Below are 247,028 nucleotides of genomic sequence, written 5' to 3'. Positions count from 1 at the left end.
CAGACAGACAGACAGACAGACAGACAGACAGACAGACAGACAGACAGACAGACAGACAGACAGACAGACAGACAGACAGACAGACAGACAGACAGACAGACAGACAGACAGACAGACAGACAGACAGACAGACAGACAGACAGACAGACAGACAGACAGACAGACAGACAGACAGACAGACAGACAGACAGACAGACAGACAGACAGACAGACAGACAGACAGACAGACAGACAGACAGACAGACAGACAGACAGACAGACAGACAGACAGACAGACAGACAGACAGACAGACAGACAGACAGACAGACAGACAGACAGACAGACAGACAGACAGACAGACAGACAGACAGACAGACAGACAGACACACAGACACACAGACAGACAGACAGACAGACACACAGACACACAGACAGACAGACAGACAGACAGACAGACACACAGACAGACAGACACACAGACAGACAGACAGACAGACAGACAGACAGACAGACAGACAGACAGACAGACAGACAGACAGACAGACAGACAGACAGACAGACAGACAGACAGACAGACAGACAGACAGACAGACAGACAGACAGACAGACAGACAGACAGACAGACAGACAGACAGACAGACAGACAGACAGACAGACAGACAGACAGACAGACAGACAGACAGACAGACAGAGACCTTGGCCGGACAGCGGGTCGGCCACCTGTAATACCGCCGAGCTCTGCCGTCTCCTCGTTTGTGATGTCCGTCGTTTGCGCCGGCGGTCGTCAGTGTCATTGCCGTACTGTGCGATGGTCCGAAACTAATCCGCCACTGAACCACATCTGAGCCGCCGTCAAGTTAATTTAGAGAAAAGAGCGACACTGGCCTTGATGGCTGGCTCACCCCAGGCTCACCCTCTCTTCTACCTCCCTCTCTCCCATTGCTCATCTCTTTCCGTACTACCAACCCCCGGGTAACAAAGACAAAACAGCGCCACAACCATTTTTTACGTTCAAATATGCTTATGCATTGGTATTGATTTTCATTATATGGACATGCAGTGCAACGTGTCTTATACCTAAAGAAAATATAAAGAATAACTTAGATGTGAAGTCTTGAAGAGTCAAGGTGCCCCAATCTGTTTTTCCTTCCTTGGAATCGTTTATCAACAGATTAAATTTCCATTTCTCACTTTGCGATCCGTCGTCTATAATCTAGATTTAGAATCTGAGCATTGGTGTTCCGAGCGTTCAGTCCTTATTCTTTGACACTCACATCTTGTATATCCATCCTGAAACAAGGCAAGGGTGTGAATGCAGATCAGCTCATCGGCATTCTTTCGAACGCACTATGGGGGCGTTTTTATGAGGATGTTCTTAGGCGATTGTTCGAGGCGGCTTCTGGCATCGTTTGGGGTCTTAGGATGTCATCATGTGAAGACTTCATGTAAATAAGCTGTTCAGAAAGGTGCCGCTACGGCACCGTTTAAGCCTCTTAAAGCCGCCAGAATCGAGGCCGACGACATCAGCATGCAAAAACAAACATTTTGCGTTCAAACTTTGCATACGCTCCGGCAGAATGTATGACTATGCTCATTTGGCTCGAGCCGTTTCACCCAGATTGATGCCATCATTTTGTTGGAAGTTGGCTGCGAATGTTTTCTGTCAAGCGCCGACAAAATTGCGAGGGAATAGGGCTCACTGCGAAGGAAAGATCACATTGTTTCTGTTTGCTCACCAAATCGAAACTGCATGCAGATATGTAATTGGGAACTGCAACAGATTTATCACTGCACACTTGTTCCTATTACATTTGTCAGTTCAATTATTACGCCAATTAAAGCGCGTTTTCCTCTTAACCCGCGCCCCGCTGGGGGGGGGGGGGCAGAATCTGCCCCCCCCTCCCGTTTTTCGCCAATAACTTCTAAACGCGTTACGCCAGCGACGTGAAACTTTCAGTACCTTATCATACATCAATTTGACACGTTCCCTGAAAATGTGAGCGAAATCCGTCGGAAAATTTTTGAGAAATTGACGTTTTAGTGACGTCATGTTCGCCATTTTCGCCTCAAAAATGGCAAAATTTCAAACGCCGCTAACATCTTCATTTTTAAAGAAATCAAGACGTAACAAAAAAGGTTATACGTGATTCTAGTTTGTCTATCAAATGGCTATCTCGGTTTTTTTCAAAATTTTAGATTTTGGCCCAAATTTTTTCAAAAAACTGACTTTTTTGGGAAAATATTTATAAAATCCAAAATTTTGAGTGTATCGAAAAAACCGGAATATATGTCAAAGAAGTGGTCTATGTGCACCTACATACCAATTTTTAGAAGAATCGGTTCAAAAATGTGGGAGTTATTCAAAATTTTATGACGTCACGACCGACAAAAATTTTGAAAAATGATTTTTTTGGAAGTTCTGGACCTCGTACGGAAACAAAAATAGCACCATTCGATTCGCCGTGAAAAACTGCATCAGATAGACACCTTTTTAGGCCTTAACAACCAACTTCACAATTTGACCTCACTTGACCTGACCTTGACCTGACCTCGACCTGAAATTCATCCAGAGGTGGTCCATATCACTTATTGAGTGCGCCTATAGAATTCTATGAGCAAAATGACCCATAAAACATGTGTCGCACATGCCCTTTTCTATATTTTGTTTTTGGTGACCTGACATGACCTGACCTGACTTTGACCTTGACCTTTGAACGACATTGTATGCAACGAATATTGTCTTGGTAGTCTAAGAACACGTTTTGGGCAATCAGTCTCACTCCATTCTTCGGCAACTACGGTGCAAGGCCGATACTGTAGAAACTTGCATCTTGTACCCTTGACCTGACCTTGACCTGACCTCTGACCTACTTAAGCAAAAAAAATTGGGCTCTTAAGATCCGCCTTGTTGAGAGCTTTCGATTGCCGTTTTCCCCGTCTTTCTACGACCATCCGTTCGGAAGTTAGACAGGGGGGGGGGCAGAATCTGCCCCCCCCCCCCAGCAGGGCGCGTATGGCTGAATAGCCCAGCGGGGCGCGGGTTAAATGTCACGGTCGCCATATAGAGATCAATGGCAATCGATGGAAGAAACCTGTTAGTAGATGCTGTATTATTTGTGTTTCTTTTTAATTCTTTCTTTCTTCCTTGATTGGATGATCTGAAATCACTTGGAATTTCAAATCGTACCATTTTTGTTATGTAGGGTTGGTTCATATATCATGGCTCAGGTGAAAACAATTCTCTTAAAATTGCGGCTGTATTCCCGCCTAACTAACTTTAACCCTCGCCGGCACAGGCCATTTCGCGTCCTTCGACGGCACAAGGTGGGGGGGGGGGGTACGACCCCCCTCGCGTTTGGCCCCTGATCGAGCTAGAGCTTCGCGGAAAAAACGAGCGTGCTGCCCGTCACGAGAGGAAGCCGATGATACCCAATTTTAAGGTCCTAGATCATCGGGTGACCTTCCAGGTCAGGTCAATGACCCGAAAACCGGGAAAATCGGGACCTGTTAGAAAGTCGTAAAATGTGGCTGCTATATGGTTTTCCGGGGTGCTGATCACGAATAACGTGTTAGTTTTGATCAGAGATGATGTCTTTAAGCATTTAGACCAGGTCGGGTCAGGTCAGGTCAGGTCAACCGGTAGGGGTTGTGACGGGTATTCGTAACACGTGTCAACCGACTCTGACAGCTTCGTAACATGTTACGAAGGCACCAAAACTACTTCGTAAATGTTCAAATGGCTGCTAAATTCGAAATCAGCTCCAAAAGCTAGCCTAGAAACATGTAAAACTCGAAAAAGTGAGCCGAGGTCACCCGAGGTCACCAAAGGTCAATGACCTGACCTGACCTTCAGGTGACCTTGACACCCACCCTTATGTATGGGAGCAACAGCAAATCACACGTTTGAACGTTTGAAACCACGAAAAGCTTGCAAACGCGCGGCTAATGCGAGCCGACATACGCCGAATCGCGATTCCGGCCAAACATGGTCTCGGAAAAGAGGTCACAGGTCAAAGGTCATTTGGGTCAGGGTCATGAAATTTTCAGGGTAGGTGTAACATTGATCGGTGCGAGGGTACTGAAAGTTTCGCCGCGATCGGCCGCTTTTTACGCGAGTTATTCGCGAAAAACCTTAGGGGGGCTGCATCACCCCCCCCCCCCCCCTGTGCCGGCGAGGGCTAAGGTAGAAAGACTCTTTCGACATTCAGGAAATCGCATACGAGAGCCTATTCAAATGCCCTATAATTCTTCCTGCATCAATCGCATGAGGGATATGCGTGCGATTGAGGCGAGCGTGCTTCCATGTATTTGAAAAGGCTCTCGCATGCGATTTCCTGACAGCTGACTGCGGAAAGATTCTGTTTCAGGCTTTACTCGAATTCCGACTTGAACATTCCCTATATCTCATTGAAAACCTCGACCGCGCGTGTCACATGCTTTACACATTGGTGGTGGTGTGTTTTCTGTTGAAGCATTCTCCCTTGGCTTAGTGCCAAGCTTGTCTCGACGTCAATCCCCCGAGGGCAAAGGTCACAGGAGGACATGAACTCGCGCTACCCCTCCCCACCAGTCCGCGCACTGGAGTGTCAACTATCTCGGGGGTTAGAGATCATGTGACACGCGAAATGCAATCTGAACACATTACGTCAGAGATCACGTGATGCGTTCCGAGACAGGCATTGGGGGCCTGAGACGGTGTGGGCTGGGGAGTGGGGGATACCTTGCCACTGTAGTCACTGGACGCAGTTGTTTAGTGAGGACGGACGGTGGGAGGTGCGCGACCCTCATAGACATTGACCCTGCAACTGGGTTTCTTTGCTGTATTCCAAACTGATATATGTGATATATGTGATATTAGTGTGTGATATATGTGAAGCGTAATGGAGTTCCAGCTTTCCTTGCGTGAAAAAAAAAACAAGCGGCAGAGCGATGTCAACCCTCGTACAGCCGAACTCATGGACTCCTTAGTCCTTACTGACCGTGGGTGAGAAAAGGTGATAAAAATGGAGAAGTGCAATATATGGAAATGAAAACGACGGTTATGCTGAATTCATCCGGCTCAACATAAGGTGAGTCCTCTGTCCTATCATGTCTTCAGCTGGAAATGCGGCCCATTCTGATAAAAACGAGTCCAACTTTGTGTTTATGGGGAATATTCAATCATCATTGTGTCTACCGTCCAACCGCCAGAGTGAGTTGCAACTTCGATGCCAAATCCCAAGTATTTTGAAATGTTGGGTGACTATATTAAAGGTAGTGTGCCACCTTTGAAAGATTTCCCGTTTTATTTTTCCTAGGATAAGAAGCTTCTGTTTTTACCTAATATCGCAAAAAAAATCAAAAATGGGCCTGGAATAGTGCCTTTTTCGCCTAAAAGTTTATCGGTTTTTAGATATGTATAACAACTGTAGTGGGCTCACCTGCAAACAGGCGTCGGGCAACAATCGCGAATGCGGCGCACTTGTGACAATAAGCAAAGGTCATTATAGTGTTACGACCATACGACGTACGGGAATGAGTTATCAGCTGTCTAATCGTAGACAACACAATGTCGAGCCTTAAACTGTAAGCCTGTATTGGTATTGTTTCTTAAATTTGGCTGTCGAACATTAATTTGTGGTTTGAAATATGATTTTATGTAAAATAATTGATATGAAACAGCCGTCTCTTAAGTTATGACCCCATTACACCACACGCAAATGGCAGAAATGACAATGATCAGCTGACGCATTTTTTCTTGGCCGAAGTCAGAGCGCGCGGCCCGACGCACCACGCGTATTTGGAAATTCCGACCTCGACGAGCATCAGAAGCCACCTAACAGGCGTGTTCGAAACCGCAGGAGATGATGATGAACGGGTTTATCGAAACTTGATTGGATGAGCCTATCGGTAATAGCGATTTTAGTGTGTGCATTTATTGTTCATAGTGGTGTGAAATGTGGTTGGGGTACGACCGACAACCCGTCGGGGCGAATTTCGCACTGGGGTACTCAAAATTTGAAGAATTTAAGACGTTTCCATAAGTTTTTAAGGTATGGATAAGTTCTAAAAATCCGGTTCTCCTTATCCGGGTCATTAACTCCATATGGTCCAAGAAAGCTGGCACACTACCTTTAACCCTCACCGGCCGAGGGGGAGGCGGATGCTGCCCCCCCCCCCCCATAGGTTTTTTTTTTCGCGATAGCTCCGAACACGCTGGCGATAGAGAGCTGAAACTTGGCATACCTGACCTTTGATTCAAGCCGGATCTTTTGACACCAACCGCATTTTTGGGTCAGGTCAGGTCACTGACCTATGACGTCATAAGTGAACCTCTGCAGGTCTTCAGATGTCGCAACTTCGCAACGCCCTCACTGCCAGAGGAGATGTCACATGGAAATGAAACTTGCAGGATCTAGTATCCATTATGAGTCTCACAATTTGTATATCTCGGATTTTTCCTGAAGGTCATATGAGGTCAGGTCATTTTCGTGACCTCACCATTATAAGTCAATGGGGAAAAATGAAAACTGCTATTCTGGCGCCGGGAACGATCTCCAACTATCTCAAGCACACAGAATCGTGATTTGATGCACTCCTTGCAAGGTCAGATGCGTCACTTTTGCAATGTTGACCTTGCGTGACGTCATTTATGACGTCATCAAGGTCATATTAGTTTTTCGTCAATAACTCTTGATCAAATTGAGCTAGCGAGTCGGGAAAGCCACCAATGGACTCAGAAAGACCTGCCGAATCGAATGATATGCGACATGACCTCTTTTGACCAACTTCGTGACCTGGGGGTGCTGACCTGACTGACCTTGACCTGAGGTCAACACCCCAAGTTGACCTGACCCGGACAAAAAGTATATCATTCGACGCGCCTGAGCGAGGCGAACACGATGCTGCCAAAATTGCGGCTCTGCGGCCGTTTTTTGCGAAGTTATTCACCAAAAACTGAACCGTACCTTGGGGCACTTGACCTGACCTCAGAGGTCACCGGTTGACCTAGGACCTTAAAATAGGGTACCAATCTCTGCGTCTCGTAACGGCGCACACGCTCGTTTTTTCCGCGACGCGCTAGCTCCACCAGGGGCGAAACGGCGAGGGGGGTCGTACCCGCCCTCCCCCCCCCTCGGCCGGCGCGTATGTAGAAAACCAATAGGTCCGGCGAGGGTTAAATCAACAAGCCACAGAGGGGTCGGTGTGTTCTGAGTATTATGTCGTAGTGTAGATGTAATCATCTTTCAAGCATGATACTAAACTACAAAGTGCAAATGACTGCAAAATTGGCCTTTTATCTACTGACTGCCTATAACTAGAACTTATACGAAATGGGCGACTAACCGGTTTGTACTTTGAATTTGCATCGCTACCTCAGTCAATTGTTTACTCGAATTGGACTTTTTAACCTCGAAGTAAATTAAATCTACCATGCTATTTTTTGCTGTTAGCAAAGCGGAACATCCGTTCGAGAAAACAAAATCGATGACACTGTTATATTATAACCATTATCATTTTTGGATGCAGCAAATAGCCCGATGCCACTTTTCCTTACGCTCTACTCTGATTTATTTCTTTATTACAATGCTCCCCACGGAAGGAGCGAAAGGTGAGATAGGAGTTTCGTTCCAGCTGTGAATACTCTGTTAATTAACACAATTGACATTATTCAATCATTCAATATTGAAAACCGTTTATCCGAATTTTATGCGAAAGTCCTCTTGGCCAACTTGTCGTTTCTTGGCTCTATTCGCCAAAGCCACATTGACAGTATGAAAAAAATCAGAAGCATTAACAACTCCAGGAAATGTTTTTATTGTATTTTAGCGTTCAACGGGTATATGTTATGTGTTACATATCCACAAGTGCTTAAATAAATTAGAATGGGTGAAGGTGACGCTGTCAAAATGCGTTGCGGAGTAAGTTTTGGACAGTTGCATGAGGAACAAAATGCACATATGTATATCGCAGACCACCTTACATCTTGCTGACATAGCTACTATTTTTTCAGCCGCGGTATCCGCCATATCCGCCATATCCACCGTGTCCACCGCCGTATCCACCGCCGTATCCACCGCCGTACCCACCGCCGTATCCGCCATGTCCACCGCCGTTTCCACCACCGTATCCGCCGTATCCGCCGTATCCGCCGTATCCGCCGTGTCCACCGCCGTATCCGTAGCCTCCGCGGTGACCTCCGTAGCCTCCACGGTGACCTCCGTAGCCTCCACGGTGACCTCCATAGCCATAGCCTCCACCGGGGGCAGCCAGGGCGGCGGCCACCAGGGCACAGAGCAGCACGATCAGAGAGAAGGTTCTCATGGTGTGTGTTCGCTGTTGGGGCGAGCCGGGGTGTGAATGACTGGCCGTTCGGTGGCCGACACTATATATAGTCGGCAGGTGACCGTGGTGACGTCACGGGTCGTGCCGTGACACGACACGACCCCCGGGGAGCGTGGACTTGGCCGAGATACTGATCTGGTGCTAACCGCCACACCCTTTAGCCCTCGCCGGACCTATTGGTTTTCTACATACGCGCCGGCCGAGGGGGGGGGGGGGGCGGGTACGACCCCCCCTCGCCGTTTCGCCCCTGGTGGAGCTAGCGCGTCGCGGAAAAAACGAGCGTGTGCGCCGTTACGAGACGCAGAGATTGGTACCCGATTTTAAGGTCCTAGGTCAACCGGTGACCTCTGAGGTCAGGTCAAGTGCCCCAGGGTACGGTTCAGTTTTTGGTGAATAACTTCGCAAAAAACGGCCGCAGAGCGCCGATTTTGGCAGCATCGTGTTCGCCTCGCTCAGGCGCGTCGAATGATATACTTTTTGTCCGGGTCAGGTCAACTTGGGGTGTTGACCTCAGGTCAAGGTCAGGTCAGCACCCCCAGGTCACGAAGTTGGTCGAAAGAGGTCATGTCGCATATCATTCGATTCGGCAGGCCTTCCTGAGTCCATTGGTGGCTTTTCCGACTCGCTAGCTCAATTTGATCAAGAGTTATTGACGAAAAATTAATTTGACCTTGATGACGTCATAAATGACGTCACGCAAGGTCAACATTGCAAAAGTGACGCATCTAACCTTGCAAGGAGTGCATCAAATCACGATTCTGTGTGCTTGAGATAGTTGGAGATCGTTCCCGGCGCCAGAATAGCAGTTTGAATTTTTCCCCATTGACTTATAATGGTGAGGTCACGAAAATGACCTGACCTCATATGACCTTTAGAAAAAATCCGAGATATACAAGTTGTGGGACTCATAATGGATACTAGATCCTGCAAGTTTCATTTCCCTGTGACATCTCCTCTGGCAGTGAGGGCGTTGCGAAGTTGCGACATCTGAAGACCGTGCAGAGGTTCACTTATGACGTCATAGGTCAGTGACCTGACCTGACCCAAAAATGCGGTTGGTGTCAAAAGATGCGGCTTGGATCAAAGGTCAGGTATGCCAAGTTTCAGCTCTCTATCGCCAGCGTGTTCGGAGCTATCGCGAAAAAACCCTATGGGGGGGCGGCACCCGCCCCCCCCCCCCCTCGGCCGGCGAGGGTTAATGTCATGCGGACATGCCAACAAATAACTTTCTCGCACTTATCAGAGCTCCTAGTTTTTTTTTTTCACGCGTGGCTGCTTGTATTGAGCTATACTTTATAGATAGTTTCGTACACAGCCAAGGTTTTTCTTAAATCTGGAACTATTCTATTGTAGCTATTTCCAATTGTTTCTTATGATTGTGGGCCACCAGTATTTTTATCAGCACCTTTTTACGCCCAAATTAGGCGGAAGTGCACGCGTTTCAGTGATAGTGCAGGTGAATTCGACGGTTCGGCATAGTTCGTTCATGTATTGAATCGCGGCACGATATTGGTGATTGTGCATGTGCACCCTACTCCGTCATAGTGCAAATAAAAGTGGCCTAGGTGCAGACATATTAGACTTAGCGCAAATAATTCGTCACGTTACATCATTTTCGACACACGGCATTACGGCAATGCTCAACTAAGTCTGACAAAGTATAAATACACCTTTTTACGGCCAAAATATAGAAAAAGTGCCACACAGTTCAATAATAGTGCAATCGATTTCGACAGTTCGGCGTGTGCACCGCTAGTTCGGCAGAGTGCATGGTATTCAGTAATGAAGCACACATTTCAAAAACAGAGTAATCAATTTAGAAGATAGCGCGTTCAAATTCAGTGGACCGTAGGTTCAATTTCGTCACAGCGCAGGGTTTCGTCATGTGGCATGATATTCGGCGTCCCGCAAAGCAGAGCATTTAGGCCATATTAAATTAAATTCGCTGCTGGATTGGGAACATATTTTTGAAAGCCCCCTATCTGTGTGTCAAGAGTATCGTGAATCTTGGTCAATGAGCTGCTCAAATGCAGCTTCAGCTCTCAGGAATAACCTTAACATTAGTCTCGCTCTAAGAACTCGATGTCACGGTCAAGTGGCGGTCACGTGGCATTCAGGGCTTCTGAATCGGCTGCATAGCTTCGTTGCTGGTTCAAAAAGATAAGAAATGCTATGGATTTTTGTTATCGCCTTTCAGCATCGTGACAAATTTGATTGAACAAAACCGAAAAAAATATTGCTCACGCCGAAGTTGAAAGCACCCGACGAATTATGTGCACAGTGCACTATGTCTTATATGATTGAAGCTAACGCAGTCAGATGAGACATAAAATACCCTCTACGTTTTGCATCAAGAACAGTGCGTATGCCCCAGTGACTTTTTTTGCGTTGCTGACTGCCTTCGATTGTCATTGGAGGCTCAGGTAGGGTGAAATGTCAAAAACAAATTGTTGTTGCTTATTTATGCAACGCCGGTCTTACAAAACAGTGCCTAAATTACATGCGGCACCCCGAAATTGAAGCGATCTGACGAATAGTTAATGTGCGCCAACATCTCTGAACCTGAGCCACTTTTACCTGCACTATGACGAAATGGCTGCACTATGACGAATATTGTGCTCCGATTCGATATGCAAATGCACTACGCCGTACTGTCGAAATCGCCTGCACTATTATTGAAATGTGTGAACTGCCGCCTAAATTGGGCGCAAAAAGGTGTAGGTGATTAGGGTGATCGACGCATTTTATTCGATGCCTTTACATGAAGCATTAACTGTCATCACGTCACTGACTCATGACTGAACTATCACCGTTGTTAGCGTATAACATCTCGAGGTTCTTGGGCTCGAGCATTGTTTCAGCGCTCTCATTGGCACCAATCAATGTAGTCACGAATACGATACAGTTCTTAGCTGCCCACCGCCGCAGCTGCCGCTGTCTCTCTTTTTCCCGATACTCTTCGTTTTCCCTCCTCCGTCGCTGCCGCTGCCGCTCTCTTTCACGGTATTCCTCGCTCTGCCGCCTTGCCTGTTGCCGTTGTCGCTCTTTTTCACGGTACTCTTCGTTTTGCCGCCTCTGCTGCTGCCTCTGCCTGTCACTTTCCCGGCGGGCCTCGTCTTTTTGGAGCTTGACTAGGAGCTCCGCCTCAACTGCCCGGAGCAGCTCTTCGGCTGCCCCCGGCTGCTGAAGACGCAGCAGCTCAGCCTGACGCCGCTCTTCAGCGCGTCTCGCCCTGTATCGTCGCTGACGCTCTCCCAGCCAGCAATTCGCTTGGGCTAAACTATGGCAAACGTCGGGCAGCTTGGGCTTAGCTTGGGTTTGCCCACTGCGATCAAAACCAATGCATTTTTTACTTGGGCTGAGCTTGGGCATGCCGCAGCTATGCCCGAGTGTGCCCAGCTGCAGCTCAGCCCGACATCCGCCCGCGCAATCAAAGCAGGCTCAACTTGGGCGGAGCGCGGGCTGATCAAGCTGGTTGTCTCCTTTGGCTAACTGGAGTAAAGCCGGAGTTGAGCCATACTTGATCGGCTGTTCACGCATGCGCATTTCTGCGCCAGTCACGTTTTGCTCGGGCTTACATCGGGCTACCGCCAATCGTCGCACAACTAGGGCTAAGCTACGGCTGTCCGGAGCTCGCAGAGCGGGCATACCTCCGGCGGAGCATGGGCTTTAGTCGGCGTTTTTGTGTCATACGCCGACTTTAGCCCAAGCCCTAGCCGACTTTAGCCCGACTAAAATCTCGGGCTAGCCGCACTTTAGCCTGCTTGGGCCGGGAGTAAAATTGCTGGCTGGGCTGCAGCCCGTCGGCGGTCGGCCGCCGTGGGCCGCCTTAGCCGTGGCATGGTGGGACTGCGGGCTCACCTGGAAGGTGGAAGAACAAAGGCTTTGATATGGACATATGTAGGCATTGGTGAAGAGGAAAACATATTGCTATTTTTTATTGGGTTTAGAGGTTTCCTGCTCACATGAATAATGATTTTTTTCCACAAAACGGTCACTCGGATCACTGCCATGCCGTCTTCATGTTTTGAAGCTCGCATTGGAATTTGATGGGACACAGACTCACCTGACGAGAGATTTCCGGCGCTCACAGGAAGAGCAGAACGTTGACACTATTAAAAAGTATAGAATCCCATTAACTCAAACACTCATGCAGACGCAGAGGCAGACATCTGACGCCGATAAATACTGACACCGACAGCCTTGATCAAGTCATTTGCACGTGCAATCAACAATGCAAGCTATATTGCGCTCAACAAGTAAATATTTCGGGGCAGATCACGTGAACAATGGAAATCCTTACCTATCGACCGCTGGCAATCGTGTGCGATATATGTCATGGAAATCGCGTCGAATGAACTGTACGATGTGAAACTGGTAATGAGATGGCTTCTCACATCAGGTGCCAGAAGGACAATGTGAAACAGGGCCTAGCATCTTTTTCAGTTAATGCAACATCTTAATGCATAACATCAATCAATGTAGCAGTGGAGTAGCTGGAAATAAGATGGCAATAAAAAATAAAAACATGCTTTATCAAAAAAGCAGTAATTATTTTACCGCGTAATCCGACGTTATCGGTATCGAACTTGTGTGATCAGGCGTTCAAAGTAAAATGAGGGTGTGGCGGTCACCACCAGCCCCCACCCCCGAGCCTCGGGGAAAATTCATACTCCCCCGGGTCACGGGTGTCGTGTCGTGTTACCGCACGACCAGTGACGTCACCACGGTCACCTGCCGACTATATAGTGTCGGCCGCCGAGCGGCCAGTCACCGTTCCATGCTTCTATCCTCAGGATACTGTAATCCTTCTCCTCCACGCCACAAACCTCTCCGGGCTAGACAAGCAACTTTATCTCATGCGGGCTGCTCCCTTGGAGCGGCACCGCCGCGCTGCTGCTCCCGAGGGAGCGCACCCCGTAGCCGGGTGCAGTGAGTGCCGTGGGGCTCGGTGGCCTGTCCTCTGGACGGGCTCAGCCCCGGCGACTCACTAGGGTGCCTGCCCAGACCAATGTCTCCCCCTACATCCTATCATCCTCCCGGCTCTGAAATGGTCTTAATGGACCGAAAGGGCCTAACCCAACAAAACAAACAAACAAACAAAGCGGCCAGTCATTCACACCCCGGCTCGCCCCGACAGCAAACACACACCATGAGGACCTTCTTTCTGATCGTGCTTCTCTTTGCCCTGGTGGTCGCCGCCCTGGCTGCCCCCGGTGGAGGCTATGGCTACGGAGGTCACCGTGGAGGCTACGGAGGTCACCGCGGAGGCTACGGAGGTCACCGTGGAAGCTACGGAGGTCACCGTGGAGGCTACGGAGGTCACCGCGGAGGCTACGGACACGGCGGATACGGTGGTGGACACGGCGGACACGGCGGACATGGCGGATACGGTGGTGGATACAGCGGTGGACAAGGCGGATACAGCGGTGGATACGGTGGTGGACACGGCGGATACGGTGGATACGGAGGTGGACACGGTGGATACGGCGGATACGGCGGATATGGTGGATACCATGGTTAAATCCTGTCCATGACAAACTCAGTAATACATCTTATGAACAGCAACATCTATGCCTTTTTGCTGTATCTGCGGTGTTCCATATGTATATCTGCGGTCAACCAAACGCCAAACGCATTTTTTTTGTATTCAGCCAGTATCGATTAAATATGTGGTATATAAGAGCTTATTTTGTTATATAAAAGACAAGAGCTAAATGTTTGTATGCATTTCATCATATAAGACTCTGGAGCAAAAAATAAGAAAGACAAACAGACAAAGCTGGTCATTTGCAAAGTAAACGCCCCTTTCTCTCCTGCTTATTGTTATAATTATCTTTTTTTACAAAAGATTTACCGCGAAAGCCACTGTTTTTTACGGTTACCTATAATAATACAGCGGATATGGATGATTTTCCATATTCTTTTATACTTTTACCACATATTTATTGCTCAGAGTTTAGCTATGCAGAAATTATTGTCGGAGAATTTAAATGCATAATTTTGTCGTGCCCATCAAAGCTGGGCACGGCCTGTTTCACTCTATAATGACTTCAACTGACTACGGCCGTTTCCAACACCCACAGGCTATACCTGTCAGATATCCACATATAGCATCAAGCCATGGAGCGAATCGAGCCCGTGCTCTCACCCCCTTGAGTCCAATGCTCTACCAACTGAGCGACGGGATAGGCTTCGAGTACTTTGCCGAATTTGTAATCTCTTGTAACAAGCGTCTTAGGCTAGTGTCGCGGTAGCATGCTTCCAAATGCATGTGTCTATGAAAATTCATAGTTTAATGAAATTTCATATTCATGTGTCAAATGCATGCTCTCCGAAGTGTTCGACGTCATTTTCAAATGAAAATTTGTGTAGACTAATAGGAGGGTAGAAGTGTTGAGGGAGTAATTAAGTTATTTGACAATATGCAAATTCTGGACATAAAGAGAGTGAAGCTGTACGTGATGTTAGGTACATATTTATCACAGATGGGGACACGGCATGATACTTTTCACTCCTGTATTATACTACGTATTTACAAATAATATTTGTACATAGGTAGACATAGGTAATCAAAATGCGGAAGTAATTTTCACCTGCCTGAAACCACCAATGATATTCGAAAATGGCAAGAAACGGAATATACCTAAATCGAATTTTATTTTGAAATGCTACTCGTTGGAGGTATGCTGTGGCTAGTTTGACCATTATGCAAGATGCTGAAAAATGACCTTTTGCTCATGTTACGTTAGTGAAATGATAATGAAATAAATTTTCAATTTTTATTTCAATATTTTTTGGGCCTTATTTCACAATCATTTCTCTACCGCAGCATGAGCATAAGGTAATTTCTCAACATCATGCGATGCTGCTCATGAAAAGTAGAGAAATTCGGCCCAGGCAACAGAAAAGTATTTTTAAGCATCTTTAAGCATTTATTGGAAACAGGAAAATGTCAGTATTCTAAACAGTTGTTGCCCCTTAAGCCCCAAACTTGCGACTTAAAGGACAGTATAGAATGTAGATAACGATGAGAACAACCGTATGTCACTTGTCACGTCAACATCGGCTTCGTAGTTCTCAAAGAAATCAAAGTGATAGGCGAATAGGCTCTTCTCAATAGTTTCAAGAATTCAGCAAGCCCACCAGTGATGAGAAAGAATCAGGACACGCGGCCTTAAAGATCCATGGTTATATATTATGATTTGCACACCATGTGCGGTAGTGATGCATTTTGCATGAAACGTTGCCATTTTTCGATCCTTCCGAAATCTCTTTTAGGGTAAACTAAGCTCCCCACCATTTTTTATCACCAACTTACTCGCATTAAACACATTAGATGTATTTATAAATGTTTATTGCAGTTGTCTTAGCTAGCAAACGCCTCAAGACATAACCATCATGCACAGTGCACACGAATGCCCTCTCAAATATGAGGGTATTCATGATGAAAGGCGATAGATCTTATTTAGCCGTGGTATCCTCCGTATCCGCCGTATCCACCGTGTCCACCGCCGTATCCACCGCCGTATCCGCCATGTCCACCGCCGTATCCACCGTATCCGCCGTATCCGCCGTGTCCGCCGTATCCGCCGTGTCCACCGCCGTATCCGCCGTATCCGCCGTGTCCACCGCCGTATCCGTAGCCTCCGCGATGACCTCCGTAGCCTCCACGGTGACCTCCGTAGCCTCCGCGGTGACCTCCGTAACCTCCGCGGTGACCTCCGTAGCCTCCACGGTGACCTCCGTAACCATAGCCTCCACCGGGGGCAGCCAGGGCGACGGCCACCAGGGCACAGAGCAGCACGATCAGAGAGAAGGTTCTCATGGTGTGTGTTCGCTGTTGGGGCGAGCCGAGGTGTGAATGACTGGCCGCTCGCTGCCCGACACTATATAGTCGGCAGGTGACCGTGGTGACCGGTGACGTTACGGAACGTGCCATGACACGACACAACTACCGGGGAGCGTGATTTTTGCCGAGATTTGGGGCACATGTGGGGACTGTCACACCCTCTTATTATGTAGGTTACCTGAGCCACAAATGTCTTTTTTTAAGTGAAGCAGTACTTTCATTCTCCAAAGAACCCGACTGATGGAAGATTTTCTGGTGGTGTTCTAATTTCTTTTGCAGGTTTCTGCAGTCGGAATACGTATACCTTTGGAACACATCTAGCAGGGAGCCATTTTGGTAATGACTGCAATCCTTTTGTTCCAGATAAAGCAGCTTATATTTGTATTGCTGTTTAGTAGCAATAGCGAGTGTAGGTATTGAGTATGTGTGTGATTTTGAGGAGTGTTAAACGCTGAACAGGCACGGAGACAATTGATATGCAGTGAACGAGCCTTGCCAACCTTTGTTCGTCAACCATTTACACTCAACACTTTATTCGGAATTTTATTACATTTTTGTCGCTCAATGATTTGTTTAATAACCGAGGTAAGGGCAGCATCGTGTTTGTCTCGCTCAGGCGCGTCGAATGATATACTTTTTGTTTGGGTCAGGTCAACTTAGGGTGTTGACTCCAGGTCACGGACAGGTCAGCGCCCCCATGTCACGAAGTTGGTCGGAAGAGGTCATGTCGCATATCATTCGATTCGGCAGGCCTTCCTGAGTACATTGGTGGCTTTCCCGACTTGCTAGCTCAATTTGATATAGGGATTTATTGACGAAAAACTAGTATGACCTTGATGACGTCATAAATGATGTCACGCAAGGTCAAAATTGCAAAAGTGACGCATCTAACCTTGCAAGGAGTGCATCAAATCACGATTCTGTGTGCTTGAGATATAGTTGGAGATCGTTCCCGGCGCCAGAATAGCAGTTTTCATTTTTCCCCATTGACTTATAATGGTGACTGGTGAGGTCACGAAAATGACCTGACCTCATATGACTTTTAGGAAAATCCGAGATATGCAAGTTGTGAGACTTGTAATGGATACTAGATCCTGCAACTTTCATTTCCCTGTGGAAGCTCCTCTGGCAGTGAGGGCGTTGTGTAGTTGCGACATCTGAAGACCGTGCAGAGGTTCACTTATGACGTCATAGGTCAGTGACCTGACCTGACCCGAAAATGAAGTTGGCGTCAAAAGATCCGGCTTGAATCAAAGGTCAGGTATGCTAAGTTTCAGCTCTCTATCGCTAGCGTGTTCGCAGCTATCGCGAAACAACCCCCGAGGGGGGCGGCACCCCCCATCGGCCGGCGAGGGTTAAATTACAAAAATTACAACCAAGACCGTGGGTGTTTCTCAACTTTATGGTGGACCACGCCTTTTCAAGTTCACAGTCGATTAATTTTGATGTGATAGCGATTCTTACCGAGATAATGCGGAGCGCGTCAGTGACTCCGTTCTTTTCATTCAGTTTCTGATCGCTTCAGTGGGTATCATTATAATACGTTGACCCAATATGGAGCGACTACCAACCATATGCTTCTGTTTTCAAAAGTGACAGTCAACTCTGGCATTCACAGTCACAACCTACGTAAAGCTCAGATTAATTTAGAGGGTCACGCACCGGTGCCAGCTGAGGTATAGGCAACAACACTTTCGCTTACTCGGCGCCAGACGTTGACCATTAACCACGGCTCCAGTCAGTGTGAAAAGCTGGGAGCAGGTTCAGGGCCGTACTGAAAGAACACACACTGAGCGAATCTAAACTGGCTACGCCCTGATTCATTATAGAGTGTTGAAGAGCATGTAACGACTAATGCTTTGATCACCCTGTGGCTAGCATGTTTTAGCTTGTTTATATATTTGATGGCACATGCATGAGTGAATGTAGAAGAATAGTATTTAGGAGTTGTCAACTGTATTTACAACTGGGGTATTTGTACTATGCCCTCATTCCAGTACTTAGCGTGGAAACCTGCATGCAAACCTAGAAATCAGCTAACTATTTTCTATAATTAGATAAATAAAAGAAGTTGACCTTTTCCTCGACATCAAAAATGTAAAAAGCCGAATAATATATTTTAAAAAACGGTGAGCTTTCGGCCACTGGCCTTTATCAAACCAACGTGATAACAATGTTAAAAGACGATCCTGTGAATAATCTGTCTGCCATTTTTCAAAAACCGAAGATCGTGATATTTTAGGAAAGGCGCTACTCATAAGGGCAAACTATTTGATAGACCGATTGTCTACATAGTGTCCGATGTACGTAACATACATAATATACAATTGTACACGTAGCTGTCAAACACACATCGTATGGAAGGTATGTACACTAACGCCGATGTACATCACACACATAACAAAATAATATACACATACACATATTAATCGATTGAGTTGAAAAGGCTACACGCTCACAAGATACACATGATACAGGCGCTTACATGATTGGCCACGACGAAAGATTTGAGTTTATGTGCGGGCGGTTTGCTTTTATAAGTAGGGATTCTGCGATTTTTCTGTCCGGGTGGTCTTTGGAGCGATAAAGGACGCGAACCTGAAGAGGAAGGGATGATTTGTTTAGCGGCGCGCCGGGGTGGTGCTCACGGAAGTGGTCTCCCATCGGGGTCCCTTCGGATGCGCTCAAGGCGTCTCGTAAATGTTCGTTAAATCTTAGTCGAACAGGTCGTTTTGTCTCGCCAATATATGTGCCGTCGTCACCCTTTCCTTCACACAACTTACAATTTAGCCTGTAGACGACGTTCTTCTGTGTACAATCACCTGAAAAATCTGATTTACACATGTTGCATCGTGGGCCTCCAGGGCAGATAGGTTTAGATAGTGATGATCTAACCAGTTTGTTTCGTAGCTTTTGGGGGTTCCTCCATGCTATCCTGACAGCTAAGCCAGATTTCCTAACTTTATTTTGAATTTTGCATAGCAGTTCTTCATCTATGTACGGTAAACATAAGAAGCCATCTTCGCCCTTGTCTCGACTAACTTTACCCATCCTGGATCTGGACCCTTGCTGTTTGACCTCCCACAAGAGCCTTCTAAGAACTTTCTCTGGGTACCCATTTTGAACCAACAATGTCCAAATCTTGTCTATACTCGCCCTCTCTTTAGCACTGCTCGAAGAGTTCCTGATCGCTCGCCGAAACTGACTACGGACTATGTTTTGTTTAGTAGACTTCGGGTGGGCTGATTTATAGTGCAGGATGATCCCTGAGTTCGTAGGTTTTATGTAAAGTTCCGTTTCAATCTTCGTAACCTGGCCCTGGGTCACTACTGTCACTAAGGTATCTAGGAAGGCCACACCCGACTTTGTACATCGGCGTTAGTGTACATACCTTCCATACGATGTGTGTTTGACAGCTACGTGTACAATTGTATATTATGTATGTTACGTACATCGGACACTATGTAGACAATCGGTCTATCAAATAGTTTGCCCTTATGAGTAGCGCCTTTCCTAAAATATCACGATCTTCGGTTTTTGAAAAATGGCAGACAGATTATTCACAGGATCGTCTTTTAACATTGTTATCACGTTGGTTTGAGAAAGGCCAGTGGCCGAAAGCTCACCGTTTTTTAAAATATATTATTCGGCTTTTTACATTTTTGATGTCGAGGAAAAGGTCAACTTCTTTTATTTATCTAATTATATTCAATATGTTCCTCGCTCGAGCACTTAGTAATATAACTATTTTCTATTTTGATTGCAAGACATAAAGTTGTTTCTGAATGTAATCGACTGTAAATGAGACAAATGAACCCGGCAAGTTGCTGGGGTATTTCGCCACCCACCGTTTGCTGGGGGAGGGGGTGTTAAACGCCCCCAGCCGATAACTCGAGAACCAATAGGCTCAGCGAAACGCACGAGGCGGCAAACGAAAGAACGCGACGAGACACTTCAGATGAGTACTTTTAAATTGAATTTTGAGGTCACAGGTCGGGTCAAGGTCAGGTCAAACACCTGAAATCGGGCTTTCAGTAGCATGGACTTCAGGACTTCGCAATGGGCGCCTCTCGTCATAAACTCTGTCAAAACGGTGCACAATCCTTCATATAAGGCCTAAAAGAGTGTCAGCTCCATGTAGGGGTCAGTCATGCAAAGGTCAGGGTCAAGGTCAGGTCAACCGGGTAGGCACATATCCCCGAAAATCAAAACTGATATTCGCAGCCTGTGACACATGTTTTATCGGTACCTAATTTTGGGCGTGTAACACGATGATGACATTCATTTTATCATATGTGTACCGTGTTTGGCTCAAAAAGTTCAATTTAAGAAATGCATGTATCATGATCGTGAAGAAGTCACGAGAAATTGCCAAAATTCAGTTCAAGATTTTGGAAAATGCGGAACGATAATCAATAATCGAAGATAGCCATTTGATTGTTCATGGTATTGGCAGCAGGGTTGTATACGACTCAATCAATAGCAATCAATTCAATCACGACAAATTTGGGAAACCAATCAAATCAATCAAGTCAGAGCAGTTTTCGGGAATTGATTCAATCGACTCAAACGCGACAATGAAAGGAATCAATCAACTCAATCAAACGACTAGAGATTGCAATCCCGGGATCGGGATCCCGGGATCCCGGCGGGATTTTAATCCCGATCCCGATCCCGAAATTCCGCCAATCCCGGGATCCCGAAAATATCAGTTTTTCACCATAAAAATGCAGCCGCTGCACGAGTCTTGTTTACACTGTTAGTGTTCATGGTGCTGAGTGACATAAAGCAGAGAAACTACAGGGTGATTTTTTTTACTTGTTAAAAAGTAATGAGGTCTAGTGGCGTTAAAATGCAAATATATGTTGCAAAATTATATACCAGGATGACGAGCATTCTGGGACATTTTGATTTCATGCAGACACGATGTGAATGAACGTCCATCGTGTATTTTACTTGTGCTTGAAGTTACCCCCTCTCTCACCGACACGAATCAGCCCGCCTGAGCACGTGTTGAACAGCACCATGGACTCACATACTCATTAGCCGGACTGAAAAGGCTCCTATGGCCCATTTTCAGCTGTGCCAGATATTTCCACTGTTTTCTTGTTATATCTGCCATAGCTGGGTCCAAAAACTGGAAGCATATGGAGGGCAGGTCGAGGATTTCGATACTGACGGCCCTGGTGGTGTCTGATTCGCTGCTTTTCTTTCTCCCTGAAGAATGATTCTTCAGAGGCTGCACATACGCCGGATAGAGCGTTTGAAGGTTATTTATGACTACAAGCTTTTTCGTGCATTATTTAACGTCTTTCTCAAGTATCTCCTCGGTGATCGCATGCTTCGAACTGCCTCAATGCTTCAAAATCATCGCTTTGTGTCATTCCTTACTGAACGGCGGTGGACCATGCGTGCCCGATTGGTGGGGCATTTTCAGGCTCCATTGAGGCCGAGGCCTTCGGTTAAAAGGGACAAATGACGACACCATACAAAATGTCCAAGATTTATCTATCACGTGCATTACTTTTTTGCACGCGATTTTTCGATGTAGGGGCCACCACTGACGTTTACTTTTTAACAGTTAAAAAAAATCACCCTGTATTTAGGTGGCACCCCGTATCGGCCGTCCACAATTGACCGTGTTGGTAGCTCCCGGGTATCACCCACAGCGGGAGCGGAAGCCGCTTAAATGTGTACGACAAACGGTCCCCAACGCCAAAAAAATTGCAGCATCAGTGCAGCTTAACATCTCAATCAGGACCGCGGATCGTTCAGCGATTCTGACTTGTCCGTGCGTGGCCGGAACAAAAGAGGTCATCAAGACAGTGTTTGAGCTCGTGTCGCAGAAAGATGTCACAGATGTCACGCAAGTGACGGCAGAGCTCACTGATTCAAACGTTGAAGACGGTAGAGTGGAGCTGTCCCAGTCAGTGACTCTGCCCTCAAAGCGACTTTGGAGCAAAGTCCGAGAGACATTAGTGATGAAAGCGGAACCGGAAGGAGGTGAAGTGACCAATCGCCGTCTTGAAAACATTGTGAAATGGGGAGCTGCAAAATTTGGCGTACGCTGGTCGCGAGTTTTAAAATAGACAGACCTACCAGCAATGGCTTAACCCGCGCCCGGCTGGGGGTCCTGGATTTCCACGCCCTGCTGGGGGGGGGGGGTGTTTGAACACCCCCCTTGTAACTCGGCTCCTGGGCCACGTAGCGATACGCGGAAGGCGGCGTTCGAAAGAGCGTCAAAAATAATGACGAAATCACTTCGGTCAATTTTTTGGTCAGGTCAAAGGTCAGGTCACCAGAGGTCATTGAAGGCAAAATTTCGCTGATTTCCAGGTCGAATATCGAAAATTTCCAAGAAGCCAACGCATAACTCGGGAACCAATAGAGCTACAGCGCCGCGGAAAAGCGCATTCGATAGCCCTATTAACGCCCTTTCTGAGTAATTCTCTCAGATTTGACCTAACGTCAACGGTTTTGCCTGCAGGGGGCAAAAACTGCAAAAATAGCCGATTTTTTCGGAAACAGTTTTTCGGCAATAACTTTTAACCCAAGCCTTGTACGAGCTTACTTTTACCGGCATCGTGTTCCTCTCGTCAAGACGCATCGAATGAACCATAACTTGACCTTGAAAGGTCAACTTGAAAATTTGACCTCAGGTCAAGGTCATGACCTGACCTGAAAGGGTCATGTTGCATATCAGTCGATCCGTATCGTCGAGCTGAACACATCTAAGGCGTTTTCATCGCTCTAGCATGCCTCTATCAAAAGTTATTTGCGAAAAACTGTTAGATACAATTCGTGACCTAAGATGACCTCAGGGCATAAACAAGGGTCACAGACACCATTTTCATGTTCAGTGTGTCTAAACCACTTGTAATTCAGTGTTTGGGAGTGTTTATAATGTCTTTCGTCCAAAAGAGGCGCATTTCAATTTTCTCCCATTGACTTATAATGGGGAGGTCGCAAAATTGACCTGACCTTAGGTCACTGATATCAAAATTCCGAGATATACATTTTATAGATACTGCTACTCTTATCAATCGCTGAAAGTTTCAAAGCGATCGGTCACTCGGTGTAGCTATGACAGACATTGAAACTTTTTATGAGGTGAGGTCACTTCAAGTGACCTGGTGACCTGACCTTGAATGACCTTGGTCTAAAATTTTCACAACATGTGTAGAATTGATGTATGATAAGGTATACCAAAAACGGCGGCGCTCCGCGCCGCCGTTTTTGAGATATTCGCGAAAAACCACAAGGGGGGGGTGTTCAAACACCCCCCCCCCCAGCAGGGCGCGGGTTAAAACTGTCGCGCTAACTACGAGTAGCGTAGACGAAGAGTGAGTGAGGCGTGGATGTGCTGGAATCCGTCTTAATGACGAGATAGTAAACGCACAGGTCGGCGCACAGTTTTATTCGGGCCAATTGGCCTAATGCTAATCAAATCGAAACGTTTCTTTCGCAAATTCAATCGTGTTTATTGCAAATGACATGGTGTAAGGATGGCTTTTGGTTGCCTCTTTGTTTATGGTAAGCTAAAAGACGCAAAATATGTCTGTAGGAAATTATTCTTACGACCTTTAGTGACAAAACCGGGATCCCGGGATCCCGAAATATAAAATTTCGGGATCCCGGGATTGGCAAAACGTTCCGGGATTGCAATCTCTACAAACGACTCAAACCAAGATATACATTAGGTTTTTTGCCCCACCAACTTGGAAAAGTGTCCATAGCAGTCTGGTGTACCTACCTACCTACCTACCTACCTACCTACAGAAGAAACATAAAAATATTGTCATTTAAAATTATAAATTGCCATGCCATTCAAAGTTTCTATGTAATAAGGAAGGATACATAGTGATGGACAGGTGGATCATGATATTGAGGTTCAATGGGTAGAATTGGAGCAGAAGTTTCATTTAATGGGTGCAAAATAACCCAGTAGTTGACTTCAACAAACGCCCCTTAACCCAAATCACCACCTTTCACCTAAAAGTTGTCAATTTAATTTTGGTCATATTCCAGCTAAGTCATCAGGCCATCTACCCCATGTAAAGCCCCCGTCTGTCTCTTATCATTATGTGAGTTATGCGGAGCTCTTCTGAATTGAACCCTGGGCCTGAACATAATGAACCTAGCTAGGTTTCATGCCACACTGACACCATATGAAAGTGTTGAAAATGTGCTACAAATTTGACAACTTCATTAGGTATGCTTTATGAAGACAGCAGGAAAGCAGGTAGGTACCTACTTACCTGCCTAGATGTGTCACTGGCTACCAACAGTACCAACGAAGGTAGATAGGTTATGTGTGAAGAATTCAAAACATTTTATTGCAATACAATTTGAAACTGTTAGGACTGGGGGATAGGGATGAGCATTAAAAATATATTTAAAAGGAAATGGAAAGGACAGGGACTCTGGAACCACAGGATAAGTTAAAGACAAAGGAAGTAGGTACAAATTAAAACGCGAAAACGGCACGGTGCGACTGCGAAAAAACAAAGAAAACGTTGGACAAAACGTTTTGCCGATAAGTATGCTAAGCTTTTATAAATCCTTATTCTACGTCTTTTGATTTTTTGGTAAGATGACGTCATTGATTATCATGTAGTATGGTAGGTCATCATAAAATAAATCGGTTGTACAACACCAATTTCGTTTTAATTATTATTTCATTTGAAATAAAACCACTTAATAATATTCGGTAAAATATTTTAAGGAAAATGAAATATATTAAATATGTTATGCTTAGGCTCTCAGGAATAAAGGATCAACAAACGTTCTGCTGCAAATTAAACAATGCAGCAAATTAGCTATTAATTTACGTAAACGTAATTAACGAGACGAAAACGACGCTTTTGTTTCAGTTATTTTTGTAGGGGTTTCAGATATTTATAGAGTTCAGTGGGTTGTTTCTGAGGAGATGTGGAGGTGTGAATTATTAATTAATCACACTTTATTAGTATATAGGGCCTTGCACTTTATCATCTGGATTAAAAAAAAGTTTCCTGCTGAGTGCAGAAAGGTAGGTAGGTGCATCGCCAGGTATTATCTCATCCATGGCCAGGTTCTATCACAGGATTGGAGCAGTTATTGCAGTTGAAAGTCAAAGTTGGCTGTTCATGTTTAGGCCCTGTTCTTTATTTGGCCATCTACCCCATATTGCAGTTGTGATGACAAGCAGTTTTCAGTGTAGTTTTGTGATCTTTGATGTCATCAATTGGTGTCATTATTTTTTGTCAACTAGAACTTATTTCAACTTTCCATTCATTCGACTCAATCATACGAGTCACTCTAATTTTCGGGAATCAAATCAGTCAACCAGTCGCTAAAGTCAAACGAGTCAGTCAACCAGTCATCTCGAAAAGTCAATCGACTCAATCCAATCAACTCAAAATACGCGTTGAATCAAATCAATCAATTCAATCGACTTGATTGGTATACAACCCTGATTGGCAGTCAATGGCGTTTACGGCATGTCTGTATGTCTATTCTGTGATATTATATGATTTTTTGAACATAAACCGTTTTTGGTCGAAAACTCAGAAATCATGACGTCACTAAAACCTCGATATCTCAAAAAATTTTCCGACCAATTTTTTTTTTGAAACCTCGTCCACAGACTTCTCTATATAGAGAAGTCTGTGCCTCGTCAAAATAAACTTTAATCAATTTCCTATAGGTGCGCGCCGTTTTAATGCTATAGCGCGGCGAAAAAAGGGGGCGTTTAATAGAGCACTTCATGGGCCGGATAAATCCGTTATCCACGGATAAATCCGCGGACCGGATAGGATTGGATTCTAAATTTGTTAAAAAAAGAACGGATATGGGCGGGCCGGATTTGGGAATTGAAGGTTGAACCCGGATCAAAACGGATCAAAATTTTAACATTCAACATTGAAGTTAAAAATTGATACCTAGTTTACCAATGTGGTGATTTTCATGTGGTTTTAGGTTTATAAGCATGGTTTTTGGAACCATGATGGTCTGTGAGATGTATGGCTGTCTGGTCCCTTAGATTGAATTTGTTAGTCCAGTTTTGGGTGAAACCAGTTATTGGTGAAACGGATTATTACGGATATTTTTTGGAAGTTTGGCTGCAATACGGGCCATGGGTGGGCCGGATTCTGATATTCAAAGAAAGGCGGATAATGGGCGGATCTGGATATGACTTGCCGGATATGGGCCGGGCCGGATCCTAAAAAGCCTATCCGTGAAGTGCTCTAGCGTTTAACGCCCCCCCCCCCCCCCGAAGAACTCGCGTGTTAAGAAGTATGCAACTGGTGTGGCTTTCTCTGCTGTTCGTATTATCGGGCTAGGTTATCTAGTCACCAGTATATTCTTAAAATAATGTTTGAGGGCTTTCGCCCGGAGCCAAATTTGCATTAAAAAGTATAAATGAAAGATCCAAAGGCAAAAACATGGTGTCAATCGATGAAATACAAGCGTAGCTTCTGGTGTTTTCGGGATCTCTAGACAAAATAAGGATCGACAAAGATCCTTTCACTGGATGGTAAGGGGAGAATGATCTGGGTATTCTGGCACAGACGTGAATGTGACGTGCTTTTAAACGGTGCTATGGAAACTATACAGTAACACAGGATAAAAATTTGGATGTGGAACTTTCATTCCTCTTCCATGCGTTCCGCTTTCGAAGCGGGACGTTGGACAGTGGACACTGACCGAGTATTTTATCACTGAATTAGATTTGTGCGTTTAGGTTAGGTGTCCTTCAGAGCAGGGTGTGGCGGTCCACCCCCGAACTTCTGGAAAATCCGTGCTCTCCGGCTGTCGTGTCGTGTCACCGCACGACCCGTGACGTCATCACGGTCACCTGCCGACTATATAGTGCCGGGCAGCGAGCGGCCAGTCATTCACACCCCGGCTCGCCCAACAGCGAACACACACCATGAGAACCTTCTCTCTGATCGTGCTGCTCTGTGCCCTGGTGGCCGCCGCCCTGGCTGCCCCCGGTGGAGGCTATGGCTACGGAGGTCACCGCGGAGGCTACGGAGGTCACCGTGGAGGCTACGGAGGTCACCGCGGAGGCTACGGAGGTCACCGCGGAGGCTACGGAGGTCACCGCGGAGGCTACGGACACGGCGGATACGGTGGTGGATACGGCGGTGGATACGGCGGCGGACACGGCGGATACGGTGGATACAGCGGTGGACACGGCGGATACGGCGGTGGACACGGTGGATACGGCGGATATGGTGGATACCACGGCTAGAAAATAGTGCTCGGGGCTCCCATGCAGCACCTTTCAGTATGTGGATGCCCATAGTTCAAAATACTCTGTGTCCATTCATTGGTCGTGCATGATCCCTCACGACACAAATCAAATGTGAATAGAATATCTAATGTTTCCTCATCGGTGTGTACCTACCTAGAAATAAATCGAATGCTTGGAAGCAAAACTAATGAATAATTGTCTGATGCTTATAGCCCTGCTTAACAATGATCGGCGCACACCTGCAGTTACTTCGAGTCCAATATATACAAATCAGACTTGTTCTCGGTGATCACGCAGCAAATATCCCAGCAATGAGTATTTGGGAAAGGTACTGTTAATTTGCCCTCCTTTTATGTTAGCACGCGCATGACTGGGGTATTTTCCATAACGCGAGTGACTCTCCAGAGCCCCCCCCCCCCTATCTCCGAAACTACTGGGCCGATCGTAAAAATTCAAATGGTTTCTGATAGCCCTGGAAAACTGTCGAACGAAACCTATTTTCATTGACCTCGAGGACACCGATGACGTCACAGGTCAGGTCAAATAAAAAATTATCGGCATTTTTGCTGGTTCACAATTTAGGCTCTGGCCGCCGGCTGACAAGCCCGATCAGGCTCATTTTTGGTTTACGCACTCCTTGATAAATGCCTTACATACCCGGAAGGCATCGAACTTTTACTTCGAATTTTTCAGGTCAAGGCCAGGTCATCCTAGGTCACGAAAATTGTATATCAGGTATCGGTTACGTGACGCATGTTTTATGGTCCATTTTACTCGTAGATTTCAAAAATAATATCGTCTGTGTCATTTGAGGTCATTTTTAGCTGAATTTACCGGAGGTCAGGTCACTCAGGTCAGAAAAGGTCAAATTTTGAAAATGAAATTTTTCAACAAATAAGGTGCCTATCAGATACGGTTTGAGCTCAGGAACACGATAGTGCCATTTATATTGCTGTACGATGTAAAAAAAACGTACTGAAAAATGGCTTTGAAAAATATATAATTGTAAAATGTTGACAATAATGCTAATAACTTGCCTATTTTTGTAGATACCTATTAGGCTAAAACTGGCTAGAGTAGTTCATCAGTGTGTGGTCTATCACATATATTCCTGTTTTGTTCGAAAAATCAAATGATTTTTGAAAAAGTCAAAAAATATATTATTTGTTATTATAAAAATATATTTCTCAAAATTTTCAAATGTTCGAAAATTCGAAATAGCAGTTTGATAACTACGTTTATTTGTAGTCCACCGATGCAAAGAAATTGGATCTAACTTTAACACTAAGCTCTTGAGAGTGTTTGCCGTAATTCAATATTTTGCATCAAAATCGGCCGACATGACGTCACTCTGACGTCATTTCTGGCCAAACTATGGTAGTTAGGAAGTTGAAATTTGAACACAAGGTGTCAAATTTATGCCGCTGAAGGTACCGCCAGTTTCGTATTGATCCGTCAAATGGTTTAGAAGATATTTCCGAGAAAAAAAAACGGGAGTGGGCTCTGTAGAGCACCCCCCAGTCATGCGCAGGTTAGCTGCAAAATTGCGGGCTGATGAAACACCTTTTCACTTACGCATGGAACTTCCTCGGTAGGAATGCCACTCAAAATTCCGTCTACTTTTCATTAGTGAGTTGACCCGCGCCCCGCTGGGGGGGGGGGGGAAGGGGGAGGGGGCAGACTCTTCCACCTCCCGTGTTTCGCCAATATCTTTTATACGTACATGCTTTAAGCTAGCTACGTCAATCTTGCGTTGCCTTACATATTCATGAAATGGACGTGATCACTGAAAAATTTGAACGGAATTCGTTGGAAGGTTTTATGAAAAATGCATTTTAGTGACATCATATCATGCCACGCCTATTTCGCTTCAAAGACCCGAAAACTGCAAGCGCGTCTAACATCTTCAGTTTTTAAGCACATAAGACGTAACAAAAGGCATGTGTGTGATTTGGCTCTGTCTTTCAAATGGCTTTCTGATTTTCGCGCGAAAATTTTGGATTTTGACCCAAAACTTCTAAAAAAAAATTATTTTAGAGGAAATATTTTTGCAATCCAAAATTTTGAGGCCAGAAAAAAAAACAGAACAAATGTCGGAGAACTATGTACTAAGAATCTTCATTTCAATATCCTGGCAAATGTAGGAATGTAGGAATGAAAGCAAAAAAAAAAAAATGTAGGAATTATTTGATATTTTATTAACATCACGGCACACAAAATTTAAAATCATGTTTTTTTTTTCTCGAAAGAGTAGTAGACCTCAGAGAGCAATAGAAATCTGAAATAGCACCATTCGATTCGTCGTGAAAAAATGCATCAGATGCACCTTTTTTGGTCTTAGCAACCAACTTCAAAATTTGAACTCACTTGACCTGACCTTGGCCCGAGCTTGACCTGAACGAACTTCATCCAAGTATGGTGCATATCACTAGGTGTATATGCCATTGAATTCTATGCGTGAAATGACCCATAAAACACGTGTCTCACATATTCTATTCGTTAGTTCGTCTTTGGCGATCTGACCAAGCCCTTACTTTGACCTTTGCGTGAGATTGCATGCAACGCGTCTTGTTTTGGTAGGCTAAGAACGTGTTTTAGGTGGTCAATCTCAGACCATTCTTCGCCAACTGCGTCCTGAAACCAGTTAGGTAGAAACGTGCAGTTTTTACCATTAACCTGACCTTGACCTGACCTGTGACCTACTAAGGCAAAATGATATACTTTCGATTGCCGTTTTCCCCGTCTTTCTATGTAAGACCGTTTGTTCGGAAGTTACACGGGAGAGGGGGGGGGGGCAGTATCCAACCAGACGCGTATGGCTGAATAATGAACAGCCCAGTGGGGGGGGGGGGGGATTTAAGTGCCAGCCAATAAGGGTTGGTTGAGCTTATTTTATGCAGTCCGGCATTTCGAAGAAAATTACGATAAGTTCGCGCGAATGGAAAGAAAATGTCACATTTACACATATAACGAAAATGTCAGAAAATGCTTCAGATATTTTACTAATGTCACATATACCTAACACAGGTGCACCTTCAGTCCCTCGGCATTCACCATTATTTCATTTGAAGCATCAACACCGTGACGAATGTCAACATTGGATATCTACAAGAGTATGTAGCCATGTACAGTGTGTCTAAAAAGAATGTACCGTCGCCACTACGTGGCGCTGGTGTCGCGAGCCGGTAGTTGGCTGAATCCGCACCAGACCACACATTCCCAGGCGCTAGGTGACAGCTGCGCAGCGGCCGGTAGTAGCGTAAGCCCGAACCTTCGTGACACGACCCCGGGGGGGGGGGGAGGGAGGGGAGCGGGCGGGGCAGCGCGTGTAGGGAGGGGTGCTCCAGCAAGCTGGCAGTTGTCGCGGCCAAAGGTCAAGGGGTCACACACCAAGCGAACGGACGCTGATGTGGGTTCGTTGGGATCATGAACTTGTGTGTGGTAGGTGCGTATTGCGATGCACGGGTGATACGCCAGGTCTAAGCCAAAGGATTCAGGGGAGAGCTGAAGAAAACACCTGGTCAACTACGGCGAATAATAGTGCTGAAAAATGGAAAGTATGGGTCAATGCAAGCCTTCATGACTATAAACAACTTTCTGAGGACGCAAAGGCCAGCATTGAATAACGATAGCCGGATCGATATTAGCAATGATTTATAATTAAATGCCGAACTAATAGCGCTGCAAAACCCTCCCAGTAAATTGTCAAGTCGGATTATACCCACTTGAATTAAACTATCCTAAATAAAATTGTTAATTAACTTTCTAACACTGATGTTCTTTATCATATCCGAAGGTTGGGACTTTTCAATTAGACAATCACTATTCTTTAGAATTGTGATTTTCTATTGAAAATCCCAACCTGAGCTACCTCTCTAGGGGGGTGTTTAGCGTTTCTGCCGCGATTTAGGACATCTTGATACCCTCGAAAACGGCTCGTTAGATTTTCTTGCCATTTTCACCGTTTGGTCCCGTATGGGGGAGCTACCGGCTGGTACCGGTCGCTTGAAATATAATTAACCCGTTTTGGGGTAATCGGCACGTGCATTTTCCCATAGGGTTAACATGGGGAAAAATTAAAAATGCGATTTGCGCAAAATCTGTTCAGTAATATTTGTCCACATTTTTAGGGTCAGTTCTTATCCGAAGGTTGGGACTTTTCAATTAGACAATCACTATTCTTTAGAATTGTGATTTTCTATTGAAAATCCCAACCTGAGCTACCTCTCTAGGGGGGTGTTTAGCGTTTCTGCCGCGATTTAGGACATCTTGATACCCTCGAAAACGGCTCGTTAGATTTTCTTGCCATTTTCAGCGTTTGGTCCCCTATGGGGGAGCTACCGGCTGGTACCGGTTGCTTGAAATATAATTAACCCGTTTTGGGGTAATCGGCACGTGCATTTTCCCATAGGGTTAACATGGGGAAAAATTGAAAATGCGATTTGCGCAAAATCTGTTCAGTAATATTTGTCCACATTTTTAGGGTCAGTTCTTTGGCTGGCACCTCACCTTCTGGGGGTAATTATTTAAAATATAAATGACAAAATTTCGGGTAATCGACGCCGACAGTTACCCCATGTTGAGCCTATGGCATTTTCGAAAAATTATTTTCAAATCGATTTTGCCAAAAATTTCCACGTTAGATTTTGAAAATGTTCGAATATGTTGTGTCCCGGGGTGTCGGCTACCACGTGGTATGGGTCAGATATGGGGCGATTGAAAAGCACGTGCCACGTGCAAACGTGTTTGATGGGGTAACCTCGTGGTAAATGCGACATTGGCCAACTGGGGGTCCTATGGCGTGGAAACCACTCCACCTAGCGACACCAAATCAGTGCAGCCGGTGAGCAGATGAGTCCAGCTTGTCGCACTAGTGGTCACGTGGCCCACGTGCTATTGCACGTGCCGTGGCACGGGGTCAATTTTGGTGCTTAAATATACTAGCATTGTGAAATGCAAGGAATGGGGGAAATAGCCGTCAGGCCGTCAGGTTTTATGATAGGGTCGATCTGAAAACGGGTATAGGCACAGAATGAAGGGGGCTAAAAAACTGCTATCTCGGATTTTTTGTAAAATGAAAAATTCAAAATTCTGGGGAAATTATATATTCAAAGGTGAAATTTCCCTAAATTTTCCCGTTTTTCGAGTTTAGCCGTCCACTGTTCAGAGACGGTGACACCGGCCGGGGTCATCTTTTACATGCTGATGGCCACGTCGATGGGTCATCACGTGGCGTGAGCGGTGAAGCTATCAGAGGTCCGGCACGTGCCACGTGGCCACGTGTTTGAGTCGCGTACCTCCCAGATTATCGTGTGTTTGCCGATTTGTGGCCTTATAGCACGAAAACAGCACAAGCCAGGAACACTGAAATGGTGCAATCAGTGAGGGGACAAGTCCTGCTTACACCACCGGCGGTCACATGGCACACGTGCAAATTTGGGCACCTCCTTTGCGGAGATATCTTACAGTGAAATATTCAAATGTGCATAACATTGTCAGTTTAAGTCCGATTAGGCTAGAATTTGGTGGGTGGATGAAATGTTAAGCGACAGGAACAAATGCGCCACGTTTGACTCAGTGCGCCACGTTTGTCTCAAAGCGCCATTTTTGCCGCAAATCGCAGAATGTGCGTATCTTTGTCGAACATTGGACGATTAGGATGCGCTGTAATTAAGGGATGGCTGCTTAAACGGCAGATATGAATGCACCACATTTGCCGCAGAGCGCCATATTTGTCTTAATGCGTCAGTCATTGACCTCTATAATACCTAATAGAGGTCAATAGAGGTCAATGGCGTCAGTGTTTGCGTTTAACGGACGGCGGTCGTTTTTTTGTGGCGGTGTTTGCGTTTTTCCGGTGTTAGGCGGTGGGCGGCCGTTTTTGCGTTTTTTTTTGCGGTGTTTGCGTTTGGCGGCGGGCGGCCGTTTTTTTTGCGGCGTTTTGCGGTTGGCGGCGGGCGTTGCGGGCGTTTTTTTGCGGCGGTGTTTGCGTTTTTTGCGGTTTTTGTGTTTGGCGGCGGGCGGGCGGGCGATGCGGGTGTTTTTGCGGTGTTTGCGTTTGGCGGCGGGCGGCCGTTTTTGCGGCGGTGTGTGGCGGTTGGCCGTTTCTTTTGCGGCGTTTTGCGGTTTGCGGCGGGCGGCTTTCTGCAGCGTTTTGCGGTCGCCGGCGGCCGGCCGTTATTTGCGGTGTTGCGGTTTGCGGCGGGCGGTCGTTTTTTGCGGCGTTTCGCGGTTGGCGGCGGGCGATGCGGTTTTTTTTTGCGGCGGCGGGGTTTGCGTTTTTTTTGCGGTTTTCGCGTTTTGCGGCGGACGGGCGTTTTTTGGCGTTTGGGGTGCGTGCGATGCGGGCGGTTTTGATTTTTTTGCTGCGTTTTTTGAGTTTTTTTTTGCGGTTTTCGCGGGCGATTTTTTTGCGGCATTTGCGTTGGCGTTTTGGCGTCCGTTTTGCGCGTTTTGCGGTGTTTGCGTTTGGCGGCGGGCGGGCGGTTTTTCACAATTCAAGTCCCAACCTTCGGATCCGCAGTGCTGTTCGACAAGCGCTGCCCGGGCCTACGATAAGTATGGGGTTAACCAAGATTCAGCATCTTCCGCGTTCAAACAATCACCTGTAAGGCTAGAACATTAATGGCCAGTAAAAACATGGTCGGGATTTGATTAACCGGATTATAAGTCGATTTTTTTAGTCGGGATTTGATAAGTCATATTTTTTTACGCCAACCGCATTTTTAAGTCAACTCAGGTCACTGATCTATGACGTCATAAATGAGCAGTCCTAAAATGAACTGTGTGAAACTGTCCTAAACTGTCCTCAACATTTTAGGACTGTGTGCACACTCCTAAAATGTTCAACTTCGCTACACCCTCAGTGCAGAGCTTTCATAGGGAGATGAAACTTACAGGATCTTATAGTATGATCGAGAGTCTCACAACTTGTATAAATGTATATCTCGGATTTTCTGAAGGGTCGCCTGAGATCAGGTCAGTCTCTCACCATTAAAAGTCAGGGGAATATGGAAATTGATAGTTTGGTCCGGAAATGATATACAACTATCTCAAATTCTCAAGCACACGGAATCGTGATTTCATGCGCTCCTTGCAAGGTCTGATGCTTTAATTTTGCTTTGTTGATCTTGCGTGACGTCATTTATCACGTAACCAAGGGTATCAGTTTTTCGTCAATAACTCCCGATCAACTAAAGCTACCGAGTCGATAAAGCCACTAATGGACATGAAAAGACCTGCCGAATCGATTGATATGCAATATGACCTCCTTTGACCAGCTTCGTGACCTGACGGGCTGTGACCTGACCTTGACCCGAGGTTAACACCTTAACTCTCGCCCATATTGGTGTTTTTCCAGCCGCAAACGTATAAGGGGGGGGGGGGGGGTCCGTTGGACCCTCCCTTGCCGTTTCGCCCCTGATCGAGCTAGAGCTTCGCGGAAAAAACGAGCGTGTTGGCCGTAACGAGAGGAAGTCGATGATACCCAATTTTAAGGTCCTAGGTCATCGGCTGACTTTCCAGGTCAGGTCAATGACCCAAAAGTCGGGAAAATCGGGCCTGTTAGAAAGTCGTAAAGCGTGGCTGCTATGGGGTTTTCGGGGTGCTGATCACGAATATCATGTTAGTTTTGATCACAGGTGATGTCTTCATGCATTTAGCCAGGTCGGGTCAGGTCAGGTCAGGTCAACCAGTAAGGGTATTCGTAGTAGGTGGCAACCGCCTCTGACAGCTTCGCAACATGTTACGAGGGCACCAAAACTACTTCGTAAATGTTCATATGGCTGCTAAATTCGAATTCAGCTCCTAAAACTGGCCTAGAAACATGTAAAACTCGAAAAGTGAACCGAGGTCATCAAAGGTCAATGACCTGACCTGACTTTCCGGTGACCTTGACACCCACCCTAATGCATGGAAGCAACATCATATCCCATGTTTGAACGCTTAAAACCACGAAAAGACTGCAAACGCGCCGCTAATGCGAGTCGACATACGCCGAATCGCGATTCCGGCCAAACATGGTCTCGAAAAGTAGGTCGCAGGTCAAAGGTAATTAAGGTCAGGGTCATGACAATTTCAGGGTGGGTGTAAAATTGATTAAAGCGAGGGTAACGAAAGTTTCGTCGCGATCGGCCGCTTTTTACACGAGCTATTCGCGAAAAACCGAGGGAGGGGGGTCCGTTCGACCCCCCCCCCCTCTATACGGGCGAGGGTTAAGTTGATCTCACCCGAAGAAAAAGTATACCATTCGACACGCCTGAGCTAGACAAACACGATGTTGCTAAAATCGCGGATCTGCGATCATTTTTAGCGAAGTTTATATTTACCAAAAACCGAACCTGTGCCTTGGGCCACTTGACCTGACCTCCGAAGTCATCGGCTGACCCTGGTCCTTAAATCGGAGACCAATCGCTGCATTTAGTAACGACGCACACGATCGTTTCTTTCGTGAGGCTCTAGCTCAATTAGGGGCGAATCGGCGAAGGGGGTTGTTTCCTCACTTCCAACCCCCAACGTCCCTCGGTATTCAGAAAACCTGAAGGTCCGGTGAGGGTTAAAACGTTTCTCTTGAACGAGGAAGAAATATAAAAGTCAAAGCTCTATAGACTTCCTGTAAAAGTGGCCATAATAATAAATTCGTTAGAAATAAGATGCTTTTTAAACGACTTCCTCATATAAAATCGGGTGCTGGGACCAATCTTATAAACGCTTTAGAATGGACAGGGCGTCACTGGCTAAAGTTTGGGTGCAGAAAACGGCTATTACCTAAATGCAAAATGGTTTTCATGCATTTCAGTCAATTGTATATTGTCGGTCCCAGTGGCCGAGCTAAAAAAAAATCGGTAGTGTTTTGCATCTTTTACGCCCTAAGAAACTACACCATCTATCGAAGTGGGCGGGCTTATTTGAATGGGAGGGCGCATTATGCACGAATCGAGTGCTTTCGTTTATTTTGGACTGTATTTTACCACATCCACTGCTGGTATCACTATTAGTATTATCTAATGCCGTGAATACGACAGCATTCCATTTATAAGATTGGGCCAATGGAGTCGCGCCCCGCGAGCTCGGTTTTCCGCTGGGCCGCTACAGGCCAGGAAGTCGGTCTTCGCCTGAGGGCAGGACAAAGGTCAGCGAGGGAGCGCGGGGTCAGCCAGGTATCGCCAAGTGCCGAGCGGATGCCGCTCCCTCCCCTCTCTTCCCCTCTTCTCCCCTCCCCACCTCGGTATAGATGGGGAGGGACCGAACTGCCAATGACATGCGAGCGGTCAAGGCCGCTCGCGCGGCAGCGACCCTGGCGGCCGGATGCCGCAACTGGGATTCAGCCAAGTTACCGATTCGCCTCCTGTGGGAGAGCCAAACCAGGGGACATACTTTTTAGATATACTGTACATACTTCTGCCGGTCACCGCTAGGCCCAAGTACTTCTGCCGGTCGCCGCTAGATGCTGTGAACCGCGAGTTACAGTTTTGTTAATAGGTGTCGCTTTTACCAGTCTCTAAATTGCTAAAGCCTTCGATTAAGTTATGCGCCCCCCTTTTAACGTTCCGTTCGCTTAAACTGCTGTATTGTTTGGACAACTGCATTGGCTATGTGTATATTAAAAACCATATGTATTCGTTTATTACATTCGATGTTTTCGCCAACATGTGTGCAATACTAGATAACTAAGCGCTAGAAATTCCCCCAAACTGACTGTCCGCAATATGAACAAAATCACCCATCCGTGCTTCTATCCTCAGGATACTGAAATCCTTCTCCTCCACACCGCAACCACCTTCCGGGCTGGACAGGCAACTTTATCTCATGCGGGCTGCTCCCTTGGAGCGGCACCGCTGCTCCCGAGGGAGCGCACCCCGTAGCCGAGTGCAGTGAGTGCCTTGGGGCTGGGTGGCCTGTCTTCGGACGGGCTCAGCCCCGGCGACTCACTAGGGTGCCTGCCCAGACCAATGTCTCCCCCTAATTCCTATCATCCTTCCGGCTCTGCAATGGTCTTGTCGACCGAAAGGGCCTAACCCAACAAAACAAACAAAAATATGAACAAAATAGGTATCATTTAATCCCAAATTGATCGAAGAATATGATTCCGATGCCATTTTTGCCCTAAGGTCAAAATTGAGGTGGTCAGTTGTCACCAAACACAAGACTATTTAGACTCGCTAGTGGCCACCACATTTGCCGATTTTAATGCTAATCTTTAGTTGATATTTATTAGTTGACCAGTTGTCGTTTTGAACGCAGTTTTCTGTCAGACTAGTTCAGGGCACTGTTGTTCACTGTACCAACAACATTCTTACATATTGCATCGCTTTTCTGCAAGATAAGCTAGCTTTTTGCAAGCAGCTGCAAGACCTAAATAAAAATCATATCTAAATTTTTAAATAGACTTTTATAAAAACGTTATTTCGAGCGGCTAAAAATAAACATCTTATACTAGCCGCTGATTACTCATCTTTCGTTCCATATGGGTGCTTTGCTGCTTTTCCCTGCTACTTTTCGAGATATGCGCCAGTAAACCACATGATGTAGGGGCAATTGTCACCTCGCCGCTCTACTGAATGCCCGGCTCTCTTTATAGCGCTGGAAGTTGTGAAAAACTAATGCTTATAATCTGAATAAAATATATGTCCCTGAGCTCAGAATTGATCAACGCACACAATGCTGTCAAACTTTTTGGGCCAAACTAAAAAATTCAGTCATTATTAACCCCCAAACACAAGTTAGTGATAATCAACAACAACTTGCTCTTAAGTTAGACTTTTTGAGAAATGTAATTTCGAGCCGCTAAAAATGACCGTGCCATACAAACCACTAATCATCTTTCTGTCATGCCCTACTCGCAATTTTTGCTAATGCCTGCTACTCTTCGAGGTCACGTGACATCACCATTAAAAGTAAATGGGGAGATAAGGAAACTGTTGTTTTTGCGCATGGAATGATCTCAAACTATCTCAAGCACACGGAATCGTGATTTCATGCACTCCTTGCAAGATCCGATGCTTTACTTTTGCATTTTTGACCTTCCGTGACGTCATTTATGACGTCACTACGGTCATAGGAGTTTCTTGTCAATAACTCATGATCAAATTGAGCCAGCGACTCGAGAAAGCCACCAATGGACTCGGGAAGACCTCCTGAATCGAATGATATGCAATACGACCTCATTCGATTAAGTTCGTGGCCTGATGGGCTCTGACCTGACCTTGACTCGAGGTCAACACCTTAAGTTGACCTCACCCGAACAAAAAGTATACCATTCGACGCGCCTGAGCCAGGCAAACACGATGGTGCCAAAATCGCTGCTCTGCGGCCATTTTATGCGAAATTATTTACCAAAAACCAAACCCTACCTTGGGCTTTTTGACTTCACCTCAGAGGTCACCGGTTGACATGGGACCTTAAAATCGGGTATCAATCGTTCCGTCTTGAAACGGCGCACACGCTTGTTTTTTCCGCGAGGCTCTAGCTTCATTAGGGGCGAAACGGCGAAAAGGGGTCGTACCAATTCCCTCCCCCCTCGGCCGGCCGAGGGGGTGGGGGGTCCGACAATAGGTCCGGCGAGGGTTAAGCAGCCCCACTTCGTTTTTAGCATGTTTGCTTGTCGCTGAGATCAACAACTCAATCACAAATAATTTCTAGCACTTTTCCGGGCCCCCGGCCCAGTGTGGCCCGTTGGAAAGGCCGGCACCCGGCGCCGGTTCGCGCCAGGACAGCTGGGCGTCTCAGCCAGGGAGCCGGGTCGCGTCGCATTACGGTTTTGGCCTCGTCGCCAGTGGACATGGGCGCGGGAGCCGGGGGGGGGGGGGCAGTCTGCCCTTACAACTTTTCATAGGGCTAGGAACCGTCGGGGCAGCTTGTGCTAAGTGACTTGACTTTGCGGTTGGATCTCAAAAGAAAACGTAATGGAAGAAAACATGCACGTTTAAAAAAAATCCCCACCTGCAACTGGCTTAACAGCTTATGTGGCAGCTTTGAACCTTTATTGCTGGATACCAAAATGGCAGTTTCTTGACTCGGCTGGGAGGAAATATATCACTTTTTTGCAAATATTTTCGTTTCATTCTTTTCGTTGAAAAGGCCAAGGGGTGAAAAATAAGTGGCCTTAAACCGGTGAGAAAACTAGGTTTAGGGATACCCGGTGTTCCGGGAAGGATCAAGTGTAACCCCCTCCCCCACCCCAGCCTGAAAGTAGTTCCCGCGCCCCTGCTAGTGGATGCAAGACTACAGTCCAAAGCAGTTGTATCCGCTACATTTATTTATTGTATTCACAGTACACACAAGACCTTGTGACAAATAGTGAGCATGGGACTCTAGGTAGCCAGGGCCCTCATGCTGCTGAAAGACGATCATAAGCGACGTTGCGCTTCGGACTGTTACAGTCCTTTCTAGCCGTGGTATCCGCCGTATCCGTAGCCTCCACGGTGACCTCCGTAGCCTCCGCGGTGACCTCCGTAGCCTCCACGGTGACCTCCGTAACCTCCGCGGTGACCTCCGTAGCCTCCACGATGACCTCCGTAGCCTCCACGGTGACCTCCGTAGCCTCCACGGTGACCTCCATGGCCATAGCCTCCACCGGGGGCAGCCAGGGCAGCAGCCACCAGGGCACAGAGCAGCACGATCAGAGAGAAGGTCCTCATGGTGTGTGTTCGCTATTGGGGCGAGCCGGGGTGTGAATGACTGGCCGCTCGCTGCCCGACACTATATAGTCGGCAGGTGACCGTGGTGACGTCACAGGTCGTGCGGTGACACGACTCCACCCCCTGGGGAGCGTGGTCTTGGCCGAAATTCGTGAGATGGGGGGCTGGCGGTGACCGCCACGCCCTCATGTTACCTAGGACAACCCCGACAGGCGACAACCGAACACGCAATCGTCGCTGGTGAGCAATGTTCGTATGTCTCTTCATTCTCCATTTTGATTTATAAAACATGCAGAAATATTGATTTTCGATGGAACCTGAATGACACTTTTTTGCCACCAGCCTATTTCTTTTGCGGGATTCCTTTTTAGGACAACGAGCAAAAAAAGTATTGAAAATTTGTATAGTAAGGAGTTTTCAGACAGAGCTGTCGATAGCGCTTTATTTGCCTAATGACGTATACTTGAGGTTAATAAATTATGGATGCCAATAGAAAGGTTTGCAACAGTCATACTGCCTCATTGTGTCTGCTCTAGTTATGTTATGGTATTTGTTGGAGAGGTTTGATAAGTTGCCATGAGCCGTGCATAGTTACCTGGGCAAGTAAACGGGTATTTCAACAACAGCTATAATCCGTTTATTGCGCGCCTGATATTAGTTCGTGTACGAGTACTTGAGGTAAATGTCATCCAAAATCGCTGTGAACTGACCGCGACACATTGTCTATGTTTCATTTATGTTATGGTTTAGCATATTTATTTCAATGGAAAGGTGTTATAATTAACCCTAGAACGCCTAGGGGGGGGGGGGGGGGGTTGTATCAACCCCCCCCCCCCCTGAGGTTTTTTTCGAAGTGCACGCTAAACGGCTTGTCGTAGCGGGCTGAAATTTTCAATACCCTCTGCGGCAACCTTTGCGCATCTTTTGCCGAAAAAAAATTGATCGGGTCATGTCAGGTCACGGAGTTATGACGTCATAAGAGGTACAGCCTCCGGCCGACAGTTACCAAACGTGTGCGCCGAATCCCTAGGTTTTCTGCCGGTGATACCCACATTGTTTGATGGATCATGATGAAACTTCCCATGCATGTTGGGGCAAGCATTGGCTATCGTGTGGTGCAAGAAAATTGACCGGGTCAGGTCAGGTCACGGAGTTATGACGTCATAAGAGGAACAGCGTCCGGTACTATTTTTGAAAAGCGCCCGAACCACTATTTTGCTAATTCTTGTCACCTCAATGGGAATATGCAGCAATATTAGCTTCTATAAGGAGCAAATGGACCTTGCAAATCCAAAAATACAATCAGATTTCAAAAATTTAAATTTTGATTTTTCGAATTTCTGCCGCCGACTGTGACCTTGCCGACTTCCGGCGCTCCCAACGCGCCATTTTTAGAGCTAGGGAAACGAAATACATACCAAACGATAGAGAATTGATCAAGGAACACGATAGTGAAGGTTTCAAGTCGATATCTCCCACCGTTTTGCCGCAATCGCCGCGGAAAGTTGAAAAAAAGTCTATTTTTCCGAAAATTTGACCTTTGACCGGTCAAAAGTAGATCAAATGTTGACCTAGGACCAAAAAATATACCACCAATCGCGAGATCTCGTTGAGAGCAATCCGTTCGTTTTTTCCGCTAAGCTCTACGACCTTCCGTTTCGAAACGCCAGGGGGGGGTCGTAACAACCCCCCCTGGTCGTTCGTGTTATGAGAAATGGCCTGGTCGTGCGAGGGTTAAGCATTTAGACCAGGTCGGGTCAGGTCAGGTCAGGTCAACCGGTAGGGGTTGTGACAAGTATTTGTAATACGTGTCAACCGCCTCTGACAGCTTCGTAACGTTACAAAGGCACCAAAACTACTTCGTAAATGTTCAAATGGCTGCTAAATTCGAATTCAGCTCCAAAAACTAGCCTAGAAACATGTAAAACTCGAAAAAGTGAACCGAGGTCACCCGAGGTCACCAAAGGTCAATGACCTGACCTGACCTTCAGGTGACCTTGAAACCCACCCTTACGTATGGGAGCAACAGCAAATCACATGTTTGAACGTTTGAAACCACGAAAAGCTTGCAAACGCGCGGCTAATGCGAGCCGACATACGCCGAATCGCGACTTCGGCCAAACATGGTCTCGGAAAAGAGGTCACAGGTCAAAGGTCATTTGGGTCAGGGTCATGAAATTTTCAGGGTAGGTGTAAAATTGATCAATGCGAGAATACTGAAAGTTTCGTCGCGATCGGTCGCTTTTTACGCGAGTTATTCGCGAAAAACCTTAGGGGGGTTGCATCACCCCCCTGTGCCGGCGAGGGTTAAAGACATCATCTCTGATCAAAACTAACACGATATTCGTGATCAGCATCCCGGAAAACCACATAGTAGCCACACTTTACGACTTTCTAACAGGTCCCGATTTTCCCGGTTTTCGGGTCATTGACCTGGCCTGGAAGGTCACCCGATGACCTAGGACCTTAAAATTGGGTATCATCGGCTTCCTCTCGTGACGGGCAACACGCTCGTTTTTTCCGCGAAGCTCTAGCTCGATCAGGGGCCAAACGCGAGGGGGGTCGTACCACACCCCACCCCCCCCCCCCCTTGTGCCGTCGAAGGGCGCAAAATGGCCTGTGCCGGCGAGGGTTAACTATGGTGAGCAACTATATGATCACCCGCGCACCAGTGGCGGTCTCAGCCAACTTCGCCCTAGTGGGGGAGGGGAGGGGGGGGCATATGCTACCACCCACCTCTAACTTAAAAACTAAGAGGGCTAGAAAGAAGCGGTAAAAAGCAGTCGATAGCTCTCGATGCGTACGTTTGAAAGTATGTCAGTCATTTTTCATCTTAGAGCAATATTGGGGTCACCGGAGGTTATCAAAGGTCAAAATTTGCCAAATGTCATTACATTTTTAAGAAAACATGTCGTTATCTCAGGAACTATGATAGCTAGAAAAACGCATGGAAAAGCAATTGATAGCTTTTGAACTTTTCTTTTGATAAGGTCATTGTCAAAATTAACCTCAGGTCAACGGTTAAGGCTCCATAGGTCAAACATTGTGAAAATAACTGTTTTTTATAAAACTTTTTTTCACGAATAACCTTTGAACCAGCAAAGATGAAGAGTTGGCGATGGCACTATCGTGTTTCTCTCATTCAGCCGCTTCAAAACATATATTTTTTATCTGGAAAGGTCAAGGTCACGTGGTGACCCAAATATAGATAATTTTGCATATTTTTCGGTGTGTCTCGTTAAGACAAACACAATGAAGCCATTTCCAGCGTTCTATCTTTTTCCAATCGGGAGTGATTGGCAAATATCTGTTTGTAGCCTTAAATGACCTCGGATGACCTTTCTAGAGGCAATCAGCAAAAAAGACACCTTGGTCGTCACGGATGGTCCAAACTCCAAATCATTGTGCTTCTGAAATATTTAGACTGTTCCTATGCGTACACACGGATCTAGAGGCATTTTCGTGTTTATTCAATGACTTTTAATGGAAAGGTCACGCCACTGTCCTGACTTTAGGTCATGGATATAAAAAAAAATCCGAGATATACAAATTATAGGTGTCCAGAACATCATGCAGGAATCCTTTAAATTTGAAACCTTTCCAAACACTGCAGGATGGACATTATTGCAAACTTTTTTAGGCTTGGTCAGTTAACTTGACCTGGTGACTTGACCTGACATGACCTGGGGTGAAAAATTTCACACATTGTCCAACATTGATGAACAGAAAGATACTCCAAACGGCGCGGCGCTACGCGCCGCGGTTTTTTATTCACACGCAAAAAACGCGACAGGGTGGTAACATACGCTCCCCCCTCACTGGGGCGAAGGTTAACTTGAACTGGTGAGTGGTGACCCGACCTAAGGCGACCTAGGGTCAACATTTTAGTACGGAAGTGATATGTATGTATTTTAAGCAATGCCAACTTTCGTTGATCTACGTGCCACGATGTTTCCCACAAACACAGAAGGAAAACTAGAAAATGTGGCCCGAAAATCCCCAAATCAACCAACCTGGGCGAAGCATAGTTATAGGTTAACCCGCGCCCTGCTGGGGGTCCTGGATTTCCACGCCCTGCTGGGGGGGGGGGGGTGTTTGAACACCCCCCCCTTGTAACTCGGCTCCTGGGCCACGTAGCGATACGCGGAAGGCGGCGTTCGAAAGAGCGTAAAAAATAATGACGAAATCACTTCGATCAATTTTTTGGTCAGGTCAAAGGTCAGGTCACCAGAGGTCATTGAAGGCAAAATTTCGCCGATTTCCAGGTCGAATGTCGAAAATTTCCAAGAAGCCAACGCATAACTCGGGAACCAATAGAGCTACAGCGCCGCGGAAAAATGCATTCGATAGCCCTATAAACGCCCTTTCTGAGTAATTCTCTCAGATTTGACCTAACGTCAACGGATTTGCCTACAGGGGGCAAAAACTGCAAAAATAGCCGATTTTTTCGGAAACAGTTTTTCTGCAATAACTTTTGACCCAAGCTTTGTACGAGCTTACTTTTACCGGCATCGTGTTCCTCTCGTCAAGACGCATCGAATGAACTATAACTTGACCTTGAAAGGTCAACTTGAAAATTTGACCTCAGGTCAAGGTCATGACCTGACCGGAAAGGGTCATGTTGCATATCAGTCGATCCGTATCGTCGAGCTGAACACATATAAGGCGTTTTCATCGCTCTAGCATGCCTCTATCAAAAGTTATTTGCGAAAAATTGTTCGATACCATTCGTGACCTAAGATGACCTCAGGGCACAAACAGGGGTCACGGACACCATTTTCATGTTCAGTGTGTCTAAACCACTTGTAATTCGGTGTTTGGGAGTGTTTATAATGTGTTTCGTCCAAAAGAGGCGCATTTCAATTTTCTCCCATTGACTTATAATGGGGAGGTCGCAAAATTGACCTGACCTTAGGTCATCGATATCAAAATTCTGAGATATACATTTTGTAGATGCCATTGCTCTTAGCAATCGCTGAAAGTTTCAAAGCGATCGGTCACTCGGTGTAGCTATGACAGACATTGAAACTTTTTATGAGGTGAGGTCACTTCAAGTGACCTGGTGACCTGACCTTGAATGACCTTGGTCTGAAATTTTCACAACATGTGTAGAATTGATGTATGATAAGGTGTACCAAAAACGGCGGCGCTCCGCGCCGCCGTTTTTGAGATATTTGCGAAAAACCACAAGGGGGGTGTTCAAACACCCCCCCCCAGCAGGGCGCGGGTTAAGCAATACCCCATTGAAACGCTGCAATAGTCGACTGCTTTTGGATTTTACAGTCGTTATTGTACGCAATACGACGAGCAATATTTGGGATAAGACGGCTGAAAACCGACTAGCAGCTCAAATGGGGAATGAGAAAAAAAGCAAAACAAAGCAAAATTCGGTGTGCACAAAATCAGGATTCAAAGGGCAAAATCCCAGTTCTGTCTCCAGTTTCACAATGTGATGACTTCATGCAGATATCTGATACAGTTTTCTCAAGTGTGCTGTTCTCTTCATTTTTATATGTTCATCAACGAAACTGTATTACCAACTGTCCTGCAAGGCGACCAATAACGGCGATGAATTGTAGCACTACCTCCCTAGCTAACGAAGAATGCAGAAAGGCAATGCCTATATGTCTCAGCGGCTTTCTATGAATTAGCCGAAAATTCTGCTTGATGAACAAATCTTCACGTGTCTGGATTCATCAAACATTGTTCGGTAAGGCACTTCTTCGCTTCCTCATCTAAGGGCCAGCAGGATTCTTTCCATGGTCATTATGTGTTCACTGTTCAGCGGTGGCAGAGCTCCCCAATGACACAGATTGGCCAGCTCTGCTTCACCGCACACCAAGACACACTCTCTTCCAGACGCCAACAACACACCGTCTCTCTTTGAGGGATTCTTTTTCCGAGCGCGTCTCTTTCAGCTAATCCGGCGGTCCAACTTACGAGACAATTTCGGAGAACACATCTTATTTACATTAGTCGCTCTGGGGCAATTTGTAACGGAGGATTTCCTAGCTTTCCGGGCTCTGTGTCCGCGCCATAAAATGCAGAATTTGTTCTGGGTTTTAATTTTGATGGCGCTATCTGGCATCCCAAATCCCCGTCGCGCGATTGTCCCGGCCCGTTATTACCGGGCGTCGTTTACTTTTGCATATTTTTCTCGTTTGCTTCATTTACATGTGAGATTGCCTGTGCTCGCGAGATTCCGTTTCTAATGCCGCAGAAGAATAGTGGCACTTATTCGTCCTCATTTACAGCATGAACCGCAGACGTAGAGAAAGAGTGGAATGGTGAGAGACACGCTTCACTGTGGAACGGTGCCAGGTTCCATTGTCCCCCGCCCTGAACAGGCTCAACACAAATACCAAAGTATGCTTCATATGCAAATTTTAATCAGACCCTCGTTAGCCAGGCGCTCAATTTCAACGACACCTCGGGATGTCGCCTCGATATGTGCTGGTTCAATATGGGTGCGTGGCAGATATATGCACGCATGCATGTATATAATTTGCATACCTTTAACCTTCCAGGCGGTGGGGGGGGGCATTTTTTTTTTGCCCCCCCTTTAGTTTTTTTTTTATATATCTCGAGAACCGCTGCGCCGATCGTCACCAAACTTTCAGTACCCTCCCGTGAATAGCTATTGCACATTGGCCGTTTTCACGACGGAATAGCAGGCATCTATTTAATCCCCATTTGATCCCTTGGTTCCTCAGGAATTTTAGTAGTTCTTTTTAGTAGGTTCCCCAGCTTTCGAATGAATGGTGCGTTAGTTTGCTATTTTTCTATTAAATATCACATCGATTTACTTTATCTAAGGATTTATCACTAATATCAACATAAAGCGTAAGCACAATTATAAAATTATGAAATTATTAAATACTAGTACAATAGTTAAAAAAAGATACTGAGTTGCCAGGCTACAAAGAATATATTCATTTATGGCGCACGACAGACATTTAGAAAGCAGCGCCCTGTTTTATTGCACGCTGCTAGCCGCTTCCATTGGGTTTTGCAGGCCGACGTCATTGGTCGTTACACGTATGATGTCACGCGACTTGTGGCCTGTCACGGCTCTTTAATGATCTCCACTAAATGAATGCAACAATGGCCTTTTAAGTTGATCTCTGTGGCCATCTGTCTATGGAGCGACCAATATGAAAGTTGGGTGAATTTACCGGGGTTACATGACTATGAGCAAGCAAATGTGTATCAGGAATGGATTTAGGTGGAGAATTGCGCTGGACCATGAGTGCTCGAACGCTCCCAATTCCACGCCGGTTTGGCTTTGGAGCCGAGACAGACGATGCGGGTCAAGGTCACCGCTGGGGTAACGGTGGATTGGCTGCGCCCGAGCACCCGTAACGCGGCACAATTCTCCATCTATGGATTTTCCTATTCGCTCAGCATTGTGATAGGCGTTCGTAATAGCATTTACTCTGCTCATGTACCTATCCCCGGTTATTTAAAAGAAGTTTTTGTGGGGGAATATCACGGCTTTAGGTACTCGGTGGCCCTATTCACGACTTTCAAAGAATGCTCCGATAACTAAACACCGCACAGACCTACTGCATTAGTGAATCTGACAGAAGGTCTGTGGAATTACATCCCCCCTCACCACACCCCTAAAAACTCATCCATTGTCCAAAACCACTTTTATCGACTCGCCAAAAAAAAAAACACCCCCACACACACCCCCCCCCCCCCCCACACACACACATACACACACAAAGCATGGGGCATGTCAGCTCTCAGTTCATTTATCATTGTCTTTACCATGGTTCAATTGCATTGCGCGATTTAAAGCACGTGAGTGCCTATATAGTATATATGTAGAAAATAATATCTACAGCAAAACATCCAAAATTACAAAGGCTACAATGCTTAAAAAGTAGGTTCATCAAGGAAGCCCATTTTTACTTGCGTTGTGTTCCCAACCATGCGATTCCAACGCGGGCTATTCGCAACGTCTGTTAAGGCACGTTAACAACTGACAAGCCGCCACCGCTGCCACTTATTCATAGATGGTTGATATCGCAGCTTGGGCGTCAGCAGCGCGGCCCACAACGCGTCGGCGCCAGCGCACGCAGCTGTTGGCACTCGGCAGCCGGTGTTGTGACTTAACGGCCGGCCGGCCCCATGAAGGAGAAGCTCTTGGTGAAGCTTTGTGATCGCCTCATAGCCGCCTTGGATGTCATCTTTCTTGGCAGATCCATCCGTTCAGATGGTACGGTGCAGTCTGGATAAAGGACGAAGTCCAACGCCGCTAACCCCGCGACCGCCACCCCACAACGTGGCCGCAGACCGAACGGGCGTGAGGGCCGTAAGGGCCACCCCGCCATCCGGTAGGTGGCTGAGCAGCCGGGCGCAGCGGCGCCTGGGCGGCGGCCGCGCTGAGATGAAGTCCCAAACCGCCATGTCGCCATCACCGCCATCACCATTGCTGCAGCTGTTCCCAACCGCCTCAATCGCCGCCGTTTTGCCAGCAGTCGCGCCGCGGAATGGCAGAAGCTCCAGAGTAGCCTCCAGCGCCCCTCTCCGCACGTGTGCAGGTGCACTGCGGCCGCCGGGTCCGACGTCCAGGCAGAACATGATATTTCCATGCTGCTCCGACGGTGGGCTGGTCTTGTTTGGGCGTTCCTCCACTGTGACGTCGGTCACGCCTGCCCCGGCCAGGGCGCAGAGGCCGACGTGTCACCATCCGGTTGCAGTCCTCAGTCGGGTCGCAACGTGTACCTCTTCCGCAGCGTGGAGCGCGCTCCCGCTGGGCAGCGATACAGCCAAAAGTAGCATAGCATGCGGGCGGCCAGCGCTGCGCCGGACAGCGGACCCATGCCGGGGGTATGCCGGTCTCGGCCATTAGCGGGGTCGTCGGGGCCGAGGCTGTACATACAGCTGGTGACCGCGTGAGCCGCCAATCGAAGCTCACGGCTTATAAGCTCGACGCGGGCATCACACGCCGTCCCGATGGGAGCTCCACGACGCCGCCGCGAACTCCAGCGCGGCTCGCAGCGCGAAGACCAGTACGGACGGCCGGGGCAAACGGCGTGCGGGAGTCGCAGGCGACGTTCTGCGGACAGAAAGGGTTGGGCATAAGCTGGTCGGCAGGACACTCTTGAGCCGAGCCTTTGATGTAATTACAGATGATCCAGAAGCATGCACAAAAATTCATGACACACTATTCTCATTTATGTATTTGCTACATATGATATGATATACCAGCTCATGATCAGTGACGCATTCTGGGCAATATGTTCTAAAGTGAAGTAACTGAAGTTACAGCTTAAAAGCTTAAAAAAACAGCTTAAAAAACACACACACACACCTTCGATAGCTTATGAGAATAACATGCCTTGTGTGCTTAATGCAGGAAAATATTTTTTTCACTTTTTTAGAAACAGCAAAAGAGTTGTCAACAAGCCATGTCAACTATCTAAACAATTTTTATGGAAACTGCTCTAGCTAGCTTAAAGTTCCACAACGTTTCCGGAGCACCGCACCCAAACTCAGTTCATGTTACAAGAAAAAACAGTAATAATGCCTCCTAATTTTGAATGAAATATAGGTATGAGTAATTTGATTTGGAAAGCAACAAATTTCCGCACATCATTTTAGCAAAATTACTATTTTCTTCAGCCATCAGGTTACACAAAACTATAGTAAACTTTATGATCTAGTTTACACAAAACCAAAGCCCCGATTTTAACAAATGTAGATAAAATTTAAACAATTTTAAAAAATGTATCGTGGAGAAAATGAAAAGTGTAGATTTGTAAAGCCGGGATATTTCAATTTCACGGATTAGGCACTTAAAGAAATATCTTCACCTTTCTTTGAGCCACCAGCCTTCACCCAAGTTTTACACGAATGTAATGAAGCAGACAATGTGGCAACTCAAAATTGTGATGGTTTGAGATAATTATGACGGTAAAAGAAAAAGCAACACAAGGTTCCTTACCCTCGTTTTTTCACATGGGTTCAGATGAGGCTTCAACTGTTGCCGACCTGAGGAGCTATAGGGACTTGAGCTTTCCAAAACTCAATTTCTAAGGGCACTGAGCAGTGTTTGGCTTTCACACGAATGCGATAGTAAGTTATATGAAGTTGACAAAGCAAGCAAAGCAAAGCATGATGCCCCGCGCGTCCGCCCGCGACCACGCCCCGCGTCCGACTCCCGACCGCCGCGTGACCCGAGGCGCCCGGCGGTCACGTGACCTACCGGCCGGGACTGCAAACGGCCTTTACCACCATTCTTGTATGACGTCATATCCTACTGAGGTGCTGATTGGTCGGAATTAGAGACCTGAAGGTAATTATCTGCCGTAGTTATTTTTGTTTCATTGTTTTGCGTGTTTTCTTATATGAAATGTAATTAAAAAATTTGTCATATTTTAATCACCATTAAAACATAACTGAGTAGGTATAAAAGAGAACTCGATATATACTTTCCTTGTTTTTAAGAATTCCGGAATTAGATACCCGAGGGAGCAAAGAGGGAGCAAGTTGCCACGCTGATTTAATACCTCATAGTCGAAAGGTGGGCTACTAGAACCAAAAATTGCTGTGTGTGTAAATAAATAAGTGATTTGAGGGCAAGAAATGCCCGGATTTAGACTTCTAAAATTATTTTGAACATAAAATATTTCAGTTTGAGGGATGTTAAGGCCTCTAAGGGTAGGTACTTTTTAGGTATCAAATAAGTTCCTCTGCGAAAGTTCCGTCGTGAAAACGGCCAGTGTGACCAAAAATTTTTCCAAAAGCTATGATAGGTTGGACGGTAATGACGTCAGAGTGACATCATGTCTGCCATTTTCGACCCAAAAAAGGTTTCGCGAGAAGAGCTGTAAGGCCTACAACTTTAGAGATACAGAAAAATATTTCGGACATAAAAGGTGTAAAATTAAGAGGGCTACAACACTGCTATCTCGGATTTTTTTAAATTTATGGATTTTGACCCCCAAAACTCAAAAATAGATTTTTTGAATAAAACAGCCTAAAAATCCAAAAAAAAATTGAATTTCGAAAAAACGGAATATATGTGATAGTCCCTACCGCCTTCTAACTACATACCAAATTTGAGATCGATACCTCTTTTTTTGCCAGGTTATAGCGAAAAAACTTCAAAATTGATGACTTCAAATTTTCAAACTCTATTTTTAGCAATTCTAGACCTTGTAGCGCAAAACAAAGACCACCATTAGACTCCCCGGGACGAGCGGCATCGAATCAATACCCATTTTATGCAAAACTATCAAATTTGAAATTTGACCTTTTTGACCTGACCTTGACCTGACCTCCACCAGAAAGTGACCTAAACCGTACCTGATGGTCTTATAACCAACACCATTGAGTTGGAAATGAAAAACTGGCCATAAAAACATGCATCGCACAACCTTAGTAAAGTTGGGTTCATGTGATAACCTTGGTGACCTTTGGTGACCTGACCTGTGACCTGACCTGGTATGACCAGTGACCTCTAATAGCAACATATGCACTAGGCAACTGACGCCCTATCGCTGATTTTCGACAAAATGCGTTTTACTCGGTGCTATAGCGCTTTCCCTAGAAGCCCCGTGAACGGTGAAACATTTTATCTTTGACCTGACCTGTGACGTCATCGGTGACCTCGAGGTCAATGAAATTTTGTTTCCTTCAACAAAATTGACAGGGCTATCGAACGGCGTTTGCATTTTCCGGATCCGTCCAGTAGTTTCGAAGATACGGGGAGGGGGGCAAAAAATGCCCCCCCCCCCCACCGCGCGGAAGGTGGCCGGGAGGCCCACCGCCTGCCGGGTTAACCCTCGCCGGCCGAGGTGGGGGGCGGGTGCCGCCCCCCCCCCCATAGGTTTTTTTCGCGATAGCTCCGAACACGCTGGCGATAGAGAGCTGAAACTTGGCATACCTGACCTTTGATCCAAGCCGGATCTTTTGACACCAACCGCATTTTTGGGTCAGGTCAGGTCACTGACCTATGACGTCATAAGTGAACCTCTGCACGGTCTTCAGATGTCGCAACTTCGCAACGCCCTCACTGCCAGAGGAGATGTCACAGGGAAATGAAACTTGCAGGATCTAGTATCCATTATGAGTCTCACAACTTGTATATCTCGGATTTTTCCTAAAGGTCATATGAGGTCAGGTCATTTTCGTGACCTCACCATTATAAGTCAATGGGGAAAAATGAAAACTGCTATTCTTGCGCCGGGAACGATCTCCAGCTATCTCAAGTACACATAATCGTGATTTGATGCACTCCTTGCAAGGTTAGATGCGTCACTTTTGCAATGTTGACCTTGCGTGACGTTATTTATGACGTCATCAAGGTCATATTAGTTTTTCGTCAATAACTCCCGATCAAATTGAGCTAGCGAGTCGCGAAAGCCACCAATGGACTCAGGAAGACCTACCGAATCGAATGATATGCGACATGACCTCTTTCGGCCAACTTCGTGACCTGGGGATGCTGACCTGACCTTGACCTGAGGTCAACACCCTAAGTTGACCTGACCCGAACAAATAGTATATCATTCGACGCACCTGAGCGAGGTGAACACGATGCTGCCAAAATCACGGCTCTGCGGCCGTTTTTTGCGAAGTTATTCACCAAAAACTGAACCGTGCCCTGGGGCACTTGACCTGACCTCAGAGGTCACCGGTTGACCTAGGACCTTAAAATCGGGTACCAATCTCTGAGTCTCGTAACGGCGCACACGCTCGTTTTTTTTTCCGCGACGCGCTAGCTCCACCAGGGGCGAAACGGCGAGGGGGTGTCGTACCCGCCCCCCCCCCCCTCGGCCGGCGCGTATGTAGAAAACCAATAGGTCCGGCGAGGGTTAAATTTAGACAGCTCCACATATCCATGGCCGCCGGTTAGCGCCTAATGTCAGCCACGAATACACATGAACCCAACAATAGTTACAGCATGTAAGACAAGACGTGCTTCTTTGTTACTGATTTCAACCTTAGAATATAGACGGTTAACGTCTCTTATTTATAAGCAGTTTCCTAAATGTGAGTGCAATAAGCCGGTCCATGTTCCTAGCAGACTTGACTCCAATCTCTGCAGTTCTGGCGACGTTGCCATCTATACTGGGTCATAAGACGCTCATAGCCCCTCTAAGCGCAACCGATACCGCGTCACAGTCGACACCGCGCCGTGATAACAGCCGACACATCGTCGGCATCGGCGATCGTCGGTATCGTCGGCACCGTCGATCAACGGCGGCGGAGGTGGCTGTGGTAGCACAGCGCGAGCGGAGGCGGCGCATTAGAGTAATTATGCGCGATGACGTGCCGTCGACGGAGACGGGCGGCGGCCGCAGCGGTGAGCCGATAGCGCGCCGATGAATGGGGCTCACTGACGAGACAATCCCGACCGGCGGCGATAGCCCGGACGGCGACCACGGGGGACGGCGCGCCACGTGCCGACAGCTGAGCGCCGCCGGACACGTGCCGCCGCCGCGTGATTGGCACGTGGCGGCAGGGAGGGGAGACGGCTCAATCGGCTGAACGGAAACAGAGCCGGGTATTATCCTCGGTCATGTTCTGGTTAAACTGCTTACGGAGATGCGGCAAATGGGATGAACCTTTTGGCTTTTGTAAGCATTCTGCACAATTCGTTTTCTTTTGACTGAATGGGGAGGATATTCATGAAACGCATCTAAACTAGCATACCGAACTTACAGCGAAAAATCGAGCATTGGCTCGAAACTTCAGCAAATCTATTCATAGCCGTGAAGGAAACAGTCTCCTCTCCAGATATTTATCAACAGGGCGCTGATACAAGTAAACGCTCTGATAACCCGAGTCGAGCCTTGATGGTGATGACCAGTGACCGTACTGAAGCCGACACAGCCCTCTGCCACTATGGTCAGCGGGGCAGCAGAGGCAGCGGGACAGAGCGGCCGGCCGGCCGGCGGCGGTCCCGCTGACTCCCCAGGCTGCCTCCCTGGGGGAACATAGCACCGCCGGACAATTGAGTCGGTGCCGCGCTGATAGCGGCGACGGATGGTGGCCGGCGGCCGCGCCGAATTCATTTGTGGCGCACACCAGACTGGCGCGCCTCATTGGCATTCGGCGGCCCGCAGCTGCCATCTATCGTGCGGCAACTCTCCGTCGACGACGGCTTTTTGCCACCGCTTCCGCGTCGGGCCGCGTTTACGTTAATACATCTGGAAGATTTCGTATGAATAAAGTGTTGTCGAGAGACGGCCGATTTGATAATGCCGCGCCAGTGATGTAAACTGCGGACGTAAAGGGGATTCGAAGGCGTCAACATGGATGTGAAAGATTGTGGGTTATGGGAAGATGACAGGGTAAGAGGACGGAAATGAGAAACGGATGACGAAGACGGGGACAAAGAGTAAAACCGAGTGAGAAAAGAAGCCACAGAAAACACATCACAGCTGAGCAGCTGCAGCCACTGGCAACGAAAACGCGAGATGATGAGTACAACAACTAATGAATATTAGAATTGGCACTTAGTTTTTTATTATCATTAGAATGTAATTTCGTTCATAAACATAACCGTACTGAATGGTAGCATGACTCATTGATTGACAGTCATTTTTATGCAAAGTAGAAAATGTAAAAACTTGACCTTTTTTCCTCGATAATTACTAAAACTAATGCTGTACAAATATATACGGGACGGAGACGGGGTACTTTATTTGAAAGAATGTAATATTTCAACCACAGTGTGAAATATTTGACCTCTGTGGTCGAAATATTATATTCTTTCAAATAAAGTATATATTTGTACAGCATTAGTTTTGGTAATTATCGAGGAAAAAGGTAATGTTTTTACATTTTCTACTATTTATTAACATGCTCCTCGCACAAGCACTAACCTCATTAAAGATCGTCATTTTAATTCGGTTGCTTCTTTTGCGTTAACTTGAAAACTTGAAAACTTGAAGGACAAAGACTTGAAAGACTTGAAAGACAACTTGAAAGACTTGAAAACTTGAAAACTTGTAACTTGAAAACGATAGAAGCAGTTGGATATGACTCAAGCTGCCAGAGTATCGATGTCGTCAGATCGGTGCCAACTTTCAGCTGCACCTTATGAGTTCAAAAGCCGTGTTTGTTGAGCCTCTGACTCCTTGCTTTCGGGAGCAAAGGGAAAATGATTCAGCCGTCAATCAGTGACATGAGCGACGACACGGTTTTTGGCTGAAAAACAGCAGATGAGGTTATCTGGTTGCTCCGAATGGCGTCAAATTGTACTGAAGAATTTATCGTTATTTGAAGAAAGCTTTTGATAAACTATAAAGGGAAAAATAATTGTTGCACACCATGTAACACAATTAAATCTTAAAGAGGACTTCCCGGTTTTCGCTGCACTCAGTCTATTTGCCCGTCTGTTCATTTGTCCGTCTACATCCGTCTACCTGTTCGTCCGTCCGTCCAGCTGTCCGTCTGTCCGTCTACCAGACCAATCCGTCTGTCTGTTTGTTTGTCCGTCTGTCCGTCTGCCGGTCTGTCTGTCTGTTTGTCTGTCTGTCTGTCTGTCTGTCTGTCTGTCTGTCTGTCTGTCTGTCTGTCTGTCTGTCTGTCTGTCTGTCTGTCTGTCTGTCCTGTCTGTCTGTCTGATTGTTTGTCTGTCTGTCCGTCTGCCCGTCTGTGCATTTGTCCGTCTGTCCGTCTGCCCATCTGTCTACCTGCCTGCCTGCCTGCCTGCCTGCCTGCCTGCCTGTCTGTCTGTCTGTCTGTCTGTCTGTCTGTCTGTCTGTCTGTCTGTCTGTCTGTCTGTCTGTCTGTCTGTCTGTCTGCCTGTCTGTCTTCTGTCTGTCTGTCTGTCTGTCTGTCCTCTCTGCCGGCCCTTTTACCAACCTAAGCTTCTCTCCATGTCCGCTGGTGGCAGCACCGATCACAGCCCTTCCACCCTGCACTCGGTGCTCGGTGCACCATTAGTAAACAGACCCGTCTTACTGTACTGCCGCACGGTATCACTTATTCACGACATGTGAAGCTCGCCTAGAAACGAATAAACACTGAGGTGCACCGGTCGATGCAAGTCGAGGAACCTTGACGCTATGGCCGACGCGACGAGGGCCTGCAGGACCTTGGCCGGGTGGTGGGCGGTGGGTGGCGCCTGTGTTAGAAATACCAAGTGCTTGATTGCAAGGGATTTTTTTTTTAGATCTCAGCAAGCATTTGGCACCAATGTTATTAAATTGATAAAAAATATGCAGTACAGTAGGTATGTTTGCATTCAGCTCAATAGAAAATCATTGTTTGGAATTAAAATTATTTAGGGATCTTCGGTAAATGTACCTACCTACCTACCACGTCTGACGTCTCGTTGATGAAAGTAGACACTAGACAGGTGTTGTAAGTACAAATGCAGCAAAGAACTTTCGTTAATCCTTGCTTTAGAATAGTCATAGAAACTACTTTTAACTTGATAACATGCTATATTTGTTATAGTAGTTAGTGCCAAAACTGGGCCCAAACGCCAATTTGTTTATGACATATATTTATTAGGTAACACTTCCGAGATAAATTCATTTTACAGGCCGGAAGTATCAACAAAACTTTTTCACTGCAACAGTCATGTATCCTCGCTTGAAATGTCACTTATGGACCTAATTCGCTTTCATTGGCGTGCGTAGATAGAAAAATTTCATAGATTGTCAATTTTTGGACACCGGAAGGGGGAACGAAGCTTCCAATCACTGCAGGGCACAAAGCAGAGGCCAACATGCTAGAGAGGCTGCCATAGCCATGTTGCCAGCAATGTTGATTTTCCGTGAATGGCCTGAAAGTTGAGATCATCGCACCCCCTCGAAGGCTCTCGAACGGGACCAGGGTTTATAGTTTGGTGGCCTTCAACAGACCAGATTCGAATCTTTGCCAATTCGCGAGTAAAACGTACCTTATTTGATGGCGGTACAGAGATATTTCACTAAATGAGGAAATCAAAATCAAAAGAGTCTTTCCAGACTTTTGTTGTCCATTTACTAAAGGTGGAGCCAGAAACGTGACCGTCTATGAGAGTGCCCAGAACAATACAAAATCAATGCAACTTGTTTGATGCGTGCTCGACACAGAAACGTTTCTCGTCAACATCCCAAAGGTCTTCCATTTTCTAATTAAAAACTTCAACATCACGTAAGAGAGAGCATGTTACATAACCGGCATGTCACAGTTACAGATAAGATTCCATGTTTTTCGCGTGAGGCTTATTCACACAGGTAAGGTATATTCCTGTATTCTTGTGGGCGTGGTACAAAAGTCACAGAGCTAAAGGGCATTTGGCTGGCTAGCTCGGACGAAAAATCAGCCACAGTAAACAAGGGGATGCAAAATGTGTAACAGGATCGTACTTGATACCTGTGATACCAATGTGCTTCAATAAAATGAATGACAATTAACAGCCTCTCGATCCAGCACGCGTTAAATTGATGACAATAAATCGTGAGCCATCAGTGGAGCTAGACCGCAGGGTCTGCGTCCCTGCACATATAATTGAACGCGAGTTAATCAGGGAAACGGTATTCGACATTTGTCGGCATCGGCATTGATAATAGCATAGATATAATAATAAATATCACCATTTCCTTGTTCACTCACACCGTCAGTATACACTCACAGCAGACACAATGGTGAGGAATGCTAGTCTGTTGAGCCCGCACCGGTACGCGCCGCCAGAGACTGGACGTCCCCCTCCCCTCCCCACCCCTCCCCTCCCTAGCACCCGGTGATAATGATAATGAGAAAACGAGCGCGCGCCTGAGAATGATATGTCCGGCAACCACTCTGTAACGCCATCCGAACCGTTTTCAGACGAGTGAGAACCATGTGACGTTACTTCACGTCACCGGGCGTCACATTCGTCACACTGCGTCACGATATCACTGAACAGATCGGTGCGGTCGCTTCCAAACGAACTGCAAGGATATCGGTCGCGGAATACCATGCGTTGCCGATCGCTGGCGAAGTCAGATGTGGTCGGCACAGCACAAGATAGCCACCCCACGTCACACAGTCCGTCACCAGGACCGCACAATTCCACCCAGGTCTGCACAGTTCCGCACAAATCCACAGAGTTTCGCAGAGTTCCGCACAGCTCTGCACATTTCCGCAGAGTTCCGCACAGTTCCACACAGCCAGCGCCGGTTGGCTCGCGCGGCAGCCGCCGCCGGCTCACCTGGCCCTCGGCTTCAGGCGGATCTTTTTCTTTGTGTCGGCTTCGGGTTCTTTGGGCGGCTCGCCGTCACTGCGGCTGAGTTTGGACTCGATGAGAAAGGAGGCGATCAGCGGCAGCCGCCATTTGCCCTTCTCACTGGGCCGAGGGATGCCGTACACCAGCAGCTTGTAGAAGCCGATCCGAGGAGGGTGAATGAAGAAGATGATGTCGCCGTCCACATCCTTCCGCTTCACCATCGTCTGCGGCACCGTGACACACAGATTTCGGTAAGGATGTCGGTAAACGTACATAAACTCCAGCATGACCTCGCAGTCAAAGCTCCAATTTTGTCATTTATGCTGCGTATAAGTTTCTACGTATTTACTCAAGTCGCGCTTCTTATAAGTATGAATATAAAATGCAAATTATTTGATGCACACCATCTGATCGTTTCTTCATTTACCATGAAACATCAGATTTGGGGAACTACTACGCGAACAGGTCATGTATGTCTTTTGTTTGGAAACATGACGAGATACCGCGCCTCTCTATTATTTGTTATATCACCTTGGACTCGATCTCGAAGCCGTCGGCGTCGAAGACCTGCACCATGGTGAGCAGGTCCACCTTGGTCTCCAGCACCAGCTGCTTGAAGCCGCCCCAGGTGACGATCACGGGACCCTCCTGGTTGTACAGCGAGGCGCCCATCTCGAAGAAGAAGCCGTTCGGCCCCCACGGCACGTCACTCACAGGCCAGGGGCTGAACTGACGCCGAGGCTGAAGAGAAAGAGAACACACGGATACAAATGCAATGCAGATGTCTAGTGCAGTCTTCGAGCTATTGATATGGCTCAAGCAAAGATAAGTTAACAAATCATAGCACGCATTCCAAGAATCGGAAGGTGTGTATGCTGCCATTGCTGCATGCAACGGTCATTATGGTCAACAGTGAGTTAACCTTGACAGTGTAAGCATGGTGTAAACAACACCAACCTCTCAAACATACTGATCAGTAGCTCACCTTCCACACGCAAGCAGCTAACTTTAACAAGAAGCTAACAAGGCCTTCCGGTTTTTACGGAAACGAACTTCCCGCTGAAGCTAATAAATGACACGCACGGAGCCGCCCACACAATGGTGCAATGCCTTATGCATTTCCTGGCGCCTGCCGAGTGGTTGGCGTTTCGGCCCCGACCGAAGGGCCTGTTCCATGACCCCGGCCCCGCCCGAGACGCCAAGGGTATGACCTTTTTGGCCCCACAGGTGATCAGGTCAAACCATTCATTCATACAGGGACGGACTTGCAGACAAAACACCTAAAAAAGACTGACGCTGTCTCGTAACGTAACTCTCGGCACCCGGCGTGTGGGCGAACTCCGCAAGCGGTTGGGGTAAACATCTCAAATAACGCCCAAACGCCTGGGCCCGATATCAATCAAGAGCAAAGTGAAAGCAGCCCGTCAAGGCACCAGGAAGAGAAGAACACTTGAGCGGCATATACCATCACGCCTCAATAGTTTCATGTTGCATTGTGTGCCACCGGTATATTGAACGGCGCTCTCAGTGTTATTGCGTTACGTGCGTCGAACCGTGACCGTGGGGGGGGGGGGACTGGCCGTGACGGCTCAGAGCGCACCTTCATGCAGTGCAGCAGGAAGGTGGCCAGGTGGTCGAGCGGCAGCGTCTCGTCGTCCATGATGTCCTCCTCCGGCCGGCCGTACACCTTGAGGAAGTAGGAGCCCGTCTCTGGTGGTTGGACGGTGAAGCTGCCCTGCCGCCGGTCGGCGCCACGTAGCTGGCAGAACACGTAGCCGTTAAGCTCACTGCTCTCCACCTGTGGGCAGGTCGGGTCAGGTCAGACCACTACTCTCTACCCGTGGGGAGGAATGGGTCGGGTCAGATCAGGCCAGGTCAGGCCACATAGCTCCAACTGCGAGAAGGTCAGGTCAGGTCACTGGTCAGACCAGGTCACTGCTCTCCAATCTCCACATGTGGGAGGGGATAAGGTCAAGTCAGTTCAGGTCAGGATACCGAGCCCACCTACCAGCAGGGACAGGTCAGGTCAGACCATCACTATCTACCGTATGGAAGCTCAGGCCCACCTGTCAGGTCAGGTCAGATAAGCAGCTTCGGCTCACGGTGAAGGTTGATCAAATCCAGCCAACGCGTCCTTCCAGCCGTCAGGTCAGGTCAGGCAAGCTTCGATACCTTGTGTCGGAGACCACACATGCATCTCCAACCATGAGTTTAGACGGTTACGGTGACGTTATGCCCAGATGAGGTCACGCTACGACCCCTCGCAGCCACTGTCTCAGTCGCGACTCCGTGACGTAGCGTCTCCGTGACTCGTGACGCTGACGCCCGTGACCGTGGCCAGTGACCGGCCGGCCCGTGGTGACGCCATTGCAGCCGTGTGACACGCTCTGACCGACCCCCGACGGGGGGGGGGCGTGACGTCAGCACAGGTCGTGACCCCGGCTAGACCAGCGACCGGCTCCGCCAGCCGGTATCGCAATCACGGCACATAATATATCAGGGTTAATCGATGAACTTATGTGGAGCACCGACTGACTGTAGCTGAGTTGTTTAGACGTTCACATGCAAGCAGTGCAGGCGCAGGTATGGACTATATTGCTCTTTATTTGTATGCATCATGAAAGAAGGCTAGAATGCTGAGCAAATATATCCGTCACTGCATGGTCATTTTATGGCGGCGACGACTTTGCAGCTTGCAGCTCATTCCTGACTGGGTGAACTCAGACGGAATGGCAATTTTAAATGGAACTCCAGCTGAGCAGGGCTGGAATGCAAACTCCTCAACATGCATGCACTTGGCCTGAAGAATAAGGCTCTTGACTGTCCGCTGGCACAATACATGCACGTGAGGAGACACGTGACTGTTTCCGCTGCTCTTCTGGGTTTGCTGCCCGTGTGCGGTGCCTGCCGCCTATGCGTCGGTGTAAGCCTCTAATGCGCCGGTGTTTGTCACCTGTGCACCACTCTTTGTCTCTTATGCGCCCGCCGTTGCTGTCGTTTATGTGCCACTGTTCATCGCCAGTGCGCCGCTCTTTGTAACCAATACCAGGGCCTCGGCTAAGGAATTTTGACTACTGGGGCAAATCGGCGAAGCGTGTTGGCGCCCTGCTGGGGGGGTATTTGAACACCTGCGGTTTTTCCTGCGGTTTTTTGCGGATATCTAAAAAACGGCTGCGCTCCACCATCCATCAATTCTACACGTGTTGTAAAAATGTCAGACCAAGGTCATTCAAGATCAGGTCACCAGGTCAATTCAAGTGACCTCACCTCATAAAATGTTTCAATGTATGCCGTAGCTACACCGAGTGACCGATCACTTTGAAACTTTCAGCGAATGATAAGAGCAACAGCATGTACAAAATTTATATCTCGGAATTTTCATATCGGTGACCTAAGGTCAGCTCAATTTTGCGACCTCTTTTATAAGTCCATGGGAGAAAATTCAAAACCACCTCTTTTGGACGAAAGTTATTTTAAACACTATAAAACACTGTACGGCCCTCCAGGTACCTAGTGGTTGGTTGCCAACATCACAATAACCTATCTTGAGTATCTGCATTGATGAATACGTCTAATGGCTGTTGAAAACCATTGCCGAAGAGTGTGCAAGAACCCTCTTCTCATTTCTATTGAGTCATTTTACAGGAGTGTCTCTGTCATTCAAAGTTATTACACCAAAAGCACACAGGCTAACCAACCACTCTTTTTCTGGAGGGCCGTACGTGACTTTGACACCCTGAACATGAAAGTAGCATCCGTGACCCTTCTTTATGCCCCTGAGGTCATCTCAGTTCACGAATGGTATCTAACAGTTTTTCGCGAATAACTTTTGAAAGAGGCATGCTAGAGCAATGAAAATGCCTTAGTTGTGTTTGTCTCGACGATGCAGATCCACTGATATGCAACATGACAATTTCCGGTCATGAGTAAAAAGTTATTGCAGAAAAACTGTTCCCGAAAAAAAAACGTCTATTTTGGTAGTTTTTGCCCCTTGCAGGCAAAACCGTTGACGTTAGGTCAAATCTAAGAGAAATAACCAGAAAGCATGCTAATATGGCTATCAAATGCGCTTTTCCGCGGTGCTGTAGCTCTAATTGGTTCCCGAGTTATGCGTCGGCATCCTGTAAACTGTCCATATTCGGCCTGAAAATCGGCGAAATTTGGCCTTCACCATGACCGTCCTGACCTTTGACCTGACCAAAAAAGTGGCCGAAGTAATTTCGTCATTATTTTTGACGCTCTTTCGAATGAAGATGGAAGATGGATTATGGGGTGCAAAAAGATATGTTTACCAATGCAGTCTATGTTTTTGCCTTTTGGATGGAAATTGAGGATGCAGCTGCATGTGCACACCGCGCACTCCTCTTCCGCCGCCCCTGATTTCTTGCCACAAACGTCTTCAACCGCTCCCGAATGAAAGAATGTACGTTAACCCGGCAGGCGGTGGGCCTCCCAGCCACCTTCCGCGCGGTGGGGGGGGGCATTTTTTTGCCCCCCCCCGAATCTCCGAAACTACTGGACGGATCCGGAAAATTCAAACGGCGTTCGATAGCCCTGTCAAATTTGTCGAGGAAAATCAAATTTCATTGACCTCGGGGTCACCGATGACGTCATAGGTCAGGTCAAAGATAAAATGTTTCACCGTTCACGGGGCTTCTAGGGAAAGCGCTAAACACCGAGTAAAACGCATTTTGTCGAAAATCAGCGATAAGGCGTCAGTTGTCTAGTACATATGTTGCTATTAGAGGTCACTGGTCATACCAGGTCAGGTCACAGGTCAGGTCACCAAAGGTCACCAAGGGTCACCACATGAGCCCAACTTTACTAAGGTTATGTGATGCATGTTTTATGGCCAGTTTTTCATTTCCAACTCAATGGTGTTGTTTATAAGACAATCAGGTACGGTTTAGGTCACTTTCTGGTGGAGGTCAGGTCAAGGTCAGGTCAAAAAATGTCAAATTTCAAAGTTGATATTTTTGCATAAAATGGGTATCGATTCGATGCAACTCGGCACGGGGAGTCTAATGGTGGTCTTTGTTTTGCGCTACGAGGTCTAGAATTGCGAAAAATTGAGTTTGAAAATTTGACGTCATCAATTTTGAACAGTTTTTTCGCTATAACTTGGCCAAAAAAAAGAGGTATCGATCTCAAATTTGGTATGTAGATAGAAGGCAGTAGGGACTATGACAAGTTTTCCGTTTTTTTTCGAAATTCAAAAAACTTTTTGGATTTTTTGGCTATTATATTCAAAAAATATATTTTTGGGGGGTCAAAATCCACAAAATTCGAAAAACCGAAATAACAGTTTTGTAGCCCCTTTTAATTCCACACCTTTTATGTCTGAAATATTTTTCTGTATCTCTAAAGCTGTAGGCCTGACAGCTCTTCCCGCGAAACCTTTTTTCGGTCGAAAATGGCAAAAATGACGTCACTCTGACGTCATTAGCGGCCAACCTATCATAGCCTTTGGAAAAATGTTTGGTCACCAAGTGCGATAGCTGCTCCCGGGAGGGTACTGAAAGTTCGGTGACGATCAGCGCAGCGGTTCTCGAGATATATTGAAAAAACTAAAGGGGGGCAAAAAATGACCCCCCCCCCCCACCGCCTGGAAGGTTAATATTGATATATTCTCATTTTGTGGAGGTTGGGCAAAGCATGACCACTACTGGGGCATTCCTCGACTCTACTGGGGCATTTGCCGCAGTAGTTAACATGTTAGCCGAGGCCCTGCGCCGTTGTCAATCGCCAGTGCGTCTTATGGTGCGTTGTTATCGCCAGCGTTTCCAGCTGGTGCCACGTCTGTCGCTCATCGCGGGTCAGTCGAACCCATGAACCTCTCACGTGACCGAGACCATCGCCAGTGGGCGCGATGGGAAAGGGGAGGTGTGTGACCTTGGTGACCCTGGACGCAGCCGAGTGCCATTGGACAAAAACTAACACCCAGGGGTGACCCGAGCGGTTGGTATTCGATGGATGGGAGCGTCCGGCGAGCAGAGCCGACCTGGGAGTGCACACAACGACCAGACAAGAATTTTGGCCGCTGCGCAGGTCATGCGTTTTCAAAGAAATGCTCAGTTCACACGTAGTTTAATTATCCACCTCGTTCAAACTTTCGCCCGGGTGTATGCGTCCAAATACGAGGGACACGTGGAGCCTGACTGCAGCCACACGGGTGAATGAAATGGCCTCTGACGGTCGCGTGAGGCCAAGTGGACAATCGGTGAAGGCCTCGGGGAGGGTGAGAGGGGGAGCTGGGGACGGACAGCGGCTTTTGGTCCACATCGGCGGCGCTGTCCCGGTTTGGAGCGGCGGCCATCAATATTTCACGTGCTGGCGCCACGCTGCACCGTGTCACGGCGAGACTCACCGACTGGAGGAGGGTCTGGAACCGCTACCGTTCGACCCTCCCGCCCCGACCGCCCCGGTCCGCTCTGTCGGGGACGCTAACCTCGACCCTGGCGGGGTGTGAGCTGCTTATTGTTACTGTGGAACTGATTTTTTTTTTTTTTTTTTGGTTCATTATTGATCCATTTTAGCATTGTTGATCAGTCGATACATTGTAGCAGTCACAAGAGTGAACACATTACATAAAATGTATCAGATCAAAAACTATCCGGCTAATTATCTCTTGGCAACGAAAAATCGCGAGAAATGCGAACGATATTTATTCACTAGTTTCAAAATATTTCAACCCTTCCACTTACCTCACTAACTGAGTAGAACTTGTACTTGAAGCGCATGATGGGTCCTTGGCAGAAGATCTCGATCTCCGTTTGATGTTTGAACGACACTGGACTGGCATACAGCCGTTTGAGGCGCAGCTCGTTCATGAAGAACCAGGGCGTCACCTTCGGTAGCCGGTTGAAGTCCTCCAAAGACTGCGGCATGACGATCAGCTGCCACCTGCACAACAGACGGCATCGTCATCGGTCAGACAGTGCACAATGCTGACGTGTGTCTCAGAGGGCAGGGCACAAAGTTGACGCATCGGTCTCAGCACACGAGGCCAAACGTTGACATATCGATAATGGGGCTCAGACTCACAAAGAATTGGCTTCCAAGCTGCCACGTTATGTGCTCCTTATAACAGCACGTAACTTTTACATGTCGGCTGTCGTGATCCATGTTTCAATTAGGATCCAGAGAAGACGTGGTTCTCACCTGTCCTTTATACGTAACACAGCAATATTACTTGGTTATTAGTCGTTCAGCATTGATGACCATGACCGAATTCTCAGAGGCGATCAATGAAACTGCTCAACGACTCATGAATTGGCGCTTCGTCGTATTTAAACGTGACATAGACATTATCGTAGCAAACGGAACCTGGGCTTCTTCCGAAAACAATAGACAACCTCAAAAAGCTTCGATCACGTGTGGTATTTTATGACCTCATTAAGTCAATTTCATGAGGCCGAGGACGACGCTAAAGTTCTTATCGTCACTCATCTTGTTTGCTCTCTAAGCTTGATAACTATAGATCACCACCGATTTGAGCATGACTATGAAACGGGACAGTCATGGTTGCACAGCAGTTTTGCTATGTCGCGTTACAAGCACCGGTCTCGGAAAGTGGTCGTATGGGGGTTTTGCTCTCTTTACATAATATAGGGACAATAGAAATGAAAAGGAATGCACTGGGAACAAGTAAACATTGTAACTTAAATTGAAATGTATTTTGGAGGCCCTGCAGGCTGTATTTAGCGTTACTGCAAGTAAAAATTCTTATACATTCATGCGTTCAGCACAATATACCTATATGAGTCATGTTCACGCTTGAGTGATCTGGCCGGTGGCAAGGCTCGTGGGTGGATCACATATGTAGTAAGTAGTAACTCATAAGAACAACTACACCCGGATTTGACCCACGAAAAGTTTCGCAAATTATAATTATTATCGTGAGTAAAAAATTGTTTATAGTAAGCTAGACGCTGTGTGATAATAGCATAGATTTAGCCATCGTTTTGCCTGACCGCGATATCACGAACATCCACCAAAGTCAGCTCCGCGCCCTGACCAAATTCATCACTGAGACTGGGCGAACCACATATATCGCCGAGTGAATTAAATTCATCGCTGAGCACATTTCGGGCGGCCATCCGAGCCGCAGTCACGGCGCACCTCATCAGGCTGATGTTGGGCCGTGCACCAGTCCCCCACAATAACCCCCCCCCCCCCTCCAAACCGTCGTCGGACCCCACCGTGACCCGGCCGGTCGATTGCACGGCCGGCCGTGCCGCCGGGCCGTACCGAAGGGGCGTGCTCGGCCGTGCCGACCCCGTCCCCGACTGACGGCGGCTGATCAACTGAAACGACTCGTGGCGTGACCGGAGGGCAGTGGAGCTAACCACGGTCAAGACGCTGCGGGTGGTGTGCTTATTGGGGGAACGGAACGGGAACTTACAAAGACGGCACGGAAGTCTGCGGGCTGGGAATTCACAAAGTAGGACGGTCCGAGAGTCGGGGACTTACAGAGTAAGACGGCACTGATTGGCCCTGCAGGCGACCCACTGGGCCGGGTTTTCACGGGTACGGCGTCGTAGCAAGACGGGGACTCACAGAGTAGAACGGCCGGGGCTGTACAGGACCGATGCTGGTTGGCCCCGTCACAGACTATTATATATAGAGAATAGAGAAGTATGTGGCCCAGGGCGGCACGCTGGGCCGGGGGCTCACAGAGCGGAGTAGGGCGTAGTATTAAATCGGGATTTCACAGAGTAGGACGGCGCTATTGCGCAGAAAGTTGACAGATTAGGGTGACGGAGCTGGGTCGGGGACTCATTGGGAAGGGTGCAGCATTGTTTTGGTCCCAATTGGGACAGCCCTGCTGGGCGGGGGTTTGCAGAGCCTGGACGGTATTACTGGACTTATGTTAAATAAGGTGGTGCCGAGTGCTGACTGACTGGAATATCAAGAGTTGGGCGCCAAGGATGTGTTCGAAGGAGCTGGTGTGGTCAGAAATGCCATGCCACTTTCATATGAATTGGACCGTGTTGCTGGGGGATCTCAACCAAAGGCGGTATAGCAGCATCTAACTCATTTAATTTGTTTTCTGTCGAAACGAAACGCAGTACATCTTCATGTCATATCATTATTTTAGCACCAGGCAACGGCTGCGTGCCAAGTATTTGAGGAAGCTGACACACATTATGGACAACGACAAAATACATAACTCAACGACTGGCTTGCTGTCCTTGACCCAATTACCTATATTTGGTGACCCGTGGAATGTGTCGCGAATGACCCAAACAAGATCATTAGCCGAAAGCTTTGCACAGGTTCAGGGCAGTAATCGATGGAAGCTCGGCTCATATAAAATGAATATTTTCCTGGGAGTGAAGACGATGGAAAGGCATGGTGTCAGTCATGAGAAGGCAAGGCACGTCACCATTCCACATGTCAGCAGGAGTTATTAAAAAAAAAAAATCGATACACTGCAAGCCCGTCATTCGAAAGTTATTAGAGAGTAGAGTCCGAACCGATCAAGGCTTGTCAGATGTATGCTGGTATAAAGCCGAATAGATATGCGCTAAATAATATCGTATATGTAGAGGCACAAGTCGGCTATGCACTTGGAGGCAGAGCGTCATTACGATTTGTTCATCCTTGCAACTTTGAAATTACCTCACAATTTGATAGCTTATAATTCCTCTCACTACATTTTTCCTTTTGAAGGTGCTTAAATATAGACAAAATAAAATATCAGAGATGGAATGTTCTCCTCGAAACTTTATTCAGCACTTTGAAACAAAACTTATGAGACCCATGCAAGAAGCTATAGGAAAACGCCAATTGTTGGAATAAGGTCGAACAACGGCGTGAATCAAAAACGAATTTACGTCTCGTTATGTAGTTGGCTTCGTTTCCCCACACTTATATCCTTTATCAAGTCAACGTGCAAGGAAACCGTGAAATACAGATCCAATACATGTTTTTTACCAAACAATAAATCGCATTCGAAAACTGACAGGAAAACACCAATGAAAATGATTAAACTGAACCCCATGAGAGGATATATTCCACAACGGATCGTATGACATCATGGTGGGCACTAATTTACAACAAAAGGAAGTTGCAAGGCCGGCTATTATTAGCAAGTCACCTATCGAATGGTCTCGGAGACTGATTATCCAATTTATCCCGATTATCTCCAATCAGTGGCGGTGATTGTGTGAAGGCGACGGGCGTGTCTGCACTGACAACCTACGACAAGTCACGGCAGATACTCACGGCTGGCTGCACGTGCCAGCTGGGTCCAGGGAGAGGGGGAGGGGTGACTGGCCCAGGGGCTGCCGGATACTGGGCGGGGGGGGGGCGTGGTCTCAGCTCGTACTGCGTACGAGTATATTACGAGCTGAGGCCACTAGTTGTCGGGAGGAGCGGTGCTCTACCAGGAAGGAATGGTCCATCGGGATAGGGATGGTCTGTCAGGAAAGTTTTGTCTTACAGGCGGGGTAGAGGTGGTAGAGATGGTCCGTCGGGCGGGGCTGGTCCGCCGGGCCGGACGGTGCTGGTCCGTCGGACAGAGTTTGGGTGGTCTGCGGTCTGCAGTGGCGGTCACTGGTCCATGAGCTAACGACCGGCACCGCCCCCCCCCCCCCCCCCCGCCGTAGCCTTGGGCGGTCGCCAGGCGTAATTCCGCGTTCAACAGTCGCCGTCGGCTGACGGCGGTGTGTTGAACGATCTCGCAGCTTCCGTCTGAGCCGACCGTGAAACAGTTCACTAGCCGCACTTCACACTTTATCTGACCTCAGAGTCCACCAGTTTCCGGGCTCGGTGTAAATGTTCGGTGAACTATTGCCCATTTTCTACCCTTGTTTATGGAAACATGTTAGCCTTGTAGCGAAGCGGTTTCAGTGAGGGCTGAATCGGTGCTCGATGTATGATATATTGGAAAGAACCTGCTGCGCTCCTTTGCTCGACTATTTATAAATTCGCAGTCAAGCTGAGATAGAAGGGCCCAATTTGTCACATGGCACTTTATATGTACAATAAACCATGGAGCTCAGACGCATTCCGTGGCACTGTATAAAGCCAGTGTCTGGTGCGTTGCATGCTTGGCTAAACGTCAAAAGCTCTTGGATCTAAAAGCTATGGCTGGGGGCTATATGGGCAGGTATCCGATCCATAAAATGCATTCTTATTTACTCCTGTGTGAGACATACATAAAATACACACGGCATAGAAGCTGATCAATGCTCATGCTATGACTGAAAGAGTGATCAGGACTGATTTAACGAGCAGAAGTGGGCGCTGACAGACTGGTGCGCTGGAACTGGGGGCGACGGGTAGACATCATCACCTCACGTTCCAATCCGCCGGCCGCAGTGGCCACGCCAAGAATGACCGGCACGTCACGACCCCGACCCACGACCCACCGTGAATGCCACGCCAGGTCACAATTAACGGCCCACACTCCGCGACAACCGCAGCCAAAAGGTCAAGGGCCGCACCTGGATATGGTCAGCGTTACTGATCAATACGCTTATTAACATTATGCGGCAATGCCATGGGAATGGTCCAAGTGGTTTTTGCCACTGATTTGTAAGAATACTTATTTTCCTCTACAAAAAAGAGATGTGGAATCCGTTGGTCTATTATTGCGTCATGTAACGCTCGCTTGTCTTCCCTGCCCCGGAACATTACACTATAGCAAATGTCATAATTTTTCACGCATGTTTGAGACGGACGGAGGTGGTAGACGTTGCTGCTGTGTTAGACAGGACCGTCAATCACCTCCAGAAAAGAGCTCAGAGGACAGGACAGGAGGACAGAGGAAAAGAGTGTCAGAGGACCACCTTCCTCAGCTGGTCCACTGAAATTGGTCCGTCTTGAGCATCTTTTTGGAAACTATTTATTTATTATTTATTTATTATCTATTTAAATATTTATTATTTTTATCTCTTGCTGTGGATTCAGCTGCAGTAAGTTTTCAATTACTCTGAGGCCAACGTTTATTACCGGAAAATGACTTAACACTTCCCTTCAGGCTTTTCATCGTGCAATATGGTTATAGAAAAAACATCCTTTAACAAGTTGATTGCATTTGCAAGTGATGTTATGTTTTTGACATCCCTTTTGTTGATGGTCGTACTGCACATTGGCCACACTCGCATGGCTGATCAAAGAGTGGCTGATGGGCTATTCTTGCTTCAAAAAGTGTCTCAAGGCCCTGTCCGCCCTCGACCCAGCGGCACCGTGTCCGAAAGGTGATAGCCCCCCCCCCCCGGCCCTCAGCTCATCACTCACCGGTCGTAGTCCCTCTCGTTCTCGTCGAAGGGAAAGTGGGTCCAGCTGAGGTCCTCGGGGTCCGCCAGGAAGAAGAACTCGTTGACACGTGGCACGAACTGGCCCGTGGCGTCAGTGAAACCTGAGGGGAACAGTGAGCGCCAGTCAGCACGTGCACACGCGCACACGACCAGGCTCATAACAGCACGTGCCGTGCGTGCTGGCATTGAGGAACCGCACGAGTGGCGTACCATTTGGGTGATAGCCAATAGCCGGCGACCTTTCCCTAATCTAACTACCCAGTCAGGCAAGGGGCAGTTCAAAGGAGCACGATCCTCTGGTGTGACCAGTGACCACTTGAGCGTCTGGGTGGCATTGCCTACCCCGCATTTGGTCATTCCTGTCCCAACGGGATGGGCTCAGGCGCTGCGGTAATCACTTGAATCTCAGTCATCAGCTAATGCACCGTCTTTTGTGCCGCCGAGATTTAATAAGCTCAAAATGTATCTTCTTGTTGTCTCTCGGACCACCCGCAGCGTTGAATAAGTTTCATTTGAAAAAATGCATTCGAAAAAAACGAAGTGTGAAATTATCGGCCTGCTGACTGCAGACTTTTTTTTAGGCTATTCGATGGCTTTCTCATCAGCTTGCAATCCTGCCCAGCAGCCCAATAGCGAGGTTCTTGTTTGTGTTAACCGTTTTTAAGTCTATCGCAAGTGAGGCTGAGCAGCACATGAGGTCATCACGTCCTAATGACGTATACTGCGGCCTTCTTTTTACCTAGCGTGTTATTGTGGAAACTGCTGCAACAGCATCAATATCAAGCCCCTGGTTAACATCAATCCGATCTTTCTGTATTTTTTACTTATCTCTCTTATCATAAGTTGCTATTCATCGAGCTGATTTGTTGAAAGTTGCACAGTTCGGGACGCGTGACCCTTGATGAACCGCTTGTGGTCATCACTTTGACCTGACCTTATAAATTTGCGAAGAACTTGTGTGATTTTTCGGTGCCCTGAATACCACTAAATGCTATACGCTGACCAGGAGCACAAAATAGACCACCTCGCCCCAGGGCATCGCCCCCGCTAGTTGGTCAGCTGCCCCCACCCCCAACTAACCAACCAAAAAGCCGTGGTGGGACCCTTGCAAGTCACTCCTTTGGGCTGATATAGTGATAAATTGCCACATCGGCGAACGTGAGGGGTTAATGGTTATTTTGATGTGCCTATGACCATACTTTGTATTCTATGTAGTACCTCTGTTGCACAATTATTGTGCCAAATGAACTAGTTGGTCGGCAAATGATGCCAATTATGCTATGTTAACTGTTAAGCACTTACGAATTTGTATCTACGACACGTTTAGCTGATTTATCTTTAATGATATCCCAAATATGTGTCGATAAAATTGCAAAGCATAGCAACAGTCACAGCTCAACTGCTGCGTTGCGTAATGTTTATTGTGCATTGCGCGACTGTACGCTTGCAGTGCTTGTGAAGTTTTCCGAAGCGGTTAGGACTTTTCAATTAGAACATCACTATTCTTTAGAATTGTGATTTTCTATTGAAAATCCCAACCTGAGCTGCCTCTCTGGGGAGACATTTGCGTATTGAAAGATCAGTCAGGCGTGTATGTATGATAAAAGTGGATCTTTTATCTTTTGCATCCTTCACTTCACGTAAAACGCTTGTGCAAAATGTGTGTATTGATGTCCACTGGCGGCACAGGGGACTTAACTACACCAAGTAAAAGGAATAAGCTGTCGTCATCCAGGACCACGTGGTAACAACGTGATCCAGTGGGGGAAGCCAGAGGTGGGGGTGTGACTAGATAGCGTGTCACACCGCCAAGCAGCACGACAAAAGTACCGTCATGGGGTCCATGATCCGGGCGTTGGTCCATGATCATTGATCATGGTCCACCGACCACCACCTGATAAAGCATCTACAAGCCCACTATAGGATTTAGGAATATACATATGGGCAGCATCGGGAAACAACTTGCCTCCCTCCTGCTACGGGGCTGCAGTTCCACTATCCATCGCCACTGAGCTCGACCTGTAACCAGTGCGACACAGGGCACTGGGTGTTTGGTCCACCGGATCAATCGGTGACATTGTTCAGCGCCGCTTTGTGGGAATAGCCCGTGCAGTACGGGGAGTCGGTGCTGGGGACCTTCCGAGCAGGTTGACATACGTCACTGCTAACGGCAGCCGCTGCGCCTCGGATCCTGATCGATTCCTCGGCCCCCTGTCAAACTCCATTCATTTCTTCAAACCTCAGCCATCCCACCAGCCCTCAGCCCTTTGTCCAAAAACCCCAAGCCCTCTGTCAAACCTTTATACATAGCTCCAAAGTCCAGTGGCTTTCGGGGAATCACGGTGGCCCTTAGTAGAACTTCACATTTTTATCAAATTCTCAGCCCCCGTCAAACCCTAAGTCCCAACTCCCTCGGCCTCTACCCCAACCCTCCAACAGGCGATCAGCCACCGAGCTTGAAAGGCATGGCTTTAAAACGAGCCAACTTGAGATGACTGACCGTTATTTTTTATTCGGTTGTAATACGCGACCTGTAGTTTCACGGATTTTTTATTTCGTGATGTTTTGTGGAACGTTACATGGATGCCTAAGGGGATACCTGCAATGATCATGCCATCGTAGCGTAGCGTATTTCAGCACTGCCGGTGCCTATTCGCACATGCATTTAGTTGCACATTATTTGTGTCCATCAAGCAAATGGGATCTTTTGGTTTGCCTTAGCTTTGTCTTACCCGTCCTTGAACTGAAGGTCAGGGGTGGGCTGTAAATAGATGCTTAGCGCAAGGCTGTTCCTTGCAGAAGCTTCAACCATTAGACGTTTGGAATGCAGCCTTCTGCACCAAGGTCACATTGCACATTATTTGGTGCATCCTCAAGGACGCTCCTCGGTGGCCCACATGCTCCACTTTTGGCAGAAAGTTTACTCGGTCAGTTGCCTTCGGGCAGCTTCCACAATACCACAGAAATGACTTCATGAATCATGTGTTAATCATTTCCAGGCGATTATAAAATGTTGTAAATTGATTCATCACTCAATTTTGTGACATATACCATTTTAGTCTTGTGTTATAAACAAGGTGAATATAGACAAGTATAAACGAGGTGTTGCAAGGTGAATGGTTCCCAAGAATGGTACCTTCCTTGTGATACAATTTTATATATCAATCAACCTATTTTAATGCACGTGCTGCTTGGTGTGTGCCAAGTAACTAAATACTGGTTCAACGTTCAAGTTGGCAGGACCTTGCTGGTATTGCTCTCTGTCACCGTCCATCATGGCCAACAACTTAGCGAGCCGCAGCGGCTCGGTGGCATTGTCAGCCGACTGTAACCACACAATGAGGTAATTAGCAACAGGAACTGAGGCAACTGGCGACGGGAACCGCAAGGACGGACTGAGAGCAGGACAGGCGCATGGCGCCAGAGCCGGAACGGCGTCTCTTCCTCGCCTGGACTGCTCGTTATAAATGTTTTTCTTTCTTTCTTTTAGGCGAGGCTTATTTTGTAATTAATTCGATTTTCTACGTAATTGTGCATCAAGATTGGCATCGTGCTCCGTTATGGTTGACGGTAGTTTGTAATTATCTATATTTTCCCTTATCTTTTTGATCCATCGCGAAATAATGGCTTAACAATATTGTGTGACTTATGTGTCAACTTTAAATACGAAGGGCATCCTTGAACAATGGACAATCATGCACTTATGAAAAAAATAATGTCATTGAAACCCCGTGGCTTATGCACACTGTAAGGCTCGCCGAGCGCCAATGCCGTTCGTTCGACCAAGCCTAATCAGCTGCTCCTGACGGCACGGCCAGTCGGCTCACTCGCCGCACTTCGGGTCATCACTCACGGCCGTGTGCAATGACGCACTGTGGGACGGTCCGACGGGTCGTTTGGCCATCATTCATCACCATTGACGCTCGGTGTGACTGCTGGCACTTGCCTGTATGAGTGGCCAAAATAGCCGACCATCGTCCAGTGACGCCGTGGCTGATGGGCGGAGGCCGACCGGCGCGGTGGTATGACCCTACCAAGGATATTTATCTATACGGAGGTGGCGCATGTGGACTGTGGAGACGGCTAGTAGGAGCCGCGGCATCACTAATCAAAATGATGGTCTGACGTCTGAGGCCAAAGGTCTGTCCTTGATTCTCGGTTTAGTGTCGACAACGAACTTGGGCTTCAAAAAATTATGTATTTTCTCATTTCCGGCAGCTATCGTTGTGATGTTTAAATCATCCAGCAGGCAATGTTGCTTATCTTTTTTTTATTTTCTAGGCTTTTAGCGAGCAGTAGAGCTATGTTTATAGTAGGTGAACAATGAACATAAAACAACCTGGTCTGAATCGGAAGAAAAGTGGTTTCTGAACCAGTGCAGAGAATTTTTTGTATTATTTCCCGGCACATGCTGGTTGGAACTTAAATGCAAGATCGAAGCTTGCAATTGTAAACACTGTTACACTGTGAATCGATTCCATCAATTTCTGCGGCCTATTGTTGTCCCCAGTGTACCTGATCAAGAAAGCCAGCGCAATACAGCGCAAACCAATGGTACATCATTCATCGTTGATAGATCATTGGTCCATTTATCATACAATCTCCCATCCGGCCGGCACGAGTGCACCTGTCTTGCAGAAGCAGCCAGACACCAAGGGGTCAGCCCCATCTGTTTCCGTTCCTTCTCAATGTATCACTTTCCGTCCCATCTATCCTTTTCTGTCCCGTCCTAGCTTCACTCAATATACCCTGGTCCCATCCGCCCATTCGTCCCACCTTTCCGTCCGTCCGTCCGTCCGTCCCTTCCCGTCTTTCCCATCCCTTTCCATCCCTTCCCATACCATCCTATTCTTTCTAGTCCCGCCTTCCAGCTGAGCAGCCCTGAACGCCCAGCGAGCAGCGAGTGACTATTTACCAACGGTCACTCAGTCACGCCATATAACGGCGTCTAACGACACGATAGAACCGCACTGGCCGTCGGACCTTGCGACGACGGCAATCGATACGCATATTAAACAGTCGCGGCCGGCCGGTGTCGTCGACGGCGACGGGGACGGGGCAAGGCGCACCGTCGGCACCGTCGACCCCCGTCGGCACCGTCGCATCGGTGCCGTCGGTCCTTGTAGTGGCTCGTCGGTAGCCCTCCGTTGGACGGCAGTGCGGACCGACTATTTGCTCACGGCCTCGGTGTAGCCTATATCGGCGCAATGAACGACACGCGAGCGCTCTACGCCGCACTGAGCCAGCCTGTCGCTTTGCTGACCGAGGAGCCGGGAGGGGGGGGGGGGGTCTTTTGGATAGCACTGCAGCGGTGTATGTGCCTTTGGGGTCAGACGGGTCTGGCACATAGTCAGAGAGCTGAGAAGCTTCCGGGCCCATATAGGATCGTTGCGATCGTAGACTTCCCTCCTCCATGTGCGATGGAGTTTGGTCAAGTTATATGACGTTGAATTTGTTGCATTGATGCCGGTGTTCAATGCCTTCTGCGCGGTGAGATGCTAAAAGAAACCAAAATGCTAAGCTGGCTAAACCCCCTAAATTATAAATTTAGACCGGCGCGGGATGTATAATATAAGCAGCATCGGTTTCTTCCGTCGTTTTTTTTTTTTGTCATCATTCATCACCTGCTGTTATCGTTACATCATTATTCTTCCTTTACCTTTTGTCACATAATTGGTCGTGCAGTGCCATTTTCCACGACTGCCGGTCCCTACTGGTGGCCTATTCACTGTCATTATGCCGTACCGCTCCAATAGCCGGCTGTGACTAGTTACACACGCAACAGAGAGGGAAATGAACGCTTGCAGGTCCCGAGCTCGCATAAACTGCGCTGCTGGGAGCAGCCGGACACGGGGCGAATATGGTATATAGCCGGACATATTTGTCCTTCCCGCTCATCTATGACATAACACTATGTGATGTGTATATTTTATCTATGCATTTTGCTCATCAATGTAGGTATGTTTGATGGAGATCGGAGTATATATTTTGTTCATCGATGTGTTTGCATTGCATGGAGACTGGATAGGCTGTGAGTTTTCCATAAAATACTACTTTTAGTGCTACGTAAGCTCAAATTTGCAAGCAAGCAGCATGATTCTTGGTAAAGGTTTGTGACTTGCTTATTTATTTTGTATAAGGATGCCCGCCATCTGCTCCATTTACCTTCTGCTCAATTTACCATTTACCCTCCTACGGTGGTTTGGTTCTATGTTGTGGTTTGTCTGCGATCAGGTTTTTCCAGTGTGCGTTCAAACACAAGGCCACCAAGCACTGCTATTGACGTAATGGTGTTGACATTGCGAGCGTCTGAACCGATATCGAAATCTGCGCAATTTGGTGACAATTTCAGGGAAAGATTGCTGCTCCGCCGCCCGACTCTTTACTACCACAGCGGGGGACAGTTTGCGGCAGGCGGACGGTGGCCGGCGCCGTGGCGTCACCGGTTACCCCCCAGTTCCATGGCCAGTAGGCCGGTAAGACTGCAGACCGTGCAGCGGTGGTCAGCCCGCCACGCCGCCAAGGTCTCAGCCACGCCCTGGCGCGGGGAGAGGACAGGCACATTGCACGGTGGGAGAGAATGCTTCCTTCGGGGCGAGTCAGAACTTCTCACTCTTTGGTGTGGTATTTTCCGACTTTTCGATCAGTCATTGTCTTGGATGTTATGGACATATCGCTTCTCAGCAACTCGTTATTTGCAAAATACACATCTTTAATTATGCTGAAGCTTTATCCATTGCGTGCAAATAAGCATGCACTTATTTTGACGGTCCAAAACGCCGAAATTTTGGCCCTGAAATTTTGCCTCAAATTGTGCAACGTCTCAATTTGTTCAGTCAGTTCGGGAGATAGTTGTAGTGTGCCTCCCATATATTTCAATACTTATTCAGACACCTTGCATGCCTGCATAAATGGGTATATCACAATTACGTGTTATGTTGTACATATCTCGCTGCAAAAGTGAGCAATGCAATGCCTATCGAGCATCTTATTTAGGGTGAATTCAGGTCGTCAATGCAATTGCAATTTACATTTTTACGCCAGCTGACATGTTGATAAGCTGAATGACTCGAGTGAATAATCACATCCCCCTCACATGCACTTCATGTTATACAATCCTATAATTGACCAGATCTGCTCCCCAAGTCCCCCATGCACCCCACCCAGGAGAGGATCACCTCTATCCCCCGCCTCTGTGACTAACCTGCTCCCCACGTGCAGTCGACCAGCCGCCAGGAGCCCCGCACAAACACCGCGTTCCAGGCGTGCGTCGCGTCCTCCGCCTGCCGGAACTGGTGGCCCGGCTTGTAGTCATGGTTCTTGGCGAAGCCGTGCAGCCGCTTAGAGCGGACACCCATCAGTTCACAGAGCTCGCTAAAGAGCAGCACGTACTGCCGACAGACGCCGGCGCGGCGCCGCAGCGCGCCCGTCGCGTCCAGCTTGCTGTCCAGCAGGCTCCAGTCGAACCGGATGTTGTTGACGATCCAGAAGAAGGCGGCACGCGCCTTGAGCAGCTCGTCGTCTCGGCATGGCTGCGCGAGGTGCAGAGCCAATTGGGTCAGCTCTGAGGCCAGTTTTGGCGGCGTGTCCAACACCCAGCTGTCCACCATGTCGAAGATGGACATGTCACCGATCAGCTGCGCCTTCTTGAAGGGTGGCGGCACGGCGGCGAATTCGGGGGATTCGTCGGTGACCAGATCGTTCTCAGTCTGCACCCCGGCGTCACGCCGCCGCACGCGACCGGGCCGCTCGGGGCGCACGATCAGCTCGTGCAGACTCTCGTCGGCGCCGTTGAAGCTGCGCGTTAGCCGATCGGCGGGCGAGATCACGTCACGGCCGTGCGTCTGACTCTCCTTAGCCTCCGCCTCGGGCACCATATCCACCTGACTCTGAACATCCACACCTGCGCCCTGCGGCAGGGCACCCAGCGCCGCGTCCAGCCGCGTCTGCATCGACACTGGAGGAGGTGAGGAAGCATCCAGCAGTTCCGTCAGCGCGTCACTGGGCGCCGGAGAGCCGTGACGCGTCACGGTGCGTGACGCTGGCGTCAGCTGCAGCAGCTCGGTCTGCGTGACTCGGCTGACGCGCTCCACCACAGTCTGTGTGCCGGCGGTGCGGGTGAACCGGGCGCGCGGTCGGCCGGCCACCTCACCACCGCCGGCGCCGTGCATGATCTGCGTGAATCGCACATCGGTCTGAACACTGACATCGGCGGCGAGCTGATGGGGGAGTCTGTACGTCTGCGTCTCGGCGTCCGTCCGGTCGCTGAGGTCCCAGTCGAACTCGTCCTCATTGAAGACGCTGTCGGTCTGCGACTGGGATGACTGCATACTCTGCACGGCCGTGGTGCGGCGACCGCGCAGCGACACCATGGGCTGCAGCAGGGGCGTCAGCAGCGGCAGCGCGCGCAGCTTGTCGGGCACCCAGGCCTCGCGCGGGGCGCTGCTGCCGGCGCTGCCGGCGCCGCTCACCACTAGACGGTCACCCTCGGCTTCGTCAGTCTCGTCCGACACGCGACTGCGACCACATCCCATTATCTCGGACCTGAAGGAGAAACGGGTATGGTTAAAAATAACGTACAACTATCTCAGACCTGTCTGAGGGGCAGGGTTTGGTCAGAAAAGAATCTCCCATACCTAATTTCAGACTTGCCAGAGGTAAAGGCTGGTCAGAGAAGATATGATAAAATGGGCACAATTAGTCACCTTAGATCAAGCCACGAAGAAAACTTCTCCGAAGTTCCATCATAAGTAAACAAAATACATCATGGGCTTGTCGAAAACCAAACGCGTTCTCTTTCTGATGTGCCCTGAATGTGCAGGACAAGTCGTCCATTGTCAAAAGGCTTGAACAGATGCTCCGCGTTCAGGAAATCGCATGCGAGAGCCTATTCAAATATATTATAATTCTTCCCGCATCAATCGCATGCGGGAGGTACGTGCGATTGATGCGAGCGTGTTTCCATGGATTTGCATAGGGTCTCGCATGCGATTTCCTGACTGCGGAAAGAGTCTGTTTCAGGCTTAAGACGTTCAGGGCAAGATGGCCTCGTGTAACTTTCTGCACTCTGTCTTAAACTGACCCAATATCAGTCAGTTAAAATATAATATGCAGCAGATTTAAAGGAATGCTTGTTCAGTTACATCAGACTTCAGCGTAGTGTTCATGCGAACTTCCTAGAAAGCGACCCTGCGCGTATTCACCTTCTAAACGCTGCACGAAAACCTTGTTTAATGTTGAATGAAGTGCGTCCACTGGCTTTTCTTTATTTTAAGACAACAAATGGTTTGTAACAATGCAAATATCTGTCAGTTTGGATGATGCTTTTACTTGGGATGACACTTCAATAACTTTCGTCTCCTGGCCACGTGACTCGTGACTGTATTTAGTGATCCTGAATGTGCATTGTGCACACATTTCATATTAAATGTTTCCCTTTGCATGTGCGGAACCTGTTAACTTTTTCATAAGTCCATTCTCGGCAACCGCTGGCCACCTATTTGCACTTCACAGAAAGTTTACCTTTCGGTCGTTACTATTTCTTTGTGAAACTTCTGAATTTCCTCCGTCGGCTCTTCTATTTTGTATAACGTTAGCTCTGCATAACGTTAGCTCTGCATAATAGTCGTGTTTACATAGGGTTCCCTTAATCTTCCCCTATTTCTCCCCTATTTTCAGATCGAATTTTAGGCATCATAGCGCTCGCGTGTAGGTTGCTATGGACGCTATTGTTGTTAGAAGCATACTAAGCATCGCTTATGCTGTAAACAATATAAATTGGGCTTATTTAATACTCGAAATTCAACAATTCATATTTTGAAGTAATTTTATCCTGCCCTTCAATTCCCTCTTTAAGCGACAAATAGGGGAGGATTTGGTAGCGTAGCGCCTTTCCAAAAGCTGCTACGCTACCATATCCAGTGGTTCTCAAACTATCACATCACAAAAGCGGCGTGCTGATTGGCCGGCAGTTCCGAATCGTCCGAATGGTGGTCCCCGACTCGACAAGCGCACGTGCGCCGACTGAGGATTTTTAAGTGGCATTAACGCATAAACGGCAGAAAGTCAAGGCGGAAATTCGACAGGTGCGGTTTGGGTGAGGTGTTCTGATATTGCCGTGGATGTGATTATACCTACTTGAATAATAGCTCAGCCGTTTAAAGTATGTTAAATGCCAGATAGTTTTCTGATTTTTCTTGCTTTGAGCTTTCATGTGCTATCACTTTTACCTCAGTGTCTAGTCTGGAAGCTATTTGGGAGAGCCCTAAAGGTAAGTAACAATTGCAAACTGCTTCTAGAATGATTTAGTTGCGCCATATTTGTAGTGAAGCGAGGTAAAGGAGACAGAGGATTCCTTTATAAGGGACATTTAAGAGACAAATAGGGGAAGATTAAGGGAACCCTATGTAAACACGGTTAATGTTAGCTCTGCGGTTCCGTGAGCAATGCGTCAGCGAAAGTGCACGTGGCTGTTAAATTAGTTATTATCCGGCCGGCTTCCTTCACACTCGACTGGTCCGGGTCACTGCCTGAACGGCTGATCAGCTCAGCTGGTGCAGTGCTTCCAACAACGGAGCGTCGCGTGGCTACGGTCGCGCCGTAGCTGCACCAACACGACGCCGCGCTACCGGGCAGGGCGCACACCAATGATCAATGGTACCGTCAGCCAGGTGACCCTGGACAGTGGCCAGCAACGTCATGTAGGTGCTAGGTGAGAAGGGAAATGCGAATATAAAGATTCGGAGATAGATATGAATGGGTGTGTGCCACGGAATTGCCAGAGTGAAGATCGCCGAAATATGTCAAAAGATAGATCTTGTTTTGTAAGGACATTGGAGGAGAGCAGACATTGATTAAACTTTGTTCAAGCGGCATGTTACAGATGCTCAAAATACCTTAGAATAGGTGCTTTAAAAACGGTAAGTATAAGGGCACATAATTTGCATTTTTACTCTGTTTATTTGTGCAACTTATTTTAATGTTGACGGAATTTTAACCGTTTGAAAACAAGATGACCCGGGCGACGAGCCTATTTTACTCGCATACGTCATTATGTAATAAATAGGATGTCTTTGGCACAGTCCATTTTGACCCGTTTATTACCTGATTCATTGTTCTACAAATTTAATGATGATATGGGCCTCGGTTCGCGAACAGAAGAATAGGATCGAAATAATTTTGACGTCATCCATTCAACGGTGATCTGGTATTTCCAGCTCATAAGCCCGGAAAGCGGAAAGAAGACTGGAAAGTTTAGCCAAGTTGGCATACCTGGTTGATTTGTAATGTTCCAAGACAATGCTGACATCAACGCCCGAATCGAAAATCATTCACAAACTTTTCCGTTGATTCTAAGAATAACCACACCAGCGTTTCAGACTTAGCCTAAAGACCACCATGACAGATTCCACGCCAGACTATCTGGCGCCCATATCCGATCGTGCCCTTTACATTGTGCTAACTGGCGTGTCCATGAACGGTATAACGGTGACGAAGGCTCGCTTGAGGTCAATGCTGAGGGCCAGCTGTAGGGTGTGGCCGGGCCAGGAAGCCATGTGTTTGCAATGCTTCCTTTCATATGGGTCCAACTGCACAAGTTCGACCTAGTTTGGTCGTCCGTGAACTTCATATAGCGTTAGCTGTGTGTCCTTCGGTGCTGGCGCTGCTCTCGCGAGCTCAGTTCCACATATCACTGTCGACATAACCGTCAGAGCTGGTATAGCTCAATTGGCCAGCCGGGCTACGACCAACAGTGTTGTGTCGTGTCTGAGCAAGCCCCGGGCTACTTAGGGTGGAAGGCCCGGCGCCGAAAATTTAGTCAAGTCCATGTAGTAAGAGCTCAAAAGCAATGCTGTTGCATATATCCGTCTTTTACAATATTTGGCATTTTTTTCTGCTAAAACTTTACATGAAAAGGCTTTTTGGATTGCTGGTCTGAACTCATTATCCTGGTTGTGTTTTTAGAATGTTCGCCAATAAATGTCAATACCCCTTTTCGCGTTGCGGAGCACGCGGGTCACCCTAGTAAGATATCTGTGATCACAAGCATATTCAACTTATGGCTCCATCTCCATTAACCCGCGCCCCGCTGGGCTATTCAGCCATACGCGCCCTGCTGGGGGGGGGGGGGGGCAGATTCTGCCCCCCCTGTCTAACTTCCGAACCGATGGTCGTAGAAAGACGGGGAAAACGGCAATCGAAAGCTCTCAACAAGGCGGATCTTAAGAGCCCAAATTTTTTGGCTTAAGTAGGTCAGAGGTCAGCTCAAGGTCAGGTCAAGGGTACAAAATGCAAGTTTCTACAGTATCGGCCTTGCACCGTAGTTGCCGAAGAATGGACTGAGACTGATTGCCCAAAACGTGTTCTTAGACTACCAAGACAATATTCGTTGCACACAATGTCATTCAAAGGTCAAGGTCAAGGTCAGGTCAGGTCAGGTCAGGTCACCAAAAACAAAATATAGAAAAGGGCATGTGCGACACATGTTTTATGGGTCATTTTACTCATGGAATTCAATAGGCACACTCAATAAGTGATATGGACCACCTCTGGATGAATTTCAGGTCGAGGTCAGGTCAAGGTCAGGTCAAGTGAGGTCAAATTTTGAAGTTGGTTGTTAAGGCCTTAAAAGGTGTCTATCCGATGCAGTTTTTCACGGCGAATCGAATGGTGCTATTTTTGTTTCCGTACGAGGTCTAGAACTTCCAAAAAAATCTTTTTTTTTTAAATTGTGTGTCGTGACGTCATAAAATTTTGAATAACTCCCACATTTTTGAACCGATTCTTCTAAGAATCGGTATGTAGGTGCACATAGACCACTTCTTTGACATATGTTCCGGTTTTTTCGATAAACTCAAAATTTTGGATTTTATAAATATTTTCCCTAAAAAGTCAGTTTTTTGGGAAAAAAATTGGCCAAAATCCAAAATTTTCAAAAAACCGAGATAGCTTTTTGATAGACAAAGTAGAATCACGTATAACCTTTTTGTTACGTCTTGATTCCTTTAGAAATGAAGATGTTAGCGGCGTTTGAAATTTTGCCGTTTTTGAGGCGAAAATGGCGAACATGACATCACTAAAACGTCAATTTCTCAAAAATCTTCCGACGGATTTCGCTCAAATTTTCAGGGAACGTGTCAAATTGATGTATGATAAGGTACTGAAAGTTTGACGTTGCTGGCGTAACGCGTTTAGAAGTTATTGGCGAAAAACGGGAGGGGGGGGCAGATTCTGCCCCCCCCCAGCGGGGCGCGGGTTAATTATTTTGTCCCATGTGACTATTCATGTCCATCAATTTCTCAAAGCGATCACATCTGGACACCAGGGTGAGCTGCAGATGACACCCACTGAACGACAAAAGCCAGTTTTTGTCGACCATTTAACAAGACTGGTTTTTAGGGGACAAATTGTTGAGATCAGGTTCAATCAGGAACGTCAAGGGCGAGAGCATCGAACTGTCATGCATCCAGCTTCGAAAAAATAAGACCGGATAGAATGCACGTAACATTTTACCAAACACTTTACGCCGAGAGGCAAATATCTCCCCGAACGAGCAGTCAACACCCTTCCTTCTTTGCTGACTCCCTTCTCACCCTCCCCTCCCTCCTCTGCCCCCATCCCCTCTCACCGGTCATAGCTCCATGCAATTGCGGGCGCTCGGGCCAGGCTCGCGGTTCGGGTCAGTCGGCGTCACCATACCCCAAGGCACTGTCGGGTCGCCGCCAACGCCGCCGCCGCCACCGACACCGACACCGGCGGGCCCTGACGCGTTGACAACCAAGTAAACACAGCCGAATCCGCTAACTGGGTGGACAATGAGTGTGCTATCGACCGGGCACTGGTCGTGAGCCGTGACCGAGGGGTACCCCCGCACCGTCACTGGCACTGCAGGGGTGTGCGAAGGTCACAGAGCAGCGCCGCGCTGGGCCGCAGGGGGCAACTGTGACCGCTGCACGGAGCCACAGGGGGCACATATTACCGAGCGTCGTGCGAGACACCCTGGCGTGTGTCTATAGACTTACAGCTGATACCAAACGTTTGCTTCCTGGTTGTCATTATTATATTCGTTTGATAACTATTTCAGCATTCTCAAGCATTCTCAAGCATTCTTAAGTGGTGCTTTAATGCCAAAATGGATTAAAGCATCTACAAACACTTTACCGCCAGTGTTAGGTAGGTTCTCTTTTGTTGGAGACGACAGTATAAAGCGCGTGATAAAATCATTGTAGAGTAGACCATTAAATGCTTATTTCGAAAAGGACGCAGTTGATTTAGTTCAAAATGCAACACAGGCTTATTTTCAGCACTTACATGACCTCTCTCATGCAGTTGATTTTACCTGAACCGATTGGCATCCATTTAAACGCATGTCGCACGTAAATACGTCGAAGATCGCGACATGACGTATGTATAATTACCATACCGATTATTTCTGCGAGTGCAAGGCCAATGCAGTCCAGCGACAACATAACGACTGAAATGACGTGAAGGAATGAAAATTTATTAGATGTACGCTACCCAACTTATTGGTTGTGCCTTTGGTAGTTTTGTCACATAAACTGCATCTGGAGAAAATCTCTAACGCCACTCTGCACGCATACCATGATAAATAATCATTTTACATTATCTGTCTTTTTATTTCGTTTTATGAAATACATATTCAAACAGAAACTAGATTATCTGCGCACACCTGCTCGTGTGTTTTTCTGTCTGTGTTAGCAGTTCAGCAGGGTCACACACTGCACAAATGCACAATGTCATGGTGCAGAACGCGGATACGCCTCTGACCTCAGAAACTTTCCGGGGCGCTCCTGATATTTTCCCCCAGCAGCGATCGTGTCCCTCTGGTGGGAGAACCGGCCACACCTTGGGCCTGCACTCTGCAGAGGCTCAAACGTATGCGGCCGGTATTGTTACAAACAATGGTGATTTGGGGTATTTAGAACCGGTGGAGTCAGAGTGAGTTGACAGAAAAGCAGAATAATCCGTGTCTAGCGTGGCGAAATGGGTACTCCGCTCATTGTCTTTCCCCTTGTTTATTTAGGCTGGTAGAAGAATTTCATCTCTATATAAATAGATGCCTTCATTTCTAATGAAACTAGACGTTCACGAAATGTTGCACAACGCACATACCACATACCTACCATTGAAATTTGAAAACAAAAATGAAATGCTGGAAAAGAAGAGAAGAGAAGACAGCTGAAATATCAATAAAATTTATAAAACTAGAGAGAGAGAGAGAGAGAGAGAGAGAGAGAGAGAGAGAGAGAGAGAGAGAGAGAGAGAGAGAGAGAGAGAGGGGGGGGAGGGAGAGAGGGAGAGAGAGAGAGAGAGAGAAAGAGAGGGAGGGAGAGAGAGAGATAGAGGAAGGAGGGGAGAGAAAGATAAAAGAGGAAAGAAAAATAGAAAGAGAAAAATAAAGAGAGGAGGAAGAAGAAAGAGTAATCGGGGGAAGCCAGATGAGGTATTTTGCAATGGCAGGAGAAAGAGGGAGAGGGAAAGGGGAGAACATTCTTGGCATATCCCAACGCATTCAAGCATCACCACTGGTTGAACATTCCATAATTTGCCAAACAAATTGCTGTACTTGTAGACCATAACACGCATCTCCTGTGATGGGGATTGCTTGTGTTCTTGGTCATTTAGCGACGCATCAGTCAGGCTCGACTATTAGCGTGTCCCGTGATGAGGTGCCCTCCCGGAGACCATATCCCATTCAGGCATCTCCGCGCCCATCGCCCGGGGGCTGGCCGTCGTGATTCCGCCAGCAGGAGGGCTGTGAGGCGGCTCAGAGCGTGGCGGCCACAGCCACGCCTGTGCCCTGGGGAGAGTGCTCTCGGCTGACCTTGAGACTGCTCCGAGGTCGCTGCACCCTCCCTTACCCCTCCCCCTACCCACACCTTTCGCCCGCGGGCGTCTCAGCTGCGAGCCTTCGGAGCTTCCAGTTCTCCCCGTCGCGCTGGTGTGTTGGTTGAAGACCAGCTTCTCAGTTACTAGTTACTAGCCAGCACACACAAGAGGCAATTTAGCAAATAAATTACCGCGTCGTTAGGCAGCGACAGATCAACATTGAAAATGTCTGTTTTTAATCGTGCACTATTTCAGTTGAAAATGTTTGTTTTCAATCGTGCACTATTTCAGGATTCGCTCTTCACTAATGCTGCGTATACCTAACTTCCGGGCAGATACAGAAATACTTGTTCGATTGCGGTCAACCTGCAGGTTTATGTGCGGCATTGCGCTTCAATGGTTTCAGTGAGGTCGAGTCGGGAGTGAGACCGACCTCACACTTCCGCCGCGCAAATATCAGTCGCTGAAATGACATTGGTCAGTGGCGGCGTGACGCGACACTTTGACACCAGCTGCGCCCAGCTGTGGGCCTTGGCTCTGTCCTCGCCTCTAAGCCGCCCTGTGATCTCCGTGTCGACGAAATATCGGCCACGGGACCAATATCAGGAACAGATCAGAGGTGACCATAAGATCGGATCAGAATCACAAGGTCCACGCGTGTGACACGGTCAGTCTTCTGGCTGCTCGAAGCTCTGACTTGCTAGTTGTGGTCAGTTTTGTTCACCTTGAGCTGGAACCTGAATAGATATGTTAAGTCTACAGGATTATGATCGATGTGTAGACTATCACAGATGGTTAGGTCTTCTGATAAATGTTTCATATTTGTGACACCTTGTGTTGAATTGGAGAATGAAGAAATACATTCATCTTCCCTTCTCGCATCCCTCTTCAAAAATCATAGGGACACGGAAACCTTCAGGACACTACACGACTATTGCCGTCTCTTGCCAAACTACAGTGGACACCGTTCAGCAGAGTGGCATATAGCGATATCGGCCGGGCGGCACCGCGACCTCACCGTAATGTGATAATGGCGTGTCACTGCCTCGGGGGAATGACGGGTCATTGTTTCCTAGCGCGATTACTGTGGCCTAGTTGATGCTGATGATGCCTGTTGGTTGTGGATATGAAAAACTGAGTATTTCTGATGTTTTGCTAATCCATTACAAAAAGTACACATGGAGGTAATGATACATTTTTAAAAAGATGTAAAGTTCAATGAGTCTGCTTTAGTTTGCATGCTTTGGCATGCTTTTAGTTTAGTACGATCACTGCACGTCAAGCTGTTGGCTGATCAAAACTAGCTTTATCAAGTTTTCATTTTCATTTGTTTGAAGTTGGGGCATTTCGGCGGAAGAGGCCATCGCATGCCCTGTTTTGTCAAGTGCTAACAGCATCTGTATTGCACAGGGGACAGGTCACGGTCCGACCCTGACCCCGACACATGCGTGTATAATACCGCACACGTCTCCGTGCGGGTCAGCGGGGTTACCCAAACCGTGTCCTCCGCTGTGTGTGTGGCCATAGGGTCGTGACCCCGGCTCGTTTAGAGGCACGCACTGACCGCTCTGCGCTGTCAGACGTAGCGACGACACGACAGACCACGTGCCGGGGGTCACAGGTCACGCAGATTGACCTCAGAGGCGCAGGTAGTTAGGGAGGGAGGGTGGATCGATATTCGCGACATTTAGTTGATGAAAGTGATGTCAAAACAATCAAGTCAGCATTTGGATCACGTCTCACGATCACCTTTAATAGGACTTTATTAACATTGTAAACACAAAAATTGTACGAAATGTAGGTATTGCCATGTTTTAGAATCAACGATTTAGATTACTTATTTCCGACCGTCCTTGACTTTGAAAGATACCCACTCCGATCGCACGGTCTTGCCGAATACCAGATTAGCGCGAATTTAATCAAAAACCCGACTTTTGAGAAACTGTTATTTATACCTATCAGTGGGTAGGAAATTGTCTGAAGTTATCTGATAGAACCTTATTTTTAAGCCACTTTACCATTTGAGGACTTATATCCCTGCCGAAAGTAGACCCACGCTCCGGTTCCTAAAATCGGGCTATGGTACTGATAAATATGTCCAGTTTTCAACGTAAATTTTACGGAAGTTTCGAGAAGATATATGAGAAAATAGCATATCACCGGATAGCACAATTCATGATGAAGCTGTTTCTGCTATCATGGTAGCTTTTCAATGAATGGTTTTTGAGTTTAATGAGTTAGAACAAGAGCCCTGCATGTGTATCGTTCTCACGATAGTATTTAATAAAGAAGTTGAAAAATGTCAAAATGGATAAAAATGGATATGACGAATAGGGCATGGCTGAACTCTCCGCACCTTTCTGAACATAAGCGAGCAAGTTTCAGCTGCCAGTTTTTGCCTATTTGCCGTCAACTCAGCTTTGAACATGTCTAGTCGGCCGCCCTATGTGACCTGACCAAGGTCGGGGGCGGCGCGGCCGGACAGGCTCCAGCCTAATAAACTATCTCAAGCACACGAAATCGTGATTTCATGCACTCCTTGCAAGGTCCGATGCTTCACCTATGCATTGTTGGTCTTACGTGACGTCACTAGGGTAATAAGAGTTTTTCGTCAATAACTCTCGATTAAATTGAGCTAGCGAGTCGAGAAAGCCACCAATGGACTCAGGAAGACTTGCTGAATCGAATGATATGCAACATGACCTCCTTCAACCAATTTCGTGATCTGGAGGACTCTGACCTGACCTTGACCCACGGTCAACACCTTAAGTTAACTTCAGCCGAACAAAAAGTATACCATTCGACGCGCCTGAGTGAGGTGAACATGATGATACCAAAATTGCGGCTCTGCGGCATTTTTTCGCGAAGTTATTAATAAAAAATGAATCCGCGCCTGGGTCACTTGACCTGACCTCAGAGGTCACAGGTTGGCCTAAGACCTTAAAATCGGATACCAGTCGCTGCGTCTCGTAACGGCACACACGCTCGTTTTTTCCGCGGGGCTCTAGCTCCATCAGGGGCGAAACAGCGACGGGGGTCGTACCAACCCCCCCCCCCCCTTCGGCCGGCGCGTATTTTGAAAACCAATAAGTCCGGCGAGGGATAAGTGTCAGTTTTGGAACCAGAGAACCATTTTCAGTGGATCCGAGCAGCGCTGGGATTAAATTCGCGCTAAACTGGTGTTCGGCCACACTGTGGATCGGTCCACAATAAAATTTATCTTCAACTTTTCTCACGTCTTTTACCGACAAAAATACAAACAATTAATCACGATGACTACCGTGAGCTTTAACGACTCGTGTGTGAGGCCCGGCGGCAGAAATGGCGCAGTTTGTCTGGGAACGGCGCCGGAAGGACAGCTGGTGCGCTGGCCACGGCTGCACGAGGAAGGTGCGCCGTCATTGTGGGCCCGGCGCTAGGGGGACACACCCTGGCCCGAGGCGGCCGTTCCCGTCCTCTCCCTCTTCTCGGGATGGTAGACCGCGCCTGGCACGGTACACGGTGCGCCTGGCTGGGCTGGGTGCCCGCGCTGCCCCGCTGCTAAGTTCCGTCCCCTCCCCTGACTGGGCAGTGTAGTGGGCAGATCAGCCTGAGCACAGCTACTAGCACGGACCGCGGCCGTTAGGTAAAGCTGGTCTGGTTGGTTATTGGTACGAAACATTCCTGGGAATAGATTCCAACTGGTTAGCACATTAGCACTTTCTTGGGGTCGCTGGTTAGGAATCCGGTGCAGCGGTACAAATTACCAGTGGTTGACCAGTGAGTGAACCATAATGTCATCCGATCTCTGGCGAAACGGCGGGAACCCAACACCACCTTTTTAGTAGTGTCGAAACGGTTTGTGGTGGGGTCCCACGATCAATGTGGGTACGTAGATCGAGAAACATAGAGAATGCAAGACGCCTGAGGTTTTACGTTGCAATTTGTAATGTCAGCTATATATCTATTGCAGTTGTTGGGCGGCGTCTTGCGTTATTTTCCCGTGTGTACTCAAGCGAAAACATTTGGTGCTATTCCCGAGGCTGAATATTCCTAAGGCGAAAAGGTTCAATGTGTGTTTATCCAAAATTGTCACCAAAATGAGGAACTATTCCACTTATACCTAGGGTGCATTTGATCACTTAACTTATATCTACATAGACTAAATGATTACCTACGTCATTCCATTCACATTCCCGTTATGCCGAATATAGGAACTCAACACCTTTTCATATTGCCTGCCCAAGATGCAATATCCCTGAATTTATCATAGCATACTTTGTGAAACATTCCAGTGCCTACATATTCGTTCGCTTCAAATGTAAAATTAGCTGAGTCAAGACAGATAATCCAGATATAATCAGCTGACTCAAGCATGCATTTGTGACGCTAGTCTGACCAATTCTCACAGGCGCCGGTACATTGCTCATTGCTCAATGTACGAGTCTGTCCACCGCAATGACGTGCTAACACCCAAAGGAAGCCTACAATGACACCTATACACCCGTTCGTGTGAACTGCAACACTCAGCACACGATTTCTGCGACACATGAGCCGGCACCCTGCCATGATCGAAAACCAGTCGCCAGACATGACAGCGACCGCAGTACAACAGCGATTGAGACACGATTCTGCTACCGAATCCTGAGACAAACAGACTAACGTGACGAAAATCGCCACGGCAGAGCCCGCGGCGGTGACAGTGTCCCATAGGGACGTGACCCAGGTCATGACCCCGTGCACACGGTTCGTCGGAAGGTCATCTCAGGCTCAAAAGAAACGGTATATACCATTCGAAAGCCGACGGTGAGCTGAATTCAAAAATGTAATTTTTATCAAAATCGATCGATGGCCTTTTTTGAAAATTGCGTTTTTGTAAAAAACTTAATAATCTTTTATTTAACGGGCTGTCCCGGACATTCTTGAAAACATGAACATGTATTTTTGAGTTCCAGTGAAAGCTAAACGCCAAAAGAACAATATTTAGCGAAGCAATATTTCCAAACATTAATATGCGTCTCCCACAGCCGACAATAAGGCGCAATCACACAGCTCAGTGTCACGATGGACCAAAGTCAGCCACACAGAATCGTGAATTGACCCTTATCGACTCGCAGACCCGGCGCTCTCGGCCCGCCTGACCGGCCACGGAAAGAACGTTCGGCTCTCGTTCTACTAAACAAATGTCATATTTGTCACTTAAACTGTCCCGATCGCTATTAAAGTTATTCAGGATACCTGTGAAGAAAATTTATTGTTCTGCTTGATTTACAACATGCTTTAATTTACATTTTTCTTATACATGTTTTGTTCCATCCAGCTGCGATCAGTGCCCGCGCAGGGGAAGTGAGCGGGGTTTCACTGTCAGAGGCTGTACTGGTGAGTGGTGACAGCTGCTCGGCCGTGCGACCGGTCAAAGGCTACCCTGCCCCGCCGGGCGCCACCCCCACTCCACCCGAGCTGAGGCCGGTGCAACCTCTGACATTTCAGCGCGGCCAATTTTCCTTATATGGGCATGATACCAAGCTCAGTTGAGCAAAGTAGACATGAACAAATGCAAATTAATGCATGATGTGAAGATGACAGAACAATGAAATTTCTTCACAGGTATCCTGAATAACTTTAATAGCGATGTGGACTATTAAACTGACAAATATGACATTTGTTTAGTAGAACGAGCGCCGAACGTTCTTTCCGTGGCCGGTCAGGCGGGCCGAGAGCGCCCGGTCTGCGAGTCGATAAGGGTCATTTCACGCTTCTGTGTGGCTGACTTTGGTTCATCGTGACACTGAGCTGTGTGATTGCGCCTTATTGTCGGCTGTGGGAGACGCATATTAATTATTGGAAATATTGCTTCGCTAAATATTGTTCTTTTGGCGTTCAGCTTTCACTGGAACTCAAAAATACATGCTTATGTTTTCAAGAATGTCCGGGACAGCCCGTTGAATAAAAAGTTATTAAGTTTTTACAAAAACGCAATTTTCAAAAAAGGCCATCGATCGATTTTGATAAAAATTACATTTTTGGATTCAGCTCACCGTCAGCTTTCGAATGGTATATATCGTTTCTTTTGAGCCTGAGATGACCTTCCGACGAACCGTGCGTGACCTCTGACCTTTGAGCAGGGCGCGGTGGGGACAGGTTTTCAGCCCGGTGCTCGGGAGGGTCCCGTTAGTACGGGGCCTGTCTGCTCAGAGGGGAAACCCAGACCAGCCTTTCACCCAGCGACTCCGGTCAGCAAGTGACGTCATTGATGACGTCAAATGGAATCTCCGGTTTGGTGGGACCTGGATGACAGGGGAGAGCCGCGGCGGGTGTTGTGACTCATTGTGATGCCACATTTCCTCAAATTATATTGGCGTGAGAAGCCATGCTATTTATAGTTGCCATTGGAGGTAGGCACAGATCATCGCAAAGTTCGTAGCGTTTGTCCGTAATTGATCACTCTTACTATCCACGAATCAAAAATGCTGTGGTGATGCTGTTCATGGATAACAATAACTACCTGCAACTATTATGAACTTAGTGACTGAGGTTACGAAATAACTAGCTATAGTTAACTGAAAATAAAATAAAAAATAAAGTATTTTCACTTAAACCGTCGATTACAGATGAACAGGGATATTCCAATGCATATTCATATCCTCTTTTACTTTGATTTTAAATGCAATTGATATTCGATTCTCTTTAAACATTGGGTTTTCCACAAAAAAGTTGTGGGATCTGGCTTAATTTTCATGCTCGTCTTACTTTCAGCACAATTGTCTATAACACAAAACAAATTATTGTGTTATATGCATTATGAACGGCGATATTAAATGTGTATTATTCAAAAGCCTGAACTTATTGCTAAAGTTATTATAAGCAGTGCTCTACAGCTTCTTGTAATTGAAATATGAGGGACTTTTTTGTAACCCGCGCCCGTTAATATTGCATTAGGAGTTTGTGACCATCCCGGATAGGGTCGATCAGATAACGCACCGACGAACGGTAATGTTGCTAACAGGCGTGTGGGCACGGCACGTTTTACCCTTTATCACACAGAGAATGTGAGAAAAGAACACTTATCGGGTGTGTCGATCAGATCCTCATAAGACTGTTGCAAAATAATGCACCGTATGAATGACAGTGCAAAATCGTTGGACAGCCAAACTTGGGCATCTATTTCCTTCCCACCAGAATAAGATAACATACTTTGTTGCGGATCATCATTTATTCCTGTGATGTAGCCTATTACCGCATTATTTACCGTTGCAAATGTCAGCGGCAAGTTCTGAATAATCTTATGTGACTTCGCCCCTGAGATGCAGCGACTGGATGTGTTCCAAAAAATTGCAGTCTGACTCTGATCAAACCTGTTTGATACTTCTGTTGCAAAACTGCTGAGGCGTCGTAAGCATGACAAACGCCCGCCAGATTATTGCACAAGGCAAGCGGTCAGGGCATGGCAGAAGATGAACGGACCCATAGTGCACCCGGTCAGAGCTCAAACTCGTTTAATTCTCATGATCTGGGCGGAGTCTGTCCGACTAGCAGGACCCCGACTAGGCTTGGGAGACCTAAACGACCTATGTTTGTGACCCAGTTGACCTGAGGGGCTCGCGAGATCTGGGAACCCTTAGGAAGTTGGCTTATTTAGGTGGATCTGCTGCACTCTGCAGGACTTGCCTTCCATTGACCTTCTTTTTATAGCACGGCAAGACTTGCGATTCTGATCAAAATAGTGGCATGTAACACAACGAACTGAAGGAGATAGGTACTCGATACAGGACCCCAGTGCACTTAAGCACGGAATACGATATCAACTGAACTTAGGCTTCTGCTGTAGCTATGCATTTGCATATGCAGGCTTAGCTCTTTCAAATGAACAGATTATGGCGAGAGCAGAATTCACGCTAAGCAGAGATGGCTGCTCAGGCTCTGAGATTACAGGTCAATGAGGAAATCTGCGGAAGACGTCAGGACTCAGAGGCGAAAGTTGAACTTGTTCACAGCTTGTACCGGCACCGCCTGATCCGCCCACGGATTTCAGCATTATGGAACGCAATCGCTGCCACATTAGCCTAGAGTGATCATCAGAATCTGGAGTTGGCGAGCGTAGAGCCGACTTTACCAGATCGGCCGCTCTTCGCACCATTTGGTTAGTGTAGGATTCCAACTCAAACCTGTTCAACAAACTGAGACTAGAGCCTAAGTCATTTGAATTGAACATCTCATCTCCGAGTGAAGTGTAAAATATTTTAATGTCTTGTTAGATTAACCCGCGCCCGGCTGGGGGTCCTGGATTTCCACGCCCTGCTAGGGGGGGGGGGGGTGTTTGAACACCCCCCCCCTTCTAACTCGGCTCCTGGGCCACGTAGCGATACGCAGAAGGCGGCGTTCGAAAGAGCGTCAAAAATAATGACGAAATCACTTCAGTCAATTTTTTGGTCAGGTCAAAGGTCAGGTCACCAGAGGTCATTGAAGGCAAAATTTCGCCGATTTCCAGGTCGAATGTCAACAATTTCCAAGAAGCCAACCCATAACTCGGGAACCAATAGAGCTACAGCGCCGCGGAAAAGCGCATTCGATAGCCCTATTAACGCCCTTTCTGAGTAATTTTCTCAGATTTGACCTAACGTCAACGGTTTTGTCTGCAGGGGGCAAAAACTGCAAAAATAGCCGATTTTTTCGGAAACAGTTTTTCTGCAATAACTTTTGACCCAAGCCTTGTACGAGCTTACTTTTACCGGCATCGTGTTCCTCTCGTCAAGACGCATCGAATGAACTATAACTTGACCTTGAAAGGTCAACTTCAAAATTTGACCTCAGGTCAAGGTCATGACCTGACCGGAAAGGGTCATGTTGCATATCAGTCGATCCGAATCGTCGAGCTGAACACATCTAAGGCGTTTTCATCGCTCTAGCATGCCTCTATCAAAAGTTATATGCGAAAAACTGTTAGATACCATACGTGACCTAAGATGACCTCAGGGCATAAACAGGGGTCACGGACACCATTTTCATGTTCAGTGTGTCTTAACCACTTGTAATTCAATGTTTGGGAGTGTTTATAATGTCTTTCGTCCAAAAGAGGCGCATTTCAATTTTCTCCCATTGACTTATAATGGGGAGGTCGCAAAATTGACCTGACCTTAGGTCATCGATATCAAAATTCTGAGATAAACATTTTGTACATGCTATTGCTCTTAGCAATCGCTGAAGGTTTCAAAGCGATCGGTAACTCGGTGTAGCTATGACAGACATTGAAACTTTTTTATGAGGTGAGGTCACTTCAAGTGACCTGGTGACCTGACCTTAAATGACCTTGGTCTGAAATTTTCACAACATGTGTAGAATTGATGTATGATAAGGTGTACCAAAAACGGCGGCGCTCCGCGTCGTCGTTTTTGAGATATTCGCGAAAAACCACAAGGGGGTGTTCGAACACCCCCCAGCAGGGCGCGGGTTAACGTTAAACTATTACCTTAAGTTTGGCAAATATGGTAGCTGTGTTCAGTACAGTGACCGCGGCACGGGGAGAGGGCTGAGGTAACGGGGGTGTCTTGCAGAGTGGAGGAGTTGAGGTGTAGACCGGCCAACTGGGATCGGCAGGGTGTGACTGACGGCGAGCCACCCGACTCCTGAGAAACTTGGTCAGCTCAACCCACCAACACCCATTCGTAGTGCAATGACGACATTGCACGTGGAGACGTGCTAGTCGCAAGAGCTCAACCCACCAACGCCTTAAATGTAACTGTTTTAATAGTTTGATTCGTGGAGCCTGGAGGTTCATGTACTCTCGATACAATACCGGTACTCTAAATATAATACGATACAATACTTGTCCATTTATAACTACAATAGTCGCAAGAGACTTGCACAACATGCGTTCTTATTTCTTGGGATGGTTTTAATGTCATCCCATTGTTTTATTTATTGTTGTTTAGTTTTAGCGCATGATTTTGAAAAATGACTGTCTTGAAACTCAGTGACAGAAAAACCACAATGATTTCAATGTTAATGAGGAACTAGGTCTGCACATATAACTATAAGCCAGCATGAATTTGTTGGTCAATCAATACAGTTACGGTCGTCACTATAACCTATACCTATAACTCAATCGAAGTATTTACTGATGTAGTGAGAAAGTACAACAAGTCACTTTGTTTATACATGATGATAAGTACCAAATATCCTCACACAGCGTTAGCTGAGCAACGCTGACTCAGCAAAAGTGCAACAAGGATTTTTAGGTCTGTTGCAGAAGGCGAGACACAAACGACAGAAAAATGCGCAGCATTTCCGACAATACTCAACGGAACGTGAAACGGAAAAGGGCGTCCAAGGGTGCGAACTGGCAGTGTATAAAGACCATGCTACCCAATCATTCTTATTATCAATTGACATATTGAACCGTATATGTGTGCTGCATTGGTCACTACATGCACTGCACAATGCACGCGTATTTGAATACAGTAGGCAGCCGTTCATTTTATACAGTGGTTGTTGCTTGCAACTTATGTTCATACAACATTATATGCATGTTTAGAAAAAGTTAACCTACTTTACGAGCAAGCGGAGCAGCGCTTATGTGTTATTACCAGCGCTATTTCACATTTTATCTGGCTTGTGGGCATTACACAAAATAGAAGCAGGAGGACTCGCGAAATTCGATATCAAATTAACTGCGAGTGAACTGACAGCCACCCCTGCCACTCGAGTTCAGATGAGTTCATCGGATGGGTAAGCTGATTCATGCCGCTCGCGATTGGTATGTATGGCATGGAATGACGTACTCGCCATCACCGCGAACTTTTGCCGGGTTCCGATCGAATGCTCTATGATAAGAACAACGAGTGATGGAACCGGTCTCTCGTCATTAGCTCATCCGAGGAATTTTGTGGCCAAATTAAGCAATAGAAACATGTAATTTGCAATGAATGTTGACGGCCATAAAGCCTCTCTATGAGTATGCTTGTCTAAGTGCCTGCTACATCGTGTGCAAACAGGATAAAATCGCTTTGTTGCCTACCATTACAACAAACCACTTCCACAACTATACAGTATGCAGTGATTTGTTCAGTGATTTTTATATTGCATGTATATAGTCATCATGTCCTTAGATAGGGCAACATGCAAATGTCTCTTTCACGGGCCAACCAGACCGGCCCTATCGAATAAGTAAATTGTCTAATCCCTACATATTTTTTAGTTATAGGCATGGCCAATAGATGGCACTTGAAACCAGCGCCTGAATGTATACTGTTCCGCATGACTTGCTGCGAAGGACTGTCTCTCCAAACACGGGAAACAAACGGTTAGCGACGCCAATTCGCTATTTTTTTAAATGGAAAGGTGTTACTCAAGCTGTGAAATTCGGTGACTGTAAATCAGCGCCGGAACTGGAGTTACGTGCTTTTGCGCGTTTTTCTTTTCTAGGTAGGCATCGATGCAATATGACAATGCAGTCCGCTGCACTTGTTTTCCCGTACTCTTATATTGCGTGGAACTGGGAAAAAGCAATAGGAAAGTCATTGATGTTCATATACATGATAGGGAAAGGTGACAAAAGGCATGGGAAACGCGGGAGTGAACGATTAAGCGGATTATATTTGAACTGATCATCTATGTTTAGTTAAATATGTAATGTGCTTTTTCAGCTCACATTAGTTAAGAGCTCAAACGGTTGAGCTTTAGGAGACTTGTGGTACAGGACAATTTGCATATCATGATAATTACCTCAGCTGCAAATGGCGACAGTGCCGTCCGGCTAGCTTCATAGTAGCGTAGTAGAGAACAGAGCGTGATTTTAGGCGGTAGAAAACCATCTATGCACTAGCATAGAGCACAAATCATGTTCCCGGGTGATACACTAATTGCTGTGACTATACCACACTATCATAGCATGTATGTAATCGTCTTCTGACTCTATCACTAAACTTCGTGCTAATCATCTCCGGGGCCCAGTATGTCCCATGTGTGTGATGGCAGTGTTATTGCCCATGATGAGTTAAAGTCTCCTTAGTCTTGCTGGGTGCCTGCTCTCTGCCGTCCGCTCGATCTCCGCTGCTGTTCCTTCCGTACGTTGGCGCGCCGAAGTTACCAGCCGCCGGTAATTACCAGCGGTGACAGCTCGGCTCGGAGCCGTACCCCTGATGACGTCACGGTCACGGTCGGGGGGCCCGCCCAGCCCGCCTGGCCGTCCGGACGGGAGCGCTGCTGGCGGGCCGGTCTCCCCCGGCGGTCAGTCGAGCCCCAGCGTCTGCCTCGAACGGGTGGAATCGGAGAGAGCTCTGCGCAGTCAGTCGGAGCCGGACCGCAGCAGGAGCGACCTCGGAGCATCCCGATAGGTGAACGGACGGAACGACCCGAGCGCAGGATCCGACAGAATGATCAAGGTGGGTGCCAGTCTGCCAATTTAGCCACCAAGTCATCGGAGTGGAATGTTCGCTCATGCATTATGTGATATTTAAAAATGGATGGGGATATATTTCAGTTTGAACGAAATTACTTACGACGAATCCGCATTCTACAGTCTCCCACATTTAACCTCTTGCAAAACATCTTGCTTGACATCAGCTCTAAGCCTGTAACCGACTATCTATTCATCATATCAGATTAAGACGTCGAGCAATTAGAGACGCTCGTGCTCCACCTCCTTTAACATAGTTTCACATTCGTCCGACGCAATTAAACACGACTAAGCTGTTCGATCCCTGCTACCGGCGTGGTGTAATCTGCTTACCTGTTGAATGCGAGACCATCCGATCGATCTAGCGCAGTTACGCGAAAAAGGAACTGTGACACGTGTTTTGGGCTCTTGGCTCCACGGCACTTAGATCTATTGTGGTCACGGCGGTAGGATTATATCGTGGTATATTAGTGTAGGTACTGAGCGGGGCGCGTCGCTGATTGCGTCTTCTGAGTTCTGAGGGGTTAGAAATTAGAAGGACAATTCTTACGCAGAGATTTCTGACATTTCGAAAGACACTGGCTGGGATTTCAATGACTGTGTGATCCATTTCATGGTTCAATGATAACAGATGAAAAAATCACCTTAGTTGTTCTCTCCTCACAGCGTGGGTATAGGGAGGAGACTTATCCACTTCTTGCTCCGTTCATTTTCCACCCAAATATTACCCGGCATCACTGCTGCTCCCCTGTCCTTCGAAAGGGCTGCCCTCAGTCCTGCTTGAGTCACGTCACTGACTCGTGATGTCACGACTACCTGTGGCCGTGTCACGTGACGGTCACCCCTGTGCACGCGCGTAACGTGGCCCCGTCCGTAAAATAAGACGCTAACCTTGCAGGTGTCAGATATACAGACAAATCGTCCCACATGCATTAGCATTTATATCGGTGCGTCAAATGAAGAAATGCGTGACATTAAATAAATCATTCAGGGGAAATGTAATGCCCCCTTGGAATTAAATTTCAAAGGTGAGGATCAAGCCCAAGCGGGCCAGGCCATTGCAGGAAAAAGAAAAGAAACAGAAAAAAATGTTTGAATGCCAGTCTTGCCTTGGAGTTTTGTCTACCGTGCGGATGTTACTTGAGGCGCTAAAAGTAAAATAAATATAAATGCACGAGTACTTACTCACTACTCAGCGCTCAATCAAACTAATAAGTTAGACACACCCTAAACCTCAAGTAACTGGAGCATAACTCTGTAGATTCGCTCATAAGCTTGCAAAAGGCAAAAGTGGAAAATGGTTCGGCGTAAATGAGCGCTTTGCAAATGACATAACGCATACACGCAATAAGTGCTACCCTGTCAATTAACTACACGGTGGTTTCAAAGTGATCACTTCTGATTGCCCGTCATACAAAGTATAGGAACTATGCAGTCGCCGAGAGTAATACAGCATGTGCTGTAATGTGCCGATCAAATGCCTACATTCCGAACAAGAAACGTGCTTACTGCCGTTACTGCTTAACCTTGGCCTCGCACGAGAGCCCATGCAAGTGGCATGTTGTCAATCAGCATCAGATACCAATAATTCCTTTCCATTTTTAGGATTGAAATGGCATGGGTGCAAAATGACCTGTCAATTGGCGCGGCTAAGGCCCAACTTACTTAATCAAAGCTGTTAAAGGTGGTGCTGCAGAGGCACGACTCGAGCTGAATTACTACAGCGTAACAATTTGTATATCACCATTTTTCAAGCCAAAGTTAGTTTCTTTTCAAATGCTTTCCCCGTCATTAAAAGGTAAATGGTGGTGTGCTTTCGCTAAATAATTATGATATATGTAAAGCGCCGTATTATATCGTTTAGTTGAAATCATTGTTTTGTGCCGGTGCATCTGTCCTCAGCGGAGCATCTGGCATTATCCACCATCCTCTGTATCCACTCCACCTGTCATCCCGCTACCATTCCATCCTCATTTCCCTGTTCCGGCTTCACGTCTTGCGTTCCTTGTTTGCGTTCATCTGATTCACTGAGCTCCGGTTCACCGAAAGCACGTGACGCAGATGACGTCAGACTCGCTAATTGTGTGATGCATATGACGCCACGCTCGTTAATCACGTGATGTATAGTCCGTAGTCGTATAGTGTCCGGCGTAAATACACGATCGGCAGATCACGGCGTGCAGTCACGGTGCATATCTGGTGAACCGGAAATGAGATCTGGCTCTCCTCTGGGATTAATTATGGTTCGTGAGTGGTGAGTAGTGAGCTCCTCCGCCGCCCACGGCCCACCAATCAAGATTGAGAGGAAAACTGAGAATAATAGTTACTACAGTTGATTATAGCTGCAAACGTATGTACCTATGTGGAGCAGCATTGCTTGAAGGTCAATACATCTGGAGTAAGTCACATGCAATGCGGTAAAGTAATGCTGCTTACAAGATATTCCTTCCTGACGTATTTTCCGCTCTGAATGCTCTCCTTTGAGGAAAAGTAGATCACGGAGTAATTGTTAAGAAGGTAGACATGAATGCACTCCTTTGCACAATGCTAACCTACATTTATACCTTTTTTTAATTGTGGTGTTGCTCACGAGTCTTGATGCACAGTCGTATGTGCTTACTGCACAATTGCTTGCCCGTTACGAATGATTAAGGTCAAATAAATATTTTTTTCTCAATGGAAAGAATACAAGTTCATTGGTAAACAAACATTCCTACCTGTGGGACATTATCTGCAGCAGTTTGCAGAGTTGGTATGTGCAGAGGGGCCGGATATAGGTGTGACTGCTCCCCTGAGAGGCCCCTCGCGTCCTTCAAAGTGCAACACAAAGGGTAATTTCGACACCCATGGGTGGAGGAATGAGTCATTCGTGGAGCCTGCACAGCGAAAGGCACAGACTGCGACATCAACAGGAAAAAATAAGGTATGGCGTGATTTTCATGAAGTCAACATGGGATGTTTTGCTAGAGGACTGGCTCTTCTAATCGGCGAAAGGCATGAAGCACACTTATATCACGGAACATATAGTATACGACATTAAACGGCTAAATATGCCACAAAAAGGAAAACAATGTATCTGTTACGGTAACTACAGGAAAACTAATTTCGCTCCGTTGCACACAGGAAGCTCAAATAACAAACATAAGATATCTTTTGGCTATGTAAACAAAAAGTGCATAGTACAAATAGGTAATAGGCTTTTTCACGACGGCCTATTTAGCAAATACATCTAATTTGACCAAATCTGCACCTAATCTCTTTTACAAAAAAGTCTTCATATGATGAATTTATATCAGTTTTTAAATCGAAAATAATTTCTAAATATGTCAAAAATATGGTCTATATGCGTCTATCCAACCCAAAATGACAACTTTCAAGATAAACAATGAAACTAATTTGACTAAATCTGCACTAAATCTGCACCTAATCTGCACCAAATGTGTACCAGGTGGCCGTCGTAAAAACGGCTGATTTAAACTACGTGTCAAATGAAACGCTAGTGGTACAGTGATGTAAGAATCAGACACAACTGAAGGTGTCTGCGGTGATGTACGAGTACTAGGACGTAAGTTTTTTTGTTTCACAAGTGGTTTCACGTTTCCCAGGATGTTGTGAACGGGACGGACAGAGTAAATTCCGATCGGGTCAGCCTCTCCGAGAAAGTTTTACGTTGCTTTCCTCTCGTCTCCATCCGTCTAACGTCGATTGTTTCGAGAACCAATCAATCGTGTGTTGGTTGCGGAATGCGGACCACGGTACCATCTGCTCTCAACTGTCTGCTACACATGGACGTTGGACATTCATTGTCCAGTATTGACTTTCGTTGTAATTTCCAGCAGCAAGAAATCCGTGACAAGCCAGGCATGAAGAGATGGAAACAACTCCAGAACTTTGCACTTTACATTCTTCCACAGCATTCATGGAATAGATTCTTTTCTCGTACGGCATGTTTACGGCATTTAAGATCGGGGTCAGAGTCCCAACTCCCAAATGGACTATAGGAATAGGTATCGCGAAAAATAGTTTGTGGTTATATGTACTTGCAAATACCATCAAATCTACACTTGGATCACTTCTTTAGCGAATATGTTGTCCGTGATCAGTGATGCAGCTATTCAAACCCGTTTTGCAGAATTTTTGTCCGATCTCTGCTATAACTGGGTTGCGAGTTTAGTGCCTCATTTCGCAACGTACAAATGTTCCGTCTTCACCTTTCCTAGCTTCTTCTGCAGTGCCTGGCTGTATTTATACTGCCTCTTTACAATGGTTACGGGTTACGTCATACCCAAGTTGCAGCATTCGTCTCGCACTTGGCCAAGGAGCTTTGGCCGGGCTAGACCGGTCTTAGATACAGGGACAGAGCAGCACTATGTTCCTAGTTCTTCTGTTCGCTTGTTCAAACATAGTGCTGCTGTGAGCTTGCTACCGTTAAAGCTGATGCTCTACCTGGGATGCGTCAGATTCACCACCACCGTCACGCAGAGTCACACGGGCGCCACGGTAGCCGCGTCACGTCAGAGTCACGGGTCCGACTGAAGCGGCCGCCCCTGCATCCCATTGACACGCAATCTTACGCTGCCACCACCCGACACGCTACTATGCGCCGTAGTCACTATTAGGCCCCCGTTGCCCGCGCCACTATCACCAAGCGTTCGCCTCAGTTGGCTGTCAGCGGCCGAAACCACTCGCGTCGGCTCGTTTGTAGGGTAGGACGGCCCCTAAAAAACGCACCGACGGAGTGATAACGACGAGGTATATGGTCGGGATTAAGGATATGCAGGTTTGACGAATCTCGAAGTCGCATCTATTAAATAGGTGAGGGTGGGTGGGAAACTTCTCGCCCACTCTCTGCTCCACTCGCCGTCCGTCGCAGTCGACGACTGCCGTTCGCGCCTCTCGGCTCTGCTGCCAGCGGCGCGCCCGTTCCTACACTCCCCTTCGCACCACCCCTAGTCAGGGTCTGCTCCGCGTCTGTCGGCGGGGTGATTTATCTGTCTCCGACCCCCGTCTCCCTTTGCTCCGGTCACGTTCAGTGGCGCCCGGGCAGGGTCCTAACCTTCCATAGCCGCGTCGCCGCTATGAGTTGATTAGGCCCCCGTTGCCCGCGCCACTATCACCAAGCGTTCGCCTCAGTTGGCTGTCAGCGGCCGAAACCACTCGCGTCGGCTCGTTTGTAGGGTAGGACGGCCCCTAAAAAACGCCAAATACACCCAATGGAATGAAAAAGTCTTAGGCTAAGCGTCCGCTGCCCAAACCTTTCTCGATCTCTGCTGAGCAGTTAATGGTTTGACCACGAATCCGGGCACATGCCGCATGCGGAAAGGTTCCCAGTGTGTTCCGCTGGCGATGCCCGGTCTGTTATTGCGGCATGGCTCTTGGTGGTGAGTTTGGGTCGAACCCTTAGTTAGTGTGAACCGGGGCGGCGAGGGACTCCCTCCACCCCAAGGTCGGCTCCCGTCCTGAGTCAGCTGTGACTGGACCCCATACTCCCCGCACAGTGCCGCCAGTGACTCACTGTCGACCCGCGTGGGGGCGCCGCGACCCACTAATGGAACGTGACCGTGTTCGGGGTGTTCGTTGGTCGTCTGCCTCTCGTGGCCGCCGGGGGACCAGCGGGGGAGCCGGGTCGTGCGGCGTCGGCTGGTATCAGGTTGCGGCGGGCGGCCCGTCCCGCCGCTGTCGCCTGGTTTGAGGACCGTGGCGGCCCCACTGTGGGCCTCTGTGGCCCCGCGGACGGTACCGGCAGGCGGGCCCGCGGCTGCCCCGGCGTTGACTGTCTCATCAGCCGGTCCGGTGTCGTGGCGGTGCCGGGGCTGTGCCAGCGGCCGGCGGCCGGCTCTGGCTCCGCCGATGGCTGTCTTTTCTGACTGGCGGTCGGCGCGGGCGGCCTTGGGGGGGGGGGGGGGAGGGGCGACTGTGGTTCCCGGCGGCCCAGCCTATTTCGTTCGTTGCTATTCCGGTGTGTGTGAAGCCATGCCTGGACGCACTGCGGTCAGGGGGGGGGGGTCCGATCCGATGGTTTTGTCCCCGTGTCGGTCTTGGACCCCCGTGTTCACGGCCTCGGGGTTGCGAAGTTTAGCCCGGCACGCTTCCCGGCGCCTAAACCGACGTCATCGGTGCTGGCTAAAATGGAATGCCGCGAATCTGGGATCAGTGGCCTGGTTTCGCCTTTGATATCGTGCTGCAGATTATCTAGTCGTCGGCAGCGGTCCCGTAGACCTATGTTGCGCGCAACTTAGCCGCGGCGTCGGCGGCGGACCCGGTTTACGTGCTCATACGACCGCACATACATAAATGAGGTTTGTATGGCCATGTGGCCGTGAATGACTGGTAGAAAAGGTTGTGCATGGATTCCGGTGCTGTGATGGCACCGCACGCAAAGCACAGTGCCTCACGGAAAATAGGAACGGTGCATTGTTAGCGTACTTTAAACGCACCTACCCAGGTACCTAAGAATCACGTGCTGTTCATGAGGCCTGTGAGCACGGGCGCCGATGACTTTTCTGCCGCTCCGTTCTGGCCTGCGGGATGACGACTTGCATGCCAGCGCATGTGGGGACTCACATTTGGCAGCTGCTCGCACGGGTTACCGTGGGTGGGCAGGGTTCGCGAAAGTGTCGGCTGCCAGCTTGCCGCAGATTGCAGTGTCGCGACGCTTACTCGGAGTCTCGAGATTGGGGAGCCGGCAGGCAGCGGCGTAGTCGGTGTAGTTGTGTCCGGGCATGATCTTGCATGCATTTTGTCTGTGCTTGCTCGATTCCTGCACTCAGAATGCACTTTGAGAGCAGTTTGAATAAAGACTCAATTGAGCGCTGAGACCAGCCTCAAATGTGTCTGATTTTAAACGGTTTCAGTAAGGCTTCCTAAGGGCTCATGTACCCGAATACTGGATTCAAGCGATACCGAAACTGGGGTTCGGACTAGAAACTGGTTTCATAGTGAGACTAATTTTTTAAAAGCTTGACACCGAAAATAGGTACCGACTGAGCTCTGTTTCTGCGATCAATGGCGTTGCTCAGAAAATATTCTCAAAATGTGTGATCTGTTTTGAATCGGGGACATTAGCCCGAAACTGATCTCTGAGACCAAAAATGGAGAAACTGTTTTCTCAGTGTGTGCGGATTGTTCGTTCGGTCTCGTCTGCCACCGCTGAGCCCAGTGTTTCAGACATTGGACGAACGAAGTTCATAGTCTGTCGATAGCTAGATGCCTGTCGAGTTGCAGAGCAGCCGATGCATGACGCAGACCGGGTGTGTATGTGTGTGTGTGTGGGGGGGGGGGGGGGTGCGTGTGTGTGTGTGTGTGCGTGTGTGTTAAGCGCAAAGTGGCCGAGGCGTCGGCAGCGGACCAGGTGTGTAGTGAAGACAGAGTGGCCGAGGCGTCGGCAGCGGACCAGGTGTGTAGTGAAGACAGAGTAGCCGAGGCGTCGGCAGCGGACCAGGTGTGTAGTGTAAACAGAGTAGCCGAGGCGTCGGCGCCGGACCGGATGTATGCGTATGTCGATGCAGAAATACGGAGGCGGCCACTTAGAAAATACTTGAGACCTTTTTACAAAGAGACTCCTTGAGTGCTAAACCGAGCCTCCAAGGTGACTGGCTGAGATGTGTTTCTGCGGCAGCGTATGTCCATCAAGTTGCGTTCGGAAGCGCTTCTCGAAATGCGTGGTCTGTTTTGACAAGGGGCATTATCCTAAAGCTGGTCTCTGAGGCAAAAAAAAAAGAGATGCTGTTTTCCAGTCCCGGCGAAGAAAAAAAAAGAATGTCGAGTTGCAGAGCAGCCGAGGCGTCGGCGGCGAACCTGTTGTATATGTATCTACGTATGTATGTATGTATGTATGTATGTATGTATGTATGTATGTATGTATGTATGTATTCACGTCATAGGGCACATCCCCGTAATTGAGGCTTTCCTGTACCCTGGAGTCGTTAATATAAAACAGACGATCAGTTGGGTCAGCATACACATACATACACATGCACACACGTGCACCCACATGCACACATCTAACCAACCCCCCACGTTGCCTCGTCAACAAGTGCTGCTTTATCTCGCTATTGAAGCGGCTCCCAGGCAGGTTTCGTGTCACGCTTAGCAAGATGTTATATGCGATGACAATAGCGTGTCTGAACTACGCCTGCCAGACTCCAATCGAATCGCCGGCGTGACTAAATGGTCTGCGTTCCGTGTTGTACGGTACGGCGGTGAACATCTCCACGAGTGACCAGGTCGCCGGCGATCGACTCAGGCTCTGATGTCACTAAAATGCGCTTTAGTAAGCTAAGTGCCTACCGTGTTGCAGAGGGCCGAGGTGACGGCGGCGCACCTGGCCCTGTAAATTGCAGAGTAGCCGAGGCGTCGGCGGCGGGCCTGATGCGTGTGCATGGGTTGCAGATTAGCCGAGGCGCCGGTGGCGGACCCGATGTGTGCAGGGGTTACAGTGCAGCCCAGGCGTCGGCGGCGGGCCCGATGTATGTGCATGAGTTGCAGAGTAGCTGAGGCGTCGGCGGCGGTCCTGATGTACTTACGTGCAAGGGTTGCAGCGTAGCCGAGGCGTCAGTGGCGGACCTGATGCGTGTGCGTGAGTTGCAGAGTAGCCGAGGCGTCGGCGGCGGGCCTGATGTATGTGCCGTTGCAGAGTAGCCGAGGCGTCGGCGGCGGACCTGATGCATGTGCAGTTGCAGAGAAGCCGAGGCGTCGGCGGCGGACCTGATGTATGTGCCGTTGCGGAGTAACCGAGGCGTCGGGGGCGGACCTCATGCATGTGTGTGAGTTGCAGAGTAGCCGAGGCGTCGGCGGCGGACCTCATGTACGTGCGAACATGGGTGGAGAATTGTTTTCAAAGTTGGTATGGCGCCAGTTGCTTGAAACAATACTATTGTGTTTTATTCTTATCAAACTGAAAACCTTAAATTTCGTAGCTTTTACCCTGAAAAAGTTGGTATGGCATTGCCATACCATCTTTTAAGTTGGTGTGGCGCGTGCCATGCCTGCCATACCATATTCTCGACCCATGCCGGTGCAGAGTTTATGGGGTGGCTGAGGCTATACGACGGCGAGCCTGATGTGTGTGCATGAGTAGCAGAGGAGCCGAGGCGTCGGCGGCGGACCTGATGCAAGTGCATGAGTTGCAGAGTAGCCGAGGCGTCGGCGGCGGACCTGATGTATGTGCGTGATTTGCAGAGTAGCCGAGGCGTCGGCGGCGGACCTGATGTATGTGCGTGATTTGCAGAGTGGCCGGGGCGTTGTCGGCGAACCTGATGTGTGTGCGTGGGTTGCAGAGTAGCCGAGGCGTCGGTGGCGGACCTGGTGTATGTGCAGTGCAGAGTAGTGATGTCAACTACGGAAAATCGGAATACCGATACCAAACCAAGTACCAACCTAGGGTGCATTATACCAACAAATTACCGAACACATTAGGAATCAAATACCAAGTACCGAGTTGGTATCAGTATGGTATCGGTATACCGAAAAGTTGTATCCGAGGACATCTCTACTGCAGAGTAGCCGAGGCGTCGGCGGCGGACCTGATGCATGTGGGTGCCGAGGCGTCGGCGGCGGACCTGATGTATGTGCGGTGCAGAGTAGGACGTCGACTACGGAAAAATCGGAATACCGATACCAAACCAAGTACCAACCTAGGGTGCATTATACCAACAAAATACCGAACACATTAGGAATCAAATAGCAAGTACCGAGTTGGTATCAGTATGGTATCGGTATACCGAAAAGTTGTATCCGAGGACATCTCTACTGCAGAGTAGCCGAGGCGTCGGCGGCGGACCTGATGCATGTGGGTGCCGAGGCGTCGGCGGCGGACCTGATGTATGTGCGGTGCAGAGTAGGACGTCGACTACGGAAAATCGGAATACCGATACAAAACCAAGTACCAACCTAGGGTGCATTATACCAACAAAATACCGAACACATTAGGAATCAAATAGCAAGTACCGAGTTGGTATCAGTATGGTATCGGTATACCGAAAAGTTGTATCCGAGGACATCTCTACTGCAGAGTAGCCGAGGCGTCGGCGGCGGACCTGATGCATGTGCGTGCCGAGGCGTCGGCGGCGGACCTGATGCATGTGCGTGCCGAGGCGTCGGCGGCGGACCTGATGCATGTGCGTGCCGAGGCGTCGGCGGCGGACCTGATGTATGTGCGTGCCGAGGCGTCGGCGGCGGACCTGATGCATGTGCATGAGTATTTATGTGCGTGAGTTGCAGAGTAGCCGAGGCGTCGGCAGCGGGCTTGATGTATGTGCAGTGCGGAGTAGCCGGGGCGTCGGACGCATTGCAGTTGCAGAGTAGCCGAGGGGTCGGCGGCGGACCTGATGTGTGTGCATGAGTTGTAGGGTGGCCGGAACCAGGTGTTTTGTGTGTATCGCGTCGCAGGTTGGGGTGCCGCGTTGCACGACCCTTCAAAGCGTGCCTACCAGGCTCCCCGGTTTCCTTTACGATTGTGTGTGCGCTTAGTATGCCTCTGAATAGATGCGCGTCAGTCGCCTGGGAACCATCCTCATGGTGGCGCCGCGTCAGTCGCCGGGCAACCATCCTCGTGGTGTCGCCGCCAAGGAACCGCACTCCGCTGTACGTACCCCCGAGCCGTGCTCGATACGCCTCACCTGCCGTGCCGGCGTTAGTGTGCCTGACCATAGAATCCTTGTAGCCGTTGGTACTCCCCACAGCTTCCCTGGCTCCCTTCTCGCTCGCTCTCCGCTCCACTCGCCGGCGGCCATGTCGGCGTTAAGGAGTGCGTGATCGGATAATCCTCGTAGCCGTTGGCACTCCACACGGATTCCTTAGCTCACTTCTCGCCCACTCTCTGCTCCACTCGCCGTCCGTCGCAGTCGACGACTGCCGTTCGCGCCTCTCGGCTCTGCTGCCAGCGGCGCGCCCGTTCCTACACTCCCCTTCGCACCACCCCTAGTCAGGGTCTGCTCCGCGTCTGTCGGCGGGGTGATTTATCTGTCTCCGACCCCCGTCTCCCTTTGCTCCGGTCACGTTCAGTGGCGCCCGGGCAGGGTCCTAACCTTCCATAGCCGCGTCGCCGCTATGAGTTGACTGCTGCCGCAGCCCTCACGCTGCCGCGTGCTACGTTTCGCAGTTACGAGGCGTAACACCGCAGTTCGCACTAAGTGCGTCTGCAAGTCTGCGGTCGTTGGGTTATGCTTGGGCAGGAATTCATTTAAAGGGGATTTCCGCGTTGCTTTGTTAACGCACCGGTGGTGGAATGAGGTGCAGAATCATACCCCTTGGATGACAATGATCACGACTAGTGCAAGGTCATTCCGAGTTTTCCTGAGTCTGCGGTATTTCCCCGTGGATGAATCAATGCTACAATTTGTAAACGGCGCTGCGCCGGCAAGTAAAAATGGTCAAGTTCACAGTTCCTTGCACGAGATCACGGAATTAGTCATGGATAGGTTATCTCTCTGCACAGTCTCTATACAGACCTTTGAACTGTGACGCAGGACGACCTGCACCGAGTGACCTGTGAATCTTCCCGTCGGATGTGCGCGGCGGTGACCGGTCTAACCGGTCGACCGATGTTTGCCCACTGCCGGCTCCACTTTTTGAGCTCCCGTTCCTCGGCAGCGCTCCGGCGCAGTTTTTGTTCCGGGGCGGGCAGTCCACTGAGGGCGGCGTCCGGAGAAGTTTGTCATCCGTAGACGGAATATCGAGAACTGTGCGTCATCCGGTTTTATGCTTTCTTTATGTCCAGTGAACCCTTGCTGATTAAACTAACGTCCGGCTCCCATTACCGCACTCGTGATTGGAGAATGTAATGAGTAACGTCGCTGATAAAAAATGAACTCGATTGCACGCGGTAACTCCTAGAAATATTATGTTAGATAAAGTATTTAAGAAATAACAATGTGTAAGACAATCATTGTTAGTTGTATAAAGCCAGCGCTTAACTTCCTTATAGCTCTTTACTAAAAAAAAAAACTCGCTCATTCAGCCCTTTGCCCGTCCTATTCACCCCCACACCATTACCGTCACCCTGAAAAGACGGTTCGTTTGTTTGACGCAGCGAAACGCTTCTGTTCGCCACAATACGCGTCATGGCAAGTGGGTCACGTTTATGGGTCCATTGTTGATACAGAGCGCCGCTGGTGGTGAATGCTGAACCTGGTGAACAGCGCGCGCCTACTTGGTATGGAGACGGGTGTTTGAGACTGCAGCTGCAAAAACTGAATTTGTGTTTGCTTAGTCGTGATGCACGTTTCGTGTCATGCTTCTAAACTATGACGGATAGCAGCCCACTGGGCACTGCAGAGGTGGGTCGGTTATGACAGTGGCTGTGGCTGGATGGCAGATGCAAGCCGCAGGGATATCTGGGTTAACCTAGGATGACACTCCCCGTGGGTCGTAATGGTGTCGCCATTGGCTGTGTGTCTTTTCTGCATTGAGCACCGGTCCCAAGCCCATGTGTAACTCTGTATGAGCAGACTGCAGAGCGAGCCTGTCTGGGACACTGAGCTGCACTGAGAGGGATGATCTTAGCGCAGTTTATCTGGCTCATTCCGATGGGGAGCCGAGGACCGCAGTGACACGAGCTACGGAGGGATGCAATAAGTGATGGCCCAACTTAGCGAAGAAAAGCAACAGGCGTCAGCACCCTGCTCACAACTCTGTGCCAGGTGAAGGGGCATACGGGGAGCCGGTCGCTTATCGCACCACGCCAAAGGTCTTACGGTCGCCGAGGTTTGACATACGATTGTAAGCGATTTTGAAAGACGACTGACGGAGGCTCAATTATCCATACCGTCTAGCCAGAGTGATCCATTTAAAATCCCGTCTTCCATTCACTAGGCCTGTCATTTATCTGTCGCAGGAGCCGTCATCTGTTCGGCGTCATCTCCTCGGAATGACATTTTCCAGCGTCTATCTGACGCGATCAGCGCATACCGTATATGACAATTTGACATATAATACAGAGATCAGTGTTGAGTAATATCACTTTCTGTCACTATTGTTCAAACGGACCAGCAACGATCCTCGGCAACTTTTCATGCTTGCCGAACGCAGGGCGAGGCAGATTATAATAAAATAGGCCTGGATACCGGGATCTGGCCTCTCGCTCAATCCCTGCCCCAGTTTGGTTTACGGAACCATACGAGTCTCGGAACAGAATGCAGTGCCAATCATGGTGAGAAGTCTGGCGCGCTAAGACGCCTCTCGTGTGTGGGGGTGTATTTCACGAACTCGTCCGAGCCGGTTCTTATAAACCCTTTCACGGCACGAGCTGAGAGGTAGAGTGGCCTTCTCCGGTCACGAGAGGCGTTTTGTCATGTCCATAAAAAGCTAAACTCAACAGGTTTAGTTATATTTCATGTTTTATGTATTTTATTTTGTGATATACTTGGTGGTCAAGAATTTGAGTTTGACGGTTCTCTCTGAAAAAGTTTAAGTAAATATGCTGCATTTCTATTCTTTCTTTATGGTGCCATTTATTATGAGGGATATAATCAAAAACATATTTAAATTTGTGGCAGGTTCGGAAGCTTCTCCGTCCACGGGACTGCTTGTGATGGCTAATGTTTGACTGACGTCACGTCCCACAGTCTGTGCGCCTGGCTCTGGTATACCTAGGGTGTTCGCAAAAATATGTCATGATTTCGTTACGCCATTATCGCCAGCTCAAATAAAGCAAGGATCAAATGTCTTGCTGAAATGTGTTGCCCGGATCTTCAAGTTTTGTTATACACATGTATCAGTGCCTCATGTCAAACCGGGCGCACTCCACACGCTGTTTTCAATATGAACCCCTTTTCGGCGGATGCACGTATCACCTAGAGATTACACATAAGGGTTCATTCGCACGCACGTGTTATAAGTGAACACGGACGGCCTTTGCAATCACTATCATCAGCCGAGAAAGATTCTTGGCTGTCTTCCTGTAGTCCTTGGACTTCAGATATCCCACAGGTAACGGCCGATGGGGCTGACACCAAGTGAATGGGTCGACCAAGGGGTAAGGGTCCTCCTGCTCAAGAAACGGGCCCTAGCATTTCGTTTAGGCACCGGAGTGCAATTTTCGAAGTGTGGACTTGAACCCATCCTACCCGTGCGCATGTCTGCAGCGTTTTGACCATTGTCTTGCCCCGAGTTGCCTCACATTTCTCGCTTAAACTTCTAGAGCACTCCCACGCAGCAGTTTTCAGCGGCAATGTTGGTGTTTCAATTTGAAGTCTTAAGAAGAAGGCCTCGCGGCACCATGAGCGTCTATCGCAAATCAAGCAATGACCTTCGGACTGTGGAGCTGGTGTTCTTACCTAGCCTTTGAGGGTGGCATATCTACCCAAACCGTTTGTTCTGGCCGTCGGCGCCTCCATGAAGGTGGATGTGTGCTTCACTGGTTGACCGGGCGTGGCCGGTGAGCGGTGCTCAGAATTGATTTGGGTTTTTATCCTCGAAGCAAAGTAAATTCTTAGCCCTTTTCTACCCTAAATAGCACCTATTGATTCCTGGCCTTGTAGGGTATAATCCCCATGTCATTATCAATAATATAATGAGACATGTTGGACCGCACCCCGCATCTTGCGCGAGCTCGCAGATGGTCAGGGAAGGCATCTCGTTGACCAAATGGGTGATCTCTTTGTAGTTTAAATGACTATAAATAATTCTTTTTCTCGGACTTTCAAGGGTTCATTCGATTTCTAACGATCACTTTGGTAGTAAGTTGCATGTGCAGTAAAAAAATCGCCTTACAAGGGGTGCAGCGGAGGCATCAAAGCATGCACCGAACTGTTGTAGCACGGAAACTACGGGCATCGAATCCAAGTGCTTTTTGGCGATATTTGTTTTTCGCTCTGTGCAAGGCAAGATTTTTAATATTATAAATTAAAATGCATATGAAAGAAAACTTGAAAATGTCCTCTGTCAAATGGGCATAAATACGTGCACGTGCGTTCAAGCAATTTTTCCTACAAAGCGATTAGAATCATGACATATTTTCGCGAACACCCTGTATTCTATTTTGGGAGCTATATGCATTACCATTTGACTGAAGTCGTCTTCCACAGGTTGTGCTGCTAGCTCTGGTGGGAGTTGTCGTTTCCTAAGTATGACTGAAGTCGTCTTCCACAGGTTGTGCTGCTAGCTCTGGTGGGAGTTGTCGTTTCCTAAGTATGACTGAAGTCGTCTTCCACAGGTTGTGCTGATAGCTCTGGTGGCGGCGGCCGCGGACGCGCTGCCGTTCGGGTTCACAGAGGGAGTGGCTCAGTTCAGGGCCCACCCTGGCTCAGGTAAGACCACCTATCGCAATCCTCCATGTTTGCCGTAACTAACTCGAAACAAACCTGCCAACTATGTAACGTACTGATATAACCCCAGACGAGGCAGCATTGCAGCATAATTCCTTCCAAATCCCAGATTTAGACGAGCGAAAACGGCCAACCTACCTCAAATATACGGTCAAGGTGAACGAGGGATATTCGCATCCGTTCATACTTACCGCTCAATGTGGCACAATATCTGACGACATGAACTGCTTTTTTAGTTGCTTTTTTCTTTCGCGTCAAGCTCAGCGATCACATCTCGAAACAGTAAAGCAGCCGAACAATCAATGCAATCAAAACAATCAAACTTCCATTTTCATCATGGCTAAATAAGTACAGGGTGTCCGGATAGTTCTGGCGCTTTTCAACATTTTCTAAAACAAATGTCATTGGTTCATAGATACTAATCAATGGATCAAAACAATGACCAGGGACACCAAGCCACATGCTTCCGCTACGTGCTCATTCAATGTAACCACCGTCGGCGCCGACGACGGCCTCGACGTAGGGGAGGAAGCGTCTGCGGGTTTTGACGATGCGGGGCATTTCCAAGTCCTCCCATGCTGTCATGATGCGAGTCTTCAGCGACTCCAGGTTGGGGTGAGAAATGGCCTAGATCCTGTTCTACAAAACGCGTAGCACGCCTTAGTCGAGCGGGTCAGGTTAGGAGAATAAGGCGGCCTAATCTCATTTCGCCACGGTGATCTGGCCCGGCAAGCTCCTCTGTCAGTTTAGCTTGAATGGCGGCGGCGTTGTTGGAGGGTGCTCTGTGCTGTTGAAATGCGAAGTGACCCTTAGGGCATGTCGTCTTGACCCTCGGGTTGATGTGGCTGTCCAGGAACCCCTCGTGGGCCAGCCTGTTATTCATTTATTCGACATTGACGAAGATGATGGGACATTTTTGTCCATCAGACCCCCGCACTTTCTTCGATTGCCGCGTTGAAATGCTGCTCCGTTCCCATATCGCGTTCGAAACGGTCTGAGGATATTTTTTAAGGAATTCCCGAGTCGAAATAAACCTTTACCTGCTAAACCATTCATCAAAAAACGCCGCATCGCGCTGCAACTCGCGCCTCGTTCAAGTCGCACCCGGCCGCCGCGCGCAGGCATTCAGCGACAAGGCGCATCTTCGCCCATCTACCCATCACTGAAAACGATTTCAAGGTCATATTTACACGACCCCTGGCTGAGCAATCAACGAGGGGTCATGTCTGTGATGATTGGCTGAATGTCCAATAATCACAGCGCGCGTTACACGGCGTCCAAAAGAAGCGCCAGGACTTTCCGGACACCCTGTATAACAAAATTCATTTTTTCCTATCTACGTTTATCTTGCATCACGAACCAGTTTCGCAAGTCCGTTCGGGGACAGAATTAACATGAGACCGTTTCGACGTCGGAATGACTGGACACAGTTCCATAAGGAGCTGGGTTGGCTCCACGGTGACTGCGACACACCTTTCACGCTGGTCACTTTATTCACGGCGGTATTAATGGCCTACCACATTAGGGCTACCGTAATCGGCGGGCAGAATTTCATACAGCTGGGAAATGACAGGGTGAACCTTCCATACCATATTCCACGCCAAATGCATTGTCGCAAGGTTTAGTTTAAACGGGAGGTGACCTTGACGTGAACAATGAAGAAAAGTGATAAAAAAGTATTCCAACGAGCGTCTTTTCGACGAACAGCTGGTCAGAATTGATTTTGCTTCTTTTAGTGAATTCAAGTTTAATTTACTCTGACGTAAAATGTAAAGCTCAACGGCTATCGCGTAGCCTTCATTGTCAGTGAAAAGCATTTAGCCGTGTCGGCTACTTCGATCGGCAGAAGCTCGATAAGTGCGTACTTCACGGCCAAGTGTACCTAACCCTTTACCCCTTTATATGCCTGCAGTCCGCTCTGGTTACGGTCCTCCCAGTGCGCCGTCTGGCCCCCACGGCGGTAACAGTGCAGAGGTGGAGCGCTGGCTGCGGCTGCTCGGCCCCCTCAGCACGGCGCCCTCCAACTACGTCCAGGACCGCGAGGGACCCTCCATCTACGACGACTTCTACCCCAGCGTCAGCCCGCAGGTGAGACTGCTGAAGAGAGCGTCAACCCGCCGCTGAAGCCCACTGCCTCTCCCGGGCGGCAATGTTTTATGGAAACGCACTGAGTGCTCAGTAGTCAGTGCCTACCTACCCATCGCTAAACGTCCACGACATCACCCACAATCCATATTGCCGCTCGTACAATCCCTTGAATACTGATTGATAGGTAAGCCGTACCACAGCCGGCCTGACTCATGGCCCTCCCGGATGACACAGATTCCCACCGCTCGCCGATTCAAGTTGGGTAAATTCCTGATGCTTATCGAAATGCGATCTGCATTAGTGTCACCGCGGTGAGCCGTGCTCGACCGACCTTGCCCGCATTTCTCCCCGTCGTGCCGTGCCGCTCTCCTTCTATGAGAGCATTTCGCCTGAAGTAGGGATTGCTATCTGTCGTGAGTGTCTGCCTGTCTGAACACCTGTCTGAATGCCCGCTAACTGTAAGCAACGGGAGCTCGCTGTCCGTTTTAACTCCTGTCTTATTTTTCTGTCTGTCGTGTAAATTCCCATGGTTGGAGTGTCCACCGTCTTTTCTGTCTGAGTGCCTATGATCAAAGTATCGTGTGGCCTGAGTGCCAATCACTCCCGTGTGAGTGCCCATCACCCCCATGTGAGTGCCAGTCGTAACTCTCAGTCGCCGTCTGGCTCGTCACCGGTCACCACATGCTCTCCTTGAGCCCCGCTCACCCCTCCTGCGGAGCGTTCTTTCCCGTCTCCACAGCGGGGTGGGGTACAGGGATGGGACGCGGGTGCATTACTGGAGCTCGGTCACGACTCACGACACCGAGGGAGGGAAGCCGGTGAGAGTGAGGCAGTCTGACGGGTTAGAGGGAGGAGAGAGGAAAGGGATGCCAGCACGGTGCAGTGCTGTCAGACATCAGACATTGCGAAGGGTGAACCATGCGTTGACCATTGCTGTGCAGTGTGCCGGTTGGTTCGTAATGGTTGTGTCGTTGTTTGTCCTCTTCGTTTGTTGGGGTACGTGAGCGGTTTATTATCTATTATGCTATCAATACCTTAATCAGTCAACCATCATCAATATTCAATACAATTAATACCAAAATCGTTAATCCATTTTTATCAGATTTCTGACCTCATTCATTCCAAGGTTTTGCTGACAACTTTACGCTCATCGGCTGTCATGTCATTTCGTCACCATTGCGTTCAGCTGTCATTCAGCCTGTCATCTCGATTTTCATTTGTCAGTTGGAGCGTCACCTCTGCATTCCCGTGTCCATCACCGGTCGGTCAAACTCATACCTCCCGACAATAATAGTGCATCAGTTTGGCAGGCTTTCTCAGTTCAATGTCTACTGATGTCTTCAAGCACGATGATCACAGATGAAGGACATTGCTTGGGACGGTGTTATCGTAACAAAAACGCATCAAAGGCGGATTGCGTGTGTGTGTGTGTGGGGGGGGGATGAGCATTGTCCCGTCTGTCCCGTCTAATGTCCAGTGCTGTATCTGACACCCCCGGTACTGCACCACCCAAGTGCCATTGCTGACGCCCCACGCTTCCCCCAGGCGGCCGCCTCGTCTCGCACCCTGTGGTTCGAGGAGTTCCCGCACCGGCGGGCGGTTCTCAACTGGCAGGAGAAGCGCATCCAGCAGGGCCTGCCCGTCTACAAACTGCTCTCGCAGCGGCCCGGCTTCCCGTTCTATCAGGGCAACTGAGCGAGCTAGCGACCCAACGGCGACACACAGTGACCTAAGTGCTGTGAGAGCCTGACGGCCGGCGCAGAACTGAGGAAAAGTGAAAATCGCGATCTCCCAACTGCGAGAACGGCACCCATTACGAACATTCACGTCTTCCAGGGACGCAAGGTGTTTTTATGGGCGGGCTTCGTGTCGCTCAGTCTTCCCTGCAGGATTTCAGAGAGGAGGGCTAAAACGGAAGCAGCGGGTGCCATACGTTCGCAGAAGGGAGTGATGGGCGCGTCGGAAATTCGTTGGTGCGCGTCAGAGGGCGATCGAAGTTGGTCGAGGAGTCGCGTAGTGTGTTTGTGAAGGGATAAGGCGCCGGCGTCCCGGTGTGAGCTTTAAGTCGGATGAATGTAGAGCGAGCCGGTGACGACGAATGACGATGTTGATGTTGAAGGTTGCGCCGGAGTCGACTGGCGTAGAGCCAGGCTCGTTGACAATACAGTGGTGAATTTTGTAGGTGCTTGGTTTTATACCTGTTGTCTCAGGAGCAGTAGTGTTATTCGAATGACTGCTGGAGGGAAGCTCGCTTCAACTTTAGACTTATCTGTCATCACACTCGACAAATAACCGTGGATCTGTCCGTTCGTAAAGACGACAAAGATAGGCCGTTAACAAAGTCTTACCACAGATGAGAATCGAATTAGACAATACAAAAACAAGCCATGAAAGGCACAGAGTACACTTTTATTCACTAAGTACCTTGGAAAGACAATCCTGGATAGACAATCCTGATAGTATGGACCCATTCCAAACCACTGGTATTTGATAAACAAGGACAAGTGTACAATCCGAACCGTAGCAAACGCTTTGAAGCTGTGCAAAAATCGAATGAAATTCCCTTCCCGACATTATAACACCCGAGTCTGCGCCTACTAAGAAGTGCGGCACCATGTTTTCCAGTCCGTTGATCCATCAGGAAGTCTCGCTTGTTTCTCCTATAAAACCTGGGGTCACCTGGAGCCGGTTTAAACCACAGGAACACAGAGGAAAGCCAGATTGTCCTGGGAACCTCCCCCACAACTCGGGAGACCAACCACCAAGGGGTGGTGACCCGAGCCTTGCACGGCGCATCTCTGAAGTCTGCAGTTTGCACTAGTTCTCACGGAGATGAGCTGTCGACGCGAACAGACAAAGCGATAAACGAAAAAGGCAGCATATTTACCCACGCGACGAACCGGTGGGCCAGCAATGAGCAAAGCTTGCAATTGCGTCACCGGAAAATTGAGCACTATAATCGGAAGCCTGAGGCCTGAGCTTTCCTCCCACGTTAGTTGGTGCAGCGTACCGCATTCTGGATTTGCAGTCGCGAGGGGTGCTGTTTTTTTTTTCTGAAGATGCTGAGACTCGACACCGAACAGCGTTACCTGGCGTTATCTAAAACAGACTGCCACCGATAGCTCTGCTCCTTCTAAATCCCAACACTGGGTCGCCATCCACATATGTCATTTTCAGTACAGTAAGAGACACCCTCAAAAGAAAACAACCAGGGCAGTTTGTATCATCAACATGCATTACTCAGCAGTCCTGTATAATAATTATCTGAATAGATACATGACCATAAACACAATTAACACACACATTCAGACTCGCGATGGATGAGATCCGACGACTTGCCAGTCAAGTTCGCACATAAGGCTCTGCTAGATCGTCCAAAAAACGCCCCCCCCCCCCACACCCACACACCCCACCATCACACTCAGCTGAATTTTTTTCTGAATACTCATCACACACCACAGTCGAGGCCACGCGTTCAGAAAAAATAGTTTGCGATGAAAAAAGACCGGGGTGTAAACTAACACAGCCATTACATCACACAGGCCGGGCCGGCCGTTGAGCTCCGTTACCGTCTGAGCTACACCGCGCAGACCGGTAATACGCTAGCCTCTGACTTTGCTGCACCCAGCCCTCTCAGAGGTAAACTATCATGGGAACCCGCTCACTTGCTGATCGTCTCGGTGACAGCGGTCTCGGACGGCGCGTCTGTCCTGGCCCCACCTGCCGCCTGCTGCGGAGGACCAGTCGCCGGGTCGGCCACCTCCAGGGGCGGCTCTGACACCGGGTCGGCGCGAGCAGAGTTCAGCAGCACCTCCCCCAGACCGGGCGAGGAGTGGAACTGGGCCGACTTGATGCCGTCCAGCAGAAACTCGGCCTCCTCCTGCAGAGCCTCCGCCTTCTCCAACAACAGCATCTGACACCAAAACATCGACTTCGTCACCAAAATGCCCATATTAGCACCGAGATACACACATCTTCACCAAAAGATCTACATCAAAATCAAAATGATATCAGCTCCGGAACAATATTGGTCAACTGCGACAAAACGCAGACTGGCAAGCATCATAGCAAGATGAATGACATATTTGCATCTGCCTGTATGGCATGGGTATTTCTTCTTATGCGAGATAAAATTGCTATGTCATTTGTTAATTGCTTTATCATTAAATGGCAAACTTGATTCTAACCCAATCAAACTGATACATACATCTGTAGTTATTTCTTTTACTTTTTTACGGGTATAAATGTTGAAACACGACACCCAAAAACCGTACTATTATGAAACATCATCCATGTTCGATGATAAAATCTACGGCGACCACGGACCACCAGCTGGGTTTTGGCCCCAGACGCCAATCAGATATTATCCATTCAGTCGTGGTCGCAATGACAGAGTTGCTGCAACTCCACGGTATCAATGGACCACCGCTAAAAACGACTATCAACAAGTGATTCTCATGGAAGCCCCGGAAAAACGCCACATCCGGGGGTAGTGTTTCTGTCAATAATAAAACAATCGGTGTACGATCGGCCCCTTCAAGTCCTCGACATTGCTGACATATTCCACGGAGAAGAAGTGATATATGTGCTGATTGTTGTCGCTCACACGGAGATGAACATTGGCGATAAAACGGACGATCGCGATCCTAGAGATCGTTGACGAATCGTGGCTGAGATAACCGCGTGACCAAGGACGGTCCAAGTGAGAGGCAGCTGTGCAGGTTCAATAAACAATGGCCGTCGTGCCGCACAGAAACCAATGATGGGACGATAAAATCTATACGGCCAGCATCTATGTGGAAAGTACAATTTGCAGCGCTCAGCGTGGTTATCAGTAGAATCGTCTGGTTCTGCTCAGTGGAACACGAAAAATAAATAAGATTTGGCATTGTAAAACGGTCAAGGGCGTGCTTTAAAACCCGGTGATTGGCAACGATACAGATCGAAACCACTCGACAAACTTCCTAGTTTCGATTATTAAAGGGCTGATGAACAGGTGTGGCGATTCCAGACCAAGCTTAATTACAATTGCATCCCTGTTAACTTACAACAGCGTCTATTATAAAAGCGTTCACAAACAGCCTGGTGACAAACGGGATCAAAACACGAAAAATACGTCGATACCAAGCGCAGAATATCCTCAATCAACAGACTCTATCCCCGCCAATGATGCAATCTTTCTGTAAATGTGACATATTCACTCCAAAACGACATTCATTGAGTCTCAGCACTCATTGGCAAGTCTCACCTTAGCCGAGTCGACGATCTGACGGGCGACGCGGCGCGGCAGGTGGTCCAGGGTCCTCACCAGGGCCTCGGGGTCGGCGTTGGCCACGTCGGCGAGGGTCCGGTAGCCAGCGGCGTACAGCGCCCTCGCCCGGCCCTGGGGCGCAGAGGAGACACGGGGTAACACCACGGACAACGCCGAGGGACACAGCTGACGAGAGAAATCATGGCTGACGAAAAAATAGACAAGAGAAATAGAAATGGCTGCAAATGAGATTATTATCATCGCCCGTGGTCAGCTGAACAATAACTTGACTTTCAGTCATACATGTATGAGTCATCCATTCATACGTACACTCGGATCGAAACAACTGCCGTATTATTGATTTGTGGACAAAAACATTTGTCGGTTTGATCTAGGAATGCCATAATCCCCTAGCATCGAACACAGGTTTCAGTCGCTTATGTTAACTTCGTGACATTACCGAGAACACTATCAATTCAATCGGTTAATCACAATAACCACCTCACAGCTCACTACCATACGCCGTCCCCGCCGCACCTGTTTCACGGCCGGCAGTTCGAGCAGCTGGGCCAGCTCGGCGGCAGCTCCGGTGGCCAGCTTCCTGTTAAACACATCCAGCAGCTGTACGAACGGCCACAGTTCGTCCAGCTGGCGGCAGAAGTGGAGCACGGCCGCCGAGAAGGCGCCGGTGGACTGCAGCAGCGCCTGTAGCTGACCTCGCTGCAGCTGACAGCGGTGGGCCGCGTCCCAGAGGGAGCCGCCGCGCAGCGCCTCGTACACGACGAGAGTTAGGTAGAAACGGTGCGCCACCGGCATGGAAGATGCCTGAGTGACAGAGAAGTCAGATGTTAGACACGGGGTCAGTGGACAGGGGACAGACAAAACGAAACACGCTGGTCCAGGATTCAGGACCCAAGGGACAGACTGGGAGGTTAGAAGACATGACAAGGAGGGGAGACAAGAGTCCTGGTGTTGGGATTAGAGGTCACGACCCAAGGGAAGGATAGCGGCCAGAGGAGAGGTCACGGACCAAGGGTGTCATTCAGTGGTCATGTGTTTGAGGGAAGCGAGTAAGAAATAATTGAAGAATTAGTGGGAGAGCGGTTCTAAGCTCAGTCTACACCGGTATAATCCAGCTAAAGAAAGTTTCCGGCCTGAGTAAGCGGCCTGTGGTTTTATTGTCTACCGAGAATCGACAATGACAATGACGAGAATGTCCAGTCATGCACTACCAGCGGTCAGAGAAAGGCCGAACGACATTTCTGCGGGGTCGGGAAACCCTGCAGCGGCCAGCCTCCAAAGTCACCCTGGCGTCATGATAATGTCACAATATGGCACGGCTTTCATTTGTCATGACCATATCCTCATCGGTTCATCAGCTGAATGAATAATAGTCTAGACTGGGAGTTCATTTCGAAACATTAAAATTCGATAATCCGGTCCTTCGAATGCTCCTGAAAGTGATTCACTTTAAATCTAATAACGGCGAGGAGGCGAACAAGTGATTGCTGACCCGGAAAGGGCCATCATTCATAAGAGCTGTTGAAGTTTGTTGATGTTTCCATGGAAACCGAAAATGCTCACTTTTTTGCCGGACATCATGCGGACAATCTGCGCCTCCGTGACGCCGATCAGTCTGGCTACGGCCGCCTCCTCCTCGTTCAGAGCAGAGTACTGTAACGCACAGACGGATTACAAATTACAAACAGGCACCGGCGAGGGGTTGGACAGACTGAGATACAGCTTCCTTCGCGTCTAAAGCCGTGTACTGTAACGCACCGATGGAGTACACATTACTCCAGGCACTGACTGAGGGGCTAGAAAGACAATTATATCAACCAGCTAGTAATCGAGTCACAAAAGATTTCTTCGGCGACCACAGTCGTATACTGCAACGCAGAGGCGGGTAGCTCAGAGGGAATGGTATCCATATTCCATCCACGTATCCATCAACCACCACATCCACTATATCCACCTCCACTCACCATATCCAGGAAGGTGACGGCGCACGGCTGGATAAAGTCCATCATATCGTACGGCGTCACCAGGTACAGCAAGTGCAGCTGGTTGATCACAGCGAGAGCCGACTGAGCGCGAGACAGGTCCTCGTACAGCCGGCCGGCCAGCCGCAGGTCCACGTTCCCTGAAAGGGGCTAGGGTGGTTAAAAGGACGAAATCAAAGTTTGTACCTCTACGGTCACCAAAAGCCATTTTCTAAGGGCTGTTCAATGCATCACCGGCCACTTTTTCTCAACTGCATCCCTCCTAGCCTCAAAGCCGACTCTTATATCAAGCGTTTTAGCGGAAGTGGGCAGCCCATTAACTCCCGTCGGCCGGTAAATAGGGACTGCTTCCCATCAACGTGTCGCGCCCCGAGCGGGCAGGCCAGGTGACGGCTCACCGCTCAGCGACTGGCCTATTCATCATCACAACGTTAAACCCCAGAACAGGCAGCGCAGGGCCCGACCGTCCTAGCCTGCGCCGATACCCACCTTTGACGGCGGCCGTGCCGAGTCGGCTGACCTTCAGCTGCCACGTCTCCGACCAGGCCCGACCATCGGCGGCCAATTCCTCTGCCGAAATCTCGCCCGGGTCGTAGTCACGGGTGGCGTCACGGGTGGCGTCACGGGAGGCGTCACGGGAGGCGTCACGGGTGTCGTCACGGGAGGCGTCAAGCTTGACGTCAGTGTTGGCATCACGTTCGGAGACTGCCTTCAGAGCAGCGATTGGCTGAGGGTTGGCCGGGTCCGTACCTCCGTCCCTCCGACTGATCCGGAGTAGTCGTTCGCTCCTTAGCGCTGCCACCGTGTCGGTGACGAGCGCGGTGAGGTCCACCTGCGCGGAGGGTGAGACGGGACATGGTGAGAAGTGAGGGTGATGGTGATAGATGGTGGAGTTTAGGCTTTGGCATCTGGACTGCACTGGTGATCCGGGGTGTCAATGTAATAGACACAGCGTGGTACAATATACTGTAGCAGATACGCACTCCGCACGCTGTATTATTCACAAACTTGCAATGCATAGGAATTCAAAGAGCATACGAGTATGAAAGCAAACCACACATTCCAGCTCACACGAAACACAGACGTGTTAACTTTTCAGCCGCCACATATCAAAGCCCTGTTGGCGTAGGTGAATGCGTGATAGCGTAATTCCACCTTGAATTACTACCCGGCCTGAGTGTGGCCAGCTGCAGTGTGCGGCCCAGCAGACGGATCAGTCTCACCTTTAGTGTCTCTGCCTGTGTGGCCAGCATTGTGCGGCCCAAAGAGGGGAAGGGGGACGGGTCTCACCTTCAGTGTGTCGGCCTGTTTTGCCAGCAGTGTCCGTCCCAGCAGGCGGACCAGCAGAGGTCTCACCTTCAGCGTCTCAGCCTGTTTTGCCAGCAGTGTCCGTCCCAGCAGGCCGACCAGCGCCGCCGGAGAGTCGGCCAGACCCAGCGCCACGGCGGAGAGTAGCAGACGCCTCAGGCCGTGGCCGTCCTGCTCCAGGAGTGTGGAAACACATCGCTCCATGGGAGCCGTCAGCAGCTGTCCCACCTGGGCACGTCAGGGGGCCAAGGTGGGTTACCTCAGGTCAGTAGATGCCTGACCTGGGCAAAGGAGGCAGGGCGGGTCACTTCAGGCCAGGCAGACGTCCACCTAGCGCCAAAGGCTGCAGTTAGGTCAGACTGCCTCCAGGCAAAACACACCCGCTTCACAGTTCACACCCCATGGTCACGAGTCACGACAGACAAATATAATACAAGTTCCTGACAGCAATCAAGCTGGGTAAATGTAGCCACATCAGTAGTGATTCCCCCTGTATGGCGGAGCTACAGCTGGTGGCGTGTGGCACACCGACAGCATTTGCCCTAGCGATAATCGGTAGGTATACAGTTACAAGTATGGCAGTTTGATTTCGATCGCTCTGCATGATCTGCATGCTCCAGTCCTGGCTCTGCAGCGATTTGCTGTACCCACCAGTTTCGCGTCGCGGGGCGACACGATGAGGATCGACTCTCCCGAGTCGTCGATGCCCGCCCGGCCCGCTCGGCCCACCATCTGCTTGTATCGGCCTCGGCTGAGGAAGGCAGAGCCCGTGTACGGCGACCTCAGCACCACCTGGTGACACGGACGGGAAACAACAGCGGTCAGCCGGTCAATCATGCAATTGCCATGGTTACAGCTAGATTGTAAGCTAAGAAAGACTATGCAATGAGAGTTGTGGCAACAGGAGTGAATCGATTAGGGAAGGCTGAAGAGGCAACAGAACCCCGAAGTCCCTTACCATGGTGCAGTCGTGAGTCGAGAAACTGGTCTAGAGGCCAGTTAGCCCCTTCTCCCCTCCCCCCTCTAAAAAAACACGCTAAATGCGGACATTTTTGCCTCATATCGCCTCCGAATTTCACCTGTGACGCGAAAAAACGCAGATTTTCTTCGCGGGGTCGGACATGTTTAGTGTCCCTCCCACCAGTCCCACCCCACCACCAGGAGCCGACGCGTCGCGGCAGGACGTACCCGTTTGGCCGGCAGGTTCACCCCGGCCGCTAACGTGGAGGTGCAGCAGAGACAGCACAGGGTACCCTCCAGGTAGGCCTCCTCCAGCAGCTTCCTCTCGTCAGTGGTCAGACCTGCCGCGGTCATCGGGGCGGGGTCATTGAGGGGTCACCGGCGGGGGAAGCTGAGGGACTGTGGGGTCATCACATGATATTAGGGGAAATCGCATCGGGCGTGAAAAGTCTCTGAGCAGTGAGTCCATTCGAGCATCACACGAGTCGAACTCGATAGCCACAAACAAGCACACACATACAGACTGAGCTGCAGGCATAAACCAAAAAAGGTCTACGAACTAAGCAAAGGCTAAGTAAGCATGAAAATAACTTATCAAAAAGCTACCTTTTTCCTCTTGCGGTCAGTTTTCAGCTATACAACAATAACAAATAAAAAATGAGCATGCCTCTTTTGTATAACCACCACAAGTTCACGTACCTGAGTGGTGGTACGCCACGCCGTAGGGCAGAGTCTGTCTGAGGACAGGACACACCGTGCCGCCTCCCTCGGTCACCAGCGCGGCGTACAGTGATTTCTTCTTGTCCAGCGCGTGCTCCTTCAGCTCACTGGAAGTGGGTCAGAGAAAATGACCAACTGAAGAGACAGCAAAGTGAAAACATCGGACACGTTTTGACAAGTGTAAATTCTATTCTTTGATAGGGGGGCTGGTGATGTGACTTTCGAAACCAACAATAATGAGAAATAACACCTTATTGTGGAGTAATTACCAAAATATCACACAAAGGTACACAAAACTACACCCCAAATCATTCCAACAAGAGAAAAGGTGTCAGGAACTTCCCAACACAGGTAAATGGAAAGGTAAGCCATTCCCCTCTTCCCACTAAATCAGAATACATACCTCTTCAGCGCTGAGCAGATGAGTCGAGCGACGGCCTCGCAGTTTTTGCGCGTCGGACAGAAGACGAGGCAGGAGTTTGCGGGGACCACCTCGGCGACCAGGCCGCCTACGCCGTCCGGGTCCCGCTGACGCTGCTGCTCCGTGTACTGGGGACAAATTGAGAGGATGTTAGTACCGCGGGACATGGGAGAGGTATTCATATTGGGACAACATGAGACGGATTATCATACTGGAACAACTGCATGGGACGCATAGTTATAACGGAACAACGTCGGATAGTTTTACTGGAACGTAAATGTACGGGAACAGTTCACTGACCGAAAACAAAGAGACGATTCATTATACTGGGACAAGTGTTGCTGAGCGTATAGGAAGGCCTTAAATTAATTATTGTTCATTTGTTTTAAACTAAGACTAAAGCTAATGTTTAAAAATTGAGGTTTTTTGCCCGACGTTTCGCGTTTATTGCTTATTCATGGGCTAATGCTAAAACATAATTTCGTCGACATACATATCAAAAATTCAAATAACATCATTGACAGCACGCTTCACTATAAACATTGTCTTTCGCTAAAAGATATCGTATCCGTTCGATCGATCGATTGCGTTCCTTCGTATACATACGTCCATGCATCCGTTCATATCTATCGCATGTCTTTGATCTGGGATGCTATAATATCATGTAGTTTGAAGAAGCCTGGCGATACGTTTATCACTTTTTCTGTGGAAATGTAAGCGGCCTCTATCAGCCACCGACGTGTTTATTGCACGTGTTTATTGTTTTATTGCACCAAATAGTGAGACAACTGATCAAATAGCAAAGATGCTGGCGCCTGATCTGAGAGTAGTATCAGCTTCGGGAAAGAAGGTCGGGCAGATACTTGCTAGAAAAAAGCCAAAGGAAGTAGATTCAGACAGTATTGTGTACAAAATCCCTTGCAGCAAATGTGATAAATCGTATTTCGGAGAAACGGGGAGAGGTCTAAGAAAACGTATTCAAGAGCACAAAAATGACTTACGTAATCACAGAACATCCAAGGCATTAGTCATTCACGCAGATCAAGAAGGACATCTACCAAACTGGAACGAAGCACAGGCCATACACACAGGTTTAACGAAAACACGTCGGTGGCTGATAGAGGCCGCTTACATTTCCACAGAAAAAGTGATAAACGTATCGCCAGGCTTCTTCAAACTACATGATATTATAGCATCCCAGATCAAAGACATGCGATAGATATGAACGGATGCATGGACGTATGTATACGAAGGAACGCAATCGATCGATCGAACGGATACGATATCTTTTAGCGAAAGACAATGTTTATAGTGAAGCGTGCTGTCAATGATGTTATTTGAATTTTTGATATGTATGTCGACGAAATTATGTTTTAGCATTAGCCCATGAATAAGCAATAAACGCGAAACGTCGGGCAAAAAACCTCAATTTTTAAACATTAGCTTTAGTCTTAGTTTAAAACAAATGAACAATAATTAATTTAAGGCCTTCCTATACGCTCAGCAACACTTGTCAATTTATATATTTATACTGGGACAAGATGGGACGGTTAGTTGCATGGACGCGACCAACGACATCGAAAAATATTTGCAACGCCCTCACCTGGAACAGCGGCGTGCGTCGTGGCGTCAGCAGCGCCCGCCAGTCGTCCGCGTCGAGCGGGGGCGCCTTGGGCGCCGGTCCGGTCACCTCCAGCAGCTGACCGTCGAGCAGCACGTGCTCACGCAGCTGGACGGGCCGAAACTGGCCCTGGTACACCTGTGCCTCGAGGAAGGCGGCCAGGTCGTCCATGTTGCCAATGGTGGCGCTCATCCCGACCAGGTGCGCCTCCGCTGTGCAGGAAAGACGGTGGGGGTTAAAGAGTAATCCTGGGTAAAATGAGAGGGTACATGTGGTGGTGGTGGGGTGGGGAGGGGGGGGGGCGAGCGCCCACTCACGCCATGATGATGCATGCATTGAACGATAATTACATCGATTTTATTGATCATTTGCCAACAGTATCGCACGCCAAGATAATAATAAATGTGGTCCCAGACTGACAAATACCCAAACGTACAATCACTGTTTCAGCCCACGCATCCCCACCCACTCTCTCAGCACTCCAGTCCTCTCTCTCTCCCCCGTTCCGAGTCCACTCACGCGCTGCCGCCTTCAGTTTGGTGATGAGTATCTCCAGGGTGGCTCCGCGTCCTCCCGACTCTCCCAGCATATGGACCTCGTCGACCACGACCAGACCGAGCTCCGAGATCCGGTCGGCCTCCAGCAGACTGCTCACTAGACCGCTGGCCTTCTCGATCGTGCACACGTACACCACACGGCTGTCGGAACGACGGGACGGGGTGTTCATTCTCATTGGCTGAGATGGAGAGACCGGGACAACGACGCGTATTACCAGGCAGTATGTTTGTACAGTTGAACTCAAATACGATGTTTTCAAATACATTGCTACTCTTCCAAACATTATTCAATAGCCAGCAAGGCATGCAGTTAAGAACATTCTTTCACATTGCACAGAAGTACACGTAAAATTGCTACAGCAATAATCGAAGTACCTATGCGAAGCGCTAAATCCAATAGATCAACAGTAGAAAAGTGATCGTTGGTTTACACATGCTCACGCCCTGCGTCTGCTCACCGTTTTCTGCGTTTCACGGGCGGGAAAGCCCCGCGACTTCCCGCGTACTCCTCGATTAGGAAGCCCAGAGCAATGCCGAAGGGAGCTAGAGCTCGGACCTGCCGTTGAAATAAATGATCACGGTTAACTCATAAATTCGGAAGTTTATATTGCTGCTTGCTAGTTGATAATCGTGCAACGTGCGTATTAAAATTACTTAGACTGTTGCTATAAATCGGGTATATTAATTTACTGCTCATCAAAAGGAAAACGAAACAAAATAGTATCATACCAGTGACCAACAATTATCCCTACCCCCAACCACCCCGTGCCCCTGTCACCAGCGTCACCCACCTTCTCCTGGACGATGGCCACGTAGGGCAGCACGAGCACAGCGTCACGATGTCGGCAGAGCACCTCCTTCAGGATGAGCAGCTCTGCCACCAGCGTCTTGCCGCCGCTGGTCGGCAGGCTGTAGACGAGGTTGTCGCGCTTCAGCACGGCCGGCAGTCGCAGACACTCCTCCTGCCACTCGTACAGCGCCGTGATGCCGCGCTGCTTGGCCAGTAGAGTCTGCACCAGCGACGGGAGGCCATGGAACGGGCCCACGGCGGAGCACGGCGGCAGCTCCGTCTCGGCGGCCCGCACCAGCGCCGCCCGCCGCCGCTGGCTCTCCGCTTCGCATGAGGACGGCGCCCCGCTGACCTGTGAGACCAGCGCCGGGCTGACGCCGTAGGACGGGAGGGGTAGAGACGGGGAAGCGGCGCCCCACTGCGACTGACTGGAGGCAGCCAGACGCCGCCGGAGTCGCTCAATGGCCGGCACAGAGCGCGGACGCGGAGTCAGCTGACTCGGCTCCTGAGAGAAGTCGGCCGGAGGCGGGCTGGCGGCGCCGCGACCGGCGGGGCCGGGCGTCGGCCTCACCCGGCATGGCCGCCGGCGCGAGGCCGAGGACGTCTTCCGACACAGCACTGGCGAGGTGAGCGGAGCAGCAGCGCTGGGCTCGGCGCCAGTCTGGGCTGGTGGACTGCAGATGGATGTGGGAGACGCTGATATTACCGGCTGCTGGGCCCCAGACTCTGGGGTGGAAGCGACAGCCAGCGGAGAGAAGTTGAACAGGTCTGTCAGCGAGCTGTCCAGGTTCAGAAGTGCCTCAGCTCCCGGACTGGCTGGGCAGGTGGATCGCCGACGCTTTGGAGCACTTTCTTCCACAGAAGACATTTTTAACAAATCCTGCAATGCAGAGAGAAGAAGGGTGGTGAGTTTATGAGCTATGCTGGCCTTATTAATAGTACAAGTCATATTGGTAGGTATCCATTGTAAACTATCAGTTTTTTCCCAATACAATTCATCAGATTAAGATGTTAACAATATTGTTAACATTATAAACTCAAACTTCTTTGCCAAAATGTGTAGAATGTAGACTTTCTCAAAGTGTTTGTTCAAATACCTATGACTTCTCTTTTAATGTTTGCCTCAATATGACACACCAAATATCCATGTAATAAAAGGTCTCGTAGTCCATAATGAAGCAGCAAAATATAAGAGTAGGTATGTTAACCAGCACCATGCTGGGGAAGGGGCGTTTTTACGCCCCCCCCCCTCAGGCTTTTTCGCGAATATCTCAAAAACGGCGGCGCGCTGCGCTCGTTTTTGGAACACCTGTTCATAATCTTTTCCACATGTTTTGAAAAATTTCAGACCGGTGCCGTTCAAGGTCAGGTCACCAGGTCACGTCAAAGGACCTTACCTCAGAAAAGTTCAAAGGCTCGCTACCGCTACACCGACTGAACGATCAATTTGAAACCTTCAGCGATTGATGAGAATAAAAGTATGCATAAAATGTATATCTCATTTTTTATATCTGTGACCTAAGGTCAGGTCAATTTTGCGATCTCTTCATTATCAGTCAAAGGGAGAAAATTGAAATGAGCCTCTTTTGGACGAATGCCGTTCAAAACCCTCTCAAACATGGTTTATTGGTAAACATGTCACACTGAATTGAAAAAATGCACCTGTGACCCCTCTGTGTGCCCCTGAGGTCATCTCAGGCCATGAACGGTCACCAGCAGTTTTTTGGCTACAACTTTTGATAGAGACGTGCTAGATCGGTGAAAACATGTCAGATGTGTTCAGCTCGATGATACTACGGACTGAATGATATGCAACATGACCCTTTCCAGTCAGGTCATGACCTTGAATTGAGGCCAAACTTTTAAATATGACCTTTCAAGGTCAATGAATGGTTCATTTGATGCGTCTCGACGAGAGGAACACAATGGTGGCAAAATTAATGTCATGGCTCTCTTAAGTCAAGAGTTATTACCTACTGAAAAAACATTATCGTAAAAACAGTTCTTTTAAGTTTTTGCCTTCTGGAGGCTAAACTGTTGATCTGAGGTCAAATCTTAGAACAATACTCATAAATGTCTATAAAAGGGCTATCGAATGTGCTTTTCCACGGCGCTATAGCTCTATAGGTTCCTAAGTTAGCCATTGGCAGTTTCCAAAATTGTTGAAATGTACCTACCTACTAAATTTGACCTTTGAAGACCTCTAGTGAACTGACTTTTGACCAGACCTAAGAAATGACCAAAGTGTTTCCTGCATTATTATTTACTCTCTTTCGATTGCCGCTTACTGTGTGTCGCTACATGGCCCAGGAGCCGAGTTAGACAGGGGGCGTAAAAACGGTCCCCCTAGCACGACAGGGAAGACACAGCCCACCATGCACGGCGCGTCGGCGCGGGTTAAGTGGTGGAGAAGCCTCAACTCTCCTCCCAAAGTTTGTCCCGTATTGCGAGAACAAGGCTTATTTTGAATGGGCATTGGGCAAGCACTAGTGCTGCTGTATGAAGTGCTATAATTGTTGTTCGTAAACTCCTTGTAACATGATCAAAGTTTAAAACTGACAAAACAAAAGCACATTTGGTAACATCAAATAAGCCCTAACCCACAAAGAAGAAGTAACATCAAATAAGAAAATCAAGTTGATGCTGTGTCTTCCTTTAGAAAACATACAAAATGATGGCACTGCTGGTAGGTGCGTTGCGTCTGCATGTAAATTTCAAATTTAGCGGCTAAAATCGGGCAGGAAGTCCTCACCCGGTTACTGATTTGACACTGATAATGCTATTGAAGTACATAATTTAAACACAAATACAAGAAAGATAATCTATTTTTTCTATAGTACCACATGACATGCAAATGACACCTCATCAACGGATGACAGCGCATGACAGCGAAGCTTGTGACATGACAGCCAAATGACAGCGATGACAGCTATCAGCTGATTTCTTGGTGCGGCAATAGTGGCTTGTTCTATTTTTAAATCGTCGATAGCTGACAACAAATATGCACAAATGGTAGTAGGCGAAACAAAATCGCTCCCATGTCATTGGACAAGTATTTCAGCTTTGAGCTGAAGTTCGGGAAATGAAATTGCCAATGAACACGGTCCACATATAACTCGCATTGATCTTGGCATTGATATGACCCAAGGACTTGTTTGTTTTCTATATTTTTATGGAATAGATATGCTTGTGGGCATGTGAATTGCATTTAGGTGACTCTGGTGCTGCTAAGGTAATTTTCGGTAGCTGCAATTATCGTTTATAACCTGTTTTTCTACACACTTTAACTTATTTCGAATCCTGAAAAGAAGGCAATCAATCATTCCATGTATCAATAGCCCAGGGCCCTGGCCCCAGGGTACAAAATTCATTTTTAGGTGATGTTAAATTGCTTTTTATTTGTTTTAACTATATTTATTTTCACCTAAACATTGCCAACACTTGGTTCTGCTTGGTAGGTATGATTAAACACGTTGCGTGGGATTTGGAACGTCTTACTCGTAGGTACCTAGGTAGGTACAAATGTTATTGTATTTATTTGTTTTAAGTTTTGTTTTGTTTTTAGCATGGAATTTCCTATGAAATTAAAAGCACACATACATGTTATCATCAGATCAGTCCCTTCTCCCTGTTACCATGTCAAGTCAGCTCCTCAGCTGCATGTCAATGAAGTCAGTCTTAAAAGTACCATGCAACAGTGCAGGGGATCCATCAAGCCCAACCGTGGAAGGACTGCTAAATTTGAGTCACTGAAGCGATTGATATCCTTGTCCATTCCTGAGGTCAATTGGTTCGGTGACTTTTAAATTATAGCATAGGTAGCAGGCCGGCCTTCCTTGGTTTGATGGCTTGATGGATGCACCGCACTGTTGTGGGGTACTTTTAAGACTGACTGTACCTGTCATTTTCCACTAATCATGACTGGCCACACCATTATTCATCTAGAAAGAATAGGTACCTACCTTCTCAGCTTTTTGGATAACTCTCATTTGTAGCACTCATCCCCATGACCCATTAAGTAACTACTAACTGTACAATACCTTTTTAAGACTGTCATGATTTGAAGGCTACATTTTACCTAAAAGCTTCTGATTAGGTACCTGTAAAACAAAAGAAACCCATAAAAAATGCCTATGCAGTGACTGAAAACAAGTTGTGTTTGTTGAACCTTTGGTGCTGAAAAATAAACATTCTTGGCAATGGCTGATATAAAGCTGAACATGGTTTTAGTTCAGAAAAAAATATCCAGTATACCAATGTCTTCATGTTTGTGTATTGGGAATTCATTTTGCAATTGGTTACTTGGTTTCTGCTAGACCTGACCCTAAGTAGACCCCAATAATCAATATTAGAGCCAGGTATAGAAGCACCTAACCAGTGAAACTAAGGACTGAAAAGATGAATACAGTTGTGATGTATGCTTGCTGTGGTTCCTGTAACATTAAAGTGGATACCATTCCCAGTGTGGGACATTTGTTTAATTGGTTTGCAGGTTTCAGCTTATGTGAATTGGAAAGCTAGGAGCCTGGATCACTGGGTAGAGAATCAGAGGATATTTTGTGGTCACAGCTCAACAGCTGCCTTTATTTAGGTACCTCAATGCTAAGTTAACTTGAAGATTAGTTCTACATCACCTCAGTTTACAATTTTAGTTCTGTTTTAGTTCTTGTCAGTAGGCATGCAAAAGTCGCAAAAAGTGATATAATATAAGAACTGCAACAGTAACTGGCCATTGTTTCTTCACAGGCTTTTCAATGCGGCATTCACTCAGCTAAGATATAAGCTGTGACTGTGTCATCGGGAGGCTCACCTGAGCTCCTCATCGAGCCAGGATGCGCTGCCACCAGATTCTCACGGGCGCCTGCAATGCCAGCACCGACTGCTTCGCCGTGGGCACGGTGTTTGGCGTCCCATTCACGGTCAGTACATGAGAACATGAACTTGGTGACAGTTGGTCTTTTCAACGGTGGGAGGAAGCCGGGGTAACTGTCATGTGGTAGTCTCTGCTGTCTGATATACTGTTTGATATCTGATATGCTGTCTGATATATCTGATATGCTGCTGTCTGCTGTCTGATAACTGACTCATTCTTTATGTAAAGCTACCCTTGTCATAAAGTTTTCTGGTAAAGTTGATACTCAGATGTAATTTTTCGTTGCAGACCGCTTGTTACTGTCGCTCACCGTCTCCGAGCTGTCGCATGTCTCATATCTTTTCCGACTCGAGTCCGTCCCTCTAACATGCCCATTTCACGGCACCCCGTGGCCCGTGCCCCGCAGGTGTACGCCACCGGCTGTGACCTGGTCATCATGGACCAGAACTTTGACCGGGTCCAGATCATCCCGGGCGTCAACTATGATCAGGTGCAGATCAGCTGCGTCGATTGCAGCGCCGACTGCGGAAAGATCGCCGCCGCCTACAGCAACCGGGTGTGCATCTTCGCGCCGGTACCGTACCGCGCCGGTTTCGGCCACGGCGGCTGCATCCCCACCAGCGTGAGTGTAACGGGGGGGGGGGGGGAATGGGGGAGGTAACGGAGGCTGCATTTCCACCATCCTTAGTGAGGGGCAGGGATTGGAGAGGGCGAATGGGATGTGGGTTTAGAGACAGAGTGAATTTTCTTTGCATGGTAATATTTGGAGATTGTCTTCTATCGTACGGCTGCTGCTGCCGTTTGCGTTTTGTAAGTTGTCTTATAATCGTCGCTGTGACGGAAGTGTCTTACCCTGCTGGCTGCTGCTGACATAATGGTCTATCCTGCCGACAGTTGCTGCAGGCACGCTGGGAGCTGCAGGACACGATCCGCGCCAACTGCGCCATCCACAACCTGTCGTGGAACCTGGAGGGCACGCACCTGCTGACGGGCGGCGACTTCCTCCAGATGTGGATCAAAAAGGCCAAACAGGAGGATCCCGGTAAGTCGCCTGCATTATTCAGGAGGCTCCGAACCCGGGCGTCCCAACTATGACGGGGACACTAGCATTTCGAGGGAAAATATCTGTCTGTAGCGTTCCCAGTTTCTCTTGATCAACGAGGCTGCAGTGTTTGATTAATGATTATCCTACACAATGTATTCTGAACGCCATTTTTTTTTTTTTTGGCTCTCAACAATGCTACGCGCATGCTTTACAAATATTCTCCACCATTGAGTGACCCGATTATTCACAATTCTGTGCGTTTCGTGCCCCACTCAGGCGATGCCCGGCGCGTCAAGTTCGCCGTCGGTGAGGATGCCGAAGATACGTCTGACCACGTGTGGGAGTGTCTGTGGCGCGTGCGTACCGCCGAGCCGGTCCACTACATGGCTTTCTCTCGGGACGGAACACTATTCGCCACTGCCGGCCTCGGCGACCAGATCGTCAAGGTCTGGTACGAGAAGAAACAAGGTGAGTGTCTGGAAGGGAGGAAGGAGATGGGAGGTGGTGGCGTGGAGCTAGGTGGGAGGTGGGGATAAAACAGGATAGAGTGAGTTAAGCGAGGGTGTAGCGGTGTGATTTAAGAAACGGACTTCTTTGGATGGAACTGTTGTGAAAGCAAAAACCAGCTGTGTACCGTTCGTTGTATTCAGTCTCTGCACAGCCGTATCACAAACGTGACTGCTTGGTGCCGCCCCGGTCCGAACGCCCCAGTTGGCGGTCACAAATATAATAGCAGCTGCGTGCCATAAAGCGACCGGCCCGCGGCAATGGAATTATTACCCATGGGACCGTGCGGCTCAGGCTTGTTTACAGCTTTTCAGTTTTCCCAAACACACCACGCAGCTGTGTTATGCTTTCGCACTCCCCAGCGCTAATCTACAAATGACTTTACTACGGTCGTGTAACAGGAAGTAATCGCTTCCATCCGCCGTTTTATCAACTTCACGAAAACACTCCACCGCCTCGCGCGGGACAGACATCCGAGACATCCGAGAAACACGACCGCTTTCGGAAAATGATTGAAGCACTGTCACTCATCATCACATTCAACGCTCAGCGCACGCTTGCCCTCATCCGGCTCTGGTAAGACAGACAGCCTCAAATCTTGTTCGTGGTATGGCACATCATCAACATCCACACACTGTGCCGAAACAGTGCGGCTCAATCCGCGGCGAGCGTCGCTGCTGAAATCCTGCCGTGACTGACCCCGCCGCCGCCGCTGCGTCTGTTTCTACACTGAACGTTTACACAGGTTCGCGCATTAGACACGACGATGACACTCGATAAACTCAATAAACTCGATTAACACTCCATGATAAACTCAAAGTCCTAATGGCTTCCGTAACACTTCATTATACCCGGATTTTTTGCACCAGTGGTTCTCGCTCATTTATCCCACCCATAGCATCCCGATTCAAATGTCGGCACTTGTCACACACACGCAGGCTGTACCCCGTGTTTAGCAGAGTATCGCAAGCTGAGTCGTCTTTAGATAATCGCGAAACGGACAATGGCCCGCCACTGGACACCGGGAGAGGTGGCTGGCCCCGAGCCTTATGTCCTCCGACATTTACTGGAAACCACGAGATGGTTTGGACGGGCCAGTTTGCAGCAGTGTTGAGCATGATGTTTGATGAACCTGCTGAAATCCGCATTAGACACGACGATGACACTCGATAAACTCAATAAACTCGATTAACACTCCATGATAAACTCAAAGTCCTAATGGCTTCCGTAACACTTCATTATACCCGGATTTTTTGCACCAGTGGTTCTCGCTCATTTATCCCACCCATAGCATCCCGATTCAAATGTCGGCATTAGATTTTTTAGGAGTCTATTAGAGGATAGGAGTCCAACTGAACGACAGAGCCGATCACCTGGCTGAAGATGGCTGGAGGCCATCTTCCGCGGTCTGGATCTTGCCAGAAGCGCCCACCCTGATCTAGCCGCGTGCATCATCTGCACCGACTCTCAGTCTCTCCTGCGCAAACTAGAGAGCGGATCGGCTCCTCCGGAGTGGCACGACCTCCCTCAACAAGTCGTCTGGGTATACTGCCCAGGGCACGCCGGAGTCCAACTGAACGACAGAGCCGATCACCTGGCTGGCAGCGGTTCTGCTTCCGACTACCTGGAGCTCGGGACGCAGGACATCCAACTCATCATACGGGATCGACAGCTGAGCAGCCGCGACGACGGGTCGTGGGAGGAGAGGAGGATGAGCGAGAGAGGTCTGCAGCGGGGTTGGGCGGCGAAATCCACCTCCCGTGGCCGCGCTGCCCACACGATGTGCCAGCTGGCCACTGGTACTCTCTCCCGAGCGGCGCTGACCAGGGTGTTCCAGCTAGGAGGAGCAGAGGCTGCTTGGGGCCAACTATTGGGCCTCCGCCGGCTAACGACGCTGCCGCTCGACCAGTAAGACCAGTAAGAGTAAGTAACCTGCAAGCATAACCCAAATCAATATCCGAAGGTACAGCCCACCGCTAAAGTAATGTAGGGTTTTACCAATCTCAACGGTTGGCTTTGACTGGCGATTGTTTAATGCGGAGTGATCGAAAAGAAGATGTCAATAGCTTAAGTTGCAGCTGCAAGGGTGACGATACATATAAGCTACATTCAAAGTTTCATTGTAGTCTGGCTAATCGTTCCTAAGCTTCAGAAGCAGAACATACCCATGACTGAAACCGCACATTACTTATGCTGTGGACTGTACATCGCTTGAACACTAAAAATACTTCAGTTTCACCCACCGTGGACCCTCGCCTTCAATACGTACTAGATACGAGTCACTGCTCCAGTACTCAAACCTTCAGTTTCATTAGGTATCGCCCTATATTGCATTAGCCATCGCCTACAGTTTCACCCACCCTCACCGTATCCCTCTCCCTCCGTCACTCTCTGAGGCTCTGAGCTGTCCTTATTCTCGTTTTCAGCGCACCTGTCGCACCGCTCGGCGTCCAGCTGGGCCGACTGGGAGGCGGTGACGTACGACTTCATCTACCTGGCGCACCCGCTGCCGGTTACCGGACTGCAGTGGAGACACACCAGCCGCTTCATGCATAGGTGAGCTGTGGGGAACTAGGGGTTGACACACCAGCCGGTTTATGCATAGGTGGGGGACAGGGGGTACTCACCGGGTCACGGGTCTCCAGTGGAGACATTCAGCCGCTTCATGCATAGGTGAGGGACTGGGGGCACGGTAGGGGGGGGGGTACTCAGTACCCACCGGGTAACGGGCCTGCAGTGGATCAGACACGCCAGTCGGTTCATGTAACTATATGTGAGATACTGGGGGTACCCACCGGGTCATCGGACTGCAGTGGAGACACCAGCTGCTTCATGCATATGATGCTTTGGGAATTCAGGGGCATCGCATTAGCCGCTTCATGGGTTGGTAAGGGGCACTATTTGCTAACAAATTTGGTTAAGAGTCCGTTAGGGTCTGGGACAATACATCAGCCGCTGCATGTGCATTCCATGAATTGAGAAGCTCTTGGGAAGATAGCTGTTCTCAGCAATGTCTTTTCACTTTCTCAATGGAAGTGATTGTCTCCTCTATGAATTTTGTTCTATCTCTTGCGCGCAGTGACCTCAGGTCAAAACCTACGATCCTGCCAGGATTCGAACCTGGAATCTTCTGATCCGTAGTCAGACGCGTTATCCATTGGGGCATTCCACGTCAAATCGAACAAAAATCGGCTGTTTTGCACCTTACCATCAGCGATTTCATTATAAATTTGTGAGCGAGTTCCTGTGTTGCCCCGGACATTACATTGATGTTTTTTGCACATTCTGACCACAGGTCTTCTAAATATAGGGCATCAAATTTTTACAAAATGTTGCATCTTTATATTTTTGAACGACCATAACTTTGGTTGTACTAGTTTGATTTGAATGAAATAAACCTTACTGTTTAGGTTATTTCTTAAGCATTTGTTTAGAATTGCACCTACTTAAATATATGACCTTGAAATTTGCTTAACTTTGTTCTTAAGCACAAATATTGAAATAGCAAAAAACACGTCACCTTCGATTTGGCTCATTTTCATATATTTTATTGCCTACCATATTCTTAACAACCTGTGAAAAAATTAGAGTGGGCCATTCATAAGTTTTGAAGAAAATTGCACATATGCAAACGTATGTTAGCACGCGCAGTGGAGGGGGAAGAGCGAATTTCGACTACCCCTCCTGTTTTTCGCCAATACCTCATAAGATTAATGCGAAATTAATTATGGCTACCTGTCAAGAATTGAATTGGACATCTCATCGTGCAAGCAATAAGAAAATCGGTTCACAACTGTTCTAGTAATAGCGGTGTAAAGTGAACATCCTGTCGCCGCAGCGACGCAGCGACTCGGCAGCCGGCGCCGACCGCTACGCGCCGCCTGAATTGTAGACTGTGCCGGGAAGGAACGGAACGGTTCCGTCTTTACATCGCGCTCCCTACCGCTGATTACGTTCGATTCGCGTCTAATTTTGTGAGAATACTAAGAAATGTACATACAGGCAATCTTATTGTGAAAGAATTTTGAAAATCAGTTGTTAAACAATTGAAATATGAACGTGTAAACACAAAATTGTGATTGCTGCGTTTCCCGCATCAACTTATACGGCCTTGCCCGCATCGGCCGAGCCCGCCTCAGCCGGCGACATGTTACTCTTAGCAGGCCTCTAACTGCCATATTTATTATTGGATTAACTAGAAATTCCCCATACATCCTAAAAAATGTATGTTCTTTCGTATAGTGAAGATCAAAAGACGTGAAGACATCGTTGCGTGATAATGTTTTCGTTGACTTTACTTCATGATGCATTTTCACGCGGCTCAAAATTCACCGCAAAATACCGTTTGCCTGAGACACTTTTACTATGGAACGTGAATGCTTGACTACGATGACTATGCATTTCCATTCTCGCAGAGTTTGGGATATCACTAATCAGCAATAATTCATTTCAGAAAGTGTACACAAGCAATCATGTCTTGACTCTGTCTTTCAAGGTCACGCGCGGTTGCGTGATGTTGATGCATGAAAACGGCGTTTGCCGCGAAAATTATGAATGGCCCACTCCAATTTTTTTCACAGATGGTTAGGAACATTGTGACGGACATAATATGTAAGAATTACCCAAATCGAAGGTGACGTGTTTTTTGCTATTTAAATTTTTCTGTTTTAATTCAAGGTCAAATGCATTTCAAGGTCACTTCAATTTAATTTTATAATTAAAAATCAAAGCCTTATCAATTGCCTATAAGACCCTGTTAATATCATTTTGATACCAGAAAAGGAACCAGAGTTATAGCCATTTAAAAAATTGATGTGTGGCATTTTTCGCTATATTCGATGACCTATATCTCAGCCATACGCTATCAAATTTCGAAAATATTATACGTAGCTCAGTTTTGAACCATGCCCAGTCTGCCTACAAATTTTCAGAAAAAATCGAAGGGGGTGACGGATTTCGGTGTTTGATTTGACGTGGAATGCCCCCATTGCGCCACAGGACCACTGACTCTGGGGGGTCACCCCTCTTTGCGGCCATGGTCCCCCATGCCCCCCCCCCCACACTTATCGCATGACCGCCGCCTACTATGTATTTCAGACCCCGTGAGACCCTGTTTTTCGGCGATAATTTCTTCAGTTTTTGTCTAATTGGCTTTAGATTTTGACATTAGACATTTCAGCTCAAGCGCCAATTTTCATCAATATGGTCTCTTAACAAAATGTAAATATTTAGAGCACTTGTCATTGGCTCGTAATGCTAATTAGATTTTGCACCCGGATAGAGGCTGGTTCGCTACCGCAGCGGATTGGATGGGAGCGCTGGCCAATCACGTTGCGCCAGGCCCAACTAAGCTCCGCCCACTGGCCGTGACCGCGCTGGGTCTATGCAGGCTCAGTCGGCGGCAGCACCGCGGAGAGGTCGCACGGGGGCCGTGCACTGGAAACATACATGGAATCGACAGGAAGTGCCTGAGCGAAAGCTTGCTCTTCATTTGGGGGAGTTGGTAACCGCTTCTCTCTTTTTGGTATATCAACACCGATCCAGCTCAGAATATGAAGAATAATCAAAATGAGGATAGTAACCTCCCCAGAACCAACATTAAATAGAGAGTTGAGTCATGCACTATCTGAATATCTGAATAAATGCACATTCTGGCGCCTACCTCATGGTCAGGTCGTGCCACTATTCTGTCGCCTAAGACATCAGCGAAGCCTCTGCACTACTCGAAAATATCGATATGGTTGGCTGCGTCAATTGCTGTTTCTGAAGACGCTGTTATACCTAACTATGCAGAAAAAAAAACAGCAGGATTATTAGTCGCGAGCACTTCCGATTGCCTCAGACATCGCTCCACGAGCTGTGTTCGTTATTCGGGAAGCGTTGAGAAGGGAGCAGAAATGTGATGTGCGATTTATTGCGCATGGTAGAAATGTGACATCAGAATAAGGGAAACAAGCGCATAGGCTAGTAAAGAAATCGCGTCTTTTTGTGAAACTAAAGTAACACTTCAAGCTCTCCAATAGTGAGGCAGTTAGGGTACTTGCTTACAGGTATCTTAATTATTTGCAGTTCAACGCGAAAGCCTGGGGTCAAGTCAGTCCGGTGACCTCAATCTAGCCAATTATAAAATGGGCTAGTTCTGAAGGTGTTCAATCACATGAATCCATCTCAAACATACGCATAAGCATAATATATTTCATATTTTAACCACACTTCTTAAATGCTACGGTGTAACTGTTTACCGGTGTTTACCATGTCTTGCAAATTTGACGTAGGCTGACCGACGTCTTGCATCAGTTCACAGTCAATTGACATCAACGGCCTTTTTTAATGACGTTCAATCAAGCAAAAATGCAGTCACTAGCCCTGAACTTAGTATTAAAGTAAATATATCTTTATTGATTGAGAAGGTGCAGGTTAATTTGCGATAAATGCAATACCGAAGGCTAGTGCGCTAATAACGAGCGCTAGTTTCTGCTGTATCGTCATTACTGCAACGGCAACCGCAAGGCAGCCACGTCCAATGCGAGCCGCCCCGGTCCGGCATACGGCCTTGGGTGCGGCGGCTACTGCCCCGTCGGCTCCACGCATCCGACTGACCGGCCAAGGTCACCGCTCCGTCCGCCGGGAGGGCGGAGCTTAATGGTCACGTGCCTGTGACGTCACGCCTACGTACGGATAGCCTCTACTCCACTGACGGATTTACGGAGCTGATCTTAAAGGGACTATCCCACCTTCTAAAATGTTGTTAAAACCAGTTAAATTGTGCCCGACTTTATAGATTGGATGACCAGGAACACGGTTCTGGCATTTATTTTTCATTAAACATCTTAGGCTTCTCATATTCCAAACACAAACTTTCAAATATGTGACGTCACAGCCCAAAATTACCTCCTTCCCCAGGCCACATTACTGTCATAAAGCTGATTCTTTTTACTCTGTAGGCACCACAACAAAGTTCAGACCAAGTTTTAAGCGATTTTTCAACGAACAAACCCATTTGAATCAGAATGACTAAACGAGGTGACGTCACACAAACGGTCGCTCCATGTTGAAGATAGGGCCTTGTACAAGGCCCATTTTCAAATGAAGGGAACGAATTTCTTCAACACCAAGGGGCCGCGGGGGTTGCAACCTAGATAGATAGTGGTTTCTGAACCTCGCCGCAAACTTGGCTATCTCAACTCAAACCCCATGTTAAAGGTGGGATAGTCCCTTTAACATTACGAGGCAACGACAAGTACCCTAACAATTAATATTTTGTTAAGAGACCATATTAGCGAAAATTGGCGCTTGAGCTGAAATGTGCTGTGCGAAAATTTGAAGCCAATTGGATAAATATTAAATAAATTATCGCCGAAAAACAGGGTCTCATGGGGTCTGAAATGCATAGTAGGTTTGCTGGTCGAGTGCGCGGTTCAGGCGTTGGCAGGTCGAAGTGTTCAAAAGCGGTTGTTGTGCGGGTTGGTACTCACAAGTCTCAATCAAACCCTACGAACTTGGCAAGTTTTTTTTTTTATAACCGAAGGGCATGATGCTGTGTGGTACGCAACAGAATGATCAGGTTACATATGTAAAAAAGAACTAATCCCAAAGGACCGGTCGCTCGTTGAGGTCGCAATGTCCTCGGCTGGTTATATGGGCGATCGCTTTCTCGCGCGCTAAACTAACTACAGACTTGGAGGTGATATCATTTATTGAAGAGAAGAATGTGCTATGGGTAAGTACCTGCATGAATCTTCTTGGATAGGTATGGGAGCTGGGCCGAGAGACGAGAGACGTTGACACAGATGCGGGACTTCTACATGTCGAGTCTGAGCAAGGCGCCAACAGTTGATCGTCGAGATGATCAACTGCTCATCTCGATGAGCAGTTGATCTGTGCTTCCATGGTGCGAAAAGATCCTAGACATTATACTATGCTTTTGACTTTTTGGACTGTAGGTTCTCCGTGGTGTCTTCATTTCTTCCTTCCACCCGTTTCTTCTTCGCTTCTGCGAGGTGCCCGTGGGTCCTGTGGCGCAATGGATAACGCGTCTGACTACGGATCAGAAGATTCCAGGTTCGAATCCTGGCAGGATCGGTCGTTTTGACCTGTCTAGGGCAGGCTGGGTCAAGCTAGGGATCATTGCCGTTAATACGACTCTTCTATGTCCAATTGACTATGCATGATTACATGGTGTCATCGCTTTTTAGTTATGGTGCTGAATCCGGCATCCGCAAAACGTGACTCACCTACCTGCACCCACTGTATGCCAAAACCTCTCGATTGCCTTACCCAGTCTTACCTACTAGTGGAAGTCTCGATGACCGGTGAGCAGTGACTCTTCTTCGCCGACCCGCTTCTTTCTCCATCTCCGCCCCTTTCCCTGACCGCCGGTCCCCTCGACAGGGGCGCCGTGGCCAACATGCTTGTGACCTCGTGTCGGGACAACATCTGCCGAGTGTGGGTGGAGACCACCCGCGTACCTGACGACGGCATGGTGGATACTGGGTGGCTGTCGGCTACCTCGCACGACAACATGCACCTGCCAAGGAAGCACAAACAGCACAAGGTGCTGCAGAAATTCAAACACATGAGGTGAGTGACGACGCGCGGGCTTTGACTTGGTATGCTTGGTAGGTCGAGGTGGTTTTCACTTGGGCCCGACCTGTGGCTTGCTATGGCGATCTAGACAGTCTTGGTTCTTGAACCGTGTGGTTTTGTTTAGTGTGATGTAGCATCTTGATACCGCTGCTTGACATAGCTTGAAGCTATCGCCGTTTTGATCAAGGGAGTGAAGGGCGATGCATTGTTGCCTTTGTGATGATGAACGTTAGGTGATTTCTGGAGAATGTGCTACTGCTCACTTATCCACTCCCCTTTTACCCTGTGTATGACTATACCATTGCGTATGCATTCGGCAGACAATGCTTCCACCTGCGACGGCCCCGCGCCAGCCAGCAGCCCGACTGGCGACTGCTGGAAGCCATGGCTGCAGAAGAGGCCGCCGGTCAGCCTCGCACGGCGCTTCAGACACTGCATTTCCACCTGGCAGCGAGCATCAGCGCCGAGTCAGGTCAGTCACCCTGCGGGCACAGGTCGGGTCAGTGGTGATGGGCATACCATTGGTCATGCGCAGGAGACACTAAACTCAAGGGTTTCAAGGTGACATGGGACGCCTACGTTCAGTGGTCCTGTGGCGCAATGGATAACGCGTCTGACTACGGATCAGAAGATTCCAGGTTCGAATCCTGGCAGGATCGGTCGTTTTGCGCGCCCGATGCCTTCTGAGCCAGCGCTGAAGAGGGAAGATAAAGCCAGAAGTGCTTAGGACATCAGAGAACATGTCACGTCACTTCGTGTTTTTGCGATGGTTATTGTCGATGGTGTAGTGGGATGTTGACAGGGAGGGAAATTTAGTTCCATAGGGTCAGTCGTCTTGACGGCTGCGACATCTCGTATTACAGCAGGGATGAACGACTCGCTAGTATGGCTCTTCAGTCTCAACAGCCAAGAAAGCAAAACTTCACAGCAGTCGATAATCATATCATGTATCACGGCCGCTGAGGAATGTTGTCGTTTTTCCAGGTCGTAGATGGGTACGGTTGGTTCTCGGCAAGCAGAGGCTAGCGTCAGTTATCAGCAGATGGATAATGTGGGTGTTATATTCCAAGTGGCTGAGACCGTTGAAATGTCTCAGCAGATCGGGATCGGTATCATTTTGCAGATGACGGATAATGGTGTCGGGTTTCAGCAAACGAAGGCATGGTATCGCATTGCAGTTAAATGAGAATGCTATCGGCTTTCAGCGATTTGGAGCGCGTTGTATTGCAGTTGACAGAGAATGGTATTGGTTTTCAGCAAGTCGCGGTCGGATCTTATGGCGGTAGATGAGGAATGGTGTCACTTTGCATACATGTCGGTAATCGGAATTCGGAAGACAAAAAAGGAAGGATGGATTTGATCAATATACAATAGGGTGTATCGTCGAATTTTGATTTTTTTAAATCGTCTTCACTACTAAATTTTATTGGTCCCTGGCATGTTTGAAGCCGTAGGATACCAATCAAAAAAATCTGGGACGAAAACCTAGCCTGCTGCGAGCGGTTGAACGGAAGCCTGTCGGGACGGCGCCAGGCGTTGAAGTCTCCCCGTTAGTTACGCGCACACTAGCACCACGCGGCGGCTTGCGCCGTGCCGCCGCGTTCCCGGTCAGCCGTGTTTTAGCGTTCACTGACGGGTCGAGGTGATTATTCTAAGCTTTCCTAAGAAGCTTTCTGCCCCGCAGCTCATTATTGAGGAAGAATATCGCACAAACTGCATAGAACATTGACATGCAGGTTGTCGGCACATATGGAGAAGGGGATGTTTTGGTTAATGCCTCCTTTAATAGGAAGAGATTGTGGAAGAACAACACATTTCTTTTGGAAATTACTCATCCTCCTTCTTCCTACGTGCCTGCTTTAGTAATCGAAGTACCCCTATTGACTCTACGTTCTTGATTCGGCTGTGGATTTTATGCATGGAATTCCGCTATATTATATTTTCTCGCTCAATGTCCCCTGAGCTATATTGAGGCGTCACGGGACAGCAATGCTCAGCACACAACTGCAGAGAAAAAGTCAATGTGGCCATGCGTTTTGTATGCCAAAATGTGTGAGCCTTGGCGTGTACCAGCAGCCGTTGTCACCATTGTAATTTTCACGACTTTATCTTTATAAGGATGCAATTGCCCACTTCCCAGTTCCCAGACTGGGTTTGGAGATATAGTTTTACAGAAACATTTAGGAATGTCTGTAATGTAAGTTAAAAGCTAATACCGAAAGGAATCCACATATTTTCGAATTTCCTGTTTGCTGTATTGCTTAGTAAATGTCAGACGTCTTGATGGCATGGTTGCGATTGATGGTATGCCGGATGGCCAGGGTACGAACTCACGGTAAGTCAGCTTGGCCGGCAGGCATCAACAGGCACAATAGTCTTACACTGATATCGTCACCCTCAGTTATTCGTCACCATTCAGCAACAAGCCCAGAGCTTCGGGCTTTGAACCGTAAGGTACAGGTGTAGGAGCAAGACATTGCGCCGATTCGAAGGGCTGGATGGGCAGCATCGCGGGGGCTGGAATATGCCTGAGCGGCTGAGACCATCCCATTGGGACGGGGGTGTTCTGGGTGCACTCAGCCGCTCATGCTGGGAAATGCATCCAATGGAGCTCTCCATTCGAATGATTAGGGTGACCTTTAGTCTAGAACAAGGAAGGATGACTGTTGGCTGGTCCCGAGGATAGATACAAAGGACAGGCAATGACATCATATAATGAATCGAAGACGACCCGGTCCGATCCTCTGATAGAGGTTCATCAACACGTATCTCGTTGTGGACCATTTCGTTTTCCTCCACCGAAGTTTTTGCACCGACCTGAACGGGTTGGAAGGTAACGATGTTCAGAAACCATTAAGATCGTAATTGTATATTCGTTGTATATTCGTTCACTGAGGAGGTAGGACAGGTTCAACACAGTGAAAACCTCATCCTATCATCCAATAATTATAAAGTAGTCTTCATGGAATGGAAAGGCTAACCTAACTCAACGAATATACAATTACGACCTTAATGGTTTCTGAACATCGTAATCTTCCAACCCGTTGAGGTCGGTGCAAAAACCACGATGGAGGAAAACGAAATGGTCCACAACGAGATACGTGTTGATGAGCCTCTATCAGAGGATCGGGCCGGGGCCGTCTTCGATTCATTATATGATGTCATTACCTGTCCTTTCTATCCTCGGGACCAGCCAACCATCATCCTTCTTTGTTCTAGACTAAAGGTCAGCCTAATCATTCGAAACGGGTGGGGATGGGGTAGAGCTCCATTGGATGCATTTCCCAGCATGAGCGGCTGAGTGCACCCAGAACACCCCCGTCCCAATGGGATGGTCTCAGCCGCTCAGGCACATTCCAGCCCCCGCGATGCTGCCCTTCCAGCCCTTCGAATCGGCGCAATGTCTTGCTCCTACACCTGTACCTTACGGTTCAAAGCCCGAAGCTCTGGGCCTGCTGCTGAATGGTGACGAATAACTGAGGGTGACGATATCAGTGTAAGACTATTGTGCCTGTTGATGCCTGCCGGCCAAGCTGACTTACCGTGAGTTCGTACCCTGGCCATCCGGCATACCATCAATCGCAACCATGCCATCATGACGTCTGACATTTACTAAGCAATACAGCAAACAGGAAATTCGAAAATATGTGGATTCCTTTCGGTATTAGCTTTTAACTTACATTACAGACATTCCTTAATGTTTCTGTAAAACATATTCTCCAAACCGAGTCTGGGAACTGGGAAGTGGGCAATTGCATCCTTATAAAGATAAAGTCGTGAAAATTACAATGGTGACAACGGCTGCTGGTACACGCCAAGGCTCACACATTTTGGCATACAAAACGCATGGCCACATTGACTTTTTCTCTGCAGTTGTGTGCTGAGCATTGCTGTCCCGTGACGCCTCAATATAGCTCAGGGGACATTGAGCGAGAAAATATAATATAGCGGAATTCCATGCATAAAATCGACAGCCGAATCAAGAACGTAGAGTCAAAAGGGGTACTTCGATTACTAAAGCAGGCACGTAGGGAGAAGGCGGATGAGTAATTTCCAAGAGAAATGTGTTGTTCTTCCACAATCTCTTCCTATTAAAGGAGGCATTAACCAAAACATCCCCTTCTCCATATGTGCCGACAACCTGCATGTCAATGTTCTATGCAGTTTGTGCGATATTCTTGCTCAATAATGAGCTGCGGGGCAGAAAGCTTCTTAGGAAAGCTTAGAATAATCACTTCGACCCGTCAGTGAACGCTAAAACACGGCTGACCGGGAACGCGGCGGCACGGCGCCAGCCGCCGCGTGGTGCTAGTGTGCGCGTAACTAACGGGGAGACTTCAACGCCTGGCGCCGTCCCGACAGGCTTCCGTTCAACCGCTCGCAGCAGGCTAGGTTTTCGTCCCAGATTTTTTTTATTGGTATCCTACGGCTTCAAACATGCCAGGGACCAATAAAATTTAGTAGTGAAGACGATTAGAAAAAATCAAAATTCGACGATACACCCTAATATACAATGTAAGCTGGAGGCGACCAACCGGCTGTGCGCTCCTCGTGCTGAGAGCGTAAATGGTTGCGTAACGTCTTACTGGCTCACACACTGGTATACGCGACCACTCAATGCCCTCAGTTCACGTCAGTGTGCTTACAGAAAGCAGGGAGCACACCGGTAGAGACGAACGAGCAACGACGAAGTGCCAAGGGGAGTGAACTTTTGCCGTCGATGTCCAAAGGGGAAGTGAGCTCGGCCAGTTGGGATCCAGCTTATATACAATGTTATTGGTGGACGACGAGTGTCATATAACTTTATAGCTGTTTTGCTTCAACCCACAAACTACCATTATCATTAGAGTAAGGAGGCACGTAAAATGGAACAACACCAGGAGAAGGCGTTCAAGTTCCATCGCCCCTCTGACGAGAAGTGCTCACCGATAAGGCACGCACATGCTTGTTTACGCTCTCCGGCCGTGTGAATGACACCCATAAACTCGAACCCGAGCTGACTCACGGACAAACAGAGCTGCCGCGGCGGACGGCTGGAGGGGGGGGGGGGCTGAGTGGGGCGGCAGCCCCACTGGGATGGGGCTGAGGCTGAGGTTGAGTGTCGAGGGGAGAGGGAAAGCTATGGAGAGTGGCGGGTCCTGCATCTGTGGACGGCATAAAATGACGTTTGCCGGCTGCCGAATTTCACTCATGCTGATATTCTCGAAATCAGCATTGGGCGTCACTTCAGATAAGGAATGAATGTTGCATAAATTGTTACTGTTTCTCGGACGTTTCTCAAATACAATCTTGCATGTAATTTTGATAGATATCCATGGCGCCGGAATGGTCATTTTTCAGTAGAGCACCTGTTATAACTACATTCTCCCGTCGCCTGACTTCACTCCCTCTCTCCTTTCCAGACATTCCGCTGGTGCCCAGCATGGGGACCTCGGAGACGGGCTCGTCGCTCAACTTCATGGTGCACTGGCTGAACAACAAGGAGATGACATATACAGACGCGATGGAGCGACTGGCGGCCGAGATGGATCGGCTGGAGCAGCAGCAGCACGAGGCGGCCGATAGAGGTATGTTAGATTGGATGAGACACGAGATAGGGCAGAGGACAGAGGTAAGGTGAGGGACGAGGGTAGATCAGCAGCACGAGACAGCCGGCAGAGGTAAGTTAGACCGAGCGGGAGTCATGGGAACAGACTACAGAACAGAGGACAGAGCCAGAGGTAGGGTGTCTCTGGAGCAGCAGCAGCACGAGGCTGCCGACAATGGTATCAAAGTCAGATGTTTTCTCGGTGCTTTGACTTTCCATCGCCACAAGTACATATGTCAGACCGAGCTGGAGTGGAACTAGGGTCGGAGCGGGAGGTGGGTAAAGCGAAGATAAGAGAACAAAATTGAGCAGTGAGGAGATGCAATGGTTTGTTTGAACAAGCGACGATGTTTTTATATTGGTTATGACCTCGACGAATAAACTTGGAGTGAAAGTAGCTCTAGTCGTGTCACTCTCGCAAAACATCATCGTAGTTTCTTCGAACAGCTTCCGTTTTATGCCAAGCTACGATCCAGTTCTCAATACTTCCTATCACTTTCTCCCCTCTACCAGACCACTCTCCGTCGGGTGACGGCTCCGACGACGGCGTCACCCAGTCATCGCCCAACCTGTCTGCTGTGTCGTCATCCAACACCCTGGAGGCGGTGGCGGCCGGCTGCGTGGGCTCCGACGAGCTCGAGGGGCGGCTGGCGGCCCTGCTGCGCGACTGGGAGCAGGGCTCCGATCTGCTCTTCTCCATACACCCAGTCGATGGCAGCTTCCTCGTCTGGTGAGTACGACGGGGAAAATCGGGAGCGGGAGGGGTAGCGGCGTAGTGGCAGGAGGTATCTGGGACGGAAGGAGAGAAATGGGGTGTGAGAGTGAAGGTGGGTCGTGTCTGATAGTCTGGAGCTATCGAATAGATGCGATATGGATCGGTGAATCTCCTGAGGTGTCACTGACCGAAGGCAAACTGGACTGCCGAAGTTCTTCATTTTCTTCCGTCACATTTGCTGCTCGCGAAACCTGGTTGTACTGAGGTTTTCGACGCTTGAGCGCCACCCCTCGCCGACAAACGACCTTTCCAAAGCGATTGGGACTGACGCTTTGCCACCACTCCTTTCACAGGACGATCGACTACCTGGACGAGCACCACCCGTCGTTCCGGCAGGCGCAGGTCTCCTTCTCCTCCCGAATTCCTCAGGCCTTCCCTCTGGGAGACGCCATGACCATGTCCACCAAACTCTGTCTCTTCGCTCCGACCATAATCCAACCCGAGGCCGGTGAGGCTCCTGCCTGCCCGGTGCCGCTGCCGCCGGCTCCCTTCCCGAGCATGGCCATGGTCAGCAAGCACGACAACGGATCTCTCAACCTGTGGTGCATCACGTTCAGTGAGGAGTCCAAGTTCAAGACGGTGCTGAATGTGGCCCACGAGCGGCGTGTGTGCGGACACAGGTTCCGGGTGAATGATATCACTTGTCACCCGGTGCTGCCGCTGATGTTGAGTACGTCACATCACAACCCGCAGCCGCGCGCCGGGCAGGCCACCGAGCGGCCGGCCAGTCAGGTGAGGGAGGAAAGAGTGCTAAGATGGAAGTAGGGGAAGGGGAAGATACCGGGGCTCTCAGACAGCTAGAAACGGTGGATTTCGTGGTTTGGAGTGGCTGGGATATGCGGTGGATTTACATGTAATAGATTGCATATACTAGGGTTGACTATTAAGTAATGGAAGTGCCTTTAGCAATTAAAAGTTTTTGCACGTGCACACATTATTTTGATGCCATCACGTGCGCCGATGTTTTTTCTATCCAATGGTGAAGACCAGGTGTCTTTAGCTACATTTTGCTCTGAGCTATGGACGTTTTCCCAAGAGAACACCCAAACCTGCGGCGCACGACAAAAAAGGAGCCTGGTAATGGCCAAAATCGCGCGCCAGCGCGAGGTCATTAAATCTCAGTTTGTGGTAGGGAACATGCCTGCTGAGATCAGGAAATTTCTTTTAAAGTGTATGGAGCGACGGCATCAGGTGCGCCGGGCAACAGGTGCGACGGGCGGTGTGCCGCGTGCATGCGCAGATCAGCGAAGATGGCCTCCTGGCGGCGTTCCAGGACTGGGTCAAGAGGCTGGAACGGTGTGTGATGCTAGGAGGCGATTATGTGGAGTAGTGGTGCTAGTGTTATTTATTGTGTTATATGTATTGTTTTTATGAAAATATAGCAACTTACATTATTTTATTCGTGTAGCCATAACACTTGGCCACTGAGCCCTGGTGATCTCGCCCTGGCGCACGATTTTGGCCATTGCCAGGCCCCTTTTTTGTCGTGCGCCGCAGGTTTGGGTGGTCTCTTGGAAAAACGTCAATAGCTCAGAGTAAAATGTAGCCTAAGACATCTGGTCTTCACTGTTGGATAGAAAAAAGATCGGCGCACGTGATGACACCAAAAAAATGTGTGCACGTGCAAAAACTTTTAATTGCTAGAGACACTTCCATTACTTAATAGTCAACCCTAGTAGAAATGGAACAGATTACTTCTTGGTAATTAGCATCGCTTCTTCAGCAATAATTCTACCTTTTGTCGACTGTTCACTTCCGACTGCAGCAGTGAAACCCTATCTGGTCATAGGACGGTAATTTAATCATCTTTCCAAATCTACCATGTCCAGTTGACCCCACTCTCCGTCTCTCCCCCAGACGTACACCAGCGAGCTGATCCTGTGGCGCGTGGACCCCATCGGACCACTCTCCCGCACCTCTGGCGGGGTGACAGAGCTGACCCGTGTCAACGTGCCGGAGATGTCGGCCTTCTCTCACGTGGCCTGGGTGCCCACCCTGCTGCCCAGGTGAGCGCCGATGACGGGCGTCTCAGCGGAGGGGAGAAATGCGGAATTTTATGTTGTGGAAGTTGGGAGACATTTTGAGGTGGATATGCTGTCATTTTGCGAGATTAGGGTCACCTTTGGACTTGGTTTTGGCGAATCTTGTATCTAATAATGTTATATTTTGACAATAATCCACACTTCCTCTCTTTGTTGCCCCAATGATGCCATTTTCGATATTCGTGTTCGCATCGTTCGTACTTCCCTCACATTTTGTCCGTTAATCTGAGTTGTCCAATTTAATATATTTTTCACCTCTCTCGTCTCGCACCACTCTTGCTATCCCGAATCGTGTGGCTCCCGTTGTTTCCGCCCCTAACCATGTGAGTCATGCTCTTGTCATTCAGCACCACCCTGGGTCCGATCTGCAACTCGCCGTCGACGTGTTTCGTGGCCTCGGACGGGCGAAACCTGAACCTCTACCAGGCGGTCATCGACGCCAGGAGTCTGCTGGCAGAGATCAACAACGCCAAGCGGAAGATGAAGCGCATGGTGAGCTCGAGAACTGACCGCCTGCAGAGTGCTCGATAACCCCAAAACGGATATAACTGTGAATATGATGAGTACATTTGTTATGAAATGCTGTTTTCTAAATGTTGCTTCTCGATTTGTCTCCGCTGCTCGCATGATTGTAATTTGCCGGTTGTCGAGCACCCCATGCATCTATCACACTGTTCTTAAAACATGTCCCTATCCCCAGCCATTTCTAATACTCACCCCCACCCATTTCTAACCCTCGCTGTGTTCTCTCCGCCAGGGTTCGGGTATGAGCGACTCGTCGGACAACTCGTCGATCCCGGCGCAGCTGAAGCAGACTGGTCTGTCGGACGCCTTCCGACTGGTCTCTCAACAGTCGGCCTCCCGGCCCGGCTGCGTCATCCACCTCAACACCATACCGGACGTCACACATGTGAGCGATTTCTCCGCCACGGTGATATAAGCGCTGATGATGGAAGTGATGGAGACGATTCATGCAGTGGCCGTCATGCACTTGTGGAGTCGAATATTTTTTATAGGGTTACGGTAAATCGTACGCCACTTGTCACGTTTGAATGTAATCTGTCGATTCTGGAGGGTAATAATTGAGTGCGATAATTGTTGCGACGAATCATTCTTTATCTGTCATTTTACATCGTAATAGTCGACAATCTTTACACGATGAGCCACTCAACAGTGACTCTACATCTTCTTTTCACCCGTCCTCTATGGCTTGTCTTAAGTATTTGTGGCAGCTGACGTGACCCCCGTCCTCCACCCGCCAGGACTGGGAGCACACGCAGTTCCTGCACGTGTACCAGGAGCAGCTGATCGTGGGCCGGGCCAGCGGCGCGCCGACCAGCCGCTCCTCGGGATGGTATCCGGCCGACCCGAGCTTCTCCGCTATCGTCGACCTCCATCAGACGGAGAGCTTCTCCGAGCCGTTCTACATTGTGGTCATCGAGCGCGACACGCTGGGCACGATGATTCACATGTGGCGAGTGGTGCTGTCCTCCCAGCCGCTGCAGGGTTAGTAACGCGAGACAGATCTTACAGTCACAGCAGGAAGTGACATATGCGTGATACGATCAGGCGCACAGCGCTACCTTTTCGCACATGGTTTTCTTGATCTACTTTTGCGACGCCTTAGCAACTGCTTTCGCCTTTACACGTGACAGCTCAAACTTTTCATCATAGAGGGAACCATCGTTTCTCTCATGGTGTCAGATTTGATCCCAGATTGGTCACTTGCTCTCTCTTGGTATAATGGTGGCCGTACCCAGTCTCCCGTTATCATCTTTTCTGATCCCGTCGTTCGTTGTGTGTTCGCCAGGAGAGAACGGCCAGACCGACTCGCCCGGTGATCACCCCAGCCCCGTGCTCAAGCCCGTCTCCATCTCAACAGTCAAGGTAGGCAACCAGTAACCAATCATGCCCAATTCTCAAACTCGAGTGATTTGTGACCACCTTGTGATTGTGGGCTTGGCGAGTTTAACTCCAATAAATGATCACGCATAATTTGCTTGTGACTAGACAGACTCCCTTATGGTGATTATTCGGATTTTTAGAGGGCCTATCAAGCATTCCTGACCCCGCTCCCTTTCCTCTCAGGTGTGCACCCAGCGTCTGCCCCTGCCGGAGGGCGTGGAGGTGACGTGTGCCACGCCGGCGGCCGGCCACCTCAGCTCAGCCTCCATCTACCCGGCCTGCTTTGCCACCTACCACGTGGTGACCGCCTGCTCCGACAACACCGTCAGGTACGTGACCCGCTGCTGGGAGAGAAGTTTGACAGAAGTGTGTTTGTGTACCCAGCTTTCTGATCTCCTACGATTGACTGACAGAAGGACGCGAGACTAAAACCACTGGCTGATTTTTGTTTTTGTTTGTTTGTTTTGTTGGGTTAGGCCCTTTCGGTCTGACAAGACCATTTCAGAGCCGGAAGGATGATAGGAATTAGGGGGAGACATTGGTCTGGGCAGGCACCCTAGAGAGTCGCCGGGGCTGAGCCCGTCCAAATAGACAGGCCGACCAGCCCCCCAAGCACTCTCTGCACCCGGCTACGGGGTGCGCTCCCTCGGGAGCAGCGGTGCCGCTCCAAGGGAGCAGCCCGCATGAGATAAAGGTGCCTGTCCAGCCCGGAATGGGGGTTGCGGCGTGGAGGAGAAGGATTTCAGTATCCTGAGGATAGAAGCACGGAACGGTGGCTCTGGCTGATCTGAGCAGGGGCCTGTAATTTGGCACTTGTGTGCTCTTGTAGTATATCCGGAGGCTGCAATGCCACGATGTGAAAGCAGTTCTTGAAAAAAAAAAACTGCAACCGGTGGCCGCTAAATCAGTCACTATCCAAGACAGATAGCAATCTGCCATTCATCTCCTCATTTGTCTCAGCCGTACCGTAATGGATGTGAGAGTGCTATACTTAACGCTGTGCGCTGTCGCTCATGTGTGTGGACGTCGGCAGGTTCTGGAAGTGCCGCGTCTCGGAGAGCGGTGGCTCGGCCGACGGCGCCGCGTCCAAGACGTACCAGTGGTGTGAGTGGGAGATGACCAACTCGACCAGTCGCAGCTCGGCACTCAAACTTCCCGGTGAGAGAACAGAGGACATAATCTTGTGATCGGGCTGTGACAAAGCCAGTCACTGGTGTCCGAGGCGGCATTAATGACTACGCCCACCATTCAGTCTGAATAATGCTGAGACATGGAAGTCGGCTGCGTCTTATTCATTGAACACAAAAGGCGAAAGGAAAATGTGGCGATGATAAATTATGTTGTAGACTGATGTTTTTAGTACCCGTACTTCATCATGCGTCTTTCCTTCTCAGCTCGTTTTTTTTTCTTTCGTGAGCAGGTTGTCTTCTATCTTCTTCTCTCGTTCATTTTTTTTCTTTTTTTCTTTTCCTCCCTTCTCCATCCTGCCTTAGTCTGACACTCCGGTCCCGCCGTGCCGCAGGAGTGCCCCTCACGGTCAGTGTGGCGTATAGCGCCCGCGTCTCTTGCGCCTACAAGATCGGACGCTCCTTCACCAGGAAGGAGCAGGAGCGAGGCGCGCGCTTCATCAACCTCGGCGTGGTCATCTACGAGTGCGAGTCCAGCGGAGGTGAGTCGCGACCTTTGCGTAAAAATTTGCCAGAATCCGTCCAGTTCTGAGCAGGGGCTGGTTGAAAGTTGACTCGGAGTTTTTGACGGAATTGATAGTGAGGAGATTTAGGTATCGGTGTTCACTTTTTTTGTAGAGAATATTGATCAGATCGGCCCATGTGTATTAACGGCACGCTTGCCACCGGCACAGTCTGTGCTCAGCAAAAGTACCGGTCGTTCATTTGATTTGTTCCCGTCCGTGCTGAATCTTCATTGATGTGGTAGACGTGTCAGCAATAGGATAGCTGTTATCATTTCCACTGAACTATCAGTAGACTTGAAAATGCACTGCCTTTGTCTTGCCACACTACAAACCTCCTCTGACTTCATCTCACCATATATGACCGCCCGACAGGTTCTGAGTGGGTGAAGGAGGACACGATCATGCTGCACAACGTGCCGCTGCCAAGACTGTACACTCCCGGGGACGCCGACACCTCTCTACTGGAGGCCGGAGGACACCGTTACGTGCTGTCGGGAGTGGGGACGCAGCCCGGTGGAGAGGGAGATGAGGACAAAGGTAAGGAGGAGCCGAGGACAGATGGGAGGCGGAGGAGGGCACATGGGGGTGGAGAGATGATAGACAGAGAAGAGGGAGAGGAAACAAAGTTAGGGGACAGAGCGACACGAGTGATGCGAAGGGGAACAGAGTAAAATTGAGTAAGGCCGAGAGGATGAGAGGCGACAACGCGAAGAAACGCGAAGTTGTGGTTGCTCTTAGGTCGGTCGAATACCGCAAATAAGCCGCCAAAGAGTTCAGTGAATTAAACAACGCCATTTAACTTCAGCGGAACTGCACGCTTACCATCTAGGTGCATGTTTCAATTCAGGTGTGTTCTTGTTCGGGCCTTGTGTCGCCTTCTTTTCACCACCTTTGACACCTATCCCCACCTCTGACTTATGTCTTCTGGCTTCTGCCTCTGCAGCACTGGGCATGCGCACGGCGCCCAGCTTCATCAACGACAACACGGTCAAGTCTGCGATCGCCGAGGAGGGCAACATCCTGATGAGCGTGGCGCACAAGCACCTGGTGCGCATCGACTGGGTCTCCTCGGAGGACGGCTCTCACATGCTCACACTCGGCGTCGGCAGCAAGGTGAGAAAGGAGGGCGGTGGCGGATTCAGGGCGGATGGAAACTTGTTCTGGAGAGGCGAGATAAAATGTGGATGTGCGTCAAAGTTTTGGGTTGGCCGCAGTTCCTGTTGCCTTCTATGTTTCCCGAAGATCCTGATGTTTACCTTTTTACCTGAAGATCCTGCTGTTTCTTTGTCCTCCCCACATGTTATGATGCTCTCTGAGCTATTTGAAATCATGATGTTCTCTCTGTTATCCTCAGATTCTGATGTTCTCGCGCGTGTCGAGCGACATCACGGTGGCCAATATGAAGGCGATGAAGGAGAACCAGCAGACGGCGAGGCCCATCCTGCAGAAGGCCTCCTCGATTGCGCTCAGCTCCTTCACCCCCGACCAGATCAGGTAAGTCGCAGAGACTCCCTACCAGAGTGTCTGGTAAGACTTGCTTCCAGGCACATATTAAGGTAAAAAACACAGAAACTCCCATCAGGAACATGCGTGATGCAATACTGAATCCGAGCACACGAACTTTCGAAATGAAATAAATCCCGGACAATTAGTGCTCAGGCATCAAACGCAGACTTTCGAGCAGATTGGGTAGCAAACATGGGCTCAGACTAGATCAGCCAACGTGCCAGAACTGGGGCTAGCTCAGCTTGCACAAGACACACCGGGACTGGTCCCCTTCGTGGATCCTCTTTGTTCATTACAGCCCGTTTTTAGGTTTGGGTCGGATCGGTAGTGAGAGGATGTTTTACGCGGTCAGCACTTTCTTGGCATGAGAATCAGAAAACGTCAACCGATCCTGCCAGGATTCGAACCTGGAATCTTCTGATCCGTAGTCAGACGCGTTATCCATTGCGCCACAGGACCACATTTTGGGGTGTCCGAGCCCCCTTTGGGCTCAAAATGTGCCCTTGCCAACAAAAGGGTACAGGAAGACCAATCGAGTGTTCCTAGCACAGGCATTGCCATTGAGCTCTCCTCCGAATTCGGTGCTCAACTTTTTCTCTACATATAAACACCTCGGTTGCACTCCCCCAACCAACGCATGCTGCCTTGCTCAAATGCCTAAGTGACATTGTGTCTTCACAAGTAGCTGAGGATTTAGGATGAGTAGAACTTGTCATCGCAATCCCTCATGTGCTTCAATCGTATTTGCAGAATATGCTCTCTTGCCCAGCACAATGGTTGCAGCAAAGACGGTTAGCGGCACACTTTTAGAAAGAACCCTCTTTGGACCACGAGAATCGTTTGGACCTTTGCTAACTGCTTAGACTGTTAAGTGCATTTGGACCGTCTCCGCCACTAAACGCCGTGGCTGCAGTCGCCCGTCCGCGGAGGGCAGACCGACCATCTGATGCTAGGATTTCGATGTCAGTCGGATAACCTAGAATACGACAGGGAACTGGTGCATATGCGGATTGCCGAGAAGTGGCCTTTTGTATGTTTTTCTATGAGGATGCCGATGGGAATGCACTAGGATCAGTTTTTTTATCGTTTGAGGCGCGCGCGCGTGCGCAGGGGGTCCTGTGGCGCAATGGATAACGCGTCTGACTACGGATCAGAAGATTCCAGGTTCGAATCCTGGCAGGATCGGTAGGTTTTGGTTATCAAGTTGCACAGGGTCGCATCTTTTTGAAACGTTGTTGCGTCTTCTTGACCTCAAGATTGCGAGTGGGCCAACCAAGGTGAGGAGGGTTTGCATATCTTTGGATAGTTGGATAATAACGGCTCCTGCCATGTAAACCTGAGAGACATCACATAGTGTAACGCTTGACCGTTGACAAGCACATACCGGCCTCTATTTATAGTCACCGTGCCGGCCTCCTACTACCAGACACAGAGCCGCTCGAGTTAGTTCCAAAGACCCAAGTTTCCAAGATGGACCGATTACCTCAAATCTTGGACTCGCGCCTGAAGTCAGACTCGCTAGGACACACGCTTATCTCTGAGGACCCCATACCGACCTCTGAGGGATTCACACCGACTTCAAATAGACGGGTCCACAACGGACTCCGAAGAGAGTGGGACGGGCTCACGCTCCACACGTCAAAGTCCAGCTTTTCCTTGTTGGAATACCTACGTCATTGGAGGTCTGACGCGCATTGCAGCGTTCCAAAGAAAGCTGAGAAATTCTGGGGTGGCAATACAACGTTCCGTTGACCGTTGGCCCTCGGGTGCGGTGCGTATATGTAAAGAACTTTGATTGACTTCCCTCAGTTTCGCACCCTGCGTCTTTTTACCTTTCTGCTACGGCTGGCTGGAATGATCATAAAGTAGCATATATGAATAAATAAATGGGACGGAACGGGTGCTGCCATGTGCGTTTGTAGGGGAGAGTGGGGTAATTTGGCCGCTTTTTTTAGAAAACGATGTAACTTAAAATTGACGACACATTTCTGCATATTCTCAACGCTGGCAGGTGTCGCATTCATTTTACTTTACTGGACAGTGAACTTGAAATGATAGAGTAATTACTTATATTGAAATTGTGACGTATTACAAAGGTCTGCAAGGCGGCCAAATTGCCCCACTAGCAGGGTTATTTGGCCGGGGGTGTGGGGCAATTTGGCCGGTGTTAGTTTACGGTCGGGATTTTCTGTTATATTGCGAGTCAGCTTCAGATTCAGCAATGACGTGTGTCCTATGACGCATTTACCACATTTTGGAGGTTGACTCATGGGGTCACAGGGGTCAAAATAGCCAAATTAGCGGCTCTAGATGCGTAGACAGTTTTTTACGAATAACTTTTGAAGTAATCAAGCTAGGCCAAAACTTCGAGTACCATCGTAATTCTCTCGTCATTCCGCATCGAAACATATATGTCTTGACCTCGAGAAGTCAAGGTCAAAGGTTGACCTCAAGTCACGTTACCTCAGGTCGCTTGACCTCAAGGTCACGTGATATCAAGGTCATCATGCATATCATTCGATGCGCCTTGGCGAGCTGAACAGAATGAGACCATTTGTGCGGCTGTACCATTTTTATGTAAGGATTTATTAGCAAAAAACGTTTGGTAACCTTTGATGACGTCACATGCTCTTACAGTTGACCAATCGGAAGTAAGGCATCAAAGTAGTCAAAGTTGGTCATGAATCATGTCATTTATGGTACAATTGACCATGAAAACTCGGCCGTCCCAGCATATTGACCATGAGCGCACCGGCCAAGTTGCCCCGCTAGTCCCGGCCAAATTACCCCATATTGTCGTTCTGAAAATTTTTGTGTATAAAGTCATCACGGCTATACGGAATTAGATGAAATTGCTCTTGGAACCGCTGAACACCCCCAAGAATGGCGCTATAATGTCTGAATTCGTTTTTAGCCCAAATACTACATGTTATACAACTTTGTAACCAGAAGTAAAAGTTACCATTTTCTAATGAATTTAACGTTTTATTAATTTTGAATAGGTAAAACTACGAGGGGCAAAGTTTTGACATTTGTCCTCCAGTTATTTCTACCCATGACAAATGAATAGAGACTAGAGTTATTTCACTCACTTTTATTAGACATCGTACAGGTGGGGGCGGCCAATTTACACCACCGGCCAAATTACCCCACTCTCCCCTATTCCTGACTAAAACTAACGCAGTATAACACAGGACCACGCATAACAAAGTTGACCTACCTTTTCAACGAATTGCCTTCCTTCATTCTTCAGAAGTGTCTGTCCGCGCAACATGAACGGCTGTCTGTTCCACTTCCGATCCTTGTCCGAGCCATGACTTTGCAGGCATTTTTATCATTGCTAGCTAAAAAGCCAGCAACTGACATTTTCAACAACTTGCGTCGAAGGTTTTGTTGCATCGCTTCAATAAGACTTTCGTCCTCACATATCCATGTGACGTCGGGGGCGTTCCTCACACTGATCACTTGTCAACAGTAACACCAGCCACTAGTCGCTGCAGGCGAGCCACGTATCTTCCCTGCGTATCACTGATGGCCTTCCACCCACACCGACCACATGTCAACAACGCCGCTGTGTCAACCACCCGTGACCGCGCAGTGTGAGCGACTAACAAGCCACCCACCCGCGACCGCCTCCCTTTGTTCTCCGCGCATCTCTGCGGGCGGCCATTCGACACCCTGCGTCATCTGAGACCGCCGCGCTCGGCCGGCGCTGGCCGCTGGCGCTGACCCACTCCCCCTGCTCCCCTCGTAAACCCGGGGCCCGGACCGCCGCGCCGGCGCCGGGCGCTGGTTGTGCGTTGGTGATGGAGCTAGGCCGGCAGCTCGGCTCACGGACGTATTTGGTGTGGGGATGAAATCCGTAAAACTTGTTCATGTCGATACCGATAACGTAACTGTCGACAATTAGCATGCCAAATCAAGATGAAGATATTAAATAACGAAAAATTAGCAGTCATTGCTTCATCTTCCATCGCTTTTCAGTGTTAATCGCAGAATAGTCTTCGATTTCCTTACTCGTCCCATATTTCGTTTTTGTAAGCGTTGGTTCGAAGTGCTTTCGAGGGGCGAATTCGAACGGGTTGTTCGGCCACCGAACCACATCAATGGTCAATTGGCATGCCGGTTAGAACTTAATTTCGCTGGAATTGTCCCGCTTTTATCTATTACCGGGAATGTTCAGCCCAGCAAACCAGAGGAATGATAAATGAAGGGCCCGAGAGCCTTCTGACGAAAGACTGTAACCCGAGGGTGCTGCTTTTATCTCCGATTTCATGCGACGTATGACCTCGGGAGACCCACTCCATGTGACCCGATATGACCTTTTGCGACACCGCACTATGTGGCCTCTTGTGACTGGGGCGTCTTCTTACGATACAGTCACTACGTTTCCATGACACGTCTAAATCTATTTAGCGAGATTTCACGTGCGTTTTTCTCGGAAACTATTTTATCTTATGCAAAAAATGAACGTATATATGGTTTTAGCTAGCACCTAATCCTATATTCACATTTTTAAATTATGCCTAAATGCTATGATGGAGCAGATCCATTTTTCCAAATCGGCTTAGCTTGTGCCATGGAAACGTAGCCACTGTCAGTTCATGTGAGCTCATACGACTCCTTGTGCCTTTATGACCCGATGTGACCTCCGACGACCTCAGGTGGATGAAGATCCGCCAGGTGAAGCTGGAGTCGGCCGACGGCCTGCCGCCGATCCCGATGCAGATGAGCTGGGTGCGCGACGGCGTGCTCATCGTCGGCATGGACAACGAGATGCACGTCTACAGCCAGTGGAAAATGCCGCGTGAGTGCGACAGTTGGGGCTCCGGGGTGGGAACAAACGAGACAGCTGGGAGGGGCCGAGAGATCGCTTCTGGGCTGGGTTTGACACTGTGTTTGCGAGCTCCTGCTGAGGGGAGTGTATAAGGGCGTGCGTATGGCTCTTTTTCCGTGCGTTAAGTTGCTATTTATCACGATATATTCTGTTACATGTTGGTTTCGTCTGAAAGACAGGAATTATCGTTGTCTTGGGCTGTTCAAGTCACTCACTTTTTCGCTCCCTGTCAGCTTTTCTGGCCGTTGCTGTCTGCCTGAGTATGTGTATGTCTCTGTTCCTGCAGCGCTGAGCCTGTCCCGCCGCAGCACGACCGACCTACAGCCGCTCACGGACGACTTCGTGGCATCACGAAACCTCACCGACCAGCAGCTCTTCACATACGCGTCGGTAAGACGACCCATTTAGCCTCCTCTGCTTATGATGGGTTAGAGTGCGTAACCGTCAGGCCCTAGTGCTCTATTTTCTTTTTTCAGTCTGTAAACCTGCCAGACTTGACTCTGCTAATCCTGACGAAAGTTTTTCACAGGCATCGATAAATCTTCTTAGGAACGTAATCCGCTGAGGTAAAGTCTTGTTGTAACACTGGTATTTGTCAAAGGTTCCGAAGTTGTTCACTGTATGGCGAGTCCCAGCCCGTGCCGTTAACCCCGCTCCCCTGTTTGATGCCGTCAGGACTCGATGAAGAAGCGCATCATGTCCGTGTCTTCCCTGGCCAACATGGACCTGCTGAAGGGCCGGGCGGCCGAGTCGGCACGCGGTGCCACTCAGGACTACATGCCCAACTACGGTCTGTTCGTGGCCAGTCGAATCGCATTCCCCGTGCTCCCGCAGTACCATCCCAAACAGCTGATGGAGCTCCTCAACTGTGGCAAGGTGAAGCGCGTCAAGGCGATCCTGGCGCACATTGTGCGTTACGTACGCAGCCTGTCGCGTCAGTCGCGGCTGGAATCGTCTACAGCTGATCCCGATCTGGATGATCCGGATATTGTGGAGAAGCTGGCCCGGAGTCGCGGAATGTCCGTCTCGCTGCAGCCAGGTAGGTTCATGCCGGGTGGCGGTGGAAGTGACAGAGGCTGGTGCTGATTTTGGAACGGGTGGTTGTGGGTCGGTGGCATCCTTGGCACGGTGGCATCCTTTACTTGCTTCAATCAATGTCGTGTCTCTTTAAACGAAACTGCTTCAAATCAGTGCGATCGTAAGAGGATGAGAGGCTGTCTTTTTTAGTTCCTTGATTCTTAAATTCCATCTTTTACAGACATGGTATCCTCAATCCTGGGACATGATTCTTGTTTTTTTTTATATATATCACTATTTTATTATGCGGGAGCCACCTGTCGATCTGTGTACCACGGATGCATGACTCCGCTGCCCCCCCCCCCTCCCCGCAGGGAGTCCTCTGGAGCGTCAGCAGACGGAGGACATCCGACCCGACTACGAGGAGATTGACTCGGTGCCGCCGCTGCCGCTCTGGATGCTGCTCGCCGCCGACCGCGACCGGGGCCTGTCGGCACCGGCGGCTTTAGAGGAGGAGGTTAGTGTAACCAGGAGGGGCAGGAGTTGGCAGAGTTTGGCCGCGAGCGGGGACTGTCGGCGCCGGCGGCGCTGGAGGAGGAGGTTAGTAAGTAGTATAGCCAGGAAGCTGGTATGAACAGGAGGTTGGTGTGGCTGAGAGGAGTAGGAGCTAAGGCAGGAGCTAGGGGGGGGGGGAGTTTGACCGGGACAGGGGCCTGTCGGCGCCGGCGATGGAGGAGGAGGTTTGTGTGGCCGAGAGGGGAAGAGGGAGGAGGCTAGTGTGGACGAGTCACGAGACGGACAGGAGCTGGAGGGAGTGAGGGAGTTTGGTTTGACAGTGACAGGGACCTGTTGGCGCCGGTGATCGCCCAGGAACAGGTTCGCATGACCGAGAAGGCTGGAGCGGGAGGTTGATATAGCCTATAGGGCATGGATATGTAGGAGCCTGGTCGGTTCGGGAGCGATAGAGGCTGGCACTGTACATACTGAAACGTTGCCGATCAATTGGAATGGAGGGACGGGAGAACACTAAGAGTTTCTATAAATTAACTTTGAAGCGACCTTCTCCTTGATATTATGTCAAAAATGAAAGAATTATTTACATGTGCATTCGGGCACAGCCCATCATCAGATGTATATTTGAAAAGACAGCCCAAAGTATCTAATACTTTGGGCCCAAAGACAGCTCAAAGTATCTAATACTTTGGGCCCAAAGACAGCTGTCTTTTCAAATATACATCTGATGATGGGCTGTGCCCGAATGCACATGTAAATAATTCTTTCATTTTTGACATAATATCAAGGAGAAGGTCGCTTCAAAGTTAATCTATAGTATTATCAATGCTCCTTGCAAAAGCACTACCGTAAACCGGGGTGAGTTGATATGGATTTTGAGGTTATTCTAGATTTCTTTAAAAGCCACATTCATTTACGGAATTCTTTTTGTGCCAGTTTCAGGGCACATGCCTTGGGGAGGCAATCAGCAAAAATAAATAAAAAATGTATATATTAAGCCCCTTTTTTAAAACGCCAAAGTTCATATCAACTCACCACCCCCCAGGGGGTGAGTTGATATGATTTTGGATTTTTCAAAATTTCTCGGCTAAAGAAGCTCAGAGGTGAGTTGATAAAATGCCAGTGTTTAAAAAAAGGATGAGAGAACACATCCTGAAAGAAACCATTAGAAAAATGATAGTAGTTTGGCAGCAGACCTCACTTTCATGAAAACGCAATCATGTCCAACACAGCGCTATCAAAATGGTTTGATTTTAGCAGCATCATTTTTTCGCTTTATGATGCTTAGTTTTACTTAGAACATTCTGAACTTGGCTAGTCACGTGCCCTCAAGCCAACGGTATCAAAACTGGCAATATATTTTGGAATTACAAGTGTATTTTCTTGTACTCAAAACACATTGTCAGTTGCGGGTCAAGGTTGATATGCCTCTGACAGAAATAATGGATTGAAATGAAAGAATACATATACTTCTGAGCTTTTGTGGACTGGTAGTCAGCAAAATATTTATGAAGTGAAGTGAAGCGAATCTAATTCGGACTGTATTCCATCAGGTGAAATAAGCGACATAAAACAGAATTCGGCATCAAAAGCCAAAATTAACCCTCGCACTTATAGGCGGGCGAACGGACCACCTCGGCTTTTCGCACATAACTCGCGCAAAAAGCGGCCGATCGCGACGAAACTTTCAGTGCCTCTCGAGTTTATCAATTTTACACATGTTCTAAAGATTTCATGACCCTGACTCAAATGTTTTTTTACTTGTGACCTGATTCTCGAGACCATGCTTGGCCGGAATCGCGATTTGGCGTAGTCGGCTCACATTATCCGCGCATTTCCAGTCTTTTTGTGATTGTAACGTCCAAACATGTAAATGATGTTGGTCCCATGCAGTATTGTGGGTGTCAACTGTCAAGGTCACCTGAAGGTCAGGTCAGGTCATTGACCTTTGGTGACCTCGGCTCATTTTTGGAACATGTTTCTAGGGTAGTTTTTTTCGGGCCGATGTCGAATTTAACATGCATTTGATCATTTACGAAGTAGTTTTAGTGCCTTCGTAACATGTTACGACACCGTCAGTGGTAGTTGACACTTGACACTCCCTATGGTTAGCCGGCAGGACACCAACTGGTTGACCTGACCTGACCTGACCTGGCCTAAATGTACGAAGACACATGTGATCAAAACAAACATGACATTCGTGATCAGCAACAGCCAAAAAATAATAACCTCGCTTTACGAACTTCAAATAACCCCTTATTTTCCCGACTTCTGGGTAATTGACCTGGCCTGGAAGGTTGACCAATGACCTAGGACCTTAAAGTTGGTTATCATCGGCTTCCTCGCGTCTCGGGCAACACGCTCGTTTTTTCTTCGAAGCTCTAGCTCCACCAGGGGCCAAACGACGATGGGATTCCAACGGACCCCCCCCCCCCCATACGTTAAACGCTGGCAAAACACGAATACGGGCGAGGGCTAAAACACCAGTCACTTTCTTTATATTGTTTGTTCCATTTCATTTTGTCACTCATTCTCGGTTGGCAACTGCCAAGCAGGAAAACTAATCAGTTTCACGAGATCAGAATTCCCGCGCTGTTAGCCATACAGAAACGACAGTTCTGTCATTTTCGAAACCACGAATTATTATAACATCTTTTTTTTTTAAATCTGTATGTATATAGGTGTTCTATAGTGTTCCTTTGTAGCTTGTAGGCATGGGCGCCGCCACCGGGGGGGACGGGGGGGACGCGTCCCCCCACTCTCAGAATTGAAGGGGGACGTCCCCCCCCAAACTCATTACGGAGCGAGCGAAGCGAGCGTAGTCTTTCGTAGGTTAACGGAAATTTCTGAGTATGCCGTGGTCACGCTTTTGCTAGGCTTATATCTCAGCAACCACTTGGCCGATTTACATGCGGTAATTTTTGTAGGGTAGCACTAGAATCTAGATTCATTCCTTCTAACGAGCATCGGATCGGACTATTCTCGATGCATGTGAGTGACCCCATATGCACGTGCCACGTGAAAAACGAAGAGGTGTTAGTTTTGTAACAATTTCAATATCTCGGCAACTACTGGGCCGATTGCGCTGAAAGTTGGCATGTAGGTAGGTAATCTTGGGTAGGTATACCCACTAGGCAATGCATATCCATGTGCCACAGTTGGGGTGCTGCTGCACGTGCGCACATGCAGGGGTCGATTCCAGATCTCGAGAACGGCTGAACCGATTGTGCTGAAATCTGATACATGGTTAGGGACCGGTTAGTAGGGTGCCGTGCAAAAGTCAGTTGGGACCCATTTTGCACGTGCGCACGTGCAGGGTGCCGCTTCCAGATCTCGAGAACGGCTAGGCCGATTGCGCTCAAATTTGGCACATCGTTAGGGACCGGTTAGAAGGGTGCAGTGCACAAGTTAGTTGGAGGTATCCCCTCGCAATTTCGCACGTGCAAGGCCCACCCCACCCTCTCGCTCGCTCCGTTGGTCGCCCCAAACGGCGTTTTACTGGTTGTTATCCTACTCGAAATTTGATTAGGCCCTTCGGTCCAAAGAGACCATTTCAGAGCCGCAAGTATGAAAGAATTAGTGGGAGACATTGGTCGGGGCAGCCACCCTAGTGAGCCACTTGAACAGGCAGCCCAGCCCACTGGCACTCACTGCACCCGGCAAAGGACTATAGCTCCAGTGGAGCCATTCCCGCATGGGATAGAGTTGCCCGTCCAGCCCGGAGCAGGGGGTTGCGGCGTGGAGGAGAAGGATTTGACTGTCCTGAGGATGGAAGAGATGGAACGGCCGGTGCCGAATCTGAGAGGGTCCAGGAGGTTTAGATACTCAGTATATGGGGTGTGGGCCCACATGCATGGGTCTGACCCCTGCCACCTCGGCCAACAAAATCTCCAGGCTTATCCGACCTGCCATCGCGGAACTGCCGATTTTTGATATCGTGATCAACGTGTGTCGTACAACACGACTGGCCGAACTCGGGCGTAATATATTTCGTCTAACCAGCCAAGAACATGACTTTACACCAATCCGACCTCGAAGTCAAAATCCGAACATTTTCGAAGACTTCAACTCCGACTCTGGCCAAAACTGGCCAAAACAGTCAACTCCGACTGATTCCGGCTCCGACCCCACGCTTCTGCAGTCACGCTACACTAAATTTCCAGCTTCTAAGAAATAAGCTATACGGTTGCAGGACCACAAAACTTTGAGGCGACTTGACTACTTGACTTGGTTTTCCTGACCTAAGGTTTTCTGGTATCAAGCTTGTTACACGGGCTGCAAAATTCGTATTTTGGAGCAGTTTTGCCTAATATTTTTTTGCCAGTTTTCGCGGCGCTTCGCGCCGATTCGTGCACAAACCAAAAAGAGAGATTTGTGACTATACAACTCCCCCTCCCCCACGCGGGTATGCAATATGCATTACCTATGCAATATGCATTATCGATCATATTAGTGGCATACATCAGCAATTATACCGTGATAGAACACGAGGCTTTGCCGTGTCAAACTGAATCGGACATCAGATGTGTATAAAGGTAGGTACTCGGTGGGAATGCGGTCTATAGCCATTACTTTAAGGAAATACCTACCTACCTAAACTACTTTCCTCAAACCAGTTATTTCGCCACAGTTTTATGAGTTTTTAAACATAAAATGGTCAGGAAATAATGAATATTTGCAAAAAGATTTTATATTTTTTTACATCACTATTTTCCATCTTTCGTAGAGGCTACTTGCCTATATTGCAGCGGAAGCTGATTACGCGTTGACCAAGCCAGAGTGTATACAAATAGACCAAGCATAGTACGTAGTTCAAACCAGCTGAATGCTGATTGGCTAGCATTTTTCCGTAAGGGAATGGATTCCTCGGTAAGAGAATGACAAAGTGTAATCTATGGGAATGACTTCAGTCTTCAAACCTAAAATCGATACCTATATATTTGGCTAGGGTGATCGTTGAGCCATAAAAGCTCCTGATTTGTTCTCGTCTCAGCTCAAGCTACAAAACTGTTACTTCAGTTCAAAACCCTATGTTAAAAGTGGCATATTTGCTTTAAACGTTGAATGCATCCGACCGAAAAAGCCACGGTAAGAATGTTCAATGTCTACTTGTGTTTTCAGTCAGTCAGTCCGTCCCCCCCAGTCAAAAATCCGTGGCGGCGCCCCTGCTTGTAGGGAGCCATCTTGAGACTTGACAGGGAGCTGTGCTGTGCCTTTTGCATGTTAGGTATGGCCACAGAAAAAAAACTTTGGGGTCACTGATGTTAGTTGTCGGACCTTCGTCCCCGTCTTGAGTTGAGAATTGAGATGTTAGTTTCAAACGTTTCGGCCAGTTACTCTCCGGCCGTCGTCACTCGTCAGGTGTTCTTTGTCACTCAGAAGGACCTGGATGTTGGTGGCGTTGCGCCGTACGCGTCCAACCGTTCGAAAGCTCCTGTAGTCAGCGGGAATCGAACTAGGGTTTCCCCGGTGATGGTCCACGGTTCTAACCACTCCACTATCGCGGCAGATTTGACTATGGCCGGAGAAGTTACCTGCTGAAACGTTGTGAAACTAACATCTCAACTCAAGACGGGGACGAAAGTCCGACAACTAACATCAGTGATACTAACAGGCCTCGTCTCAAGCATTCAGAAAAAAAAACTAAAGCTTTTGGGGGTTGATGGAATGATGTGGGGAGAGAAAAGGAGAAGAGTTGGTCTAATTGACTTTGTCTTACTTGCAGACCCATATTTCATGCTAATTTGCATGCATACCAGCCTGGTATCAGCTTTTATCATGCATATCAACTCACCACTTGATGGCATATCAACTCACCACCTGTCACTTTTCTTAAAATTATAAAAAAGCGTTGTTATAGGTGAAACCCAAAACTACCTGGGATCAACAGTAAATTGATGGTAGTTTCTTTCCCAGTGAATGTTGTTCCATGAATATCCACCGTCTTTGCTGTAGGGTGGGGACTTTTCCTTAGTTTCAAAATCAGAAGAAAAAAAGGACTTTGAAAAAAGTCATGTGTTAAGAAGGCACCGCACCACATGCATGCCTTTCTCAGCTATATGTATCACTTATTGGTTGCTTCACTTCACAGAAAAATAAAACTAAAAATTGGTTTACAAATGGATGAGCAGCACACATTTTAACATTTTTCGAGCAACTTATATCAACTCACCACCCCATATCAACTCACCCCGGTTTACGGTACACGATATACTAAGAGTTTCTTCTTACCTTCATGGGGTGTAAATGACTAAGTTGCCTGTGTTATCCGCAAGTCCCAGTCATCCCTCTAACCTACGCTCGGAACTCCTCAGAGCTACGACGACCTCTTCAAAGTGGACGACGGGGAGGCCACACTGGAGGACATCATCGGAGCCAACAAGAAGAGGCGCAAGTCCACCGCGGGCCCCCCGGAGGGACTGAGCTTCTTTGGACCGCGCGAGGTAGGCAGACTATGTCCGGTGGTCGCAGGCATCGGAGGTGTCACTCGCTCAGCAGCTAGTGCTTTCATAGGTGTTTTGTCTCTTTCCAAGTAATCATTAGAAATTTCCAAGTAGATATTAGATTAGTTCATTCGTTATTTCATAAGCATTCCTTAGAGAAGTGAATTCTGGGCACTGTTTATAATGGCACTTTTATTCGGAAGTAGTCTATTTACTACCAGCCAGTCTATTAGATAGCTAGTCTTCTAGAGTATCAGATACCTTCTTGGTTTCTCAGCAACGTTGGTTGTTTATCTTCCTCCAAGATACGACTGCCACATTGCTTATTTACTTTGCTGCAATTGCATTTATGTTATCAGCACCGTGCATGCCCTGCCTAGCACACCCGACTAAAGGTGGCCGTCCACTGGTTAGGCGCGTATTCAGCATGCAATCGTTCAGCGCCTAGTGAAAAGTTGAAGTATTCCAACTCGTCAGCGCGTAATTCGGCGCCGACCAGCCGCTAGATAATCAGCTGACTGCGCTTCATCACACGTTCGGCGCTAAACCGCAGTCGGCACTCGGCTCGCAGCTCATAGACTCCAATGTTAAATTCATCGCGTAAATGTGCGCGCCTAACCAGTGGACGGAGTTATTGCCGCACTGAGTAGTGAGTCGCGCACATCCACGACATTCACCCGGCGGCCGAGCGCCGGTGTTTTACCACCCTCTGACCCCTGCGCACTGGTTCATGGCCCCGCCGTGACGCTGTTTCAGGCCATTGACGGGAATGTGGGGCCGCAAAGTCGACGGGTAGGTGCGCCGCCCGCGCCGGCGTCACTCTGCGCCCAGATGTTGTCTGTGATGTGACCGGCCCGACCCTCCCCCTCTTTCTGTGCTGCCCCTTTTCGCGCGAGCTCTCTATTTTTCATCTTCTCGTGCGTACTTCTGCTGAAACTTGATTGCCAACGGGAGAAGACAAGCTTCCTCTGGGGCCCTATGCCCGTCAGTGTTAATTGTGTGTCTGTCTGTGATTGTGAGTCTGTCAATCTGTCACCCTTCTCCCTGCTTTAACCGTGCGGCCCCTGAGTTCCCTGAGTGCCAGAGAGGGCGGTCGCCGGTCTGTTGTACAATTGTACATATGTACAGCGAGACAATCTTTTTTTTTCATCCGTTATGTACCCGTTCCCTTCACATTCACGTCATTCAGGAGTGGATAAAATTCAACCTCCGACGTGGCCTTGATGGATTAGCCTTGGAGATCTGCGATCCTTTACCCGATCCAACCAACTCGATATAATTGGTATCATCTATCATCTTATCTCCACTTCATTCACAGTTATTGGTGCATCGAAGTCAGTGATCATTCCTCCTGACTCTATCGGTGGTCTTCTTTTGTCCTTGTTTAACCTGACCTCACGTCCTCATCAGACGAAATTTATCAGTAGGAACAGAATATTTACCGCGTCTGCTTCGGACGTGTTTCAAGCATCGAGCATCAATCGAGCATCGAGTACCAGACTGACGTCAAGTCGGGCAGACTAGATATTCGTGGCCCGGTTCGATGTGTGTTGTGATCAAGGCTATAGAACTCGTTGTGATTGTTGTGGTGGTCTAACCCTCTGCCTTGAGTGCCTGATTGTCCGAATGTGCTAAACCGTGTTTGCCCTCTACTAGAGCAAAGACCTTTGTATCGTTTACAGGGCTCAATGACCTAATTTTTTACTCCAAACCGTGGATTGACTGAACGAGACAGATCTTGAACTGGGTGCCAGCTGTCTCCGTGGTTATTTCTGCACTGAGTCGTAGCATTGTCCAGCTGAACGTTGCTGTCTGACTCATCGACCCGTGGTACATACCAGACGTTACAGCTCTCCTCTCTGTTTAAGTGCCCTGGGACCCTACTACAGGTCATTTGTGAACTCTCTAATGCTTAACATAGTGCTGCTGTGTGTAGATTATGTGACCTGTCTTACCACAAAAAATTAGCTTCACCGAACACCGTGCGCCGCAAATAACTACACTCTCTTATGTGTGCCATCCATGCAGCTGCTTGCGTTATTTATGCGTACGCTTTATGAATGTGTCGTGTTCATCCGTTTGACATGCGCAACATGTTCATCTGCTTATCACATATGCGTGTGCGATTATGCTGAGTCTGTCTTACACATGCGATGTGATTTCCCTCCGCCTCAAGCTTTACTGGTGTGATAGGCGTGTCTCAGTCACTGGGCCTCTGACGTGTTGTAATTGACTCCACTCGCTCTGTGATATCAATATGTTCGTGTCCCCGTCGCAGTCCCAAATTCTGACGAGATGTAATTGCTTCCGCTGCAGTCGCTGGTGCTCTATGCGCGTCCCCATTACAGTCTCTTGCGTATCTTCGCCTCAGTCTCTGGCGCTAACTTTCTGTCTCCGTCGCAGTCTCTGATGCTGGCGTAGTGTTCGACGTACGCATCTCACTTTTACATCTTGGGGCCACAATGCGCTGCTCTCTGAAGTTTCTGACGTGGCTATTTGTCTATCACAGTGTCTGACTGTCACATCATCTCTATCATCTGTATCTATATCATCTATATCATCATCTATCACTTCACATCTATCACATTCTCTAACTCTATTCGTATTTTGGCCGCAGTCCCGGATGCTGACGCAGCTGCTGACCCACTGCCACCTGCCGGACCTCACCTCCATCGACCAGCTCTATCTGATAGCGCTGGCCGACACGGTCGCCTCCGTGGACGCTGATCTGGCCGACTGCTTCGACGAGTCTTCGGATGATGCAGCAGAGGCGCAGAAGAGCCAGGGACCCACACTCGGTGGGTGGGGAGGATTGTGTGGGATTTTTGTAATGTGCGTGAGTGCGTCGGTGAGCTTGGGGTCCAAGCTGCTACATGATGTGGGAAAGAAATAATTCGCTTTTCTCATCGAGCATTTAGTTTTTTTTTTTTACAAATACTTTTACATCATTTGAGTATTAAAAGAAATCTTTGTTTTCTCATGTAGTTAAATATATGTGGATGACTTGGCAATAAATCCCTATTAGGCCGTAGTAAACACTGCAGCTATCACAATTCGCAACTAACCGGCGCGCTGTAAACCCCAGACTCTGTGGACGACTCCGGCCTGCGTTTCGTGCTGGCCATGCGGAACTTCACCTACCTGTCCAAGTGTCTCCCGCCGAAGGAGAAGGCCGAGCTCAACTCGCAGGGCCTGACGTGAGTACGGGCTGCTGGCGGCACATTGCACGTGCTCGTTCCTCGTGTACGGACTCCTGCTCTCCACTGTGACTCTCATACTTATCAGATTCAGGACGGCTGCATTCATGGAATATGGAATAGAATAATGACACATTCTATCCGTTATCGTTCTGTCGTCGATGTTATCGTTGTGACTTGTGATCGTTATCATTGAATACTATCATCGATAGATTTGATCTATGCGTGATCCCCTTATTGTCACATGCAAACTCTTACCTAGATGCATTGGTCACCCAAGTGTTAGTATGCCAAACCGTCTATGTCGTCTGAATCCTTCCTTGTCTGTGTCTAACAACTTATTGTACATGTTGTGGAGTTTCCACTCAATCACCTTTATGTAAAACTGAGTTAGCTAACTCTTACCTCTTCTCTGGCCCTCAGCTCGTCGTACGTGGTATGGGGCTTCCACTCGGAGTCACAGGAGGAGCTGGTACAGCTGGTGCCGTGCGTGGCGCGCGCGCAGCCCCAGTGGAGAGAGCTGCAGCAGCTCGGCGCTGGATGGTGGATCCGCAGCAACACGCTGCTCAAACGCATCGTCGAACAGGTTAGATGGGAGGGGAGAGATGGAGGGAGCTAGGAGAGGAATGATGAATGTTTTTTTTTTTGCGGCTCTTTAAAATATGGTTGGAGTGGGAGTATACCGTTGCCTGCTTTGCCGCTAAAAGCATTATGGATTACAATGTAAGTCTTCATTCTGTAAGTACAATTGAGTCCCATATCATGGTACGATCTGATGCTGAACATCCTCTGGTAGCGGTCACGTCATTAGGCGGATTTTCCTGCGTGATGCTGACACATTTCTTCCCGTTGTCAGATCGCCAAGACGGCCTACCAGAAGACCAAGGACCCAATGGATGCAGCCCTCTACTACTTCGCTATGCGCAAACGGACCGTGATCGCGGCACTGTACAAACAGATGCGCGACGACCGGCGCTACAAGTTCTTCAGCAAGGACTTCACCACGCCTGACGGCCGTACCGCCGCCAAGAAGAACGCCTACCAGTGCTTGGGCAAGCAGAAGTTCGAGTCGGCGGCGGCTCTGTTCCTGCTGGCCGATAGTCTACCCGACTGCGTGGAGGTGATCCTGACGAAGCTGCACGACCTGCAGCTGGCCATGTTGGTCTGTCGGCTGTACGACGGAGAGCTGGACAGCTGCCCGCCCAGCCTGCAGCAGCTGCTCAACAAGGTGGGTTGGGTTTACGGCAGCTGGGGGGGGGGGGGGATCCGATGTAGGAATATTTAAGCATGTGATACTGGGTAGTCTACCACTAGATAGGATGAGGAAGACGATCGGAGGAACAAGAAACGTTTGTTGGAACTTGGAAGGGAGCTGTTTTGATCTGTTGCATATGTCGAAAGAGTCGGTAATTGTATTAGCGATTTTCTGTCGGTTAAAAACGACAAAAGCACGTGTATCGCTGTTATACGTGAATATCCAGGATATGTTTGAGGACGATACGGGGGGTCATTGACGTTTACCCTCCCCTCCGCAGGAGATTCTCGGTGTGGCCGAGGACGGGACGGTGGACCTGGCAGTGGCGCACCCCGACCCGTTCCTCCGCTCCATGGCCTACTGGATCAAAAAGGACTACTCGGCCAGCCTCAACACGCTGCTCAAGGTCAACGTGGGCACCTTGCACACGGCCTATCAGGAGGAGGACGCGCAGACATACTACGGCAGTACGTACACAATGTTTTATACTTTGGATCAGTAAAGCTCCCGCGTAGTCGTATACATTGCTCAGACCAACAGCTCCTTGACTAACGCTTATGTGCGTGGATTTGGATGCTGAAAATTGTGGGTATGGATTGCACCAGCTCATCACTCTCGATATATCACGAACCAACGGGAAAATATAAACATCGTGCCATTTTGCTGTTTCTTCTTCGTTAGTTACCGTCAAAACGTGGTCATTTCTGACTTCGCCCTCTGCTCACCGCCTATTTTTATCTGACTACTACTATCCGACAATTTTTCCTGACGGTAACTTCTCCCTCTGACCATCTTCCCGTGTCTCCGGCAGCGAGTCCGACCGTGTTCAACTTTTACGTGTACCTGCGCACCCACCCGCTGATCGTGAAGCAGTACAAGGCGCAGGGCGCCCAGGACCGGCGCCGGGGACGGGGCCAGGACGCTGGAGACGAGGACAAACAGGTGGGACGGGTTTGGTGATCAACGGGAGGGTGATCAAAGGTAGATAAGAGCTGTGTGATTGTAATATGGGAATAGGGAACTGAGTTGGGGCCCGGCAGCGGATCCAGGTGCTGCGAACGATAAGCTCAGATCGAAGGCTAACTTTTATTCCAGGTTCGCCAAGTCACTTATGCTATTTTTGTTTCACTTGAGAATCGAATATTTATGTTCTTTCAGGCCAGTTTCTTCGATGTATGTAATGCTCACCGTTCCTCGATTATTGCTCTTGCTGACCTGTCCGCTCTCCGTCCCAGTTCTTCCACGTGGACGCCATCACTCCGCTGGAGCGGCAGTTGTACTTTAGCACCGCGCATGCGCATTACCGCGCCGGCTGTCCGACCCTGGCGCTCGAAGTGCTCTCCAAGCTACCCAGCAAGGTGCTCGACAGCTGTCCGGAGGCCGAGAGTGAGTTTGGGACTCGGGAACAGTGATATGACAGAGGGATTGATTGTTAAATGGTATCATATCAAGATTGGTGTCAGGAAAGCTAATGTTCTTACTTCTTGCAAGTGAGACTGCAAGTTTGTTTTATCGTGATGGTGTCGGTTGATTGAATGGAATTCTGTTGATGAAGCTCCGCGTGGTTTAATCACCTTAATTATTCCGTGAATGTCGGCCATGGTTGTCACTGAGGGGTTCGGGTATGTCCTTTCAGGCGCTGTGGCCAGCCCGGTCAAGTCGGCACCGCAGGACAAGAGGATTGACACGGGCATCATTGACTGGTCTCAGCCAGGTAAGACGGAAGGCAGAGCATGGCAGAGCTACGTGGTTAGTGGTTACGAATGGTGGTGATGCAATGTGGCAGTTTTTCTGCAGTGCATTATTTTCTCTCCACTAGAATAAATCGATCTCCAGCTGCTCCTTTTTGTCACTGCGACAGCTTAGAATTGTCAGGGGAATGCGTATACTTTTGCTATACTCCATGTCCCAATAAGTGTTGTTTTTTTTTCGATACAAAACATGAGTGGTCTGAAGACGCATCTATCAGTGTCTCACATTTCTCCTCCAACGTCCACCTCCTTCCAATGTCCTCCTCTCCCCTCATTTTATAACACCCCTCTCCCCGCTCTGCCCACAGAACCGCTCTCTGAGCCGGAGCCGGTCGAGTCCCTGCTGGCACCGGGCGGGGATACGGCCGCCGCTCTCATGGACGCGCCGCGCGTCCCGTCGCCGCTGCCGCAGTCACTCGGACAGGACTTTGACTGGTCGACGCCGGTCCGATCGCGGCTGGCCCCCGAGCCCCTGGAGCTTAACTGGGACGATGATCGGGGCAGTGATACCAGCACTGATACTGGTGCAGAGACGCAGACACAGATGGTGAGCGCAACGGACACTGGGCTTTCGTGGGTCGGATGGACGCATGGTGTGAAGTGTGTGAGCTGAGATGCAGCTACTTTTAGTTGTATGCTACCTACATTTAAAACATCAGAGTTTCAGATGGAGGCCTTAATGCGCACTCCTGTTTCGTCATTTTGGACACGGTCTCTCCGTTTTACGTGTGTTAATTGTAAGTGGTAGTGGCCGGTCGGTCTAATAAAGTCTCCGTCCCCCGTCCCTTCACCTCACTCCCTACTCTCTCCCTGCCGACAGACATCCGGGCCGGGCCCTGCCGAGGCGGCTCGCTCCGGCGTCCTGGACATCATGGCGCAGCAGCTCAAGTTCATCGGCTGCCTGCAGCTAATGATGGAGGAGCTCTCGAACCTGGCCTCAGGTCTGGGTGTGGACGGCGGCCAGCTGCGCTACCAGCTCTACCTGTGGCTGGAGAGGCAGGTGGACGCGCTCATTGATGTCTGCAACTACGACGGAGGCACCGTCGACGGTGAGAATTGCGTGGTTGCGCGGGGGGATTGGGAGGAGAGGGGAGATCGGCCTGGGCAGTGTGGAGACTCTTGCTGGATTAGTACTGAGGTCAGACTGGTTGTTAAGCCGCTCTTGTTGAGCTAGTGGATAGTTCACGCTAACTGAGCGAACTTCAAGATTGAAGGCCGCTCTGAGATACAGCGGAGAGACTGGTGGCTTTTGTTTGCTGAAAGAATAGCACAAAACTGATATTTGTCATCGTCTCTGGCATTGGTAGTGGGCAAGGGAGGCATAAAACGTCACCTGTCTATCTGCCTGACTCCTTGTCTGCCCTCCCCGGCAGTGGCGGCGCTGCCGACGACCGCCGATGAAGAGGACGCCACTCCGCCGCCCTGTTTCCCCGGTGACCGGCGGCCCACTCTGCACGACGTGCTGCTCACGGACAAGATGGACTTCGAGGCCAAACTGCAGCGCGCCACGCGCAGGAAGACATGGCTCAAAGGTGGGTAGATGCTGAATGATAGTGGGACGCACGAGCGGCCAAAGTTGGCTCTGGGGGATAATCTGCTTTCCTTTTACCGAAAACTTGATTTTATCCAAGATCCTAACATGTCTATTTCATGATAGCCTTCTGACATTTACTTTCGGGGAATACGGCATGATTGGCCTCGTCATAATGAGCTTATATAATGACAAATTATTCGCAAGTCGTGTTACAGAAACCACATTTGCTCGACTGATTATTTTGATGATCGGAAGCAACACATCGCAGGGATTTTCTGGCTCATGACATTATGTGTCCGTGTGTGTTAACAGCGAACCAGGCGCTGTTACGCACCTTGCTCAGTTACTGCAGTCTGCAAGGGGCAGCCGGTGGCGCTCTGGCCTCCGTTCGCATGGAACTCATCCTGCTGCTTCAGGTAGGGAATGGAGCGTGACTGCATGTGGGCCTGCTTATCAGCTGTGAGTCACTGAGGGCGCTGGTATCATATGCGTCTCTGTGGTCTTGAAGGCCACAAAGTACGCTGGCATTTTGTCTGAGTTATAAATTTAAAGTGCAGCAGAAGACTTGCCGTTAACACTTAGCAGCGTCTGCACTCTGCTTAATTCATTGTATGTTACCGCATTGTCTTTATTTGGAAGCAACCTGCAGTGTTTAGTTGAGGGCGATGCTCATGCTCAATCCACGGCTGTTTTGTTACCGACTGTTTCCGTTTCCATTTCACAGGAGTTACAGCAGGAGTCGAGCCGCCAGCAGCTGCTCAGTCCGCTGCCGTTCCCCACCATGATTCCGCTGCTGTCTGCCAGCGTGGCCAACAATAAGACGGTGGTGATGGACCCGGTGCGGCACCTACAGGCCATCGCCCACGATCTGCTTCAGGTGGTGGCACATCAGGTAAGGACGAACTAGAGCGGGTAGGTGAGCAGAGAAAGGCATTGGTCCGCTGCTGGGTGGCCTGTACTTGTTGCGTAAAATACTGCGAATTATTGAAGCATAAGGAAGACTTGGTACCTCGGCCGTGGTACGCTTTTTATGTATCCTATGGTAGAATGGCGCATGTTGACTTATCGATTTAAAATGATGGAAATTGTCCGAAATGATGGAAAATAAAATAAGTGCGTTAAAGGTGACGTTTATACCATGTCGTGCACTCCACACTGTGTGTTGTACTCCAATACCATGTACTATGATTTTTTCCCACCGTCCCGTCCCTCTGATGTCTGACGTCTGCGTCTCTTCCCCCAGACGGCGCCTCCGTCTCCAAACGTGGTAGAGGAGTCAGCGCTGGCCGTGCTGAAGAACACGGCGGTGGCGCTCTCATCGTGCGTCTACCAGGCGCTCTGCGACTCTGACGCCTTCAAAGTCAAACAGAAAGACGGGTCAGTGACTGCAGGCGCGGGTGGCTGATGGGCGGTTTGGGAGGGAATGGCCATTGATGATGCTAAAAGAATGTACTTGCTCGGTTGCTCGATTTTATAAAAGTAGTTAATTAAGACTGGAGAGGACATTGATTTTTTTACGTTTACAGCTGACCTTTCTGGAGATGCTGACACTTGCCTTCCAATTGATGCTGTCTGTCATCGAATTGCTTCGTTTCTTTTCACACATCATATTTAGCGATTGTCCTTGTAACCGGTATACGCCAGCTACCGGATCTCGCAGCCATTTGCCACGCGCGCATCACCCCACTCCATCCCACACCACCCTGCCCGCCCCTCCCGCAGCCTGGTCGGTTACAGCGTGGACGGTATCGTAGCGGTGAGCGCCAGCCACCTGACGGCCGGCCTGGGCGCGCGCTGCCGGCGCGCCAGCGCCGACCAGCCGCCTGCCGTCACCTCGCCTCCCGCCAAATGGCCGGGCGTGACGTCACTGCGCGCGCTGCTCTCGCGCGAAAAGGACGACGACGGCCCGCAGCTGACGGTGCTACTGGCGGAGGTGTTTGCGGCGGTTTATACCAGTCTGCTCATCACGGCCATCGCCTGCTCCGACGCCAGGGTCAGTGATGCGGGGTGGCTGTGGACAGGGTTCTTAGGTTTGAGGAAAATTTACTCAGGTCGATGGTGTGCTAACCCTCGGCTGCACCTGGGGGGCAACCCCCCCCCCCCCCCGGTAGTTTTTTCTGCTCGGTACTCAACATTTTTTAAGCTAGAGGCCTGCTTTTTTGTATAGCTGGTTCTGGTCTATCCTTTCTTAGCGTCCACTGAAAATTTCAAGCTTCTGTGGTTTTTGGTTTCGGAGATATGACCTTGTTCTTCAAGTCATGTCCTGACCCAAATCACAAATACCCAATATCTTGCGTTGGCCATGGGTCTTGTGAGCTTTTGACACGTTGATTTCGGCTTTTTTTTTTGCCAGTCTTACCTCTCACCTATCATGGAACATGTTCGACGATGTACAGATGTCAGGGTCAGGTCAAGGTCAAGGTCAACCTAGGTCATCTAAAAACATTGCGTTTTAGGCAAGCTGAATTTACATTTCGTGATGTTTCTTTGACTGTATTTTTGCTAAAAGCTTCTCAGTTCATGATCTCATGTAATAGGGACACAAACAATCGATGCACACATCAGTATACACACAGACACACACAGACATACAAGCACATATCATTGACCTTGACCTAACTTGACCTGAAATGACCACAGCCAGCAAAAGCCTAGTCGGATAGTGTGACAAAGAGGTTCTAGCTGGCTTGGCACCACAATATAGCAGCATCATCGGTATATGATAAGCAGTCATGCACTTGATATTCCAACGATGACCCAAAACAGCAACATTTTTTAGTTTTACCTGACCTGGAAGGTCAATGACTGACCTGCTGAGGTAAAATTGGGTATCATCAGATTCATCTCTTCCCAAAGAATCCTTTTAGTCCTTACCGCGAAGCTTTATCTCCAGCAGGAACGAAATGGCGCGGGGGTGGCAAACCCCCCCCCCCCCTCCCCATGTGCGTTCTAGGATGGGAAAATGGCATGTGCGGGCGAGGGCTAAGGGTTGAATATGGGCTCCGGCGTCACCAGTTGATCGGACGTGACTTGACCTCTGATGTGTAAACCGTGTCCACCCCTCACCCTGTACCCTGTCTACCCCTCACCCTTCCCCACCCCCTTGTACCCTGCCCCCTCCCCCCTTCACCTGGTGCCCTGTCCGGCTCTCTCCGCGCACTCTGCCACCGCTCCGACGCTCTCCCCGCCGTCCTCTCCGTGCGAAGGGTGCTTGGTGCGGATGTGTTGTCCCACGTCTATTAGGACCACCTGTCGATGTCTTCTTCATGTGTTAGCTCCTCGGGCACTGAGGGCGCTGCGACATTCTAGGACCGTGCAGAGGCTCACTTGTGACGTTTTAGGTCAATGACCTGAACTGACCTGAAAAGTCAGTATGTGTCAAACAATCCGGCTCGAATCAAATGTGAGGCGTGCTAACTTTCAGCTCTCTATCGCCGGCGCGTTCCGAGAAGTCTTGAAAACCGTCAGGGGAGCGCCCCCCCCCCCCCTACAGCTGACGAGAGTTAACCCGCGCCCTACTGAGGGGCGGCGGGGGGGGGGGGTTGCAATATCCTATAAACCGCTGGACGTAAACGTATCAACATGAAACTTTCAGTATCTTCGGCTGCATCAATTTGACACCTTGTGCCACAGACTTCTCTATATATGGACTGTGCGCTGATTTGGGAAATCAGCATTGGAGGCCCAAATTTCTGAAGCCGTAACATGAACCCATATGTTGTAACACAATACCCTTTTATTGTTTCCTGTCGACAGGCTGAATTTTATGTAATATATTTTGTTTTTGTACTATCTATTGCTCGTAGCTCAGAATAAGAAAGGCTTCTGGTCGATATGAATCTGTATTGGAACATCATTTCACGTTCATCGACACCCATTGATGTCCTCATGTCAAGTTCATCTCGCATTGCACCAGTGGGCTTGAAAATGGCGTTAGTCCATTTTCACCGCGGAATCCAGCGAGAAAGGGTGGCTATCATCCCTTTCTTCTTCCCCCGTGTGCTGGATTGTTCACATCTCTGACATAGCAGGCTACAAACTCGCGCGACAGTGCACCGACCGCGCTGGTGGTAAAGATTGGCGGTAATGCCGATAGGGGACTTTACGGGATAATGTGTGTCTGCTGCAACGGTGTCTTCACTGTTCTTCTCTGCTACCCACTTTTTCGAACCACGCATCTACACATAGTCGCACTTTCACACATTCGCACATGCGCATCACCAATTGCAACGTATCCCTCCGTCTGCTCGTTTTCCACTCGCTGCTGAATGATACGGCGATAGCTCTTGTGACGGTCGTTCCCATCACGTTGTCATGCTGTAGCTATTGTTGCTTTTATTGTGTCCCTTCGTCCCATGGAGACGTAGCCGAGCAGCTCTGAAGGGACCTGTGGGCGGCCCCCAGGGCCACCACGATGCTGCCGCTCCGCACCTCCTCCATGTTGGGGTTGATGGTCGCCATCAGGCGATGTCGGGTGCCCATCAGAGCCGGGCACCGCAGGAGGACATGCTTGGGCTGTCCGCCTCCTCTCAGCAGACGGGTAGAGTGCGGCTCTGCATTGTCGGTCGTCGCACTGGTTGCACCCCGACAGCCAGGAGAGCGCCAACCCGACTCTGTGGCGCCATTGGGAGGAGCTTGTCCAGTGGCCGGCGCGGAGCTGGTGGATGTCCACCGCCGCTGGCCGGTCGCCGCCGGCAACGGTAGGCGGGAGTCGATCCCCGTCAGCTGGTGGAACCAGCCGGCTGGCCAGGCCCCGACGGTGCGAGCCCTCGCCACTCTGGCGGCGGCCCAGTGGGCCTTCTGGACGTCTATAAGGATTTGTTTTTAGTCGAGTATGTTTGCCTTCTTGGCGATGGTGTCGGCCCTCTCGTTGCCTTCCAACCTGCATTGTGAGGGCACCCACTGTAGGTAGACCAACAGGCCTCCAGCTGTCAGTCCCCAGAGGGCTCTCCAGATGTCCACTCCGAGCGAGGAGTGCTGGGCGGCCCAGCCACCTCGGATGGCGGCGAGGGCGGACTGCGAGTCGGTGCAGGCTACGATGGTGTCTTCCGCGTGCGGCGGGTTCTCCAGCAGCTAGGAGAGAGCAGCTCGGAGGGCGACCATCTCAGCTCGGAAGCTGGAACACAGGTAACCTGCCGGGGCGCGGATCGAGTGCTCTTCCCCGTTCGGCCAAACGATTAGTGCCCCCGGCGCCTCCGTCATATTCTGTAGCTCGTTAGTTACAGTATGCTCTTCGCCCTTGGCACATTTCTTGGCTTCTCCATCAAAAATGTCCACAGCTGGCCTAGAAATGGTGACCTGCCAGTTTCCTGAGATATCCAAAGTAGAAGTTCCTGTAATAACAGGCCATCACCGGCACAGATACCCGGAATGACATCTTCGCACCACACGTTTTCTGATCCGGTCGTGATGACTGATGAGGTAGTGATCGATAATATTCTTTCCTTTTTTGACCATTTTTTCGAGCTATTTCTTACTTATTTTTACTGCTTCTTGTGGCCCTATATAATGTATCGTTATTTCTCAAAACCCTTTTCAAAACCAACGTAAATGACTAGTTCCGACAAATTAGCAACGACAACCAACAATGCAACCAACATTCAAAAGCAAGAAAATGCGCGCAAAGTACGGCTGCATTTGTGAAGTATATACCTCCAGCGTGAACAAATGGCTAACTAAACGAGAAAACATGTTCTCATTTATATAGATTTATTTCTTATTTATTTTGAATTCAACAAAAAAATGTAATCCGACAGATAGATAAAAGTATGGGCTATCCTATATCCAAATTTGTGAATATTCTGACACCCTTTTCATTGTAAAAAGATGGATAAAAGTGCACTTATTTTTGGGCCTCCAATGCTGATTTCCTCGGATCAGCGCACAGTCCATATATAGAGAAGTCTGTGCTTGTGCCCAAACGAAAATTTCGTAGCTATCATAAATTGTCCGGAAATGACATCAGAGGCATGTTTCACTAACAAATAAAACTTGTATTTACAAAGAAAAAGCTTGAGTTTACAAGAAATAATTACCAACATTTGAGATTTGGATTTCACAAAACCTTTGAACATGAATTTTGAGTTTAAAATTTCCAAACTTTTTTACAAGAAAAAGTTTGCTAGAAAACATGGGAATCGCAAACTTTCTGTTTCACGAAGACCAGAAACTTGAAAGAAAACATCGTAATTACAAACCAGAAATTCCAGTGGTCCTGACGTTCGGAATTTTGATTGTTTTTGTGCAATAATGCAAAACAGTCATATATTTAGAACAACTATGCTTTGTTGAGACGTTTCATGCTCAATTTTTACTTAGCACACACCCTAAGAAGCAAAATAATCGGTATTAAAATATCGTCATGTTTTGTCATTCGCGCGCCATAATTGCATTCAACAGTCTTCTGCTGTCAAATGTTTTTCGTGTTATTTTCTTTCAATAATAGGACAATGTGAACTATCATTTTTATCTTTTTCCAACAGCATCATTATTTATAATTTAATTAGGCAGCTTTTGACATGAATACTAGACAATATTTGATACAAAGAAGCAACATCTTTAACATGCTATACTTCTTGATTAAAAACATTTTTACTGTTTACAAGTTTATTTGCAAACAATTTCTTATCGGAGGTGCCACTGGCGATGAAGCTTAGTGAAATCGGTTTTTACGTAGTTGGTAAAAATACTTATGAATTGTAAACTACAAACACTTGTAAATACAAGTTTTTAGTGAAACAGGCCTCTGAGTGACGTCATGTTTGGCCGATTTTGATGCAAAATATTGAACTACGGCAATCGTTCTCAAAAGCCTACTTTTTAAGCTAGATCCAATTTATTTGCATGAGAGACTCCTATTACAAAGGGCTGCCAAGCTGCTAGTTATCTCGGATTTTTTGAACTTTTAAAATTTTGAAGATTATTGGTCAAAAATCAAAAATTATATTTTTTTGAAACTTTTCCCTGTAGGTTTTGACTTATCGAAAAAAAAAAAACGGATTGTATGTGATAGAACACATAACGATGACGTACTCTAGGAAGTTTTAGCCCGGATATCTTTTAAAATAGGTAGCTATGTTATATGCTTTGTAGTAAAAACGAGCATATGCCAACGAGCATAACTCAACGAGCATATGCCAGTTGGGGCGTGGTAAGGAGAATATTTGAAAAGCTGAGGCCGGCAATGTTTAATCTCACACACAAAACATTTGTTCGCCCTCACATTGAATTTTGTCTCCAAGTGTGGGTTCCATATAAGAAATACAATATCAAGCGATTGAAACAGTTCAAAGAGCAGCTACCAGAAGAGTTGTGGGAATGCAAGGGTTAGATTATCCAGAGCGGCTGAGACAGCTTAAGCTTACCACCCTAGAAGAGAGAAGAGAACGGGGAGACTTACTTGAGACCCACAAAATCCTCCATCAGCTCCACGAGTGTGACCTCACCCAATGATTTAACGTTAGAAACCGAACAGAGCGAGATTACCTCAAACTGTACCAGCCCCACCACCGGACATTGAAGGGAGGAAGATTTTTCTCACAAAGAGTTATAAATAAATGATATTTGTTAAGCTTCACATCAAGAAGGCAAAAACAACTAACCAATTTAAGTCAAGATACAGATCGTTCGCAGTTACGGGAGCGGAAGGACATGTGATCGCAAAGCTCTTGATTGTGATCGGCGAGGCCGGGAGGAAGGAAGAGGACTATTTAAGTCCAATTTGTTTTTGTTTATTCAATTATTTTGGAGAAGCATTTATTTTTCTTTTTCTTCCATTTCGTTTTGATTAATTGTCGGGTGGAAGCTCGGCCACGTGGTGAGTCACAATCGCCTCAATGAGTGATTGGGATCCATTGCGGAAGTGTAGGCTGGTGTGTAAATGATGGGGACACCCAGAGCTACAAAGAGGTCTAGAGTAGATAACGTGAGAGAGACCTTTTGGGGTGATGAGGACTCGGGGTTATACCTGAGTGTCACCCTGAAGTCAGGGAGTCCGATCAAGGGCAGAGGCTGGCCTTGGGTTCAGACTTGCATTAGGGGCATCTTAGGAGGACAAGATCGAGTATCAAAGGCGACATTTCAGAATGATGGGAGTCTGTTGCTGAAAACAAAAAATGAAAGGCAATCTGACAGACTGCTGAAAGCGACAATGTTCGGAAGTGAAGAGTGCAGTGTTCAGAAAGCAGAGAAACTTAACACGAGCAAAGGCACTATCTATGCCTTTGACCTGACTGAACTTACCGAACAGGAGGTAGTGGGATGGCTCCAGGAGTTTGGAGTGGTTGGAGCGAAACGGGTGACAAGGAGGGTGGGAACCCACAGGGAAAACACCCCTCTGCTCATCCTGACATTTGACAAGCCAACGTGCCCAACACAACTACATTTTGATTATGTGTCCTATGAGGTGCGAAGGTACATTCCTAACCCTCTGCTCTGCAATCAGTGTGGCAAATATGGTCATGTTCAGGCCAAGTGCAAAAGTGTTGCCTTATGTCTGAAGTGTGGGGGTGAGAAACATGAAGGGGACTGCTCCCCCAAATGCATTAACTGTACTTCTGATGACAGACATCCTTGTTACTCCCACGACTGCCCAGTCTGGAGAAAGGAAAAGGAGGTGTGTGAAATCAAAGTAACACAGGATATTTCATACGCTCATGCTCGGAGGGAGTATGAGAAAAAGCACCAAAGACCCACAACACCGGCATATTCCACTATACTTCAGACATCACCGACCACACAGCAACAGAACCACCAAGATACTTCTCTGATGGAGCGGGTTGATGTACTGGAAACAAAGGTGGATAAGATGCTGTCCCTTCTCAACAAACTGGCGAGTCAGGCAGGGGTTAACACCTCTGATGAGACACTCCAGATCCCAAACTGAGAACCTGAACTGAGAGACTGTGTCCCAACCCCTGCACAACTACCACGTGAGGTGGGAGACAGCATGGCTGAGGACAATTCTACTCCAGGTAGTGGGAATGGGAGTTGTCAAAATGCCCAGGTCGATGTAGAGACTGACACCTCTGATGACATGGAGGATGGGGAAAGCCAAGAGATTGGCAAAAAGGGAGTACGCTGGACCAAAGTGGACCGTCATAGTAGAGATAGGAATAGAGGTGGAGGAAAAGGCAAACATCCAACATCCCAAAAGCATCCATCGTCTCAAGAAGAGACTACAGGGTGTCCCATAAGTTCGTTCTCACCTAAATTTTACGTTTTTAGGCTCTCTTGCTTAAAGGCACGCTGAAATTGGTTCGTTACTGAGCTTACGTGGTTGCCATGGCTGGTAGAAATATGCTCCACAGTAACTAATTTCTGTAGACAAAATAGTTTTTGCTAGAGAGCCCGTTTCCTACACAGACGACTAACGCCGCAACATAGAGGTCTCCAATACGGGTACGTCTCGGTATTTAGTCAGCACGTGACCATCCGCGACGATTAAGGGTGATTGAGGCCTACCAGTCTGTAGACAATGTCCATCACTAACTGGACGCACAGTCAGCAAGTGACACCGATGATTTGTCGGGAGTCAATCATTGCAAGTTTATCCTCTTTTTTGTCAGCTTTCAGGAGTGAGCCATGTGGCCAAAGCTGTGTGGCGCCAAAGTGGCCATCAAAAAGGTCAAAGGGTTAGAAAGTTGGTAAGCAGACTTTTCAGGATGGATTACCAGCTGTCTAAGAGTGTTCTTTCGGGGTACATAACTCAAGGTAACTTAAGCTTTGCTTACCGGAGGGCTCAAAACAGTCAAAAACGTCTTAAAATGGCCAAACATGAGTTTCGTTATGCCTGAGGCTAAAAACACTAAAGGGCTGAGGACATCAACCAGGTCATCTGGACTAACTATAGTCCACGTTCGAGACGAAACACCCGTCCAAACCCGAAAACAACCCCATAAGGGCGAAGGAGGAGGCCTCGGTTTCGTCCCGTTATGTTCCTATGCGAAAGGCCAAGGTCACGGTATTGTGGGGTTATAGGCGTCCAGACGCTGACCAGGTTGTGATTGGTGTCCCAGAAACAGCTTTGGGAAGCATAATACTTTCCCAAGAATATCTAGGAGGAATTTCAACCCTCAAGCTGAACTCGAACCGCGCGTATGAACACATTTATAGAGGAGAAAATGGCATCCGAGAGGTCGTAGGCCCATCTTCAGGCAAAACAGTGCATCAGTGCACAGGTCAAGCAAAGCTTAAAAGCGGTGCAAGGAGACTGTGACAGGCGTTTGTGGCAAGACCACATGCCAGGCACCTCATCGGATCAAAATTTCATAAAAATTTGTTGCAAGTAAATGGCGAAGTACTTGTATGAACAGCATTATGACATATATATGTTTTCAAATATAACCTTATGTTCAATGATTGCGAAATGCAAATGGTTCCAAAATTAATTACAAAATGAATATATTTCGGACACTGTCCTTCTTCAGTTCAGAATTGCAAATTCTGAACTGAATTTGCAAATTCAAATTCTGAATTTGCAATTCTGAACTGAAGAAGGACAGTGTCCGAAATATATTCATTTTGTAATTAATTTTGGAACCATTTGCATTTCGCAATCATTGAACATAAGGTTATATTTGAAAACATAAAAATTTGTTGGTTATGCTGAAAATTAGGCTCGTCGAAGCGTAGCGCTGTTCCAGCCTCGAGGAGCTCACGGCGCATGTCAAGTCAGTCTGGGTTAACTTTAAGCCTGCTATGCAGCCAAACATGCCGGTTGGCATGCCGCAGCATGTGTTCATGTGTTTGCCTATTAAATGGGGAGCACATTGAGGGGTCACAAATATATCAAAACGCAATGTACTCTGTTTCACATGCAAATATAATGTGAGAACGAACTTATGGGACACCCTGTAGAGGAAAACAGGAACCCCTCACTGAACAGAGGACGAAGAAACGAATGCCCAGTCTCACTAGGATGGGCACCCCACCCACCTAGTAGAAGGCCAGGCAGTAGAAAGGCTGTGTATAGTGCAGAGCATCAACAAGTTTTTAGTGTTGAATTGTGTCTTGGTTGACAGTGCACATTGCACTGAATGTTACATACATCACACAGATAGTGTGCACAATGCATATATGTTCCCATTGTGGAAGCTTTGGTTTGAAGTGGTATGTATTTATTTGATGATAAGTTACACCTTTAGTTTTTTCAATGGGTCTTAGCATCCTACAATGGAATGCACGAGGGCTCATTGGCAAATGGGCCGAGGCAAAACCCATGTTCATGCATGGTAACTTCAGCCTCATATGTATTCAAGAGACTCATTTCATGATGAATGACAGGTATACTTTCCGATTACCTGGATTTTCTGCGTATCATGAATACTCACGTCAAGGAGGACGGGGTGGAGGAGTGTCCATTTATGTGTCTAACAACTTGTCACACTTCCAGGTACAGGTACACACAGGCAGTGGTATGTTCGATACGGGTCCAAAACAGACGAATTGCGATCTGTTCATTGTATCTTCCACCGAATGAGACTTTCTCTTTTACTGAGATGGACCAGTTGATCAAAGAGCTTCCTAAGCCCTTTGTCATTTGCACGGATGCCAACAGCAAACATATGATGTGGGGTAGCCAAATAAATGACACTCGAGGCAATATCTGGATGGATGTGATTAACTTGAATACCTTGTGCGTGCTGAACGATGGTCAACCAACTACGTTATGCGCCAAACTCCATATAGAAGCGGACATTGGGGTTCAGATTGTTATTATGAGTAAAATATAAGTCATTTTCTTCATTAAACGGTTGTTTCTCTATGCGGCGATCATTTATGAAGCACGCCACACTTAGTTACCAACGAGCGATATCATAATAGCTCCATTTTTGGCAGTATACTGGCTGCGGCCGAGTGCGACGGTGGCGCCGACTATCGGCTACTCGTGCAACTAGGCCTCGCGGTGGCTCCGGCGGCCAAACTTCAGATGAAAACGTCCCTGTGTGGAGACTTAACGATAAACTGAAAAATGCGATATAATGCAATTAAATTCAGTAATATGCGTTTACCCTGACGTATTTTTTACCAATATTCGGGGAGAATTGGCACCGGGATTTGGCAGGAGAAGATAAAATGTTTATGAACATTCCAAATTGTATTATACCTACATTGCATTGTCAAAATATGTCTCAATATATGCGAGACGTCATGCTGTTTGCCGTAGTATAGCGAAATTGTTTCATGAAAGACTCAATACAAATATAACGGGAGTGATGTATCTTAATTTCATTTGGTGGTGCAAATATTTTTTTCTTCCATGTCCCGATCCCGGGTCGAATTTTTCTCTCCTATGGATAAAAAGTGCAGAGATGTGTTGCTCAGTTAGTGAGCTACAGCGTAGTATAGCGACATTTTTATGTAAGCTGCCTATTTTTTCATACTGTGCTAGTTTCCACGAAAATCCGTGCATACACTGACCAATATTTTTTTCTTCCATGGCCAGATCCCAGGTCCAATTTTTATCCGCTATGGATAAAAAATGCATAAATATGTTGCTCAGATGGTAATCTACAGCGTAGTATAGCGACATTTTTATGTAACTACCCTATTTTTTCATACTGTGCTCATTTCCACGAAAATCCGTGCTTACGCTGACCAACATTTTTCTCTTCCATGGCCAGATCCCAGGTCCAATTTTTATCCGTCATGGATAACAAATACATAGATATGTTGCTCAGATAGCGAACTACAACGTAGTATAGCGACATTTTTATGTAACTTCCCTATTTTCTCACACTGTGCTCATTTCCACGAAAATCCGTGCTTACGCTAACCAACATTTTTTTCTTCCATGGCCAGATCCCGGGTCCAATTTTTATCCGCCATGGATAAAAATACATAAATATGTCGCTCAGATGGTGAACTATACCGTAGTATAGCGACATTTTCATGTAACTTTCCTATTTTTTTCACACTGCGCTATCACCCATCAAAATCCGTGCTCTCACCGACCTTAGTTCTCTGGCGTTGCCGATAGGCGGCGCTGGCGTCGCGTCCCGCGCTATGGCCGCGCCTGGCGCATAACGAGAATTGACGACTTTACAGGACGCGAGTCATTTATTGACTTAACTGTCACAACAAGCGACATTGCTCCCCTGATCGAATGGAATACTGACAAGGACCTCCATTCAAGTGACCATTTCCCCATACACATTAGAATGGGTTCTGATACAGGAACACCACCTCCAAATGTTCCACCTTTATTTTCAGGTTGGAATATTAAGCGAGCAGATTGGACTGAGTTTCAGAGGCACTTTTCCTTTAAGTTTGATAGCAGAAATGGTGTTGAGAATTGTGACAACATGGTGGCAGCGATGCTGGAAACGGCCACCCAATTTATTCCCACCCGAAACTGTAACACTAGATACAAATGTCCATGGTGGAATGACCAATGCCGAAATGCCATTAGGGAGAGAAGGCGTGCTCAGAATCGAATGAGGAGAGACCCACACTCTGAGTTTCTGCGAATTGAATATCGTCGAGCCAAAGCAAAGGCTCATCGCACAATCCGTGAGGCAAAGGTAACTTCATGGAGGGAGCTCATATCGATGTTTAACCACCGAACACCAATGAATAAGCTATGGGAGACGCTTCGGAAATTTAACTACAAAGGTCGCATATCCCGACAATACCCGGTACTGTTTGAAAATGATGCAACAATCGATGATCCTCTTGAGGTGGCTAACACGTTTGGACGTTTCTTTGCTGGTCTGAGTGGACGTTCTATGTACTCTGATGTATTTTTACAACGAGAACGGACACTTGTTGATTCCATGCCGGACTTTGGGAGTGAGAACACCGAAGACTATAATAAAGAGTTTTCGTTCCGTGAACTGACTAATGCAATATCTAGATCAGGTTCTACTTCAGTTGGGCCGGATAAAGTGCACTATGAATTTTTCAAGCACATGGATGAAGGGCAATTGCGAGAACTGTTGGCACTTTTCAACTTTTTGTGGCTAAATAATGTTTTCCCACAAACATGGAAACATTCGTATGTTGTTCCTATATTGAAGCCGGGCAAGGGCTGTAACAAAGTCAAATCATATCGACCTATTCAGTTAACTTCTGTTTTGTGCAAACTGATGGAAAGAATGATCGGGAAGAGACTGAGCTGGTATCTAGAGAGGTTTTGCCTGCTATCTAGGTTCCAGTGTGCCTTTCGGGAGAACAGGAGCACAATGGACCACTTGCTACGACTGGAGTCCCAGATTCGAGATGGATTCCTCCATCATAGCACTACAATTGGAATTTTTCTCGATTTAAAATCGGCATACAACATGGTGTCTCCTACTATGCTCATGCATCGTCTTTTTGATATGGGTTTTCGAGGACACTTGATGTACTTTGTCCAATCGTACCTAAGTCGACGAACGTTTCAGGTTCGATGTGGTGTGTTATCGGACACATTCTCTCAAGAATACGGACTTGTGCAGGGTGGGGTGTTATCGCCAATGCTTTTTAACATTGCTATTAACTCGATGTTTAATGATATCCCTCGCGGTGTCTCCTATGCCATCTATGCTGATGATTGCACGATTTGGACACAGGGTAGACACCTACCTGAACTGTTTCACACATGTCAACAGGCTCTGCACAAAGTTGGTGAATGGGCGCTTAACAATGGATTCTCATTCTCAGCAGAAAAATCCACAGCGGTCATGTTCAGACGTGGATTAAGACATGTTGACCTGGGGTCTTACCCCACCCTTGTGAGCAACAATGCAACCATTCCTTTTGCTGAACAGGTTAGATACCTGGGAGTTTTGCTAGACAGCAAACTAAGCCTTAGAGCGCATGTAGAGTATACGAAAGCGAGGGCACAGAAACGAATCGCTCTTCTCAAATGTGTATCAGGCAAATCCTTTGGCGCTGATCGAGTGATACTCCTTCGAATGTATAAAGCTCTAATTCGTCCCATTCTCGAATATGCTGCAGTGCTACTAGATGGGCCGGGCAGTCGCATTATTGATTCACTTGAGTGCGTACAGAACACAGCACTACGTATTGCGACTGGAGCACTGCGAACCAGCCCTGTACGATCATTGCAGGTTGAAACCAACGTGGTTCCTCTTAGCCTCAGGAGGCAAGACCTATCCCTAAGGGCTAAGATATTATCTCAAGGTACAGGGAGACATTCGACATCCATGTCGCAAAGTGGTTGATATGGAGAGCAACCAACACGTGTATGAAGGATTATCGGAACATTATATGAGAAGGATCTCTGGATTTCCTGTTTCACATAGGTTGTCCACCATGTGCAGGGAACTTGGTCTCCGATTACCACGAAACACGGTGAACCCACGTGGACTAATACCCCCTGGCTCTTACCTGACGTTACCACGATGATGTTACTCAATGGCACGAGACACATGACAGAAACGGACATACATTTAGCGTTCCAAGATGTGCTTGCACAATATCCGGGGTTCCGGAGATTCTACACTGACGGTTCTAAGATTGATGGATCGACTGGTTGCGCTTTTACAGTGAATAATGCTTTCTTTTCCCACAAACTGGAGCCATGGATGTCTGTGTTTACTGCGGAGTTGGTGGCCATACGCGAAGCGCTTCGATTCATTTCGGATCATCGGGTTGACAAAGCAATGATCTGCTCGGACTCGCAATCCGCGATACGTGCTATAGCGTCTCACAATCGAGAACATTGCATTGTCATAGAGATTTCTGAGATTCTCTACCAGCTCTCACGTGATCGACGCCAATGTATCTTTCTGTGGATACCAGGACACAGCGGTGTAGCAGGCAATGTAAGAGCCGATCATTGGGCCAGAATGTCTCACCAGAAACCGAATGTCACACATGTTAATGCAGGGTACAGAGAGTTTCTGTCCATGGTACGCAAGAGTACCAAAGATAAGTTCGCTGAGATATGGCACGATTACCGCCCGACGCTCCTTAAAGAGGTTAAGCCAAATGTCGGCCAATGGATGTCGAGTTCTCGCAGTAATCGTAGAGAAGAAATCATACTGACGAGGATGCGATTAGGCCACACTCTTCTTACTCACAGACACATTCTTGATCGCGAACCTCCACCGATATGTGACCGTTGCCGATGTGCACTTGACGTTCCGCACATCTTGCTGCATTGTCGGAAATTCTGTGCCGAAAGACGGAACCTGGAAATAGAATGTCTCATATCCAATGTCCAGATGAATGTAGGATCTCTACTGGGAAATGAATTTCCCTTGATCACTGATGCTGTGTTTGCATATCTTACTGAATGCGGTGTTGCTCAGAGATTGTGAGACGATGTGATAAGCACTGTGATTTTGTGATGTCCAACACTGCTGTGACTTATTGGTGAACTAATTAGAGTGCGTTTTATGGATGCTCTGTATTGATTGTATCTATAGTTTAGTTAGACAATAGTCAGTTTTCACTCCCAAGTAGTTGTTCTAGAATCTACCGTATCCAGACCACCTCTTTGGTCTATGGTGGGTCTATGTAGCCTAGCTGAAACACCAGTAGTGTAACCAGGATGCCACAACTACGGCCGAAAACTAACCGCTTCTGCCTCCGGCAGAGACCTTCATGTCTACATCCTCCCAAAGCAAGTCCACACCACGGCTATACCTATCCTAAATCCGTAACCCTGCTTAATCACCCTGCTTAGTTCCCTTTACCCATTAAGAAGAAAAGAAGAAGAAAGACTGCCATCAAAAGAAGTTGGACGCAAGAGCCAAGCTGCTACGCGCCCTAACCCAGAACAACAGAACAACAACAAGTCAAGATACGACAAACATCGGGCAGACAGACAAGACTGACCCAAGATAAATCAAACTGATGTAGAAGAACGTGTGATTAAAAAAAAAGAGATGGGCTACAACATAGACCTCGACGTCTTCTTCCAGAGCCGAAACAACCTTGATTCTTGATTCTTGATTCTAAAAATACCAACCATTATCAAATTTTTTAATCATTTTTTTAGTACGTTTTTTACATCGTACACCAAAATAAACAGCGCCATCGTGTTCCTGAGCTCAAACTGCATCTGATAGACACTTTTTTGTTTAAAAAATCCGACTTTAAAATTTAACCTTTTTTACCTGAAATGACCTGACTTCAAACGGAAACTTCAATTATATATTCAACTAAAAATGGCCTTAAACGACACAGACGACACCGTGTTCCAAACATGTGGCCTATATGGATCAGACAACATGTGTCACGTGACCGATGTATAGGTATGAATTTCCCTGATCTTAAAAGGATGACCTGGCCTTGACCTGAAAATTCGAAGTGAAAGTTTGGTATCCTCAGGATATTTTAGGCATATATTCACAAGTGTGTAAGCCGAAAATGAGCCTGATCTGACTTGTTAGCCGGCGGCCAGAGTCGAAATAGTTAGCAAACCAAAATGTTGATAATTTTTACTTTTGACCTGACCTGTGACGTCATCAGTGACCTCGATGTCACCAAAATTAGGTTTCGCCCGACGGTTTTTCAGGGCTATCAGACGCCCGTTGAATTTTGACAATCGGCCCAGCCAGTAGTGTTTCGGAGCTGGGAGGGGGAAATATAAATAGCCCCCCCCCCCCCCGTGGGGCGCATTGCAGAACATACCCCAGTGGAGCGCGGGTTAAAAGTAATAAACAGACTGTGGGTGAGGCCTCAACGGCGCTCTGCAAAACTTGGACCATTGACATACAAATAAGCCAGGAAGGGTTACCCCGGGTGGCGCTGGGACGCTCACACCCGACACTATAGAAATAATCAACAACAGAACGGGCCGTTTGGCCACACCTAATGACAATAAACAGTGACGAGCCCTCCGAATCCCTTCCGAGGGACAAATATACCAACCATAGCACTACGGACAAGTTGCATCAGCTTAGCCTTTGATTTAATTTTGATAACTCATCCATGATTGATTAGAATGGGGGCTGTTCCATGCTCCATGACAAAGAAAGGCTCTTCAAAATAAGAATTCGAAACGGGAAATGGAAAAAGTCAGCACACCAAAATCAATCACTTTCTTTGACAGATGATTGCGCTATGCACCCTACTAAATGGTAGTGGTACGTATTTATAGTCACCGTGGTGGTACGTACCCTGATGTACCCCAAAATAATGCCGACATATTTTATAAACCGGGACCAGGATCAAAACTGACCTGACCAGGATCGAAACTGACCAATCCAACACTGCATCTAGCCCCTCTCGCGGCTCTGACCGTTGGTCCGCCGACACTGGGCGCGGTGCTCCAGGTTGGCCCGTTTATGGGGAAACTCGGTCCTGCGCCGTCTGCACCAGTTCTTGCCCTTGTGCACCGTGTGCACGTGCACGATCGGCTCCTGGAGTGAGCTGCTCGCCACAGCGCTGGCACGCGTGGGGCTACTCTGAGGACGGGGATATACGGGTCAGGCGGTGGGCGATGTGATGTTTGGGGAGGGTTGAAACGGGCCGCTTTGTGCGGAGGTAATCGCTGAGCGTAAGGTGACTGATAAGAATTGAATCTCAAAGCCTCCGTGACCAAAATCTAGGCAGAATATCGGGCGGCCATTTGAGTCGGGACAATGTCACAAGTAGGCTGATATATATTACAAATTACAAATACAAAAGTACAAATATTTTAAAACTACAGCAGAATTCAACACTATAACGTGTTAACCATTATGTACTACACATCAATGCTCACAGTATGCATTATATATCAGCAATACGTGTACGTGGCTACCCACAATAAACGACACGAATACGTCCCACACCTGATGCACTACCGACACACAGCGCAGCAGTCAGTACACACCGACCGTTGCGGGCGTCGGCCGCTCCGTCCTCCATCGGCGTCGTTGGACGGCCTCGGCCGGTCACAGCCAGTCGGTGCAGATCCTCTCCAGGTGCTCCAGCACCGAGCGGCGGTACTTAAGACTGAATCGGGGCGTCTTGACGTGCTTCACCTGTTCCCGCATTGTCTTGACGTCGCGGTACTCGATGACTGTCGGAGACGCGTCGCCGGAGATGTCTGGTGTTGGAGACGTCCGTCGAGTCTTTTTTCGAGTCTTTTTTTGCACGTGGCACGTGCATTGAAGGTCACCAACATGCATCGGGAATAGCATCATTCTTGAAGAAGGGATGCATCCAGGGTTGTATACCAATCAAGTCGATTGAATTGATTGATTTGATTCAACGCGTATTTTGAGTTGATTGGATTGAGTTGATTGACTTTTCGAGATGACTGGTCGACTGACTCGTTTGACTTTAGCGACTGGTTGACTGATTTGATTCCCGAAAATTAGAGTGACTCGTATGATTGAGTCGATTGAATGGAAAGTTCAAATAAGTTTTAGTTGACGAAAAATAATGATAAATGACACCAATCGATTGAATGGAAAGTTCAAATAAGTTTTAGTTGACGAAAAATAATGGCACCAATTGATGACATCAAAGATCACAAAACTACACTGAAAACTGCTTGTCATCACAACTGCAATATGGGGTAGATGGCCAAATAAAGAACAGGGCCTAAACATGAACAGCCACCTTTGACTTTCAACTGCAATAACTGCTCCAATCCTGGTGATAGAACCTGGCGATGCACCTACCTACCTTTCTGCACTCAGCAGGAAACGTTTTTTTTTTAATCCAGATGATAAAGTGCAAGGCCCTATATACTAATAAGGTGTGATTAATTAATAATTCACATCTCCACATCTCCTCAGAAACAACCCACTGAACTCTATAAATATCTGAAACCCCACTGAACTCTATAATTGAAACCCCTACAAAATAATTGAAACAAAAGCGCCGTTTTCGTCTCGCAAAATTTGCTGCATTTGTTTAATTTGCAGCAGAACGTTTGTTGATCCTTTTCTCCTGAGAGCCTAAGCATTACATATTTAATATATTTCATTTTCCTTAAAATATTTTACCGAATATTATAAAGTGGTTTTATTTCAAATGAAATAATAATTAAAACGAAATTGGTGTTGTAGGTACAACAGATTTATTTTATGATAATCTACCATACTACATGATTATCAATGACGTCATCTTACCAAAAAATCAAAAGATGTAGAATAAGGATTTATAAAAGCTTAGCATACTTGTTGGCAAAACGTTTTCTTTGTTTTTTTTTCGCAGTCGCACCGTGCCGTTTTCGCGTTTTAATTTTCCTTGTTCCTACTTCCTTTGTCTTTAACTTATCCTGTGGTTCCAGAGTCCCTGTCCTCTCCATTTCCTTTTAAATATATTTTTAATCCTCATCCCTTTCCCCCAGTCCTAACAGTTTCAAATTGTATTGCAATAAAATGTTTTGAATTCTTCACATATAACCTATCTAACTTCGTTGGTACTGTTGGTAGCCAGTGACACATCTAGGCAGGTAAGTAGGTACCTAACCTACCTGCTTTCCTGCTGTCTTCATAAAGCATACCCACTGAACTCTACCAGTATAACGCCTTTTGGGGCGACTAACGGAGCGAGCGAGAGGGTGAGCCTTGCACGTGCGGAATTTCGAGGGGGTACCTCCAACTGACTTAAGCACGGCACCCTACTAACCGGTCTCTAGCGATGTGCCAAATTTGGGCACAATCGGCCCAGCCGTTCTCGAGATCTGGAAGCGGCACCCTGCACGTGCGCACGTGCAAAATGGGTCGCAACTGACTTGTGCACGGCACCCTACTAACCGGTCCCAAACTGTGTACCAAATTTGAGCGTAATCGGTCGAGCCGTTCTCGAGATCTGGAAACGACCCCTGCACGTGCGCACGTGCAGCAGCACCCCAACTCTGGCACATGGATATGCAGTGCCTAGTGGGTGCCTACCTACATGCCAACTTTGAGCGCAATCGGCCAAGTAGTTACCGAGATATTGCAACAATTGCAAAACTGACACCTCTTCGGCTATCTTGCTCGGGCTCATCAAGCAATGTTGATATGCAAATTGATGCCTATTGTGTACCTAGATCTCATAACTATTTTTTTTTTTTGTAGTTGTATACTCCTGGATCTAAGGGTCGTTCGGTTTGTCTGAATGTAAGCCGGCTTTTAATAATTGCCAGCGGGCTGAGGGACACAAGGTGTACTGGCCAGCGGGCCAGGCAGTCGGGGCAGCCAGCGGGCTGAGGGCATGAGATCGGCCAGCGGGCCGGGCAGCAAGGGCAGCCGGCGGGCTGAGGGGGCATGCGGTCCGGCCAGCGGGCTGGGCAGCAAGGGCAGCCATCTGGCTGAGGGCATGAGTTCTGGCCAGCGGGCCTACAACAAGGGCAGCCAGCGGGCTGAGGGCGTGAGGTCTGGCCAGCGGGCCTACAACAAGGGCAGCCATCTGGCTGAGGGCAGGAGGTCTAGCCAGCGGGCCTACAACAAGGGCAGCCAGCGGGCTGAGGGCATGAGTTCTGGCCAGCGGGCCTACAACAAGGGCAGCCAGCGGGCTGAGGCAAGAGGTCTGGCCAGCGGGCCTACAAAGAGGGCAGCCAGCGGGCTGAGGCAAGAGGTCTGGCCAGCGGGCCTACAACAAGGGCAGCCAGCGGGCTGATGCATGAGGTCTGGCCAGCGGGCCAGACAGCAAGGGCATCTGTAGCGGGCAGAGGGCATGAGGTTAGCAGGCCGGGGAACCACCTTGTGTAAGGGTCGGTATGGCGTTGGTAGTTTGTAAGGGAGAGGCGTATTAAAAGATACAACTGTCATTGGCGCCAGTGCAGGGCTGGCTAATCGCGGGCGAGGGGGTGGTCAGCGTGTGAGAAGTAGGCGGACCATAAATAAAACTTATCTGCTGGGAATCGAACCCAGGACCTCCTGCGTGGCAGGCGAGCATTCTACCACTAAACCACCAATGCCTTACTGTCCCAGATAAACCTGTGATAAAGTATATCAACACAAACAACCCCATGAGAAAAACCCGGGTGGCAAACACAGACATTGTTGCATAAAGGCGAGATGTTAGCCATGTAAAGGCAGGAGCCATGTAAGTGAGAGCTGTGGTTGCGACGCAGGAAGAGGGGCTAGTATATAGCAAATAGACCCCCGAGTGGGGCCCTGTGTACGATCTCACTGGACGTGCGGCGAAGATGGCGCGCCTTCACAGATGCCATACCGTTAGTTGTCCTCGAATAATTACAAAGGGTAAAATACCTGGTTGTTTCCGGCGACGCACCATCCTGCCGCGGCAGGTGAGGCAGTTGTAGTGATCAAGGCTTGAAAATACACGTTTGCAAATCGCTAAATCGCTTGTGCTTCGCACTCGTAAAGGAAGATGGCTACCAAGATGGCTACCCAAGAGGTGGCCAAATTCCTGATGCGATGCGGGGTTTACCCATAACGTTATTTATCCATATACATATTATTATTATTAATTTTTTTTAATAAATTATGAACTGACTTTCGTGCGTCTTAGTACATAAAGCACTTTTGATAAGTGCGATATAGCGACCATCCCAATATCACGTAGTGCCATCTATCTTCCTCCTACGGACCTAAAACTTGCATGGATGTAGATGTCGCTGCATGTCGTCCAGCCCTCGCGACCGTCTAATGTACCGTGATCGTCGCGAGCTCCGATACGTTACCATTATTCTAAGGAAAGACTCCGCTCGCTTCGCTCGCTCCGTAATAATGTGGAATGCGCATCGGCCGCCAGATGGTGTCCAACGGTGCCGCCATGTTGCGCAGACCAAGAAGCGGCCGCCGCCTGTGTTGGGGAATAGGGAATTCGGGACCTTGATTTACGTTTGCGGCCGCTGCATCCGTTACGTTCAAGAGAAGAAGGTGACATCTTTAAAAATCCTCAGATACAGGAAACTTTTACGTTAAACCCTTATAAGTCTATGGGGAAATATGGAAATTGCTATTTTAGCGCCGGGAATGATGACTGAAACTATATCAAGCATATAGAATCATGATTTCATGCACTCCTTGCAAGGTTCTATGCTTCATATTTGCATTGTTGCCCTTGCGTGACGTCATTTGTGACGTCACAAGGGTCACAATTTTTCATCAATAACTCCCGATCAAATTGAGCTAGCGAGTCGGGAAAGCCACCAATGGACTCAGGAAGACCTGCCGAATCGAATGATATGCGACATGACCTCTTTCGACCAACTTCGTGACCTGGGGGTGCTGACCTGACCTTGACCTGAGGTCAACACCCTCAGTTGACCTGACCCGAACAAAAAGCATATCACTCGATACGCCTGAGCTAGCTGAACACGATGATGCCAAAATTGCGGCTCTACGGCCATTTTTGGCGAAGTTATTTACCAAAAACCGAACCCGTGCCTTAGATCACTTGACCTGACCTCAGAAGTCACCGGTTGACCTAAGACCTTTACAGCGGGTTCCTACCAGTCACTCTGCATTATACTTTGCCGCATACGACCACTTTACCGCTTAATTCTAGCTTAATTAGCGGCGCATTAGCGGGGTGGGTTCAATCAACCCCCTCGGCCGGGGTAAATGTAGGTCCGGCGAGTGAATTTGAGGAATTCTGAAGATACGATCGTGTTCCCCACTCAATTCTGCGTAAGATGCCGGGTACCGTATCTACGTAACTTGAACGTAACGGATGCGGCGGCCGCAAACATAAATCGAGGTCCCGAATTCCCTATTCCTCAACACAGGCGGCGGCCGGTTCCTGGTCTGCGCAATATGGCCGCCACCGTTAGACAATACGGCCAATAGGGTTGAAGCAGCAGTGCTCCCCTGTGAGCATACCTAATGAAGTTGTCAAATTTGTAGCACATTTTCAACACTTTCATATGGTGTCAGTGTGGCATGAAACCTAGCTAGGTTCATTATGTTTAGGGTTCATTTCAGAAGAGCTCCGCATAACTCACATAAGAGACAGACAGGGGCTTTACATGGGGTAGATGGCCTGATGACTTAGCTGGAATATGGCCAAAATTAAATTGACAACTTTTAGGTGAAGGTGGTGATTTGGGTTAAGGGGCGAGTCAACTACTGGGTTATTTTGCACCCATTAAATGAAACATAGACCTCTACATACCATGTAGACTAGAGGTCTATGTAGAGGTATGTAGAGGTCTATGAATGAAGTTTCTGCTCCAATTCTACCCATTGAACCTCAATATCATGATCCACCTGTCCATCACTAGGTATCCTTCCTTATTACATAGAATCTTTGAATGGCATGGCAATTTATAATTTTAAATGACAATATTTTTATGTTTCTTCTGTAGGTAGGTAGGTAGGTAGGTAGGTACACCAGACTGCTATGGACACTTTTCCAAGTTGGTGGGGCAAAAAACCTAATGTATGTCTTGGTTTGAGTCGTTTGATTGAGTTGATTGATTCCTTTCATTGTCGCGTTTGAGTCGATTAAATCAATTCCCGAAAACTGCTCTGACTTGATTGATTTGATTGGTTTCCCAAATTTGTCGTGATTGAATTGATTGCTATTGATTGAGTCGTATACAACCCTGGACTCATGCATCTACCCTAAAAAAAGACCGCAATTGAAACTGTCCAGTAGTTGCTGAGATATAAGTCTCGCAGAATTGTAACCACGGCCGGCCGGCCAGCCGCTGATGCTAGGAAATATCTGATGCTCCACGAAAGACTTCGCGTTGCTCGCTCGCTCGTATTAAACTCCAACAGCATGACGACGTATTGCCACCAGCTGCTCCTGTTTTATAAACGTCCAGCTGCATCATTCGAAAAACTATGCTCGACCCACTCCCACCCTGTACCCTGCCCCCCTCCCCCCCGCCCTGTACGTACAGCTACCCCCTCACCCCACCCTGCACCCTGCCCCCGTACCCTGTCCACCCCCACTTTCACCCTTGTACCCTGCCCCCTCCCCCCTTCACCTGGTGCCCTGTCCGGCTCTCTCCGCGCACTCTGCCACCGCTCCGACGCTCTCCCCGCCGTCCTCTCCGTGCGAAGGGTGCTTGGTGCGGATGTGTTGCGCCATGTTGGCCGCTTTCAGGCCGCACAGGCTACACTGGCTGCGACAAAGCCCAGAGGCGTCGCTGCTTGGTCGTTGCGTCGTTGCTCAGAGCTCCGGCGCAGAATCGAGCTCACACCGACACAGACGGCACTAGGGTCGTCTATGCAGCCTGGTGACGTGTTCCACCAGAGTCCAGAGAGCCGCGGCACAATGCAGCGGCGCCGGTTCGAGTTCCGCTGCGGTCGGAAACTTTCCCATTGTCACACACCAACAAACGGACCACTTAGACCAAACAGACCAAACTTAAAAAGGTGTGTTGTGAATTGTAAAAGGAAATGTAACAAGCTTGATTTGGAGCAGGGAAAATAATATATTATTTATCATATAATAGTGAACTAACGCCGTCTTCAATATGCACAAATTTGTCACGTCCCTCATAGGAAAATATGCACTCGGCTTTCTGAAACCCTTCGATTCTATTGTACAAAAGACCATAGTGTAAATGGATGAGACGAACGGGTGGGGTAGCATTGCAACACAGTGGTCAGAGGCCGCTGAAAATGTTTATCGCGGACATGGGACCGTCTGTCGGTCACGGGAGTCTGTCGGTCACGGGACCGGGCCGCGTCATCGGATATGGCGCCTCTGACAGAGGTCAGCCGCGCCGAGCTCTGCAGACGTCCTGCTAGCTCCGAGCCGTCAGTTCGAGGTCGGCAGCCGGCGACGGAGGCATCTCCCCTCCAAGCCAACATGGCAGTGCACACAGTGATCGGGGTGATACTTGTCATCTGGACCGCTCTCGCCGGGTGGTCCGCGGCGCAGCAGCAGCAGCCGGCCGCCCCGTTCACCGCCGACGAGGTGTACAGCTACATAGCAAGAGCAGTTCGTCAAGAGCTACAGCCCATCGTCAGCAAACTCGAGTCTCAAGTGGTGGAAAAAGTCGTCAGCAGACTCGGGTCTCGAGTGGAGTCGCTGGACAACAGACTGGCTCTGCTCGACTCCGGGTTGAGTGCGCTGACCGCTCACGTTTTGACGAACACACAGGGTGAGCAGATGGAAGAGCTGTCCAGTCAACTGACTGGAATCACTGCGAGACTCGACAGCCAGCAATCCCAACTGAGCGAGCTCAACAACCAGCTGAACGAACATAAATCCCAACAAGAGGAGACTGCAGCCACAGTGAACAACCACACAGCACAATTGGATATCATCGTTACACAGCAAGGAGATCAACTCACACAGATGTCTCAACTGGCTTCAAGACTCGACAGCCAGCAATCCCAACTGGGCGATCTCAACACCCAGCTGAACGAACAAGAAACAACTCAGCGTGAGGCTTCAGTCAAAGTGGATAACTATAAATCACGCCTCGACAACTTGATTTCCCAAATTGACAAACAGGAAGCAAAACTGTCCGGAGTGATTAACAACACATCATTCCAACATGAAACCATTGACGACCTAGCTGCTAAAATAACCCATCACCATCCTCCCCGTGATTGCAGCGACCTGCCTGCCGGCTCCCCATCTGGAGTCAACCTCCTTCGGCCCAGTGGCGACAGCAAACAACCACCCATACAGGCGTACTGCGATATGGACACTACCGGAGGCAACTGGACGGTGATCCAGCGGAGAGATAATATCCAACCCCGCCAGGACTTCTACCTCGGATGGACGGACTATAAGGAGGGATTTGGTAACGTAATCCAAGAGTTCTGGTTCGGTTTGGAACATCTGTTTCAGCTGACGTCATCAGGCCGACAGTACGAGCTTCGCATTGACCTTGAGACGTTTGAAGGCAAGCGAACATACGCTATATACCAAGGGTTCCGTATCTCGTCTGAGGTGGACGGCTACACACTGAGCGTCTCAGGCTACTCGGGAACTGCCGGGGATGGTCTGGCGTACCACTCAAATAGGAAGTTCTCTACCCGTGACCGTGATCAGGACCGCGACCCTGACGGTCACTGTGCACAGTTCTATCAGGGGGCCTGGTGGTACGACTGGTGTGCGAGCAGCAGCCTGAACGGACGGTACTGGGACGCCGGTACTGAGGCTACCACTATAATACGGGGGGTAATGTGGATGGAAGAACAGTCGCTGAAGCGGACGGAGATGAAGATCAGGCCCACCTAACCCATCTACACACAAAGGTTATCACAGTGACGTATGTACATACAGTCGATGTGTCACAAATACCGTGCCGCTGTCGCTGGAACACTGTAGCAGGGTCAATAGCAGTGTCATTAACCGAAACACTGCTAGTGAAGGCGTTCTAACCTGGTGAGAGTGTAACATATAGGTATTAGGTACCGCTATGTTATTTCATACCACCGGCACGAAGTACAGCCTAATGCGGAGTGATCGAAAAGAAGATGTCAATAGCTAAAGTTGCAGCTGCAAGGGTGACGATACATATAAGCTACATTCGAAGTTTCATTGTAGTCTGGTTAATCGTTCCTAAGCTTCAGAAGCAGAACATACCCATGACTGAAACCCCACATTACTTCTGCTGTGGACTTTACGTTCTTGTACCTAGTCGGGAACGATGCATACACTTTGCATGTGTACAGTCCTGGGAGCGGGCATGTAGTGCTCTCAGATGCTTTCCATGATTGAAAAATGTACTCCGGGAATGCTTGGATAAATAAACAGTTATTGAATGCTGGAAGGCTGCCCAAACGGGGTACATAATTCGGCTGCTGTCTCATCCCATCTGATCTAATCCAATTTCTTGCCCTGAGGCCTGAGCCATTTTATCTCACCCTGTGTCCCATTCCTACCTGCTGTTTACGAGGGAGCTGTCACACCTGCGACAGTAGAATGTCGGCACGGCCGATGGTTTCCGCCGCCGCCTGCCACCGCCCCCCACTCAGCTGTCAAGAGGTCACTGGGGCATTCCACGTCAAATCAAACACCGAAATCCGTCATCCCCTTCGATTTTTCTGAAAATTTGTAGGCAGACTAGGCATGGTTCAAAACTGAGTTACGTATAATATTTTCGAAGTTTGATAACGTATCGCTGAGATATAGGTCATCGAATATAGCCAAAAATGACACACATCAATTTTTTAAATGTCTATAACTCTGGTTCCTTTTCTGGTATCAAAATGATATTAACAGGGTCTTGTAGGCAATCGACAAGGCTTTGATTCTTAGTTATAAAATTAAATTGAAGTGACCTTGAAATGCATTTGACCTTGAATTAAAACAGAAAAATTTAAATAGCAAAAAACACGCCACCTTCGATTTGGGTAATTTTCACATATTATGTCCGTCACAATGTTCCTAACCATCTGTGAAAAAATTGGAGTGGGCCATTCATAACTTTCGCGGCAAACGCCGTTTTCATGCATCAACATCACGCAACCGCGCGTGACCTTGAAAGACAGTCCGTGTTGGTGTGTGAAAAAATCCCTGTGTGGGGCGAAACTGCCGAGTGCCTGGTCCTTCCAATTCATTGTGAAGGCTACAAAGCATAGATGACATAAATTTCAGCTTGAATTATATCATCGAACCTGATTCCTTATCCCTTAAACATTGACGACAGAATGGTGCACTGAAGTCACAGTAAGTACGAACTTACGGAAAAGACTTGCATCACGACGATGAGCAGAACGCTTGCTTGTGTTAACTTTCTGAGATGAATGATTGCTGATTAGTGATATACCAAACTCTGCTAGAATGGAAATGCTTAGTCATCGTAGTCGAGCATTCACGTTCCATAATAAAAGTGTCTCAGGCAAACGGTATTTTGCGGTGAATTTTGAGCGGTGTGGAAATGCATCATGAAGTAAATTCAACAAAAACATTACCACGCAACGATATCTTGACGTCTTTTTATCTTCACTATACGAAGGAACATACATGTTTGAGTATGTATAGGGATTTTCTAGTTAATCCAATAATAAATATGGCAGTTAGAGGCCTGCTAAGAGTCACATGTCGCCGGCTGAGGCGGGATCGGCCGACGCGGGAAACGCAGCAATCACAATTTTGTGTTTACACGTTCATATTTAAATTGTTAACCAACCGATTTTCAAAATTATTTCACCATAAGATTGCCTGTACATTTCTTGGTCTTCTCACAAAATTTGACGCGAATCGAACGCAATCAGCGGTAAGGAGCGCGATGTAAAGACGGAACCGTTCCGTTCCGTCCCGGCACAGTCTACAATTCAGGCGGCGCGTAGCGGTCGGCGCCGCGCCGGCTGCCGAGTCGCCGCGGCGACAGGATGTTCACTTTACACCGCTATTACTAGAACAGTTGTGAACCGATTTTCTTATTGCTTGCACGATGAGATGTGCAATTCAATTCTGGACAGGTGGCCATAATTAATTTCGCATAAATATTATGAGATATTGGCGAAAAACAGGAGGGGTGGGGCGAAATTCGCTCTTCCCCCTCCACTGCGCGTGCTAACATACGTTTGCATATGTGCCATTTTCTTCAAAACTTATGAATGGCCCACTCTAATTTTTTCACAGGTTGTTCAGAATATGGTAGGCAATAAAATATATGAAAATGAGCCAAATCGAAGGTGGCGTGTTTTTTGCTATTTCAATTTTTGTGATTAAGAACAGAGTTAAGCAAATTTCAAGGTCATATATTTAAGTACGTGCAATTCTTAGCAAATATTCAAGAAATTACCTAAACAGTACAGTTTATTTCATTCAAATCAAAGAAGTACAACCAAAGTTATGGTCGTTCAAAAATACCAAGATGCAACATTTTGTAAAAATTTGATGCCCTATATTTAGAAGACATGTGGTCAGAATGTGCAAAAAACATCAATGTATAATGTCCGGGGCGACACAGGAACTCGCTCACAAATTTATAATGAAATCGCTGATGGTAAGGTGCAAAACAGCCGATTTTTGTTCGATTTGACGTGGAATGCCCCCACTGTCACAGCGCAGCGTACACAGCCCCTACACAGAGAACGGTGGTGTTACACAGGGTTAACCTGCGCCCCGTTATAGGGCTATCGGCGAACCCAACCATCCGTAGGGGGGGGCCGTTTCGCCCCCCCCCCCTAAGATCTCGGAAATTTACCGGCCGATTTTCAAAATTCAAACGGCGTTCGATAGCCCCACCGGGGACGTTGTGACTAAATTTCATTGACCTAAATCATTGACCAAACCGATGACGTCACAGGTCACGTCAAAGGTCGGATTTTCACCGTTCACAGGCATTTCAAGAAATGTGTTGTGAAATCGAGTAAAATGGTAAGTTATTGAAAACCATTGATGGTACGTTGTTAGTCAAACACATACTTTGCGCTATCTGAGGTCACTGATACCAGGTCAGGTCACAGAGGTCAGGTCACTGGGGGGTCACAATATGAAAGTGTTGTGTGATGCATGTTTTAAAGGAAAAGGGCCACCTTCGTGAAATATGAAGATATCGTTGTTTTTCATTTTGACATTATTATTTTTCATTTTCTTTTTAAAACTAGTGCCAGAAGTGCACAATTCGCGAAAAAGTATTTAAAACTATTTAACATATTGGTACTATGTTGATACTCTCTACGGCACCTACTGTATGATGGCATAGCGATGACGTCACACTCAAGCCAATCAGCGTTCAGAAGACAGACTCGTCGGATTGTGTCAGATAAGCTGATTGGTTAAAGCTGAGCTGGTTGGAGCTGATTGGTAAAAAACCAAAGCCTCACCGCGGGTGGCTGTATTGTCGGATAAGAACGCATTCCTGGGATAAGGACGCATTCCTGGCGTATTTTCTTTTAAAATTGCCGATAACTACGAATGGAGGCCGAAATCGGCCGTAAGGAGGGAGACAAAGAGGTTTTCGGACACGGGCTACAAGATGGCTATCTCAGTTTCAATCCCCATGTTAAAGGTGGCCCTTTTCCTTTAAGGCGGCCGCACACTGGGCCATTCGGCGGGCGAGATTCCGCAAAAGCGGAATGTCGCGGGCGACATTCCTACAGCGGCTTTCCGTTTGTTTTCAGCAGTTTACAGGACCATTCGGCGGTGCGATTTTCTGCTTAGTATTTTCAGGAACTTTATGTGAAACATTTTATGATAAATATAAACGAATGCAAACTAAATACATTCAAGCAAATACAATATTTGCTTATTTAATGCGATTATGCTATATTTCTGTACAATAAAGTTTAGAATATCTATTAATTTGACATAATTTCTGGAGGAAGTTGCAAAAAAATAAAGCTCGTGATTAATGTAAACAACCTTGTTTGTCGACAAATGCAAGAAACCTAAAGACAATTGTGGAGAGGCACATAGTAACCCATTATTGGAATAACCAATGAAGTGTATAAAAACCATTTAATATGGGGAAAGAAGTGCCGCTACGATTTTTTATCAAGTGAAGTCTATTTCTCGGCTGCTCCATCAATAGTTGGTGAGTTTCAAGTTCCACAATTTCGGGTGTCCGCGGCGTCGCCGCGGAAAAAGCTGAACCGGTCCAGCTTTTTCCGCAACTCCGCGGCTGTTCGCGCGCATGCGCACTCTACCCGCGAACAGCTAGCTGGCAGCGGTCGGCTGATAATTTTGTCGTTTCGGCAGCTGATTCGGCGTCCACGAAAGCGTAATGTCGCCACGGAATTGCGTTTTTGCGGAATGTTGCCCGCCGAATGGCCTAGTGTGCGGCCGCCTTTATAGTCCATTTTACATGAAAAATGCGACTATGTGAGTCAGGCAGCCTTTGGGTCCAGCTAAGGTCACGTTTTGGTCAAGGTCAGGTCAAGGTCAGGTCAAATTAGGTCAAAGTTCAAAGTTGATATTTTTGCATGAAATGGGTAGGTATTGATTCGATGCAGCTCGTCACGGGGAGTCTAATGGTGGTCTTTGTTTTGCCCTACGTGGTTTAGAATTGCCAAAAATTGAGTTTGAAAATTTGACGTCATCATTTTTGAACAGTTTTTTCGCTATAACTTGGCCAAAAAACGAGATATCGATCTGAAATTTGGTGTGTAGATAGAAGATGGTGGGTACTATCACATATATTCCGGTTTTTTCGAAACTTAAAAAACGTTTTGGATTTTTTGGCTAATATATAACAAATGCTTTTTGATTTTTGGGGGTCAAAACTCAAAAATTTCAAAAATCCGAGATAGCAGTTGTATAGCCCTGTCAATTTTACACCTTTTATGTCTGGTCATTTTTATGTATCTTCAAAGCTGTAGGCCTGACAGCTCTTCTCGCGAAGGTCTTTTTTCAGTCGAAAATGGCAGAACATGACGTCATTCTGACGTCATTTGTGGACAACCTATCATAGCCTCTGGAAAAAAATTTTTGGTCACAATGTGTAAAATTGATGCCCGGAGGGGTGCTGAAAGTTTGCTGGCGATATCTCCAGCCGTTTAGGAAATATTGACGGAAAAGGACAGGGGGGGGGGGGCGTTTCGGCTCTCCCTTCGGGGCGCGGGTTAAAAGTTTAAGCCATAGTGTGCGAGACGCATCGTATGTGAACTGACAACAGAAAGTGGGTAAAAGAAACCTTTACTGAGTCAAGAGGTGTCGGCAGAACTGCTAAAAAAGCAAAGCCTTATTCCCCCAAACTGGAACAACCAATCAATGCCCCTCCCCCGGATAACGGGTGTCATGTTCATCAAAAAACTTCATCGGATATATTTATAAGAGACATGAAGTACGTATTGAGCAAAGTAATGATTATATCACTTATCATGTAAAGCCATATTAGATTAGATAGATTAGATCCTACGGGGTCAGGGTTGCCGTCTCCTGGTAATGTTCGGCTGAATCTTGGCTATTATTCATACACGGCACGAGCACGTCCCACTGTAAGATCAGGTAACAACGATTGAGATCGCAGTAGTTGTTGTACCGCCTGGTGCGACTGAAGGCGGACACCCGCCTTTTGTCGGCCGCGCTCAGTGGTTGGTACAGTGTATGACCCCCTGACCTCTAACCTCTGTGATCGCTGACCCCCAGCTGCTGTACCGGCTGGTCCGTCTGAAGGTGGACACCCGACTCTGGTCGGCCGTGTTTGGCGGCGGCGCCAGGAAACTGCTGAGGGTTGCTACTAACGTGGTCACACCGTCGGTAAGGAAATGGCAGCCCCCGGCAGGGTTGAGTGACTGTGCCGTAAGAAGGCTAGGGTTTCAGCCCGGTCCGGAATGGGCCAAGAGTGGCCGGTAATCCCAAGATACTTCGGATGTCATGTATTTTTCTTTCTGCAGGCTGTGTCTGAAACATTTTGAAACGACAGGTAGATGTTGGGGATATTTTATCGTTGTCTTTCTGTTGACCCTCATATCTTTTACCAGTAACTCCAGCAAAACAAAATATTTTGGCGTAGTTTGGCCGCTGATGCTATTACAAATTTTTTCAGACCCCGGCGCCGTCCGAACTGGCCTCATCCCCCGGTGACACCAGCCTGCTATCATCACTCAACAAGCAGCGCGCCAAGCTCAACATGAAGCTGCTGGGTCAGCTGGCCCCGGGCAGCGGACCGACCACGCCCGGCCTGACGCCGCCCACTCGTGACGAGCACCCCACCTACAGAGAGGTGTTTGTGCCGCCCGAGGCGTCCATTGTGCAGCTCATACTGGCGAAGGTGAGGACGGGCTCGGAATGGGACTGAGATGGGGTGGGACAGAGAGGTGGGATGGCAAAGGAAGAAATTCAGGAGGGAATTTGCTTAGCTATAGTGTTGCAGGCAGGTTGTAAGCAAAGTGTGTTTCGTACATATTGTTGCAGTAGGTATTCCTTTTAGGAGCAGCTGATGAATACTTTAGGTCGTGCAGTTATACCCCCTAGCCCGGTCAATAACTTGTGCTTTCAGTTTGTCGTTAAGCTAATCTAGTGCTGTGACTTGCCTGATGACCTGAATGTGACCCTTTCTACCCCGACAGCCGCCGCCGGACCCGGCCGGTGAGACCGAGGAGTCGACATTCGACTACGACTCCGACACTGAGTCGCTGGCGGACGATCAGTCGGATAGATATGGGGAGGAGGATGACGGGTAAGGACCAGGGGGAGGGGAGAGGACTTGTGAGGAAGAGGAAACGGGTGAGGAACAGTAACTGATGTCACTGGCGGACGACCAGTCTGATAGATATGGGGTGGAGGATGACGGGTAATGACCAGCGGGGAAAGAAGACTGGTTTGTGCTGAGGACCCGGGTAACGGGAGGACTCAGTTAGTGATGACCTGTAGACTAGGGATGTGACCGAGGCATAAGACTGGGAATGGCAGAGAGGGACAATGAAGAAAACTATACAGCCGGGACACTAGTAAGTTGTCACTCAGACTGCAGTGTTCCCGTTCCCTCCCCGAGACTGACTGAATTTATCGCCGTGCACTCAGTCTGGCTTGTGACTGAGCGCTGTGACTGACGTGTTCCCTCCACAGACTGACGGAGGTGAACACCGAACAATGTAGTCGAGCACACCATGACTGATGTGCTCCCGTTTTTCACAGACTGACAGAGGTGAACACGGAACACTCGGACCCCAACTCGTATAGCTGGAAACTGATGCGGTTCGCCTGTATGAAACTCTGCAAACAGAAGATCACACAGATCCTCTCCGTGGCAGGCATCGAGCAGCAGGGTGAGTCGAGTGCGGAATCCGGGAAACGCATTAAACAACACGGAACTGCAGGGTAGCTCTAGCTTGGTTTTTTTAAACGAAGGCAACTTCAGGAAGTCGCCAGACATCGCTTATTAATTGGACTTGCGTGTGTTAATCTATAATTTTCTTCGTGAAATTCATACCAAACGACTCTCAAATTTTCGGAAAAATTCAACACGTTGTTTCCCTGTTTGCATTAAGTGGTGGACAATTCTGACGTATCGCAGAACTGGCTCTTCTGTTATGTTCACCAATAACCATCGAAAGAGCTCCCGGCTTCCTCACATCTGGTGCACACCATTTGACTCGTCCCTCACGCCGCATGTTAGAGCTGCCGGTTGCCTCGCCTCTGGTGCACACCATCCTGCGCCTGATGGACCGCTGGTCTGACGAACTGGAGGCCGAGGTCAACTCGAGTCGCCAGCCGGCCGAGTACATCCCCAACCTGAACGTGGACGAGTCGGCGCGCGGCCCGCCCATCGTCAAATACCGGGCCATGCTGCAGCCGTTCAACACGCCGTTCGAGTGAGTTGGTGGTGTCTGTTGGAGAGATTCATAACGAGGTTAATAGGGGTATTTGGGCGATGTCATTAGGATGACTTTGTATGGTGCACTTGGCTTACGAACCAATGCATTATCGATTGTCATGTGGTTGTGTCACGACCCGGGAAGCCGCTTACTTTGCAGTGCAGTGTATTCTGTGCAACGTGTTTTAACGTGCCACTGCTTTCCCTGTTGCCCGTCTACCGTGTCCTGTGATCACTACCCCCCCCCCCCCCATTCCGTGATCTGCCGCAGTCAAGACGCTCCCGGTGTCGGTGCCGTGAAGCGACTCTGGCTGGTACTGGCCCGCCACGAAGCCGTTCAGGACACCTTCATCCGAGTTCTGTTCTCGCGGCGTGCTGCGCTAGGACCCAGCATCGGCTCGGGAGCTGACAGCGACCATGAGGTCACCACCGACCCCATCAAGATCATACACAAGGAGCAGGATGCCATCACGGCGTTCTGCATCAACCAGGTAAGGGTTAAAGAAGAGTGGGAAAGTGCTTGGTAGGCGACAGCTCATGTTGTGTGTGCAGTTTGTGAAGGGATTGTAGCTGGTTGTAAACACCATTACAAGCTACTGGTCTTCAAGGCCTTGTGTATCAGCGCGTTGACTCACCTGGTTGACTCACCTGGTTGGGTTCCCAGTGCCAAGAGATGTAGATGGAAGGAAGGAGTAGGACAGACAGGAACCCTTAATCCTAGACTCGCCAGCCGAGGGAGATCTTCACTTGTGGTTGGCGAGCGCAGAAAGCTGGAATTTAGCGTCTTCCGTTGAGTCCGGCGTGTATGCATGTACAAACACACTGTAGTTTTTCACAAAGAAAAAAAAGAAGTGAATGCAGTGCAGCTGAAAGGCCGGCAGAATATGCAGCGTGCTAAAGTTTTGTACAGTCGTTCAAGTAGCGTTAGACATAGGCGAACAAACTCCCATGCAGAGTGTCATGCAGGACCTCCTTGAACCTAGATAGGTTTGGGGAACATACCGCCTCCGCAGGTAGGGCATTCCAAATATGCATACACCTCACAGCGTTGGCCGGTGAGTGCGGGCTTCTGAAGGATTCTGCCCCCATCGTGTCCAACAGGCCAACCCGAACATGATGGTGATGGCGACGCAGAAGGAGCTGCAGGAGCTGGACGTGGCACTGCTGGTCAGCGGCCCCACCTGGCTCGAGTCGGAGACCGACTACGACTCGCTAAACCCCAACAGGTGCGACTAGCGGCGGGAGGATGTGCTCGGCTGATTGTCTCAAGGCAAAGGCAATGGTCGTGGATCCGTGGCGTTAGCTGTATGATATTTTTCGGAGTGAAAAATGTTTTTAATATTGTGAGGTTGTTGGTCTCCATGACTCGCTTCTCCATGCTCAATTTGTTTCTGATTAGCGTTGCATCTTGTACCGTGTGTACCTGTTCTCCACGCGACTGTCCAATGTTGACGTGTCTGTTGCGCCTCTGTCTGACTGTCTGTCGCTCTGCCGCTTCCAGGGACCCGGACAGTATGCCTTCCTCCAACTACCTGGTGGTGCAGCTGCCGAGCGAGGCAGGCTCGGCTGGCCTGCCCGGCCCGGGTCCGGGCGGCTCCGGCTACTCCGGGCCCGGATCGGCGGCCAGCAGTCTCGTACCCAGTCCGACCTACTCGCAGACTGGTCGCGCGCCGGCAATGGTGAGTGAGGGGCATAGGTAGCGCGGCAGGGTCAGCAGAGTAGGTTAGCTAATTCGTCGGTGAGTTGCGACAGTTGGTGTGGGGGCTAACCGGTCGGTCAAGTCGGACTGATGGTGTTAATGGCGGCAACAAGTCATGCTGCCGCTAGCCTGCACTCTCGGTGTCACGTTAAATGTCACCGTCACTTGGCTGTGTTGACCAGAGAAACGGCGTGATTTAAATGGCACAACACGCTCAAAAGTGCAGGACGTGTAGATAGGTCACACATGTTTTGTGTTTCGTGGATTGATTGTGAGTTTGTTAGTGATTAGAATATGCTGTTCTCGTCACGTGCACTGAATGCGTAGTGTTTCTTTCCACATTACTGTATATTTAGATGATTGGTCTATCTTCACTTGATGTCATAAAGTATGTGTAGAACGTCAGCCTGTTATACCGGTCTTTCACTCATCCAAGCACGTGTCCTTTTCACTCCTCGGCTAGGTTTCTGTGAGTGACTACTGCATCGGTGTGTCATATCGATGTTATCTTTTACCTTATCTTTAGCAATAGGAATTTCCTGTAAGCACCATCCTTTTGAACTATAGTATGTACGCTTTATCTTATCTTATTTTATTTCTATTGGATGTCTGGGTGGTGTCCTCTCGTTATTCCTTTCTTCTTTTTTTCTTTTTTGTTGCATTCTTAGTGTCTGTCCTTGTCGCCTCTGGTTTCACTGTTTTACTGGTCTCTCTTAGTTCACTGTTCTCTCGACCTGTCTTATTCCTTTTCCTTATCGTCGGCCGGCGCCTGCCCTTTGCCCCTCTCTCGCTGTCACCGCCCCCTCAGCCGATATATGTGTCTGTTTCAGGGAGGTCGAGTCGGCCGGACACAGGCAGGTGGACGTTTATATGTGTCGTGTGTTTCCCCACCCACCCAGCCCCGCTTCATAGATGCACGCTGTAATGATGCAAAGCTGCTCTACGGCAGCCATCCACTCCCACGTCGTGTTTTGTATTTTTTGAACGGGTTTGTGTTTTGTAGTTGGGTTTTGTGGTGGTTGCTTTTCGTTAGTATTACTGGGATTTATTCTTCACTGGGTTTTGCGTTGAGCGTATCTTTTCTTTGATTTCTAAGTGATTTACAGGCCTTCGATGGATGGTAAGTCAGTGGATATCGCCAGACTTCTTCACTCTTAACCCTATTCCTGGCGGGCTCCGCCGGGACAAGAAACTGGCGGGGGGGGGGCCGATTCGGCCCCCCCCTGAGATCTCGAGAACGAAGCAAGATAGCGACAAGCGGTAAACGGCATCGGATACGCACGGCCAAGATCTACAATTTTTACTAAGGCCATTTTCAGGTCAGGTCAAAGATGACGTCACAGGGGTCGAAAAAGTCAAAATGGCGGCGCTAGATATGGAGAGAGTTTTTCTCGAATAACTTTCGAATTAGTCAAGATAGGAACAAACTAAGGGCATCATCGTGATCCTCTCGTCAATCCGCATCGAATGATATATATTATGACCTCGAAAGGTCAAGGTCAAAGGTTGACCTCAGGTCACGTGACCTCGAGGTCATCATGTATATCATTCGATGCGTCTTGACGAGCTGAACACAATGAGACCATCCACGCGTCTGTATCTTGTTCCTGTACGGAGTTATTGGCCAAAAACCTTTGGTGACCTTTGATGACGTCACATGACCTCACAGCTGCCCAACAGCAAAACAGACCTCAAGGTAGTGAAGGTTGATCGTATATGAAGTCATGTATGGTATATGGGGCCATTCCGACCCGTTTTAGTGGTAAAAACAGGGAGTTGATTTTTCCCCCATTGACTTATAATGGGGAGGTCGCGAAACTGACCTGACCTTAGGTCACCGATATCAAAATTCCAAGATATACAAATTGCACATACTGGTACCCTAACTAAGGCCTGAAGAGAAGAAATTGATCGGTCAAAAACTCTAGCTCTGGCGTGATTGCAAACTTTTCTGAGGTAGGGTCACCAAACCGCCTCTGGTGACCTGACCTGAGGTCAGATCAACTCAAAATTTTCAGACATGTTGCGTAGAAGCCTTATAGGAAAAGTCAGAAAATTTGAGCTTCCTAGCTCAACGCGTTTGGGAGAAATAACCAAAAAACCTCAGGGGGGGCTCCTGAGGCCCCCCCCCCCCCCCGCCAGGAATAGGGTTAAAGATTGAAGGACGCCTTGATAGAAAGACGGAAATTTTATTTTTGCTCTGTTGATCACGTTTCCAATTCGATATTTACGTCACTTTGAAACTTCTCGATTTAGATTGTGTTAGTGGCAGGACAGTACGCGGCCTGTGAAATTTTTGCATTCAATATGTACCAAGCCGATTGCGATTCCGCTTGGTAAGCTTGCCCAACTAACCGCGCCTGTATCCAGTCGGGCTCACCGAGTTTAGCTCACCATCTCTAACTCATGTTGTCCGTCTCTGTCTCCTAACCACGCTAACCCAGCTGAAAGGATTGCACTTTCCGGGTGCTCAGAACGCCCACTTCTGTCGGGTGGTGCTCAAACGCAGCCGCCACCTGCTGCAGCCGGTGAGAAGCTGTAGTTCCAGATTTAACTCATAGATGGCTGTCGTGATTTCGCCCCGTCTGTGCCGCACATTTTGAGTGATGCACTGCCTAGATACTCACGCATTTTTGTTCCATGCATGATTTCTCCGACCCCCTTTAAGGCACGGCATTTGATGGCGATGTTATTCCTTGCCGTCATTACAAGTTCATCGATTATTTACAATTCAGGGTTTTTTGCGTAACCATCCCTTTTGTTGTCAGTAGGCTGGTCACTGGTCAAACCCGTCCCCACGGCGTGGTCTACTCGTAGACCACAACCTGTACGGGGCTGACTTTTTAACTATGCGGGAGAAGTTCAATGCAGCAACGGCCTAATATGTGCATGGTTGTCGACTTTCGTTGAAGATCGGTCCTGCTTCAATACCAACTTTGTCGGCTTAGTAGTTGTTTCGTATTGACGTTTTCTTTTCTCGTCGCTTTGATGTTTTGAATCAGATTGCTTTCCCCTCTTCAAATGGTTAACGCGTTACTTTATGCAGCTCTTTCGTAGCCATGTGTTCTGTTCCAATTTCAACTGAATAGTGTCACCGAGGCTGCGCTTTGGCTTTGTAGCGTTTTATCACATCTGCTTGTTCGTATCCTGGCAATATTTTAGAAAGGACTGAATGAGTCGTCCATTCCTTTATGTCATGCTGCCTCGAGATATGTGATGTATCGTGCCGTCGTCGTGCTTTTGTCAGTCTGGCGTCGCTTCGCTTCAGTACTGTGTACGGGACGTGTCCTCCAAGCCCCCCTTCACGTGACTCAGTGTCACTCTGCATCTGAACTGCAAGTAATTGTTCAATTATTCTGCTAATACGGCTTAATGACTGGCTTAACATACCCAGAAATGCTAACCACTGGTGTTTTTCGCATCTTGTTCACCTTGAACTCGCCCTGTCCCGGCTAACTCCATGTCTCATCTGTGATCTGACACCGTTGAAGCTGGTCGGTTACTGCCCGTTTCTTTGCTCCTGTAGACGTTCTGACTCCGTTCGGCGTCGTTTCAGATGCTGCGCCACAAAGTGGAGGGCGTGCGCAGGCTGTGCGCCCACCCCACCATGTCTGTCTGTGAGTACCATGGGGTGATGGGGATGTGTTTGTGAGTGCCGGAGACGAGGTGACTCCAGTTACTGCGATAAATGTATCTGCATAGATACACGGTTACTGGTTAAACTATCTGACTAAATAAATCGACTGTCTGAGGCGCCTTGATAATTTGAGGTTGATCATTTAGCTTAAGCTCATAGTGCTGAATAACTTTACATGCACGCCGCCGCCGGTTGCGATCAGTCGTTTGTTGTTACTTTTCTTATTCATCGCTTATATGTTGTGGTTGTATTATCTCTTACCTGCGAATCTGTCTGGAGCTGGATAGCAATCCATGAACGCCAGCGTATAACACATTTGGAGTATCACAAATCATGTGACACGGTGCTACTATTGACTATCACCATTTATAACAGCTCACTGCTCCTCTAACCTTCGATCAGCGTGTATTCGTTCTAAGGCCTTTGTCGTTTCAGATATCACCGGCGCGCACGACGGCTCTGTGACGGTCCGTGAATGGGGAGCCGAGAACCCGGTGGCCGTCCCCCGTCCCAGCGGCACGTACGCCAAGGTGAGACCATGGACGGACTCGTCGTGTCCCGGTGATTGTGTTGAGTGGTGAACTCGGTTCTAAGTCTGAAGTCTGAAGTAGACTCAGTTTTGACTGGCGGTGGATATTTGCCCATCGAGACGTTTGGTGGGACGTTAGCCTGATCGAGACGTTTGATTCTGATTGAGCTGACAATGCTGACAATGAGGTTCTGACTTGGCATACTATATTGTCTTGTCCCAACATAAGTGCATCGGTTTTTGTCCGTTCGCTCAGTGTCTGTTTGGCTATGGGTTTAACAAGTATGCCATTGAACACAGATTATGACCATACTACCTGGATGTATATTGACCTCCTAACCAGCTACCATGACTGGTGCGTCCCAAAGCCACAGATCACCAACCCCGTCTCGTCCCCAGGTGAACCGGGTGAGGTTCAACACACAGGGCAACAAGTTCGGAGTGGCTGACAACGACGGCAATCTCAGCCTGTGGCAGATGACGCCGTCGGCACACAACGGACGACCGTTCTACGTGAGTGTCTAAGGAACACTAACGGGAGTCTGGGGCTACACGGCCTGCACACTGCAGCGCGCCCCAGGGTTAACTGTGTAACGGAGCGGGTCGAGAGATTATCAATAGTTGGACATATGTTGGGACAATGCTGACATGCTGCTTCTATCAGATGGCTAGCTGAGTTTTGAGCATTGTGTAGCGAGATATTGCAATACGCATTCATTGTTCTTTCGGAAGTGTCTCAATGGGTTCCCTGCCGATAGCGCGGCATTAACATAAGTAACTTGTACCAGTATAACGCCTTTTGGGGCGACTAACGGAGCGAGCGAGAGGGTGGGCCTTGCACGTGCGAAATTGCGAGGGGGTACCTCCAACTGACTTGTGCACGGCACCCTACTAACTGGTCTCTAGCGATGTGCCAAATTTGGGCACAATCGGCCCAGCCGTTCTCGAGATCTGGAAGCGGCACCCTGCACGTGCGCACGTGCAAAATGGGTCCCAACTGACTTGTGCACGGCACCCTACTAACCGGTCCCTAACCGTGTACCAAATTTGAGCGCAATCGGTCCAGCCGTTCTCGAGATCTGGAAACGACCCCTGCACGTGCGCACGTGCAGCAGCACCCCAACTCTGGCACATGTATATGCAGTGCCTAGTGGGTGCCTACCTACATGCCAACTTTCAGCGCAATCGGCCAAGTAGTTACCGAGATATTGCAACAATTACAAAAGTGACACCTCTTCGTTTTGCACGTGGCACGTGCATAAGGGGTCACCCACATGCATCGGGAATAGTCCAATACTTGGTACTTGGTAGAAGGAATGAAGCTACCCTACAAAAATTACCGCGTGTAAATCGGTCAAGTGGTTGCTGAGATATAAGCCTCGCAAAAGCGTGACCACGGCCGGCCGGCCGGCCGCTCATACTCAGAAATTTCCGTTAATCTAAGGAAAGACTACGCTCGCTTCGCTCGCTCCGTAATAAGTCGTGTACTCTGGAGTTCTATCAGCCTTAGAGCACCGTTTCACCCGCCACGTATGTAATCTGTTTCCTGACCCACCCTCCTTCACTGCACAGGCGATGGAGTGCCACAGCAAGGTGTGCAGCGACTTTGTGTTCGTTGGCTCGTCCTCTCTGCTGGCCACGGCCGGTCTCAGCGCTGACAACAAGAATGTCTGCTTGTGGGACACGCTGCTGCCAAAGCGGAAGGCGCAGGTGGCCGGCTTCTGCTGTCATGAGTCTGGAGCGTCGGCGCTGCTGTACTCCTCACAGCACCAGGTGGGTGAGAGGGGAGAGGAGGGAGAGATGGTACTCTCATCTGACCTCGCACCACCGTGCTATATTTTTCAAATGCTGGCCCTGTCCTACCTTGCATTGCTGTCGATCGAAGTTGTAATATGTGTTGTGTTGTATAATGCCTGAATATCCCTGATAGTAGCGTGTGTGCTGCTTACGGTCACTGATTGCCTTTATGTTTTGTTTCAGTTGCTGATATCGGGCGGTAAGCGCGGCAATGTGTGCATCTTCGACGTGCGCCGTCGCCAGGTGCGCCACCGTTTCTCTGCGCACGAGGCGGCCATCAAGTGTATGGCTCTGGACCCGGCCGAGGAATACTTTGTCACCGGCAGCGACGAGGGAGACATCAAGGTCGGTTGCAAAGGGTGGTGCGGGGCAGGGACGGGAGGGCGTACTTATGTTGTGCGATCATGAATTCTGCCACCAGTCTCATGCTTTCCTATATCGGCATTCCACTTATGGTTTTTGGTGTACGTGCAGGTCTAAGGTATGAAACGTTGTCATCTGATTGCAGGTACATACCTGGATGTTGACTGTCCAATGTGGCGTAATGTATGACTTAGTTTCGTTATGGGAATGGAATTTTCCTATGTCTGAAAGGGTCTTTGATGTGCAGTTAACAGACATATTGTTATACATTTTTCATCATTTAGGTAAAATGCGTGGTTCAGCTCGATAATCGAACTGAATGTATAATCGAATGAGTCCCTAAATCATTTATCGAGCAAGGTAAGTAACTTCAGAATATTATCCCCACGCCCAGACTCGTTCGCCCCTCTGCAACTTCTTTTCCTGTTCCAGGTGTGGGGTCTGACGGTACGGGACGCGTTCTTCTCGTTCCCTGCCGAGCACGCGCGCGGCGGCTTCTTCAAGAACGCCGGCCACGGCGTGACTCAGCTTCATATTGACGACGAGCACCGCCTGTATTCATGCGGCGCTGACGGCTCTATGAAGCTGCGCGCCGTGCCCCACCACCGGGATACAGTGGTGCAGTCCGTCTACTGAGACAGGTAGAGTCCTGCGGGAGGAGAGTAGAGGGCGTCTACTGAGCTGGGTAGAATCCTACGGAGGAGAGTAGAGGGCGTCTACTGAGCGAGGTAGAATCCTGAGAAGGAGGGGACAGTGTACTGAGATTAGTCTGTCTACCGATCAGGCATCTGAGGAGGTGGAGGGAACGGTCTGTCTACTGAGAACGGTAGAGTCCTGAGGAGGAGACTATGGGGTGTCTACTGAGGAGAGTCGTCTCATAAAGAGACTACAGTCTTCTTAGGAGAGTAACAACCTGCTGAGGAGACTGCAGTCTATTGGGAAGACTGGAGTTTGCTGAGGAAGCCACAGTTCGTCAACTCATGAGGCTGCTGTTCTTCTGAGCAGACTATTGTCCCTTCGCTGCGGAGACTACAATCTGTCTACTGAGCTAGGAAATGGCATTCCCTCTACTGAAGTGGTTGAGAGACGGTCAGGATGAAATCAGGTGTTGCAATGGATAAACAGGTTGAAGAAAATAGTGGCAAGTGAAAAGAAGTGATCATTGTAGGCATGCTTGTGATGGACCGAAAATTAGAGACTTTTTGATAGCTTGTAATTTGTATTGACTTCTGGCAGTGGAAGAAGTAGTGTAATTACACCACCCAAATAGCGAGCTACCTGCTTCAGCAAATTCAATTTTCTGGCTGACTGGAGACAATTTTTATTGGCACTCGCTGTGCAATCATGCATGAGGCCGCTCCGCCTTTCGAAACCTCTCACCAGTCCCTGTTCGACCGCGAGCCATAAGCCACAGACAAGGCCAGTTCCGCCCGCCGGCTGCACCACCAGTAACGCTACATTCCAGACAGGGTTGAGACTGTCGCACTGCGTACTGTGCGTACGTGTGCGTATGTGTTTGTGTGTGTGCGTGCTGAGGTTGTGTGCGTGAGTGCTCGTGAGGTGAATTGATCCTGTATTTGCTTAGATTGGAGCCAGGGCCATAGTAAAGACGGAGTTCGTCGTGTCATGTGCAATTTTTAGCAAAGCGGGAGATATATTGTCACACTAGGCTGTTTATTGTGTAGCGAAAAAGCGCAGCTGTATTGCCAAGGGTATATCCTTACAAGTAGGTATGTCGAAAAGCTCCAGGACTGGAAGTGGCATTATTTACCGCTGATCATTCAATTTACCCATTAATTTTCCCAATGCCATATGTATCTCGGTATTGTCCCGTCTTAACTTGAAAATATTGTCTCGTATAAGTTCGTTTCGCGGTAACTGCGACAGAATGTCCCCGCGTGTCGCGGTTACTGTCGCGGCGACACAGCGACAGGCCTCGCGTGTCGCCACAACCACAGCTGAGCTATTATTCACGAGCTATCGGGATCGGGCCCGCCCGGCTGAACAGCGTGATTGCGTTGACCGTACTGTTTTCCTAAGGGCTAGGTCAGCCGCTCGATACCAGCCGCGTGTTTCCCCACACGAATCAGAGGGATACAGGGCACCTCGCGTGCCGTCTGAGTTTTAGAGTCGACGGTTTTCGGCCACGTCGCTACCGGTCCCGTCTGCCGTTCGATTCGGATGAAGCTGCGAAGATATTGTCGATGTTTATATATTCCTACGCCATTGTTTATTCCTATGTTATTATATCGCGCAATGTGAATGATTTTGTACAGGAAGGTAGGAAGAATTCACGATTTTATGGTTGTGTTCCGTAACCAGCGATGGTACTGCACTGAACGGCTCCCAATATGTATACTAGCTGGATGTTCAGTGTTATTCGTACCACCGTCATTGTATCTCGTATATCTACCCTCTAGACTTGATAGCTGTGTGAACTGAGCGATAACACTGGCTGTAGTGATGAAATGTGTGCATGTAAGTAGTGTGTTGTGTGATCTATTATTCCCCAATAAACGTCTGTCGATTCGCTGGGTGTTAGCTTTATGGCCAGCGTTGCAGTCACCCGATGCGAAAACGCGCTACTGGAACACCGGTGTAGTTACTGTTTTGCTTCTAACTTTGATGACGATTCGAAATGGTGGGTATGATTACATTAATGATTTGAGATGCTCTCATCTCATTTGGCGATTTTTGCGGCTATGTGAAGCGTGCATTTCTTCAAAGACTACCAAAAATATGGCGTGGTTTGGGTTTGTTGTTGAGATAGTCCTAAAGCGGATTGGGCCTAGTGCCCAATATCGTTTTTAGTTCCATCATTGTTTGGTTCATTGGTTAGTCTCCTTGCACTCCACAGCGCTGAAGTCACAGGTGTTAGACATGTTGCGTCCTTCGTTACATTTTCACCCGTCCTGCGCTGTGCGAAAACCGTGCATCGTGAGACAGTTCCGACCAAAAGTCGCAGCTCACCAGCCAATATGTATTCACATCGACGACAGAAGTACTTGGCGGTTCACACCAAACGGTCCCTAGTGAGAAATCCTGGACGTGGGGTAGTGGCTAGGCTAGGGACGCTTCTCATACTTCACGGCAGGAGTGTGACCTGACGAAGGCGCGGCACACGGCATTGATACAGTGGCGTGCGAACTGCGAGAAGACGGGCGGGTTGAGGATTTGCATGGAGCTGCCACCGTTGGATATGACTGTAGGCACGGGTTAAAAGATGAATAGGTGAACCAGAATGGCATCGCACCTCACATTGCGGCGCGAGCTCGGAATAAAATGTGTTCTTGTTCTCGTGCAACGCACTCTGCTGTGGGAAGGTGATGGACGGTTTTTTATCACAGGTTGAGACAAGGCGCAGATGAATTGGAATATTGGCACTAAAAACAGCGCAATTATTACCGAGCTATATCATAATCTAGCCCTCGCTCCCACGCCGTGCACCCGAGCAAACAATATCAAATGAACAATCGTGATTTGACATTTCCTCTCTCCTGCACATTCCTCGCTGGTTGCTGCCGTATTAATCCAATAACAAAGACCCCGCGTGCGCCCTTGTTACCGCAACACTTTTGCCGCTTTGCTTGTTCTGCGGGCTTGACCTTTTCGCTCTGCTCCCTGTCGGGGCGTGGCACTGCTCTGTGAGCCGTTTCAGCCGCAAACGAAGGACATGCAGTTCGCGCGTTGTGGTTAGCGGAGGAAAGAGAAGGCTGGGGCGTGGTTGAACGACCAAGGTTGGGATATTCAGCCACGCCCCGGGTATCTGCTGTGACCATGACCGTAACGCGACACTTTGAAGCAGCATGTCTGACACAGACACAACACGCGTGTCTGTCCTAGTCAGTCGCAAGTCACAGCTGGGACTGAAGGTCGTCGGGGAAGATAAGAACGGGAACGGTGAACACTGGGGTACATACCGAAACGACATCAACATATCTCACTCACGCTCACTTTCCGTACAAACAGCTCTATCGCACTCCGTCACACCCCGTCACATCGTCACACGCCGTCACGGTGGGAGTCACAGTCAGACCTGGTGACGGCTGCCGTCACGGCAGTGGTCGCTTTACGATCGTCTCGCCGGCGTTACATCAGCCAGGTGTCGTTCCGTCACTATCTCCGGTTCGTCTCACTCCTATACGGCCCGGGAAGGCTGACAAACATCGAGAACTGCTGTGTTTACGGCTTACCGGCAGTCCCGGCGACCCTGGCAGCCCACAATCCTTCAGAGACGGCACGGAACCCGTCACAGTCTGCCGCCCCCGCCCCGCCCCCGCCCCCGCCCCCGCCCCGCCCCCGTCCCGCTGAGCCGCTGGAATGTCCTGGCACGTGGCCTAGCGGCCGGCGGCGGGCGTGGCCGCTCCAATTACAGTCCAGTTTGGTCACACAGAGCGCTCGTAACGGAGCCTCTCGGTTGGCCGCTCCTCCTCCGTTCACTCTCACTTTCGGAGGTATTTCAGTCCTCTCTCCCTCCCGCGCAATCCGTTCAAGGAGAACTCACTCTCACTCTCACTCCGAGGAGTGCCGGAACTTTGTGAGTGGCGCTCTGCGTCCTGTATGACGAGTTTTATTCCATTCTTTTATACGTGCCGGTGACAATGGGTTGATGAAACGAGGCCGGGTGTTGCTAATTCCGGCAGTGGGACAGTCTGCTGTCGGACTGGATCAATCGGCTGAAGACCATCAGACAGCTGTCGAACAGCGGACATTGGCGCGTCGTGTCGCCAGGTTTGCAGACAGTCTGGTGCTTTTGACGCACTAGCTGGTCAGGTGGGGCGTTTATGACGCTGATAACGCTCCCACAGTATCATTGTTGTCACAAGACTCAGTGAGATGTGTTGACTCGCAAGCGAGCTGCTCTCCAATCTCCTCAGATCCGTTCGCCGCATTTAACTCCTCATTAATCACATTTGTAACGGTGCATGCCTGGGCGAGCCGACCGCTGTTTTCTATCGGCGCTCTGTGCACGGTGCAGTGCACAGGTCTGATCGTGCACACGGCTTGCATTGCGAGCTGTGCGTGAGACGATGCCAGCTGGCGATCCGGCGTTCCAACTTGCGGTTCGGGCTCACGATGTCCGCATTCCAGTATGCCGTTTTGGCCTGCGCACCATGGCATAGTTCATTGCAGAGACGTGACTCAAACACACTGGGAAAACAAGACAACTCAGGAAGACAAACTTCCTCTCATTGTGGCCAAACGAGCGAGTGGGCTTTTTCTGTCGTTTATCGTCCAGCTCACACCTGCCACCATTCCTACAGAAGGTTCACCACCTTCTTCCCCTACGTCTACCACTATCTCACAACTGCGCCAGAGACGGTGCCGGCAGGAGCGGCGTTCTGTAGTCACTGTGATCAGCATGGTTCGCCCTCCCATCTACCAGGGCGCTGGGCTGGAGCGGTGACGCAGAACCAGCCCGTCGCCGCCTTCGCCGTCCGGTACCGGCGCCCGGCGTGGGTCCTCCTCCATACACAGTACGAGTCGTGCCGGCGGAGATAACCAACGTCGGCGTGATCACGATCGTGTCCGTCTGCAGACCCGTGGCGGTCAGCACGTGTGTCACCGTGTGCACGTGCTTGACAGTGGTGGGCGTGTCGCCGCGCACGGCCGGCACCGTCTTGGTCTTCTTGAGGAGGATGGTGGTGACGAGGGTAGATGTGGTGACGTGTAGACTGGTGCTCGGAGCCAGTACACTGCTCCGAACGGCCGCAGGTCGGGGTTGAGGCGCGCGGGGTGGCGGAGGGGGTCGAGGTCTTGGGGTGGTGGTCGGTTTGCGGGTGGGAGGTGGCGGCGGAGGCGGTGGTGTTGGTGTGGAAGATGGAGGCGGTTTGGTGACGGGCACCGTCGCTTGAGCTTTGCTTTCAGCCTGTGAAATCTGTGCCTGAGCCTTAGGTCCCGACGCTTCCGCTCCCACGCCGTTCAGGCCGAAGATTCCCTGCAGATCGCCGGCCTTCCGTCCAGTCAGACCGGGCTGACCTGCCCCAGCCAGTGGATCCAGCTGCGCTCCTAGCTGCTGCGCTGTCGGGAACTGACCTGGCACCGGCTGCTGGGGACCAGAACCGAACACCGGTCTCTGCTGTCCCAGTGAGCCGGGAGCCAGTCCCAGACCCGGCCCGACACCTCCCTGCCCCTGCCGCAGTCCCTGCGCTGCGCCGAGCGCGGCGGCTCGCCCCTGGTCTCTGATGTCGGCCAGCAGCAGCAGCAGCTGTCCGGTGTCGCCCTGGGTGACCTTCTGCAGCAGGGTGATGATGGCCGCCTGGCCGGCCGGCTGGCTGAGCAGGGTCGGCAGGGGGTCGGTGCCGCGCGCCCGGCGTAGCTTCAGCAGAGCTGCGGCCATCTGGTCGGTCTGCTGGTGCTGAATCTGGGCGGCGTCCGTCGTCTGGGCCTGGATCAGGTAGTAGTAGAGCAGGTAGTTGAGAAGCGACCAGTCGGCACAGCCGGACCCTGCCGGGGAAAGAAAGGGAGAGTTAGAACGATCCGACTGGAAACCGGGGATGCACGGGATTTGGAAGGGGTTTGTTCGACCCTTCCGGGACATGCCCGAAGACCAGCGGGTTCGGGAAAGACTGCGGAGATTCTGCAAACAATTAATCATGATATATAGAAAGGTCTTTATTTGGCTCAATTCATTGCTGAACGGACCGTGTATACTGTATATGTTGATCATCACGAAAGACTTTAACCCGCGCCCCGTTGGGCTCTGCCGAGCAGCGCGCCCCGTTGGGGGGGGGGCAATTTGCCCCCCCCCCCCAGATCTCGAGAACCACGCAACCTAGCGACAAGCGGCAAACGGTGTTGGATAGCCCTATCAGGGAACTACCTTGTGACTCAATTTTATTGACCTAGGTCAAACCGATGACGTCACAGGTCAGATCAAAGGTCGAATTTTCACCGTTTACAGGCATTTCAAGAAATGTGTTGTAAAATCGAGTAAAATGCATTTCATTGAAAATCATCGATGGGGAAATGTTCTTCAAACACACATTTTGCTATTTGAGGTCACTGATACCAGGTCAGGTCACAGAGGCCAGGTCACTGGGGGGTCACAATATGAAAATGTCGTGTGATACATGTTTTATACATTTTACATGACAAATGCGATTATGTGGGTCAGGCAGCCTTTGGGGCCAGCTTAGGTCACGTTTTGGTCAAGGTCAGGTCAAATTAGGTCAAATTTCAAAGTTGATATTTTTGCATAAAATGGGTATCGATTCGATGCAGCTCGTCACGGGGAGTTCAATGGTGTCTTTGTTTTGCCCTACGTGGTCTAAAGAATCGCTAAAAATTGAGTTCAAAAATTTGACGTCATTATTTTTGAACAGTTTTTCGCTATAACTTGGCCAAAAAACGAAATATCGATCTGAAATTTGGTATGTATATAGAAGAGCGCAGGGACTATCACATTTATTCCGGTTTTTTCGAAATTCGGATTTTTTTTTAGTTTTTGTAAGAAATCAATTTTTTGAATTCTTGGGGTCAAAAACCCATAATTTTGAAAATCCGAGATAGCAGTTTTGTAGCGCCGCTTTTATATACCATATAAAGAACTTTGAAATTGCTTGGTAATTGTAGATTTGGTGAGCGTTTCAAGATTGCATGTTTTTGCTCATTTTTGCTCGAACATGACCTCAGTTTGACCTCAATAACTCCTGACCTAAGGTGACCTGTGACTTGAAAGTTGGTGTGAAGGTGTCAAATTGATGCCCGGGAAGGTACTGCAAATTTGGCGGCGCTGCGCGCCGCCGTTTTCTTGCTATTCAGGAAAAACCACAGGGGGGGCCAAATTGCCCCCCCCCCCAACGGGGCGAGGGTTAAAGCGTTACCCAACAGAATGCCTAAAGGTTGACCTAATCTGGTCGGGAGATACATGCGGCATCGTGTTTATTCATCGTTTGTACCATATGCATCTGGGGATCTCGCTGCTCTGTGGCAATGGTCTGCATACCCTTGTCACCGTGTACCGGTTCTGGGTGTGATTCAAGGCCGGACTTTGTCTGGCGTTTCCAGTCACATATCGGACCAACCAGTGAGACTCACAACTAATCAGTGTCGGCACATTCACTGGACAGCACGAAAATCTCGCCAAGCCACTATGTAATGTGGCTATCAACAACTAGTTTACCTAAGTGGGCTTTGCTGGTCAAAATTGGCCAAGTTTTACACGATGTGATCCGTCATCACGGATATAACTAATGGCATGATCATGGGCGGCGCCACCGGGGGGGACGGGGGGGACAGGTCCCCCGCTATCGAAAGTTAGGGGGGTACAGTACCCCCTATCGGCGAGGTCCGTTCAATAGTTGATAAGTGCATTGCAGAGTTATCCGTCTCATTTAATGCACCGTTGGTTAATCAAGCCAGGTTCTGAATAAAGATTGCTGTTGGGATGTATCGCAGGGGGTCCTGGCCATTTGCCCAAGGTGTGGAGCTGTGATGCCTGTAGTTATAAGGTGATCGGCAGGCTCTCGGGGATCGTGCCCCCTCCTTTTGGGGCGCCAGGCAGGGTTATTACCTTTTCCACCCCACTACCAGACCCCATTGCCGACACAACAAAGTTTACTGAAATTCCATAGATTTCCGTTACTATATGGATATTTTCCATTCCTAATTAATCAACTTCAAGCATGGCAGTTCTACCACAGAAACAATTTCAAATCTATGACATTTAACCCTCGCCGGACCTATTGGTTTTCTACATACGCGCCGGCCGAGGGGGGGGGGGGGCGGGTACGACCCCCCCCTCGCCGTTTCGCCCCTGGTGGAGCTAGCGCGTCGCGGAAAAAACGAGCGTGTGCGCCGTTACGAGACGCAGAGATTGGTACCCGATTTTAAGGTCCTAGGTCAACCGGTGACCTCTGAGGTCAGGTCAAGTGCCCCAAGGTACGGTTCAGTTTTTGGTGAATAACTTCGCAAAAAACGGCCGCAGAGCGCCGATTTTGGCAGCATCGTGTTCGTCTCGCTCAGGCGCGTCGAATGATATACTTTTTGTCCGGGTCAGGTCAACTTGGGGTGTTGACCTCAGGTCAAGGTCAGGTCAGCACCCCCAGGTCACGAAGTTGGTCGAAAGGGGTCATGTCGCATATCATTCGATTCGGCAGGTCTTCCTGAGTCCATTGGTGGCTTTCCCGACTCGCTAGCTCAATTTGATCAAGAGTTATTGACGAAAAACTAATATGACCTTGATGACGTCATAAATGACGTCACGCAAGGTCAACATTGCAAAAGTGACGCATCTAACCTTGCAAGGAGTGCATAAAATCACGATTCTGTGTGCTTGAGATAGTTGGAGATCGTTCCCGGCGCCAGAATAGCAGTTTTCATTTTTCCCCATTGACTTATAATGGTGAGGTCACGAAAATGACCTGACCTCATATGACCTTTAGGAAAAATCCGAGATATACAAGTTGTGGGACTCATAATGGATACTAGATCCTGCAAGTTTCATTTCCCTGTGACATCTCCTCTGGCAGTGAGGGCGTTGCTAAGTTGCGACATCTGAAGACCGTGCAGAGGTTCACTTATGACGTCATAGGTCAGTGACCTGACCTGACCCAAAAATGCGGTTGGTGTCAAAAGATGCGGCTTGGATCAAAGGTCAGGTATGCCAAGTTTCAGCTCTCTATCGCCAGTGTGTTCGGAGCTATCGCGAAAAAAACCCTATGGGGGGGGCGGCACCCGCCCCCCCCCCCTCGGCCGGCGAGGGTTAACCCCAGCACTTGTGGGGAGAAATGTTCAGATAGATCACAGGCAGGACCAAAAAAATCACGCAGTAGCCCAAGACCTTATAATTGGGTAGCATCGGTTCCCTCTCGTCAAGGGGATAGCACTCGTTTTTCTACAAAACTAAGTTCGGTCGGCGGCCGAACGGCTGAGGGTCTAATCGAGCCCCCTCCCCTTCTTACTTCAGCGGCTGTGAAAATGTCATTACAAGCTGTTGAAACATGGCAGTTGCTTTTGCATGAGTGCACGAAAGGGTTTTAGGTACGTGATACATGAAAGGTTCTACATGAAAATTGAGATACACCAGTTTATCAATTTGTGCTCACTGTGGTCTGTGGTGTGTTCACCTTGACTAGTCTTTGAATTCTGGGGTGAAACAGTCAAGAAACCTGTTCCAAAAGGAGAGCCACTAATGCTAAAGAGATGAGGGATGAGGTTTACAGAGACCTTCATTATCTCCCAAAGGGGGTGCCCCGCGGCCGCCATTTGCCAATCCCTGCTGCAGTTGTTACGATTGGAGGGTGAATATGAGGACGATGCAGGTCGTGCCAGCTCGATCATGACGAACACAATGGTGCCCTCATCACAGCTCTACTGCCATTTTTGACGAAGTTAATCAACAAGGACCGGAATTCTACCCTGGGGCATTTCATCTGACATCAGAGGGCGCCGGACCTGAGACCCTTTCACTCAAATTTTTAACGGTGCATACGCTCTTTGCTCCCGCGAAGCTCTAAGTCAATAAAATCCATCAAAAAGTGTGATCAAATAACGGCTGGTGACCTTCCATGACCTAGCATGACCTTTTGAGTGACCACCGATAACCACTGACGGCTAGCCATTAGCTGCACCCTGCCCGTTGCATATGGATCAGGTGGTGATGTCATGCTTCTGAAATTATTACTGCAGCTTTGGCGCGCTTGTCAGAGCAGAAGACATTCCCACTTTTCCTCCATGGCTATTTGATGGTGAAGCCATCAATCTGACCAGACATAAGATCGCAAATTTGATTTTGAAAGTACGAACATAAGAAAAGTTGGCACTGCTACTCATACATAAGCAATTCGCAGCTTGTAGGAAACCAGCTTTGAGTTGACAAGACTGCAAATTTTGATTTAGAGGCAAGGATGCTTGAAAAGGTGATCGATCTTAGGTGTCCTAGGATAAGTTTGGAAACAGGATGCACCGTTCGATGTGTTTTGGGCTTTGCCAAGTTTCGCGGCGTTACGTGCCTCGTTTTTTTTTGCATACACGATCAGTATCTACTTTTGGGGTTATCGGTCAGTCAAGCCCCCGTCCCCCCCTATCGAAAATCCGTGGCGCCGCCCCTGGGCATGATGCTAAGCCGTTGAGCTTCATCCTTCTTTCCAGACGCATGCTCACATGTGTTGGAAATCCCAAAAAGATAGCTCAAATGTGCAGCAGCTTGCGAAATAAGGATGTTGGTAACGTACACCTCTTACGATATCGTAACAAGCTGAAATCGTACTGTGCGTTGCCAACTCATTTCTTCCACCATAACCTTGTCACTACATAGCGGTATTTAGCCGAGTAACGAGCCATTTATGTCTGCGAAGCTGTACCATGTCCTTTCAGCCGAGCTAAAATGGTGGTCCGGTCGGCATGTTGCGGTCCCGGCGCGCAGCGGCACGTGGGGTCGGGTGACACCACAGCCAGACTGTGTCGTGTAATGTGTTTGTTGCAGCCCTGCTAGATGCAGGTTGCAATGCTCATCTGCTGAGCGGAGAAAGGGCCTCCAGACAAGGATGCCGGCGGCCCGACCGCCGGATTACAGGCTCCGAAGGATATACGGACCACGGACTGGCTGAGCGGTATTTGTTGTAAGGCTGATCGTCATCAAAATTAGGGCTTGTAACGGAATGACACGGTGTTACGGAGTGTAATTGCTTACATACCGAACTTTCCAATAAGCGACTATTGATCGAACCACGATATATGTTTATTTTCTTACAGAAGACGCAATGGAAAATACCTATTTACCACTTTTCTACTCAAGCCACCATTCATGTGAAATTTCCATGGCATTTTCCTAAGCAGGACAGTCGAAAGCTTCCGCAATTGAACAGCATGAGCATCATCTTGGTCTTTTGACCTCCGTAGCCCGTCTGGCGTTTACTGCAATATTTATCAATGCAGCGCCTATTTGAGTTTCGTGCGCTGCTTTGCGGTACAGCATAAATTCAGGCGTTTGCTCTTAGCGCCATCTAGGAATGGAAATGTAACATAGGCAAGTGTTAACGTCGGGGAGAACGCTTTCCCGTTTATTTTTGCTTTATGATTGCTTGGTTGGATACTGAATATCCTTCAATTTAGCATTGGAAGAAAATGTGGATTGCTTAGATGAATACGTTTCTATTTCCAAATGTGTTTGCAATATCTAAATCTAGCCCCTTATTTTAACTACCTTTTATCACCCGTGTGTTAACTGATTCTGGCATTTATGTTTTTTTTTAAGTGAAATATCATACTTTTTACGTCAACTGATTATCTATCACGACTCACGACTTATCCATTCCTGTGGACACAATTAGCACTGCTACTTTTCAACACATTTCGGGAGTTACATTTAGCTTAGCAAATATCCCAATTCAGTCGCCGTGCAAAAATGTTTTCATATTAGCTCATACCATGTTCATTGCTCATGGATTTGCCTGCAACGGGCAGTAAGTACAAGTCCTCAGCTGATCCCTGAGTCGGTGGCCGCACCAGCTGGTGGCCTGACGGACTGTGAGGACGGGCTAATCGCCCAGGGAAGGTGATGTGCCAATGCCGGATCGGGGCGGTTCCATGTGGCTCGTGTGGCGCAATCGGCACCGGCCGGCCACCAGCGGACGGGCTAATTCACGGGGCTGGTCCGGACACACCTCGACAGGTGGTGGGCCGACGGTCGATCGGCATACGCAGAATAGAGTGGTGTGATAGGTATACCTAAAGGACGCAGATCGCAGACGCCGAAATGGACTGGACGTGTTGTGCGTTTTGTGAAATTTAAAAAAAGTTTTAAGTAGGATAGTGCAGTGAGCGTTGAACGGTGAAACAAACTGAGAGGCTGACTTTCTTTTGGTAAGCACATCGTAATGCTTCACGTTTTAATAACATCATAATAGATCTTTTGCACAGAGATGCAAACGGCATTAGCAAATCATGACAGCGCCGAACTCAGATATAGGTATTCATCCATCGACTGTTGAGAAACAGAGATGTTCAGTTGCGAGTTGCAGCACCTTATGGCATTGATGCATCACTCTCTAGCAAAAGATGCCGATACGCCACCATCATCCCTCGTGAGTAGTTCCCCATTCCACAACATGTCACAACTCACATCTGAATGACGTATTGCGTAGTTTGCTATCGCCCTAAAGAGGATTCCACTTGGGCGATCATGCATCAGAAGTGCAGAGTCAGTCATCTTTCAATGGCTGATCCATACCATATCGCTGATTAGAAGCTCCGACATGAATCGCCGTGATTTAACGCATTTGTTCTCAATGCATACAGATTTAGGCAGTTGTGTGTGAGCCTGGATTCGGCATCAAAATTGATGCCGCCGATTTCTGAATGTCTGATTCCCTCCTAATGATACCGTCTACTATCGAACGACACAATTACTAACTATTTACTGGTATCGTCGACTCACGAAAGTAATTGCGGCTGTATTCATGGCCGCGACAAACGGAGACCATTCAAGGAACCTTATGCGGAAAGAATCTCTCCATTGCGGTTTACTTACGGACACAGGCTATCCTATGCGTGACTGTCATAGCTTCTCGTGTCGTGTGTAACCACGGCAACCGAGCTGCGGCGCTGTGGTTCGAAGTTATCAGTGGCAGTGACCACGATAAACGAGTGTTGCGCCGCTCTGGTAGGAGCTCGTAGCTGCGGAGCTGTCCATTGGTCCCCGCCGCAGCTCTCGCCAGTAGGTAGGTAGGTACGCCTAAAAACGACACGAGGCGGTCGCGTGTTGCGGCCGACACGGGTTTGGAAGGTGATAAAAACGGACCAATTGCAGCTGTGGTGATTGTAGCTCCCGTAAACACCCCAGTTGTTATGCCACCCTGTCAACGAGTGAAGAGCTGTGGTCATGTCTGGATGACCAGCGACCGACCACAAATAGCTGGACTGATCCACGGGTAAAAAGACCCACTTGAAACAAGGATGTTCGGATGTTCCACAGAGAATGTGGTAAAGTGATCACTGGCATACCAGGCAATTAGCAGCCATAGTTGTAACGTCGTACCTGAAAGATCGAGTACCGTTCCTGATAAAAGCGGGTATTGACCTATCACCGTGAGAAAATAACATTGTCCAAATTCCATCTCACAGAACTTGTTCACGTAACAACCGAACCGGTGCCAAAAGGTCGTGCTCTCAGGGAATGTCAGGTGCATCGACACCTGGTTATCACAGACCAGACGCAGTTCAATGATCCAGCCCGGGGTCCAATCATGCAGTAAATGTCGATCTTTTTCTGAAACCGGTAGCCGATGACACAATTTGACACCTGCACTGCAGATTCAGACATGGAAGCCTGCTTTGCAGCTGCCTGTCCCCAGATGTGTTGACATAATCGGCCTACCGCGTGCGGCCAGTGGCACCTGGGAAGGCGTTATCTATAACCGGCCCCGGACCGCGGTATGTGGCTATACCCCGGCACCCAGCGGAGATTCTGTCAGCCGCCGTATACGGTTTGGTTGGACGGGAGTTGATGGGATTAGTTAGACTGGGGGAGAGGGTTTCGCCGGAGAGGAGGGCATGAGAGTCTGCTTCCAAGGAAATGCCCGATTGATAATGATGTTCTGTGAATTTGTCTCAGGTCTCAGCAAAAGTCGCTGTTATTGAGCTAAGTGCCTACCATTTTTCACATTATGCCTAGAAGAGCTGTAATTTATCCTGAACACGCATGAGAAAAACAAAATGTCTGCCACCCTCCCAACAGTCTTCCACAGATGGAGAAAGCCAAATAATGCATAAAACTAGCATTCTCATGCAGCACATTCTAGCGTATTGTTATGCTTCAATGTATTTGGCTTCTTGCTTGTATTGTATACTGTCCTTTCAAAAATATATAAAGAAAGAAATAACTAAACCGGTGATGAATCACGGCAAAATAATAAAAGGCTTCCTGCAGATCACTGCAATTCGGAATTCAGTCAAGTGAAACGCACGCACGAACACATGCTTTTGTTGGGGCCGGTAACTATATACCAACCAACCACACATTTTTATGTACAACAGCAGCTTTGAAATATGTAGGTACTTATACGAATAAGAGTGAGGAAGCAGCCTTGACCATGCGCTCAGGAGAAAATTGCTCGAGTCAGCACAACACCTAATGGCCGTCTTTAGCGCAGCCCGAGGTCAGTAGAGTGCTCGGGATGACCGACTGACCCATATCATCCGTGATGACACTGTCCGGATATTAGGACACGGATAAATTACTGCCCTACCGTAAATACTGAACCGTCCTACCTGGTTACCTTCCTGCCGAAGTCATATGAAACATCTCAAACCTTTCGAATCCGGGCGCATTCAGAACCATTGACAAAAGGTCCAACTAGAGGTCTCAAGTGGCTTATTGGCTTTTCCAGATCCCAAATGATGTCGATTATGACAAGATATGATGTACGGCCTTGACCATTTTTTGATCCGCCAGTGTCAACTCCTCGAATGGGCTCCCGCTAAAAGGATTAGCTCACCATTCTAGCTGCATGTTGGATGCTGCGAATCGTTTGAATGTATAGCACTGCTGTCTCCCACACGACTCTGAAGGTCGGCTGCAGGCTAAGGTCGTATGCCGTGGCTCACTCGGTTGATGTTCATATGCCAAATATAATCCGAGGCTTATAATGGCAGCGATACATCATCAGCGGAGTTGTAAGAAGGAATAAATGTCATTTTATTAATGCTAATCCAGCCGCCGAATGCGTCGTATTGACATGATATTTACTATTTGACCTTCTCGTAAAAACATTAGCAAAGCCACAGGCCAGAGATCATTGGAACGATGCAATAAACAAATTAAACATGGCAGTTCATTAGGCTATTCCATTAAAAAATCGTTTCCATTTAGTTCGACAAATAATACCCAAGCGTTGCTTCATGTAAATAAAACATTTTTTCTCGCAGAAATACGAAATAACATGAGACACACAATCACAATAACTTTGATTGACATATGCATTAGCATCTTGTTATGGATATTTTGTACCTACCAGGATATTGGAAAGCAGAGCCAATGGTTGCAATAGGATGCAGTCTTCATGCATGTATCTACATACCTACATAAGATAATTGAAAAACAACACATGCTCGTCGTATCATTGGTGCTATTTTGTTTGCATATCTGTGTGCGAACCAAGCCTCTGAGTGCCACATGGTTTCTTGTCTTGCCAAGTGCTATGAAAACGTTCAACGAGGGCTGACTGATTTCGGTTGAGATAGACACTCCATCTGCTTGCCTGAGTGACAGCAGACTTCAGTGTCCTTGTCGAAGGATTTGGCAGTTTGCGCTGCCGTCAAACCGTAGGGTATTTTTTAGATGCGGAATGAAAATGTTGATAGTGCTTTGACAGTTCACTTGCACAAAAATATCTCCAAGACCGGCACCTTGATTAATTCACGACTGTGTGAATTACTAATCGGATCGCAGGTGACTGTAAGAACAGCTGCAGCATAAACTAAACGGCGTTTCGTGTTCTTGATTGTTAGTAGCTGAATGGAATATGGATGTTTCATGTCCACATTGCACCAATTTGTACCTAACTGGCTTGTGTAGTGTGTACAAACTGTGTGGTGGCCCAATGTTTGACCCGGTAATAACGGTATGGTTCAGGTCACCCCTAGGACACGCTAAGGTGACCGGCGGGTCAGCAGCAGCCGTCAGTCTCACCTGCACCGGGGTTCAGCAGCGCCTGCCGCTTCTCCCTGGAGTCGCTGTGTGTGCTCTGTGACACGTGCTCCTGCTGTGAGGCAGCGCCTCCCCACGCCGCGCAGGCCAGGGCTAGTAACGCTGCTCGAACTCGCATCGCTGGCTGCCCTGCTCTCCCCACGGATCACAAATCACCACACTGTATGTCACACTTCTGCAGGAGACACTTGCCACTCCTCGCCTATCGGCTTTACTTATTTGGTTCACTGTGGACTAGCGAAGTATTTCGGAATTGACGCCGTTTTTTCACCACAACCTGGCTTTGTTTTGACCGTAGCGCGATTCGTCGCGGTTCTGAATGTCTAGAACACAATTCACTTTTCTTTTCCACGCTATAGTTAACGTTGGCGCATGTCTCCGCGCAGGGTCACTCCGTTTTGTTTCACTCACGAACCTCACTCACGGAGTATGGTGTTTTCGCTATGCACGTGCTACCACTCGGTCACGGTCTCACGCGCTGGAACCACGAGCGGGTCGCAGCTGTCTCGTGTCTCACACCGCTCCAGAATCGCCCGGAGTCTCGTGCCCGCTCCGCTGCGGTCCTCCTGAATCGCCTCTCCTGAGCCGGAGTCTCCGGAGCACCGGTCCCGCTCACCGTCTCCGGACAGACTGGGGTGTCCGGCGGAGCCGTCCGCACTCCGCCCCCGTCCGCCGGCGCGGCGAGTCCGCCCTCTCCCGCTCGACTCTCCGGTTCTGCGGTGGTCGCCAAGGACGCTGTGGAGTGGAGCGGACCGGCCCCGCCCGACCCCCGGGCTGGTCCACAGTCGCAGACAATACACAATACACAGAGAGACTCACAGAGGGACAGTCGGCGAAAGGCACACCGGTGCTGATGAATGGGGCTGTCAATCAGTAATAGCGATAGCTCGATGAATGCAAGCTGGAAAGTGTTACGTTGGTATACCGACCGGACATACCTGGAAGAACCACTCTGACCATGATGACCAACGAGGCCTGGAACGTCGGCTGAATCAGAGCGTAAGTCGCTATAGTTCGCTTTTGTAGTCGAAGCGAATATCAAGACGTGGTGATTGTAATAAAATATCAATCTAAAAAATACCCTCATAAGACTCAAAAATGATCTCATCAAATAAGCTTTGACCTTTATTGAAAAAACTAAAACTAAAGCTGAAATAAAAAGATCGCCTAAAACATAGGATATTCAATTACACATTAGTACCTGAGCGTCGTCGAAATCCCGAAATAATATCGAAAAAAGAAATGAAACAAAATGAAGAGTTCGGCGAGCGATGGTGAACGCGGTGGCTGATAGCAGAGGTCGACAGGTCGACAGGCGATGATGGATGGCATGCTGGCAGACGTCTTCACTCTTCACCTTTTTAGGTTTAAACAATTTGAGATGTGAAGTGAAGGTGGCGTCAGAATATTCGTGATACTCAGCGCTGCAAAGGTGCGCTGCGACACCTACCAGCGTGACGAAGTGACATGCCAATGTGACGCGAAGTGACAGCCAGTCTCTCGGAGGCCCCCGCGTGTGACAATTACAATTCAGTCACGAGCTCATGGTGCTAACCTCGCTCATCGAAATGGGACGTTATGAGAACGTGACATGAAACTAATTGCCTACAAGTCTGCACTAGGTGCTAGTTAGAAACGAGAAATGCTTCCGCGACGGCGAATGTATCCAAATGATGGTTCAGCCAACCCTTTAGGCTAGGTCAAAAGCGAGGCAGCAGAAACTGATAATAAATGACCACAGCAACCCCGCGATCAAGGATCTCCGTCCTGGCTCACTGGTTAGTTCCGCATTGTCAGTCGCTGCCCGCTGACCTTCGTCCTCGTCCCATGGATTTATCCATGTTTGGATCAGCGCCTCCGGAGAACCGGGTACTGGTAGTCACTTCAGTGACAGGGAGGGACAGGGTAAGCGGTAGTGGTGTCAATCGGAACTTGAATCTTCGGAATTCCGATTTTGTCCAATGTCCAATTCGGAATTCGGTTGGACAATGACAGCAGGCTTTGGACAACTTTGGACAATCGCTTGCTGCACCTCAACATTTTTATAAAGTAATTGTGTTTAACATTGATTGGCTATTAGAAAGCTCAGCTTTCGATATGATTAACACTTTTGAGCTGGTAACGATATATTAAAAGCAAATTGAATAACAGTGTTGAGTGTAAACTATTGCGTAGATGTCGGACATCTTTGGACAAATGGCTGGCTTGGACATTTTTGGACGGACAGTCGACGTAAGTTATTGGACATTGGACGAACATTGGACATACGTTTTCTGAATTTGACACCACTAGTAAGCGATGACAGGAACAGTGGACCGAGTATACGGTGGACTGTGGACGCGGTACACTAGACACTAGACAGAAAAATAGTAGATAGACGGTAGACGAGATGACAGAAGACCGGTAAACTGACGACTGGACTGATCGGGACAGGACAGTGACCATTCAGCAAACCGGACAGTCCAGGGCTGGTCTGAAAGCGGCACACCGACCTCTTAGTCGAGCCTGTCAGCTGTCGGCCTACCTGGCCGCCACCACACGCTCTCCGAAAGCCCGAAAAGATCAGTTGAATAGATTATTAGTTATCACGCATGAACGAACAATGCATGGCTGTAACAGTTTGTCTCGACTCTCGTTGTCTGTTACGCAGTGCAGCATTGCATCTGTGACCGTGGCTGGGGGCCGGCCTCACAAGAACTGATTCAGTTGTTCGGCCCAGTTCCGGAGAGGCCCGATGGCCGATGGCCAGCATTCAGCAGGCCTTGCAGATTGCAACAGCGTACCATTATCGGCGTTTAAATAGTTCAGTAGATGGCGGACGCCCTTCACTGGACAACGGGGCGCCCAGCCAAAGAATGACAGGAATGCGACCTTCGTGACCTGACCTGCACGACAAGCCGGGGTCAAGCGTTACGTCAATACAGTTCGTCATGAAAATGAACGTTTTTAACGAAATTCGTGTGTTAAGAAGCTTTATCGGCGATTAATTGGCTGCAAGTAGATTAGGATGATAACCGATGACTTTGTCAGACTGCTTTATACCTATATGATCGTGCCAGGTATTCACGTTTCAGCAATCATCGCAATGGACAGATATGCACCTCGGACGCACCATGTCAGCCGGTGCCACTGCGTATTCCCACCTTTGAGACTCTTGTTTAGCCCCATGTAGGCTCCCGTAGCCGTTTTCGGTCAGCAGCGACCAGTTCCCTGACCGTGACCTCACGACGACCAGCCGGAGGCTCTCGGCTCGAGCCGCTGGATTGATGAAAGTGAGAGCTCTCTCGTAGACATTAGACAGGGTGAGGCCGCCGCTAACAGAGGACGGGGCGGGGACGGGCCGGGGCGGTTGACTACGCGGCCTTCGCGGAAATTCCACACTCCACAGACTCCGCGCACACTTAACATCCCCAACGGGCAACGGCCACGTCATGAAGAACCTTTTTCAGGCAGATTTTTCACGTAATTAAATGTTAACGTGGATGCAGGGCACACATTTTTCCCCACGGCGATTTATTGTGAACCAATGATCAAAGAATAATGGATTAGTCATACAAAATCGATATACCTATGCGCTTTTGTAGGTAACGCAACTGCCGTTGCTCTATTTAATCACCCGGTGGTTTTGCTCAGAAAGCGGCAAGTTATTGGCGGCTAGCTAGAAATCGTATCGTATCACTATGTTATGTCGTCAGGGGCCAATTTGCCTGTTGGCTGGAAGTCAGGTCAAGAAGACAGAATGAAGCAAACAATAGACGGCTGAAGTTCGGCTCATCGACTGAAAACTCCCGAGTCGTTGCGTCACCCGAGCTAATCAGACCCGTCTCCGCCCGCCTGCGGATCGCTCGCCAAACCATCTGGGTCAGAGTCGATCTACGCGCTTGACCTCTTGGTCCTGCGCTCTCGGCCAGCTATCTTCAGCCCGGTCTCTCATGAAGGAGGATGGATTGCGAGTCTCCTCTGACTAGTTACACACCGTCCGTCGATCGTGCGTGCTCTCGTGCATATTTCAGCCAGTTGCGTGGTTCGGTCGACAGCGCTCGTTTGAAATAGATCAGCGGCGATAAGGACGGCGTTTCATGACCTCTGACCCCAACGAGGCGAGAGGTGAGGTCAGGTCAGGCCGCGTGTCTATTGTGCGTTCATTGTCTGAGGTCCGGGCTAGTAATGATTATCTTTCGCCGAAAATAGATGAAGCAACTCGCCAGTACAGTGGGTGCGCCCGGCCTGCATGGAGTCTATTTCCAACTTCATTTCAATTTTCAGCCATTTATTTACGCATCATGGAGTTGTTGGTTGATGCTTGATAATGACTTTTGGCATGCCTGATGTCTCAGTACCTAAAGTAAAGCGGGATTGGAAATAATCAAGAATTTTGCCATCATAATCGTCTAGGGGGCGACACAGCACAAGTAAGGAGATGATCGATGAACTTGAACGTTCTATAGGTATAAAGCAGGTAGATAATATATAAGCATGCATCTTTGTTGAGTTGCCTAAGCAAAGGTACCGTTGTTTCGCAACACTGCGTCGGGCATCCCAGACCCAATCCCCCAGGAACCAATCACCGGCAAGTAATCTTGTCACCGGCCAGGGGAAGCCAAAGCCATTGAAGCCTGAAGAGGGAGCTTCGCGTGCGGAACCCTACCCGTCAAACGGCTGTGTCCAGGCCCCTGTCCAAACTATAGCAATTAGCATATTGCTTCTCAGGGACTCGGGTGCGGCGGAGTAATGATACGGACCGCACTGACTGATTACTGAATAGGTACCCCGATAAATACGGACGATCCCTACGAAGGATTGGACTGGTTCGTCAACCTCGCTTTGAAAACGATCAAGGTTATAAATAGTAAACACCTATTACTATGTCCTATGTACCTATTATAAGTTACTATCAACTATGTCACCTATTAAACGATTACTATGCGTTTCAGACCCTGTGGAACAGTCCTTTTCGGCTATTTCTCGTTGTATATGCGTTTGATTTTAACCAAACTTTGGCATTGGTAGTTTGAGATCCCTACCTAATTTTTATCAATATGGTCTATTAACGAAAAATGAAAAATAAAGGCACTTGTCATTGACTGATAATGTTAAGGTCGTCAGAGCCCTGCTTAGAGGCTGACACAGGCTGGACGCTGTCTCCCCTCTGATTGGTCGAGACGCACTAGCACACTGCGGCTTGGCTCCGCCCACTTGCGGTCCAGCCTCGGGTCATGTCGGCGGCAGTCGCAGTCCGGCCGGCCGGCGTGTGGGCCGCGCACGCAGCGCGGCGGAGTGGAGCACTTGTTTGCATGTCATGAACTTTTAAAAAGTTGTTCTACGACAAATAAGGACGGAGGAAGAAAGAGAAAGGAAAAGGAGACAAAGTGACAATGAGACGAACGGTAAACGTTGGCTAGTGGACAACAAACAATATGCATATAGCCGCTAGAGCAGAGACAGGAGACGAAGACGATAGACCAGAGACAAGTGACGAAGATAGAGATTAGGCTATAGACGAGAGACAATATACTATAAACGTATAGACGAGAGACTGACAAGGGGGAGTGAAGGACGGGAGATCATGAACTCTCGATATTGCATACCTATCTACATTTTCAGATTGAGTCATCCTATATTTTTCCCTGTTTTATTGTTTTTCGGGCCTAAGATCTATCAACAACATTCTGAAAGCATTGTGGAAATGTCATAGAAAGATTTACCTATTATTTTCACCCCCCAAAAAAATTATTCTTTTAAACAAAAAAAAACTAAATACCTACAAGTATCTATGTGGATATCTTCAATTAAATAAGGCCGTTGAATGCAAAGACAGTCCGGTGAATTCTGTCCCGTTACTCCTTAACCCTCGCCCTGGCAGGGCATTTTTCATTACACGGCCTGGCAGGGGGGGGGGGCCGATGCGACCCCCCCCCCTCGCGATTGGCTCCTATGGCACCTAGAAACACCAAATTTGGTAGGTAGGTGGGCCCCCTGGAGTTCTCGCCCCTGTGCAAATTTGGTTGCTCTAGGTCAATATTTAGGGGGGTTTTGGGGGGTATAAATGTAAAAATTTCGCTAAAAACAGGTCAAAAGTTTTTCGCTTATAACTTTTGATCTAATTAAGATAGAGCAAAAAGAAAAGCACCAGTGAACTCAGCACGTCAAGGCGCGTCGAATGATATACTTTTTAGCTTGCTTAAGTGTACTTAAAGTTTTTCTTAAATTTTAAGTAAACTTAAATTAATAAACTAAGTTCAAGTTAACCAAATTGCATCATATCGCATATCATTCGATTCGGCTGATCACCAGGAACACAATGATACCATTTTTTAAGCTCTAGCGTCATTATGTGCCAAGTTATTGGCAAAAACATCATTTGACCTCAGTTGACCTCATTTGACCTGACCCATGGATAAGTACACCAAACAAAGAAGCACCAAGTGACCTGCTGTTAAGTACCGTGGTTTCAAAGCACAAAAGTGATAGAACGAAGCGGATATCTCCAGTATTTACCGAATTTAGTATTTTCCCATAGGCTTAACATTACGACGTAATGACCTCTAACCATAGGCGGTCCCAGGGGGGGGGGGCCACGGGGGCCATGGCCCCACCTTTGGTGCTGAAAGGTGGGGCCATACTATCTTTTGGCCCCACCTTTCAGATCGAACAAAAGTCCTAGAAAATCTTTTCGTATGTTTCATTTTCTTTCTTGCACCATCAAAGAACGTAAATTTCACTCATGAGTGGGCTCAGTTTCGCATTCTGTCAATTTGGCGGTCAGCGTCGCTGGCACCGGTTCACGAGTATGGCCGGATCTTACACGGAATATCAGCGTGAATTTACTTGAGGCTCTCGTATAGGCCCAGCAATGGCTGGCATGAGACCCTCTTCGGCAGTGGCGGGTGGGCCCTGCTAAAGGAGATTGGCTCTAAGACACTAAAGTAAGACCTCATGGGTTGGTGCTGTGCACCTCAGAAGCCCGGTGGTGACGCCGTATGCCGGCTTGGTTTCGTGGGATTGGCGTGGGACCTCCGGGGCCTGCATAGAGTTTGCGTGAGCTAGTATGTAATCTCAGAGGCATGTGTGTGATGTGTACACAGTGGCGGTCGCGGGGGGGGGGGCTAACAGCCAATGGGCCCCCATATAGGTGTATGGGGCCCTGGCAATTATTCGATCGTCACGAGGCTCAAAAAACCCACGCCCAGCTATTAATATAGCTCCCACACCGGTCTTTGAGCGTCTTACACTGACCTCTGAGGGAACTTCAGTGGCGTTCAAGCGCCCACGTTGACCGCTAAGAGCCTACATCAACCTCTGAGGCCCCACATCTGGTCTATGAGGGGCCCTAACCGGCCTCAGGGGCCCCAACCGGCGTCTGAGGGTCTCACACCGGTCTCTGGTGGCCTTATTTCTGTCTCTGGTGTTCCAAGACGAACCTTTAGGTGCCAATGAGGGCCCCGCACTGGCTGCTGAAGACCCGATGCCGGCCTCTAAGGGCCTGCATTGGCCTCTGAGGAGGGCCCATCTTGGCCTTTGAGGGCCCTCTGCTGGCCTCTGGGGTCCAACGACGGCTCATGCCGGTCTTTTAGGGCCCCACGCTGACCTCTGAGGGCCCATGTTGGCCTGTAATGAGTAAGGACCCACATTAGCCTCTGAGAGCCCAACTCGGTCTCTGATGGTCTCAAACTACTGGCCTTTGTAGTTTGCAGGCCCTGTACTGGTCTCTTAGGGCCTAAAACTGGCCTCTACGTGAAAACATACATGGGAGGGTTTCTGAAGATCAGAGGGCTCACGCAGTCTCCGGCACAGCCTTACGTTGGTCCTGATCGAGATTACTTTACGTCCTGATGGTCCTGCGCAGATTCCCTCATATTTCGACGTCGGGACCCCATGAGCCGGTGTGGGTCCTGGGGCTGGCAGAGACTGATGAAGTCCTTAGGGCTCAGGGCCAGTCTTTTTAGCAGTAGGACTAGGCAGGTTGAGTGAGCCCCAATAGAGCCGTTGCGAAGCCCCGCGGAGTCACGCGCGGCCCTCAGATGCCAATTTTGAAAGCTCGGAACCTGTGGGGGTCTCCAGAGGTCGGTGTACCTACGCTCTCCCGCCGCCACACAACTAGGTACAGTCACCAGCAGTTGCTACCCATCACCCCCGGACGGCGGGGGAGCAAGCTACCACCGCCCCTGCGAGACTAGCGCCGCCATGCGCCAAGAAGTGGAAACACCACGTGACTGAGGCCACGTGAGGGCAGGGTCACGTGATGGAGGGGCGGAGCATAGTAGCTTTTGCGCCCGACACTAACTGAAATGCGGCGCTGTGATTGGGCGCCTTGGCATGAATGAAGCCCCGGCGCCAGAATCAGCCGTTCGCCTTATATGGAAAGTGAGCATGTGCGTTTCACTGTTCTGTGTTGGTTTGAGAGCCACGGCACCATACGAATTGTGAGCCCCTTTGAACGGGTCACCGCCCGAGGCACTGAGGCGATGGCTGTGCCGAGCAAAGTCTAGCCTGGCGGGAGAGGCGGGCCAGGGAAAGAGCGATCGAGCAGCCACTGGGACGTGGATTGGTATTACCCAACCGCGACAAACGATGTCAGCAGCCTCTTCTCGTGTCATAGACAATGTCTATGACACGAAAAGCTAGACAG

General features: G+C 48.6%; 7 protein-coding genes, 1 long non-coding RNA gene and 4 other non-coding genes across 16 annotated transcripts; 6 read left to right on the top strand and 6 right to left on the bottom strand.

Moving 5' to 3' along the window:
* Window positions 1–7,969: 7,969 nt before the first annotated feature.
* On the bottom strand, window positions 7,970–16,199 carry LOC122365541 (glycine-rich cell wall structural protein 1.8-like). Its single transcript, XM_043336831.1, has 3 exons — window positions 15,809–16,199; window positions 13,457–13,639; window positions 7,970–8,352 (listed from the first exon to the last, which is right to left on the bottom strand). The coding sequence occupies exons 1-3, from the start codon at window positions 16,131–16,133 to the stop codon at window positions 7,970–7,972; spliced, it is 891 nt and encodes a 296-aa protein (XP_043192766.1). The 5' UTR covers window positions 16,134–16,199.
* LOC122365544 lies at window positions 9,775–12,543 on the bottom strand. The gene is made up of 2 exons (XR_006253769.1): window positions 12,372–12,543; window positions 9,775–12,166 (listed from the first exon to the last, which is right to left on the bottom strand). It is a non-coding gene; the product is annotated as an uncharacterized LOC122365544 (long non-coding RNA).
* A 10,873-nt stretch (window positions 16,200–27,072) lies between the features above and the next one.
* LOC122365540 (neuropeptide-like protein 31) lies at window positions 27,073–27,396 on the top strand. The gene has a single exon (XM_043336829.1). It carries the CDS (start codon window positions 27,073–27,075, stop codon window positions 27,394–27,396), a length of 324 nt encoding a protein of 107 aa, XP_043192764.1.
* Window positions 27,397–57,816: 30,420 nt separating this feature from the next.
* On the bottom strand, window positions 57,817–79,006 carry LOC122365535. Its single transcript, XM_043336820.1, has 6 exons — window positions 77,677–79,006; window positions 70,453–70,573; window positions 64,908–65,106; window positions 59,804–60,001; window positions 58,735–58,944; window positions 57,817–58,427 (listed from the first exon to the last, which is right to left on the bottom strand). Exons 1-6 carry the CDS (start codon window positions 79,004–79,006, stop codon window positions 58,185–58,187), a joined length of 2,301 nt encoding a protein of 766 aa, XP_043192755.1. The 3' UTR covers window positions 57,817–58,184.
* Window positions 79,007–95,281: 16,275 nt separating this feature from the next.
* On the top strand, window positions 95,282–118,229 carry LOC122365543. The gene is made up of 4 exons (XM_043336835.1): window positions 95,282–98,680; window positions 113,849–113,942; window positions 115,873–116,048; window positions 117,594–118,229. Exons 1-4 carry the CDS (start codon window positions 98,672–98,674, stop codon window positions 117,741–117,743), a joined length of 429 nt encoding a protein of 142 aa, XP_043192770.1. The 5' UTR covers window positions 95,282–98,671; the 3' UTR covers window positions 117,744–118,229.
* Window positions 118,230–119,248: 1,019 nt separating this feature from the next.
* LOC122365542 (helicase POLQ-like) lies at window positions 119,249–132,594 on the bottom strand. 3 transcript variants are annotated; one of them, XM_043336832.1, is made up of 16 exons: window positions 132,541–132,594; window positions 129,681–130,559; window positions 129,348–129,445; window positions 128,852–129,030; window positions 128,315–128,544; window positions 126,694–126,839; window positions 126,270–126,397; window positions 125,799–125,911; window positions 125,262–125,402; window positions 124,659–124,838; window positions 123,792–124,134; window positions 123,285–123,442; window positions 122,884–122,973; window positions 121,837–122,124; window positions 121,297–121,431; window positions 119,249–119,961 (listed from the first exon to the last, which is right to left on the bottom strand). In XM_043336832.1, the coding sequence occupies exons 2-16, from the start codon at window positions 130,545–130,547 to the stop codon at window positions 119,710–119,712; spliced, it is 3,348 nt and encodes a 1,115-aa protein (XP_043192767.1). In that variant the 5' UTR covers window positions 130,548–130,559; window positions 132,541–132,594; the 3' UTR covers window positions 119,249–119,709. The 3 variants fall into 3 exon arrangements, with proteins under 3 accessions (XP_043192767.1, XP_043192768.1, XP_043192769.1); XM_043336833.1 differs by having other exon boundaries at window positions 132,520–132,572; XM_043336834.1 differs by lacking the exon at window positions 132,541–132,594 and adding an exon at window positions 132,432–132,533.
* A 192-nt stretch (window positions 132,595–132,786) lies between these two features.
* On the top strand, window positions 132,787–224,278 carry LOC122365539 (dmX-like protein 2). Of its 3 annotated transcripts, XM_043336826.1 has the most exons (58): window positions 132,787–132,911; window positions 134,426–134,598; window positions 134,959–135,174; window positions 135,447–135,594; window positions 135,874–136,065; window positions 138,531–138,660; window positions 144,496–144,684; window positions 145,011–145,162; window positions 150,093–150,257; window positions 150,791–151,007; window positions 151,346–151,784; window positions 152,910–153,058; window positions 153,442–153,586; window positions 153,852–154,004; window positions 154,357–154,600; window positions 154,905–154,981; window positions 155,183–155,328; window positions 156,033–156,157; window positions 156,522–156,668; window positions 157,065–157,229; window positions 157,636–157,805; window positions 158,047–158,186; window positions 162,863–163,005; window positions 163,322–163,425; window positions 163,711–164,074; window positions 164,427–164,569; window positions 170,880–171,008; window positions 173,626–173,806; window positions 174,094–174,205; window positions 174,629–174,791; window positions 175,062–175,433; window positions 175,741–175,927; window positions 176,272–176,402; window positions 176,696–176,846; window positions 177,097–177,174; window positions 177,520–177,758; window positions 178,032–178,260; window positions 178,585–178,743; window positions 179,058–179,161; window positions 179,470–179,637; window positions 179,989–180,122; window positions 180,468–180,738; window positions 211,554–211,664; window positions 211,954–212,178; window positions 212,477–212,586; window positions 213,045–213,175; window positions 213,526–213,721; window positions 213,995–214,214; window positions 214,825–214,949; window positions 215,225–215,402; window positions 216,253–216,276; window positions 217,867–217,950; window positions 218,979–219,039; window positions 219,495–219,589; window positions 219,988–220,101; window positions 221,161–221,361; window positions 221,569–221,730; window positions 222,181–224,278. In XM_043336826.1, exons 2-58 carry the CDS (start codon window positions 134,512–134,514, stop codon window positions 222,382–222,384), a joined length of 9,399 nt encoding a protein of 3,132 aa, XP_043192761.1. In that variant the 5' UTR covers window positions 132,787–132,911; window positions 134,426–134,511; the 3' UTR covers window positions 222,385–224,278. The 3 variants fall into 3 exon arrangements, with proteins under 3 accessions (XP_043192761.1, XP_043192762.1, XP_043192763.1); XM_043336827.1 differs by lacking the exon at window positions 217,867–217,950 and having other exon boundaries at window positions 132,806–132,911; XM_043336828.1 differs by lacking the exons at window positions 216,253–216,276; window positions 217,867–217,950 and having other exon boundaries at window positions 132,806–132,911.
* Trnar-acg lies at window positions 144,114–144,186 on the top strand. Its single transcript has one exon. It is a non-coding gene; the product is annotated as a tRNA-Arg (tRNA).
* Trnar-acg lies at window positions 145,277–145,349 on the top strand. The gene has a single exon. It is a non-coding gene; the product is annotated as a tRNA-Arg (tRNA).
* Window positions 158,585–158,657, bottom strand: Trnar-acg. Its single transcript has one exon. It is a non-coding gene; the product is annotated as a tRNA-Arg (tRNA).
* Window positions 159,311–159,383, top strand: Trnar-acg. The gene has a single exon. It is a non-coding gene; the product is annotated as a tRNA-Arg (tRNA).
* Window positions 224,279–224,720: 442 nt separating the features above from the next.
* LOC122365538 (myc-associated zinc finger protein-like) lies at window positions 224,721–239,064 on the bottom strand. Its single transcript, XM_043336825.1, has 2 exons — window positions 238,382–239,064; window positions 224,721–228,195 (listed from the first exon to the last, which is right to left on the bottom strand). The coding sequence occupies exons 1-2, from the start codon at window positions 238,515–238,517 to the stop codon at window positions 227,051–227,053; spliced, it is 1,281 nt and encodes a 426-aa protein (XP_043192760.1). The 5' UTR covers window positions 238,518–239,064; the 3' UTR covers window positions 224,721–227,050.
* Window positions 239,065–247,028: the final 7,964 nt, after the last annotated feature.

Source organism: Amphibalanus amphitrite, unplaced genomic scaffold (assembly GCF_019059575.1).
Source record: "Amphibalanus amphitrite isolate SeventyFive unplaced genomic scaffold, NRLGWU_Aamphi_draft 000747F_arrow, whole genome shotgun sequence".
Classification (NCBI taxonomy): Eukaryota; Metazoa; Arthropoda; class Thecostraca; order Balanomorpha; family Balanidae; genus Amphibalanus; species Amphibalanus amphitrite.
Note: the sequence above shows the minus strand (reverse complement) of the source record. Positions and strands in the feature narration are given on the sequence as shown.

Excerpts from the sequence above, each read along its gene's own strand:
- LOC122365541 (XM_043336831.1), bottom strand. The coding sequence starts at position 16,133 with ATGAGAACCTTCTCTCTGATCGTGCTGCTCTGTGCCCTGGTGGCCGTC. Across the intron at positions 13,640-15,808 it reads TGGATACGGCGGTGGACACG|CCTCCGCGGTGACCTCCGTA; the intron begins GTGGATACGGCG and ends CCGTGTCCGTAG. Across the intron at positions 8,353-13,456 it reads TCAGAAAGAAGGTCCTCATG|TATATAGTGTCGGCCACCGA; the intron begins GTGTGTGTTTGC and ends ACCTGCCGACTA.
- LOC122365540 (XM_043336829.1), top strand. The coding sequence starts at position 27,073 with ATGAGAACCTTCTCTCTGATCGTGCTGCTCTGTGCCCTGGTGGCCGCC.
- LOC122365535 (XM_043336820.1), bottom strand. The coding sequence starts at position 79,006 with ATGGGATGTGGTCGCAGTCGCGTGTCGGACGAGACTGACGAAGCCGAG. Across the intron at positions 65,107-70,452 it reads AACGAGAGGGACTACGACCG|GTGGCAGCTGATCGTCATGC; the intron begins GTGAGTGATGAG and ends TCTGTTGTGCAG. Across the intron at positions 60,002-64,907 it reads AGTTCTACTCAGTTAGTGAG|GTGGAGAGCAGTGAGCTTAA; the intron begins GTAAGTGGAAGG and ends ACCTGCCCACAG.
- LOC122365543 (XM_043336835.1), top strand. Across the intron at positions 113,943-115,872 it reads CAGGGCCCACCCTGGCTCAG|TCCGCTCTGGTTACGGTCCT; the intron begins GTAAGACCACCT and ends ATATGCCTGCAG. Across the intron at positions 116,049-117,593 it reads ACCCCAGCGTCAGCCCGCAG|GCGGCCGCCTCGTCTCGCAC; the intron begins GTGAGACTGCTG and ends CGCTTCCCCCAG.
- LOC122365542 (XM_043336832.1), bottom strand. The coding sequence starts at position 130,547 with ATGTCTTCTGTGGAAGAAAGTGCTCCAAAGCGTCGGCGATCCACCTGC. Across the intron at positions 125,912-126,269 it reads CGTGGCGTACCACCACTCAG|GTCTGACCACTGACGAGAGG; the intron begins GTACGTGAACTT and ends TGACCGCGGCAG. Across the intron at positions 122,974-123,284 it reads CCGTCACCTTCCTGGATATG|TACTCTGCTCTGAACGAGGA; the intron begins GTGAGTGGAGGT and ends TGTGCGTTACAG.
- LOC122365539 (XM_043336826.1), top strand. The coding sequence starts at position 134,512 with ATGCGCTGCCACCAGATTCTCACGGGCGCCTGCAATGCCAGCACCGAC. Across the intron at positions 164,570-170,879 it reads CGGCGGCTTTAGAGGAGGAG|AGCTACGACGACCTCTTCAA; the intron begins GTTAGTGTAACC and ends GGAACTCCTCAG. Across the intron at positions 178,261-178,584 it reads CGACGGAGGCACCGTCGACG|TGGCGGCGCTGCCGACGACC; the intron begins GTGAGAATTGCG and ends CCTCCCCGGCAG.
- LOC122365538 (XM_043336825.1), bottom strand. The coding sequence starts at position 238,517 with ATGCGAGTTCGAGCAGCGTTACTAGCCCTGGCCTGCGCGGCGTGGGGA. Across the intron at positions 228,196-238,381 it reads GCTGCTGAACCCCGGTGCAG|GGTCCGGCTGTGCCGACTGG; the intron begins GTGAGACTGACG and ends TTTCCCCGGCAG.